The sequence below is a fragment of the Schistocerca americana genome, chromosome X (assembly GCF_021461395.2).
Source record: "Schistocerca americana isolate TAMUIC-IGC-003095 chromosome X, iqSchAmer2.1, whole genome shotgun sequence".
NCBI classification, from domain to species: Eukaryota; Metazoa; Arthropoda; class Insecta; order Orthoptera; family Acrididae; genus Schistocerca; species Schistocerca americana.
The window spans coordinates 911182104-911470461 of NC_060130.1; the positions used below are offsets into that span (position 1 = coordinate 911182104).

At 40.3% G+C, this 288358-nt stretch overlaps 1 protein-coding gene across 1 annotated transcript; it reads left to right on the forward strand.

Annotated features, from left to right (window-relative positions):
• The first annotated feature begins 26070 nt into the window (after positions 1–26070).
• Positions 26071–205221, forward strand: LOC124555052 (lysophospholipid acyltransferase 5). Its single transcript, XM_047128825.1, has 11 exons — positions 26071–26263; positions 26357–26464; positions 28117–28239; positions 47159–47274; positions 90812–90967; positions 121310–121441; positions 157996–158104; positions 171749–171893; positions 172142–172289; positions 186385–186635; positions 203997–205221. The coding sequence occupies exons 1-10, from the start codon at positions 26185–26187 to the stop codon at positions 186628–186630; spliced, it is 1362 nt and encodes a 453-aa protein (XP_046984781.1). The 5' UTR covers positions 26071–26184; the 3' UTR covers positions 186631–186635; positions 203997–205221.
• Positions 205222–288358: the final 83137 nt, after the last annotated feature.

Here is a 288358-nt window from a genome sequence, read left to right on the forward strand (position 1 = left end):
TCGATCATGATCTACTTGATACAAACATGATTTTATTGATTGAAGAAAACATTTTTGATGAGAATTTTTTACAATTATTACAGCTTTTTATCTTCAATTTCTTTTGGTCATTCGATATAAGAAGAACTAGAAATTAGTTTGTGTCAATTAAGACTAATTTGTAAACTATTTACATAAAATAAAGACCAACTAGATTTTTTCCTTTGCATTTACTCCATTTCAGGTAACAGTTTATTTGTTGGATTTTTATAATGGTCTTCAAGATTTGTAGCTCTTAATAAAACTTTATTTCTTGTTTTAAAATTAAATTCTTGTATATCGTCTTGTCTTTTAAAATTTCAACAAAATTTCATTTTAACTTTAATCGCTCTAGTTTGTATTAAAATGTTCTTAAATTTTGTGATTACTTCTTTAATTCATTCAACAAAATTAGCCAATATTAATCTCAAAAGTTATTATTCTTGATTTAAAAGCAGAAGAATTTCTATTAATTTGTTAAGAGATTTAAAGAAAAGTATCATGTAGACAATGGTAACCTGAAAAGTTTTGAAGATAATTTTTTGTTAAATTTCTTGATTTTTATCTACTCTACTCTACTCTACTATAAGATTTAAAAAAGGATTCTCATTATTGATATTAATAATATTAACACCATACCTATTGATAAGATCGATTAATGGTTGTTCATTAAATTTTCGATCATTTGTTTTTAAATTTCTTGTTTTATGCACTTTACAAAGATCATTTAAAGACTTTTTTATTCAAATTGTTAACGTTATTATAAAAAATATTTTTCAGTTCTTCCATAAGTGCGATTCCTAATTTATTGAGTTATAAATGATTTTTTAAATTTTTTGTTTTATAGATCTGATAAATTTTTTAAAGATTTTTTATTCAATTCATTATCGCCATTATTAATATTGTCAACAGGATTTAGAAAAAGATAGATTAATTTTTAAACTGAGTTTAGAATAATATTTTAAATTTTTTTAAATAAATTGTTCGAAGTCCTATATTTTTATATCTATGTTCTCCCTTCTTCGTTTCTGTCATATGAAAATAATCAATGAATTCACCTAGATATTGTATAGTTATTTTTAATGACCTTTTCCTTTAGAATAATTCACTAAATCAGCATAACTTAATCCACATTTCTCTTTACAATAATTTTCTGAGTTTTGAAATCGATCAGCTTTGAGTACATTGATGTTTCTTTTATTTATACAAAAAAGTTATATTTTAAGAACTAAAACTTTTACAGTTGAAACGTACATTTGATTTTGTAAATTAAAGTTTCAATCAATGGTATAGATAGACGAGGTTTAACAGATTTTATTTATAAAGAGAGAAATTTGTTAGATGTTTATTTGTAAGTAAAATGTGAATTTAGTTTGTGGGTATACATCAACACGATCTTGGAGAGCTTATTTGTAAAGAAAAAATTTATTATATTTTTTATTTTCTTAAATAAAACGGAAATTTCATTTGTTGGTTGTGAGAAACACAATCTTGGAGAACTTATTTATAGAGAAATAGATTTATTAGGTTTTTAATCTTTTAAATAAATGAAAATTTTGTTCATGTATATAGATGAACGAAATCTCAGAGAACTTAGTTATAAAGAAAACATTATTAAATTTTTATTTTTTAAATAAATGAAAATTTCATTCACAGATGTAGATGAATTTTTAAATGGGGGAAACAACAAAACTAACATCTTGGTCTTAAATGTAAAAATTTAGAGAAATATATACTCTTTGTGAAAGAACTCTCATACATATACTATTCAGTGGCAGCTAGTAATGTGGTAGATATAGGTACAGGTGTGCGAGACCTGGAAACAATGGTGCAAAGGCTCCTCCTATCATTTTTATTTTGTCTTAATATCTCAGTGGTGGTGGTAGCAGTGTTAGTGTGGAATATTATCTTAATTTGGCGATGTCTTATGCTACACGCGCATCTCTGTAGAAACGTTTCTACCAGGATTTTTAATTTTTCCATCATTATTTACGAGTCTACTATAATCTTAGAGTGCCTCTAAGGCAGCCTAATAAGGATGTCATAGTGTGTAGGTAATTGTTTTTAACACACTAATAATGCATGGCTATGTTCCCTACAGAGAAACATTTATCGATAAATAGGGTTGGTACATAGCGATTGTGTATTTCTTTAAATAATACACTGTGGTTATTTGATAATCTACATGTGTCTTTGAATGTTGATCTTCGAAAGTGGGTTGTTTGGAATACTGGAAGAAAATGAACAAGTTTTCATGAAACTTGTAACATATAGCCCCAAAACTATTACAGATTGCTGCAAAACTAAAAATAGAAGTAGAAGGTGGTCATATGTTGGAGTGCCGTTGGGTGACCATGATATTCTTAAAGTGTGGTGCTTCAGCCACTGTTTGCCCTGCACAAGGCCGCACGTATGGAGACAGAGCATCATAAAGGATAAGTAATTTAGGTTGTAATTAATTGTAGTTGAACACTTTTAACTAGTTATATACGTTCTTTAGTGTACTCTTCAACCTTACCATTAAAAGTTTTTATTTTATTTGCGTTGTGTTCTAGTAATCGCGAAAATTTCGTTTGTTTACTTACTGCTGCGTAGGCCTAATTTTTCGAGTGTGCATATTTAGGGTTATACCGCAATTGTAAGTGCATTTGCTGTAGTTTAACTGATTAAATACGTTCATTAGGGTGCTTTTAAAGCTCACCCTTAAAGGTTTTTCTTTTATTTGCGTATTGTTCCAGTAATCGCGAAAAGTTCGTTTTCTTTATATTTCGCGGCTTTGCCTTAATTTCCGAGTGTGCATGCTTAGCATTGAACCCCAATCTTAAGGGCATTTGGTATAGATTAACTAATTAAATACGTTCATTAGTGTGCTCTTCAAGCTTGCCATTAAAGGTTTTTCTTTTATTTACATATTCTTCCGCTAATCGCAAAACGTTCAGTTTGGTTACATCCGGCTGTTTAGGCCTAATTTTTTACTGTGTATATTTAGTGTTATACCACAACTTTAAGTGCTTTTGGTAATACTTTACTTAAATATTAGCTTCCACAACATCTGCATTTAATATATTATCGTTACCACTTAGTAAGTATCTAAACTAATTTCCAAACTACCATGGATACTAAGTGTGTGGGCTGCAGAATGAAAGTTACTTCCGGGGTTTTGTGCAACTGTTGTGACAGGTGGTTTCATTGGGCAAATTGTAGTGGCGACGGGGTTGGGGAAGCAAACGAGACTCTTCCATTCTTTTGCAGGGTTTGCTCAAGAGATAGGATTATGCCTGAACAGGAGGAGAAAATTAGAGTCCTTCAGGCTGATTTGGACAGAGTGAGGGAGGAACTGAAGAAGTTAAGAGGGGAGGAGGGTAAACAGCGGTGGGAAGTGGTAGCTGGGAACAGGGCCCACAGAAAGAGGACAGTGTCTGACAGTTTCCCAATTGGCACAACCAATAGATTTGCCTTGCTACCACAGTTAAGTAACAAAGAGGCTCCAGTAGAAGTAGATGTAGTTAAGATGCAACAGAATCTCACTAGGAAACCAACTGTTTCAAAAAAAGTAGAAAGTAAGAGAAAAGTTCTGTTGCTAGGTAGCAGCCATGGAAGATGTGTGGGCCAGATTTTGCAGGAAAAATTAGGTGACAGGTACCAAGTCACAAACTTTTTCAAGCCAAGTGCATGTCTTAGAACGGTGGTAGAGGATATAGGTTACTTGGGCAAGGGTTTCACAAAGCAGGATCATGTGATGATAGTGGGTGGAGTGGGAATCAGTATAGACAGGGATCAGGGCTACAGTATTGAGTGTGACCTGGTAAAAATAGCCTTGGCAACGTCCCATACCAATGTTGGGCTGGTGCCTGCTTTCGTGCGGCATAATCAGCCCTAGTTGAACCGCTCTGTCAGGAGGAGAAATATGGAGTTGGATCAGTTGCTTCGGGCGGCCACTCTGTCAGACATTGGATTGGTTCCTGTCGAAGCTATTGATAGGGGAGATTTCACAAGGCATGGTCTACACCTCAGTAGGAGAGGAAAGGGTAAACTGGCAGGGTTGGTAGCGAAATCCATAAGGGGCGACACTAGTACTCACGAATGTACCTCTTTTTTCGACTAATATCAGTGCCTAATGAGAAGTTCGGGCAGGTAGCTGCTAAAGAGGTCCAAAACTCACTAAATTCTCACAACAGGAAAGTAAATATTAATGTTCCCATACTTAACCAAAATATTGGTGGATTAAAGAAAAAAGTAGATTCTCACAAAAGTAAAGTAAAAAATAATGTCACCATTTTTCACCAAAATATTTCGGGATTGAAGAATAAAGCAGATGAACTCCTGGTTTGTTTAGATGACATTGAATCTGATAATGTAATAGATATACTATGCCTGCCTGAGCATCACATTGTGTCTGATATGGAAAAGGTAAATACCAGTGGTTATAAACTAGCTGCACATATGAGTAGAGACAATAAGGTGCCGGGAGGAGTTGCCATATACGTCAAAAGTTATCACTGTGTAAAAAGCTTAGATACAAAAAAGTTTTGTCTGTAGCAACATATAGAAGCATGTGCCTGTCAACTTAAACTGAAGGATGGCTATTTTATAATTGTAACAGTATATAGGTCCCCTTCAGGAAACTTTCATTTATTCCTGGAAAACTTGGATGTCTTGTTGTGCTATCTGTCAGATAGGGGAAAGCAAATTATTATCTGTGGGGACTTCAATGTTGATTCACTGAAAGAGTGTAATAGGAAGAATGACCTGGAAGTCTTGCTCTGTTCTATCAATTAGACATTTGTCATTAATTTTCCTACTCGGGTAGTAAAGGACAGCAGCATATTGATAGAAAACACTTTTATAGACCAAGATAGGTTTAAAAACATAAATTCTTGTCCTGTTGAGAATGGCCTTTTTGATCATGACGCTCAGCTAGTTACAGTATATGACATAGCTCCATTCAGTAATTCAAAACTACCCTCCAAAGTTGTTCGTTCAGTTAATGACTCAACAGTTAGAAATTTCAGAGAAAATCTTCAGCAGTTAGACTGGAATGAGGTGTACAAGGAACCCGATGCTAATTTAAAATATAACTTATTTCATGATACACTTGTAAGAAAATTTGAAAACTGTTTTCCCAAGAAAGTAGTTAAATCCAATTATAAGAAACCATGCAAAAAAACCTTGGCTTACTAAAGGAATAAAAATATCTTGTAACCACAAAAGGGAACTGTATCTAACAACAAGAAAGAGTAATGACCCAGGAACAGCCAAATATTATAAAAACTACTGTGCTACATTAAGAAAGCTTATTAAAAAGTCCAGAAGTATGTGCACCATGTCTGAGATTAATACCTGTGATAACAAAGTCAAAACAATTTGGATTATTATTACAAGGGAGACAGAGCAACCAAGAGTACAGGATGACGGCATTACCATCAAAGCGAATGGAAACTTGACAAACAACAAGCTAGAAATCGAAAACATTTTGAATAATCATGTTTTAAATGTTGTAGAGAAAATAGGATCTAAATGTTCATTACAAGAAGCTAGGCAGTTAATGGAAGAGACGTTACCCACACCATTTGACACAACTGAAATTCCACCCATGTCTCCTTTTGAAATTAGGCAGATAATAAACTCTCTCAAGAATAAAAGCTCACATGGAATTGATGGCATTTCCAGCAGGATAATAAAAAAAATGGTTCAAACGGCTCTGAGCACTATGGGACTTAACATCTGTGGTCATCAGTCCCCTAGAACTTAGAACTACTTAAACCTAACTAACCTAAGGACATCACACACATCCATGCCCGAGGGAGGATTCAAACCTGCGACCGTAGCAGTCACGTGGTTCCAGGCTGAAGCGCCTAGAACTGCAAGGCCACACTGGCCGGCGGATAATAAAAGCTTGTTCCCAAGAGATAAGTTGGATTCTTAGCCACATATGTAATAGCTCTCTGAAGCAAGGTATTTTCCCAGATAGACTGAAGTATGCCATTGTTAAACCACTGCGTAAAAAAGGGGATACGTCTCATGTCAACAACTACCACCCAATCTCTCTTCTGACTGCCTTATCCAAAATTCTTGAAAAAGTAATGTATTGTAGAGTGACTTCACATCTTTGTAAAAATTAAGTTTTAATAAAATGTCAGTTTGGTTTCCTGACGGGTTTTTCAACAGAAAATGCTATATATACTTTCACTAATGAAATATTAAATGCTCTGAGTAACCGGAAGTCACCCGTTGGGATTTTTTGTGATCTCTCAAAGACTTTTGATTGTGTAAATCATAGAATACTTCTAGATAAGCTCAAGTACTGTGGTATGAATGGGACAGTGAGCAAATAGTTTAAATCATTCCTAACTAGAAAAGTGCAGAAAGTTGAAATAAGCAGTTCACATAATAAATAAGCAGTTCACATAATATGTAAAAAAAACTGGTGATTTCTCAAATGAGGAACAATCAAGAATGGGTTGCCACAAGGTTCAGTCTTGGGTCCTCTGCTGTTATTAATATACACTCCTGGAAATTGAAATAAGAACACCGTGAATTCATTGTCCCAGGATGGGGAAACTTTATTGACACATTCCTGGGGTCAGATACATCACATGATCACACTGACAGAACCACAGGCACATAGACACAGGCAACAGAGCATGCACAATGTCGGCACTAGTACAGTGTATATCCACCTTTCGTAGCAATGCAGGCTGCTATTCTCCCATGGAGACGATCGTAGAGATGCTGGATGTAGTCCTGTGGAACGGCTTGCCATGCCATTTCCACCTGGCGCCTCAGTTGGACCAGCGTTCGTGCTGGACGTGCAGACCGCGTGAGACGACGCTTCATCCAGTCCCAAACATGCTCAATGGGGGACAGATCCGGAGATCTTGCTGGCCAGGGTAGTTGACTTACACCTTCTAGAGCATGTTGGGTGGCACGGGATACATGCGGACGTGCATTGTCCTGTTGGAACAGCAAGTTCCCTTGCCGGTCTAGGAATGGTAGAACGATGGGTTCGATGACGGTTTGGATGTACCGCGCACTATTCAGTGTCCCCTCGACGATCACCAGTGGTGTACGGCCAGTGTAGGAGATCGCTCCCCACACCATCATGCCGGGTGTTGGCCCTGTGTGCCTCGGTCGTATGCAGTCCTGATTGTGGCGCTCACCTGCACGGCGCCAAACACGCATACGACCATCATTGGCACCAAGGCAGAAGCGACTCTCATCGCTGAAGACGACACGTCTCCATTCGTCCCTCCATTCACGCCTGTCGCGACACCACTGGAGGCGGGCTGCACGATGTTGGGGCGTGAGCGGAAGACGGCCTAACGGTGTGCGGGACCGTAGCCCAGCTTCATGGAGACGGTTGCGAATGGTCCTCGCCGATACCCCAGGAGCAACAGTGTCCCTAATTTGCTGGGAAGTGGCGGTGCGGTCCCCTACGGCACTGCGTAGGATCCTACGGTCTTGGCGTGCATCCGTGCGTCGCTGCGGTCCGGTCCCAGGTCGACGGGCACGTGCACCTTCCGCCGACCACTGGCGACAACATCGATGTACTGTGGAGACCTCACGCCCCACGTGTTGAGCAATTCGACGGTACGTCCACCCGGCCTCCCGCATGCCCACTATACGCCCTCGCTCAAAGTCCGTCAACTGCACATACGGTTCACGTCCATGCTGTCGTGGCATGCTACCAGTGTTAAAGACTGCGATGGAGCTCCGTATGCCACGGCAAACTGGCCGACACTGACGGCGGCGGTGCACAAATGCTGCGCAGCTAGCGCCATTCGACGGCCAACACCGCGGTTCCTGGTGCGTCCGCTGTGCCGTGCGCGTGATCATTGCTTGTACAGCCCTCTCGCAGTGTCCGGAGCAAGTATGGTGGGTCCGACACACCGGTGTCAATGTGTTGTTTTTTCCATTTCCAGGAGTGTATATTAATGACTTGCCATTCTATATTCATGAAGATGAAAAGCTAGTACTTTTTGCCGATGATACAAGTATAGCTATCACACCCAACAGACAAGAATTAACTGGTGAAATTGTAAACGATGTTTTCCAGAAAATCATGAAGTGGTTCTCTGCAAATGCAGTCTCATTAAACTTTGACAAATCACAGTATATACAGTTCCACACAGTAAATGGAATGACACCATTAATAAATATAGACTTCGATCAGAAATTGGTAGCCAACGTAGTATATTCAAAATTTCTAGGTGTATGCATTGATGGGGTTGTACTGGAATAAACACACTGAGGATCTGCTGAAACGTTTGAGTTCAGCTACTTATGCTACTAGGGTCATTGCAAATTTTGGCGATATACATCTGAGTAAATTAGCTTACCATGCCTATTTTCATTCTTTTCTTTCGTATGGCATCATATTCTGGGGTAACTCATCATTGAGTAAAAGAGTGTTCATTGCACAAAAGCATGTAATCAGGATAATTGCTGGAGCTCATCCAAGATCATCCTGCAGACACCTATTTAAAGAGCTAGAGATCTTCATTGTGGCCTCACAATATATATATTCACTTATGAAATTTGTTATTAACAATCTGAACGAAGTCAAAAGTAATAGCAGTGTACATGGCTACAACACTAGGAGAAAGAATGATCTTCACTACTCTAGGTTAAATCTAACTTTGACTCAGAAGGGGGTAAATTATGCTGCCACAAAAGTCTTTGGTCACTTACCCAATAGCATCAAAAGTCTGACAGACAGCCATATAGCATTTAAAAGGAAATTAAAAGAATTTCTCAATGGCAACTCCTTCTACTCATTAGATGAATTTTTGGCTATAGTAAGTTGGTAATTTTCCCAACCCCAACAAAAAAAAAAAAAAATATTAAGTGTCATATAACATTATGTGTAATTTAATATCTTGTATAGACATCTTTAATTAACCTGACACGTTCCACATCATTACAAAGTGTCGTATTCATGATCTATGCAACAAGTACTAATCTAGTATAATCTAATCTAATCTAATAGGATAATGCACAACATTTTTCACACATTCACTGCAATGTAACAGCGTCTACCGTAATTTTTAGGTTATAAATCATAGTAATTCAGCTCACACAACTGGGCTAGAGGAGTGGTGGAGGGGAGAGGAGTGAGAGAGGGAGGTGGCAACTTGAAAACGATTAGACGGATAAACAGCCAGCCGCCATGTTTGACTTTAATAGGTGTGGGGTTATAGAGGAGGAATGTGTCGCCTTGAAAGGCGTCAGAAAGACGAACATCTGTCACTTAAATAACTAACAAGAGCATTGGTGCACAGTATGTTCACATTAGAACCATAAATAAGACTAACTAAACATAAGTTAAGAACCCAAGTCAGCGGTTTGTTTCCATTAGAAAGAGTGTAAGTGGGCACTCAGGGAAGGGGATCAGTTGTGGCGAACTTGAAAGTGACATGTGGTGTCTGTTTGCATAAGGGTCATAAATTAGTAGGATATAACTGGATCAGGTTCAGTACTCGTACTGGTTATAAGAATTGGAACATCTTGAGGACTGTATGGTTGCCCCTGCTGTAAAGTTTGTCTTACCTTGTAGTACAGGTTGCCTATCTACAATGCCCCTGGTCTCATACCCTCCTAGCTATACTACTTACACTGATCAGGCAAAACATTATGACCACTCCACACAATGACATTTTATGATGCCTGGTGGCGCTTCCAGCACGTGAAGCAGTAAAAAAAAGTATGTAAGTGGAGCAGACATGGACGAGGGATCACCATAGAGAAGGAATGGGCTGTAAATGGGGAAATCCATTGATATACGTTACTTTCAACAAGGGCAGTATAAGGGGGTTAGTCTGTGTTGTTGCCCCAGATGATGATTACACGAATATTTTGTCAGGATTTGTAAGCGGTGGGTCCTTGAGGGACAGCAATACACGAACACGAGAAGTAAGTTTAAACATTTTTATTAACAAAGGCGGATTATAAAACACGCACGCTACGCGCACCCATCATCACTGTGTCTGACGTCCTAACACCGGCTAATTACGGCCGTATCGAAAAGCTCCATGGTGAGCAAAGAGACATATTGGCGCCCGAGGCCGCGCTAGTTAATACTGCCAGTTGCGGACGGCGGCCGGTCGCGTACTCCCCGTCGCAGTGCGGCCGGACATGCGTCTACTGACCAAGCAAATTGTCATCATTCCAGACAGGTCGACTGGCGAGCGCGTGTTATCGCACTGTACAGCTACGCGCAATGCGTAGAGCCTCACAGCAAATTATTATTACGCAGAAACTGTGAACGAGTGTCTGAAAACGGCGAAGCTGGTCGGATGTTCATGTGCTGCAGTCGTGAAAAAAAAAATGGTTCAAATGGCTCCGAGCACTATGGGACTTAACTGCTGTGGTCATCAGTCCCCTAGAACTTAGAACTACTTAAACCTAATTAACCTAAGGACATCACACACATCCATGCCCGAGGCAGGATTCGAACCTGCGACCGTTGCGGTCGCGCGGTTCCAGACTGTAGCCCCTACAACCGCTCGGCCACTCCGACCGGCGCTGTCGTGAATATCCACAGAAAGAGGTAGAAGGACAGTGAAAATACCACAAGGAGCTAAATAGTTCGACTTCCACGAGTCTTCACAGAGCGTGGGATTCAGAGGCTTGTTCATTGTTGAAGATGGGGCTCTGCAGCAGATCACCCCTATGTGTTCACATGTTGACCCAACGATATCGTCAGATACGACTGCAATTGGCACGGGATTATTGGCATTCAACCGTCGATCAATGGAAACGTGTCGGCTGTTCGGCTGAATCACATTTTTACTGTACTAGGTCGTCTCCACAAACTCCGTCATCGAGGTGAACGGCGGCTCGAAACGTGTTGTGTGCCATGGGCGCAGGCTTATGCAGTATTATACTGAGGAAGACATTCTCCTGCGCTTGCGTATGGCTTGTGTTTGTAATCAAAGACGCGCTGACAGCTGCTAACCACATGCTTCCCTTCGTGCTTGATGTCTTCCCTGATGGTGATATCATCTTTCAGCAGTATACTTGTCCGTGTCTCGGAGCCAGAACCGTGCTAATGTGGTTTGAGGAGCATTATAGTGAACTCACGTTGATACCTCAGCGACCAAATTAGCCTGATGTAAATCCTGGGTTGCTATCTGGCGCCATCACCGCGTATCCAAATCAGTAGCCCGTTATTTATGCGAATCGCATGATCTACACGTAAAACATCTAATGCTACATACCTCCAAAAAGCCACCAACAAACTGTCGGATCCCTGATATGTATAATAAGTGATGTATTTCGTTCCAAAGACGGACAAACAAGCTATTCAGCGAGAGGTCATGATGTTTTGGCTCGTCTAACATCAACCCACCCATCTCAGTTTTTAAATACTCTGATCTACCTACCCAGTTAAGGGATCTAACATTCCATGATTACACCCACAGAATGCCAGTATACCAGCTTCTTTGTTCTTGATGTTGCCGTCCTGTTGTGTGGAGTCAGTATCGTCTATAATTATCAGAAATTTTACAATTTTAGAGCAGTTTCCACGAACATGTAAGTTAATAAATGAGTGATGATATTCTGTTTCTTCATAAATCTGAAAATACTGCTATGTAACAATTTGTTTGTGTGACATGTATTTAAATGTTACTAAATGTCACAGCAGCAAAGAACCTCCCTACTGTATTTTGCGGATTCAGGAACAATTACAGCAATGTCTTGTTTTCAAACACAGAACTAGTATTTAAGTCATTGATATGAATCATCAGTACCCAGGTTACGAAACATTATCGACAATCTTATCTCTGCAGAAATGTCACAGCGCATAAACACTTCTTCCTAGAGGTACCCTTGTCAAAAAAGGGAAGTAAGGAAGATTAGGGTTTAGCATCCCATTCACATCGAGGGCATTAGAGACGGAACACAAGTTGGGATTGTTGTTTAAAGGATGGAGAAGGAAATCAGCTGTGCCATTTCAAAGAAACCATCCCGCCTTTTGCCTGAAATGATTCAGGGAAATCATGGCAAACCTAAATCTGGATGGTCAGACATGGATTTTGAACTATCGTCTTCCTGCCTGCGAGTCCAGTGTGTTAAGCATTGTAACACCTCACTCTGTGTACATTTGTCAGTTTTTTGAAGCAGAATTCCATGATCAGCAGTGACATTTGAGGTGGTTTTCAAGAAAGCTGAGGAAATGTGTGGATTGTATGCGTTCACTGCACGTGTTCATCCAGTTTTGACGAATGAACTTTTATTTTCTTACATTTGCACTTTCATACAAGAGAAGAGATATCGTGTAAATGTACCATTATGACACATAAATTATGGAACACTCAATAAAATTGTTTCGTTATGCACTGTTTTACTCTCCTTAGAAGGAACACAACAGAATAAGAAACGCATGCTTTTGCACACAACCAATTAGCTACAAGACGCTCTCCCGTCTTCTCAGGCACCTAAGGCGCTCTGTCAGTCTGCATTTCTCTCCTCCCAGTCCAGTGACGCCCCTCCTGTGTCACTAATCGATGGCAAAAATTGTCATTAGCATTATGTGTGAGCATCTCGTAATTTATAACCGTTTGTGGGGTGTCCTACGCCGTAACTATATTGCCTGACAAAAATAGTGAAGCACCCAGAAGGGGAGGAGGAAATGAAATTGAACTTCATGGGCTGAGAGGGCATGTGATGTTAAGGTGATTACAAAATCCAGTCAAACGTACAAATAACTTGACAGTATGAGCCCACTTATTTGTATGACGTTCCCGTGCCACTGTCCTGGATGCAGGCACTAATTCGGTTTGAGAGGATGTCATAAAGTAGGTGTACCCTCTGCTGAGGCAAGTTGATCCAAACTGTTGTACCTGGACCTCGATATCCTGGATATTGTCATTGGGATGGAGTCAGCATCAGAGCTAATCCCACACACTTTTTATTGAAGACAGAACTGCGGATCTTACTGGCCAAGAGAGTACCTCAAACTCATTCCAACAGCTCACAGAGGCATGTGCCGTGTGTGGATGAACTTTTTTGTGTTGAAAAATGGCACCATGATACTGTACCATGAGAGGTAACACATGAGGACACAGAATGCCTGTGACGTACTGCTATGCCATCAGAGTTCTCTCAATCACTACCAAAACATTGTAATAATGAGATCTCTTTACAGATCGCCGCCACTCGCACTGGTGGTCATTCAGGGTAGTGCAGAACAGTGATTCATCACTGAACACAATCTCGACACCACTCATCAGCAGTCCATACTTGCCTGTCACTGCACCACTCCAATTGCAGTCGTTGGCGTTGTGGTCTTAATAGCAGCCTACGCATGGGATGATAATTTGCTAGTTTGGCTTCTACTAGTTTCTGACCTGTTGTGCGATATGACACAGAATGTTGCAGGGAGTCCATTACTTGTTCTCTGATGGGAGGTGCAAATATGAAGGGGTTACAATGTGCTCGTGTACAATATGGCGACCACCCTTTTTGGTGGTCAGGTGTTGTCCATCAGAACCTCGATGACGAGTATGCTGCCCATGCAGTCCAACATCGAGCCACTGTCACATCTGAATGCCTCAAAAATCTGGATATCACACGATTTGACCAGCTGACCAAGTGCAGACCCGGAATGAGGCACCTTTCAAAGTCTGTAATATTCTGACAACGCTGTCTCACAAGAATTCACGTCATCCCTACGTCCTTCACAGTAATTACTCAACATCTGACACTGTTCGTAACCCATATGTATTGCCTGCAGCTCGTGGTCGTGCGGTAGCGTTCTCGCTTCCCGCGCCCGGGTTCCCGGGTTAGATTCCCGGCGGGCTCAGGGATTTTCTCTGTCTCGTGATGACTGGGTGTTGTGTGATGTCCTTAGGTTAGTTAGGCTTAAGTAGTTCTAAGTTCTAGGGGACTGATGACCATAGATGTTAAGTCCCATAGTGCTCAGAGCCATTTGAACCCGCATGTATCCTACTAGGCCTGGTAACAACACTAAGCATCAACAACACTAATGCACTCTGGTACCTGTTCTGTTGCAGGGAACTGCAACCCCAATGATCGACATACCTGGTGACTGTGTGTGTATTTACAAAATTACGTTGACATCTGACCATATCTTCTGGGTGCTTCACTTTTTTTATCAGGCAGTGTAAGTGCCAGTTTGCCGATGGAAATGTGTCACTAGTCGTTCTGTAGACTGCTACCTGCTCTTGTTTTAACTGCCCCGCCTGCACAACATTTATGCACGCACAATGCAGTCGAATCAGCCTAGTGTCACATGTATTATCTCACTATTATGAAATATATTTTTTAAGTTTCATGTAACAAGATCATTGAGTTTCCACTTGAGCCTACCAGTGACCAGTCAAATTCTTCATGCAGTATCATATCTCCCATCTCTTCATCATCTATACCCTCTTCTCTCTATGTAATATTGTCTTCCAGGTTGTTTCACTAATATAGACCATCTATATACTCCTTCCACCTTTCAAGCTCGTCTTCTATATTTAGTACCAGCTTGCCATCTGAGCTACCCATACAGGTACTTCTCTTTTCTCCAAAGGTCTGTTCAGTTTCCGACAGGCGGCATGTATCTTTAGCATACTCATGCATGGGTCTGTAGCTTTATTACTCTTGTCTATCCATTACTGCTTTGCCATTTTGCACTTTCTCTCAACTTCATTTTTTGGCATCTGTATTCTCTTTTTTCTGCTTCATTTGCTGCATTTTCATATTTCCTCCTTCTGTCAATTAAATTCAGTTTCTCGTACGTTACCCAAGGACTCCTATTAGACCTTGTCTTTTTGCCTATTTGACCCTCTGCTGCCTTCACTGTTTCATCTCTCAGTTCTAACCATTCGTCTTCTACTGTATTCCTTTCCTGTGTTTCACTCAACCGTTGCCTGATGTTAACTTTGAAACTATCTATTCTTTCTGTTTGTCCAGGTCCCAACTCCTTAATTTCCTACCTTTCTGGAATTTCTTTAGTTTTATTATGTAGTTCATACCCAATAAATTGTTCTCAGAGCCCACATCTGCCCCTAAGATCATGGCTCTCTGTCCCAAAGGTACAAAGAAGTCTGAGGACTGTCGTCTGCTCCATGTGCCCAAGACATTGGAGGGAAATGCTTACATCTCACTGAGTGTGAACTGCTACATTGTCGTGTTGTAAGCATATCTCATTGCTAATATTTCCACTAAGAAAAGTAGTACAGAATATTATTTCCACATTTTAGGTCAAGTGAGCAAAACATATTGTTGTAGAATCCCCCTGTCGGTCTGATCTGAGACCAATACTCATGGTACCAATTGCACCTGTGTGGCTAGATGAAATAATTATCTACCATACGGTCGCCAGATCACTGTGACTCGCCAATTCTTCGGAATGAGTAACCAGTCACATTCATAGGAACAGAAACACTAGATCAAAGAGTATCGGTTTATGTTGTGTCTGTGGATCGATTCCAGAGCCTAAAAATTAGTGGGAGTAGCGTCACAGGATCTATTATTTTGGCTGGTCATGTGAAAGGATTTATAGTCACAAGAAACCTGATAAAAACTGCTTATATTCTTATTGCATTCAGCGCTCAATTTATAGTCGTACAGTGGGCAAAAATCTGATAATCATGAGGAAAAAAAGAGGAACAATAGTGCAAATGTTTTGCTATGTATGGTGGGTTTGTCTTCATAGTGTAGCGTGGATTGCTGAAATCAACTGACACGATAATCACTGAGACTTCAGTGATGTACAAACACAGACGGCAAACAAGGATATCGACTACTTTTCAATGAATCCTGTGATGGAGCGTAGCAGCATGGACGAAATCTCAGAGATCACTGTATTAAATGACACTGCTGCTGAACAGAGGCAACAGCCACACATGCCGAGAAACATAGAAGCCTTGAAGAATGAGGAACCAACCAAAGGAGAATTCCAGTTATAAGAGTATATAAGAGAAACTATGATCCGATGGACTGGAAATGGTTGTTCATCATCCTCGTTCACCTATCGCCAGTTATGCTGAAGTTATTCCACGATGCTCCTACATCTGATCACCTGTGATTCGTGAAGATTCTATGCAGAATCAGAAAAAGGTATCATTGACCAAGCCTCTACCAGTTCATTATGCACTATGTGAACCACTACAAGGAATTCAAGTGATGTAAGCACATGCCCTGATTACCTCCAGGGCATCTACCACCAGTAATTGTGTCTGTCTCAGCACCATTCAATCAAACTTGAAGTGACCTCTTAGGGAGGTTCCAAAAGTCAATGGAAAATGATAGCCGATAGTTTGCACTGACTACCTTACCTGCTGGGCTGTCACCAAAGCTGTGCCAACTGCCAAGGCTCCAGAATTTGTAAGCTTCTTTGTAGAAGACATTATTCTGAAGCATGGAGCACCCTGTGTAATGATATATGATCTTGGCCAAGCTTTCCAGTCAAGATTAGTATTGGAGGCAATTTCATGTTGCGACATCACTCACATGAAGGCAATTGCCAACGACCCACAGATGATGGTCTCACAGAACGCTTTATCGAGACATTGACAGATATGCTGTCGATGTGTGTCATTGGATACACTGTTCTTGTTCCATTTGGACAATACTGAGGATGACTATGAGCAACACCCTACCACCAGGGCTGAATAATCAGGAAACTGGACGCCCAAGATAAAACCGAGAGCGCTATAAAGCCAATCACTGGTCAGCAACATACAGGCCAGGAGACTGGGAATGGATTTTGACACCTATATGGAAAGTGGTACCATCAGAAAAGTTGCTAAAGCTCTAATTGAGCAATATTGTATCATTTGTCGCTTGTAGGACGTCGCATAGAAACTCGAGGATGATGGTCCTTCATCCAGAAGTGAAAAGTGCACAGACGTCGTCCATTTTCTCCGTATCAAACCTTAACTACGGTCCTGAGGTGCAGATTGAGGATGGGAGCTTCTCGTTCAAAATAACTGAAGACCTGCTCTACGATCGTAAATCTCCGATGGAAGGGGCTACCTCTGATGAACGTCGCAGTGAAGAGGAAGTGACAACATGGCCAGAAAACAGGTATCTTCTGGTACTCCCATTCAGAGGACCACTCACAAGATCTAGATCAAGGGTGCTGTAGTCGTTCCAATGAGAACTTCTGAAACGGCAACCAGAGAGGGAACAATGACCCACGCAGTACACCATGCAAAGTAGCATAATGATTAGTGTTTTTGGTTGGCATGCTGTGGGTCGCCACTTGAAACACAACACTAGCAATAATTTGTTATTTAGCACTTATCATTTCTGGAATGGTCTCGTAATTTCTTGCATTTGTAATGTTTCTAGATTCGATGCTTGTATAAATAACAGCACCATCCATCCAGGAGTTCAGTTCTTTCTGTTCTCCCCGTACGTTGATGTTCACAATAACCATGCTTCCAGTGTTGTACTTCACTGGCAAGTCAGTTTTCGTATTTGGACTTGATCCTGGTTACAATGTGACAATACTGCACTTTTCAATTATAACTATATACAATTTTACAAAACCCATGCTCGCTTGTTATTTTAGAATCTGTTTGTGTGATATGAAATTGACATAATCCAATCAAACTACCAGTTGACTTGCATACGATATATAATTTCTTTCGACGGCATTTTTTGCAACAGTATATTTGACAGATAAATCATATTGTCCTGACAACTTATTCTTTCTGAGCCACATCTACATCTACATCTACATCTACATCTACATGGTTACTCTGAAATTCACACTTAAGTGCCTGGCAGAGGGTTTATCGAACCATTTTCGTACTACTTCTCTACAATTTCACTCTTGAATGGTGCGTGGGAAAAAATAACACCTAAATCTTTCCGCTCGAGCTCTGATTTCTCTTATTTTATTATGATGATCATTTCTCCTTACGTAGGTGTATGTCAACAAAATATTTACCCATTCGGAACAGAAAGTTGGTGATTGAAATTTCGTAAATGGATCTCGCCGCAAAGAAAACCGCCTTTGTTTCAGTGACTACCACCCCAACTCGCGTATCATATAAGTGACACTCTCACCCCTATTGCGCAATAACATGGAACGAGCTGCCCTTCTTTGCACTTTTTTGATGTCCTCCATCAATCCCACCTGGTAAGGATCCCATACCGTGCAGCAATATTCCAGTAGAGGACGGACAAGTAGGCTGTCTCTTTAGTGGGTTTGTCACATCTTCTAAATGTTCTGGCAACAAAGCGCAGTCTTTGGTTCGCCTTCTCCACAATATTATCTATGTTGTCTTTCCAAGTTAAGTTGTTCATAATTGTAATTCCTAGGTATTTAATCGAATTGACAGCCCTTAGATTTGTGCGATTTATTGTATACCCAAAATTTATCGGATTGCTTTTAGTGCCCATGTGGATGACCTCGCACTTTTCTTTGTTTAGTGCTTATTGACACTTTTCGCTCCATACAGAAATTCTCTCTAGATCATTTTGTAATTGGAATTCATTGTCTGATTATTTTACTAGACGGTAAATTACAGCGTCATCTGCAAACAATCTAAGGGGGCTGCTCAGATTATCACCTAGTTCATTTATATAAATCAGGAACAGCACAGGGCCTATGACACTACCTTGTGGAACGCCAGATATCACTTCCGTTCTACTCGATGATTTACCGTCTATCACTACGAACTGTTACCTCCCTGAGAGGAAATCACGAATCCAGTTACACAACTGAGACGATACTCCATATGTACGCAATTTCATTAATAGTCGCTTGTGAGTAACGATATCCAAAGCCTTCTGGAAATCTAGGAATATGGAATCGATCTGACACTCATTACTTCATGGAAATAAAGAGCTAGCTGTGTTGCACAAGAACGTTTTTTTCTGAATCCGTGTTGGTTATTTATCAAAAAGCCATTTTCTTCAAGGTGATTCATAATGTTCGAGTACAGTAAATGCTCCAAAATCCTACTACAAATTGAGGTCAGCGATATGGGTCTGTAATTCAATGGGTTACTCCTATTTCCTTTCTTGAATGTTGGTGTGACCTGTGCTACTTTCCAGACCTTTTGTCAAGTGAGTGGTTGTATATTGTGTCCCTGCACTCTGAGAGGAACCTGATTGGTATACTATCTGGACTGGAAGACTTGCCTTTCATAAGTGATTTGAGTTGTTTCGCAACACCTAAGATATCTACTTTTGTGTCACTCATGCTAACAGCTGTTCTGGTTTCGAATTCTGTAATATTTTCTTCATCTTCTTTCGTGAAGGAATTACGGAATACTGTATTTAGTAACTCTGCTTTAGTGGCACCATCATCAGTAACATTTCCATCGTTATCGCACAGTGACGCTATTGACTGTTTTTTGCCACTGGTGTAATTTACATACGACCAGAATCTTTTTGGGTTTTCTAGCATATTTTGAGACAGTATTTCATTGTGGAAGCTATTAAAAGCATCTCGCATCGACGCCCACAATAAATTTCGAGCTTTTGTGAAACTTAGTCAGTCTTGGAGATTTTGTGTTCTTCTGAATTTGGCATGCTTTTTTTGTTGCTTCTGCAACAGTGTTCTGACGTGTTTTGTGTACCATGGTGGATCAGTCCCACCTCTTATTAACTTATGCGATATGAATCTATCTATTGCTGTCGATACTGTATCTTTGAATTTGAGCCATATCTGGTCTACACTTACATAATTAGCTTGGAAGGAATGGAGACTCTCTCTTAGGAAGGCATCAAGTGAATTTTTATCTGCTGTTTTAAATATATATATATTGCATTTATTTTTAGTGTCTTTGGTTGATATGGTTTGAGCCTCACTACAATGACCTTGTGTTCACTAACCCATGCGTCCGTCACGACGCTTTCTATTAGATCAGGATTATTTGTGGCTAAAAGGTCAAGTGTATTTTGCCAACCATTTAAAATTGTGTGGGCTCATGAACTAATTGTTCAAAGTGATTCTCAGAGAAAGCATTTAGTACAATTTCGGAAGATGTTTTCTGTGTACTACCGGCTTTGAATATGTATTTTCGCCAACAAATCGAGGGTAGATTGAAGTCTCCACCAATTATAACTATATGAGTGGGGTACTTATTTGTAATGAGATTCAAGTTTTCTTTGAAGCGTTCAGCTATTATATCATCTGAGTTGGGGGGTCAGTAGAAGGAGCCAATTATTATTTTGGTATGGCCGTTGAGTATATCTAGGGGCGCAGTGGCATCAGAGATCCCAGGAGATGCTACAGGATCCAGAGGCGCCAAAGCGCTCGCCTTAGGTGTCCCAATGTTACCGCGGTCCAGGGCAACAGCTTGGAGCCTGTCGACCTCGGCCAACGCAGCTTCCAACAGTTTATGGATGGTGACCAATTCCCCCTGAATCCGTCCACAACAGGCACAGTCTCTATCCATCCCTAACAATTTCTTTCTTCTCTTTTATCTCACAAGCCGTTCAAAACAAACAGATGACTGATGACTATGCGAATTTACACTATACGGATACTAAAACGTGATGCTACAACTCTCAAATACTATAATACGCTCGAAATTTATGAATTAAACTATGCAAGTATCCAAAAACACGCAACGAAATTAAGAATTAAACTATGCAACAAATAAGTGAGCTCAGAGTACGACTTGCTGCTGGCTGTTGCTTATCCAAAGGCGGCGTGGAGCTCACTGGCTGTGACCAAGCGACACTGGCCGTTCAAAACAAAAACAGATGACTGACGACTACGTGAATTTACACTATTCAGGTACTAAAACGCGATCCTACAACTCTCAAATACTGTAACACCCCCGAAATTCGTGAATTAAACTATGCAAGTACCCAAAAACACGCAAAGAAATTAAGTATTAAACTATGAAACAAATAAGTGAGCTAAGAGTACGACTTGCTGCTGTCTACTGCTTTTCCAATGGCGGCAGGGAGCTCACCTGCTCTTACAACATCTGGGTTGTTAGTTATATGACAGAGCGCAGGAATCTGGTATATTAATCTGCAGAGTTTGTGGATGTACTGGTAGGAAGAAGGATAAATGTAAAAAAAATGGCTCAAATGGCTCTGAGTACTATGGGACTTAACATCTGAGGTCATCATTCCCCTAGAACTTAGAACTAGGACACCACACACATCCATGACCGAGGCAGAATTCGAACCTGCGACCGTAGCAGTCGCGCGGTTCCGGACTGAAGCGCCTAGAACCGCTCGGCCACCGCGGCTGGCGGATAAATATAATTGTGTATGATCTCGCAATGCGACATCACTGATGAATCAATTTCAATTCAGTTAAGGATCATAGATATCACTTCATCGTCTCTGAGATCATTTTTTGCACTCTATGCATGTAAAAAAAAACTTAAGTAATCATTTAAATGGCCAGCATGTTATCATAGTTTCGTTGGAGAAGATGTTCTATTATTGTAAAACTGAATCATTACATATCATAACGAGTGGTCACCGTTATGATCCACAGAACTTGCAGACAAGTAACCATCTTCATGTGCACTTTTGACAATATCAGGGCGCAAAGCGGCTTCCTATTTAAAACTGTCGAGATCTGCAAATACTGGTATTTATAAGGTGAAAGTTCCTTAGTCTGGTAGTATGCGACTGTTTCTTATAGATCAGAAATGCACATATTTTCTTTTACTCTTTTTGGTATTTATCCTAATCACAACCTCTTATATTAGTCAGATCTGCAGTCATATACATTTACATCCACACCCTGCTAAATGTAATGTGACATGGAGTATCTTGTCTCAGTATTAGTTACCACCTTATGCACTGTACTAATTGTTCTTGTATAGATACAATCACTGCATGAGTACTTCCACATGTGCCTGAATTTACCTGATTATATCACTGTGATCTTTGTGTAGTCTTCTGAGAAAAGGTAGATTTTCAGAATAGGCTGTCTTGTAACGCATTATGGGTCACCTGCAAAGATTCTCATTGTAGCCTTTGAACATTTGTATAAAACTTTCTTCAGATCAGGTGCGTCAGTCACAGGTTGCTTAGACATATTCATCAATAAATTACAGTATCTACTGGGCATAATGTTTACTGTTTATCTGTGGGGACAACGTTAAGAATCACATAAGGATAACAAATAGATCAGAAAACCTTACAGACAACATATTTTCAAGTGTGGACACCGCAAAGATGAAAATGATTTGTACTGGTTTATGGATATTTTATCACAATGCCCTCATCCTTACAATTCCAGCTATAACTGTGAAAGAAAGGGATGTACATCTTACTTACAGGAGACGTTTCTCTGAATAAAACTGCATAGGTTTTATGAATGGTCTAAATAATAAATCCTGGTTAGAAGTGCTTCAACAATTAGGTATTAACAATGCTTTCTCTTTAGTATTCATGACCAGTTTTGAAATGAGATTTCCAAATAGGTCATTATATCTAGTCCCTGGATCACAACAGTATTAGAAATTCCTATTGGACGCTAAAATGTCACAGTTCTCAAATGAAAAGATCCATAGATCCACGATCTATAGAATATTTACAGTTCTAAAGCCTATGAAGAAAATATATCGAAAAGTAATAGTAAAGGCAAAATTTCTGAGAAATGAAAGCTTAATAGGACTTTCAGGCAATAAATCAAAATTTGTGTAGGAAATTGTAAAAAGGAACAGGGGAAGACATATGATGACCAGGAAATCGTACTTACAAACACTGATAACGCTATTATTGAGAAAAAGGAAATACTAAATTATATAAATAATTGTTTTATAAATGCTTACCTAATAGTAGACCTCAACTTCAGAAATTAGGATGAACTTAAATATTGTGTACCTGCATATAACATGAACATAGTTCCAGTTACTAAGCATGAATTAGTAAAGATGAGTAAGAGCCACAAATACAAAATATTAGAAGGCATAGATGAAATTTTAGGGTCACTTGTAAAGCAAAGCAAACTGCTTCATCAATTGCAAAGTCCCAGGCACATATTGTTAATTTATCATTTACTGAGGGAGAGCAAATTTTGAAAGTGATACCTTTATTCAAAAGTGGTAACTGGTATAAATTTGAAAACTATCAACCCACATCCTTCCTCAGATTTCTCTAAAGCATACCAGAAGTTAATGATACATCAAATCACATGATACTTAAATGACCAAAATCTACTAAACAGTAGTTAACATGGCTTTCAAAGAGTCGGAAATACAGAAACAGCAATTATGGATTGCATATTAGAAGTACAGAAAGAGCAGTTATGGATTACACAAATGAAATAGTTAGGAACCTAAAAAGTAATAATAGTGTTATATCACATAATTATGTTTTTCTAAAGTTTTTGATACTGGCAGTCATGAAATTCTTTTAGATGAGCTAGAAGCAATCAGGATTAAAGGGGTGGAAAACAAGTGCTTCAAATCAACTCTGGATAACAAAAAACAAGTTGTGGAAATCACACCAGCTCATTCTAATCATGAAGTCAGATAGGTACCCAGTGCAAAGAAAGTTGGGACAGGTCTACCATAATATAGTCTGTTAGGTCCTCTTTTGTTTTCTATTTATATAAATGACATACAGGTCTTACAGTTGCAGCTGAGATCACATTGTTTGCAGATACCACTTGTGTAATAGTGAGTGATGCTAAGGAATCTCTTTTTGCAACAACTGATCAAGTCATGAAGTCCATGCATTCATAGTTAGGCTGACCCTTAATATAAAGAAAACAAATTACATTCAATTTGGGAAAACATTAATTGCAACTGAATCTTTAACTTGTACCTGATGGTAATGAATGGGAAAGAATATGATGTACAAAACTAATAGGAAGATATGTTAACCAAGATTTAAATTGTAAAAACAATGTAATGAAACTCTTCCAGAGACTCAATTTGGGATACTTTGCTCTGACAATCATTTCAAAAGTTTGCTCCTCAGGAGGTATTAGAAGTACTTACTTTGGTTATTTCCAGTCCCTTGCAGCTCTTGGAATAGTATTTTGGGGTGAAAGTAATAGTTGATTAAATGAAGTTTTTACATTACAGAAAAGGGCTACTGGGATCCTGATGGACTGCACAACAAGGGCCACTTCAAGCCCCTATTTTAAAAGTTGCAAATGTGTGTTGATGGTCAGAGCTAAATGTGGAGACCTATAAATCAATAGTGATTACCAAAGTTACAATACATGCAACTCCAGGTTCCTCAATGCAGAGTGAGCAAGAACAAATTGTACTCAAAGCCATTCCTTTCCCATAGTCCATATTCCCTTATTATTTTTCTATCTCTTCTCTTTCCTACTATCGAATTCCAGTCTTCCACCACAGTCAAATTTTCCTCTCTCTTAACTGGAGGAGGACATTAGTGTTTAACGTCCCGTCGACAATGAGGTCATTAGAGACGGAGCGCAAGCTCGGGTGAGGGAAGGATGGGGAAGGAAATCGGCCGTGCCCTTTCAAAGGAACCATCCCGGCATTTGCCTGAAGCGATTTAGGGAAATCACGGAAAACCTAAATCAGGATGGCCGGAGACGGGATTGAACCGTCGTCCTCCCGAATGCGTCTCTCTTAACTATTTGAGTTATTTCTTTCAACTCTCCATATATTCTTTCAATCTCTTCATCATCTGTGGAGCTAGTTGGCGTATAAACTTGTACTATTGTGGTGGGTATTGGTTTCATGTCTATCGCTTCTATGATAATGCATTCGCTCTGCTGTTCATAGTAGCTTATCTGCAATCCTGTTTTCTTAATCATTATTAGATCTACTCCTCATTACCCCTATTTGATTTTGTATTTATAAACTTGTACTCACCTGATCACAAGTCCTGTTCTTTCCACTACTAAACTTCACTAATTCCCACTATATCTAACTTCAATTTATCCATTTTTAATTTCTACAAGCCTTCTACCTGATTTAAGGATACAGCGATTCACGCTATGTTCTGTAAGATGCCAGTTTTGTTCTCCCTGATAACAGTATCCTCCCAAGTAGTCTTCACCTGGAGATCTGAATGGGGAACAATTTTATGTACAGAATATTTTACCAAAGACAATGTCATCACCATTTAACTAAGCAGAATACTCAATGCAAAAAATATTCAAGCATTCATGGCATACTTGCATTGTGTTATTTACCGTTGTTATGATCATTATTATATTTATTCATCCAAGGACCATCTCACAGTGATACAGAAATTCAGGAATTGTTAAGGTAATGGAGTTTAAATCAATAATTACCCCTGTAGCTCAAATTATGCAACACACAGAATACATAACATTCTTTATGAGGATAGGACAGATGGTGTCGTAGGATAAGACATATGCTTGGCTGTGATCGTGATTAAGGAACTGTACTAGCATATGCCTTAGTGATTTAGAAAGATAGCAGAAATCCCAAATAAGGATAGCCCGATAGACCAACCCCATCTTCCAGATTATGAGGTCTGTGTCTCACGAAAACAACGCAGATTAATGAAATGAAGACTAAAGGAACTCAACAGCACAGAATCCACTATTGCAAAGTGAGCGAGCGCAGAGAAAAATTCCTTAACTTCCGATGGTAGTAGACGATGACACCATCACTCACATCAGTGTCCATACAGGCTTCCAGAAGAATGTTGACTCTGACATTCCGTTCCGTCCCGTTCAGGTGATGGTCTGCGTGAATGCCCAAAGTCGCCATTTGAAATGCGTTGTGGAACTTTTGACATTCCGTTCCGTCAACCTACTGCTAAGGCAAATGCCGGGGTGGTTCCTTAATCAAGGTGACAGGTGGCCACCTTTCCCATCCCCATAGGCTACCTGTTCTATCCTCTTAAAGCATGTTATGTATACCATATGTTTTATTTTTGCCAATTGGTTGGCAGTATATTACCTTGACAGATCCTACATAATTGTGAGATGATCCTTGGGTGAATAAATAAATAAATAAGTGTAAGAATCTTCGTTGTTCTGGTTTACGATTTACACTCACACAAATATTCTCGACGACAAGGATATCTTGGATTCTCGGCAACACATATACTTACAGTCTTTACCGACACCGTGATGTTGGTAAAATGCTGTATGAGTTATATCATTGGTTGTATATCAACTGTTGACCACTTTGTTGATCTTTGGCGTTGTGTTTTGAGTCATGTTATGGTGTCGTCAGGGTGAAGTTATTGTTGTGTTCTTGTCCAGTCGTACTCGAAAGATTTTTTAAGTGGTATTTACTAACAAATAAGATGAACATCCTGGAATCAATAGCCTATCATTTAGGTGCCCCGGAACCAGCGTTAAGGCTGGTTATATCGTTACTTGCAGGTTTGTTGATTTGGTGCTGAGCGCGCTGATAATTTTTACGTTTTGTTGATGAAGCAAAATGCTCCATGAAGTAAATAATTCTCCTTTTTTTAGGGTACCCAGTAGCTGCCTTTTATCACCATTATGTTCGCAGTATGTCTGAGACTCTGCGGCACGTATTCTTTGTTGTCGTCGGATTAATTATTGCATATTTCAATTATGGCAAGTATTTGCTTATAATCTGCTTGTTCATTAATAATATGAAGTATTTTAATGGACCTTGAATGCGTTACTGTTGTCGTTAGTGAAGCCTAATTGTGGCGTTTAGCATATTCTAATCCAGATACTTTCATAGGAAGTTGTGAATCTGCCTATGTTTCTTCTCACATACTTTTAAAAGCGCAGAAGTGTCGATCATGCGTTGTCAAGCAGGAAAAGAACTAGTGGTCTTGCGACAACGTTAATTTCGATGTTTCTGATCTCCAAATATCAAAGAAGAAAATGGTGCTGCAAACTTACAGAATACTGGTTTGTGACTCCATTCGGGATTACCAAACGCTGTCCTTGAAAAATGTAGACCCCGTCAAGTTATTTACGTATTTATTGTTGAAGTCCTAGTTCAGTCCGCACCTTTCTCTGTTTTCAGTCACAAAATAGTCGGTGCTATTGTTAGGTTACAGGTAAATAACTGTCAGACTCCAAATCTGAAGGTCTTTTTCATTCCTGGACTGTTTTAGGATATTTTTGCAGTCGGTACGGAGTAAATGAACTGACACTATTGTTTGGTTATCGCACTAAACGGAATAAAATGTGCATAATAATCCTTTACGGCTCCCAAGCCACGCTGACTATTGTATTGTTAGCCCGGGAACACTTGCTTTTGTGACAAACTGATATTTAATGCAGTCCACAGTCTAGATTAGTTGGAGGGGACAATTTTATTTTGAGCTGACAAAGCAAACGAATGAGAATACAAAAGAATGGTTATAGTACTAGCTGACTTGCAGCATAGCATGAGGTCTTCATTCACTCTGTATGTTTATAATAGATAGTGAAAGCAACAAAGTAAATTGAAAAACATCTATTATATTATCTAGGGCCTTGTAGACAAATATATGGCATGTACTTTGATTCGTGTAATTTTGCATTATACATAATGTCCATCAACCATGGAGAGGGGCACTTTATTATTATTACTACCCAAACTTTAGGATTTATGAGTGCCCTACTTTACTCAAAAATACTTCTGCAGGCCTTAATTGAAATGATTTCCAGAAATATTTTGTCGTGATTAGTTTTCACAGAACTGCTAACAAAAGTGCAATTATGTCATAAAGAGTACATGCATCAGGTGTATATATTGCTCTTGTGTAAAATGTGAGGGTTGAACGAATCATATGGAGAATGTAGAATTTTGATACCCTGATGACAGTTGTTTGAAATGATATTAGGGAAAGTGTTATTCTTCAATTTTAGTTGTTTTTTGTACTGTTTACATAGTCTATGTAAGTTGTGTAATTGGATGTTCGAAGTAACTAATTTTGTAAGTACAATAGAATGTTTTGTAAGTTCCTCGTTAGACTGGCTGTATCTTTATTTCCTCTCATCTTCATACAAATTCATCAGTGGCACAACTGTTCATTGTTGTACATTCTAAACAGAAAATTATGGAATATTTTATTCACTGTTCATTATAACTTATTTTAAATTTACTTGCCAAATCAGAATATTGATATTTTGGTGCTAATGATTTATCTGAACTGTTCTTTGAATTTTGTGTACTTACTAACATTGGATGTGCTGTCTCTAAATAAACGACATGCTATAACTTTCTTAAAATGTTTCTTTGCTGAGATTTTGGTATCAATTTTCAGGTGAGGATGTCATGCATTCTATGATGGCCGTCTTCGGAACTTATATTTTCCTGCAGATCTTTGGTGCATCCAAGGAATCTGTGTGCAGTATTTTTACGTTTACTATGCTGTATCTTCTTGCAGGTAAATTAGGATTTGTGAAGTACTATGTTTAAGAGTTTTAAGTATATCTATTTGCAATAATGAAAAAGAAGTTTCAGGGAAAGAATACATAATGTAGTTGGAGGAAATCTGTTTGTAATGTATTGTCATTGGTTGAGAAGGGGATACAGGGTAGGGTCACAGCAAGGTATCTTGTGCCTTTGGCAGAAATACCAAAGCTGCAACCCTACCTGTTTATATGCTAGATTTTTGTTACTTTTTTTATCATCCCTGTGAACCCTTGCCCTTGTAAAACTAACTAACAGTGCAGTGTTGCCAACTTGGAGCATCCTCATTTTGTCTAGTACACACCAGCAGGATGAAGTGAAGTTACCTATTTTTGTTTAGACACGACAAATAACTTCTGTTATATATTTTTTTCAGCCACCTGTCATAGGTCAGCAAATCTTACTCCTGAGTTGTAATTAAGGGAAACTAATTAGAGCTACTTCTAGAAGTGGTTGAAGAGCATTCTTTCGTGAGACTCCAGACATGGCAACTCTAGGTATGCCACATGAAAGACAGGAGCGAAACTCAGCATCCTTTGATTTCTTAGCGACAATATTCCATCACATTTCCAAAAACCCATGTCACACAGCCCTGTTTCAAAACCATCAGCTCTGACTCGACATGTACTGCCACATTATTGGCAGACCAATTGGAGATTTTGAGAAATGTTATTCATCTTCTTTTGCTCAACTGCTTGCATAGCTATCATCCTTGCACAGCTCCTCAGTGAATAGCCTGTCCTTTGATATGCCTTATCCTACATAATGACTCCAAAGAGAGGACAGGTCCCACAACTCCCAAGAATTGTTTATCTCCATTCTCCATGATTATCCCAGCTCAGAAATTTTCTAAACCTACATAAAATCAGTGATCAAGTGCATTGTGTGTTCTTGCATGATGGAGACCATAAACAACAATCCCAGCCACGTGTTTGCAGTATGTTTACTGCTGAGCAAATAGCAAATATCCTAAATTTGCTATATTGTAAACAGTGTAATGTTACGATCTGCCTACAACTTATTGTACAGTACAGCCCATGGAATATATTGTGATCAAAAATTAAAGACTGGTGCAGATGTCTCTGTATGTCCATCTGTATACAGATGGTTGCAGGACCTTGGCTGATTAGTACAGAATGTCTAATCAAAACATCTTTTAGCCATTTAACTTTCCAATTGTTATTTTGTTAAGCAACCAGTTTCAGTGATATGTTTTGCTATCTTGAGGCTCCCTGGCCAACATGTAGGAAGATTCCCACCTCTGGCCCAGTCAAAATAGCAGCTAGGATTCAATGAGTGCTATCCATAGATTTTTGACACAGTGATCCCTGTTTGCACGAATTCCAATGCAATATTGCCTTTGCGGAGTGAGAAAACCTGTACAGAACCTCCTGTGTATAGGATCATTGGCTAGTTTGAATCACAATATCCAGTTATTTCTGTGAAGTCTGCTTTAGTGAAACAGTTGCAAATCCTTGGTTCCCTGTAGATACCTGAGATCTTGTTTCATACTGAGCCATTGTTGCTTTTGCAGATCATTGCACTATTAACTTAATTTGTTTATAGCATGTGAAATATCTGAGCTTGTCACTTGTGCAAGACACAGTGAACATTCTATTGTATGTCTGTATATTGCATGTTGTCTCTTCTTTCAGTTGGATTTTTACCAAATTTTGCCATTCTCTTTAGTGCGAGTTCAAACAGGCCTACAATTTGACAATATAAAGAGATTAAATATTTCATTGACATACTTCTTTTGATCTAACTTCATCACTCCTGTTTCATAATTCTTACCTCATCTTTCATGCAAAATTTTTGTTTTAGTTGTTCTTTGTTTTACTGATGGCCACTAAAAGTTAGTATATCATGTACACACACTGTAAGGAATTACATTATTGATTTCCCACCAGAACAATACATGCAGGAATCCATTCTTAATGTTTCAAGTCCTATTTCAAGCAGTATATTATTCAACTTCAGATTCCACTGCCAGCTAGCTTGCTCCAAACAATACCGAGACTTTATACTTTGGTACCTTCTGAGTATATCGCTGGTTGTGATTCACAAATTTCAGTGTGAGTGTCTTCCTACAGAAATGCACTTACTGCACTCATCTGACCTGTGCCTGTATTGTATTTAGGAGTCAGCTAACATACTGAAGTGTACCTTACAACTGGCAAGTAGAGTTCATCATAATCAGTACTTTTTCCCTCAGTGCATCCATTAACCCTAATCTTACCTTGTACTGAGTTATTTCTCTTGTGTCATTTACCTTTGTTTTAAATATCCACATAAAAGGTAAAACCCTTTTTCTTTGAGGAAGGACTACTAATGACCACATTTTATTTTTATGAAGGAGTCATATTCTCCATCCAATGTTTTCTTTCAATGATCACCGTGAGTAGATGTTATATTTCTTCAACAATCTGTGAATCACTCAGCCATGAAACTTGACCAAATAAACTAAGACCACCCTCTTCTTTCTCTCTTCATCAAATAATCTTTTTATAGATGTAAGCTGTAATTGTGCATAAGAGAATCAACTGATATCCTCCTATAAGGTGTGTTGGCATCATTGTCGTCATCATCTGATTGACATTCAGCATCATCATTTATACACACAGTGTAAGTATCATCTGTAGAATTATGAACTGTCTATTCTTTTTCTATGATATATTCTCTTCTGGTTTCTTCAGATGGTACAGCACATCTCACATATGAAGAAACTATATTTTATCACAGTTTACTGCATTTTCTAATAATACCTCATTTCTGCTCTTAATGACATAATATATGTCATGATCAACCAGGCGATACCATTTGGTAGCGTTGTGCACCTAGCAAGAGTTACATAACAGATACTGTGAAAGGCCACCAACACACAGGCCCAACCACTTGCCTGGCATCTCTGTTGTGCAGAAGCATCCAGATGGCACTCACAAACCCAGGCCACCTCCTGCTTTTGTGCCACTTCCTTCAGCTCATTGTATGTGTCTGTCGATAGTGTGGTCAGCCAGTAGGGAACTCTGTCAACTTCGGAGCACATTGCATCTCTCTTGTACTGGCACACTTGGAAATCTTTTCACTGACAGGTACCAAAACATGCCATGCTGCAGGCACTCAGGCAGTTAAAAGCCAGCAATTAGACAGTTCAGTGCCTGCAGTCAGCCCAGTATAGTACTCTGAAGACTACCTTCGGACTTAGCAGCCACTGTTTATAGAGAACTAGAACCATTAACAGAGTGTCTGCAAATTACTAACAGTTATAGGATAATATCGTAGATTTCCAAAAGACAGCAAAGTTATTTAGGTATCATTCTATCAAGTAAGGACATTAAGTGCCAAACTGTGCCATGGTACCGTTTTGTAACATACTCATAATAAGCGTTATTTGTTATTTCTTATTGTGTTGCCACATTTCTGTTATTGTGTGTCCACAAAACCACCTGTTGACCACCTTTAAAGAACTACAGTGATCAGTTAAAACAGTATGACCACTGCCCACTGTGACGTTGGATGACGCCTGGTGGCATTGTGGGCATTTAACAGAGTAATAAAAGTATGTAAATGGAGCAGACACAGATGGTGCATCCTCTTAGTGAAGATATGAGCCGTAAATGGGAAAATCCATTGAGATAAACAATTCTATTGGAGGAACATCCGCAACTGAGCATTATACCAGAGTTTGAAAATACCGTTTCAGTTGTAAAGTTCTTTTATCACACAACCAGTTTCGGGCTCTTATAAGCCCATCTTCAGGTGTTGTAACTTAGTGCTGAGGACCCTGAGCACCCCAGTGGACGTGTACTAGGTGTGGTATGCTACTTTTGAGCACAGAACAGGGAGTCCCTGTTCTGCGCTCATAGGTAGCACACCACGCCTAGTATCTGTCCACTGGGGCGCTCAGGGTCCACAGCACCAAGTTACGACACCTGAAGATGGGCTTATAAGAGCCCAAAACTGGTCTTGTGATAATAAAAAACTTTGCAACTGAAGCGGTATTTTCAACCTCTGCCATTGAGATAAGTGACTTTGACAAAGGGCATATCATTATTATTATTATTATTATTATTATTCAGAGTCTGTGAACAAGTATCTCAAAAACGGTGACGCTGGTCAAATGTTCACGTGCTACTGTCATGAGCAGCTACAGAAAAAGGTAGGAGGACACTGAAACTACTAAAAGGCACTAAATCGTTGGGACGTCCATGAGTCTTCACAGAACGTGGGGTTCAGAGGCTTGTCTGCTCTTTAAAGTAGGATAGATGGTGATCTATGGCTTCTCTGCTGAAAGAGCACAACACTGGTGCACGCACAAGTGTTTCAGAGCACACCGTTCATTGTTGAATGTGGGGCTCTGCAGCAGATCACCCCTATGTGTTCACATGTTGACCCAGTGATACCATCAGTTACGACTGCAGTTGGCGTGGGACTATGGGCATTCAACCGTCAATCAATGGAAACATGGCAGCTCTTCAGTTGAATCACATTTTTGCTGCACTAGGTTGATGGTCATCTCCACTAACACTGTCATTGAGGTGAACGGTGGCTCGAAACGTGCAGCGTGCCATGGGCACAGGCTGGTGGAGCAGTATTATGCTAAGTGAGATAATATCCTGCAGTTGCATGAGTCCTGTTGTAGTAATCAAAGACATATTGACAGTTGCAAACCACCTCGTCCCTTCATACTGATGTCTTCCCTGACGGTGATATCGCCTTTCAGCAGTGTAATTGTCTGTCCCTCGGAGCCAGAACCATGCTACAGTGGTTTTAGAAGCATTATAGTGAACTCACGTTGATACCTCGGCGACCAAATTAACCCAGTGTATATCCTGCAGAACCCATCTGGATCACTATTGGGTGCCATCACCACATACGCAAATCAGCGGCCCCTTATTTACGTGAATTACATGACCTGTGTGTAGACATCCAGTGCCACATATCTTCACAAACATACCAACAAACTGTTAGATCCCTGATACACAGTATCAGTGATGTACTTTGTTCCAAAGACAGACAAACAAGCTATTAAGCAGGTGGTCACAATATTTTGGCTCAGCAGTGTATAGCAGGGAAAATTTTTTCTGCTACTGTGGATGTTTGAGCTTAATTAATAGTAGCATTCAGTTACTACATTCACAACAGGTATACTCACAATAGCCGACAAATATGAGCTTTCTGGTCTTAGATTCCCTTTTTTTCTGTTCTTCCTTAGGAATTAGTGATAACTTCTGAGCCAAAAATTTGCATATGTGATGAATCAGGTTTCCTGCCTGACCATGTCTCCAAAGGTGTTTTTACCCCCATCACTTTGGCAGGTAATCTATTAATAATACAAGCAGCTGTCACTGTTGTCTTGGTCCAGTATTCTTTAAGTGAATCAACATCAAATAACATTCATTTAGCACTTTCTGGCAGTGTTTTGTTTGTACACTCTTCAAGCCCATTCTGCTGAGGACAATAAGGAGTAGTCGTCTGTTGCCTAATACCATATTTGCTCAAGAAGTTTTCAAAATCTTTTTTGCGGTACTTTTCACCAGTGACTAAGCAAATGATTTTTATTTCCTTCTTCAGTTCTTTTTCCATTAGGTTACATTACATTGTAGTCCTTGAAAGCTCCGAATACACTGAGTTTGCCCGTTACAAAATACACATGCATAAATATTTCATACTTTGTAGTGATGCAGTTTCCATGGGACCCAGTACATCAATGTGAATCAACTGTAGTGGTTGTGAAGCTCATGAACTAGCATTATTGAATGGTGGTCTGGTTTACTTCACTTAAAGACATACCATGCATGTGGCAGGCTCTTTACTACCAGCAGAAGGCAAACTTATGTCCTTGGTACCATCTAATATTTATTTACATCTATAAAATTCAAATATGCCAGTGTCACAGGATAATAGAATTTAAATCATGAGAACACATTAGATTTGCAATCACTTCTCTGTTTGTGTTTAGCAAATACAAAATATTTATCAGTGTCGCTCAACCTGCTAATGCTCCCTCTCTTTTGTATACGTCGCAGCCAGTATGTCTAAAATTTAAGTGGCATTCGTTTTTTACTATTACATTAATTGAAAAAAGATTAGCAGCAAGTTTTGGTACATGTAATACATCTCTTCCCTGAATTCTTCTGTTTTTGTCACCATTCAGTCTCAGTTAGACATTTTCCAGACTTTCTACAGGAAGCGATATCTTATTGCCAACAGTTATGGTAGGTATTGATTGGCTTCATACATCGTACATCTGGTCACAATTGTGAGAATATGCATTGCAGTGCATGAGTACATATACCATACGTCCGAATTAATTGAATGTGAAGAAGCTGTAAAACCTGCGATGAAAGTTTTATGTTCAAATATGTGGCACTGTCTGGCAGTGTGCCCCTATTTGTTGCAATTGAAACACTGTGACTGTTTATTGCATTTTCTTGTGTTTTGCTGTTGACCTGTTTCCCTTTAACATGCCATTTTCCTCTGAAGAATGCCGAATTCTACACATCTGTTACTTCTCATAAAAGCTTTGTTTTTATAAGGTCCGCACTGATTTTGATTCCTGAGCTTTCAGTTCCCATTACGATAGGTTTGTGTGTTTCAGGCAACCCATCCAACATTAATGTTCCAAGTCACTCATCAGTGAATGAAATTTAATATTGTAACTCTTCAGGCTTTCCCGGCGATCTAATGACATCTTGGGTTGTCGGGTGTTCTGCCGGATATCAGCGTCGTACTTGCACGATATTTCGGTCACGTAGCTCGAGACCTTCATCAGGTCGCACCTGATGGAGGTCTCGAGCTACGTGACCGAAATATCGTGCAAGTACGACGCTGATATCCGGCAGAACACCCGACAACCCAAGATGTCAAATTTAATATTTCTTAATTTACAAGTGGTTGACATGATTTTGTTCACATATATTAAACATTTTTAGATGATACCAAAATAGTGGTAATAAGGTCTCTCAATAATACCACTTGCTTGTTTAAACCACTGTCATCCAAAGCTTGTTCCAGTTTTTTCCAGACCCGCTCAGTTGTAGATGCATCTTATATATTCATGTAACTGATTGGATGTAATAATAAAATGAGCTTTGATCTTGTCTTGAATTCTTCTTTTTTGAAATTTGTGTTGGTAAAACACACACACACACACACACACACACACACACACACACACACACACACAATATATTATCTCGCAGTCTCATGAAGTTACTAAAATCTAACACATCTACACCTATATTTGACAAGCCTCCCTATGGTGTGTGGTGGAGAGTAAAGTGTGTACGGTTGTCATTTACCCCATTGTGTGTTCCAATTGTGTATGGTGCACTAGAAGAACAATTGTAGGTAAGCCTTGATGCGAGCTCAGATCATTTTCCCGTAATGGTCTTTCTGTGAGATATACATACGAGCAAGCAATATTTTGGTTGACTCTTCTGGGAACGTGTTTTCTGAGAATTTTAATAGTAAGTGACACTATAATGCACACTGCAACTCTTGAGCTTCTGCCACTGGAGTTCTGCCATCTCAGGGAGGCATTCACACGTACAAAACAAATCTGTAACAGAACATGCCACTCTTCCATGGATCTTCTCTGTTTCCTTTACCAGTCACATATGGTGCAGTTTGTTAATGACTAATTAGAACTTTCAAAGAATCAATCAAAAAAGGTTTTTGTAAGCCACCTCCTCTGTGGGTTTACTGCACTTCCTGAGGTTTCTTTCAATGAATCTGGCTGGCATCTGCCTGACCTGCAATTAGTTTTAGGAGGTCATTCCACTTTCAATTGCTTTGTACACACACACACACACACACACACACACACACACACACACACACACACACACACACACACACACTGATATTTAATAGAAGTGACTGATTCCAGTGATTGGTTAGACTAGATGATTCAGATCTTCCATGACATCTTACAACAGATCCAACATCAAGGCACAGAAGTGGTCTTTTTGGGGGTACTTGAGCAGCTCACGATACGGGGAAATGATGCAACAAACACAGAAGCCAAAGAAGCATGTAGGGATGGTGTTCTACTTTGATGTTCTGTTCACTTGCATGCCATCATCTCATCTGACACAGTCCCCTGTCGGTCCGAGGGTTAGAATAGGCCCGAGGTATTCCTGCCTGTCATAAGAGGTGACTAAAAGGAGTCCTTATGTGATAGTCCCCTGTAAGGTATGACCTCCATTTTTCAAAATTTTCCCAAAGAGCGAGCCAATTGGGCAAGGGCGCCTTTCATGGTGCATAATGTCCATCATGCACTGAGACCTCTTGCATCCTTCGTTGATGTGGACCTGCACTTCCGCTCGTTCTCCAGCTGTTGGGCAAGGTCACCCTCCTGGGTGCATATTCCTCCATCCTCTGTGCAGTATCGCTTTCTGCACTGTCGATGATGATGAACTTCTTAGCTCATTTGCGCCTGATGTCCAGCATGGTAGCCAGTCCGTTGTGATGGGCCCACCATGTGCCCTGTGTGTTGTAGGGATCACTCTGCTGATGCCTGCACTGTTAACTCCACATGTATGCCAAGGAGTAGATACTCGTCACCCCGGGGCATCGGGACTCCCGGCAATGGCCATCCTGCCTTTGCTGCAGCTGGGTGGCACCCATGGGGAGGGCCCCTGCTCAGTGTGGGTGGCATCAAGGCAGATGACACGCCATGAAGCGTAGTACGTCATCTCTTGCTGGTGGTCAAACACCAGCAGTCTGTAAGTGGTCAAGGTCTAACTTCAATGCTAAGAAATACGACTCCAAGTTGTCCCCCCTCCCCCCTGGCCTCATCATGGGAGGAACACCAGGCTAAGGATGGTAATGAAGCTTATTCATCCCAGTACCTCGTATGTATGAGAGTTGATGGGGCATCTTTCTTGTCAATGAAATCTCAGTTTTTATGTGGAACATTTAGAGAACAATTTTGGGGAAGTGGATGGCTTGTCAAAAATGTGGTTAGGGTCAGTATTCATCAAAACAGCATCCTCTGCCCAGTCATGGGCACTACTCCCCTGTGACAAGTTGGGGGATGTTTCTGTTTCTATCACACCCCATAAGAGCTTAATATGGTCCAGGGTATCATATTACACAGGGACCTCCTTTTGCAGTCTGACAATGAGCTGCACGCCAATTTAGAACAGCGAGGTGTCCATTTCATCTGGCGTGTCCACCAGGGTCCGAGAGATAATCAGGTTGCCATCAGTGCCTTCATCTGGGCCTTCGAGGGTGACACATTACATTACCCGAGAAGGTCAAGGTGATGGTCTACTGCTGTGACGTAAAGCCACATATCCCTCCCCCGATGCAGTGCTTTAAGTGCTGGAAGTTCCGCCATATGTCTTCCCGCTGTACTTCCAGTGTCACCTGTCGGGATTGTGGACGCCCTTCACATCCCAATGCTCCCGGTGCTCCGCCTCCCATCTGTGTCAACTGTGGAGAGCACCATTTGCCTTGCTCGCCAGATTGCAGGATTCTCCAGAAAGAAAGGAAAATAATGGAATAAAAGACCCTGGACTGACTGACCTACAGTGAGGCTAAGGGAAAATATGAGCGACTACATCCTGTGAATATGACATCAACCTAGGTCACCACTACGACAACGGTACTACCATCTTCTGTTCTGCTGCATACAGTTGGCTCTCAGAGCCGTCAGACTCCACCTGCCCCATTGATGGTGGTGGTGGTGGTGGTAGGGGGGGGGGGGGCACTTTCCTCCCTGTTGCTCCTGCACAACCTACTTCAGGAGCAACACCCCCCAACCATCGGGGACATCAGTTCCCACTTCTCAGCCGGAGAAGCATAAGTCTTCTTCAGCTCCTCTTATGGAGATCGGCATTCCAATAACTGATCTGTGTTTGTTTTTATGTCGCCAGGTTTTTCAGCTTTGGTAGATGGCATAGTCTCAGTATGCACTACAAACTGCGTGTCATTAAGGAGACTACGAATGTGTGGAAGTCTTCCATGCAGTCCTCCCCCTGCGGGCCAGGGGGTTAGAATAGGCCCGAGGTATTCCTGCCTGTTGTAAGCGGTGACTAAAAGGAGTGTCTCACTTTTCGGCCATATGAGTTCACGTCCCATTCTATGGTTTGACCTGCCACTTTCAAAATTCTACAGTTCAGGCCATATGGGGAGGGACGCCATACGTGGTGCACTAGTGCCCTTAAATTTGATCTCCTGACTCTCTTGTCATGGCTCTGCATCTCCACCTGCGATTCAACTATTTGGGCGAGGACACTTTCCAGGGTATGTCATCTGCTTCCGTTGTCTCCTGTCCTCTTTCACCCCCATGACAATATTGGATTTCTCTGCACCCAGTATCCAGCACGGTAGCCAGTCCGTTATGGTGGGGCCGTCATGTACCCATTTGGTGGTAGCCCCCTGACACCACAGGGATCCCACTGCTGATGCCTGAGCTGTAAACTCCCCATTTATGCCAAGGAGTAGATGCCTGTCTTCCTGGGGCACCAGCACTCCTGGCAACAGCCATCTTAGCAGTTGGCCTTTGCTGTGGCTGGGTTGGCACCCGTGGGGAGAACCTCTGATCATTGTGCGTGGCATCAGGGCAGGTGACCCGCAATGAAGCAGGCTAAGCCATCTCTTGCTGGTGACCGTATGGCACCAGCAGTCTCTAAGAAGGGCAAGATAGAATACAATGCCGAGAGGTATGACCCTAAATTGTTTCCCTCCCTCGCTACACCATGGGAGGAACGTAGAGCTACAGAACCGAGAGAGCCATATTCGCTTCGGTTTTTAGTCTGTAGCAGAACCGATGGGGACTCTTTTCTACCTACAAAGCCTCAATTTTTTGTTGAACACCTTGAGGATAAGTTTAGAGAAGTGACAGCGTTATCCGAGATGCGAAACGGTGCAGTCTTGATTCAGACAGCATCCCCAGTCCCAGCCTAAGCGTTACTCACCTGTGACAAACTGGGTGATATTCCTGTTTCTGTCACTCCCCATAAAAGCCTCAACATGGTCCAGCGGATTATTTTCCATCGTGACCTCCTCTTGCAGTCTGACGACGAGCACCTCGCCAATTTAGAATGGCGGGGTGTTCATTTCATCTGGCGCGTTTACAGGGGACCCAAAGACAACAGGTTTGCTACCGGTGCCTTCATCTTTGCCTTTGAGGGTGATTCATTGCCTGAAAAGGTCAAGATGTTTTACCGCTGTGACTCTAAACGTTACGTCCCTCCCCCTATGCGGTGCTTTAAGTGCTGGAAGTTGGGGCACATGTCTTCCTGTGGCACTTCCAGTGCTACATGTCAAGACTGTGGATATCCACTGCACCCAGATACTCCATGTGCACCACCTCCCACTTGCATCAAGTATGGAGAGCACCACCTCCCCTGCTCACCAGACTGCCCAGTACTCCAAAAGGAGCAGAAAATCATGGAGTACAAGACCCTGGACCAGTTGACTTACACAGAGGCTAAACGTAAATTCGAAAGATTACACCCCATTCAGTTGATGTTGACATATGCTGCAGCTACATCACCATTGCCTTCCCAAGTGCCAGTGGTTCCTCACTCTGTGCCATGAGCAATGGGCCATCCGGGCCACCAGAATACATCTGCCCCCTTGGTGGTAGGGGGCAAATCTTCCTCCATTACTCCCCAAAGTACCTACTTCGGGAGCAAGGCCCCCCAAACGCGGGGGACATTGGTCCCCTCCCCCCTGCCGGAGAAGCAACAGCCTCCTCTGACTTCTCTCGTGCGGAAGGGGTCCCTTGGGGCCCTCTCTCCCAAGGTCTCCACTAATGCCACGGCGGACACTTGCCAATGGGTTAAGGAGCCAAAAGCTGCTGGACAAAGAGCCTCACGTTCTGACTGAAGCTGCTTCACAGAAATCTTCCCAGCAAACCCCTAAAGAGAAGCGAGAGATCAAGCAAACTAAGAAGAAGTCTGATAAGAAACAGAACCCTCTGGTGGCCCCAGCACCACCACTCCCTATCAGTTCTGCATCTGCGGATGCAGTGGAGATCTTAGAGTCTCTCGCAGACCTGGATCTCACTGACGCCTCATCCACCATAGAAATGCCTACAAATACTCAGTCGAAGGCAGCAGGTGACCCTGAGGCATAACTTGCCTCCTTGCACGCTTCATGCCTTCCCAGTCTCGTGTCATCCTCCCGTGGAATTGTGGTGGTTTTTTCCATCATCTGGCTGAGCTACGGCAACTGTTAAGTTTTACACCTGCTTTCTGCATTGCCCTCCAGGAAACCTGGTTCCCAGAAATGCGGGCCCCTACCCTCTATGGCTATAAGGAATATTACAGGAACCGTAGCAACTATAGTAGAGTGTCAGGTGGAGTTTGTGTCTATTTCGTGAACTCAGTATGCAGTGAACCTGTGACCCTTCAAATCCCTCTTAAAGCTGTGGCTGTCAGGGTAAGGACGACGCAGGAAATAACTGTCTGCAATGTACGAGGGCCGTTCAGAAAGTAACCTCCGGTTGATTTAAAAAAATACACCAAGTTAAATAAAAATATTTTAATATATACATCTTACAACTACATCTTTGCACTATTTTTCTACATAGTCTCCATAGCGATTGAGGCACTTATCGTATCTCTTCACAAGCTTTGAAATTCCTTCTGCATAAAAATCACCCGCTTGTGCCTGGAGCCAGCCTGTGACCGCATCTTTGAGCTCTTCGTCGTCATCAAACCGCTGTGACCCGAGCCATTTCTTCAAATGCATGAAGAGGTGATAATCACTTGGCGCCAGGTCTGGGCTGTAATGTGGATGGTTGATAACGTCCCACTTGAAGGACTCAAGAAGGGCCGTTGTTCTGCGAGCAGAGTGAGGACGGGCGTTATCGTGCAAAAAAACGATACCGGAAGTCAGCATACCACGGCGTTTGTTCTGTATAGCCCGTCGTAACTTTTTTATTGTTTCACAGTACACGTCTTGATTAATGGTCGTACCACGTTCCATGAATTCAACCAACAACACCCCTTTGGCATCCCAAAACACCGTTGCCATCAGTTTTCTGGCAGAAAAGTCTTGCGAGGCTTTTCTTGGTTTGGTAGGCGAATTTGAATGTGCCCACATCTTTGATTGTTCTTTTGTCTCAGGGTTCACGTACTTAATCCAGGTTTCGTCACCGGTCACGATTCTGTTTAACAATGGTTCTCCTTCGTCCTCATAACGTGACAGAAAGTCTAATACAGAGGCCATTCTTTGAGTTTTGTGGTGGTCGGTAACAATTTTGGGCACCCATCGTGCACAGAACTTACGGTAACCCAATCTTGCTGTCACTATCTCGTACAAGAGAGTCTTAGAAATCTGTGGAAAACCAGTAGACAACTCTGACATTGAGAAACGTCAATTTTCACGAACTTTTGTATCAACTCTCTGAACGAGTTCGTCAGTCACCAATGATGGTTTACCACTCCTCTCTTTCCTCTCTTCATCATGAACGTTTTCTCGTCCGCTTTTAAATAAACGTACCCATTCACGGACAACTCCTTCACTCATAACTCTTGGTCCGTACACGGCACAAAGCTCACGGTGAATAGCTGCTGCAGAATATCCTTTGGCTGTAAAAAACCTTATGACAGCACGCACTTCACATTTGGCGGGGTTTCCTATTGCAGCACACATTTCAAACTGCCACAAAAACTAAACTAGCGCAGGTACAACGTTCACTCGACCACGGCTTGATGCCGACTGACCTGTTGAGTGCGTGAACGCACAGATGGCGTCGCTACTCCCCCCACAACCCGCACTGTGACCAATCGGAGGTTACTTTCTGAACCGCCCTCGTATATCTTCCCCCAGATGGTGCAGCACCCCAGAATGCACTGGCTGTACTGATTGATCAACTCCCTAAACCTCTCCTACTTTTCGGAGATTTTAACACTCATAACCCCTTGTGGGGTGGTACAGTTCTTACTGGCCGAGGCAGAGATGTTGAAAATTTACTGTCACAGCTCGACCTCTGCTGCCTCTTAAATACTGGGACCACCACACATTTCAGTGTGGCACATGACACATATTCACCCATTGATCTCTTGGTTTGCAGTCCTGACCTTCTCCCATCTATCCACTGGAGAGCACATGACGACCGGTGTTGTAGTGACCACTTCCCCATCTTCCTGTCACTGCCCCGGTATCAGGCCTACGGACGCCTGCCCAGATGGGCTTTAAACAAAGCAGACTGGGAAACCTTCACCTCTGTTGTCACCATTGAGTCTCCCCCTCATGGTAACATTGACGTGGTGGTTGAGAAGGTAACTACAGTGATCGTTTCTGCGGCAGAAAACGCAATGCCTTGTTCTTTAGAGTGCCCCTGGCGAAAGACAGTCCCTTGGTGGTCTCCTGAAGTCGCTGAGGCAATTAAAGAGCATCGGCTAGCTCTACAGTGGCATAAGTGGCACCCTTCCCTGGGGCACCTCATAACCTTTAAACAGCTCTGTGCCACGTTTGCCAGATTAGCAAAAGGCGGAAGCAGGAGTGTTTGGAGAGGTACATCTCGACCATTGGGTGCCATGCGTCACCTTCCCAAATCTGGGCAAAGGTCAAATGAGTTTTTGGGCACCACACCGCAACAGGTGTCCCCAGTGTTAACATAAATGGTGTGTTATCTACCAACGCAAATGTGATTGCCTAGTACTTTGCCGAGCACTAAACTTGTGTCTCTGCATTGGAGAATTACCCTCCAGCCTTTTGCCCTCTCAGATGGCGGATGGAAGGGAAAGTTCTCTCGTTCACTACACACCACAGTGAACCCTGTAATGACCCATTAAAGAGTGGGAGCTCCTCAGTGGCCTTGCACATTGCTCCGACACAGCTCCTGGGCCCAATCGGATCCACAGTCAAATGATTACACATCTCTCGTCTGATTACAAGCGACATCTCCTTGTGATCTTCAACCAGATCTGGTGCAATGGCGTCTTTCCATCGCACTGTCAGGAGAGCACTATGATACCAGTGCTCAAACCTGGCAAAAACCCGCTTGATGTGGATAGCTATCAGCCCATCAGCCTCACCAACATTCTGTGTAAGCTGCTGGAACGTATGTGTTTCGGCGGTTGGGTTGAGTCCTGGAGTCACGTGGCATACTGGCTCCGTGCCAGGGCTTCTTCCGCCTGGGTAGCTCTACCACTGATAATCTTGTGTCCCTTGAGTCTGCCATCCGAACAGCCTTTTCCAGATGCCAACACCTTGTTGCCGTCTTTTTTTGATTTACGAAACGCGTATGACACCACCTTGCAACATCATATTCTTGGTACATTATACGAGTGGGGTATTCGAGGCTCGCTCCCAATTTTTATCCAGAATTTCCTTTCGCTCTGTACTTTCCATGTCCAAGGTGGTGCCTCCCATAGTCCCCCCTCCCCCCCCCCCCCCCCCCCCCCCCCCCCTCCGTATCCAGGAGAATGGGGTCCCGCAGGGCTCCATATTGAGTGAATCTCTATTTTTAGTAGCCATTAACGCTCTAGCAGCAGCTGTAGGGCCGTCCGTCTTACCCTCTGTTTGCAGACGACTTCCACATTTCGTACTGTTCCTGCTGCTGAGCGGTGCCTACAGGGAGCCATCCACAAGGCACAGTCATGGGCTCTGGCCCACGAATTTCGGTTTTCGGCTGCAAAGTCGTGTGTTATGCACTTCTGTCGGCATCGTGCCATTCGTCCGGAACCGGAACTTTACGTCAGTGACGATCCACAAACTGTAGTGGAGACATGTCGATTTTTAGGACTGGTTTTCGATGCCCGATTGACTTGGCTTCCTCACCTTCATCAGCTTAAGCAGAAGTGCTGGCAGCACCTCAATGCCCTCCGCTGCTTGAGCAACACCAACTGGGGTGCAGATCGCTCTATGCTGCTGCAGCTATACAGAGCCCTTGTTCAATCCTGCCTTGGCTATGGGAGTCTGGATTATGGTTCGGCAGCACCCTCAGCATTGCGTTTACTCGACCCAGTGCACCACTGTGGTGTTCGACTAGTGACGGGAGCTTTTAGGACAAGTCTGGTGACCAGCCTCTGTGTGGAGGCTGGAGTCCCTCCGTTGCAGGTCAGGCGTGCACAACTGCTCACCAGTTGCATTTCATACGTTCGTAGTTCTCCTGCACATCCGAATTACTGTCTCCATTTCCCACACACAGTTCATCTCTCGCATCGATGGCCCAGGTCAAGGCTTACAATTGCAGTTGACGTCCAATCCCTTTTATCTGAACTGGAGTCCTTGCCTTTACCACCTATACTCGGGGTCCAATTGCGTACACCTCCATGGTGTACACCTAGGCCACAGCTTTGCCTGGACCTTTCACATGGCCCAAAGGACTCAGTTCATCCTACGGTTCTCCGCTGTCACTTCATCTTGATTCTTGACATGTGTTGAGGCCACGAAGTGGTTTACACTGATGGGTCAAGGGCTGATGATCACATTGGCTTCGTGTATCTCCATGGAAATTGAACAGCATTCCTTGCCTGATGGCTGCAGTGTTTTCACTGCAGAGCTGGTGGCCATATCTCGTGCTCTTGAACACATCCGTTCATGCCCTGGGAGTCATTTCTTCTGTGTATTGGCTCCTTGAGTAGCCTACAAGCTATCGACCAGTGCTACCCCTGTCATCCTCTGGTAGTGACCATCCCTGAGTCCATCTGTGCCCTGGAACGGTCTGGTCATTCAGTGGTGTTTGTGTGGATCCCAGGACACGTCAGAATCCCAGGAAACGAACTTGCTGACAGGCTGGCCGAACAGGCTACATGGAAACTGCTTATGGAGATGGGCATTTCAATAACTGACATGAGTTCATTTTTATGTCGCCAGGTTTTGGAAGACGGAATGGCTTAATCTCAGTACGCACAACAAACTGCGTACCATTATGGAGATTATGAATGTGTGGCATTCCTCCATGCGGGCCTCTCGCGAATACTCTGTGATTCTCTGCTGGCTCCGCATTGGCCATGCTTAGGCGACTCACTGCAACCTTCTGCGCTGTGAAGACTTGCCTCGGTGTCGATGCAGCACTCAGTTGACAGTGGCCTATATTCTGGTGCACTATCCCACTTTGACAGCCCGGCGACGAAATCTTCGGTTACTGGACTCGTTGCCGCCAATTTTATCTGACTATGCCTCATCGGCTGAGTTAGTTTTACATTTTATTCGTGAGGGTGTGATTTATCGTTTGATCTAAATTTTAGCACATGTCCTTTGTCCCTCTGTGTCCTCCACCCTGGAGGTTTTAATGCATTGTAGAGTGGCTGGCTTCTCGTTTTTATTCTTATGGTCAGCCAGTCAAGGTAAACTGCTCTCTTGTTTTGACCTCTTCTCCAAGTTTCTTGTGTCTCTCTGGTTTTCTTGCCGGATTTTGTCCATTTTAGTGTTTGTTGCCATTCTGCCATTCTTGTGGTTTTCTCCTTTCTCCCAGCTGTGTTTCGTATGTCTCGATTATTTTACTCCCATCCTTGTGGAATTATTTTAATCGGAACGAGGGACCAATGACCTACCAGTTTGGTCCCTCCCCCCCTCCCCCCTCTCTTTTAAACAACCAATCAATCAATCGTCTGACACAGCAACATGCATCAATTGGAAACCGAATAGTTGGAAGTGGTAAAAACCAAACTGTGAGCAATTAAACCAACCACACAGGTATGGCGGACTTTGTGCCAACCTCTCAAATGGAAGGATATGCTGCTCACCAAACTGTGAATAGGACACAGCCCATTAACAAATAGTTTCATCCTCCAGCGGGAATATCCACCACACCGTGAAGTTTGTAGTTTAACACTTTCGATCCAGTATGTTTTAACTACTACGTTATTTATACTGACATAGGGGCAACCCTTAGTTTGATGGGAGATCTGCCCACCATCCTTGCCGAAGCCAACACCAGTGTGGCATGGGTTTTCAAATTCTGTTAAATTTTGGGTCTCATACGTAAATTCCAGGGGAGGGGAGTTTAGTATGCTTTGAGTGGGTAGCTCGTCCAGGCAGTTTAGCATTTTTGTTGATGTATTTTCTGTGTCATAGTTCAGTGCATCATGACAGCGGCTTTTACAATTAATAAGTCAATTTTAATGCATTATAAGCAACTTTGCCAGCCATCGACCACTCAGTCCTCACCCCAACCTCCCTGATGAGACTGGCATGCTGACGTCTTATAAGGGTGTTGATGACCATGCTGTTAAGTATCCCATATACAGTGCTGGGTTGTTCCACCTGTTTATGTGGAGTACCTTATATTTATTTATGTTTAGATCAACTGCCAATCCCTGTACCGAACTTCAATCCCGTGCCAATCTTGCATTTTTCTACAATTGTCTAATGTTGTGACTTCTCTAAGTACAATAGCATCATATGCATACAGCCTCATTAAGTCTCTGATGTTATCCACTTGGTCATTCATGTATATTGTGAAAATTAATAGTCCTATAACACTCCATTTGGATACACTAAATTACCGTCTGAAGATTTTTCTGCATTGAGGATAGCTTACTGTGTTCTGTTTGGTAGGACCTCTTCAGTCCCATCACAAAGCTGGAATGATGTTCTGTATGCTTGTAAACTGTACTGGGCAGCTTCTGGAAGTCAAGGAACACAATATCAACCCTTATGCACTCCCTTTTGGGTCTCATTGACAAACAGAGTGAGCTGGGTTTTACATGACATTTGTTTGCAGAATCTATGTTTGTTCCTAAGCTGCTTCATTTGGCTTACTGTGGCCCAGCCTGTTTACATGCACAGTATGAATGGAACCTTAGAGTTAATTTAATAAATAAGTCTCCTTTCTTCGTGTAACTTTTTATTATGATAATAAGAACTGCTGTGGTATGTCATCGACTGTGCCAGATTGGTTAAGCAAGTGGTTGCCTTCTTCCCTCTAATTTAATGTGTTAGTAAATGTCTGTATTGTTTGGAATTTGTTTCAGGGTACTATTTGACTGGAACAGAAACGTATGATATTAAATGGACAATGGCTCAGTGTGTCCTAACATTAAGATTGATTGGCTTGGTCTTCGATATTTATGATGGGGCCAAGCCTGATGTAAGTAATGCTTAAATTAGAATTATCTTTCTATTATCGAAAGTGTTATATTGTAGTAGGGCAATGGATGTCATAACAGAGAAAAATTTTCTTAAAAAATTAATAATCAGCCATATTGACTGCGTTTAGAAATTTTAACTTTCTCTACCTTATTCCAGTTCTTGAAGTGAAACTGTCCGATTGAGACCGGTGTTCTTTTGCTGTGAGACACTTATATGTGTCTTAAGAAGATATAACTTACAAACAGATCATAGAAAACATACTGTCATTTGCCAATAAATTTGTGTGTTAAAAACTAATATCAAGGAAGTCCATATTAGTGTTACAACCAGGAACAACAATAGTTGAAAATCTTTCCAGAAATAATTAAGAATTGATAATGCACCAGCATATATATTTTTGAATCGCAAGTCTCGTGAAGGTAAAAGTAAAATAATGATTGATGGATAAACTGATAAATCACTTGGAAGGTGTAATGAAGAGCTCAACATTTCTCCTCTGAAAGATATCATATTAAAATAAGATGTTGATGAGTCATCATACTTCAGGATGCACTATTTCCGTCCTTACTGTGTCCATGGTTATGATCACGTGATCATGTCCATAGTGGCCCATGAGCCACTTGCCACTTTGTCTCCATGGGTAATATGGTGAGCACCATAGGGATCTTCACCAGAAATCTCCAGGTTCAGGCTTGACAAATCCAGTCATTGCTGAGTTGCTGGCTGGTCACTGCTACCAATTTTCTGTTAACCATTTAAGCACAAGTTGTATAATGGACCTATGAGAGCATACAATAATGAAAAGGCCCATTATATGACAGACCAGTGAAAGTATGTTCTCACTACAGTACAAAACAAAATTTTTAAGCAGTTCGATATTATATTTGATACAGTTCCCCACAGTCGTTTAATGAACAAAGTAAGAGCATATGAACTATCAGACCAATTGTGTGATTGGATTGAAGAGTTCCTAGATAACAGAACGTAGCATGTCATTCTCAATGGAGAGAAGTCTCCTGAAGTAAGAGTGATTTCAGGTGTGCCACAGGGGAGTGTTGGAGGACCTCCGCTATTGGGTGGGGAAATGTAGGGTCCCCCTGAATAGGTCAGGCATGCACTATACACTGGAAGCGGCTACAAGGGTAGCAGAGTACGTGTGGAGTGCACATGGGGGTTTTTTAGGTTAGAGAATTCCCTCCCTAGGCCCGACAAGACGCCTCCTGAGACGCGGCAATGTAAGAGTAGGCAAAATGCAACAGGGAATAACAATATTAATGTGCTAATAGTAAACTGCAGGAGCGTCTATAGAAAGGTCCCAGAACTGCTCTCATTAATAAACGGTCACAACACCCATATAGTAATAGGGACTTGGCTGAAACCAGACGTAAACAGTAATGAAATCCTAAACTCAGATTGGAATGTATACCGCAGAGACAGGCTGGACAGTGAAGGGGGAGGCGTGCTTATAGCGATAAGAAGTGCAATAGTATCGAAGGAAATTGACGGAGATCCGAAATGTGAAATGATTTGGGTGAAGGTCACGGTTAAAGCAGGCTCAGACATGGCAATTGGATGTCTCTATAGGCCCCCTGGCTCAGCAACTGTTGTGGCTGAGCACCTGAAGGATAATTTGGAAAATATTTCGAGTAGATTTCCCCACCATGTTATAGTTCTGGGTGGAGATTTTAATTTGCTGGATATAGACTGGGAGACTCAAACGTTCACAACGGGTGGCAGGGACAAAGAATTCAGTGAAATTTTTTTAAGTGCTTTATCTGAAAACTACCTTGAGCAGTTAAACAGAGAACCTACTCGTGGCGATAACATATTAGACCTTCTGGTGACAAACAGACCCGAACTATTTGAAACAGTTAACGCAGAACAGGGAATCAGCGATCATAAAGCGGTTACTGCATCGATGATTTCAGCCGTGATTAGAAATATTAAAGAAGGTAGGAAGATTTTTCTGTTTAGCAAAAGTGACAAAAAGCAGATTACAGAGTACCTGACGGCTCAACACAAAAGTTTTGTCTCAAGTACAGATAGTGTTGAGGATCAGTGGACAAAGTTCAAAACCATCGTACAATGTGCGTTAAATGAGTATGTGCCAAGCAAGATCGTAAGAGATGGAAAAGAGCCATCGTGGTACAACAACCGAGTTACAACACTGCTGCGGAAGCAAAGGGAACTTCACAGCTAACATAAACATAGCCAAAGCCTTGCAAACAGACAAAAATTACACGAAGCAAAATGTAGTGTGAGGAGGGCTATGCGAGAGGCGTTCAATGAATTCGAAAGTAAAGTTCTATGTACTGACTTGGCAGAAAATCCTAAGAAATTTTGGTCCTATATCAAAGCGGTAGGTGGATCAAAACAAAATGTCCAGACACTCTGTGACCAAAATGGTACTGAAACAGAGGATGACAGACTAAAGGCCGAAATACTATATCTTTTTCCAAAGCTGTTTCACAGAGGAAGACTGCACTGTAGTTCCTTCTCTAGATTGTTGCACAGATGACAAAATGGTAGATATCGAAATAGATGACAGAGGGATAGAGAAACAATTAAAATCGCTCAAAAGAGGAAAGGCCGCTGGACCTGATGGGATACCAGTTCGATTTTACACCGAGTACACGAAGGAACTTGGCCCCCTTCTTGCAGCGGTGTACTGTAGGTCTCTAGAAGAGTGTAGCGTTCCAAAGGATTGGAAAAGGGCACAGGTCATCCCCGTTTTCAAGAAGGGACATCGAACAGATGTGCAGAACTATAGGCCTATATCTCTAATGTCGATCAGTTGTAGAATTTTGGAACATGTATTATGTTCGAGTATAGTGACTTTCCTGGAGACTAGAAATCTACTCTGTTGGAATCAGCATGGGTTTCGAAAAAGACGGTCGTGTGAAACCCAGCTTGCTCTATTCGTCCACGAGACTCAGAGGGCCATAGACATTTCTCAGGTAGATGCCGTGTTTCTTGACTTCCGCAAGGCGTTCAATACAGTTCCCCACAGTCGTTTAATGAACAAAGTAAGAACATATGGACTATCAGACCAATTGTGTGATTAGATTGAAGAGTTCCTAGATAACAGAACGCAGCATGTCATTCTCAATGGAGAGAAGTCTTCTGAAGTAAGAGTGATTTCAGGTGTGCCGCAGGGGAGTGTCGTAGGACTGTTGCTATTCACAATATACATAAATGACCTTGTGGATGACATCAGAAGTTCACTGAGGCTTTTTGCAGATGATGCTGTGGTGTATCGAGAGGTTGTAACAATGGAAAATTGTACTGAAATGCAGGAGGATCTGCAGCGAATTGACGCATGGTGCAGGGAGTGGCAATTGAATCTCAATGTAGACAAGTGTAATGTGCTGCGAATACATAGAAAGAAAGATCCTTTATCATTTAGGTACAATATAGCAGATCAGCAACTGGAAGCAGTTAATTCCATAAATTATCTGGGAGTAGGCATTAGGAGTGATTTAAAATGGAATGATCATATAAAGTTGATCGTCGGTAAAGCAGATGCCAGATTGAGATTCATTGGAAGAATCCTAAGGAAATGCAGTCCGAAAACAAAGGAAGATGATAGATAAACTTCAGTGGAAGACTCTACAAGAGAGACACTCAGTAGCTCGGTACGGGCTTTTGTTGAAGTTTTGAGAACATACCTTCACCGAGGAGTCAAGCAGTATATCGCTCCCTCCTACGTGTATCTCACGAAGAGACCATGGGCATAAAATTAGAGAGGTTAGAACCCACACAGAGGCATACCGACAATCTTTCTTTCAACGAACAATACGAGACTGGAATAAAAGGGAGAACTGATAGAGGCACTCAAGGTACCTCCGCCACACACCGTCAGGTGGCTTGCAGAGTATGGATGTAGATGTAGAATGTAAAATTATAAGGTGTAATCTAGCCAATCAAAGTTTCAATTTCTTCTTTTATTTCTTCATTTGCTGACAGTATGTTTGTAATACATTAAAACACCATTATTGAAATGATCAGTTCCAGTCATATTACTGTTTATTTTTCTTCTATGTCTAGACTGTAGATTGATAATGTGATGAAATAATAAAATTATAGTAACAGTAAGAATAATATGTATGAAATAAAACTGAACACCAATAATCATGCATAAAAAATAGTAACTCACCCATCACACAATATGGGGTGCATTTTTTTATTGTTGAGCATCGCTCGATTCTCTTGTTCAGAATGTAGATGTAGTTACGTGAACTCACCTTCATTACACAAAATTAATTATACATGTTGTATGAAAAATAATAATATGCAGTAATTTATAAGTTAAAACATAACAACCAACAAAATATGTGCTTCTAATGTAGCCCACACCAGTCAAAATTCCAGATCCAAAAGAAGTATGGGAAAAATGTACTTTATCTCATCACACATAGTCTTGTGTCATGCGTCCGTTCGCTGACACATCATTTCTCTGTACAGTGGTGCTCTCTCACACGGACGAGGCCACACCATACAGCAATGCCAGCATTAGAGGGTTGACATAAATGCTATGTGTTCTTCAGCTATGACTGTTTGATGGGACAGTGCAATATGCATTTAAAAGAGTGTGGTTCTTGGCTCAGATACCTGGATTATAAGGAGTGTAGAAACATGAATAAAATTCCAAATTTTAAGGTGAGCTATGCATCCCTGTTATTAGGTTTTACCTTCTTTGTAGAGAATTCTTGTGGTTCTTGGGACTCTCCAGTTGTGCTGCGCTTTCTCAAGAATGTAAGACTCCATATAATCTTGCGCTTTAGCCTGTTGTGGGGATTTATCTGGGTCTTACTAATATTCATAAAAACTCCCCGTGGTTACAGATGGGCTGTTAGGTAGTACTAACACCTTATCTGCTAAAAGTAGTCATGATTTTGATCCCCAAAACACTAGCCAACAAAAGACATTGGTGATTTTACTAACACAGCTCAGATGAAAAATCAAAATATGTTTCTAATTGGTCAGGAAGGAGGAGGGGGGCAGGGGGTGGTAATTTCAGAGAAATCTGTCATGTTCCTATGTTCCTAAGACTCTGCATGTTGTTGCAAATTCAGTCATAAGACTGAGAATTAGAGTCCTCCTTAGATACTTTTCACCAAGCCACATCAATAATAAATTAAAAAAAAAAAAAAACGCCTCAGATACTATCCAGTTAATGCACTACCCACTCAACTGTAGGAAACATGCTGCGACCTACAAAAGTGTCCCCCCAGGGGGCCTCGCCACTTTTTGGCGGGGTTGTGCTTGGCTACCACGGGGCTCCTGCCTTTGCAGCACTTTTTCTCTTCCATGCTGTATGTCTATCCTCTTGCTATTCTTTTTCCTCTCCCTTAGGGAACATGTCTGTGAAGTTATTGGGAATGTTCTGCATTCTGTCACTGATCTGCAAACAGTCTCAACATTCTTTTTGGCTCCCTTTTCCTTTCTTAGTTTCCCTTCTCCTCTCATTCCTCCACTGTGGCGTTTGAGGGTCCTCTTTTTTTCTTCTTCCTCCCTGTGTTCTCCTGAAGGCCGGCCCATGCATCTGACGCGTAATAGGTGACTGGGTAATGCGTAATTCCTAGCCCCGGGTCAACAGGTAGGGTTCGGATGTACCCCCTGGTACAAGCCAGGCCCAGGGAGGGGTGATTGCCTGAGTGGTAACCTTCCCAGATTGCCCATTGGTCCCTCCGTCGGGTGTTCGGGAGGTGTGACTTGAGGTGTGAACACTCACCTAAGGTAGGTGCACCCCCTTGTGAAGGAGGCCCCCAGTTGGAAGGCACGTGCCATCAGAGACACTGGCAATCACGGACGGGGGTTTCCTCATGGTGAGTCAATCATCATATCCATCGACATCGACGAAACGTAAACGTAATGATGCTACTGATTCGAAGATCCTTCCCACTGCCCCACAGTTCCTTGTGGTATCACGTACTGAAGACGGTCAGTCCTTTGCCATGCTCAATCCGTTTATTATTCAGAAATGTGTTGATGCCATTGCTAGCCCTGTGAAATCCTGCTCTCGTTTATAGAATGGCACTGTGCTTTTAGAGACAGCTTCCGATTCTCAAGCACAGCTACTACTTGCTGCCTCGCTTCTCCACGGCTACCTTCACACTAGAACGTCTTCTCGATACCCAGCCACATGCATAACCTGTGGCAGGGATGCATACGAGGGTGAATGTCCACCTCCTTCTTCCCGCTGTATCAACTGCAATGGCGGCCATGCCGCCTCCTCCTGGGCTGTTCGAGAGATTCAGGTAAAGGAAAAATCGCCTTACCCAGTAGTTTGCAGTTCTTGTTACCCCTCGCTCCATGAGGGACATGGCCACGCAGATATGCGGCCTCAAATTTGGCTCTGAGGTTGTGAAGTGTCGAGGTAGCATCGCCGTCCCCCTGTCCCGCTGTGAAACAAATGGTCATACTCTCACCTAAAGGGGTGAAGCTACCCATTACACATCCGGCAGGCAGGAAAGGACAGAAGGAGTACTCCCGAGAAGACTTCCTCCACCCCTCCAGCCAAGTAATGCCCAAGTCTTCCTCTAACCAGAAGGGCTTGAAGAAGTCCGCTAGAGACAAACGGTCTTCTCCTTCACCACCTCGAAGATCCTGCCCAGTTTTTCTGTGTTGGACTCCACAGACAGACCACACAAGTATGCCGATGCTTCTGTGGACCACATGGAGTAGGATCCTCCTGCTTCTGTGCCCTGTACTACGACTCTCCACCGGCTGTCCCTTGGCGGCCACCGAGTTGACACCCCTACATCTCTTACACCTTATGACTGTCCTCCAATGGAACATTCACAGCCTTCAGTCACACAAAGAGGATTTACAACTGCTTCTAGCATCGCAGCATCCCCTTGTACTCTGCCTTCAGGAAACGAAATTGCACCCTCAAGATACTTCCAGATATTTTACAAAAGTAACTGCTACCAGTGTTTGTTCCGCTATCATATAATCATACAATAAAGGATCCTTCTTTCTATGTATTCGTAATACATTACATTTGTCTATGTTAAGGGACAGTTGCCACTCCCTGCACCAAGTGCCTATCCGCTGCAGATCTTCCTGCATTTCGCTACAATTTTCTAATGCTGCAACTTCTCTGTATACTACAGCATCATCCGCGAAAAGCTGCATGGAACTTCCGACACTATCTACTAGGTCATTTATATATATTGTGAAAAGCAATGGTCCCATAACACTCCTCTGTGGCACGCCAGAGGTTACTTTAACGTCCCCTCTGGCGTGCCACAGGGGAGTGTTATGGGACTGGAACAGGAAAGGGAGGTAATGACAGTGGCACGTAAAGTGCCCTCCGCCACACACCGTTGGGTGGCTTGCGGAGTATAAATGTAGATGTAGACCGCTTTGAGCTTTCACATTATTATCAATTCGTTTTTACCTTCCCCCTGAGACCGCCATCCCATCTCGTGGGAGCATTATGCTGCTCATATGTGATGACCTTCATAGTCAGCCCATCTCCCTGACTACCTGTCTTCAAGCTGTTGCCATTCGGCCTTTTCCTTCCCCACCTGACTTTCTCCCTCTGTACCATTTATGTCCCTCTGTCCTTCGATGTCACTAGGGCAAACTTCCTTCAGCTTATTGGGCAGCTACCTCCACAGGTTTTGCTACTCGGTAACTTTAATGCGCATAATAAACCTCTTCTGCCTCAACTCTGGAGCACCCACTTTCCTTTCTGACTCCTCGCACACCTATTCCCATTTGGACCTATCCTTTTCCACTGCCCAGCTTGCCCATCGTCTTGAGTGGCCCGTTCTTACTGATGCCTACTCGAGCGACCATTTCCCGTGTGCTCTCCATCTGCTGACACCTACCCCACCCACATGCATGCCCAAGCGGCAGCTTACTAAGGCTGACTGGCAGCTTTACTCCTCCCTGGCGACCTTCACAGAACAAGATTTCTCTAGCTGTGATGACCAGGCAGACTATCTCACCAGTGTTATCCTTCCTGCTGCAGAATAGTTCCATTCCTCGCACTCCCTCTATGCCATGTCATGTCCCAGTACCTTGTGATGGACTGAGGCATGCCGCGATGCAATTCGCATACGAAAACATGCTCTCCACATTTTTAACTGCCACCTTACGCTGGAAAACTGTATTCATTATAAACAGATGTGTTGAAAGTGTTGTCGAGTTCTTCGGGATAGCAAAAGAGCTAGTTGGATTTCATTCACTAGTCCATTTAACAGTTCCACACCTTCCTCTGTCATGTGGGCCAACCTCAGATGGCTCTCTGGAACCAAGATCCATTCCCCCATTTCTAGCCTGACAGTCACTGACGATGTCGTCGTAGATCCTGTTACTATCTCCAACATCTTGGGCCGCCATTTTGCGAAAGTTTCGAGCTCTTCTCACTATCACCCTGCCTTCATCCATCGGAAACGAGTGGAGGTGGCTCGAGCGATACACTTCTCTTATCCGAATCGTTAGCGCTTCAGTGCCGCCTTCACTGTCGGGAGCTAGCTTGTGCTCTCAGTTCATCCCAGTCCTCCGCGCCAGGGCCTGACGCTATCCACATTCAGATGTTGCAGCACCTCTCTCTTGCGGGCTAGCTCTTTCTGCTTAACACATAAAACCGCATCTGGGCTGAGGTCACATTTCCTGGATGCTGGCGTGAAGCCACCGTCATACCCATACCTAAGCCCGGTAAGGACAGAAACTTTCCTTCTAGCTACCGTCCCATCTCTCTTACCAGCTACATTTGCAAGGTGATGGAACGTATGATTCATGCCCAGCTGGTGTGGTAGCTCGAGTCACGCCATTTACTCATGAATGCACAGTGTGGATTTTGAGTATGGCGTTCTGCAGTTGACCATCTTGTTACTTTGTCCACCCATGTCATAATGGCTTTCTGCGGAAATCCCAGACTGTGGCCATGTTTTTTGATTTGGAGAAGGCTTACAACAGCTGCTGTAGAACGCGTATCCTCCGTCTTCTGTGGGCGCCTGCCCTGTTTTCTTTGGGCATTTTTACAAGATTGAGTTTTCAGGGTGCGTGTGGGTTCTGCCTTATCAGGAAAATGGTGTGCCCCAGGGTTCCCTCCTGAGCGTCAGCCTCTTTGCTATCGCCATTAACCTTATAATGGCCTGTCTCTCGCTGAGCGTCTACAGCTCCCGTTTTGTCGATGACTTTGTCATCTATTGCAGTTCTCCACAGACCTGTTTCACTGAGCGGCATCTTCAGCGCTGTCTTGATCGTCTTCACTCCTGGAGCATTGCCAATGGCTTTCAATTTTCCACTGACAAAACTGTCTATATGAATTTCTGGCAGTGCAAATGGTTTCTCCCACCATCTCTACACCTTGGGCCTGTTGCCCTTCCATTTGTTGACACTACAAAATTCTTGGGGCTCATGCTCAATAGGAAGTTCTTCTGCTCCACCCATGTCTCTTACCGGGCAGCCTGTGGAATGCAGTCCCTTAGTGTCCTACGGCTCCTCAATGGTACTTTTTGGGGTGCTGATTGAACCACCCTCCTCCATTTGTACCAGTCCCTTGTCCATTCGAAACTTGACTATGGGTGCTTTGTTTATGCATCTGCACGCCCATCCCTTTTATGCAGCCTCAACACTGTCCATCATCATGGCATCCGTTTGGCCACGGGTGCCTTTTACACCAGCCCGGTTGAAAGTCTGTATGCTGAACTACCACTGTCCTACTGCTGTGACTTTCTCCTCAGTAGGTATGCATGCCGTTTGTCTGCCATGCGTGGCCACTCCTCCTATGCCTCCTTCTTTGATGATTCCTTAGACCATCAGTATGGGGCTCGTCCCTCTTCTCTGTTACCTCCTGGAGTCTGCTTTTGCCACTTGCTACGGCGGCTTAACTTCACGCTACCTGCAACTTTCCCAGTGGCTGCGAACCCTTCACCACCTTGGCTTCGTGAAGCGGCTCAAGTTAACCTTGGCCTCCATTTGCTTCCCAAGGACACTGCTCCAGCCTCAGTCTATCGCCTTCAGTTTCACAACCTTCGCATGGAACTTAGCGATAGTACCTTTCTATACACTGATGGCTCTCGGACTGACCATGGGGTCGGGTGTGCCTTCGTCATTGGCACTCGTGTCTTTCGATATCGACTTCCGGCGCGCTCCTCAGTATTTACAGCCAAGCTTTTTGCCTTGTATCAGGCCACAGAGTACATCCGGTGAGATAGCCTTCCCAATTGTGTCCTCTGCTCAGACTCACTCAGTGCCCTCCAAATTCTATTTGCGCTGTACGCTGCTCATCACTTAGTGCAGCGGGTCCAAGAAAACTGTCACTTGCTCACTCTTGGTGGAGCCAATGTCATGTTTCTGTGGGTCTCTGGTGATGTCAGTCTGCCAGGAAACGAGGCTGCTGATGCTGCTGGCAAGGCTGCAGTCCTCGTACCTCAGCCCACGAGTACCTCTATTCCCTCCAGTGATCTCTGCACTGCCGTCTGCCGGGAGATGGTGTCTCTTTGGCATTGCCAGTGGTCCTCCCTTCAAGGGAATAAGCTTGGGCTTATAAACCCTCTCCTGGCGCCTTGGACGACCTTCTCTCAGCCCTCCCGCTGGGAGGAGATTATTTTAACTCGGCTGCATATTGGGCACTGCCTTTTTAGCCATCGCCGCTGAAGGAATATGGTGAAGACCATTTAATTCTTAGCTTTGGACCTCCATTTTTGAATGGTGTCCCCCCCCCCCCCCCCCACCCGTGCCTTATGTAGCTGTTTCCTTTTCTGTCCATTGGGACTGACATATAGTCATTTCCCTCATCTCTGTTTTTGCATTCTGTAGTTTTGACTTGGGTGCGTATGACCCCAGTTGTTTTTTGTGCCCTAAAACCAAACAAAACAATACAAAGGTGCAATAAATTGTGAAAAGGAGAATGGATGTTGTCAGGGGTGAAAAAAATTATGAAGAAAGTTGATGGCAAGCTTTAGAAAACATCAGTGTTTGTATTGCCTTCTAACAAACTTGCACTTCTGGGGTACATTAGGTAGGCTTTCTGTCTTAATCTAAAGAAGGTCCTACATTCTAAATCATGTGAAAGATTGAAAGTTCTAACAGCATGATGAAATTTAAGCACCATACAGCATGTGGATAGTGTGAAAGTTGTACTAAAGATAAGTGCAATCGAATGTTAATTATTCTCTCATCCATATTGTATGGAGTATGAATAGTCCAGTGTATGTGGAAAAGTAAAAGAATCAGAAATTTGAAATTACAACATGTGTACGTGTTTTGTTTTGTTCACATTGGCAGAAGAACTTTCAGAAAGACTTGACAAATGATGCAAGCACAAACACCAGCAATTGCCAGTGCACTTCTCGAAATATTCCAATCTAAAAACTTATAAACCCAACCAAACACTAAACAGTGGGCATTGGAAGAGAGGTTACACAGGACAGAATGCCATCCATAAGGCCAAAAGGCAGATTCAGGAAATAATATAAAAGAACATGAATTTATGCTTTTCTGTACTAAACGTCAAGCATACAGTTGAAAATAACTATAGATTTAAGCAAATACAAAGCCACCAGATCACTCCATCACAGTCTTATAATATTTCTGATTCTGAATGTCCTACACAGTCTGTGGGCATTGCAGTCTTTGTCAAAGAACCATCAAGCCACTACACAGATATCTCAGCAGTTGCATATTTCCCCCTGGTTAGTAAGAAAAGGAAAAGGGTGAAGTGCAAGTTATCTCAGTGAATATTGACCACCTACCTGAATACTATATTTACACTGCCAGAGGTTTACTCAAGTGAATGTATATTACAGGTGTCTACACATGGAAAGCATACAGTCTGTACACATTCTCAAGTCAATGTTGTGCTGGGTTTCACCACTTCCATAAACAGAATTACTTTGTTTTGTGTCTACAAAAGATAGTTCAGCTTAGAATGAAATTTAACAAAAATGTGACTTGGGTAATTGTAGTTAGCTTTTCTTCATTCAGGATCAGAATATCGCTGAAATGTGGAGGACTTTCTTATATCTTGGAACTGACACTGACAGTAATTTTTAACAAAACTAAATACACCGTTTTATCATAATCTGTGGCTTTATAATTGACTACAACAAACTGCGTCATCTCCAATGTAAATAGATTACAAAGTGTGCTGCCAAGGAAGTGTGGCTTTGCCTATACTTGAGTGCTAACTTAAATGGTCCAGCACACGGAATCTTGCTGGGATTTAATTCGCCACCCTCACCTGTGTCCAACTATCTTGGAGTGTGTTTAATTTACTCCTTTGTTGTATCATTCTGATATAATAGCTAATAAGAAATTTATCAAATTATAACTCTTTTATCCAGAAGATTTCTCCCTTGCTTCCCATAAGTGGCTGTTATCATTTTTCATTAACATTTCTCTACAAACATAAAAAGTCCTTGACATCTAATCTTAGATTCATCTTCTTGCTGTATTTCATCTTGCTAGCTATTTCTCGTGTGGGACTTGATTTGTTCTAGGCAGGCTACTGCTCCAATATTGCAGGACCGGCTGTGGCCCTTTCCATTGCTTCACTCTATTAAACTATGGGGTAGTGGGTAAAACCTGTCTCACACATGCACCAACAACAACACACACAGAGCAACTTGAAAAACCACATACCATATTTACCTGAGTATAAGATCACCCTTAATTTAAACCCCCCCCCCCCCCCTTTTTTTAAAGAGGCTCATCGAGAAAAATTTATTTGTAACATATTCTGACTAATCAAATTTATAAACTGTTTTATTGACAAAGTATCTGCCAGAAAGTTAACGTCATACTTATTATTCTAAGCCAATGCTATTTATTGATTGTCTACATTTTGATAGTACTAGGAGAAATAAAATAAACAAAAAGAAATGGTTTACATTAATTTTTGGACCATGTTGTTTTGCTTACTAACCCTGTAGTCTGTGGTATCACTATTTTTAATCACAATCACCACCACCACCACCACCACCACCACCATCCTAATAGCACAGATGTGAAATTTATATCTTCTGTGCCACAAAGATTTAGCTGTTTTTTTCTGAATATGTTGCTATATCTGAGGTTGTCGTTATGGTGGGATCTGAGAGCACAGCTGACTTTTTTCCGAATATATACCAGATTTAACTTCTGTACGAATGTGAGAATGTTACAATGTCTCTTCCTTCCAAACATATCGTGTACCTGCCCCTCTCTCATCAACTGTGTGGAACCAACTTACATGCCCTCTTTCATTCCTGTCATACGTCACGGCAAGCATTGACAACTCTGGAGCAGGAAACACATAAGTGCGCCACTGGTACCTATCTAGACTTTTACTGACATCTGCAAAAATGAGTATTTGTCCATTTTAAAATCAGTTCAATTCCGACTACATATGGATTGAGGCAAACTGTTGTGTAAACATGGTCGATGTTGATAAAAAGCCAAAAGTATGTAGCATAGATTCTCATGGTTGCCAACAAAATGAAATTTGCTGCTCTCTCACTGCTTTCCTCCCCGCAATCATCATAGCTCTCAGCCAAACTGATGTCACTGTATCCCTTCCAACTCTTGCATAGTGCTGAGCTTGAGCAGTTGTGAAAACTGCAATATCTTCTAGTGAGCAGATCAATGTAACAGCACAAACTGCTACATAATTAAAAGCTTGCTATTACAATTCAGTCTCATTATCAAACTTTTGCTTGTCACACAATCTAGTGTCGTCTGTTAGTACTATCTCCATGCCGGGTAATGCCACTGTAATTTATTCTTGCGATAATAATTACAGTCAGTTTAATATGATTTATTTCCTTTGTTAATCATTTCATTCTGGATTAATTTTCCTTTTTGTTTCATCTTATGTCACCATCATGTTTTAAAGCTGATTAAAAGCTGGTAACATTTTTACCCAGTATTCTAATACGTGAACAGCGACTCAGTCTTTCATGTGGAATCCACTTAGTAAATCATTACAGTCCCTCATTACCAAATAAAATATTGATCTGGGTTCTGAATCAATTAATGTTTTAGGAGGACAAAATTTCCATGTTTGAATGTTACCTTTACTTGAAAATCAGCATTAATATTTGTATATGCTATCCATACATTTATGAAAATGTTTACTGCAAGCCTGTTCAGATACAATGAAAGTTATTAAGATGATATAATTTAATGATATTTCCTTCTGTTTTTCACAAAATTGTGAAAATTTTAATCTGAGTGGACTGTTGTAGTTGCTAGTTCATAGTTTCTCGTGTATCTCTTGCAAAAATGCCATGTTGGTCAATGTCACGTGATTGATTGAGCAATGTCAGTACTGTATCAAGTGCTTAGATGTATCGGGAAATCTAGAGCTGTTGGAATGTGAGTATCTTTTGCTGAGCCCTGCCCTCCTGAATTCTTCAAAATAAATCTGCACGTGACCTCAATAGCCAAAGCTTCATCTCCAAATGTAAGACAACCCCTATAAATGTAAGACTCTAATATACAATGTGAAAATGTTGACCTCAGCAGCAGTAGTTTAATCTGCGATTATAAGATGACCCTGTATTTTTCAAATGATGAATTTGGGAAAAAAACCTTGTCTTATAATCAGGTAAATATGGTATGTTATTTAGCAGCTAACTAGTGTCCAGAGCACAGCGTTTTATATGGGAATGACCACCACTAAATTTACTGAGTGCGTAATTAGACGTAGAACAACTATTTGTCTTGGGAATGGCCAGTACCCAGTTGCTGAACATCGTTTGCAGCGTGACACAAGAAACCTAATTGCCTGCTACGCTGCACAGATCGTTTGGATCCTCTGACCTGATGCTACTAGCCCTGAACTCTAGAGATGGGAACTTTGTTTCCAACACATGCTCCTGGACGTAACCTCCATTAATACACCCCCCCCCCCTTTTCATTTACATAAATGTTGCTTTTACTTTTTTTATCTTTGTTCTACCCTCATTGTTGTGTTTCTTCCCCTTGATGTTATTCTTTTTCTGCCTCATAATTCCATCCTCTTCCTCATAATCAGTCTTTACTTCTCACTCTGCCCTCATCATCCCTAGAACAAAGCTATACTATCTTTAACTTTCTACTCTGTCTGATGGCTCCCCCTTCATCTTTTTCTGCCCTCATCTCCACTCCAAGTGGATCTCTCCCATCCTAATGTCCTTTCTTTTGAACCTTTCCCAATCTATACCTCTTTCCTCCACAAATGGAGGTTAGTGTCATGTACTTTTATATGTGTATATGTACAGTACTGAATTATTCGCCTCGTTAAGACAGGTACAGGCCAGCAGTATTTTTACATTGAATCGTAAGCTGTTGCAATTTTGGCATTATGTTATTTATGAGCACAATCAATTTGTGCCAGTCCGCATTATAAATGAAGTGATACACGACGGTAACTATGGTGTATTACTTCCGACTTTACAGAATCAGAAGAAACAACAAGCAAAACCAACGAGGTAACAGACATAATTATTGTGGTGTCACCGCCAGACACCACACTTGCTAGGTGGTAGCATTTAAATCGGCCGCGGTCCATTAGTATACGCCGGACCCGCATGTCGCCACTGTCAGTAATTGCAGACCGAGCGCCACCACACGGCAGGTCTAGAGAGACGTCCTGGCACTCGCCCCACTTGTACAGCCGACGTTCATAGCAAAAGCTACACGACCGATACACTCTCATTTGCCGAGACGATAGTTAGCATAGCCTTCAGCTACATTTGCTACGACCTAGCAAGGTGCCGTATTCAATTGATATTGAGATTCTAAATGTATCATCAAGAGCGATGTTCTACAAATGTGGATTAAAGTTAAGTATTCCAGAAGCTATGTACTTTTCTTTATAGCATTCATTACGTATCCTGTTTCAGACCTCACGCCAGCCTGCGTGAGTTTAAGCGCGTGCCTTTCGGCTTCCTCTCATTGTGTCTAGGCTGTCTTGTCTAGACACAACAATTATACCATTTGTAGTCTCTCACATACATACCGAGAGCAGAGTAGTTTTTTCTGTTTTGTTACTGGTTTCGCTTGTTGCTTCTTTTTGTAAAGTTGGACATAATATACCATAATTTCTATCTTGTGTAACATAAATTTATACTGTACATTAGCACATAATAAAACATAGACATTCTTGAGTGCACTTGACTGTTCAGAAATATTGCAAGTCATACCAGAAATTATCTGGTCTTCTGCAAAATTACTTAGCAGTGTGAAAGCTTCCATCAGATCTCTTATTGATCAGCCCAGCAATGAACAGAAAACAGAGGTAGGAATATTGAAATCTGCATTTCCTAATTTCAAAGTAAATTACACAGAACCTCCGTACTGTGCTACCACCAGTTGAATTCTGCAAAAAGTGTCAAGTTGTTTTTCATAGAAATCAAATTCAATGTTACAGAGAAATATTTTGAAACGTGACAAAACTTATTTTTTAATTGAGTATCCTGCTTTCTTAATTTGTGTCAGTCTGCTGCACACAGTCGTAAGTGGCTGTTAAGTTGTGCGAGTGACTGCTGTTTATATGAAAAACAAAAAGAACAGATGCCCAATATATAGACCAGTATTTCTAATATTATTACTTCAGGATTCTATAACACATTCAAAGCCTGAATACGATGATGATCTGAGAAGGAAAAGCACACATTCAAAGCCTGAATACGATGATGACCTGAGAAAAGGGAAAGCACAAATTCAAAGCCTGACTATGATGATGACCTGAGAAAAGGAAAAGCATCTTTCCAAAACAGTTTGGGTCAGTCAGTATCACTCATCTGAAATGTACACACAATATATTACAAAATGCAAGATGAAATGAAAAGGTAAATTCCATCTTAACATATTTCCAAAAGGCATTTTTCATTATACTTCATTGTTGCCCAGTAATAAAGATTGTCTAGTAAATAAGAACTCAAAAATTATGTGATTGGCATGGAGAAGGAGAATCGCGCGCAAATTATGTGATTGGAATGGAGAAGGGGAATCGCGCGTGCGCGCGCACACACACACACACACACACACACACACACACACACACACACAGATAGATATATATTTACATGTGATGCTACGGTCGCAGGTTCGAATCCTGCCTCGGGCATGGATGTGTGTGATGTCCTTAGGTTAGTTAGGTTTAAGTAGTTCTAAGTTCTAGGGGACTAATGACCTCAGCAGTTGAGTCCCATAGTGCTCAGAGCCATTTAAACCATTTATTTACATGTGAGCACAGATCTCATTTCATTTAGTTTTTACCCCCATTTTTATTTGTATTGCAATGAAAACATATGCACAACAGTGCAAACTGCTGATGATGGTTTGTACTGTGTCTTATTAAAAAAAAAGAAAAAAAAGTGTTCCATTAACTCAAACAACTTTCTGTTAATGACAGTAATGCCAGCATTACTTGTTCCCCTCATCCTTGTATTCAGTACGCTTGGTTATGTCTCATGTTTGGTTTTCTATCAGTGTTAGTTCATTAACAGTGGTACACAGCAGTATGGGTAGCTTCACTGATGAAGAGATTACACACCTTGTTAATGGGTTCACTAAGTGCAGTAGAAGAAAAGCACAATAACACTGTGGTGAACTGTTCCTGTGATGACAGGAGCCACATCACAGCACTTCTGTATCTGTTTTGTCTGAGAGATGTTGCATTAATCTACATATTGCGTTGTATGTTTCTGTGATTGCATATTACAAGATTTTTTCTGCTTTGATGGTATTTATGTGGAAACAAAACTAACTGACATAATTTCATCTATAAATAAAACAAATCCTACTGGCTTACCCATCAGTTTGTTTTACTCTAGATGTAAGTTTTGCTATGACGCATTTTTAAATGATGCTTTCATATTTCATTAAGAATGGATAGATAAGTTGGTTTTTTATGTAGTGAAGAATGTGTTGTAACATTTAGTGCGTAGTCTCAGCTCCTCTCAATATTTATTACAAAGGAGTTTGAATATGTTTCTGATTGCTGTTTCATTTGTTTTATCTGTTTCAGTGAAATTATCTAATTTTCTGTGAGTACCATAATCATACAGCATTAACACCCTGAGAGTGTGTAACAACAGCGCACATGTTTTTATTCAACACTTAATGTAACAGTGTGTGAAACACCGAGTAATAAGTTTTCAAATGGCATATATATATGCTGCATGAAGTATCTTGATTTGCACTCTGTTCTTTCTTGTTTTCTTGTAGAAGTGATAAAGAAATATCTCTCTCTCTCTCTCTCTCTCTCTCTCTCTCTCTCTCTCTCTCTGAATAATGAGCAGTGTGAGTAACTTTCGTGATTGCTAAATACATCCTCAAAAAATTGAACTGTCTGGATCTAAAATGTACAAAAATCTTTAAGAGTTGAAAATATTAATTGCAGTTGTTGAGAACAATGTAATTACTGTACTGAATGTAGAACATTTACTGAACTGCCCACACAGCATAGTAGACAGATAACATTTGTATATCTCTAAGGATGTCCGCAGGGGATGATGTGTACAGGAAGGTAATGTCATTAGAATGTTGTTTTGAAATTCACGAAAACTTGCATATGAAAAGCACTTGCTGCAAAGACTGACAGTTGATCCCAAACATAAATAATTGATAAAGTAATTTGCATAAATAAATAAAAAGTCTCAATACTGTTTGACTAATTGCTCAGTGACCAGTCTCACCCTTCCTGTAATTAGGAATGTGTGTCATAAACATAGTGTAGAAATTCCTGGTAGAATGTGGTACCAGAGCCGGTGAGTTGCATCGCACGATGATGATGACATGGAGGTGTGGATTAGGAGGGGGTGATTGGACAGAGGGAGGGGAAACCGTTAGGTAGAGGGTGTGGAGAAGTGGGTTTGCGGAGACTGAAGCCAGGAGGATTACCAGAGTGAAGAATGTGTTGCAAAGATAACTCCCATGTATGTAGTTCTGAAAAGCTGGTATTGGAGCGAAGGATCTTTGTGGCAGATGTTGTGAACCCATCTAGCTGGCACAATGTAGTGTGTGTGTGTTTGTTTTGTACTGTAGCTCATCAAATGATTTATTCCAAAAGCTAGCAAGTATCATTCTCTTTTGTGTGTGCCTTTTGATGTCTCAAGACTTCTCCTTTTCTCGTACATTATTTAAAGTTTGCCGTAAGTGATTTAATTTGTAAACACCACGGAAATCTACAAATGACAAAGGGGGAGATGCCAGACTGAGATTTATGAAAAGAATCCCCATGAAGCATGCTTTACACACAACAAGATCACTTAAAAACCTTCGTGTGTCCAGTTGTTTAACAGTCTAGGATATTTATAAAATTGTGTTAATAGAGGAGATAGAAAAGATGTAAGGAAGAGCTGCACGCTTTGTCATGGATTCATGTAGTCGGCATAAAAGTCACAGGAATCATCCAAAAATTGCAGTGGGGGGGGGGGGGGGGCTTTACAAGAAAGGTGGCATATTTTTCTAAGAGTTTTATTCAGAAGCTTATAAGAGCCTACACTCCAAAACAAGTAAAGGAACATGTGACACTCTGCAATATATATCTTGTGTAATGGCCATGAGATTGAAATTAGGGAACTTTGAGTGTGTGCAGAAGGGCACTGTTGATCTTCCCACCTGCTTACTAAGTGTGGTGGAACAGGTGGAGAGAAAATGAGTCCTATACACTACGTACCTTATACCAAATTCATAATGTTGGCTACTAGAGTATAAATGTTCACAAAGGAGAGCTGCATAATCTCATTGGTGAATGTGTTTGCAATAATGTAATAATCAAAGTGTATTACCAAAGAACTCAAATACGGTAACTGTAAGTGTTTAGACTTGAGGAAAGTCTGTTAGTTAAACCTGATACCTCTTCTCACATTACATCATTCACCTTAGTTGTTGTCAGTCCCTCTTTCCTCTTTCTTATTTCCAGTATTTGTATTAACAAGTGTTATTGGATGATGTCAGCTACGTTAGTGAACTGAGCATTGCTGAATGTCATCTAAATGATACTTTCATTTCTAGACATCCACGTTGTTAGGTTTTCTCTTGAACATGTTGGAGTTCATTGTTTCTATGAAGAATGAAGAATAATTGTATTGTGACTATTAATACTGAAGTTATATCAACTACTGAAATACTGATGCAAAATAAATGGAAAAAACTAATACTTCCTTAGAAAAGTATTTCTTAATTACTCGGTAAATTGAAATGAAATTAATATTTTGGAAAAGAACACTACCAAAAACTGGATTGATTTCATCTTCAGTTATGTTGATTCAGAAACCTTCCAGAACACATATGTATTCAACACATTACTTTTTAAGGCGAGTGCAAGGCAGATGGTACATTGTGGGGGTAATGTTCGTTTTGTCCATTGTGTTTTTGATAAAGCCACATGTGCCCCGGTCATTCTAGATGGCGGCACACTAGAGAGCTCAGCCTTTCTTCGCTGGTTATGGTCATGGCAGAACAGAGTTTCCTAAACAGAGGCTTGGTAAGTGCTGCCAGTCCTCTGTAACCATAAGCACTGGGCACGCTTCAGCAACCACTGTGCAGCATGGCTGTGGAACGTTGCATGTCACTGTGAATGGGGATCTTGGTTTAACTGCCTGGATTGTGAACATGGTATAACCATTCATTAAAAAAATAATAAATAAATAAAAAAAAAATCTCAATGTCAAGATGTGCTGCATGCCAGTGAGATGCATGGATGTTGATGTGGAACAGTGATTAGCAGGCAACCACTTAAGCACCTGCTGCACCTCAGTTGTATAAGACTTATCTAGGCAAGCAGGGCTGTTTGGGTGGACCCTTTCTCACCTCTCAGTAGAATGAGTGTACTGCTGGTTGGTATCAAAAACCAAGCAAACGAGATGGTCCATGTAGTCAGTCCTCCTGATAAGGGAATTGCTCCAAATACTTAACGGAACACAGGTAGCTGGAGAGAATATGTTTCTAATAGTGAAAATAAGAATATGGCAGCTTTGATAAAGTTTCACCTTGCTACATTCAAAAGGGTTTAGAGGACATTGGCAGTACCTTAAAAATCTATAAAGCTGTTGAGTAATGGTACACTGTTGGTTGAAACATGTAGTTCCCAACAAGCAACAAACCTCTAGGCAGCTAAATGCCTTGGGGAACACACCATCACAACAGAGCTATAGACTTTGAATATGGGGATATTATAGTCATTCTCAAAGAAGAGGTGAAAGATGACTGTGCTCAAGAAGACGTGAGTAATGTACAAAATAAAATGAAAAGGGCAGATAAGGAACTGGTGAATTTCGATTGCAAAGTCCCAGTAAGCACTGGATATCTTAAAGTGCATTAGCCACAGGTCTTGGAAAGCAGACATGCTAAGCTCCAGTCTTATAGGGCTTTCAAGATCACAGCAAGACTATGGGTGCACAGTGTATGGATCAGTGAGGCCCTACCTGAAGATTATTGATGTTATACACTATGATGGGAACAAGCTGACCCAAGTTCTTGCAGGACCAACCCTATATCTAGTTTCTGTACTGAGGCTGGGGAACCATCACTCACCATAAGGTGGCAATCCTTTCTTAAATCATCCACTAGCAACAAGACTGTTTTGGAGCTGCATGAAGCATGTACTGGGGTCACTTGGTGTGGGACAAGTACAAACACAAATCTAGATTCAGAACTGACTGCCACCTTGGTTACTGCAGAAGCCTAGAGTAATTTTAGATTTAGTGCAGTACTGAAGAGGTTGCATCCCTACATCCATTTCCTATTGCAATATTTTATGGCATTTTAAATGAGCACCAAAGCTATATAGTTGTATTCACAGATGGACCAAAACAGGACACCTCTGTTGGCTGCTCTGTCATTTTCACTGATTGTGCCCTCAAGATCCAGCTACCTCAAGAATTCAGTGTGTTCGATGCTGAATTGTAACACAATCTTGAGGGTACTTGAGCAGCTGAGATGTGTTGTGATTGCTAAATTCCTCATCTATTCTGACTCCCTTAGTGCCCTTACCTTAAAAACTTGTACCCAGCAGATAAAATAGTGCAGCATATCCATGACACTTACTCCACCTCTAAAGGCAGGGGAAGGAGGTGTCATTCTGCAGGGCACATGGATATGAAGGGAAACAAAATGGCAGATATAGCAGTGAAGGAGGCATGTTGTGATAATCAGATAGGTCATTGTGCAATCCCACTACATAGTATTACCTCACTACTGAGATACAGAGTCATCCACGGATGGGAAGAAGAATGGCTGGAAGTGATAGATAGTAAACAGCTTGTCCGTGGCGCGTACCTCCTCACTCGTCTCCATGTAATACACAACCCTATGATGCATGGCTTCTTGCCTAATAGATTGTGTTTTATGTTCACAAGAGAGCAACAAGTGATTTACGAACATATTTGTACCAACAGGTTTGCCTTCTATTTTAATTGATAATGTAACAAATGTGGTAGAATTTGTAAGGTTCTGGACTCGTTCCTTAAAATTTTAGGGAGTAGCTTTGAACATGTTATCAAGTTGGCTGGCTCATCAGAGTTTTATTATTTATTATGTATTTTAAGTGATCAGCTATCCATATATTCCTGAATCATTATTTTAGTTTTCCTCTTCTGTTGCTTGTGTTTTAATTGACAGTTTTAAAACTTCCATCCATATTTGCCCTATCTTGAAGGATGTGAGGTATTGCGATTGTCCAGGTGATTGTGAGGGAGATAGGGAGAGAGTTAATGTAATTATGTAATAACTGACTTGTTTTATAACATTTTTAACTGCATTTGCTTCCGTTACTATTCTTAAGGGCACTGATAAGCTTGCTGTTGACTGCCCATAAACTGTAAAACGCACACACACACACACACACACACACACACACACACACACACACACACACACACACACACACACACGTAATTTATACCAATATTAGTGTGTTTTGTCCTATTCCATTCCTACATGGAGCTAAGAAAGAATGACCAGATAACCATCAGTGCCTCAGTGTGTTCTGTAATCTAGATTAATATGTCTCATGACAAGTATAAGATACCATTATACCAGGTATATGGCCAGAAAAGCACACCACCTCTTGGAGCCAGAGCAGCCAGTGGCAAGGGGATGAAGGGAGTTGAGTATGTACTGAAAAACCACTACAATTTAAAGTAGGATATTCTGATTTTGTGGCACTGCGCACAATGTTGTATCCACTTATAGATTATTGTGTGAACTACCTTCTTCCTCCCACCTCCCTCAATTTTTGTTTTAAAATAATCAGACATTAATGTGTTCTTTTAAAAGTACTGTGTTACACTGTTGACTGAAAACTTTGCACCTTGTGCACCATATCAAACTTGATTCGTGAAGTAAAAAGGGGCTCATTTAGGTGTAAGTAAAATACTAATGACAAGTGCCTTAATCACATGCTGAGGACAGTGCTTGCTGCATCTTTGTGATTCCATAAATACATATTCCACTTGGATAGCACTGAATAGTGAGTTAAGTCAGGGAACTCATTCAGAAATTACATGTTGGAAGTTTGAGATTGTTGCCGTTCTCAACCTGTGGGCTAGTAACCAATTCCAACCCTGTTACTGAAAAGTGTTGTCACACTTCAGCAAACATTCTGTGTTTGAGCATGAAGATCTCAGCTGCCTGGAATATGAGAGTGACACAAACCTGATAGTACCAAAGTGTTGAAAGCATGTCGATGTGAAACATTGCTTAATGTTCAAGCTTTCCAATGCCTGCCAGGCTTCATTAGTTCAAGGACTAGTCGGACTCTATGTATTATGACTTTTAGTTCGCTTTTTAGTTTTGTGAGGTCCAGAAAGGTACTTTGAACTATTTTAATACTATTAGTCAACTGAGTGTACTACAAGCATTCACTAACCCCCTCCCCCCAAACTAACAAGATAATTTTTAGCATGTGAAATTGTTTTTGGTCATTAGAAAGGGGGGAGGGGGGCCAGGGGCAAACTGAGTATTGAAAAGTTATGTTCTTTGTACATTCAAAAAGTTCTAGAAATAATAAAAGTATTTTCTTATGTTCTACAGTGAAAAAACTGCTATAAGTTACATGGTATGCAATTTGCCAAGAAAAATAGAACAGTTATATACAAATTTTTCAATTGTTGCAATGCCTTAAACGCAACCTCTGACCATTCTTTTCTTGATGGAACCAAATTTATTGACCAAGTCAGATTGATCCTACATCTTATCATATGATTCAGTCAGAACACTCTCATAATAAAGCTGTGTTTTATATCAGCTGTAACATTGCAGCTGGCGTATCAAGATGAAAATTAAATTGCAGTAGAGACAGTCCTTTGGATTCTTCTGTCTCGTGTTGTGATGCACACTGAAACTTTTCCAACAGCCTTACCTTCAGTGACCCATCAGACTGTTGACTTTATTATTATTATTATTATTATTATTATTATTATTTATCTGTCAAGTTCTGTGGGACCATGCAAGCCACTAGTAATTGGTCACGGAACAAGTCAATACCTAGTTTACAGAATGCTGATTAGAAATTTTATAAATGAAAGAATTAATGAAACATAAAAAAAATTGTAAGAGAGAGCATGCAAATGAATAATACATTACACGGGAAAGTTCTAATTTCAATCCTGATATCCTAATAGTGGTTTGTTCCAAGTTTTAAAGAATCAGAACAAAAAAATGTGTAGTTGCCATATCCACATATATTAATGCAAAGCGCAAATTAAAAAAATGAACCAGAGAATACTGCTACTCAGAAAAAATAGATGGTTATGAAAATGTAGATAATTAGAAAATGTGAAACGGTTATTCAGAATCTCAGATGAAGACAGTTCTGAAAGTTAACAGAAAAAGAGACTATGAAGAAAAGAAGAAAATACATGAAATGGGGACAGGTTATAGATACCCCATGAGTGGAGGCATTGATCTTCCTCTCTTATGAACAGCTGTATAGTAGCAAAGATACAGTGTCAATATTCGCCCTCGTACTTCCTGTGCAGATAGATCCAAGAGATAGAAGTATTTCTTCAGCAACTATTGTTGTATTTATTGAAAAAAATCAGCAACCAGTTGCACAAAGGAATTTTATTTCCTTGACCAGTTTCAGGAGCCGGCCGGGGTGGCCGAGCAGTTCTAGGCGCTACAGTCTGGAATCGAACGATCGCTACGGTCGCAGGTTCGAATCGTGCCTCGGGCATGGATGTGTGTGATGTCCTTAGGCTAGTTAGGTTTAAGTAGTTCTAAGTTCTAGGGGACTGATGACCTCAGAAGTTAAGTCTCATAGTGCTCAGAGCCATTTGAACCAGTTTCAGGCTCTTAGAGCCCTTCTTATAGTTACTGCCCTTCTTATAGTTGTAAACTTCTGAAGAAGGCCACGAAGTGCCTGAATTGATTAAGGAAATAATTTTTTTTTTTTTTGTACAACTGGTTGCTGGTTATTTCAATAAATATGAATATTTGTTACATTTGTGAGTCTTTCCAAATTCAAAGTGACAAAACTTTTCAAGTTGCACCTGAAAAATGTTATCCAAACAATAATGTTGTTTACCAGCCACAGACAGGAGAATCTGGGAGACCAGAATGGTCATTACTTGTATTAAACAAGCTCCCTTCATAGTCAAGTACTTGTGTTCTACTGGTGTAACAAGTTAGTGCAAAAAGTTTGATATCTATTAATGTTCACTGCTTACAAAAGTCAATGTACAACTTGGATTGCAACAGGAAAATAAAGTATTGTGACTAATGAAGGCGTATTACTAACAACATTACTTATAACCTATTCACGGATTGCCCTTGATGACACATCTGTTAATAATGCTGATATCCAGAGATTATTGAGCACTGAAAAAAATGGTTGTGACAAATTGCCTCCTGGACCAAAGAACTTCAGACGTAATATCTGTTGATAGCACCATGAGGTGCAAGGACGTGATTATGATGTCTGTCTTAAGCAGATAACCATTAAGTCACACACCAGATTGACCAAATGCCTCACTTCACACACTATGCGTTGGACTGCAGGCTAGTCAGAAGACTTTTTGCACAGTGCTCAGTTTCCAATGTATAACTAATTCTTCTGATAGAAGTGTACCTATTTGGAAGTTATAGTGTGCTCTTGTTACTTGTGGATGGGTTCAGAGTGCTTGTTACTTGATGTGGTATGCTGTGATAGTGAATTAAGAATGTATTTTTACTGCTTTTTTTTTACCGTTGACTGTCAGCAGAGAGTGCAAACGAACATTGTGTTAATAAACATCCACACTGTACTGTTTACAAAATGGCAAGTTCATAACTAAAAACTTATAGTTCTGCATCTACATCAGCACTCTACAAGCCACCTAATGGTGATTGGCAGAGGGTATTTCTGGTACCACTAACTGATCGTCCCCTGTCCTCCCCCCTCCTGTCCAATCTGTTCCATTCACAAATGGCTTGTGGGAAGAATGATTATCGGTTAATCTCCACCTGTATTAGTTCCAATTTCTCAATTTTTTCCATTGTGGTCATTTTGTGAGATGTGTGTGGGAGGAAATAATATTTTGCGCGACTCTTCCTGGAGCATACTCACTCCGAGTATCAGTAGTAAACCACTGTGTAACGCACAATGCCTCTCTTGTAGCATCTGTCACAGAAGTTTCTTCAGCATCTCTGTAACGCTGTTGCGCTGACTTAAATGATCCTGTGACAAAACACGCTGCTCTTCGTTGGATCTTCTCTAGTAGTCCTACCTAATAATTCTTTATTAGTCCTACTACTACAAGTTCAATAATGATGAGTAATACTCAAAATCAAACTAAAATTTTTTTTGTAAACCTCTGTCTGGCAACTGGTTTTCCTACTATTTGTTTTATACGGTCATTCCATTTAAGGTCACTCCAACTACTACTAGATATTTTACATTAGATATGTACTGGTGGTGTTATGTATTGGCCTGCTGAGACTCTTGATCACTGGATGTGTATGGACTGTTTCGGCAGACATGAAAGTCTGACATTGATGTCCATTGTGGCTTTTTATGAAGAGTGCTGTTTCATTTCATAGGAAACCATTTTCACTTGGTAATATGTTTACATCAAAAAGATCGTGTACAAACTTTGATTAGAAGTTCAGGTGAGTGTATGGATACTTCATAACATGCAGTGTGCATCGACACCTCAAAGCATTTCTGTCAGTCATTACCTACCAGTGATAAGCAGATTTTGCAAGAATAGCTTTGATCGAAAATGAATAAATTAGTGACGAGCTAATGTATCTTAATATGTGTACACAATAAATGGCAGAGCCATTTTGGGGATTAGAGCAATGTTGCAAACCATCATTCATGCAAAATTTCTATGTTCAGTGTTTGTATAAGTATTTCTATACCCAATATCTTCTTCAGTTGCAAACGGTGTGGAATCATCATGTGATTAGCTCGTACTATGTATTTTGCAATTTTTTTCAGTGTATAGGAAGTGGTATAAAAGAACTAACAAAGACAGGGAAAATTATGAAAGATGACCTGATCATCAGTGATTTCACTTAACAATTCATCATTTGTGATGCTTTCAGAAAGAAAGTGCTGACATTATACCGAGACTAAAAATGACTACCCTGCAGGGACACTTTACCTCATGAAATGAAAAGCACAAGATTTAATACTTTTTGAAACTTGAATGACAACAAAAGTTTTCATACCTGTGCCTGTAGTGCAGTCATTTTGAGCCCCCACTGCTTGTATTCACTCAGCAACAGAGTTTTTCATAATTGGCAACATGTAAAATAATTGCACTGATAAACAAGTGTTATTGGATGACAGTAGGCATAAAAATCTCTTTTTACTGCCAGCTGTATGAGTTCATTTTAAACAGTACACTGTAGTCAGACAGTTCAAAGCTATAGCAAAGGATCTCATATACAAACATAATTTCAAACTCCTAATTCCATAAATTATCTGTTACATGAGAGATGCAGTGGTTAGCACACATGTAAGTGATTGTCAAATCCCTTTCTGGCCACGTGTATTAAGGTTTTGTGTGGTTTCTCAAAAAGGCCAAGGTTAATTTTCTGCAGCATCCTCATCCAACCTCCATCTTTGTAGACCTCACCATTGACAGGACATTATACCTTATTCTTCTTTCCTTTTCCTCCATGGGAACACCTCACCTGCGAAGCAAGACTTGTGTGGCAAATTTTTTGTGCAAGCAGGATATAAAGTTTATCTTAATTTTGTACCACCCACTGTAGGGCGTGGACAGTAGAGATTAGTACACTTGTAAACTGTTATCCCTGTGATGTGGGCAGTGTTTTTCACCCATGGAATCATCTTTTCTTTATTCTTAACAAATAATACAGTTTTCCACAAATGCCGGCCGGTGTGGCCGAGCAGTTCTAGGCGCTACAGTCTGGAACCGCGCGACCGCTACGGTCGCAGGTTCGAATCCTGCCTCAGGCATGGATTTGTGTGATGTCTTTAGGTTAGTTAGGTTTAAGTAGTTCTAAGTTCTAGGGGACTGATGACCTCAGAAGTTAAGTCCCATAGTGCTCAGAGCCATTTGAACCATTTTTTCCCACAAATACCATTGTTCAGTGATTGTGTGTGGAATGTAAGAGAAATCATGTCTATCAAAAAACTGGACACCTTTCTGAGCTGATTAACAGAATTTCACCTTCTGAGGTTGTGATACTGACTTATGACTGTCACAGAAACAAAAAAAAGTGTTTATAAGACACTGACCCACTGACCTTATTTGAAAATAGAAAAAGGGTACATTTTTGATGGAGTTGGGTAGTGAGTAATGTGTTGATAGTGAATTTTTGTGGCATAAGCAGGTGATGGCATAGCTAGTATGATTAATTACTTCACCAATTTTGTATGGAAAACATGAATTTGTCCAGTTTGATCAATAGTGTAAGGAACTAAAGATGATGATCAGGTACAATTTTGGAAACCACGAGCTTGGAACAGAGAAGTTTCTGTTTATTTTTACACCGTAATGCATTTTGGACTATCTTTGGCAAACCAGATAGTTATTATTGCTTTTCCCTGAACTTTATTTCTTTTCCAAATTTCTCCTTTGTTTCCTTTACTGTTTCCTCAGTGTACAGATTGAATGACATTGAGTACAGGCTACAACCCAATCTGACTTCCCTTTCATGTCCTTTGACTCTTACAAGTGAAGATTAGTTTCTGTACTAACTCCCTGTATTTTATTCCTGTTACCTTCAGAATTTCAAAGAGTATATTCCACTCAACATTGTCAAAAGCTTTCTCTAAATCTACACTTGCTGTAAATGTATATTTTCCTTTTTTCAACCTATCTTCTGAGATAAGTCAAAGGGTCAGTATTGCCTCGCAGATTCCTATATTTCTCCTTAACTCAAACTGATTACTGCTGAGGTTGGCTTCTTTCAGGTTTTCCAGTCTTCTGTAAATAATTTGTGTAAGTATTTTGCAACCATGACTTACTAAACTTGTAATTTGGTGATATGCACACCTGTCAGCTCCTGCCTTCTTTGGAATGGAACTACTCATTATATTCGCAGTGTCTAATGGTATTTTACTTGCCACATGTACCTTGCACACATGGTATAGTGGTTTTACTGTGGCTGGCTCTTCCAACGCTCTCAATAATTCAGAGGGCAAGTCATGTGTTCTGGGGTCCTTGTTTCAACTCAGATTTTTCAGTGCTCTTTCAGATTCTTCTCAAAGTATTGTATATCTCATCCCATCTTCATCTACTTCCTCCTCCTTTTCTATAGAATTGCCTTCAAGATCATTTTCCTTGTATAGCCCTCTATATATATTTCTTCCACCTTTCAGCTTTCCCCTTTCTGCTTAGTACATACTGGCTTGATGCACAAGCTCTTGATATTTTTACAACTGGTTCTCTTTTCTCCAAAGGTTGCATTAGTTCTCCTGTATGTGACATTTAACTTTCCCCTAGTCATCCATACTGCTTAGCCATTTTGCACTTTGTCAGTCTCATATTTTAGATTGTCTGTATTCCATTTCTTGCTTCACTAGCTGCATTTTTAAATTTCCTCCTTGTGTCAGTTAGAGTCTGTATCTCATGAGTTATCCAAATATAGTCTGTATCTTGTGTGTGTTCCAAATATATGTACCAGGACTTTCTTTTTGCCTATTTGATTCTGTGCTCTTTTCACTATATCATCTCACAAAGTTACACATTTATCTTCGATTGTATTCTTTTTTCCTTTTTCAGTCAGTTGCTGTCTAATCCTTCATGTCCTCAGAAACCTGTGGTTCTTTCAATTTACCCAGGTCCCACTACCTTAACTTCCCACCTTTTTGCAATTTCTTCAGTTTTAATCTGCAGTCTGTAACCAGTAAGTTTCTCCCAGAGGCTACACCTGCCCCTGGAAATGTTTAGAATTTAAAATATGCTTTCAAAATATTTGTCTTTCCATTACATAATCTAACTGAATTAATCATCTTGAGGTTGAAACTCTTCTGTCTGTGTTTGCTTTACCAGTAGATTTGTGTTTGGAGAGGGCCCGCCTTAAGCCTGAAACTTTCCCGTGTCCCCACTTTACCCAAGTAAGTGGTAAGTGCTAGCAATATTAGACAATGTTCTGTACAAAATTCTACCAGGTGGCTTCCTCTTCCTCCAGTCCATATTCTCCTGCGATTTTTCCTTCTTTTCGTTTTTCTGTTATTTAATACCAGTCCCCATCCCATGACAATTAAATTTTCATCTCCATTGACTATAGGAATAATTTCTTTTATATCATCATACATTTATTTCAATTGTGTCATATGCAGAGCAAGTAGGCATATAAACTGTTGGGTGTTGACTTTCTTTTTATCTTGGCTGCTGTGTGTTCACCATGCTGTTCATAGTAGCTTACCCACATTCGTACTTTCTTGTTCATTACTAGACCTACTTCTGCAGTGCCTCTCTTTTATTTCGTATTTATAACCCACTACTCATCTGACCAGAGGTCTTGTTTTTCATTCCAGCACACTTCACTAATTTACATTGTATCTAACTCGAGAGGATGCCATTCCCAACCTCCCTACCTCAGAATAAATCTGAGGAGGTGCCAGGAATTGAATTGTTCCTTAAATAAGATCATAGTTGGTACCTTCCTTCACTTTTGGCAAAAATATCAGTGATGAGAGTGTCTCCCATAAAAAATGGGACATCTAAATGTGGGTGAGTATGATGTTAGGCACTTGTAAATATAAACACTTAAATCATGAATTTACTATCCTATTTGACATGGGTAGCAAAAAATTCTGTGTCGCTTGGCACACTGTGACACTGTGGTACAAATGACAGTTTAGAATGATCGATAACAACTAAGTTCATGTAGTGAATGACTGGCTAAAAGCAGAGTCCAAAACACAGCAAAGTCATTGTAAGAGTACAAAATCAGTCCAGAGTGAATACGGAAACAGCAAAAACTGTAAAACATCATATGAAAGACATCCTGAAGGCTTCAGGTGATAAGAGACAAGTGGCAGTATGTGACTTTGCTTGTGTAATTAAGTGCAGAACTCCACCAGATGGCACAAGCCGAGAGTATAATAGGCACACCATCTGTGGAGCCATGAGGGACTGTCTCTACTTGCCAGCCACATTATGTAGGCTCCATATTGATACTGTAGTTTGGCGGGGAATCTGAATCACTGTCAGATACAAGAGTGAACTCATTGGTGCACATTAGAACAGATATATTAAGTACTTAAATATTTTTTCGCAACAATTCTGCATTATCCACAAATCACCTGACTGCTCTGTAGAATGCACTTCCATTTACACCCCCAGTGTACGCACTGAGTGAGGTGGTGAACTTGTATTCAGCGGCATGACGGTTCAAATCCACATCAGGACATCCTGATTTAGGTTTCCTGTGATTTCCCTAAATTGCTACAGGCAAATGATGGGATGGTTCCTTTGATAAGGGGATAGCCAATTTCCTTCCCCATGTTTTCATACTCCAAGTTTCTGCTCCTTCTCAAATGATGTCATTGTCAACAGGATGTTAAACTCTAAACTTCCTTCCATCATTCCTTCGTACATATCTTGTCTCTTATCAGTGCAGGAGCATTTAGAGTTCATCCGCATTTGCTGGTGTAGGAAGTCATATTTTAACTGTTTGTGGTACTGTTTGCAGTCCTGTTGGAGAGCTAATTGTGTGTGCTGAGTGCATATGGTACAGAGATTAGCAGCACTTCACTTTATCCTGATAGTTTTATGTGTTAGACATTTAGTTTTTTAGTCATCTCACTGCAATTTGCAGCTAGCTTTCCACTTCTGTCACAAAGAATTTATTTACTTTTTCCACTTAATTTTGTGGTGTTTTTAATTTTAACTTTTTTTACAAGCATCCTTCTTTTCATTAAAATTACTTCAGTTGGTGAATGTCAACTGAGTAAAGGTGGAAGTTTTAGGTGGGGTCGGTTAAAAGTGAATCAGAAAGTAGGTTCTTCACTGTAGTGAGAGATAAAGAGGCCCTTTTTCATCCCGATATTGCTGATGACTCAGTAGCTAAGTGAAGAGTACTGCCAGAATAGTTAAAGTATTGTGTGCAAAATAGAATTGTCAACTTAGCTAGAAAACGTATCTTCAATTAATATCACTGAAGAAATTGTGGATATTGCACTATAGATACCGATGCTGGCGTGTTTCAGTAAACTAGCTGTTTAAATGTAACAGATCATGAGATAGAATGGTTACCTTTCTAATTGATCTTGACCGTGAAAAGACAAATATATATTGATTTAATAATGCTACATTTCAAAATGTGTTGGTCAACATTGATCTTGTAATGAACAAAAGTGTCTTGAAAGAACTTTGTATAAAAATTTGATCCTCCCAGAAGTAGCAATCTCACTTTGATAGTTTTTCTTGTTGCATGTTTGTTCAAGATAACTACTAAATGCTCGGGATATAAATGTGTGAATGTACAGATAGGAACGTGGGTGATCATAACTAATACTTAAATGTATTTAAAAAATTTATAAGAATAAAATTGAAGAGAGTGCAGAATTCACAGCTCAGTGTTATTACAACACTGCAAAGGACACAACATATATGCATTTTGTCTGATGTTAGGAGCATGGCAGCTCATACCATTCACTACTTCCCTACCTTAGCAAAAGAAAAAAAAAATCTGTATTAGTATATGCCTTCATAATGAGTCAGATATTCAGCACACCTACATTAAAAAGTTTATTGTCATCTAAAATAGGTATTGGGTAAAATATTTTGAAACACAGTATCACTCAGCAGTAGTAAGTTGGGCCACTACACAATGCGCACCGACATTCAAACAGCACACCTGCAACTACCCAAGGCAGCTGGCCAGGAGCATCCCAGTCTCTGACCGCCATCACGAGGTCCGTCGTGCACATGCAGCAATACACCCGTGACATTTGATGTGGATAGCATCTTTATAAGAGCATGCACTGGCCTCCTGGCCCTCAGATGTTAAAAGTGTTAGAGACATGTAAACGACTTTCATTGTATTCATGTTGAGACCACTCTGTGAACCAATAAATTGTATCTCTTTTATGGATGTGCAGTTCCTTGTGTTCCTAGTTATAACGCAAGTGACAATATCAAGAGTCAAAAGGCTTTACTTCAGTCACTTCTGCAACAACAGCAAGGCCATGTTGGAACGGTTGTTGGTTGTGTTGACCCAGGCTCAGCCACCAGTTGTTCACCTGCTGCTGTTCCCCTCCTTTGATGAATCCTTGGAAGACTGGGACATTTACGAGAAGCAGCTTTGCCATAATTTCCTGGTGTTCCGGGTGCCAGACATGGAGGTCTGTCATGCTTCTGATCGTGCATACCCCTTACTTACTGTGCCAGTTAGCTCCTCTGCAAGAACCAGCGTCACTTTCTTTTGACAATATGTGTAGTTTGCTGTCCCCCTATCGTCGCAAGCATACACATGTGGTTGCTGCATGTGTTGTATTCTACAAATGTCGCAAACAGCTGCAGCAATCATATATCGATTTTGGGCAGCCAATTTTCATGACCTCAGTTGTAAGTGTCGATTCATCATAGCTAAGTCTCAGGAGGCTTATGCAGATACAGTGGTCAGAGATTCAATAACTTGTTTGGCCCAGATAAGACAGTGCAGTAATATGTCCTTCAGTTTGAAGACCCCACGTTAGTAGAGGTTTCGAATATTGCAGTCATTCAAGGTCTCCTGTGCCATGTAGTGCCAGTTAGAGGCTTGGAGTGATGTTGTCATTTTTGACAGCATGCATCTCTGGCGCATGGAGCCTAGCATGCTGGAGGGAAGAGGAGGTAGCCACAGTACAAACAAGCCATCCGGACTGCCACAGACAAACACATCATATGCAGGAACATCAAATGCCACTTCTTATGTTGTGCCCCTCTTGTTTCATACAGCATGAGTGGGTGGCCTCATGTCATTTAAAAAAAAAATTAAAAAAAAAAAACAGAAACAGGAGGTCACCACATAGCAGTGGTATGTCAATCTCTACCCAGACAGGAGTCATTGCAGGAGTCACTGGACGTCGATTTCGTACTGTTTCGTCATTGTGTTCGCCATTGTATGCAGGCCAGTACAAACTTTTCATTGAAGTCCATGTGACGGATAAGCCAATTATCGTATAAATCAATGTGAGAGTCACCCTGTCCCCACTCAACAGGCAGATCTCTGCCAGGATCAAATCCCCATTGGTATGCATCAAGCATCAATTGGTAAGCTATAACTAACAGTAGATTCCTGTTCTCAGGCAATTCACGATCGACAATGTTAAAAAGCCAGTTGTCTGTTCTGTTACATACTTGATGGTTAATGCTGTGAGTACTGAAAATTGGTTTGGGTAAATGCCTGTGATACTTTTAGTTTTTCTATTGCAGATGTGGTGTTCTACCAAGTGGCTTATCACAAAGTAGATTCCTCGTTGTCTGAGTTTTTGGCTCTGTTTGACCCAGAATTAGGTTGTGCAAACAATTTAACACCACATATCACTCTCAAACTCAAACCCTCTTTCCACCCTCGCTTTTTTCAGGAGAGGCCATTGCCGGTAGCTTTATGTGATCAGATTAAGACAGAGCTGGATCACTTAACATCATTGGGATAATTAGGCCTATTTCCTCATGTGAATGGGCTATGTCCTTAGTGTTTGTAAAGAAACCGTCTGGTCAGCTTCAGGTCTGTGAACTTCGAAGTTACTATTAGTGTACAGTCAGTCATAGACACTTATCCCTGTGTAGCCTAGAGGAGTTGCCCACGAAGTTGGCTGGTGATCAGTTCTTTTCAAAAATCCACTTTGCCGAAGCCTACCTTCAGATTCTGTTGGACAAGGCATCGGAACAGTTGCCTGTGTTTAATACGTCTTTCGGCCTCTATCAGTGTCAACGACTAATGTTTGGGGTCACTTGTGTGCTTGCCACCTTTCAGTGTTTTTAGAACAGGTTATGATGGTTGTCCCTCATTGCATTAACTGTCTTGATGATGTAATTGTGACAGATTCTACCACAGAGGATCACCAATGTAACCTCTGTCCTTTGTTTGCTGTTCTACAGGCTGTGGGGTTGTCAAATGTAATCTCCCTGAGTCTCACTTTTTCCCGCCTACCATCGTTTATTTGGGCCATGAAATTTCCCAGCAGGGCATACGCCACATGGAACAACATTTTGCTGGGATTACAGCTGTGTCCTGTCGGTCTAATCTATGAGAGCTTCAGGCATTCCTCAACAAAGTGGCATGCTATTTCCAGAGTAGCTACTATCACCCACCCCTTGCATCTGTTGCTTTGGAAAAGTGCTCCATTTGTTTGGTCTGCAGCCTATGAGCATGCCTTTGTGCAGCTTAAAGATAGTCTTTGCTCCACACCTTGTCTTGCATCATTTCGACCCAGCAAGCATCTGGTCCTGACCAGGGTTCTGTCACAGTACAGAGTGAGAGCAGTCCTAGCCCATCACCATGCAAATGATTGCAAACAGCCTATTGCCTTTGCACCGAAAATGCTCAACTCAGTTCAGCAACATTGTTATCAGGGGAAAAAGAAGCTCTTGTTATTGTCTATGCCTCAAAAAATTTCTGCATGGTGCAGAATTTTATTTAATTACCGACCATAAGCCTTTGTTTTCCCTGTCTAACCGGCATCCTTACTGGACAAAGCCACACTTTGTCTTCAGTGTTGGGCTCTGTTCTTGTCTCAGTACATTTATGAGATCCATTTTCGTCCTGTGTCACAACATACAAACGCGGATGCTCTTTCCCAGGTCCCCATGGGCCCTGACCCCCCATTTGACCAGGAGAAACTGCTTTATTTTCAACTGGATATGGAGGTAAGGCATGTGGTACAAGGTGTGCAACTTTGCTTCTGCCATTTTTTCCCCAACATTTGAGGCTATAATGAAACAAAATGGTTACATGTGTATCATTCAAAGTATTTCCATCACTGGCTACTACTTTCTCCCATCTTTCAGGCAGTGTATGAATCTTGCATTAAAAAAAAAAAATGTTCATCTTTTGAAGCAATCCACGAATCGATCCAATTTGTGACGTCTTCATGAGACCGGAAGTGTTGGTCAGCCAGGCCATGTGCCATTGATCTAAACAGGTGATAGAGGGAGCAATGGCGGGTGAGATAGGACTTCCCATTTTAACGTTTCCAAGTACGTTTTGACCTCTTTTGCAACGTGAGGTCGAGCATTGTCATGCTGCAAAATCACATTATCGTGCCTCTCACTGTATTGTGGCCGTTTGTCTTTTAATGCCATGCCCAAATGCATTAATTGCGTTCGATAATGAGCACCTGTGATTGTTTCACTTGGTTTTCACACCTCATAGTACACGACGCTGAGCTGGTCCCACCAAATGCAGAGCGTGATCTTGGAGCCATGAATATTCGGTTTGGCCATCGACATGGAATCATGGCCGGTATATCCCAATGATTTTTTGCATTTAGGGTTATCATAATGAACCCATTTTTTGTCCCCGGTCACAATGTGATGCAGAAATCCCTTCCGTTTTTGCCTCAGAAGCAACTGTTCACAAACACACAAACACTGTTCAGTGTCTCTTGCTCTCAGCTCACACGGGACCCAAGTTCCTTCTTTCTGAATCATGCCCATAGCCTTGAGACGTTTTAAAATGGCTTGCTGTGTCACTCCCACTAGTCGTGCCAATTCTTCTTGTGTTTGATGCGAGTCTTCACCCAGCAATGTCTCCAATTCTCCATCTTTGAAAACATTCTCTCTTCCACCACTGTGCCCATCTACGATGTTAAAATTACCATCCTTGAAGCGTTGAAACCACTCACAATACATTCTTTCACCAATAGCATCCTTACCATACGTACTTGGGAGCGTTCGATGAGACTCAGCTGCTGTTTTGTTCATGTTGAAACAAAACAGTAACACCTCCCGCAAATGATGATAATTAGGCTCGTAAACTGACATTTTCAATCAATAACAACTTTATGATGCAGACACAAACCGAATAATGTTTGAATGAGGGTATGTTGGCCGAGGTCCAAGCTAACTGCCTGACGTCTGCGATCTGTTTCTTTCGACCGCTACTTACTGTTGTCGCCACCTATCGCCAAACGGCGGAAGCAGAGTTGTACATCTTGTAGATGGCTTTCCCACCACCAGTTCCTCTGCTGTGGAGACAGATTTAGTACTCGAGCAGGTCGTACGCATGATACGAGGCATGTTGAGGAAATATCTTTTTTATGGAAAATGTGTATTTGAAAAAAAAATACAGGATACTATTGATACACTTGACTATTTTTCCACATAATTGCCATCCCGTTCAGTTCATCTAGTGAGCTGTGGCATAAACTTCTTATGCCCTCCTAGAAGAACTCTCCCTCCATCTCCTTCCCCCACTTCAGAGCAGCTGTGTGTCAGTTGAAAATTTAATTCCATTCATGTGCCTTAGGGAGGAGAGATGATATGGGGGTGATTCTGAACATCCCAGCCAAATGAGTCCAAGAGTGCCTTGGTGGTCAAGGCTGTGCAAGTATGTGCGTTATCGTACAACAAGCTCACTGCTCTCATGAACATTCCTCTCCTTTTGTTTTGAATGCTCCTTTTGAGTTTTTTAGGGTCTCACAATATTGTTGTGCATTGATCTCCCCCCCCCCCCCCCTTTCCCCCCTCCCCAAAACCAGAAATTCAACTGAAATGATGCCTTTTCTGTTTGAACATTCTGGCAGATGGGGAATTGGTGTGACACCACTGTGATGATTGTTTTCTTGTCTCTGGTGAGTAATGAGCCACCTACATTTCATCTCCAGTCACAATAGAGCTCAGAAAATCCTCACTTTCTAATTCAATTCACTCAAGAAACCAGCGGGCATTATTGGCCCAATTTTTATTTTGCTGCTCTTTCAGCTGTTTTGGGACCATCTTGTGCACAGTTTCCAGTACCCCAGCGCTTCTGTGAGAGTCTTGTATAAAGGACTTCTGATGAGTTGTGGAAACATTGCAGAAATTTTATCCACTGTGAGTCAGCAGTCCTCACAGACAGTTTCCATGATTTTTTTGTGTTTCAACTCATCAGTTGAAATTGAAGGTATTCAACTCCTCTGTTTGTCATGAATGTTTATTGTGCCTCCCCTAAACTCCCTGCACCACTTAAACACACTCATTCTGTTCATAACACCTTCGCCGTATACTTTTGTTTCGCAGAAAAATTTGGTAGGATTTCTTACCGACATCTTTCGTGCAACTTTACACTACAGTGTGAATTTACATACTACTATGTTCCTGCAATGCTCACTCTTGTCAGGGGATCCCCTTCTACCACTCAGGGTCACCAACCCTTAAAAGAGCCCGTCTCAGTATACTTATTTTTATTCTCTTTTCTATAGAAGGGTTTACTTCCTGCGTTGGTACTCCTGTGGCTCTATGGCTGGAGGTCCTCTGCTTATGACATCAGGATCACTGGAAGATTTCTTGCATAAAACCACTGGCATTTCCCCATGTGTTTTGGCTGAGCATTGTAGAAGAGTGGAACACCTTGTCATGGCCTGCTACAAGTGTTTGGATCAGCAGGTGATGCCACACACTGTGTTTTTGCTATGGCCAGCCCCTACACAGCCTTGGAAAAGAGTCCACATTGATTTCACTGGTCCATTTTTAAACATTTTCTGGTTATTAGCAAATGATGCTTTTTCTCATTTCTCCTATGTCGTTCGTTGTCCTTCTGTGACTGTCAGTGCCCTGTTGAAAGTATTCTCTATAGAAGGTTTACTTTACCCTGTGGTTTTGGACAATGGTCCTTAGTTTGTGGCAGAATTTTTCAAAGACTTTTGTACGCACAAGTGGCATTCACCACATCATGGTACCTCCTTTCCATACTATTCCACACACAGTTGAATGGCAATGCTGAATGTTTTGTCCATATGATTAAAATATAGATGTGCAAGTATGTAAAAGGTTTCCCAGCCGAGGAGGCTGTCACTGTTTTTATTTTGGGGAAAAAAAAGCTCTTACAAGACTGTGGCAATTGAGGCCAAAAGCCCTGCTGAGCTGCTGTGCAGCCGTCAGCCACGGACACTGCTCATCCTCTTGCTGCTCAGCAGGCATCTCCCATCACCACTGGTTTTGTTGACATTGCACCTAGCACAACAGTTTGGGCCAGGATGTTTAGACAGTGCCCTAACTGGATTCCGGCTGTTTTCCACAGCAGGTACGCCCATCACATCTTCATGGTTTGCAGCAAAGATCGACTTGTGGCATGCCACCGGAACCAGTACCCTCCCAGGATGGGCACAGGGTCCCCTCCTTTGCCCATGGGCCCAACACCTTGTCCTTTGTGGGCCCTGCGCACACCAGGGTCAAGCAGGCCTGGTCGTACCCACGTACCTTGTCAGTGTGTGCTTCGTCAGAACTGACAGCAGGTTTGCTTTCTGTGGCCGGTGGCATTGCCTCCCACTGTGCTGAGAGGTCACTGCCATCAGTGGGGTGGAAGCCACGTGTCCAATGCCAGAACCTCCCCTCTCCAGTACACCACCATTGATGCCCATGCCAGCACCCCTTGTTATAGACTCTGACGTCCAGATAGTCCCCACTCCCTTATCACTAATCCTGTCCACTGGGCTCGACAGGCATTGGGGGTGCACTTGTTTCACTCACTTTTGTCCATACGCACCAGTCCAGATGGATTCGGAATTTCTCACACTTTTGGCTGCTGCACCTGGCACCGCACTGGACATCTTTTCAGTCACAGAATCGTGGATGGTGACACTTGCTCCCCACCCCCCCAATCCCCCTCCACAAGAAAGGAGGTTACCATACCTACCACCCACATCAGTCATAAGTTGGGCCACTATGGCAAACGTAGTGCATGCTGACATTCAAACAGTGTGCCCACAACTACCTGAGGTGGCCGCCAGGGACAGCCTGGTCTGCCGTGTGTGCACAACACTATGACAGTGACACTTGATGCCGATAGCATCTTTATGTTTTCAAATGTGTTTGAGACATGTAAACTGCTTTCAGTCTATCCTATTTGGTGTTACTCCATCACCAAATAAGTTGTATCTCTTCTATGACCATGTGTTTCGTTATGTTCCTAATTAGAATAACACGTTCGTGTACTCTGTGTTGTTTAATTATCCGTTTGCTGTGTAGTGTGTTTCAGATTTATTTTAAATATTTGGTAAGTTGTTTCAGATCTCTATTCTTCTTCTTCTTCTTCTTCTTCTTTTCTTTTAATTGAAATTTATGTCTAGGTCTGTAAGTTCCTGTTCAAAGTTAGAACTTTTTATGTAATAATTGCTATTGTTTTTGTTAATGTTGTTATACCAGTTAATGGATACTCTTAAAAGGTGCAGCTAGAATCACTACATTTACTGAAGTTATTTAAAATAAATCTGATGACTGTTTTTATTTGTTATTCTTGTAGTGGTTTCTGTAGTTTGGAATTTATATCTATAAATCAAGCACATGCTTCTCAGAAAAGAATTCCATTGCTAAGAATTTAGCTCATATATAAATAGCACGTAACTACAAGGAGCAGACAGTTACACACTAAGTATACTGATGACATTCTGTGTACTAGTGCTTTCATTCTGCTCTAAGAACTTTTTATTTGTTATGAAAAATGAAGTGTCTTGGCTGGAATAACAATAGTGTTATGAAGTGGATCAGATTGCTACTTACGACAATGAGGAGGCATTGACAAGCAGACAGGCATATCTAAAAGTGGACTGTTCTGTATTATTTAGCTACCAAACAATGCTCTTCATTGGATGAAGAAACACATCTGGTAAAGGACTTTGTCTGATATCTAAATAATGTCCAACATTGTACTTTTAAATGTACCTGTCTGCTGGTCAATGCCTCCTCATTGTCATAATTAGCAGTCTATTCTAATACATATTGTTACTTTTATATTTTACAGCTCTTTGTAGAGTTCCATGTTTTGTATGCCTGTCATTCTCCATCTATCAGCTGTAGTTCAGACCATTAGTTTACTTTTTTCAGTGTTACTGTATTGGGTATTGTTCATTTGCAAACATATCACCACCACCACCACCACCACCACCACCTAGTTTACACCCACTGCTAGACACATTTCTCCTTTAGACTTCAGTCTTTACATTACACTGAAATAAACACTGGTATTAAGTCAACTGTAAAGTTAAATAATATTGAAGTTTTGTATGTGGTAATATTGTATTAGTCCATAATTTGAGAAAATTTTAGATACATTTACATTGTGTCTTCTTACAAGGGAAACTCCCCATCACAACCCCCTCAGATTAATGGTAATAAGGCCCAGTGGATAGCCCGTCAAAAACTGAACACAGATCAAACATGAAAACAGGAAGAAGGTGTATTGAACTGTGGGGAAAAAAGAGCAAAATAGAAACAGTGAGTGGTCCAAAAAAAAAAAAAAGAAGTGTAATAAAAAGCAGCCTGAAATGGCAATGATGTCTTGGATAAGTGGTCATTATATAAATGTAATGAATAGTGATAGCAGGCAGGGTACCACATAGACATCTCACAGAAGTGAAAACAACAAATAAACAGGTGTGAAGTATGTTACAACAAAAGAATTCAGCTCTCAAAACCTCCAAAAGGAACACAACTTCAAAAACAGTAAAAACTTATATTTTGACAGAGCACAGAGAAACTGTGTGGTAGGTGAAACTGTTGCGTTCATTTGTTGCAGCTTATGTGACAAACTATTATGTTTTCATCATTTCCTTGGGAGTGATCACATTCACATTCATACAAACACCTATATTGAGCAAGAAGGTATATCTCACAGCTTCCTGTTTTCATGCTTGATCTGTATTCAGTTTTTGACAGGCTCTCCTCTGGGCCCTCTTACCACAAAATCTGAGTGGTGTGTGGTGGGGAGATCCCTTGTTAGAACAGTTGGAGGTACTTTTCAGACTGACTGGAAAAAAATTAACAAGAGAATCCATTTTTCTCAATGCTGCACAATTTTACTTTGATTACTGTAGCTGTTTTATTTTCATTTCAGTTAAATTGTGGTTATAAGTTAGCTTCTTGAAAATTACTTATTTACATATGCAGGAGTGGACAAAAATATGGGAACACAAGAAATGCAACACATTACCATGCCTAATACAATGTAGGAAAACCATTGGCATTCAAAACAGCTTCCCATTTCCTTGGAGTGGATAAATACAGCTCATGTATTATTTTCAAAGGAATCTTCTACCAGTCTTCCTGTAAATTAGTGGAAAGTTTGTATAAAACTATAGGCTCAGTAATACAATAATACTGAGATCTGGTGACTGTGGTGACGATGGGAGTTGCAACACTTCATCCTTGTGCTCACAAAACCAGACCTGGACGATGTGAGCCATGTGAACAACTTGTCTTGGTACATAGTATCCCTATTGGGGAACAAGTGTTGTACCACGGAAAGGACCTGATCAGCCAAAATTTACACATAATCTTTGACAGTAATGCCACTTTGCAAAGTAACCATGGGACCCTTAGAATGTCATATGGCTGCCCAAATCATTACCAAACCTCCACCACATTTAACTCGTGGGACATTAACTCAGCCAGAAGTTGGGGACAGTGTGAAATGAGACTCGTCTGACAAAATGACTTTTTTCCATTGCTCTGTTGTCCAGGTAATACCTGGCTTTGGCACCACATTTTCCTGTATTCACATTTGCCTGAGTGATGTGTGGTTTGGGAATTTCAGCTCACTCTGCAATTCCAAGCTTATGGAGCTCCCGTGATGTTTTGGTGCTGACAGAGTTCACAAGTGCGAATTCAGTTCTGCAGTGACTTTTGCAGCTGTCGTCTTCTTATTTTTCATCAAAGTCCTCTTTGGCAACCATCTTATCATGATCATTTAACACACACTTCCATACACATTGTGATTTAGTGGGCAATATTTTTCTGTTGCCCCTGTAGACTGTATAAATCTTCGATATGGTGCCTCTTGAAACACCAAACACTTTGGTGCCCTTGGTTATGGAAGCACTGAAAATCATGTATTAAGCATTGAGCCTATGCTTTTCAGATGTAGGAATGTTCTTTGTCACTGAACCATCTGCCTGAAGATAGAGCTTGATGCCAAAACTATATCCAAACCAAAATTGAGCAGAGTGAAACAAGAGCATCACATTACTAGCAATTTCAAAGCAACAATTATATTATGTTTTCTAGGAGCTCGTGCCAAAGAATCAGAGGGAGACTGCACTACAACATGTGCCATCACTCCTGGAAATTGCAGCACATGCCTACTTCCCAGGGAGTTTCCTTGTTGGACCACAGTTTCCAATGAGGAGATATTTGAATTTTGTGAAAGGGAAGTATGATCAGGTAAAAATAAATATGCTGTTTTGAAAACTTACTTCTCAACTTTGGTGGAAGATTAAGTAGCAAAGTGATATGTCTGTATGTTGCTAAAAATATATAATTATGCATTTATCATGGTTATAGTTTATTTCTACTTACCACCTCTCCTCCCTCCTTCATGTGAATCGTTGTTAGTCCTTTTATTTATTTAGTATAATGAAAGTCCATAAATGTAGGATTATTTAGCATTTTTTAATCTTCATACTGACCAAGTAGGATTATGTAACAACTTCAGTTCTTCTTCTTTCGTTGTTTCCTATTTTTCCAGTAGTCCTTCGTCTTCTCCCCATGTTGTAATTTTCTTTCTTCTGTCCATCTTGTTCCAAATTTTGTATTTCTTCTGCCTTGGAAATTTAGTATTTTATTGTTAGAAAGGTTTCTTTCTGTTATCTTCAATTCTCTGTTATTGTTTCTTTTCAGTTCTTTTTTTACTTCTGTGATTCATGGTATTGTCTCTTTCTTTTCCATAAATACATTTTTTTTAGCACATTCACATTCATTTGATAGAAGTGTTCATAGAGGATTTATCTTCGCTTTGCCATTACTTCCAATATTTTTTTATTTTTATAGATTTCTTCATTACTTCTCATTTTCCAACAATCTGTAGTTTGTATTGCACCCATTATTTTTCTAATGATCCGTCTTTCAAATACCCCTATTCTGTGCAGCTTGTAGTTCATCGTTAAGCATTCACACAAACATTCGGGTTACCACTGTGGTATAGTCTTTTAGTTTTGTTTTTCTAGATTTTCAATTCCTGTTATATATATATATTTTTTTATCAAACCATACATACTCTTTTCCTTATTATTAGCTCTTACAGCCATCGCAAATTTTTCTAGTCCATTCCGCTGTACAGTTTCTCTAAGATATTCAAATTTACTAATGTGCTCTGTTTTACATATTTGTGTGTCTGGGTGTTTTGTTGCATTTTTTTAAATATTTGTCATCAATTTTGTTTTTCATCTGAAATTTTGAGTCCAGTTCTATTCACTATTTTTTTCAGAAGATGTATTTCAGTAACTACTTCCATCAGATTTTGTGAAAGTATTGCAAAATCATCTGCAAAAGCCAGACAGTTTAACTTTAATTCCATTTGATTGCCTTCCCAGAATTATTGGTTCAGTTTTGAGATTTTGTAGCTCCAAATTCCAGATTCTTACAATTTTTCTCCCAAAACACAGTTAACAGTGGAGGTGACAGGCTGTCCTTTCGTCTAAAACCCAATTTTATTTCAGACGGTGTGGGGCCTAGCTCTCAGGGAATGAGAAAAATATAGTGTAGTCAGGTGCTTTTCTTACAATAAAATTGTTTTAAAGTCAGTATTACACAGGTTTTTAACAGGGTCAGAATTGGAACATTGGTATAGCTACCAACAAGTCGTCATTATCTTCCAAAATATTAAAAATACTCCATACCCCGTATCTAGCCAGCACCCCCCTCCCCAACTATCATAAAGGTGCCCTTGACCCAAATTTAACTTTAGATAGAATTTACTAATGATGATATCCAGTGTTTCTCTGTCTCCAGAATCAAATGCTTTCTTGAACCCGATACACGATATTGTTAAAGTTTTCCGGTTAACATTTTTTGATGAATTATTGATTTTAAGTTAAAAATCTGGTCTGTGCAGGATCTTACCTTTCAAAAACCACACTGATATTCTCCCAGTAGTTTGTCTAAAGTTTCTTCAACTCTGTTGAGGAGAATTTTTGATAATATCTTGTGTGCCACTGGCAGAAGTGATAGTCCTCTGTAATTGTCAACATTTTGTTTGCCTTCTTTTTTATATAATGGGAGGATTAATGCCATTTTCCACTCTTCCGGAATCTTTTCAGTTTCCCAAATGTTTTCAAAAAGAGAGTGTAGATCACTTATAATCTTTGGTTTTGACCATCTCAATAATCCTCCTGTAATGAAGTCTTCACCACTTGGTGGGAAATATTCCTCAGTATTTTATGGTATTGCTGAAAATTCTAAGTTAACTTTACTCACCCACGTGAAATGCTACAAAGTACAATAAGACTCTTATTGTTGGGGGGGGGGGGGGGGGGGGATAGAGAGAGAGAGAGAGAGAGAGAGAGAGAGAGAGAGAGAGCCCATACTTCTTCATGCTATTCACATTTGGTGTACCAGTTAGCATGGGAAATGTGTTAATGTCAATATTTCCACTACACAGCACATAATTGCATGCTAAATGATTCTAAGTTCTAATTAATTGCTCATTTTTCTGCTGATGAGAGACGTTTGATTTTATGTTTTAGGATGTTGTATTTTGAGTGTGATGTTTAAAAGTACATGACCAATAATGTGATGATAATAATGATTTTTATGCTACATTGCTTTTGTTATTTACAGCAAAAAAACTACTTGTATAAAGGGTATTATCATTGTATGCATTCAGTTGTTAGTATTAAAAGCTGCTGCTCAAGTCTGTGATATTCTTATAAAGGACATTATCATTATCTGCATTCAGTTTTTAGTATTAAAAGCTGCTGCTCAAGTCTATGGTATTCTGACTACTGCAAATAGTAAATAACTAAGTTTTTGAAAACAGCTACAAGTTGAAAAAATACAAATTGCGACTTGTGGCTGTTTTCAAAAACTTGGTTTTATTGGTCGCTTAATAAATAAATTTTTGTACATTTATACACATTAATAGTATAAGGGGCGATCAAAATGTTTTCATTTGAGGGCCTTTCTGCAGCATATATGCTGTTATGACTTGAGAAAACTACAGTCATCTGCTCATAACTGTGGGAGGTGGTTGATCAGAACTCTGGGAGGTGGTTGATCAGAACTATGATATGTGAAATATTAGTTCACTTTATTAAAAGAAAGATAAAAATATTTATTCAACTTTATGCAGTCTATAGCCACAAGAATATGCTGAATATTTAAAGCTGCCTTTGAATATTAAAGCATCACTTGATGCACAGAGTTACTAAACTCGTCTCTCGAAGTATAGAGGTACAAAGTTTGAAAATACAGTTCCATCTGTAACATGAATAACACATGTGTTCTAACTAGAGTATGTTATCTCCTTGATCAGAGATCATTATCTCCTTGCTCAGAGGACATGGACTGGGAAAGCCTTCCTCTGCTCGGATGTATGTTGATCTCGGTGCAGTGGCACTGCAGCACTGGGAGACAGGGCATAGCTTCACCAGCGCCTCCCAATGGTCTTTGTGGAATGCAGCAAGACATCGTTAACTTCTGTGGTATTGATGTGAGGTGCTGACCTTGTTACATCACTGCAATCTCTGTATGATATCACATGTGCAACGTAGATCGACTCAGATGTGGATATATAAGCAAATACATGTAGACAAGGGTTTAATGTGGTGTTGGTGTCTTTTCGACGTGCATGTGGTAAATGCGGAAATGTAAGCTATGGCAAAGTTATTACCAAATGCGTCCAAACAGGACCAGTGTGGTGGTGTTATTTTCTTGACTGCCAAAGGTCAAACACCAATAGACATCCATATGGGAATGAAGTATGTGTATGAGGCAGCATGTCTGTCAATAACCGCCATTGTAGAATGGTGCTGCTGCTTCAGGATAATGCATGTCTCCAGATCACAAATGTTGTAATGCAGAAGTTATGACAATTCAAGTTGGAGATGCTTGAGCTGATATCTCTCCATGTGATGGTCATGCCTTTGGTTCCTTAGAAAAAGCTTTGAAGTGTCAACAATTCCTGTCTGACAAGGATGTGGAAAGCAGGCAGTTAGAGACTTCTTCACGCATCAGGACACAGTGTTTTACCAAATGGGTATCTCCAATCTTGTGCATCTGGGGAATGATTGCTTCACTGCTCAGATTTTGCCTGATGGACATACGGATTCTGGACTATATAGCCTTCAAACGGAAATCTTTTTATCACCCACTGGCTTATGACGAAAGCCTCAGTTGCTTCAGAAGATGGACCATGTTTGAATTATACAGGGTGTTCCACTCAAAAGAGGCTCCACAAACGTGTAGCAATTCTGCTGAAATTGCACCGTGATGTATGACATGGCAACACTGCACTCTGCAACATTGTTTGACGCATTGCTGTGGATGGAGCTCAATGTTTAGAGACAATGTATTGCTACTGTGTCGAAGAGTGTGTGTTTCTTGTGAAACAATATTGGATTACTAGTTCCATTAAGACATATCAGTGAATGTTCGTTGAGTGGTGTGGTGACAAGCATTTACAGTCTAAGTGCTGCATACAAAAGTTACTGAATAAGATGGAGAGCAGTGGAACGGCATTGGATCTTCACAGCGGGGAACGGTTGCCACCATTGGAAGAAAAGTAACTGATGTAAAGTTTGTTCGACATTTATCTCAGGAATATCGAATGTCACAGAGTTACGAAGAAAGCCGTCATGTATCCATACAGGTTTACAGTTGTTCGGGAACTGAATGTCAATGACAAAGACAAACACATTACATTTTGCTGTTGGTCTCAGCAGTTTATTGGTCAGGGGCCAGGAATATTGCAGTACCCATGGTTCAGTGATGAGGCATGGTTCCACCTCTCTGGCTATGTGAACTCTCAGAATACACATTTGTAGTGTAATGAAAATCCACTTGGACTGGTCGAGCAACCCCTGCATTCACAAAAGATTGGCGTGTTTTGTGCAATATCATAGTTTCGCATTATCAGACCAAATTTTTTCAAGTCTACTGTGACAAGTGCAGTTTACGTTGAAATGTTTTGGGAATTTGTGAACTAGTTGGACAATGTACCTCAGCAGGTACCTGCCACAAGCCACACATCTCTAGTAACCATGGCTGAGGTCCAATAATTTTTCTGCGGCAGAGTGATTTCGAAAAGACTATGGCCCCCAAGGTCACCTGATTTAACACCACCTGACTTTTTCCTATAGAGTGGCCTAAAAGTCACGGTCTACAGCAACAAACCACACAACTTGGAAGATATACAAGAGAACATCATCCGTGAAATCCAGGCAGCAGAGGTTCTGGCAGCAACCTTTGAGAATCTGCAGCATCATGATCAACCGTGTTTACAAGTTGAGGACAGTAACTTTTAGCACCTTTTGTGATTCACCTTTATTTCCCCCTGAACATGGTATAACATGTTCATTTAATTTCCCAATTTTTATACAAAGCATTTAAGTGTAATTCAAGCAAATGTTTGTTTGTGGGGCCTCTTTTGAGCGGGACATCATGTATTAGATCTATTGGAAACAAGCATGACTATTTTCAGCAAGTTGAAAGACTGGAATTGTTGATTGCGATATAGTTGTTGGAAAAGAATGCTGAAAAATCATAAAAGTGTGTATGTTCAGCGAATTAGACAAGCATAGTGTTGCATCATATTTCAAACATTTAATTGTGACAACACACACACGGCAAAATTGTAACTTAAATGAATATTTGATAAAGTTGTTAAAACAAGGTGTTTAGTACGATAACTAATGATGGCAAAGTGTATGTTTGGCATGATATTAAAAAATTAGTAGATAAAAAGCGATAGGCTACTTTCCTATGTTAAAAATATGGTTCAGACTTATTATTCAGAGTGATTATAACATTAAATTAGCATATATTGTCAATAGTCTCACAAAAGACTTGTTATTTTTTTTTGTAATTAAAGCTTACAAATCATTAACTATCAATATTTGGTCACATCATCAAAAATGCTCAGCTATTGGCTGAAGCATTGGTAACATCACAGGCTAGGAGTAGGACAAAGCTAACTTAGTAGTTTTTTTACATAGATTTCTGCAAACAGCTTGACTATTTAGTGATGGAAAACACAATTACAAGTTTTAAGTAACAATAGAAAGGAATTTTGTGAGCGCTGATATTGGAAACTGTTGTGTTGGCAGAAGAGCCAACACCGTGTTACTAATGGAGGCCGAAATGCACGCGTTTTAGCTCACGCAGGCTGGCGTGAGAAGGGAAGGACTATACTGACGTGAGGTCTGGAATATGCCAAGGAATTAGAATTCAGAAAGTGGGCATAATTAGTTTGATACTTAACTTTAATCCATTAATAATGAACGTCACTCTTGATGGTACATGATTCACAATATTATCTGTTCAGAATACATTCGTAGTAACTGAATATGGCGCCTTGCTAGGTCGTAGCAAATGACGTAGCTGAAGACTATGCTAAACTGTCATCTCTGCAAATGAGAGCGTATGTAATCAGTGAACCATCGCTAGCAAAGTCGGCTGTATAACTGGGCGAGTGCTAGGGAGTCTCTCTAGACTAGACCTGCCGTGTGGCGGCACTCGGTCTGCAATCACTGATAGTGGCGACACATGGGTCCGACGTATACTAATGGACCGTGACCGATTTAAAGGCTACCACCTAGGAAGTGTGGTGTCTGGCGGTGACACCACAGAAACATTCCTAAAGATAATGTGTTATGGTCCACCCAATTTGAGCGGCAATATGTGCAACAATGGACATTCTTTTCCCTGCGCCCTGCAACATCAATAAACCTGCTCAAAACTAAGATATTGTAGAAATTTTGCGAATAGATGTCTATCTTATAATTACTCTGAAGAGCCAAAGAAACTGGTACACCTGCCTAGCATTGCGTAGGGCCCACATGGTCATGTAGAAGCGCTGCAACACAACGTGGCATGAACTCAACTAATTTCTGAAGTAGTGCTGGAGGGAAATGACACCATGAATCGTGCAGGACTGTCCATAAATCCGTAAGAGTACGAGAGGGTGGAGAACTCTTCTGAACACCACGTTGCAAGACACCCTAGATATGTTCAATAATGTTCATGTCTGGGGAGTTTGGTGGCCATTGGAAGTGTTTAAACTCAGAAGTGTGTTCATGGAGCCACTCTGTAGCAATTCTGGATGTGTGGGATGTCACATTGTCCTGTTGGAATTGCCCAAGCTCATCAGAATGCACAATGGATATGAATGGATGCAGGTGATCAGACAGGATGCTTACGTATGTGTCACCTGTCAGAATCATATCTAGATATATCAGGGGTCCCATATCATTCCAACTGCACACACCCCACACCATTACAGAGCCTCCACCAGCTTGAACAGTCCCCTGCTGACATGCAGGGTCCATGAATTCATGAGGTTGTCTCCATACCCTTACATGCCCACCCGCTCGATACAATTTTATACGAGATTCTTCCAACCAGGCAACATGTTTCCAGTCATCAACAGTCCAATGCTGGTGTTGATGGGTCCAGGCAAGGCGTAAAGCTTTGTGTCGTGCAGTCATGAAGGGTACATGAGTGGGCCTTTGGCTCCGGAAGCTCATATTAATGATGCTTTGTTGAATCATTTGCATGTTGACACTTGTTGATGGCCCATCATTGAAATCTGCAGTAATTTGTGGAAGGGTTGCAGTTCTGTCACATTGAACTATTCTCTTCGGTTGTCATTAGTCCTGTTCTTGCAGGATATTTTTCCAGCCACAGCAGTGTCGGAGATTTTGTGTTTTACCGGATTCCTGATATTGATGGTACACTCGTGAGATGGTTGTATGGGAAAATCCCCACTTCATCGCTACCTTGGAGATGCTGTGTCCCATCACTCATGTGCTGACTACAACACCACATTCAAACTCACTTAAATCTTGATAAACTGCCATTGTAGCATCAGTAACCAATGTAACAACTGCGTCAGACACTTGTCTTATGTAGGTGTTGCCGACCACAGTGCCGGATTCTGCCTGTTTACATATCTCTGTGTTTGAATATGCATGCCTATAACATTTTCTTTGGTGCTTCATTGTAGATTGACGACTGTTATAGTTCAATTCTTTTATCTTGGCGGCTCGCGCATGCCGCCCAGACGCGGGAGATTGCTGCGTTGCCAGTTGCACACGACGCACGCGCCAATAGAAGCAGCGCCATAGTATAGCATAGTTCGCAAGCTTACGTGTAGGGGGGAGCGCGCAGTTCCTGAAGTAAAGCCACCACGGCCGCATTAACCCTTTCGCTGCTACAAAGACGTGCTCCCTGCATTCTGCGCTGTGCGCGATTTTGTCACTGCACTGCTCGCCTGTGCAGACACATAGTGTTCCGACTGCTTTGACACTCTTATCAATCGATTCCACAAAAACTATTTGGCCCAAAAATTAGATGTTTACACATCTTCTTGACTGATACCTTCCCCCCATAAATGACTTAATTTTGTTTCGATGTTCAACGCAGTTATTATGCAGCATTAAATATAGTAAACCATTGCACGAAATTTTGAAGAGTTTGCAGAGGTAAAAGTCCGTGGAGTATACTTTCAGTATGGTCGATTTTAGTTGCCACAATGTTGAGAATGAAATGTGGACAAGATACCTAAATTTCATATAAAATTTACTGTATAACAATAGCTCAGTTAAGTACCACATAGGTGTCGTATGTAATATTTCGCGACTGTAACAAAAGTTTTAATTACACTGAGCACGTTTGTCTTTATTTTAAAGCACTTCAATCAATCAAAAGGAAGTAGACAAAATACATTAAACAAAACTGTGGACTTACAAAAACATTAGGACTTGAATATACCGTCTATCAGTGAAGTGCTCTGAGCTATGTCAAATATAATTTTTGTGTGTGGCACACACAAACATCATTTATTTGCTAAAACACTGATCTGCCAACACAAACGTTGAATATTGTGTTACGGCAGCACAAAACTACGAAAGGTGACTTGGCAATGGAGGAGACAAAATACTGTCCACTGAAGATGCTTCAAAAGAGAGAAACGCGTCTGGTCTAAATAAGTCCCTTATTACAGTTGCAGAAGAGGAATATATTTCAGTATCATTGGTAAAACTGCGACTGTGGAACAAAAACAAGAAAAAGAACATAAGTACCATTGTGTATGTGCCATACCTTTCCTTGATTGAAGTCCTTTAAAATAAATCCAAACGCGTCCGGTGTAAATAATACTTTTATTACAGTCACGAAAGACGGAATATTTCTCAATATTACATACGACACCTATGTCGTACTTAAATTAAATGAGATATTATTATACAGTAAATTTTATGAGATTTAGGTATCTTGTCCACATTTCATTCTCAACATTGTGGCAACTAAAATCGACCATACGGAAAGTATACGCTATGGACTTCTACCTCTGCAAACTCTTCAAAATTTCGTGCAATGGTTTACTACATTTAATGCTGCATAATAACTGCGTTGAACATCGAAACAAAATTAAGTCATTTATTGGGGGAAGGTATCAGTCAAGAAGACATGTAAAAATCAGATTTTTGGGCCAAATAGTTTTTGTGAAATCGAATGATAAGTGTGTCAAAGCAGTGGGAACACCATGTGTCTGCACAGGCGAGCAGTGCAGTGATGACAAAATCGCGCACAGCGCGGAATGCGGGGAGCACGTGTCTGCAGCAGCGAAAGGGTTAATGAAGAGACAAAGCACTAGAAATTTCAAAAAATTGCATTCAAACGAATATAATTCGTGAAGTAAGGCATTTCGATATTGCTTTTAATTAATGAAAATATTAAGCATCGCATAAGGTTTGAACTCTTAACCCTTCGCGCAGCAGCCCAACACCTTAACCGCTACGCTAACGCACCTCGTCTGAATACTTGATGCCATGAGGAGTATAAGACGTGACGCAAAATACTGACAAACACTGTTGGTATGACTATGAATTACTCACGCTTCGTCGAAGTACAACAGGAAATAAACAATTACCGCTGTTCTTTATTGCGAAAAAGCGGTTTGTGAGAGTGATACAAACACCTTTCCTTGCTATCGCCTGAATTAGGAGTCTTATTGCTTGTTTGGTTTAATTAGTTAATAGAATATGAAGCAATTAGTATAAAGAATGCTTTTCCCAAACTTTCTGTAAAAGAATGTCTGCTATCAAGACATTGCTTTTGTTCTATTACTTTATGACTGAACGTTTCTAAAACTGAAGACACTCGTCCATGCTCTGCACTGCAGTCGAGATGTGGCAACGTCATTCTCTGTTCATTGGCTGACTGTGTTTTGTGACGTCAGATGCGCAGAACGAACCTAAACTCGGCCGCCAACATAAATGACGCGCACTTTAGTCATGAACTATGTCCCAAAATACATTGAAATTATTTTTGGCAAATCTTAGTGCTGATTTCCTTTATATAAGACACTCAGCAGGGGGAACAACTTTTATCAAAGTATTCTTGGCGCAACGGATAGGGCATGTAATTGCAAGTGAAGAGGATACAGGGCCGAATCTTGGAACAGTTGCTTATTTTAAAAATTTTACATGAAATACATAAGTAGCGTTAGCATGAACTCATTGTAGGAGTTGTTTAAATGGTGGGATGTATTAAGTATAGATTCAAATTCATCTTAATCTGAGCAGTGGACAACTGAGGATAAATGTATTTACTTTTTGTATAAACTATTCACTTTTTTGAAAGCATTGCTAGTAGTATGCCCACAGTACAAAGAGGTGTAGGATGACGAGGATTTGTATACAGAGAGATATAAAGTATGTACAACATGCAGGTAACACAAACGTAAGAGCTGTGATGTTTGTTAGTGTAAACTAACATCAGTGTCTGAAGCAGACTTACTTCATCTTTATGTAAGATGATGAAACTTCAAAAGTTCAAACAATAGTAATCCTTGCTTGACATTGTGATGATAAAAAAAGAAACATTGTTTCTAATAAAGTAAAAAGTGTGTGGTTACATTAACTAGGAAATATCTTTTTGAACATGATGTTTGTGAACAGCAATTGCAAGTGTAAGCACTTGTAAACGGCAAGAAAACAAAATAATACTCTTTCTCTGATCAGTGTAGTGAAGCTTTGTAATTGTGATTTGGTTTTCATATGACAGGACTGTCGATTCATTTAACAAATAACTTAAAATATTATTTTGAGCTGGATTTGAACCAGCAATCTTTGAATATTGTCTTATGTTATTCGAAGTAGGGTGAAAGTATAATTTTTGCCAAGAGTTTAATTTCGTTGAATCGTGCTATCCTTCTTTGTAACAGGGGTAAAATGTATGTCAGAGGTAAATTAATGTTAACTTCAGAGTGCTAGACATTTTTAATTAAGTTGGAGAACTTGTGCATTAACATGGTGTCATTTTGCATCCACATTTTACGCATCTTCTCGTTCTTTGGAACACGCAAAAACAAGTTCTCAGGATGAGATTTTCACTCTGCAGCAGAGTGTGCGCTGATATGAAACTTCCTGGCAGATTAAAACTGTGTGCTGGACCGAGACTCGAACTCGGGACCTTTGCCTTTCGCAGGCAAGTGCTCAACCAGCTGAGCTACCCAAGCATGACTCACGCCCCGTTGTCACAGCTTTACTTCTGCCAGTACCTCGTCTCCTACCTTCCAAACTTTGCAGAAGCTCTCCTGCGAACCTTGCAGAACTACCACTCCTGAAAGAAAGGATATTGCGGAGACATGGCTTAGCCACAGCCTGGGGGATGTTTCCAGAATGAGATTTTCACTCTGCAACGGAGTGTGCACTGATATGAAACTTCTTGGCAGATTAATACCGTGTGCCGGACCGAGACTCAAACTCGGGACCTTTGCCTCTCGCGGGCAAGTGCTCTACCAACTGAGCTACCCAAGCACGACTCACGCCCCGTCCTCACAGCTTTACTTCTGCCAGTACCTCGTCTCCTACCTTCCAAACTTTGCAGAAGCTCTCCTGCGAACCTTGCGGAACTAGTTCTCATTCTGGAAACATCCCCCAGGCTGTGGCTAAGCCATGTCTCCGCAATATCCTTTCTTTCAGGAGTGCTAGTTCTGCAAGGTTTCCAGGAGAGATTCTGCAAAGTTTGGAAGGTAGGAGATGAGGTGCTGGCAGAAGTAAAGCTGTAGGTCGTGCTTGGGTAGCTCAGTTGGTAGTGCACTTGTCCGCAAAAGGCAAAGGTCCCGAGTTCGAGTCTCAGTCCGGCACACAGTTTTAATCTGCCAGGAAGTTTTAAGTTCTCAGGAGTTTTTACAGCTGTATGTGTACAGTGAAGTACTACACACCATTTCTAACCCATTTTCTGAAATATAAATTCCAAAACAAGGCATCAATGTGATTGAGCATTATGACAGTAGGAGCAACTAGCTAGCCAGTGACATCGCAGGCATTACACGACTCAAATGAAGCATTTGAGGGGGCTTTCAAATTATTTGAATGTCATTTCCGTTTTTATAAAAGAGTACTGACATTAGAGAGGAAAAAAGCGTGTTGTGAGCATAAAATTACATAATTAACCATTTAAGATGATTTGTATAAAACAGTCACGCTATTGCTATATAATAAATCTGTAGAAAGCAGTGGAGCTGCAAGCAAACATTTTAATTAAAACATACATATTTTGATCATTTGTTAAGACTGATCATGGCACAAAATGAATGCAGAAAATGAACCACTTCAAATGTACTCTTTTCAAAGGGGGAAACAGGAGATGGTATTGTAATTACGAGGGTGAGTCAAATGAAAACCTTAAATTTGTAATAACAAATCGAAATTTCACGCTGTTATCCTGTAAGTTGGTAAGCGTGCTACAAACAGTGTGCAGAATGGCCTGTTGGTGCCAGCATAGTGCAGATGCACACACACTGTCGCAGTATCAGTATAAAGATGGCCGCCCCACTTGCGACTTGCACCAGCGAAGAACAGCGTTCTGTTATTTGGTTTTTGTGTAGTGAAGGTGTGAAACCAATTGAAATTCATCGATGAATGAAGGTTCAGTACAGTGATGCATGTTTGTCACAGCAGCAAGTCTATGAATGGAGTAGGAAATTCGCAAATGGTGTGACTTCAGTGGAAAATGCTCCTCGTCCAGGTCAGGCACGAGTTGTGTCTCCACAGAACATTGCAGCAGTTGAAGCCATAGTGAAGGAAAACTGCCGAGTGACACTGAATGACATTGCAGCATGTTTACAGATTAGTCATGGGTCAGCACACCACATTGTGCATGATGTGCTCCAGTTTCACAAAGTGTCTGCAAGTTGGGTGCCACGGCAGCTGACTCCTGACATGAGAGAATGATGTGTTGATGCTTGTGAAGAACTTCTTTGGCACTTTGAACGAGAAGATGATGGCTTCCTTGCAAGAATCATTACTGGGGATGAAACCTGGGTTCACTTCCATCAACCGGAAACGAAGAGAGCGAGCAAGGAATGGCACCATTCCTCATCACCAAAACCAAAGACGTTTCGAACAGAACCATCAGCTGGAAAGGTTATGCTGACTCTCTTTTGGAACGAAAAAGGCATCATTTTGGAGCATTACATGCCTAGAGGGACCACTGTCACCAGTGCATCATACACAGATCTCCTAAAAAATCATCGGCGGCCTGCAATCAAATCAAAGTGACGTGGGTTGCTGTCAGCAGGTGTCCTTTTGCAACATGACAATGCAAGGCCCCACACTGCCTGTACAACATTTGCAACAATCACAGACCTGCATTTTGAGTGTCTTCCTCATCCACCATACTCACCAGACCTTGCCCCAAGTGATTTCCACATATTTGGACCACTCAAAGGAAAGAAGTTCCATTCTGATGGAGAGGTACACCACGCGGTACATGAGTGGTTGCGCGAACTACCAAAAGAATTTTTTTCTAAAAGAATTTATACACTTTGTAAGTGCTGGAGGACTTGCATTGAGCGTGGGGGAGGTTATGTTGAAAAAGTGATACAGCTTTGTGCCACTTCTGCACAATAAATATTATATTTAAAAAAATATTTAAGATTTTCATTTGACTCACCCTCGAAGTTGTACAACTACAGAGATGAGTAACATAGATCTCCTTATCTCTTGGAAGAATTGAAATCTCTAAACTTCTTTTTCAGGTTCTGTACAGGATTAGCAACTAAAGTTGATTTGCTCTTACTCACAGTTTACTCCAGTGTCTAAAACATGGCATGTGTTATATGCATTTGCGATAAGAACAGCAGATTGAGCCCCTCAAAACTATTGCCCTAAATCACTGACGTACTCCATCTATCCAGAAAGTTACAAGATGGATTAATTTAAAAAAATAGACCACACTGTTAAGATGGTGGTTTTAATGCTTTGGATGTTCTACATAGCCTTCCCTATTTGAGTAAAATGCACAGAATGTTCATACAACAACGTGAAACTGTCAGAAAAGTACTTCTTTGGGATGTTGTTCAACTTGCATGTGACATTGGCTTAAATGTTGGTTACATTGTCAAAGCATTGATCCTCCGGGTGAATTTCTACACTTTGTAATTTTATGGTAGGTTTTGAAGTATCTGTGCTAGCAGAATAGAAATGGACTCACCAAAACGAATCAATAATATGATCTTGAAAGGAGCAACAGACTCAATCCCAACTGCAGATTGACACATATATAAAATAACAAATAATAATTTGAAAAGACCTGATTCTTAACAGGGAATGATCACAATAAACAATTCTATGATGTCAAGATGTTTGTTGACTATACCAAGTCCATCTGCAACAGATCGGCCAGCTGGAAGAGATGTCTGGCCTTGGCTTCCGGGGTGGCAGCTCTGTATACTTCCAAGCAGTGCGTTGAACTGCCTTTTGCCGGCAGTGCGCCGCCCTATAAATCCTGTTTGGTGGATGTATCTGCGATCACATGCCTGGCATATCAGAGTAGTTCCTGGGCTAGCTACGACCTCTGGTGTAGCTGTCCTGCAGGCCCCGCGAACAGGTAGCGGTCCCTGGCGGCCATTAGTGGAGACCTGGTGTTGTGTTGTGTTGTGTTGTGTCGTGTCCACCGGTAAATATTTGTGTTGACAACACAGATGACGTACGCTTTCCTGGTGAATATATGCCCTATGATGCAGACATCCCGTGTTGGTTGGACGTGAAGTGGGATGCCGGTGCAATAGGTGCAATGATGTATGAAGTGGGCAGCCACAAAAGGTTTTATTTGGTAATACCAGGTCTTGATACCAAGTTTTGTCATCTGTGATGGCTTTTTACAGGAAAGAATTGTCCACATTTTGCATTTCAGTCAAATCACAGCAGGCACCCACGGGCCAGTTTTTTTATCCTAGAGAATGTCTTGAACTCGTGAAATAGAGATGTTGCTCCATTGAAATTTACAATATAGCAACATTGATACACTGTAGTCACTGCCCAGTACTTAACACTGCCTGCTCACACAACTGACTGGTTGAATGCAAATCTGTTGTTTAAAGTTGATAGTTCAAGCTGTGGCCTTAGTTACTGCTTTGTCATCGTTTATATGCCAGGAATAAAATCTTGGAACTTTTTTGAATGGCAGTGTATATCTGCTGTAGAACTTGAAAAACATATTCTGAGTTCAAATAGTAATCCAGAAACAACAATCAGTCAAGACCCAACCTACATCTTTCATACAGTTTAGATTTCTCTTCTCTTTAAGTCAAAGTTGTCACTCTTTGGTTGGTATTTTGTGCAGATCTGACTGGATATTACCACAATTGTGACTGGTTAACCATTCTTCATATGTAAGCATGCCACCTGTGAAAAGTCAGAGATTGCATATAGTTCTGCCTTCTAAGTCATCAATGCATAACTTCAGTATTAATGAAAAAGCAAAATTTTATTTGCATATTTCTCAGAAGTCATACAGAGACAAAAACGTTAATCAGAATACATGTTGAGGACTAGCAATTCCAAGTACAGCTGATAAATTAATGTAAAAATAAATAATGTACTGCTAGCTTTCAAAGCATATTGTACCCTCCCCCAAATTTCAACCTCTTCCCTGAAGAAGGAAGCTGTGGCCCCAAAAGATAGGAATACTATTATTTATTTTCATGTATGCCTATTATCTGCACTTAAAGCGATGTCTCCAGAAGGTAAGTAATGGTTCGCAAAGATCTTGTTGCACTACTGTGGGATCACACTAGATATTTATTTTTATGGCTCTGTGAATGATGCTTCATCCATAATAGTGTGCTACATTCTTTCTACCAAAAAGTCTTCAGTCAATTCTCAAACCAGGCTAGGTATCCCACAGAGATGTATTTTCATTGGTAGGCCATTCACTGGTACACCGTCAGTGTATTCCTGAGAATATTTAGGTTGCAGCTCATTTGCTGACAGTAAATTACAAAGATAGCGTAGTAATGCTAGAGAATATGAAAAGGAGGAGGTTGGCAGGAACTCCGATAATGGCCCAGGGTGTCTACGATATCTGAACAATTCTCAACCTGACGAAGAAAGAACTGGCTGCCACTACAGCGTTGGACATTTCCAAAGGGCTGAACTTCGCTGCTGTTCCAAACACAGTAGTGGAACAGAACATTATTAGCAGTGTTGATTAGGTAATTTGTGGTCTGCCAGTGGAAGGGCGGAGGGAATTATGCAGGAAACATGCAGGATCTTCAACAAATCCTGATCTCCAAAACCAGATACGGCAACAGAAGAACAGAGAGTACTAAGATTGCCAAGAGAAGATGAAAACATGGTAGTTCTATGTGACAACAAAGGAAATGTGACAGTTCTATTGCGAGCTACCACCAGAAAATAATCACTGTGGTGCAGGATCTGGCCTACATGAAGCTGAAGGAGGAAGCAACACCGAGGATGCCAAGAAAAGTAATAGCTTTGCTTCACCAGTCAGTTCTAATGAAAGAAGACATGAAGTGGCTGTATCCAAAGAGTCAAGCACCATCACGCTTGTATGGACTATCTAAAACTCATAAAGAAAGTGTCTCACTGTGACGTGTATTCAATACCATTAATGTACTCATGTATGGAGTGGCCAGGGATCTAACGTCACTTCTGAAATGAGCTTCAATGTAACATCACTTTTCACATGAGTACTACTTCAAGATGCATTGATACTCTTAGCAGATCATTTTGGGTTCCAAACAGTAAACCTATTTGAACATGTACTCTCCTGAACCTACTTCAGTTGTGGACTATGAACAAGTTGGTGGAGTAGCCATGGGCTCGCCACTGGCCCATGGGATTGCCAGTCCCTGTATGGGGCACTTTGAGGAGAAGGCAAAAAAAGTGCATGGCTCAAACCTAAACATTTCTTCCATCATGGGGATGGCCCCTTCATTGTGTGGGAACATGGCACAGAGTCCCTGAACGAGTTCCCGTACCACCTGAATGGCATCCATCTAAACACAATTCACAGCATCCATCTAAACACAGTTCATGATGGAGCTTGAGAAGAATAGTGTCTTCCATTTTTGGATATTCTAAGAAGAAGAAAATCAGACAGTACTGTAGAACATGCAGTCTACGGAATGAAGACAACACAGATCTCTACCTTCATGCAACAAGCTGTCATTATCAGGTGAAGCAGTATGCTGTTCTAATGACTATAGTTCACGAGGCATGTGGCACTTGGGATGAAGACAACCTCCCAGCTGAGCTGCAATGCTTTACAGATGTGTTTCGCCAAAGCAGATACAGAAAAGAACAGATTAAACGTATATTGAAGAAAATAAGTGATACAGCCACTCACAAAGAAGAGAGAGATGGAGAAAGAGGAAAAGGAGCTCATCTTTATCCCAAATATTGGAACTCCTTCAGTAAAAATTATTGGAATCGTGGGGGGGGGGGGGGGGGGGTTGTGTGTCAAGAGCATCTTTCAGCCACCAAAAGAAAAATGAAAGATATACTTGAATCTGTAAAGGACAAACTACAACTACCATATGTATATATAGCATCCCTTTTGAGTATGGTCTCCAGGCAAATACAGCACTGCATCTCACAATGCTGCATGTAACACATTATATGCATGTTTCTGGTGCATAAAGATATAGCAGCAGTGGCAGAACACACCCTCAGTGAGTGACATGCTTTGAATTTGATAAAACAAAGATGTTGTGTCAATCTGGTGGGTTTTGAGAGAGCATTATTAAAGAATCAATTGAGATAAGGCTCCATAACAATATTGTCAATGGGGGTGAGAGCCACCAGCTTACCAGCTAAGTTCAGCATGTATTCCTGCACTAGCAGCAATATGCCAAGACTGTGCCCAGCAGTTGACACTTCATGAGTCAGATCGAGATTGAATGCACCAAAAGTTGAACAGATCACCAGCGCTGCACTAGGGGGAAGGGGTATGGAGATATTGCCATCACTCGGCAAGGGGGGGGGGGGGGGGGGTGCAGGTGCAGGTGCCTGCAACATCTTTACACTTCTCCAGAAGAAGATGAGAGTAATACTCATCAAAACTTCACAGAGTTTCAGTACAGTCACCCTTATGGAAGCCCGAAAAGATTTCGCCATTATCGTATTGTCTCTGAAATGGAGTTTAACATAAATAAAATCAAAAGATCGAAATTTTTCTTTTAAAATTATTTCGTTTTAGATCATCATAATACAGGTCCTCCTTTGAATTGTTACAAAACCCAAAGTAATTGATACTAAAATAAGTGATGATGGGCTACAAAATCTCCCAAACAATTGGAAGAAGGTGCAGGTCTATCTCATTTTCAAGAAAGGTTGTAGGACAGATGCAAGCAACTGTAGACCTGTTTCGTCAATATCATTCTGTTTCAGAATGATGAAACAAACTTTATGCTTACTTATTATTATGTTTTAGTGAAGCCTAAAAACCTCTTGTAGGTTTCAAACTGAATGTCAACACGAATTCTGCAGTCAAAGATTTTGTGAAACTTGGTTTACTCATTTTGGTTATGTGATGTAGAAGGCAGTAGGTAGTGAAGCCCAGGTTAATGCTGTGTTTCTTGCATTCTGGTTGACATTCTGTGCAGTTCTGCATTGTCACTTATTTGAATAACATATGATCATAAAGAATATCAAATCCGTTTTGTGATGGGATTGAAATCGTACCTAATAGAACCATAAAAGCGGCTACATAAGTAACTCATTGATGTGTTATAGAACTGCTACAGTTCACAATACATGTAAAGAACCAGGTGAATAATGTCGTATGCTCCATGAGCCTGTTCACAGGTAAGGCTGTTATATGTTGCAAAGTTGCTGTGCCAGGAAATTTTAAGGAAATGGAGAAAGACCTACAGATAATGACTGTTTGCTCTCAGTATCAACAAATGTAACATAAACAGGGGAACACCTGTTGATGTGTCATTACATAATTAATAATTTGTCACTGGAAACAACTTCAACTGTTAAATATGTAGGACTAAAATTTCTCGTATTTGGCGATAAGAAGAAGCAGTTTGTAACTGCTTTGCTTGGCTATTAAATTTTCTTCAAATGTGTAAGTGTGTGGATCTAGAGCAATTTAAAGTAGAATGACTACATTAGGCTAGTTGCCAGACTGGAAGTCATTGGAAGAAATTTAAGGAACTGTAACTCACCTGTGAAGGAGTATTCTTGAGTATTTTTTGACAGTTTGTTATCTTTATCAGATTGAATTAACAGAAGAGATAGAGAAGACCCAAAGAAGAACACACTGAGTGAAGTGACGTTGTGGTTTGCACACTGGACTCGCATTCAGGATGACGACAGTTCAAACTCGTGTCTGTCCATCCTGATTTAGGTTTTCCATGATTTCCCTAAATCACTTCAGGCAAATGCTGGCATGGTTCCTTGGAAAGTGCATGGCTGGCTTTCTTCCCCATCCTACCCTAATCCAATGGGATCAATAACCTCTCTGTTTGTTCCCCTCCCCCAAATCGACCAACCATCCAAACAAGAACAGTGTGATTCATCGCAGGCTCTTTTAAGCATGAAAGCCTCACAGTGGTATATGCTCCAAGAGGCTTTATGCACCACAGAACAAGATTACAGGTAAAATCCCGAAAGTGTGCATCTTGAGTCAAACAACGTATTACTGCCTCCTATAGATATCTTAGGAAAAGTCCATGACTGTAAAATTGGAGAAATTCAAGCTCGTAAAAGGATTTCCATTAACAAAATTGTTTCATTTGGTATAATTTGTTGTCCTGGAAGTGATTGTATGTTTGAGGGAAATTCTTGAATAAGATAAATTTGAATATACATTGACTTTACTGTTTTTAGGCAGAGGCTAAGACTACTGTTTTTAGGCAGAGGCTCTCTAACAAAGTACAGCATGCTTCTCACCCCACCCCTAAGTTGAGGGGTAGGGGTCTTTCAGGAGCACTGGAAAAGACTGAGGCATTTGTGAAATTCATATTTAGAATTCTTCTTCAAGGGTTCATAAAAGCAGTTGCAGCAATATGATTACCTTAAACCTACTAATACCAGATGTCAGTTTTGTTCTGTGACATAATGATGTGGCATGTGATGTAATATGTGCACATATAGAAGGAGAATAGAACACTTAGAATAATTGTTTTGTGTGGTTTTTTGTGTAGGTTTTGATGACAGACTGGTCTGTGATGTAACCCAATGTCTACATTTGGTGGAAGGGTGACAGATTTGTTGAGAGTTGACAAAATGATATCAAAGGTTTCAGTTAGTCCTTTATCTTTCTTTTCCCTGTCTTTGCTGGCAAATCTGGTGAAGAGTACGGAAGACCTTCCCAAACTACTTCTAGTAAAAGAACCATTTGGAAATTTCCTTGTGGTTCTAACTTTATAAATTCAGACTTCACTCACTTCAAAGAAAAAAAAATATTTCATACCGCCTCCTTTGAATCATATAATCATGAAGAAAAAAGCCCTTGACACACAGATCTTAATATTTGAATTAGTTGATCAGAAAATATCATGTATCGACGTATCGCAAAACAATTTCAACATTTAAGAGCTTAACAACAGCACAATAAAGTAATGAACGGTCAATCATAAAGTTCAGATTTTCTCAGCCTAAATCAGAACTACGATAAACAGTTGTTCTATAGTGCTATTGAAGGTTTATAGTTGCCAGGTACGTGATAACAATAACAATTTTCAAGCCTTGAGATGTAATATTAAATTAAAATCAGTCCATGTCCTGATCTGTATTTGTGATATACAAAAGCTTCATAGCTGATACATCGATGAAAATTTAGAGTCCCAAATGTGCTTATAGCAAATTTTTATTCGAAATTCATGCTCTGCACAACACTTTATCCGAGGCAGACCTAAGCACTACATGGGTCTCAGCTCAAGTTAAACTGAACTGTAATATTCATAATGTAATGTTTCAATGGGATAGTTCATTGCACAGAAATGAAGCAAATTTTCTTTAAAATAACACTATAGAGACACTTATAAGAAAATTAGATTTATGGAAAAATTATACAATGTGACATTTTGGACATGTTCCATCTCTTGTGTCAATATTACTGACACTGACATGAAATGATATCAGTTCAAATCATTCAGATATGCTGAACCTGCAGTATGATGAATATGCAGTGACAGTTGAAAATTTGTGCCAGTCTAAGACTTTAAAATGGATTTCCTGATAATCGGAAGCAGAGGCCTTTGCTTATTCTCAAAATCGTAAAACTGTTTATACAGAATTCCAGATGGATATAATAAGGTAGACTGCAAGGCAACTTAAAAAAAAAAAAAAAAAAAAAAAACCAGAAATTTGTAATTATGCTAACTATTTTTTTAAAAATTGATAAACCAAATGGAGACCAAAAAATATGAAAATTTGGAGTAAACATTAAAATGTGGCCTATGATGATAAAATCATTTATGATTTCAGTTTGTCTCAACACTCTTGTTTCACACAAGACCTAATGCCAAACTGTTTAAAAAAAGAATTTATTTTGAAATGCTAAGGAATTACTGCTCTTTCAGATGTTGCTTTTGAGTAAAATTGTGAAATAGTGTAGCTTGTACAGTTATCTACCATTTTGGAGCTGCTTTCTTAAATTTATGTAAAAATGTAATGTAATATTGTACAGTTATCAATTTGATCTGTACATACATACATACAGAATTGAACCAGATAACAGGTAGTGAAGGGATTGATTAAAAACTTTGAAATGCAAAGACATATTTGTGGAAATGTAACAGCTAATAAAAAATGGAAAGGGTCTCAATGACTTTCCATGAAGTCAAGGGGAAGCAGGATGAAAGGTTATGATAAAATTTTTGATTCCCCCCCCCCCTTTTTATCATGACGTGTGTTATTGTCGAAACCTAATTTTTATGTCCATTCACCTAGTTCAGTATTTGTTGCAGTTGACCCAGTTTAGTACTTTCCCTTTTCTATTGTTGTTTACTAATGTTTAACATTTGTTTCTTATTTTCTCATGTTAGATATGTACGATTGTTGGTAACAGTTCATAACAATGACCAAATATCTTTTTAGGCTGTCTTTTACTGGTTTTTTGTGTTTTTTTATTTTTATTTGTATTTTCCTTTTTTTAAAGTAATGATAATAACATGGCAATCGTAATAAATAGCACCACCAAAGGCTTGAACAGTGAGCTGCTGAATGTTTTGAGTATTGTGGTCACTAGTAACAATAACAAAAACAATTTAGTATCAATTTATGAATTATCTACATAATCACTATTATATTCACTATATTTTTGTAATTTGAATGCTTGTATGTCAGTTTCTATCAGAACACTTTCTCACTTGCTATTCAGAAATTATAGTTACTTTCAGGTCTGTAGAAACTATTTACCCTAATGTTTCATTGATTGCAACATACAGTAAAAAGCAGTGACAATTTTTCTAAGTGATAGTACTTGCTGTATGATGGCTTTGCACAATTTTCTGTGCATTTCATTTCTGTTATTTATGCTGTACATTGTTCAAGTATCTGTTGTCACTCATTTGTGCTTTTGTTGGTTTTATTTATGTTGTGAAATGAATTAGTGTCATCTTCATATTGTCTGTATTGTTCATTGATGCTTACCGTGACTGATTCCTTCACTTATCTTTCATACATTTTCGTGTGCATGCAGCCTCTACAGTGACCCCAATATTTTTGAAAAAATTTACATAAAAATTATTTTAGTTACATTCCCACACAAATTCTGCTGTGAGCTGATCAGTACATTTTGTGAATTGTTCTCAGTAGAAAATAATATGTCTTTCCTTGCATGAAATGCAGTTTTTTGTTAGCCAACACCTTTGTGATAGTAGTTTAAGAACCACCAATTATGAATTCGTCAACTGACATAAATGTGTCTTACATGACCTTTTGAAATTTAACAACACAAACTTCAGTCAAGTGTGTACTGCTTAGATTAGTTTATATACAGTGAAGGCAACAGATGTAAATTTACATGTTACCAAATAACCGTCATTGAGAGTACTTTGTACATGTTCAAATTACAGCAGTTCAATCACACAACACAAGTAACTTCTCATTTATAAGCTATGCAGTTCTGTGGACAATGGGGAGTAACAATTCACATTACAGTAGAAGAACTGAAATAATAGATATTTTTATGTACTAAATGCCCAATAAAGCATAAACACTTGTGATGTAAACAAGAATAATCATTACAGTTATGCCACTTCATATATAAAGCAATACATGTTTTAATAACTAACTCTGACTGTAAGTGTGTTACCAATTAACTGTGAAGAAAGCCACTGTTTTTTTTAGTTTCAAGTATTATGGGATTGGTGTGCATGTGAATCATTTGCAGATACCTTAGTTAGATCATGTAGTAGTAACACTCCAACTTCCACATATTTCTCTGCAGATACATGTGTAAAATTACTGAGATTGTACAATCATCCAACAGCATCCAGTATCTATGAGAGAGAAACTCCATCATGATTGATACCTAGTACACAGCGATTTGGCCACTGTGATGATGTCCATATCATGAGTCATGAGAAAATTCATTTTTTCCTCTGGCTGCTGGTGCTTGATGTACTCTGGTTTTAAATAGTGTGTCTCATGCAGAAGATTCTCCTGAATCCAAAATTCTGATGAGGAGTGAATGGTAAATCATAATGTGTCATGTTAGTGGTGATTCTTCTGCATGTTCTTGCACATACTACATTCACTGAGATTGTTAAGCAAAACTGGGGTGAGGTGCTGCCGCTGTTATCTGTAAAATGTGTTAGTTTTGTATGTAGTTGAATAATCTAAAATTAAAAAGGGAACTGATGTACATCTGTATGAAAATAATCGCATCACATTATTCATACAAAGTTGATAGTACATATTATCGTTTAATACTAGGATTTTTTAAATTGAAGTATTATTATACAGTTTTCCTAATAACAAAAAGAAATCTGAATCCTTCGTGAGTGCCACTGAAATGCTTATGAGTTTCTTTAAAATGTTTGACTAATTCGGAATGTGAACTCTATGAACGTTTTGTTCTATTTAGTATCTACATTTATCTTCTGGTTTTGAGGGGATTCTCACAGCATTGTAATCATATATTAATCATTGTAATTTACCAATTTTGGTACAGTTTTCATATCTTTGTTTTGTGATAATGGTGTTTTATGATGACACAGAACTTTGTGTTATCAAACTGTTCATTAAGCTATGGAAATGGCACAGACTAATTTGCATATCAGTCGAAATCTCACTCATGGCAAATAGTATTAAGGGATATGAGGCACTCAAGTTATTCAGTGGTCGCATAGTATATTCCCTTCTTGTGTCATACGATATATTTAGATATAGAGAAGTTACAGTTGTCTTATGACTTCGTGATACACTCCTACTTACTATCCACAGTAGTGGTTTGCAAATGCACTTTTTTTAATGCATTAAAAGTGAAGAACTTGTCAACTTGAAGAGTGTTTTGATTGCTGTGCTGCTTTCCTGGGCATGATTCTATAGTAGCTAGTATACATTGCCTTTCCCTGGCCTGTGAATTTCATTATTAGTCAGTTATGGAGGACTTACAAATTCAGCAGGAAAGTTTATTGTACATTTACAGAGTGCCAAATAAATAATGTTCCAAATATCAACAGCTCTTTCTCAGAACAAGAAGAATATAACATTGTATATAATTGATCTTTCATATTCTGAACATAGCTCTTAATATACAAAATTGTTAAGGCTTTTGTGGCCATTTGTTGACTGTTTCAGGTTCTTCATTCGATGTTTGTTTGGTGATTTTTCTGATGTTTCACCAGCATGAATGGTTGGCATTGTTAATGCTTCACCACCAGCAGTGGAGGGTGCAGCTATGACAATGCCAGCCACTCATGCTGGCGAAACATCAGAAAAATCATTAAACATACATTGGCTGAAGAACCCGAGACAGAAGCCAACAGGCAGTTTGTCAGCTCTTAATATGTTAGAAATGTCCTATTTCTATACTTCATTCACTTGTATGTTATCAAAGCATCTGTTTGAAATGAATTCCATCTCTTTCAATGGAAGATACAAAATAGCACTGCATTAAGAACCTTCTGTTACTAGCTTTTCACATGCATCAGAAAACATCATAAATCCAGTTTGACATGTGATTCACTTATTTAGTTTCTCTTTCTGTTGGTGTAATATAGTCAGCCACTTTGAATACTCTCACAAGAATAAAATAACTGTTTGACATCTGATGTATAATATGACTGTGACACAGATTACACATACAGTGTCTGTTGATCACACTGGCTGTCTTTTCACTGATTGTGTACAATCTGGCTTATTTTCTCTCAGGCTGACATAACAGTATTGACTAAGATGTACACATTGACATCATTTCTCTGAATAAACCTCACTACCTTGACCTAAAACTCTCTCTCTCTCTCTCTCTCTCTCTCTCTCTCTCTCTCTCTCTCTCTCTCTTCCATGACACTGGACTCTCATTCAGGAGGACGACGGTTCAATCCTGCGTCCGGCCATCCTGATTTAGGTTTTCCGTGATTTCCCTAAATCGCTCCAGGCAAATGCCGGGATGGTTCCTTTGAAAGGGCACAGCCGACTTCCTTCCCTAATCCGATGAGACCGATGACCTCGCTGTCTGGTCTCCTTCCCGAAAACAACCCAACCCTCTCTCTTCCATGCATCTTAGTGCTGTGTCTCACAGTACCAGAGGCCTATTACCTTTAAATATGAGGGTTTTGAGCTGAGCTTATTCTCTTATCCTTGCCAAAAAGTGCTTATTCAAAATTTTTACCATTCTTTATCTCGTACCCTATATATGTTCATAAATTGTTTTCGTGGCATAGTAATTCAAATTGTAGCGTGCAGTAGTGCCTTACACCAAAGGAGAATATAAAGTTCTTGTACCAGAACTCAAAACAACAAATATATTGCTTGATGTGCTTTTAAAAACACTAATAATTGCTGTAATTTTAGAGCAGTCTCAACGTGTCATTTATTGACAGTAGAGCATATATTACATTTCTTCAGAATTTGCTTACTTGAAACTTCCCTAGTGTCACTGTATTTATCATACACGTTTGCACACCACTACTCATTTCCTCCTGCATTGCTGTGGCCACTGCTTCCACCAATGTTGAATCAATTCGTTTCCTCCGTCTATCAGATTGCACACCAAAAGAACCCATCTTTTCGAATTTCTGAGTGACGTGTGCACTGTCATCATTCTTGTAATACATCTTTACAACCAGAGTGTGATCCTGCATTGACAGAGTCATGGCGAACGTCGCAGACGCGAAAAGAGGAAAAGACATGTACCTGGCGTGTTTATACCAACTTCTATGGATCATGCACATGACAGGTGTTTTCATTTATGTATTATGACACATACAGCACATCTGTTGATCAATTTTCACACAATTTTTTTTTCTTCTGCCATACTTTTACCCCTTCTCCAATAATATTCCGTTGCAATTCATTCTGACCAGTGGTGTTATTTCTACAGCGTTTTGAAAGTTTAACTTTAATTATGACCACCCTGTATATCAGGCATTGTTCTGTGATGTGTTGTTTTCTTAAATGATTTCTGTATTTAAAGACTTTATCTAGTTCTGGTTTGTGGTATGCTTTCTGTAGTTATGTTGATACCTAATTTTTCCTTGTCTATCATGTCATATTACATGCATTGTAACATTGGTACAGAATCTTAAAATATTCCAAATTTTCCTTATTATGTCCTTGTTATATCCTGTCAGTCCCCATATAACTTCCATAATTTGAAGATTCTGCAAGTTCAGTCAAAAAGTGTAGTATTACGCATTATTGTCAACATTTCTATTTGGCACCTTTTTATGGAGAATTTTGACAATGAATTCATAAATGGTGATTCTTTCATTCTCATTTTTCCTAACGGAAAAAGCAGCACACTTAAATTTAAATAATGAAATTGTAAAGATACAGGAACTTGTTGTTTAATTCCTCTATTATTTTAATATTTACAAATATACACATATAAAAATATCTGTCCATACAAGTCAAGATGACGATTGCTTAATTAGTTACCTTGGAAGATCAAGATACAAGACAGAGGTTTATTGCTTACTGTCGGTTCCTGTTAGGTTGAATGTTGGAACTTATTTAAATCCCTTGTAAAGGACTGTATTGCAGCTAGCCAGATAACATATTAAGCTCCTCTCATAGCCAGCTTCTGGCCATCTCTTGAGTGCTGTCATTTTATATGAAGTGTCACAATATACATTACTGTATATTTTCAACCAAAGTATTTTGTGTCACTTATGCTTAATATTATAAAAGTAAGCCACTGTAATGCTGTGAGGTATCTTATGTCTTCTGGATATCACTATTCATTCCTTGACTGTAAATAACATATATCCATTCAGATTATGGAGCAGTGCATAGGTTTCATTGTGGTAGGACTCATTGTGACTGTATGTTTCCTGTTAAAACTACTTTCTTAAAGTAACTACTATCTTTTGTAGAAGCTTCCTTAATTAGTTAGGTGTCATAGTTCTTTCATTTTTGTGAATTGTGCAAATACAGAACTAACTATAATACATGAACTCTCCCATTTTAAATACTGATAGTTACTGCAGAATATCAGCTTGCACTTTACAGTTTCCTTCCATTAAAATGGAAGTTGAACAGTGAATATGCCAAGTGAATCTATGTTCAGTAAGTTTGAATTGTAATACTGTAGTGCAAGCAACCGTATTAAGATGGCCCAGGAATATATTCAAATGCTGGGGACAAATCAGATATCAGTTGTCTGACTGTGGCAGCAAGTGACTGCCTTTTCGTATGATTAGGACCACAGTGTTTTATCTAATAAGAGCTTCATTGTAAGTAGATAGCAACACTAATTTAACAGCAGTTGAGGTTTGGTATTTTATAATCATTCTGTAACAAAGGAAAAACTGTAGTTACTATCAAAGAAGACGTAAATTACCTAAACTTGTGATCCTGTGCATGCCCAAATACCAGTAAACATGTTAAGACCATCAATAATGTCAGGCACTCAATTTTAAATCTACTGTGTTTATTTGTGATAATTCAGTTGCTTATTGTTACGCTAGTGGAAAATGAAAAATGAGCACCTAGAGCCAGCATGATGTAGAAATACAATGTTTGGTTGGAGCAGTAAAGATAATGTTTCAGATAGGCATGCTATTGACATAGTAGGAACTGCATACTGAGCATGAAAGCACAGAACCAATAAAAACTGTATTTCATTTGTTGAAGTGTTTTTGTTGTTTTGAGTCTTATACTTTGTTAGGGAACACTATAGACATTTCCGGATGGCACCCAAAATCAAAATTTGTGCATTTAACTGAGTATCTGCAAAGTTTTATTGTGATTGTGATTCTGGCTGATAGTGCCATGCAGATTCACACGTGGGTAACTGCATTGGATAAACAGCTGTTGCTGTTTATACAGTAACTGCAGCATAAAGTGGTGAAATGTCTCTTACAGAGTGCCACCTATAGTCATTGGGAATTTCCAGGAAGTCGGGCTACAAATGAATGTGGTCCCTCATAAGCCCTCTCTAACATTTAATCATTTTACAGTGTATCTTTGATGTTGTAAGAGAGACAGTTGGTGGAATGTTTAGTGATGAGAGCATTCTCTATCTTGACATGACAGACAGTAATTTGTGATGGTAGCATGGTACTGACCAGAAGAGAGGCAGCTACTGAAATACATGAGGCAGTGGCCCGTCATTTCTGTACATTTTAGGGTGTATCAGAACACCATCTACCTCATTGTGTTGCTGATATCACAGTGTCAGAGAGATGTTTTCTTCCAATAGGACAACCACGATTCACACATTTCTTGCATGTGACTCATATTTCCAGCATTTCCGCCATTTTGTTTGTATTAGCAACAAAGGGAACTAAGGTGGAAACGTGTCTGTCAGAGTGGTATATGCACCACTATGATGACATGTGATTGAGAGGAGGACTGCATTGTAGCTAGAAGGGGCATTACAAGTTAACATTGTTGTCCAAGACACTCTCTCCATGTGTGTATGTGGTCAAATGATGTATAATATGCAGGGTCATTGCTTGAAGGTGATCATTGTTTTCTGAAAATGGGCTATGTTTATTTTATTTTTAATTGTTTTGCATATTATATGATTTACTTTGTGCAAACTATTTACATTTGTAGTGCCCACTTTGGCTACAAACTGTATTCATGTGTTATCTTTGAATTTTGTATTTTCTGTCGCTGTGCATGTATGCAAACATATCGATAACTGTAGAAAATCGGTTGCTTGGCTTCAAATTGTAGCTAAATTCAGTATGCTTTTACATCCATCCTGCATCAGATTTATAATGTGCGACTGTAACTTTTGTTCATTAAAGCAATTTTGGTAGTGTTTTTTGAGGTTACATAACAGTATTATTTGTTGCATAACTGTTGTGCATGTTGCTGTCATGACTAATTATTTGTAGACTCAGTGTATTTCCAGGGTGGCAACTATATTAGTTTCCAGCACCTTTGTTTGTCAAATGCCAAGTGGATAGTCTGTGTAGTTCCTTCAGTAATATTTAATATAAATGAAATGTACAGTCTGGATAGCTACCATCTCTCTTTGGCTCCAGAGTAAAGTGGCATACCCAGCAGGAATTATAATTGGGAATAATGTGGTTTCAATTCTTGTAAACATGTGCAAATTTAGTTTTTTCTGTGGTGTCCTTTAAACCACTCAAATGTTTAAGGATCATTTCTTGCCTAGCACCATCTGTCATTTTAACTATGATCCATCTCTCCACCTTGAATTAGTTAACTAGTGATGAATTTAAATAGATAAGAAATCAAAACCTAATGTATATTATTTTTTTCAGTTTTGTGGTATCTGATCTCTAAATAATGCTTGCATTCTAGTGCAGTAAAGAATGTAATTATGGAGCATGACACCCCTAAACTATTCTTTAGTGAAATGTGATACAAGTGTGTAGAAATTAATAGTTTTTATTTTGAAAATTGGGAATGTTGTTGCATGGTTAAAATAGAAAGTCAATTCATGTACTTCAGCATGTGATGCATTACTCATGCCACATAATTGTAGCAAATTATGAAGAGTTCAAACTTTTCATTCTCTCTCATGCACTATTTTGTATTGCATTCTTTGACACTTTCTGTACAATCTTCTTAGAAATCATTGTTCATTCTGACTTAGATTGGAGTAACATGATTGTTCATTAGTGACATATTGTTTTCCTTTCTTTAATAGGAGACCGGAGATTTATCAAGCTGCTGGGCTGCGGGGCGTAAGAGATGTGCTCTCGGATTTTTGTATCTTGCAATCTATCAGCTTGGCTCTACATACCTGCCAGATAGCTATCTGATGAGTCAGACATTTCTTGTAAGTATCAGTTTACTTTTTTAAGCATTCATTCTACACATGCATGTTGGCATAATTTAAATGATTCTTTATTTTATATACCAGATGTTGCAATAGGTTGATGTTGTTTGTAACAGACCAGTTGTGACGTAATGGAAAATTGAACCTGCCTAAATATCATTAATGCAAATTTCAAATCTGCATGTATGTTAGAAAAACAACAAGCAGAACTTGGCCATATGCTTCTCGATTGTAAAAATGTTACTGTAAGTAGTGTAAACTTTTTACTTGATGAAACATTTTGGCAAAAAGTCCCATATTGAAATTTTGTTGGCCATATGCAAGAGATACTGTTTACTGTCAATGCAAAACCAATCCACTTAACCTGGAGAGTGGCAATTTAGGAACTCTCAGACCTTCTGAAACAATTGGCTGGACCTGCATACTGATATCTTGCTATCCAAATACCTGTCAGTCTTAAAACTGTATTACACCTTTTGACATATTCAAGGACACACCAGCTGCAATCAGTTGATAATGTACCATACTTTCCAAGGACAACAATAACGTACATGTTTCATGTTGATCACACATGCAATCATATATCAAAATTAAAATTTTGAACTTCCCTAGAAAGTGGAAAATTATAGCTCTATGAAATTGTCCTATAATTTTCTCTGTGTATTTTTTTGTCATTCTGCAACTCTTCTTAATAGAAGACACTGTTTTGTGTAACATCTACAAAAAGACCATGTTATTAGAGAAAAAAATCAGTTTCATTTAATTGATATTTGCTCATCTGTAGATTACATAATTGAAGATTTAATTTTTATTATGTTACTCAAACTACTTTTAGTGGGGGGGGGGGGGGGGGGGAGGGGCTGCACTCGAAGTGACTCCTGTCAAAAGCGTTGTCACGTACACCAAAGAGGCTCAGAGATTGGAGAATATGGCAGCAAATATGACATTTTATTTCAATTAAAAGTCACTAAATGTGAACAAATATGTCAAAAAGCAGAGGGGGAGGGTGTAATAGAGGCATATCTTTTCACTCAGCCACAGTGTGCACACAAGACAGGCAGGCAGGCACACACACAGAGAGAGAGAGAGAGCGGGGGGGGGGGGGGGGGGGGGGGGGGGGGGGGGTGAGTGAGTGATCAACATCATATGGGTCAGTATGTATACGCTGAAGACGACCAATATAATGACACTGCCATGTTGTTACGTCCTAACCACAATCAGCTCCAAAATTGAAAGTGAGGTTTTAAGTGAAGTAGATCACTTAGCAATGAAAGTGCATTTATTACAAACACAAGGAAATATTGAGTCGTAGGCAGCCACAACAAAAAGACCGCTAAACAAATAAACATTCAGCCAAAAGGCCTTCTTCTGAATGAGACCCCTCCCCCCCCCCCCCCCCCACACACACACACAAATGCAACTCTTACTCATGTTACCATTGTCTTGGCAGCCAGAGGCAGTGTTCATACCTGTTAAAGTTGAGAGTTGCATTTGTGTGTGTGTGTGTGTGTGTGTGTGTGTGTGTGTGCGTGTGTGTGTGTGTGTGTGTTTGTTTAGAAGTCTTATTGTTGTGCCTATCTGTGACTCAACATTTCCACTATATGGTGAGCAGCAATCTATCCTTTTCATATTATTTTCGTTATTCCAACCTGGATTTTCCATTGTTACTAACAGAAGTAGTTTTGAGAACCTTACAGAAATGATTAATACTAAACAGCAAATATTTTATGGTGATGCAGTTTGAACTGTCGACCCACAGCACATCAACCAGTGATGTTAACTACTCCCCTTAAGGTTTGTTGCACACTTTGTGGCATTGCTACTGTATTTCAGGAGTTCTTTCTCATTGGAGCCGACAACAGCGCCTTAGATCTAGATGTTGTCAAGGGTCCTCTGTACTGCAGGAGGATACTCGTCACATCCTCTGCTCTAAGATGAGCATTGAAGGTAGCCCCTCCCATTGAACCTCTGGGATCATCGAACGGGTCATTAGTTTCCTTGAACAAGAAGCTCCCATCATAGATCTGCACCTCAGTACTGTAATAGGGTTACATACAGAGTACATTGCCCACGTCTCTGTGCTTTTATCGTCTTGATGAAGAATCATAATCCTCAAAGTGGTGTGTGAGATCTGACAAGAGACAAGGTACATGAAATGGCCCAAAGTAGCACTTCAGTAACATTTCTGATAGTTCCATTTTCTGCACAGGCGTAAAAATGCTTATCAAGTCTCCTGATCTGTATCTCACTGACCAGTGCTTGGCATTATAGTGTTCTTGTTCCATCTCTTGGGCACCCAGGGTCCATATGCTAGCCAACTGTCTTGCTTCTTCAGTCCTGGTGATGGGGTGTTTCGTGTAGTCATCCAGAGTATCTTCTGGTTGTAACGGGAACAATGTATCCATTGTCATTTTGGCCTCACAAGGAGCAGAAAGAACAGTGTGAATCCTGTAGTGTCTAGCTTTGCTGCGTTGTATACAATTGTCTCAACAGGCAGTGTAGTATCCTAGTCTCTTTGTTCGACATCTAGGTATATCGAGATCATATTTGCTCATGTCTTATTAAAGTGTTAGGTCATTTGTCTGTGGGTAGTAGGCAGCTATTCTGTGGGTGATGGCACAACGTACAATTACCAGAAAACTTGTCCACAATCAGAGATCATCCCACAGGGTGTTTCGTCCTTCAGAATGATGTCTCTCGCAAGGAACTGTGATAAGTATCAACTTTGGATAATGATTAAAATGGTATATGTTATTCTTTTACCGACCTAACTTTGCTGATGTTATATTTTCTTTTTGCTTTTTAGTTTCTGGCAGTTTCTTGTTTCATAATCATAAGAATAAAATCAGCTTATTAGGTTACATGCGCATTATGTCCAAAGTCAAACAGTGACTTCACATCTCAACTTTAAATGGATTAAAATGGAAAAACAGCTTTTATAACCACAGGAAGACCTGAAAAAGCAGATTAGTGATCACCAAACTTAGATTGCAATATAAGTTGACATAAGTTGTTCCAGCAAGCAGTGAGACAGACTGCAAATATGACAAAAAATTTGCATGCTAAAAACCAAATGTGATATTTGCAATGGTAGACTTTGCGTTCACACAAAACAATGTTACTAGTGCTCACACAAAAATCACTATGGTAGTTAACAACTTAGATGCCCAAGCAGTGACAGTGGTTTCGGACATTATATTAAACCCACTCTCGCAACATCAATTTCCTCTACTTGAAGGACACCTTAGTCAACCAGATGTGCAAAACAATGGACTAACACACACAGCAAGTATTCCAGTTTGAACTTATCAGCGATAGAACACTGTCAGAATTCTGGTGCCACCTAAGAAACATCATCGAGAAAGAAGCAATGTTGGATGCAACACTATGTCGTGTTTGGGTAAGGCAGCTGTCATAACCAGTTAGGACAGCCATGGCAACATTTCAGAAAAGTTATATTAATTCTTTATTGTCAGTAGCAGACGAACTTCATACTTTGATGGAACAGGTAAACAACTCAGTGGTGATGCAAGCAATTAATGAAATCAGCTCAGGTGAGACTGCTGCTGTATGACATGAGCAGAAAACGAACATTATCAAACAGCTCCAATGCATGCAGTGTCAGGTGAACACACTTCAGAAGTAGTTATTGGCACTGGCAGTCAAGAAGCAGACTCACACCAGGCAAAGTGTTGAAGTAGTTGTGGTGTCACCGCCAGACACCACACTTGCTAGGTGGTAGCTTAAATCGGCCGCGGTCCATTTAGTACATGTCGGACCCGCGTGTCGCCACTGTGTGATCGCAGACCGAGCGCCACCACAAGGCAGGTCTCGAGATACGGACTAGCACTCGTCCCAGTTGTACGACGACTTTGCTAGCGACTACACTGACGAAGCCTTTCTCTCATTTGCCGAGAGACAGTTAGAATAGCCTTCAGCTAAGTCAATGGCTACGACCTAGCAAGGCGCCATTAACCATTTTAAGATAGAGTCTCACTTGTATCATCAAGGAATGCTGTATTCACATGAAGGATTAAAAGTTAAGTATTAAAGCAGCTACGTACTTTTCTTGCTACCATTCATTACGTATCCTGTTTCAGACCTCTATCTAGCCTACGTGAGATTACGCGTGCCTTTCGGCTACTTCAGTGTGGCGTAGCTGTCTTGTTACGCCACAACAGTAGTCACTCATTCCGCCAGCAGAACCAAACGGGTGGCCAAGCAACACGGGGTAAACAACAATACCCAGCGTGCTGGTACCACAGGCATTTTGGTGGTCAGGCCACAAGGTGCACAACTCCGTGTACATCCCAAATGTTATCAGTGGTCTGCTGTAGGCCACTCTATTCCACAGCAGTGCCGAATCACAAATGGAGCCATCAAGTTGTGGATGCACAGTTGATGACATAACCAAAATTAACTAAGAGGCAGCGCTCAATATTGGCCCAGTGATCAGTGACAAATCGACAATGGCCACGCACACAGTGAATCAAGCATGTTTGTTCATACTGTATATGTTGCATAGGCAAGTCAACCATAGTTGCCTTATTGATTCAAATACAACTACACTACCATACAGACAGAATGAACTGTGTCAGTGGGTGTGCCTCTCCACCTTACTGTAGCCAACAACTTGCCCATTACAACATATGATGAATGTGAAGTAATAATTGACTTGGGTCTCAATCGAAGGTTGAAATGGAGATTCATGTTAGCAAATGTCATTGAGTCAATATTGGGAGTGGGTTTCAGTCACCACCAATGACTGAAAATAAACCTGTGTGTGGCACAGATCAAGATGGGTAGTGACGTGGTCACAGGTGATAAAGGCAAAAGTACTACTAACACCATCACCTCACCCTGTAATTCTGTTATGTGAGAGGCCAGAAAGAAAGTTATCACCCACATAGGTAAAGTAGTGCATACCACATTGCATCATATTAAGACAACACCCGGCCAACCAGTCTCTCAACAGCGACAGAGATTGTAACTTTTTGTGGAATTTGAGGAAATGTTACAAAGAGGTTTCATATGCACATCATACAGCCTGAGGGGATCATCATTACTTCTGGTAAAAAGAAAGGCAGCACCTGTAGGTCCTAAAGAGATTACCATCCTTTAAATGCACTACCCTGTCCCTAACATTAGGGATTTCATGATTGTATTAGTTGGAACCACAATTTTTAGTGTGATTGACTCTAAAGAGGCTTATAACCAGATTCCTGTGGTAGAAGAGGACATCCTCAAGACCACAGTGATAACCCCTTTTGGATTTCTTGATTATCTACACATGCCTCTTTGTCTAAAATTGGCTGCCTAGTCCATGCAGTGTTTTGTAGACGAAGTGCTACAGTGACATAATTTCTGTTTCATCTATTTAGATGATATTTTGATGTTTTCCAAGACAGCAGCATTGCACAAGAGACACCTCCATGCAGTGTTTGACACCCAACGAATTTTCAGCAGATTCCTGGGGATCATTAACTTCTACTGCTGACACCTGCTGGGAGCAGCAGAGATACAGGCACCACTGACAACAGCAGTGACAGGTAACAACACCACAAGACAAGACCTCCTGTTGTGGACACCACAGATGCAGTACACCCACTTACAAAAAGCAGTTCTCGTGTCTCACCCAGTCTGTAATGCACCGTTAGCAGTAGTGGTAGATGCTAGCCAGCAGGCTATTGGGACAGCCCTCCATCAGTAAGTTGAGAAGTGTTGGAAACCTTTAGATTTCTCCTCCCAGAAACTTGATGTAGGCACAAACCAATTGGAGAGCATACAACCGAGAGCTGCTGGCCATCCATGAAGCTGTGCAGCAATTCCATTCATATGTAGAAGCCAGACCATTTGTAGTCTATCTGGACCATAAACCAAGTACGGTCACTTTTTAAGAAACTCAAGGAATGTTGCTCTCCCCGACAATTTCACCAACTAGAGCTCATTAGTCAGTTTACACACATAAGACAGATAAGAGAAGCAAAAAATGTAGTCACTGATAATCCCCCTCCCCATTCCTGGATTGATGCCATATCTTGTACAGTAAATTACGATCAGCTCAGTACAGCACAAGCCACAGGCAAACAGCTAGAGAGCCGGCCGGAGTGGCCGAGCGGTTCTAGGCGCTACAGTCTGGAGTCGCACGACCGCTACGGTCGCTGGTTCAAATCCTACCTCGGGCATGGATGTATGTGTTGTCCTTAGGTTAGTTAGGTTTAAGTAGTTCTAAGTTCTAGGGGACTGATGACCTCAGCAGTTAAGTCCCATAGTGCTCAGCGCCATTTGAACCATTTGAAACAGCTAAAGGAGGCTTTGCAAAACAATTAAACTGCCCTGGAACACCAAGAAATGCGATCAATAGGTACCAAAAACCTTATTTGTTGTGAAGTGTATTGACCCCCACACAGTGTATTTGTTCTTGAAATGCAATATCTATCAGTATTTGGTGATATCCCAGTGCTGAACTTCCATGAAGATAATAACAGAGAAATTTGTTGTATTTATTTTATGTTACACATCTAGTTCCATTGGACCAAATTGAGGCCAAAGTCTCGAAAGCTGTGGAATGAGTCAGTACATGAAATTACAACATAAATGTAATAAAAGATAAAATAAAATGTTTATGGACCCAAAAGAAGACAAGCCATAAGTTTATATAAACATAATCAACAACAGAACAAGAAATCAGCTTCATTTTTCAAGGAACCCCTTGACAGAATACAAGCAGTGACTCATGAGGAAACTCCCCAGTTTTGACTTGAAAGTGCTTGGATTACTGCTAAGATATTTTAATTCTTGTGGTAGCTAATAGATAATGGATGCAGCCGTATACTCAGCACCAGATCTATGATATTTCATGCCTCCTTCTCAAGCATTTGAGATAGAACATCAAATTTTTTTTTTAAAATCGATTTTTCAAAAATACGTTCATTTCGTATTGCACATATTTCTGGAGAGTTTGATGTATAAAACATATGTGTTTGGGAAAATGTAAGACATTCACACAACATTCTTCTATCGCACATCACTCTATTTTGCTCTGTGGAATTCAGACCTGTAGATTTTGTAATGGTAGCCATCAAACCTATATTCAGGACAGTGGAATATAAAGTCCCGTATGGTGCCTCTCCTGCTCCCAGTTGACCTGTTTCACATCCTACTCTTCAGTAAATTTGCACTCTTTATTGCCTATTAGCTAATAACTTTGTCTTTTGTGTGACATAAAATTAAATATTGGGAACATAATACCAGTAAAGATGAGAGACAAGCAACACAGTACACATTTCTTCAATCCTTAGGTCTCAACTTTTTTTTCTCTCTAATTTTGCTGCAGCCTTACACGGAGTGCTTTCCTTTCTGCAAAAGAATCTATTACCTCATCAGAGTTCGTCAAACATTTTGCTGCATGAAAAATCAAAATGTCATTGTCCAATACTGAAAAAGCCGTTAATACAAATAGTATCCAAGACTGGTGTGGTTTCTTGATTTGATTATGTCTAGTTTGTCACTTGTCTGCTAGATAAAACTAAATAGGCCTTTCTGATACTGCAGCAGTTGTAACACATGCCAAATAAGCAAAATTGTGTTGGCACAAATGGTCATTTTTATGTACCTCATTTACAGAAACAATACAACTGATTATAATTCACGAAGTACCAGTATCAAATGGCTATTAGGCCTACTATAAAAAAAAAGTTTTATGTTAGGAAATTGTTTAATATCTCATTCTTATGCTCCAGTTTCTCAAGCATGAGACTGAAAAGTAGTAGAACGAAATTCTTATATAAACTTGGAATTGTTATATTCTTCCATACATAGCTTGTGTGATGTCCGTTTCTTCCCCTTCCTCATTCTAAGAAAAAATCTTGTCATCATGAGTTCTGTAACTATTCCTGCCATTAGCAAAACTTATTCTCTGGTTACTTTCACTAACCCTGCCAGAATCACCAGTTCAGGTATGCACCATTTATTCTCCGGTTAGGCATTATTGTGTGTTCGTACAACGTGTTTTCTGCACTATTCTGTGACTAGAACTTAAGCGGCTGCTGACCGGGAGCTGTACAACGGGCTAGTGATCTGGCAAAAATTTTCTGTCAAAATTTCATTTTCTTGGATACACTGCGAAGATAATATGTGATCTTTCTTACCTGTTATTCCTGTTAGCCATTTCTCTCCACTCCGGTAGCCTGAATCTATGAATTTTGCTAATAATTATAACAACACTGATCATTTGCACACCCAATAAAGCATATTAACAAACAGCAATTGGCAGTCACCAGTTCAGGTTTATTCGACTCAGTTTGTATAACCGCATCCCCTTTTGTCTGCAGGAAAGTCTTTTATTTCTAGATGTGATGGGGATTCCCCTGGCAGAGACGTCATGACACTGTGCCCTTACTCAAAAATCAACTTATGATTCATTCAGAACTCAACTTAGAATGTGTTCAAAAACCAGTTGGGGTGCATTGCAAAATCATGTGAATAATCAATAGATGCTGCATGCTAGGCGATTTGTGATATTCTCTCCTCCCCCCCCCCCCCCCCCCCTTTTCAAGAATATGAATTTGGCACCCCTGAAATTGCTGCCTGAGGCAGATACCTCAGTCCCCCCCCCTCCTTTCTCTACATAGAGTGTAATTATGTATAACATTTGTTTAAGTATGAAAACCTTTTTGTGTTAAAATTTGTGCATCATGGTCCAAAAGGCCATTGACCTTTTTACTAACAGAATGCCCATCTAGTAATGAAGAACGAATAAAAATATTGTCTGTGGGTGTGCCACTCTTCCCCTACACCATCGTTGGAAAAAACACAATCTGCATCTGATCATATGAATTTAGGAGATCTGTCAACATCCTTTTTCTTGCACAATCACATACTAAATTAACATTGAAGTCACCATATATAACTAATTTTTGATACTTCCTATACAGTGAGCCAAGAACCATCTCTAGCTTGAGCAGAAATACTCTGAAGTCAGAGTTAAGGGACCTATAAATAACAACAACAAGGAGTTTAGTTTCAATAAATTCAACTGTCCCTGCACATCATTCAAATACCTGTTCATTGCAGTGCCATAATACGTCTATGGACTCAAATGGAATGCAATTTTTTACGTACATGGCTACTCCCCCCACTCCACAAAGAACTCCTTTAAAAAAACGGCCAGCTGATCTGTATCCTGTTAAAGGAAGCCTCTGAATTGTCAAATTATTTAACTGTTGCTCTGATATGCCAATAATCTCAGAGTCAACATCTATAAAGAGTTCACTAACTTTATCTCTACTACCTCTTATATTTTGATGAAATATGCTAATTCCTTCACTACTTGGACACTTGACCTCCTTTGAAGGTGATTCTTTTGTTAAAGGTACTTCCTTTAAGCAGGGATACCTGTCAGCTAACTTCAATCTAAAAAAAAAAGGGTGGCCTGGCATTAGACATATACAAAAGCCAGTGGGAAAATTTTCAGAAGCAACAGGTCATTTCTTCCATACACACACAGATTTTGTAGGCCCACTTCCACCTTCAGAGGTATATCAATATATGTTTACCATTATTGATAGATACACTCCTTGGGCCAAGGCAACACCAATCAGTGACATCTCAGTTCAAACAACAGCAAGAACCTTTTCATTGACGTAGATTCCCATATTGGCTGTCCAGCTCATGTCACTACAGATCAATGGGACAATTTGAGTTGACATTACTCCTTGAACTGCCCAAGTTTGATAGTTCAAACACTATCATACTACCAGCTACCATCCCACAAGCAACATGATGGTAGAGTACTGGCATAGGATGTTAAAAGCCATGAGAACAGCTGGATCATTGTGCTGCCACTGGTCTTATCGGGTGCCCGCACAGCTTTCAAACCAGACATTGGAACGTTTATAGTGGAATGGTTTATGGCGAGACATTTTGCTTGCCATCAAGTTTTTTTCAGCACAACCGCTGTCAGTTGAATTAGTGTCTATTTTTTACTGCAACAAGTCAAGATCAAAATCTCTAAGCTGGACCTTTCACCAGCATCCCGACACTGAGACCAGAAAGTTTTTGTCCATAAAAATCTTAAAACCTGATGCTAAGGACAGAAGCAGTAGTACACCATTACAACAACCATACTCCAGACTTTTCTAAGTACTCAATCACATAACATGCGGCGCAAATAATATGAAGTGGTAAGGCACAGATGGTATCACTGGAACAGGTCAAACTAGCATATTTGGTGACACCTGATGCCTCCGCGCAATGATAGGAAACATCGGGCTTCAGATCAACGAATTCGAAGCAACCCTGTAGTTGAACTGGTCACACAACCGCAGTGTCACCCTTACCTCAGCTAATGCCCACAGAAAGCACCAGAGACACCAGCAGTTTTCGCTAGAGCAGGCTGACAATTGCATTATCAATACCCACACATTCTAGCTCTGCTCTACCATTCGAGGCGGAGTGTGGTGGTAGGCATAGACTTTGGACAATGATGAAAAGTGTGTATATTGTTCTTTGGTTTACGAACCTAATTTTTCTGATGTTATGTTTTACCTTTTTTTTGTGTCTGACAATTCCTCGTTTATTTTCTATTGTCAAGGTGTGTTTTCTTAGACATAAGAATAAAATAAGTTTATTTTGTTATGTGTGTTTTTGAAGCCCACTGCTAACAGTTTAATAAAAGAGAAACTAACATTCAGAATGCCTGAAGCCAGAGTCATTATTTACAAAAAATAAAAATAAAATAAAAACTTAAAAACAAAGTAGTGCCAACTACAAAGTCAAAAAACATACTTTTCCTCTCCGATCATTGTTGAAGTGAAAACAACTAACATAGACAGTTTCAAGTACATTGATCAGTCGGCTACAATGAAACCTAGAAACCATTTGAGTGTCAAAAGAGCTCAATAGGTTAAAATAAACTAGGACATTATGCCTACAAAATAATTAATCAGTAGATGTTGTTTTGGAAAAGATTAATGATTTTTACTTTTTTTTTATTTCTAACTGAAAAACCCATAGAAATGTTTTTCCACCATTATATTATGTATCTAAAGTTTATTTGTGAAATTCAATTTTGTAAGATATCTACAGTATATACGGTGCAAGTAATTCAATAAAACGTGTTCCCTGGAAATTTTGTTTTTTGTCGATGTTGACTTTTGTGAGAACAGTCCTCAGTTGCTATCTGATGTTCAGAGTCAACTGTGGCACATGCTTCCATCAAGGCATTCCTTACAGTGGCTTATATGATGTCTTTGCAGATCAATAAAGACCTGGCCAGTGATACCTGCATTGGATTCTGTCTAGAGCCTCCATGGATACCATGTGACCATGTTTTGGAGCATCATGTAGAAACTTAGAATTACCTAGCCGTAGATGAGCTGGGATGAAGAGCAACCATTTCCACTTCACCTAATCATACTCTCTTTTATACAAATACAAGACACTCTTTTTCAGTTGTAGAATACTTCATCATGAATTTGGATAGTGTACTATGGAAGCATAAGCTCTTATCTTATCAGCAACTTCCTGAATTTGTACTAGAACTGCACCTTTCCTGTACCGGGTAGTGTTGGTGTGAACTAGCCCTGGACAGGTTGGCCAGCAATAATGATGTCAATGAGACTTTCTGACATTGGAGTAACTGTTGTAGTCCATGGAGGATTTTCATCTGTGGCAGCCTCACCTTCATAGATTGTCGCCACACATAGTTTTCCTTAATTCAGCAGCTAGGAGTGTGGCTGGTACATCTATACAACAAGGGAACAGCTGTGGTGCGTTGTGGAGCGACCTCATCCAAGGCGTGATGATGGGCTTCATCCCGCTGATTGATTTTAATCATCTGCAGTTGACTGCCACAACTCACTGTTGTGGTGTTTGACATTTCGGGGTGTAATAGCTGCTGAAAACTCTTTCTTTCACTGGTGGCTGAGATTGGTGCTAAAGATCAAGACACCTCTTCTTCGACATTCTCTGTTACCTCCTGATGTATAGGATTGACACTGGTCTGACACTTCTGACTGCCATAAATGGCAGTATTTCTTCTTGTACTACTTGGCATATGAGAGAGATGAGGTCATTGTGGTCTGTCACAACTGCCATAGGGACCACAGTCAGGAGTCGGTGACACCGCTTTCATCCGACTCCCTTCTGTTGCATTTCCTCAATGTGCTGGCACCATTTGATGAATGCTGCTGTTGTTTTCACATCCTTTAAAAAAGACAGAACAACTTAATACATGTCTTCTGTGTCTCCTTTCATCAAATGTGAGATTTTGTCGGCTCCTATCATATTCATATTCACAATGTTGCATAGAGCCAAAACATCCTGCACATAGGACTGTGTTGTAACACCAAGACACTGGGTCCTGTTCTTCAATTTTTCTTCCACTAAACAGACTTGCAATCAATTGTCACCAAATGTTTTCTTCAGTTTGGTTTGGAATTTGCTCCATCTGTTGAGGTTATCTTCCTTGTTCCCACACCATTGCTGGACTGTGATGTTAAAGTGGAAGTACACATTTTCTAAACACGTTATAGTGTCCTGCCTGTTGTATTTGGCAACTCGGTCAAATCCTTTCAGGCGTTTCATTGGGTCCAGACCAGCCATTCCGGAAAACACTGATGGATGTCTGGTGTACAGCTGACACACTGTTTGCTTGTGATCCATTGGTTTTCTGAATATACAGACGTTTGTAACAATGATTCCAATTCTTATGTGTGTAGGTGAGAGCTCTTATGTCACCTTGTTAGATCCATGGTGATGTAGATGTTTAGGAGTACCCAGGGTTTCTACCAAGTAGTGTCATCTCATAACCACAGTCAAGTCCAAATTGGAAATTAGGGTCATAAAGGAAGTACAACACTTAGCACTGAATGCAAACGTATTACAGAAACTAAAGCAAAGTCAGAACAGAATTGAACTCTTGGATGGAGTGGGATGCTATTTGTACAATCATAGAATATTCCAGAATAGGCAGACGTTACAAACAGAAGTTTTGAGAATCTTCCAGGAATAATAAATACTATACAACAAATGCTTGGTGGTGTTGGGTTCGAACCGTCGACCCACAGCACAGCAGCAAGTGATACTAATGACTACTCCATAAAGGCAAGCAGCACAGCTTCAGAAATATGCTTGGTGCATATGACCACTCGGGACTCACTTGGCTGTACCTGCTTACATGTAAGTTGCAGTCACGGATAGGATGTGCTTCCTTTACTCACCACTACACCTCGCTCTGCATTGTGACATAGATAACCACCATGTTTCCTTAGCCACATACAGTAGTCCACATGTCTGTTGGGTTAACAGTCTGCAAGTGCTCACTCACGTCAAGGCAAGTGAGAAAACTGCTGGCCAAGTGCACCTGAGCCACATCAGAAGTGAGTGATGAGGAATGAGTGTCTTTTACACAACTTCACTACATGAATGTAGTGCTCAAAGATGTAATATACAAGTACCAAAATAAAAAGTAATGTGCTTTGCAGTACATACAGATAAACACGTGTGTTTCATAACAAGTGTTTCCCATTGCTGATTCTGCAGGTATTGAACCTGTAATCAAGTTCTCTCACACTTTGTAACATGTTCACAATAGTCTGTTGACCAGACATTGTACGAGGGTGACTCCAAAAGAAATGCACACAACTTTTTTTAAAATCCATCTTTTATTCTCCATGTTTGAAAGTTTTACAGTGTGTAGAACAATATTTTCATTTCTCTGCATAATTTCCATCCCTCTCAACTGCCTTACGCCATCTTGGAACCAGTTCCTGTCTACCCGCACGGTAAAATTCCAGCGTGCACAAGGGAGTCATCATCTTCAAACCTTGTTCCACGAAGAGAGTCTTTCAGTTTCCAAAAGAGATGATAGTCACATGGAGCCAGGTCAGGACTGTAAGGCGGGTGTTTCAGTGTTGACCATCCAAGTTTTATGATCGCTTCCATGGTTTTTTGAGTGACATGTGGCCGTGCATTGTCGTGCAATAGCAAAACATCCTACTTTTGCCGATGTGGTCGAACAAGACTCAGTTGAGCTTGAAGTTTCTTCAGTGTCATCACATATGCATCAGAATTTATGGTGGTTCCATTTGGCATGATGTCCACAAGCAAGAGTCCTCTGGAATCAAAAAACACCGTAGCCATAACTTTTCCAGCAGAAGGTGTGGTTTTGAATATATTTTTGTTTCCTTGGGTGAATTTTCATGATGCCACTCCATTGATTGCCACTTTATCTGTGGTGAAAAATGATGGAACCATGTTTCATCACCTGGTACAATTCTTCCAAGAAATTCACCTCCACCATTCTCGTACTGTTCCAAAAGTTCGCTGCATACTGTTTTTCTTGTTTCTTTGTGAGCCACTGTCAACATCCTGGCAACCCACCTGGCACAAACCTTTTTTAACGCCAACACTTTCAGTATTCTGTAAACACTTCCTTTCCCTATCCCAACATAGCATGACAATTCATTCATTGTGATGCAGTCACCATTTCGTTAACTCTCTGCACATAGTCTGGAGTGTGTGCAGTATGAGGCCTGCCGCTGTGAGGACAATCCTCAATATTGCCGTGCCCACTTTCATCACGTAACCTGCTTGCACACTGACTAACTGCACTGAAATCAACAGCAGCATCTCCATACACCTTTTTCAACCTCTTGTGGATGTTTCCCACTGTCTCGTTTTCACAGCACAGGAATTCTATGACAGCATGTTGCTTCTGACGAATGTCAAATAGCAGCCATCTTGAAGACATGCTGTGACGGCGCCACTCATGGGAACAGGTTGAACCAAGTTTGAAAACAAGCAGGAAGGATGTATCTACACACTGTAAAACTTTCACACATGCAGAATGAAAACTGTATTTTTACAAAAATAGTGTACATTTCTTTTGGAGTGACCCTCGTAGTTCTAATAGGTATGCTGGTACCTCAGTACCTGCCACATGCGAGGAGGGCAGGAAATGAAGATACAAGAAATACTGGGACCATACTGTTAATTACTAATAACAGTTGGTAGATCAATGTTGAAACAGACTAGGCATACTGCCTAAAGTGATCACAAATCGCTTATGTAGGCAGTGCAATTCGCCTCTCCTCTAATGTCATCTAATGACTACTTTCTAAGATGTTGAAACCAGTTATGATACTATCTGTATGACCTGAGAATTCAGTTCCGTGTTTATTGGCTAGCCGATGTTATAATGTGGTATCTACATCTTCATCTACATTTATACCTTGCAAATCATGCTTAAGTGCCTGGCAGATGGTTTATCGACCCACCTTCACAATAATTCTCTATTATTCCAATCTCAAACAGCGCACAGAAAAAATGAAAACCTATATCTTTCTGTGAAAGCCCTGATTTCCCATATTTTATTATGATGATCATTTTTCCCCATGTAATTTGGTGTCAACAAAATATTTTTGCATTCGGAGGAGAAAATTGGTGATTGAAATTTCGCAAGAAAATTCCACTGCAGCAAAAAACACCTTTGTTTCAATTATGTCCGCCCCAAATCCTGTATCATGTTGGTGACAGTCTCCCCTATTTCTCAATAATACAAAACGTGCTGCACTTTGAACTTCCTCAATGTACTCCATTAATCCTATCTGATAAGGGTCCCACACCTTGCAGCAGTACTTCTAAAGAGGTCCGACAAGCATTGTGTAGGCAGTCTCTTTATTAGATCTGTTGCGTCTTCTAAGTGTTCTGCCAGTAAAACGCAGTCTTTGCTTCTCTTGCCCACAACATTTTCTTTGTGTTCTTTCTAATTTTTGTTGTTCATAATTGTGACCCATAGGTCTGTAATTGACTTTACAGCCTTTAGATGTGACTGATTTATTGTGTAACTGAAGTTTAACAGATTCTTTTTAGCACTCATGTGGATGACCTCACACTTTTCACTGTTTAGGGGCAATTGCCAATTTTTGCATCATACAGATTTTACACTCCTGGAAGTGGAAAAAAGAACACATTGACACCGGTGTGTCAGACCCACCATACTTGCTCCGGACACTGCGAGAGGGCTGTACAAGCAATGATCACACGCACGGCACAGCGGACACACCAGGAACCGCGGTGTTGGCCGTCGAATGGCGCTAGCTGCGCAGCATTTGTGCACCGCCGCCGTCAGTGTCAGCCAGTTTGCCGTGGCATACGGAGCTCCATCGCAGTCTTTAACACTGGTAGCATGCCGCGACAGCGTGGACGTGAACCGTATGTGCAGTTGACGGACTTTGAGCGAGGGCGTATAGTGGGCATGCGGGAGGCCGGGTGGACGTACCGCCGAATTGCTCAACACGTGGGGCGTGAGGTCTCCACAGTACATCGATGTTGTCGCCAGTGGTCGGCGGAAGGTGCACGTGCCCGTCGACCTGGGACCGGACCGCAGCGACGCACGGATGCACGCCAAGACCGTAGGATCCTACGCAGTGCCGTAGGGGACCGCACCGCCACTTCCCAGCAAATTAGGGACACTGTTGCTCCTGGAGTATCGGCGAGGACCATTCGCAACCGTCTCCATGAAGCTGGGCTACGGTCCCGCACACCGTTAGGCCGTCTTCCGCTCACGCCCCAACATCGTGCAGCCCGCCTCCAGTGGTTTCGCGACAGGCGTGAATGGAGGGACGAATGGAGACGTGTCGTCTTCAGCGATGAGAGTCGCTTCTGCCTTGGTGCCAATGATGGTCGTATGCGTGTTTGGCGCCGTGCAGGTGAGCGCCACAATCAGGACTGCATACGACCGAGGCACACAGGGCCAACACCCGGCATCATGGTGTGGGGAGCGATCTCCTACACTGGCCGTACACCACTGGTGATCGTCGTGGGGACACTGAATAGTGCACGGTACATCCAAACCGTCATCGAACCCATCGTTCTACCATTCCTAGACCGGCAAGGGAACTTGCTGTTCCAACAGGACAATGCACGTCCGCATGTATCCCGTGCCACCCAACGTGCTCTAGAAGGTGTAAGTCAACTACCCTGGCCAGCAAGATCTCCGCATCTGTCCCCCATTGAGCATGTTTGGGACTGGATGAAGCGTCGTCTCACGCGGTCTGCACGTCCAGCACGAACGCTGGTCCAACTGAGGCGCCAGCTGGAAATGGCATGGCAAGCCGTTCCACAGGACTACATCCAGCATCTCTACGATCGTCTCCATGGGAGAATAGCAGCCTGCATTGCTGCGAAAGGTGGATATACACTGTACTAGTGCCGACATTGTGCATGCTCTGTTGCCTGTGTCTATGTGCCTGTGGTTCTGTCAGTGTGATCATGTGATGTATCTGACCCCAGGAATGTGTCAATAAAGTTTCCCCTTCCTGGGACAATGAATTCACGGTGTTCTTATTTCAATTTCCAGGAGTGTATTTCAAAATAATTTTGCAATTTGTTTTGGTCTTTTTATGACTTTACTAGACGATAAACAACAGCATCGTCTGCAAACAACATAACATGGCTACTCACATTGTCTCCTAAATTGTTTATATAAAGAACAGCAAAAGGCCTATAACTCTACCTTGAGGAATGTCAGTAATTACTTCCATTTGCCTCAATGACTTTCCACCACTTACTTCAAACTGTGAGATCTTTGATAGGAAACCACGAATCCAGACGCATAACTGAGACGATATTCCATAAGCACGCAATTTGACTACAAGCCGCTTGTGGGGTACAGTGTCAAAAGCCTTCTGGAAATGTAGAAATATGAGATCAGTCTGAAATCCTTTGTCAATAACACTCAGCACTTTGTGTGAGTAGAGAGCTAGTTGTGTTTCACAAGAACGGTATGTTCTAAATCCGTGTTGACTGTTGTCAATAGACCATTCTCTTTGAGGTAATTCATAATGTTCAAATACAGTATATGTTCCAAAATCCAGCTGCATATCAGTGTTAATGATATGGACATGTAATTTATTTGGTTACTCCTACTGCATTTCTTGAATGTTGATGTGATCTATAAAACTTTCCAGTCTTTGGTTACAGATCATTTGTCGAGCGAGCAGTTGTCTATGATTCAAAGAAAGCATATTACTGTGTGCGGTGAGAGTGTAATGCCTTTGCTGATGGTCAGATGGGAATAAAATATGTTTGCAGGAAGGCAGAGTAGGTATGTGTGACCAAATTTGATCAGTCCATCTTCAACTATAACTAATGCTGACTCTGCTGTCTGTATGGATGAAGATATCCACAAGACCAGAAGACTTGAGACTGATTAAATGTTCATAATAATAGAAATCCTCACTGATGCAATTCTCAAAATTAAATGATAACTTCAAACCACTAAGTTTGGGCATCTTGGTTACCTAGTCAGCTCACCCTTGGGACAAAACTGAGCATGATGCTTTAATTTTAAATCAGAAAGATGAACATTACATGTATTTTGGCAGTATAGGTATTTTATTCATCACTTAATAACTCTAAGAGAACATTAATTAACATGTTGTCTTGAAAGATGGCACTTGGTTCCACTTCCACATTTACTGTGCAAATCACTGTGAAGTGCTCTCCATTGTACCACATTTTAAGATCCTTCTCGTTCCATTTCTGGATGGAACGTGCGAAGAATGACTGCTTAAATGCTTCTGTGTGCACTGTAATTACGTTAATCACATCTGCGTGGCCTCAAAGGGAGCAGTACACTGAGGGTTGTGGTACATTTGTAGATTCCTTACATTATACTGGTTCTCGAAAACTTGCAATTAGGCATTTGTGGATTAGTTGGCATTTATATTCAAATGTTGGCAAGTTCAGATTTTTCTGCATCTCCATGACAAACCTGACACCATCCATGCTGTCCTTCTTTATATATGATTGCTATCACCTGTATATGCTGTTTAGGAAGGGTACCAACACTAGAGAAATATTCTAAGATGGCTCACAATAGTTTTTTATCCCAAAATACAGTCGCCACGTGGTTGAAGGCGCAGGCGGCCGAATTTTACGATGAAGGAATTTCCAAGCTCGTCCATCGCTACGATAAGTGCCTTAATTTAAATGGCAACTATGTAGAAAAGTAATATTTAAGTGTGCCTTTCATCTGTATATAATAAAAAAAATTTCCAATACTTTATTTATTTTTAATTTCAAAATGTAATGTACTTTGTGGATAGCCCTCGTATAATCATACAATAAAGGATCCTTCTTTCTATGTATTTGCAATACATTACATTTGTCTAAGTTAGGATCGGTTGCCATGCCCTGCACCAAGTGCCTATCCACTGCAGATCTTCCTGCATTTCACTGCAATTTTCTAATGCTGCAACTTCTCTGTGTACTACAGCATCATCTGCGAAAAGCTACATGGAACTTCCGACACTATCTACTAGGTCGTTTATATATATATTGTGAAAAGCAATGGTCCCATAACTCTCCCCTGTGACACACCAGAGTTTACTTTAATGTCTGTAGACGTCTCTCCATTGAGAACAACATGCTGTGTTCTGTTTGCTAAAAACTCTTCAATCCAGCCGCACTGCTGGTCTGATATTCCGTAGTCTCTTACTTTGTTTATCAGGCGACAGTGCGGAACTGTATCAAACACCTTTCGGAACTCAAGGAAAATGGCATCTACCTGGAAGCCTGTATCTAACATTTACTGGGTCCCATGAACAAATAAAGCGAGTTGGGTCTCACACGATTGCTGTTTCCGGAATCCATGTTGATTCCTACAGAGTAGATTCTGGGTTTCCAGAAATGACATGATATGCGAGCAAAAAACATGTTCTAAAATTCTACAACAGATCGATGTCAGAGATATAGGCCTATAGCTTTGTGCATCTGCCCGACGACCCTTCTTGAAAACTGGAACTACCTGTGCTCTTTTCCAGTCATTTGGAACCTTCCGTTTCTCTAGAGACTTGCAGTACACGGCTGTTAGAAGGGGGTCAAGTTCTTTCACGTACTCTGTGTAGAATCGAATTGGTATCCCATGGTGAATTGGTATCCTGGTGGTGTCAGTTTTTGCCAGCAAAACATGCTCAAGATCAAAGTTGAGGCTTACAAAAGCTCTATCTAAGTTTTGTGCTCGCTTCGTGTCTTGTTTATTCTCGTCTCAAGCCCTGTCTTTTGCTAAAATGTGAGCCTTATAATTAGGCTTAAGTTCATCTTCATAGACCCCAGAGGTAGTGTAGGCTGTGCGTAGATGGCACTTGTCTTTTTTGGGGTGATTCAAACTAAGGTTGTACTTGTATGAAAATATTTTCCCATAAAAATGGGGTTTGGCTCCGTTAAGCCCATTTTCTGTATGTGCCGAATTGTACCATACGTGAGTGTGATATTAAGTGGTGGACTTAAGAATTTTCTTTTTGTCCCAGAATGACAATAGTGGGATTCAGCTACTGTAAAGCTTTCACTGTGATTCCTCACACTATCCAAGAGTTCTAGAGAAGTGACTTTTTACATAATGGCCTCTTTTGTCTTCTTCATATGTGTTTTTGGATGTTCTTTCCTTCATCATTATATATGTAGCACATTTACAGATTCCAAGTGTATTCAAAAACATGGTCTTACTGAATTGAATTCATTGTATTCTTCATTGTAAGTAGAAGGTAACAGTGAAGTAACTGTTTGAATTCGCTTGTGTTCATGTCTTTTTAAAGATTATTTCTGTATTGCTGTGGGAAAGGCTCTCTTTCTCCCATATGTCTCCGTATTTCAAAAATGCTCAGCCTTTCTGCATGTGTGAACTTTTTCTAACACTTCATTCTTCAGTCATTTTGACATGGCTCTTTCATGCATATTACAGGAACATGCGCTTTCCTGGATGAAGTATATGATTCTCTGTGCTGCCGTCCGATTTTGGAAACATTTCTAGACCACTGTTCCTGATTTTTTAATTTTTTTCTATTCCAGCTTGTTCTTTAAGGTTTACCTTTTATGCTTTCTAAATTCTGTTCTTTAAAAGGCTGCAGACCAATAATGTTGTCTTCAATTGCTCTTTTCAATGGCTCGTGTTCTACTTTGTTAGCATCAGTTGGCTTTAAATGCTTCAAACTAACACTCACTCATCTTTGTGGCTCATCATCTGATTCATCATCAGATGACAGTTGTTATTCTGAAATAGGAGGGGAAATGTGGTGAATCTGAATTAAGACTGTTGTCACTGGCAAGCAAAGTGGAAGGAAAAGTGGCTGATTAGGGTGGTTTTCCCCTCAGGACATGCAAAGAACCATTGCTACCTACAGAAGAACAGAAATCTGTTTTAATATATTGTCTATTTTATATTTAAAACATTCCTTACTATTCAGTTTAACAAACATCACAATAAATTAAAAGCATAATTTTTATTGTTTCCACTTAGTATCTACAGAATATCAAACACACACAGAGAGAGAGTAGAAATATGATTTCAAAATCAAGGTACTTCAGAAGAAATTACATGCAGTATGAGACTCTAAATTCCTTTTAGAAGAGCTTCCAACATTGTCTGCCCTCTGGAACTCATAACTAAAAATTAATACTATAAGAGAGCTCCGAAATCAAACAAAGGTGACTGATTTCTTCACTCTTTACAACACAAACTTAAAAAACATTTAAAGAATGGGGGAAAACAGTGCTCAGCAAACATTGTTGACAACCTTTCATAGACACATAGGCTACATAAATATCTCAGCATTGTACACTGGTTAAGTGTTACAACTAGATAGCTCATGATACCTACTTCTAGCATTATAGTTCTTTCATCATTGGCATTTTGTTTTAAGGCAAAATTGGCCAACCCAAGATATCTATTTGTAGCACAGAAATACTCACTGGTTTAACACTTACCTATTTGTTGAAATGCATTGTGTCCCAACAGTAAATCCTATGGTATATCCATTTGTAGCATTGAATAGAGCACATCATGTAGGCAAGTGTCCTGTAACTCAGAAGTGCAAAAAACCGAGTGACCTAGTTGTACTAAGGTGGTAATAACTGGCCACAGAGCCCTTGCTGTAGTATATAAATTAATGTAGGAAAAGCACAGACAAGAAAAAGTGATTTGTTTATATGTAAAAGTAAAATATAATCTTGATAAACTTAAGAGTGCATTAGCGGATGAAAAATGAGAAACAGTCTACAATGCAACTGAATGTTAAGTGGAAGTAGTTCTGTAAGCTGTTAAATAAAACTAAATGAAGGATTTGTTGTAGTAAAAGAACTAAAGAAAGCTATAAATTATAAATGTGAGAAGTTCCCTCCTGAAATCACTGAGCAGAGAAATAACATGAAAGATACTTCATGTGTAATGAATTACAGTTTTTTGGCCAAATAAAAACTACTGGAAATGAAGGGACCCTTTGACTAATCTTAAAACTCAGAAATGTGCATCTCAATCAATCATCTCCAGTTATGTTCATCCATAGCATTACTGAGAGCAGTCATCTCAAAACTTTGACCTAAAATTTTTTTTAAATGACGTGCTAAAGAAATGAAGAAGAGAATAAGTTAAGCCTCTAATACACGAGAATTATCTGACCTGTTGAAATATTTATATGAGATTATATTGCTGTATAAAAAAGGAATAAAAACTGACAAAAAAACTACAGACCAATATCATTAATTACATAAACTGGAAAATTTGTACAGGTGCTTACCCTGATATTGGCAAAGCTTTCGATTCTGTGAACATACCACTTTACTGCATAAACTACAAGAATAGGGGACGAGAGAGTAGCCTTAAAACTACTTAGTCCCATTTCACAGACAAAAAGTAATGTGTTAACTCATAAAAGGAATGAATAGGTGTTAACAACTAAATCAGTCTACAGTTTACATCAGTGTGGGATACATCAAGGAAGTGTATTAAGTCCCTTTTTTATTTCTTGGATATTAGTGATTTAATGGATCCCCAAAATTCCAACATCATAAGCTATGCGGCTGAAACATACTTTATCAGCTGGGGCAATGATACACAAAATGCTGCCGACAGTAGTGAAATCAGTTACAGTATTCTGTCTACTTACCTCAATCCAAATAAACTACATGGAAATAAGGAGAAGACAGTGACAATGCAAGCCATGCTTAACTATAATCTAAATATAAATATTACTCAATTTACACTTCCTTGACACTCAACTATACAAATAAACATTTTTTAACATTTGTGGACAAACACCTGTCATGAAAGGAGCATATAGATCATGTTTGTAAGAAAGTTAGTGCAAATATGTGCGTACTAAAATGGGTGTGAGCTATCCTAAACCTTGAAACCTTAAGGCAAATACACTCTCTGACAAAAAGAAGTTAAGGGTACAGAAGGGGAGTAAAAAATGAAATCAATGAAATGAAACTTCAAGGGTTGAGAGTGTATGTGATAGTATTACAGTGATTACATAATCGAGTCAATTTTTACAGAGAACTTGGCAGTATGAGTGCACTTATCAGTATGCTGATGCACCTCCTCTGATCTGGATGCATGCACTTGCAGTTGGGAAGAGTATTATAAAATTGTTGTATCCTCTCCTGAGGCAAGCTGGCCCACAGTTGTTGTAACTGGTCTTTGATATCCTGGATACTGACACTGGGACAGAGTTGACATCCGAGCTGTCCCAAAACATGTTCTGTCGGGGACAGATCTAGTGATGTTGCTGGCCAAGAGAGTACCTCTAAATCCCATAGACCATTCACAGAGACATGTGCCTATGTGGGCAAGCATTTTCCTATTTAAAAAATGGCGTTACGATACCGTCTTATGAGAGGTAACACATGCTGACACGGGATATTTGTGACATCCTGTTGCATCGTTTGAGCTTCCTCAATCACTATCAGCCAGTACCTGAAGTCATATGTGATGGCTGTAAACACCATGATTATAGGAGTAACACCACTGTGCATCTTCCAAAATTTTGGAAGAAGGGGATCTCTCCCCAGGTCTTTGCTGCACTTACAGATGACCATCATCTTGAGTAGTGCAGAACTATGCTCTATCACTGAACACAAGACGATTCCCTTCATCAGCTGTTCATGCTTCCTCATCATGGCACCTCTTCAAATGCAGCCATTTGTTGTTTGGTGTTAATGGCAGCCTATGCGTGGGACGGTAATTACCTAGCCTGGCTGCTGCTGGTCTGTGACTTCTTCAGTATTGTCAAATCAATGTCCTTTCATGCCCCTTTTCAAGTGTGTTGTTGTGGTGGAAGAACCAGTCTCCTGTCTGCCACAAATCAGATCTTCTTTGACGAACAGTGTTGCGCAATCTTCTTAAAACTTCAAAATAAAAGGTTTGATTGGCGGTCTGACATGGAGGAAAAAACTCTGAATGTTTCAGGCAGTTGATGGACGTCCTGAACGAGGTTTGCCATCAATCGATGATCGCCATTTTTAAATGGAGCAAACCACTTGTACACTTGATTTTTTTCCCCATAGCTTCATCTTGGTAAGCTGTTTCCAACATTAAAACAGTTTCAGCAGCATTTTTATCAAGTAGAAAACAAAATTTCACAGCTGCACATTGTTCCCTTAAACTTGCCATCATAAAAAATGAAACAAGAACAAAACAGCGTCAGCAAAATCAATCGCTACAGATGAACAGAACAAGTCCTGTCAACAACGCAGCTGGCACTGACCTGGCAATGAATTGTGCTATACACGCCTAGTGGCAGAAATGTGTACTACACAAGCTCCGCCCACAGCTATGTTATTCCTGTTTTTTTGGGTATCACCTCGTACATACCAACTGATGGTGTATACATGTGTACATGTACAAGTTACATTGACATCTGACTATGTCTTATGGATACTCCACTGTCCTGTCAGGCAGTGTATATTACAGTGATAAACCCACATTTACAGTATGATATTGAGATGTGGTGTGGGGCACCACCACTCTATATGGACAGGTTGTCTAGACTGCAAAAAAGGCAATAAGGATGGTAGTTATGGTAAACAAGAGAAAGCCTTGCAGAGATATTTTCAGAAAGTATAATATACTTACCATCTATTCTATGTACATCCTACAAGCAATAATGTTTCTGAAACTAAGTCTGGAACATAACTGTAATAAAAAGGCTGCAGACTGCAGTCCACATACAATAGGGGCATTCACTTTTTTTAAACAATAGACTACCATCTGATTTTAAGAGAGCTAATTTAAATGCCTTAAAGAATAAAATAAAGCATTCAATAGTAAATAAATACTTGTTTTCAGTAGAAGATTTCGGATTGTAATGTTCTCTTGTAAAACTATTAGTGTATGTAGCCATAAGCTTGCTTTTATAACAGACACCTGATTATGTTCAATCTTCTCATTTTGTATCAGTGTATACTTTTATGTTGTACTGGTAAGAGAAGTACAGATAGTACAGCATTGCATCTCATCATAGATTTAAACTAAAGCTATGATAATGTCCAAGAACTGATTAAAAAACTAAAGATTCTGTTACAGTAATAGTTGAAGAGTTTACACATTGCCCTTTTGACAGCCAAACATGTTTTATTTAGCATCTCTCTGTCTATGGTCCTTTGCTTCATTTACAAGTATTGTGCAGTAGTTGCTGTTTCTATAGATTTTTCTTTAGAGAGACTGCTGCCACTACTCATGATGATGATAGGTAACTTTCCCAAGGCATTCACCAAACCCAGACCCTTCTACTGGATTACCGCAGGATGTAGCATGATTCATCACTCGTTTCCAGTTATCCACTGTTCAGTGGAATTATACCCCATCGTTTTTAAGTTCTTATGCACAGCCATTGTGCTGGTTGGAGTGCTGCTAGCACTAGGGAACTCATATGTGATTCCTTCCACTGATTGCAATTGATTCTTTTAAAACCAGCCTCTGTGATGCTAGATAGTCCCTGCCCATCAGTCCATGAGGTCTGCCTGGTCTTGGTTTACCTGTGGCTGTTCCTTCCCATTTCCACTTCACTATCACATTGCCAACAGTTGACTTGGGCTGCTTTAGAAGGGTTGGAATGTCCCTGATGGACTTGTTACTGAGCAGATATCTGTTATAGCTACAAATAACACAATAAATATATCACCATTCTATGGTTTATTGACACAATGTTGGTACAGATAATTCTGTTACCAAGCACCAAGTTGTAGATGAACACTTCATGGAAAATTATATAAATTGATAGTGATTATACCAATATGTCCTGGAAGCACAAGTGAAGTGCAGAATTCCGGTGGAATTCACAAGTTCATTGACATAATAAGCATTCGGATTCTAAGTCCAGACAGCAGCCAGATCAACATCGAATAGCAGGTCCACCACAGCATAGCACTTTCGAGTTGCGGAGTAGGACATAGCACGGTGGGAACTGGCTTGTAGACGTCAGTAGCAGTGTTAAATAAGGCTCCATAGTTAATGGAGTCAGTGGCTGGGTTCGCTGCGATGTTATCAGTAGGCTGCTCATGGAGAAGTGCAGCCAACAATGCGTTTCTCAGCTGCACATGATGGAGAGCGCCGCTTCTCAGTGCGGGGTTTTAATAGTGGTTGATACCCCACCCCTTCCCCCTTGGGGAAACGGGGAAGCATCTGCTGTGAATAAGCGCCATATGCATTGGGTTCTCCTCCAAGTCCTCAGCGGTGTTGGTGGCTCAGGGCACAGGAGCATATGGACAAAAACGCCCTGGTGTGGGGAGGGGGGGGGGGGGGGGGTCAAAGATTGTGTGGAGTGGACCTGGCAGCAGAGCAGGTGGAGCCAGTGGCATGTCTTCATCTCCATCTAGGATTACTCGTGGTTGCTGACCAGGGGACATCTTGTAGTCTGGGAAGGGTAGCCTCTGGGGCTGGGCGATGTCGGGGGTAAATCGCTCTTATTGGGGGTGTGGTTTTGGTCAGCTGGCTGTGGGCAGAAACCATGTATATGTCTAGTGTTGCACTAGCTGGGTGGCCTGGGGTAGGATGGGAACTAGTTGACTGGTAATGATGGTGCAGAGAGGGGAACGGAAGAAACTGTTGGGAAACTAGTCTGGGATGAAGTTGATTGGCATGTAGCAGGCCCTCCCAGTCCGGAACTGGCACCCCGAAGCCCTTCCGGCCCTGGTGGTGCTGGTTTGTTTTTCCCAGAATCCGGGCTGGTTGCTGGCCAAATCCTTTCGTCCACACCAAGGTGTCTGACGGCAGAACTTTTGCAGGACTTTTGTCTCCGATGGGTGTGGACCTGTAACTGCTAAAAAAAAAAAAAAAAAAAAAAAAAAAAGTAGTCACCAATGCATCAGTGAAGTGATCCTGGAGATATTTCTTCATCTGGGTTTTGAAAGTGCAGACCATCCTCTTGGATTCTGCATTGGACTGTGGATGGAAGAGGGACAGTGGAATGTGGCAAGTGCTATGTTGGGCACAGAAACCATGAGACTCCTCACTACAGAATTGGGGACCATTGTCAATTACAAGCACTTCTGGCAGACCTTCAATCTCAAAAACTTTTTCTTAGGCTGTGATGGTGTTGGTGGTTGATGTAGCATTGCATGTACTATGTGTGGAAATTGGGAGTAAGCATCAACCAATATCAAGAACATTGCGTTAAACACTGGCCCAGCAAAATTAATTTGTGCCCACTCCCAAGGACGAGCACATGGTGACCAAGAAGTAAATGAATGTCATGGGGCTGCTTGATTGCTGGCTCTAGCAGGATGGATGTGTTTAGGTGAGTCATTCGATCTCCTGGTTCATGCCTGGCCAATAAGTGAATCTGCGACCCAGAAATTTAGTTTGGGATACCCCTCAGTGACCTTAGTGCAATAGTTGCAGGACATGCTGATGTAAAGAATAAGGAATGACTACTCGTGGGTGTCCCTCATCAGAAATGAGTAGAATTACTACATTGATCAACATGAGCTGAAGGCAGGTATTAAAGAACTGACAGAATGCCGCAAAAGCCGCGGGAGTTTGCATTCGGGCCATCCATGAAGTATGTGACTTCAGACTTGGAGTATTTTGTCATTACCATTGCAACTGCAACCCTGGAGCTGGTAATGGGAAAAGAATCTATGACAGCTTCTGCTTCTTCATCAATGTAAAAGTGCAGAATTTCTTCTTTGTCGAACTCTGAGTCAGGTCCCCATGGAAGGTGGAAGAGGACACCAGCATTGACATGCTCAGTCATGTTGCAGAAGTGAATCTCATACTGGTAGTGCATCAAAAATAAAGCCCAGCACTGGAGGTGGTGTCTGGAATCTTTGTTGTTGGACTGAATAAGGAGATCAGTGGTTTGTGGTCCATGGCAAGGTGAAACTTTATGCCATAAACAAAAATGTGAAATTTTTTAATGCGAATATGATGGCCAGCATGTTGGGTGTCAGTCACTGTTTTCTATGCATAGGCCACAGGGTGCTCAAAGCCATCTGCCTTACAATGGTACTGGGCACTATGCACTGTAAAAATTTGCTGAAAATAACGAAAATATTTGTATGGTTGATGTTGGTGCTGTTCTCTGATTTTTGCTAAAAAATTTAGTTTAGATTGAATAGTTGGATCGAGCCCCCACAGGCTATGGACAAAAATGTATATATTTGTTAAACTCAACACTCAGCTTAATTGAGCGGCCCCTGAGATGTGGCTATTCTCAATGTTTGGCTACATTTTTCCTCATACGGTGCCAGCTCACATCTGTGGTAAACTCAGTTTTCAAGCTGAAATAAAATAAAATTTAAAAAATGCAGACAGTTATTGCAGTGAAATTTTAAATATTGAGGTACTCACATTGATTTATAATTTGAACAAGTAGTTTATTTCTATTTTTCCATGAATAGCCTTCAGTATATTGATCAAACAGTTAAAAAGTCCAATTTTTTGTATCTGCCACCGTTTTTTCACAAATAACGTTCTTGTGGCGTGATTTTGCTTTCCCCGGGGCTTTTGATACTGAACATAAATAAACAAGTAAAAATACATTCTTAATTGCTCACCTATCTCTTTAAACTTTAGAATGCTGCTGCCAGCTTCGTCTCTTTAAATCGGCTATGATTGCTCAATGCAGCTCTACAAGCTGCACCCATAAACAGTTTGTTCATATTAATCGGCTAAAGCATTGCTGAGATATTAGCTTTTGACCTTTCATAAATTTACAATTTTTAAGACAACAGTAACTTTTAAACTATTATATATTTTTGTGGTGTGTGTAGATAATTTAGCTTTACATGTTTTTCTGTTCATGAGTGCCAACTCACACCTCTGTGTCACTCTTAGTTCTGTTTTTTATCAATTTTTTTCTGGCATGTAAATTCCTCCAAGTGCACAAACATGGCCATACACTCCCCCACCAAGCTTCCGCTCGGGATTTTCCGAAGCCGCATGATCGCTAGCTGCTCACCACGACCCCATAGCAACTGCCAGCCATGTACTCTGTGGCAGAGAACTGCCGCTCTTATCTCCCCACACAGCTTGTACGCTCACAACCTCCCTGTGTGCCAGGACTGCTCCAACGCCTGTATCAGATGCAGCCACTGCATTAACTGTCTGCTTTGTTGGATCAATATGTGCAGGGCACAGGGCCATTAACAACTGGGATTTCAACCTGTAGAAGGTGCGCTCGCAAGCTGGTGTCCACTTTTTTGCATAACTGAGACAAGGGGGCAGTTTCTGTTGCTACTGCAGGTAAGGACTTTCAGTAATACAATATCTTTTCCAGAAAGGAACGAAGTTGCAGAAGCATTGTTGGTCTGGGAAGTGTGATTATGGCTTCGACATGTTTATCCAGAGAACAAATGCCCAAGCTGGAAATGATGTGGCCGACTTACTGAATGTCAGGCTGAAAAAAACATTTTTCTTTTCTGCATTTTAGGCCAGCCTCCTTTAACATGCTGAATAAAGATTTCAGACTGCGAAGGTATTGCCCATTGTCCTCCCTGTTACAATGATGTTATGTAAATAGTTAATGCATCCATCCACTTTTCGTACTAATAGTTGCAAAAACTATTGGAAAATAGCAGGTGCACTTGCTGTACCAAACATTAGGCATTTCAAATAATAAAGCCTGTGCGGCATTTTAAGTGTAAGCAGCTGTTGAGATTCTGCATCAAGGGGATGTTGGAGATATGCATCTGCTAGGTCTATTTTAGAGAAGAAGTTTCCACTTTTTAATTTCGACAGTAATTCTTCCGGCTTCAGAATAGGATATGTCTCAGTCTCTGATTTGGCGTTGAAAGTTACTTTGAAATTGTCACACCGGCAGATCGTCTCTGATGGTTTTCACACTGTGACTAATGAGGTAGCCCATTGACTAGAAAGAATAGGTTCCAGAACTCCAATTGCAGTTAGGCGATCCAATTCTTCCTTTACTTGGTCTCTGAGAGCTAAAGGAATGGTGTGTGCTCAGAAGTATCGAGGCTGTCTATTGTGTTTCAGTGTTATATGCATGTCAAAATCCTTTGCGGTATCGAATTCTGGGGTGAACAGGTCCTGAGAATCCCAGCAAACTGTCTCTAGCTCTGCGCACAGTTCGAAAAGCTTATTGGAGGTCTCTTGATGGTCGACAGTGACAGTGACCAACATCCATCTGTTGTGCAGGAGGCTGTCTTGCCTAACAGGACTTAGGACATACAGAAGCTAAATGGCAGTTGATAGAACAGTTTTGGCAGTAGGCCCATCTGTCAGGACAGCCTTCATGTTGATGTTTCTTAAAACAATCCAGACATGATGGCAGTTGTTTCGGTACCAAAGACCAGTTTGATCAGCTTGAGTGGGGTGGAGGACGTTTTTGGTTAATAGTACAGCATCCCACCTGTACTGTTGCTACATCTAAATCCCCACTAGTGTGGCCTTTGGCTGCTGTCGTGGATATTATAGCTGCTATGTTGATCCTCGACTCCAGTTTCTCTTGCCTGTTGCTTTGGTCACTTCAAAGCTTTGTGCTAAGTCCTAATGATTGTTCTTCGAGTTGAAGTGCCTCCTGCTGGAAATCCCTGATGGAGTACCCCAGATGATCATGTCCCTGATCATTTCTTCTGCAACTTTCTCTTCCGAACCTACATATGTAGGAATGATCATCAAAATAAAATAAGAGAAATCAGTGCTCGAACAGAAAGGTTTAGGTGTTCGTTTTTACCGCGCGCTGTTCGGGAGTGGAACGGTAGAGAGATAGTATGATTGTGGTTCGATGAACCCTCTGCCAAGCACTTAAATGTGAATTGCAGAGTAATCATGTAGTTGTAGATATGTTTCCTTACTTTAGGGGTAACAAAATAACGTTTTCGCCCTAAGCCTTCCAACTCTGAGGCCCATTCTTGATGAGTCTGGTTTGGCTGTTTCTTGCATGGGTAAAATGCTACCCAGGAGGAAATTGCATGGATATGCCACTGGTAATATTTAGTCAGCAACAAATGAATATTTGAAAAGATGAGCTCTGAAGGCTTAGGTAAGGGGTCCAATTTGCTCAGTAGTCTGTAAATGTCATGTTTTGATGAAGACAAAAACAAAGGTTTTATGAGGCTGGCATCAGTTACCTTGAATGTGTGTAAATGCTTCAGTAGTCTTGATTCATTGGCTTCTCAATCCTCTACAGCGTCATCCAAGGAAGGAAAAACTGGCAATTACTGTGTTGCTTGTGTCTGTAGTAAGCTTTGGAGAAGTGGTTAGAGGGTGTTGAGTAGCAGCTTCTGGTTCTCATCCTGCTGATGAATAAGTTGTGACCTGCCCCGACTTCACAATGGGAGCACTGATTAACTATGGCCAGATGACTCCTCTCGTTTAGCGGTAATAAATTACCTATGCAAACCTTCCTCCTGAATAAGTCTGTCTGTTGGTGAAAACTGTATCAAAATCTATGCCATAGTTCTTGAGATTAGCCTTTGCATAGAGACAGAAAATGTGGCAGGGGACTTTCATTAATAACATGTTTGTATGCTCACCATTGATAGTGTTACCGAGTCAATTTCTCTATCCGTGTATTCAGGTTGAAGCAGGGATTAGACACAACATGCCTACTGTCATAGAGCATGGTGACAGTTCCTGTATCTCACAGCGATAAGCATCAAAATTCCTCAGTAGGTCCAGGAATGACTGTTCCGCCCATTTTACAGCCCTGATTTTGTGTCAAGCATTTTTGTTCCCAAACATAAAGCATGGTATACAGTTACTGAAAGAATCAGCCTGGCTGTGCATTATTGCATCCCAGGCAGTGAATCAAAAGTAAGTACCCTTACTATACCTCTTACAGGGCAGGCTTGTACAGCACATGACTTTTGTATCATGGGATGACAGACCAATAAACAGTGCTTACACTGTACTGGCCTTAGCATACCTTTTTATAGTTAAGAATGTTTTATTTGTTTGCCAAGAACTAAAAACTCAGTTTTGTTGTGCTTTTGCTATTGTTTTAGCTAATGGCAAGTTTGGTGTTTTATGCTTCCTGTAAAGCAGGGTTTGATCTGCAAACATCTCCATGAATTATTAAGGAAGGTGTTTTAAGTAGATCAGCACTCGCATGTCTTTTGAAGAATTGGCTAAACATATATATCAAATAAATTAACATTTTGGCTTCACAACTGGGGCAGAAAGAAAGTGATGGGGATAGTAACTGATTTTATCATATTCTTCTAAATACATACTCTGGAAGACACTGTACAGTGTGTGGTAGATCATTCCTTGTACCACCACTAGTCGTTTCCTATACTGTTCCACTCACAAATATAGTAAGGGAAAATTTTATATCTATATGCCTCCACAAAAGGGGCCTAATTTCTCTTATGTTATTTTCATGGTCCTTACACAAAATGTATGTTGGCAACAGTAGAATCATTGTGCAGTCAGCTTCCTGTGTTAGTTCTCCAAACTTTGTGAATAATGTTCCTCAAAGCAAACATCGTCTTCCCTCTAGGGATTCCCATTTGAGTTCCTGAAGCACCTACATAATAGTTGTGTGTTGAACAAACCTACTGGTAACAGATCTAGCAGTCCACTCTGAATTGCTTCGATGTCTTCCTCTAACTGGACTTTGTGCAAAACCCCCAACATTCGAGCAGTACTCGAGAATGTCTTGCACTAGTGTTCTGTATGCGGTCTCCTTTATGGATGAACCACACCTGCCTAAAATTCTCCCAGTAAATTGAAGTTGACCATTCACCTTCAACAGACATCAACCATTTCCCTTCTCTATTACAACTCATACGTGCTCGTTCAATTTCATATCACTTTGCAGTGTTACGCCTAAATATGTAATCAACACGACTGCATCTAGCACCACACTACTAATGCTGTATTAAAACATTATGGCATTGTTTTTCTGTCTCATTTGTATTAACTTAATTTTGCTACATCTAGAGCAAGCTGCTAGTCATCACACCAACTAGGAATTTTGTGTAGATCATCTTGTATCCTCTTACAGTCACTCATCTTCAACACCTTTCCATACACCACAATATCATCAGCAAACAACCGTAGGTTGCTGCTCACCCTGTTCATTAGATCATTTATGTATCTAGAGAATAATGGCAGTCCTGTGATACTTCCCTGGGGCACTCCTGATGATACCCATGTCTCTGATGAACTCTCACCGTTGAGGACACGTACTGGCTTCTATTACGTAAGAAGTTTTTGAACCACTTACGTATCTGGGAGCCTATCCCTAATGCTCATACCTCTGTTAACAGTCTGTTTTGGGTACCATGTCAAATATTTTTTGGAAATCTAGGAATATGGAATCTGCCTCTAAAACTGCTGATTTGTGAACAGAAGCTTTACCGTCACAAGGAAATTACTTATCTTCAAACTGAGGGTATGTTCAAGTATTCTGCTGCAAACCAATGTAAATGATATTGGTCTGTAACTTTGTGGATCTGCCCTGTTGTGCTTCTTGTATACATGAGTCACCTGTGCTTTTTCCATTCGCTTGTGCTGGGCGAGAGATAAGTGATAAATCCAAGCTAATTAAGGGGCCAGTGCCATATAGTTCTCTTTGTGAAACTGAATTGGGATTCCATCAGGACGTGGTGACTTATTTGTTTCCAACACTTTCAGTTGCATCTGTATGCCAAGGTTGCCTATTACCATGTCCTCCATATACAGGAGTATGTGCGATGGTCAAATGAAGGTATGTTTGTACGATCCTCCTGTGTGAGCGATTTCTTCAATCCAAAATGTAAAACTTCAGCTTTTCTTTTGCTATCCTCTGTTGCTGCACCAGACTGGTCAGTGAGTGACTGTATAGAAGCCTTTGACCTGCTGAGCGATTTTAGATAGGGCTCTCAGGAAGATCTTTTGCTAAGGTATGATGGTGGTAGATCTTTCATGCTTCCTGCATTGATCTTTTTACAGACACATGAGTCTCCACTAATTTTTGCCTGTCATCACTTGCACATTCTCTTTTGAACTGAGATAGCAACAGTCTTCACTTCTTCATGATTTTCCAAATTTGATTATTAACCACAGTGGGTGTTTTTGGTCCTTAATCAACTTACTCGGTACATACTTCTCCACAGCACTATATGCAATCCGTCAACATTGCCTAAGTGAATTTCTAGTAACTGTTTACCTGCTGTGTCTAGTGAAAATGCTCTCGATACAGAGAATTTTACGCCACCATTTGTCAAATGTGTGATATTTTTACCCAACATGTTTCAGATCTACATTATTCCATTGTCAGGTGCTTAAAGCTTCTGTGCTATTAGGCACCATCAAAAGTAAAGTACTAGCAGCAAACACACCCATTTGATGATTGTACCTTGAGAGTATAACATGCTAACAAGAGATGTTCTAGGAAGAGTTTTGTGTTTGACAGTGGTTTTTTGCTGCTGGGGTTTTACTTTTGGTGGGGCCAGATGGCATAGAAGCTTTAAGCACTTGATAATGGGATAATGTAATCCTGAGACATGTTGTGGTAAAAATACCATACATTTGACAACTGAGAGTGTAACATTCTGTGTGCCAATCCACAAAACAGTTGTATTTTGGCTTCACAACAGACAACAGAAATACTTTCCTAGTCTTCTTGATTGATTTATTAACTTTAGTAACCATCATCACTTAAATATCATGATCACTAATACCTGCCTTTATACTGACACCGTCAATATGGTCAGGCCTGTCTTTAGCTGCAAGGTCTAAAGTATTTCCATTGTGTGTGCATTCTCAAACTAGCTGCGCAAGACATTTTTCGGGAAACATACTCAAAAGTACTTCACGAGATGGCCTGTCCTTACCCCTGTAATGAATTCGTAGATGACCCAGTCTATACTCAGCAGGCTATTGTTACTTCCAACCAATATTGCATGATCTCAATATTTCAGTGCTACTGAGCCTAGACTTCCTTGGAACGGCTCTAAGACTATCATACTGGAATCAGGAGGCCAGTAGAAACATTCAACAGTTAACTTGATTTCACCTAAACCTGTTACATGCATCCAGGTAACTTCACAGTCAAACTCAAATTTGACTTCAATAGAAACAATATTTTCATTGACTGCAGTGAATACTTGCCCTCCTATTGCATCCAATCTGTCTTTCCAATATACGTCTCAGGATTTGTTAAATATTTCTAGGCTTTCTACTTTGGGCTTCATCCAGCTCTCAGTTCCAACAATAATTTGAGTGTGACAAAATCCTAGGAGAGCAGGAAATTTGTGAACTTTGTTACGAGTACTTCAACAATTTGCTGACAAAATTTTGGCAATCGAAGTGTCTTTACTCTGAACACTGTCTTGTGTGTTGACTGGTGAGTGTTCATCAGAGTACCTCAAACTAATGTCTAGCCTTAAAAAAGCCATGTTTACTCAACAAGTACTCTGCTACCCAGGTGGCACTTGATAATGCAGGTCCAAAATCTGCAACTATGATATAATGAGTGCAAGCTGGTTTTCTTTACAGCCCTGAACGCTATTTCCTTAAGAGGCTCCATAACATGCCTAATGTTGACACTCCTGATAGCTAACAAACTGCTGCTTCCCTGTCCCTGCTCAAACCCTGCTGCTAAATATGCAACTTCCTACCCTCCTGAGGTGTCACCAATGTAGCCTGATGCCTTACTGAGCTATGGAGCTGACTGTCCAAAAGAAATGACAGCTGTATTACAGACTGCCCGAATCTACACTTCATGGCTAAAAAACATGAGATTACACCTCTTAAATAGAAAATCAGTCACAGAATTCAAGAATTAACTGTGAATCAAACACAGAAATTTCTAAATACATAACTTGCTGTTGTGCTGGAGTAGAACAGGAGATAGCTGGGACTTGCCCCCCCCCCCCCAACCTTTTTTTCCACAGTTTTGCCCCCCCCCCCCACCTCCACCACCACCACCACCACCACCACCACCACCACCACCAAATCCAGTCCAGTGCTAGCTTCGTCTCTTGTGGTATCTGTTTTCCATGTGAATCTTTCATTAGGAGGAGGCTACTATATTAAGAGATTCATTAGATGTTGTAACCCCCCCCCCTCCCCTCCTGTAACCCCCCCCCCCCCCCACTCCTCCTCATGCCACCCCTCCTAAACACACACACACACACACACACACACACACACACCTTCAGAAAAGTTATAAAATCCAGTGTTCCCTGTGTTGATTGCATTTATTGTAAATCTGTTGTAATTTACACCATTAAGAGAAGAAAGGTAATGATCAATAAATAAAATAATAGATATTGTGTTTTTTTGTATCTGATAAAACATGTCCATGTGCCTGCAGGGTCACACATTTTGGAAGAAATGTGTAATCATTGGAATATGGGGAAAAATACTGCTTTGTAAATATATCTGCTGTTGGTTGATATCAGAAGGTGTCTGCATTTCATTCGGTGAGTAAAGCTCAGGATTTATTAGTTGCTTTATAGAAGTAGGTAATATTTAATTTAAACATTGAGGAGCACCGTAATTTGTTGTTGAGCAATGTTCCAAGAAGGTTTTACTAGACAGCAATGATAAGAAACCAAATGCCCTTACATTTTATAGTAGTACCTAACATTATCTATTTTTGTATTTACATCAGAATCCAACTGCCTTTTATGAGTAAGATTATAAGGGTGCATTATATGTCTAATATTTATTACAGTTTGCTGTATCTAAAACAAGGTTTGTAATAGACCTATATTCATCGATGAGATTTGACGTTATTGCATGCGGGGTAGAGAGAATTTATAAGATGGGACATAAAGTTATCAGAGCTATCAAATCAGTATTGGACAATCTGATTTGTGGTGCATTATAGGGGAGGAATGTTACAGAGCCAAAGTATAGGTTTTTATTTAATTTTCTACATTGTCTGTGACAGTGATGAGCGAGTTAAATATTGTGTGTAGGTGTGTCTCACAAATGAGAACAACTTGCGTAATAGTGTATAATGTATTGCAAATGATCTCAACTTGTCCAGTTAAAGTTATATGCCAATCTCATAAGCTATGAAAATGAATATACACTCTTACATGCATGATAAACAGGATGCCTAATGGAATGTAACCAATTGAAAATTGAAACACTGGATTTAGTTCCAGCAGGAGTATAATTCAAACTCTTTCTTTTCCCATTCTTTTATCATGGCTGAATCCTTGCGTCCTATTTCTGTGCATATTTTCTTTTAAAGGACTGATCTGAGGCTTATTTCATATTGTTTTATTTCTTATCTTGTCCCTTATTGTCATACCCAGGATCCCTTATAGAAAGCACATCTCTGTTGCTTGTACTCTACTCACATATTTCTGTCTCCAGGTCCAACATTCTGATTCATATGTCAAAATTGGTCAATAACATGATTTCTGTGTTATGGTCTTTTCTGTCATGCAGTTTCCGAAACGTTCGTGCCAAGCCTCCAGGCTGTCACAATATGCCATCGGTTAAACTCAAACAGATTGCATGCCTTCCCCATTCTACACATGGACAGCACACTCACTGATAGTACATGCACCATGCATGTGTGTGACTTGTGAGTCATTCCTCACCAGGTGATGCTGCTATTGCCTGGATGGGCTTATGTGGATAATAAGCCTGTTGTCGTAATGTTCTGACTGATCATTATAGATGTTCATCGCAAAGCATAGATATCAGTACCATGACTGTGTAAGAAAGGCAGAAATTACTCCCACTGCACTTCAACACTCTGCACACCTCAGTAATATCAGCCAAGGAAAAGTGTGCACACAGTTTTTTCCAGTTTAATGCCACAATTTTTCAGTCTCTTTCATTCATCTCTGTTCCACAATACTGAGTGTATGTAATCCATGCTATCCTGCATCTGTGCTGCAATGCAGAAATCTAACTGCCACACACACACACACACACACACACACACACACACACAGTAAATACTATTGTCACCTTTGAAAACTACAGCTCTAGACAGAGCAAACATCTTAAGACTGACTATTCTCCTCCAGAAGACAGATTGAGTAGTGTGTACGCAATACATAACAAAATTCTCATACTGCATTAACTTTTATCTTAAGGAATTAGTTTTATTTGAAGAAACCAGAAAATATCTTAACTCTTCCAAGTATTCTTCACACTTCTCCATCATTATGGAAAATGGGAGGAAAATAGAAGCATTTCTGGTAATGGAAAATAGAAGCAATCCTGTAATGTGGCTTCGTGCACAGCAGGTACACTTGCCAATGTACCTTGTCGACAAATGATACAATTATCTGCTTGTGGATTGTGTACAAGTATTTCATTTGTTCAGTCTGGAGACCTGTATGTTCAGCAGAACAAAATACCACTATGTCATCTCCAGATTTGTGTCAAGAATGGTTTTCGTGAACACTACAAGAAAGGAAACCTAGTCCTGAGATTATTCATCCTTATTGTTGTTGAACTCATCTTTAATTCCACCTAGAAGGATATGCACTTACCATCTTCTATTAATTGTAGCTGGCACTTAGCTATGAAGCACTTTGCCCTGATTACAGTGTATGCCACGATTAGTCACCTTCGCTGAGGCTCAAGTGAGCACTATACTCAATTAGGAAGGTGTCTCTAATTCAGTAACTCATTACTGTAAGAATGTTGAGTCTCACAAATGTAATACTTTTAGCAATGGTTAAGCATGTGTACACAAGTCTCCATGAAACACAATTTACATAATGTGATGACTTCGTTTGTGAAGATGTTAAAGAGCCGGTTAAGGCCATATGTCATTTGCAAGTGTAATTCTCACCACTGGTTCCTGTCAAAATATTGGAAGTTCTGTAGACATGCAGTTCGTGTTGAGAATAAACTCGTCTTGCTTAGTAGGAAGTGTATTTGTTGATGTCTGTACGATAGGATTCAAGAATTATCACATTTCATTGTCTTTCTTAGCAAATTTTGTGTGAATAATGTGATGTGACTTCTGCCACAAGATGAATGAAAGTGTGTTAGTGGGGAAACATCTGAATAACAGTACACCTCTTAACACATTTCAAGTAACCCTTCACTAACTCTATCCATTCACTCTCCAATGAAAAATAAACAGATCTCACAAAAGTAACTAGTTTTCATACTAGATACATCTATCATGTTAAGCAGAATCGGAATGGGGTTAACTGTTGCAGTTAGGTTTACACATGTAAACATTGGAGCAGGGTGAAATGAACAACACCATAGGAGAAATCTGTCAGCACTACGATTGTTCAAGTGCAGACTGATCACAAACGATTGTACGGCTTTTCAACTTTGGAGGAAAAACTATCATTTTATTGTAATCGAGATCAAGAACAATCACAGTAAAATTGCCTAAATGTTCGTAAATGATATTATTAATCTTGCAAACTTGTGGAGAACCTTTAGAATATCAGAGAGGTGGCTTTTGTAAATCCTGTGGTAGAGTAAGGGCATCTGCAAATGATATTTAGAAACATAACCCAGAGTGTTTTGCAACAATTGGCTCCATATTGCAATATTCATGTCACCAACAGTGAAATGCAGTTGCCCTTTTCACAAGTGATTGTTAGATTCATTGCTGGTGATGTTTGTTAGTTTTCAAGATTGAAATAAGTAATGCAGTGTATGCATTCCATGAGTCAAAGAAAAGAAATATTCGGATCCTGTTTAATAAAATTTAGATGAAAGGATGCTTTTCCATTTCACATGGTGTGATTATCTTGACCTAGAGTCTGGAACCGGATTAGGATATTTTTTGGTTATTTAGTCATAAACTGCATTGGAGAGGTCTAGGAACAAAAAGTGACACCCTACCTACCTTATAGTAGTGTGCATATAGGAAAGTTGATGGTGGGGTGATGTGCAGTGGCAAGGTGAGTGTACCAAGTGATGCCTCAGCCAATAATGACAGTCTACCATGTCTGTCTGCAAGCATAGGACATTTAGCATTGATTTTAATAGTAGTTTAGGTATGGTGATGTTACTTAGCCACTATAGTGTTCATTATGGATGGCATAAAGCAGACAAGACCAATATTATATTAATAAGTAACAGCAATAGTTCACCAAGCATATAAATTCTGCTAAATAGAGTCAGAAGTGGAAACAATGGCCCAGCGTAGCACTCATAATAGCATTATGAGATACCAGGTTAGACAATGGAACGTGGGACAGGGACAGAGGGCACACTGACAATGCCACAAAGTATTCTCTCTGTCTCTCTATGCAGAGTGTTTCACACTGCAGCTTCTTTATGTGCATGCCACTCTACTTTTGAACTATCCTTCCTAACGTTGCAATTTTAGGGGCAAGCAATGTGTGTGTTTCCGTGTATGTATGTGTGTGTGTGTGTGTGTGTGTGTGTGTGTGTGTGAGAGAGAGAGAGAGAGAGCAGAGGGGGGGGGGGGGGTGCATGCATGTATGGACAGACGGACATACGCGCGCGCGCGCACACACACACACACACACACACACACACACACACACACACAATGTAACCTAGGAAGAAATGTAAATTCCAGCTTGATCTGCAAAAGAAGAAACCCAAATCACAGTGAAAGTGACTATGGAACAACCTAAACCAAAACGAAGATTGGCAGTGTGTCACTACTTACTCTGAGACCTCTCAAATGCATTTCACCATTAACTTAGCAAAATGATTCTAATCTGGTTCCAGATTTAGGTCAGGGTAATTGTATTACGTGAAATGGAAAAGCATCCCGTCATCTAAATTTTATTAAACATGACTGGAAATATTTTTTTTTCCTTTCCAATGAAAAGGAATTAAGACAATGTTTCTTACAACAACGAAACCCTCTCTCTGACCTGGAATTGGATTTGAGATTCTCTGTATGAAGGCTTACACTTTACTTACTTAGCTACAAGGACTACCCGCATGCTTCCTCTGTTCATAAACTGTTGTATAGTATCTACTTTTAGTAGTGGCATCTTCCAGTTTCAGTAAAGGTGTAGTCTGTAGTCTCTTTTGACTATAGATCTACAATACTGACAGAGTTGTCTTTATGTAGTATATGAATATCCTAGTTGTCCATAAAGTAAAGGAAAGACTGGCATGCAGTAGTTAATTTATGTATGCCATGTACAGAAAGATGGTTGTGGTTTATACTGACAAATCTTTTGCTGCTATTTGAGTATTCTAAATCTTTTATTATTATTCTCCTCTCTCCTTCCCACACTCCCCTTCTCTCCCCCCCCCCCCCCCCCCCCCCCCCCACCTCTCAAATGATAAGCGCATCACAAACACAGAAAGTAGTAGCTAGGTTTAATGTACTCTACATTCTGTAAATAAGCTAAGATCGCCCCCCCCCCCCCCAGCGCGCGCACGCACACACACACACACACACACACACACACACACGGCCAGTAAGTTGCGGGGTGCAAAATTTAGTATGCCCAGCTGCCACCTCTGTCAGTAACAGTGGCTGGGCATCAAGTCAAACTGAGCTTGGATGATAGCTTTGGGTATGTCATTCCATACAACTTCAACTTTATGCCAGAATTCATCCATTGTAGTTGCTGGTGAGTGTTAGTGTGCCAGTCTGTTGATAACCCAATTTTTCAGTCAGTGATAGATATGGAAATTGTGCTATATGGGGCAACAGTCTTAAAGCTGTCTGTACTGAGGTAGGTCATAACAGCACAAGCAACATGCAGTATTGCATTATCCTGTCGAGAGGTAGCATGATTCAGACCTCGAGCCTAGGGTTAGGTATCAGCCTTACCACATCAGAAACGTGATGCCTGCTGTCCAGTTCAGAGGACTATGCAAACCAGAGGAAACATGCTGTGTATCCAATGACCCTCCATACCAACACACCAGATGCTGGCCCCATGTGGTGATGCTGAATGCTATGTGGCAGTGTTCACCTCCACACATTGATACATCCACCGTGATGATGTACGCAGTACCAGCACTCATCTGAAAAGACATTGTGGTGCCACTTCTATGACCAGTGTTGTCATTGGGTGCACCACTGTTGGCACACATCTCTCTCTGCTGTTACAATGGCTACTGTGCTGACAGTCTGTGGTATTAGATGTCTTCGTACTGTCCATATGGATACTTGTCTCACTATAAAGAAGTCCATTTCTAGGCCGTAGGTATGTGATGTGGCTGAACAATCCTGCACAGCTGAACAAAAAATATTTCTGTCCTCTCGGGCACTAATCAGTTGGAGTTATTGAGACCCTGTTTGGCTTTGAGTGTAGCCCTCATGAATCTGTGGTTAACGGTTGTGGTATGCTAATCAATGAAGGCAACAATATCGATAAACTGCAGTGTCAATGACACAAGATTTTGCTGCTGTCAAATTATGACCTGGCAGATATGTCTCCTTTTAGATGAGGAATAACTTGATCTTCCCCCAATGAACCATAGACATTCCAGATTGAGGTGGCTTGCATCCCTCACCAATACAGGTAGCCATACTGTAGGTGCAAGCGCAGTGGTGCAGATGGGTGAGTATCTGTGGGGAGACCAGACTAACCTGTGGTTCCTTTAGAGGGTAGCAAAGTGAGGATAGGATAAACCAATGCCTGTATTTTAGGTCTGAGTGGCAGGTATTTTTTGGCATTTGTTTGGTCTAAGTTATAACATTGTTTTATTTTTTACTGATAATGGGTATAAAACCAGTATATCAAATTGCCATATTAGTAGTGGTAATTTTTTTAAAACATTTTTTTAACAAATGAGTTTGGTTGGACATTCCGTGGCTTCTGAAAGATCGGTGTCGTCTTTGGATGATATTGTTTCTGATGAAGGGACTCAATTTCCAGATCAGTACATTATAAAACAAATATTTATGGACATATTGGACAATTATTATTGAGAAATGGGTGAATTCATGATTGAAATTTTAACTTTTGTCATGTAATGTTTCTTGGTGAATGTTATTTTTGCCTACTATCGAAATTGTTCACTTGAATTTTTTGAAAGAACATTTTTGGTTTTGTCAGCAAAAAAATCTATTGTATTCAAAGTCCCATTAAAAAGTAAAAACATATGTTTGACTAAAAAACTAGTTTTTAATTCAAAATAATAAAAGAAATAGAACACAATAAATTTAACACTTAATCTAGTTATTTGACTTCCATTTCTATGAAATAGTAAAAGAGAAGGTAGCTAGGGCAACAATAATAGATTAAAAACTTAACAATTCAACCATAGTTTTCAATAAAAATAGAAAGTAGCTGATCTGTTGCCTGTGTATAGATAATCTGCTTTTATCTGCTTATCTTAATACAAAAAATAGAGTTCTCAAACCTCAGTTTTCACCCTTTAGCACTGTCTATTTGCAATGCCCAGTTAGTTGTACGATCTTTGCTTACAAACAGAGAATTAAAAATTTAAAATCAGTAGGAGAATACTGGTGAATTTTTTGTAGTATTCAAGCCCTCACTATTTTTTGAAAACAGCTGAGAACAATGGATGGACTAAGTGTTTTATTTACCTATTTTATATGATATTTTAGGTCTTTGTACCTTGAAAAGTATGGTGCAAAAGTCTGAAGGAGTCTTAGAATTTTTCAGTCGTTGTTCAATGCCTACATTTTGTTGCTGGAAATAACAACAATAAAAAATCTGGAAATTGGTTATTTCAGAAACCAGTTATTTTGAGTGGTTTTTATGGTCAAGTGAAACTTGAGATGGAAAAACTGGTATAACTGAAAACCAGTTGCAGGGGCAACAGTCTGGATGATTGACTGATCTGGTCTTGTAACATTAGCAAACATGGCCTTGCTGTGCTGCTACTGCAAACAGCTGCTAGCAAAGAAAAACTAAAGCCATTATTTTTACCCTCAGGCTATACAGCTCTACTATGTGGCTTATTGATGATGGTGTCATCTTGGGTAAAATATTTCACAGGTAAAATATCCCCCCCCCCCCCTATTTGATAGTAGGAAAAGGGAGAGAAGGAAAAATAGTAGGAGAACATGGACTTAGGAAAAAGGAAGGAAAGAGGAAGCCAAATGATTGAATTTTGCACAGAACCTAATTTAATCATTTCTGATACTTGGTTTAAGAATCATAAAAGGAGACTGTATACCTGAAAGGGACTTGGGAGCACTGAGTGGTTTCAGATTGATTGTATAATGGTGAGATAGAGATTAAAAACATTTTAGACTGTAAGACACTTCCTGTAGCAGATTTTGATTCTGACCATGATGTACTGATTATGAACTTCAGATTAAAACTGAAAGAATTGCAGAAAGGTAGGAAATTAAAAAGATAGGACCTGGATAAATTGAAAGAATCAGAGGTTGTTTCTGAGGGAGTGTAGGGCAATATTGGACTGAAACAGGGGAAAGAAATGCAATAGAAGACATATGAGTAGCTTTGAGAGATGAAGTAGTGGAGGCAGTATAGGTCAAGAGACAAGGCCAAGTAGAAATTCTTGCTTAACATAGGAGGTATTGAATTTAATTGATGAAAGAAGAAAATATAAAAATGAAGTGGATGAAAGTGAATACGAACATTTAAGATATGAGATTGACAGAAGCTTCAAAATGGGTGAGCAGAAATGACTAGATGACAAACGCAAAGCTGTAGAAACGTGCATGACTAGGGGAAAAAATAAGGCCACCTACAAGCAAATGAAAGAAACCTTTGGAGAAAAGAGAAGCAGCTGTATGAATATCAAGGACTCAGATGGCAAGCCAGTTCTAAGCAGAGAAGGGAAACACATTTACAGGATGTCCCAGAAGTGTTGTGACAAACTTTGAGGGGTTGTAGTGGGGTCTTGAGGGTCAAATTGAGGATAGGAACCCGTGTCTGGAAATGTCATCCAATGATGCTACAGAGATTCAAAGTCATAGGTGCTGACGTCTGCCACTAAGCCACACCTTCAGCAGCAACCATGACTTTGTTCACTGACGAACCGTACGTGGAACATCTTGCAATGTTGTTTATTTTTCAGTGTTCACGAGTGATTGCCACAATTGCCAGTGGAGAAAATGGAGCTAGATACTTTTAGACAGGCCTTGTCTCCTATGAATGTGATGCTCTGTTGCCTCGATGGGTGATGGTTTTGGATGTGGGTTTACATCTACAGTTTATTTTTCTCCTGTATACCATAATAAAAATGGAGGTTGTAGAGGGTTCCAGGAGAAAAAGAAACTGTATACCATAATAAAACTGGAGGTTGTATAGGGTTCCAGGAGAAAAATAAACTATTGATGGAAACCTGTGTCTCAAACCAACATTCACCAAGGCAACAGATCATCAGATTCGTAGGAGACAAGGCCTCAATGCAGCAGCTAGTTCCGTCTTCTCCACTGGTGATCGTGGCAATCGGTCACCATCACTTAATAACAAACAGAATTATGAGATGTTCCAACTATAGTCTGTCATTGTTCAAAGTCACATTTGCTGACAAAGGGATAGCTTTGTTTGAGGCACTAGTGCCTATAACTTCGACATTCTATAGCGTCATTGGATGACAATTCCAGACACAGATTCAGATCCCCAGTTTGTTCCTCAAGACACTCTCTACAGCCCCTCAAAATTTGTCACAACAGTTCTGTGACACCTTGTGTAGAGTGCTTGTATGAAGGAAACAAACTTGAGGGCAACATTGTAGAAAGAGAAAGGAAGTAGGTGAAGATGAGAGGTAAGATATAATACTGTGAGAAGAATTTGACAGAGCACTGAAAGATGAAGTGGAAACAAGACCCTTGTAGTAGACAGCATTGCCTCAGATTTATTGCGATCCGTGGGAGGGCCAGCCATAACCAAGCTTTTCCACCTGGTGTGCAGGATATATAAGACAGGGGAAGTATCCTCAGACTTCAGGAAGAATTTAATATTCCAATTACAAAGAAAGTATGTGCTGACAGGTGTGAATACTAACAAACTATCTTTTAATAAGTCATGATTACAAAATATTGATACAAATTATTACATAGAAGAATGGAAAACCTGATAGAAGCTGAGCTCAGCAATCATGAGTTTGGGTTCCGTAGAAATATAGAAACACGCGAGGCAATGTTTGACCCTGTGTCTCATCTTTGAATATAGGTTGGAGAAAGGCAAACCAACATTTGTAGCGTTAGTGGATTTAGAGAAAGCCTTTGAAAAGATTGATGGGACTACACTCTTCAAAATTTTGAAGGTAGCAGCAATAAAATACAGGGAGTGAAAAATTATTTGCAACATGTACATAAACCAGATCGCAATCATAAGAGTTGAAGAAGGTTAGGAAATGAGAAAGTAGTAGATGATTTTTGGTATTCAGACAGAAAAATAACTGATGAAGGCCAAAGTACAAAGTAGAGAGGGTATAAAATAAAGGGTGGCAATAGTAAGAAAAGCAGTTTTGAAGAATAGAAAATTTTTAAATCTCTTGTAAATGTAAGTCTTAGCATGTCTTTCCTGAGGTTATTTGTGCAGAGGGTAGCCTTATATTGATATGAAATGTGGATAAGTAGCAGTTCAAATGGGAAGAGAATACAAACTTTTGAAATGTGTTGCTGTAGAACAGTGGTGGTCAGCCTGGCTCCAAACACCCACTAGTGGGCATTGCAGCTTTCATGGTGAGCAGTACGTGGCTGGGGTTTTAAAAGTATTTTCATTAGGTTTTCATAAGAATTTGACCTAAAGTATTTGATAACTAACTATTATTATATACTTTAACTAGCTGTAATTCTTTTTATAACCTGTATGAAATAAAGTCACTTCCCTACTTTATAAATCGCAATTACCATGGAGCTAGTGGGCAGTTAGAAAATTTTGTTATTAACAGAGACATTAAAGGGAGCGGTAAGTAAGAAAGGTTGACTACCCCTGCTGTAGAAGAGTGCTGAAGATTAGATGGGTAGATTGAATAATTATTGAGGAGATACTGACCTGAATTGGGGAGAAAAGAAATTTATGGTGCAACTTGACTAAAAGAAAGGGGTGTCTGATATGACATGTCCTGAGGCATCTCGGAATGGTCAGCTTGGTAATGGAAGGAACTGTGAGATTTAAAAATTGTAAAGCACATGAATACAGTTAGCAGTTTCAAAGAGATGTGGGTTGCAGTAGTTATTCGAGATGAAGAGGCTTACAAAACATAGACTAGCTGGCAGAGCTGCATCATATCAGTCTTTAGACTGCAGACCACAACAACTACAACAACATGATCTTCTTACAAACGACAGTCAAATGCAATTTCTGATTGAGAATCAGGTAATCTTCACTCATATAGACAATGTAGATGCCATTACTCGTAAATACTTTGTGTGGTTGCCCTAAAAATTTGAGAGAGAGAATATTTACAGTGAACTGGTAGAAGCAAAAGATTGCTCAGCATAAATCACAACCAGAGAGTATGGAAAGGAGAAGCCTGCATATAGTCCTTGTTGCCAAATGGGTAAGGTCCTAGCATCCATGCAGAGAATCTCAAATCCTGCTTCAGGTCATATTGGGGTTTTGTTCTCGTAAGAAACATTTTCTTTTGGTTGGAGAAGTGAATGTGTGATATGCCCCTTCACATAACTGCACGATATTACGTGAAATATCTTCATCCATTATGGCAATGTATATGGTATGATGATGTGGCTGGAAGGGTCTAGTGTAGTAGCAGCCGCTTTTTTTTTGCATGTACATGTCAACAACAGCAGTAATGAATGTGGAATAAAGCAGAGTGTTGCAATCGAAATAACAGTTCATTAACAGTGTCTGTATCATTCTGTGCTACTAAACACATTAGTTGCATAATGTAAAATATCCTTTCATTTAAATGAAACACTGTGAAATTATGCTGCCATAATAGCATGTAGTAAATCTGCATGAACAAAGGCTGAAACATGGAGGTGTGTGACTTGTTTGTGGAGTCACCTCAGCTGAACTGTACCACCTTGTGTCGTTCATTTATAAAATAATTGTGGTGATACAGTGTAAACGTACAGGCATGTGTGCCTGTATATGTGTGTGTATGTGTGTGTGTGTGTGTGTGTGTTTTTCTGGTGACTGGTAGCACACACGTGTGCATGTTTGTGTTTGCAGGTGTATTTGATAGCGTCTGGAATCTAGCAGAGTTTTTAATCTCATCTATCTGCTTTTCAACAACTCAACACTTTTACTGTTTGGTGAATTATTGCCTACACTCCTTAAAATACTTCAGTTCTCCATCTTTTCCCTAAATTGCTTATAGGCAAATACCAAGGTAACACCATTAAAAAAAAAAAACACAGCTGATCTCCTTTTCCAATCTTCCTCCTTTTTCTATTGCAGACTGGATGAGCTGGGTTGGATGACAGCAATGGTATTTCACTTGCAGTAGTACCACATCTAGTACAACATTCTGGTGCTCAAACTACAACAGAACAGACATGTGTCAGTATGAGCTGCTTAAGTAAAGGGTCAGTTATTTGAGCTGGAGCTATGTGGGATTCTTCTCACTCCATGTGGCATGATGAAGCTATATTTGTCTCACCTCCATAGAGTTCAGTATCATTATGTGTAGCTTTCTCCATATTTGGAGGTATACCACCACATGGAGTTTGTGCACTACTGATTCCATGGTGCCATGTGCAGCACTGATTCCATGGTGCCACATATTTATGGATACATGTGGGGTACATTTCAGTCCTGCTTTATTTGTGAGTGTGTCCCTATATTTGTGAGAGAAAACACAAGTATTAAAATGTAGATTTCCATGTCATCTTTTTTTAAATGGAGATCAACAAGTGACATTGAAGAAGTTTTATTTGTAGACCTTTTATTATCTTTGCAGTTTTCTCTCTTTTGCGATATATACGTAAATACATTGTGATTTTTTTTTTTTTTTTTTTGGGGGGGGGGGGGGGGGGGGAGCAGCATGTGTGCTTGTGTGTAAAGCATGGTTTAATCACAGCCTGCAGTTTGTTTCTAGAAGTAATACTTCACTCTGCAATAGAGTGTGTGCTGTTTTAAAACCTTTGTGGCAGATTAAAATTGTGTGCTGGACAATTGTAATCTTGCCTATCACAGGCAACTGTGCTACTGAGCTCGCGGTGGCCGAACGCTTCTAGGCGCTACAGTCTGGAACCACGCGACCGCTACGGTCGTAGGTTCGAATCCTGCCTCGGGCATGGATGTGTGTGGTGTCCTTAGGTTAGTTAGGTTTAAGTAGTTCTAAGTTCTAGGGGACTGATGACCTCAGACGTTAAGTCCCATAGTGCTCAGAGCCATTTGAACCACATACTGAGGTACCTTGTACAACCCATGTGGTTTGGAAAGTAGGAGAGCGCTATTGGCAAAATTGAAGCTGTGGGGGCCGATCACGAACTATTCTCGGTCGGTACGAGCATTGCCCATAAAAGGCAAGGTTTGGTTTTGATTCCCAGTTTAGCACACAGTTTTAATTTGTCAGGCAGTTTTGTGTGTTGGGGTTTTGTACTGCACAGAGTGTTTTGCATTATTGCCTAAAATGTAAACCTTCAAGTGAGAACACATCTACATTGGAGGTGGCAAAAAATTATAGTCCCAGTATGACCTCAAACTGAGACTTTGCCGGTGATAGAGCTGCACACTCGACAGTGCCAGCTGCACTGTTGAATGGGAAAGAATCTGAATGAATGATTGTGTCTGGCTTCACATTTTATCTGTCATTTTTAATGTATCTTAAAAGAATTTGTCATAAAGGTTTCTCTTTAATTCAGGTTGAGTCGAGGGAATGCTCTCATATCAGAAATAATACTGCACTACGTTATATCCTCTTAGTATTTTGAAATGACATACTGGTGATTACAACTTGACCCCACAAATATATCTGAATAAAACGGTTTAATCCATACCTTCAAATATTGTGTTACTACAGTACTTCTGAGCCCTTTGTACAACAACAAAATCCCATTGTATTTACATGCAAGTTATTTCATATGTGACCTGCGTACCCTAATATTATCTGGCTGAATAATGCAGTTTATACTTGTTTTATATTATTGTAGATATGCAAGAATTGTACTAGTTTTTGTTATATTTCAGTTTTAGAAACAAGTCATCCAGCTACTTTATCTGTATTTTTAGAAAAGGGCAAGAAAAGATGTTTTCATTGTATTAAAATTTTTTCACTGTATTTTATTTCTACCCATTTTTGCTTTGTTTTAGGACTGACTTTCAATGGTAAAACTCCAGAAGGTATAATAAAATGGGATGGATGTCAAAATGTTAGCTTGAATGTGTATGAAAATGCAACTAAATTCGGTGATTTCATAGCCTCTTTCAACATTAACACAAATTTATGGGTTGGAACGTGAGTAAATTTTAAGTAGGTATTTTAGTTTTAGTTGTTGTTCAGTATAACAGTAGTGTAATTAGTGTCAGTAGATTACATTTTTGACACCTTTTATTTAATGAGGTCATGTAGTGTGTTTCACTGAGCTGAAATATAAATTACTTGTTATTTGTACTTCTTACACATACTAGAAAATAGTCAGCATTTTTTATTTCATATTCTTTTGCTTTTCTAAAACATTTTTCCTTTTTGCTTTTTGTGCTCAGGTACATATTTAGGCGCCTGAAGTTCCTTGGCAGCCGTGCAATTTCTTACGCCGTAACGCTTACATTCCTAGCTGTTTGGCATGGTTTGCACTCAGGATATTATGCCTGCTTCTTTATGGAATTTGTCATCATGCAGTTTGAAAGAGAAGTAAGACCCTTTGCAAGCACTTGTGCACTCACTCACTTACTTACTTAAAACACACACACACACACACACACACACACACACACACTTATGTATGTGTACATGTACTGAATGTTTATATGGTGTTGTTTTAAAACTGTGTTCTCATTTTATCTATAGGATTAGGTCATGACTCAGAGAATTACTTTGATTTATTTGTAATATGGTTTCAGAAGTCAATAAGTTTAGACTTTGATGGACCTCTTGTTCTTCATAAAATTAATAGGAATTCTGTAACTTATGTTCCATAATCTCCCCTTTAAATTTATAAATCTGATACTGCAGCATGTTTATCTGATTTCATATATTCTGCTGTGTGCACAAATAACACACCTATAATTTAACAATAAAATAATCAGTGTTTGAAAATAAAATATAATTTGATAGATGAAAAATCTACTTGCAAAGCAGCAGCAGGAGAAAACATATATAAAAGATTTGGAAATAAACAGGCTTTCAGAGCCAGTGGCTCCTCCTCCTTATGGAAGGGTTGAGGGAGAGGAAGAGGTATGAAGGAAAAGGACTGGTGAGGCTAAGGAAATGGACTCCTCTAACTCAGCGTTTTTTCTTTTTCTCCAACTTTCTGTAACTCCTCCCATTTCATAAACCTCACCAATCCTTTTCCTTCATCCCTCTTCCTTTCCTTTCAGCCCCTCCACCAGGAGAAGGACCCACTAGCTTCGTAAGCTTGCAAATTTCCATAAACTTTGTAGGTGTGTGTCCTCCTGTGGCCAGTTGGTGAGTAGATTTTTTACCTTTCCAGTTACATTATGTTTTCATTGATATACATCTATAATTTAATGATTTTATATTCTTGCTGTCTTGAAAGATGTCAGTGGTTAAGATGTAATATGTAAATGGTAATTCTTGTATGAGCTTCCAATTAAGCATTTCAAGCTATGTGGTAATCATTATTCAAAAGAATCTAAGAAAATAAATAAAAATTGACTTACTGCTTGATACTGACTGATAAGTCATAACCAAAATGTTTAATGTATTACTATTATTGTGTTTGACTAAAACATTTGCATGTGACTTTCCTCTTGATTGTGCACAAATATAGTAATAGTTTTCAGTGCACTTTTAAATAGCTTCCGTAAATGAGCGACTCAGCATTAGCGTGCCTTTTTAAAAGTTATTGTGTCTCATATTATACATCACAAATCTTGCTTTTTCACATTTCTACTTAAAAGAACATGCATTTTATTAGCAGATGAAATGTTAATTACTAAATAATGTACAGCGTTTTGAATCATACGGAATTCTTCAGTTGTTAGTCATGTGGGTGACTGAAGAGGGCAGCTGTGCTGCAATCAATCACAAACCAGTCTAGGAAAGCGTGTCAAGAGAGAGAAAAAGTGTTCCAAACATTTTGCGACTCAACACAATCAGAAATTAAGGCCAAAGTTCTTCATGAGCTTGAAAATAAGTCTTATTACAAACAAAGAGAAATGCAAAATTATAGCAGGTTGGACTGCACACAGGTTGTAACTAAAGCCATCATAAAGGGTGAATAGACTGTCACTTGCTGCACTGTCTGCTTAATTGTGAATATTGGGCAGGAATGCATTCCAAGGAAAATACACCCACTTGAAGGTGGATATAAAAGATCCTTGACATTGTAGGTTCAGTGATTTAGAGCACACATGAGACCATACCAGACAAGTGGGAATCTTCTATCTGTAGTAATGTTTTAGCTCCACACTCAATAGGTGGTCATGAATAATCATACTGTGGCTAAACTGGTGCCACTATTTTGTGTGGATTCTCTGTTGCCCACTGATGGGTGTCGTGAAAGATGACAATACCATCCCTTGTAAAAATAGCTACATCTGTGAATAGTGTGGATAACAGAAATCCCTACACCGTGGCGGCCTGTGCGGTGAACTGGCAACAAAACTGTCTTCACGGAGGCAAGTCCATTGATGAAAAGGCTTGCACAAGTTGTAAGTGATAGTGGCAGTTGTCCTGAAGAATGTCCCACACGATCATCTGCCTTACCTCTTGCTGGCAGGCCACCTGCTTGGTGCTAATACCGAAGGCATATTCTGCGGTGTTCAACACCTTCAAGTGAGTGTACCTTCCGTGGAACACATTTCAGGTCTCATGTCTATATGAGCTTTTTTTACTCCTTATCATCTCAGGGATCATTTCCAGCAGTTTTTCCCCAATAAACAAAATCGTCCTGTATAGCTGCAACTGATTATGGTGATGGGTTAGGTGATTCTAGTTAACTGTGATTTCATACATGTGAGATCCTTGAGACACCATGATCCTATGCCTGCTCTGGTTTCTCTTCAAATATGTGAGTCTAAATAATAATATATGCATTGTATTGTTCTCTGGGCTAACTGGATCAGGTGCAGCAACTTGAAACAAGAACAATGCCTTTACCTATGCAGCAGCTCTGCAGGTCTGTGGCATTTACTGGAGATTGACTGATACAATACAAAGAAGCTTGTCAGAGTTCCACAGCTGTTTTCAGTAACAGCATATTGCTTATTTGGACTCTGAATGTTTTGGTCAGGTACTGAAGGCTATATCATATGTACAGAATTTTTCAGTCTGAACAGGTGAAGTGAAATGCAGCTCATAATCAGAAACTATTGTGTGGGGGATTCCCCAGTGGTAAAAATGTTGATTAGGAACCATCTTGTAGGATGTGTGGTGGTACAGCCACATTGTCACACATACAGAAAATTGAGAAGAGTGTCAACCATCAACAGCCACTCTGTTCCTGCAAATGGATGTGTGAAGTCTGTAGGCACCTGCTTCTGAGGCTGTTCAAGTTTGGGCCGAGGGAAAAAATTCTTCCCCAAGGCAGCGTGATTCAGAGCGCACGAATTGAAGGCCTACACTGTTATTTCATTTTTACTGTCAACTTCTGGGCAATAAACTTGATGATGAGCAAGTGCACTTTTCCGCTGCAGCAATGAAGGGGACCAAGCGATTGGAAAAAACCACAAGTCATTCTGTGGTGTGCGTACTGTAAGACCTTCAGTACACACACCATCAGATTATTTGACTTGTCGCTCTAACGAAGTAGGCGAGTGTCAGCAATACGTCTCATGGTCTTATGGTGGCGTGTTCATCTTCTGCCGTTAGGTCAGACGATAGAAATGCCACTTGCACGCTTAGAGTAGCAGATTGACGGTGACCAACTTTAAACAGAACTTGATTAATTTTCACACATATTTATTAAAATATTAACAAGCATAAAATGACTTAACTTGATTCTGGATGCTATTTACAATTGACAATCTGCAGTTCCTTTGGTCTTGGTACGTTAATCTTATTCTCACATAACTCTGATACTTGACAAAGTGTCTATACATTTATCTTCATGGCTATGTACTGGAATATGTTAATCTTATTAGGCGCAGACTGAAACTTGACTATAGACTGGTACAGACTAATGCAGACTGACTAATCGGAGGTCTATACACTCGTTATTATACCTCGCGCATTCAGATATCACTGCACGAGTGTGATCCGTTAGGAGAAAAGGTTCTGCGTTAGCAGCAATCTCATTGGCTGCGTTACATATTAATACGTGGATCGGCAGAAGCAGAATTTGGTCCGTCTCTATGACAGCGCCATCTCGTAGTGCGGAGACGGACGAGCACTGCGCCTGCGCTGTTGTGCTTAGCGGGGTGCGCTCTAGTGAAAAAGTTGTGTACGCGCTGACTACGCAGAACTATGTACACAGCACATTCCTGTTTTCAAGAGCAGTCATTGAAATGATGCATATTATTATAGGCATGTATCAGTGACGTCAGTCTGTTGTAGAATTGTTTAATGTGTTCTGTGGTCACAAATCATAACATTTCTGCAGAACGAAAATCTCCTTTATGAAACCCAACACTGATTTCATACACAGAGATCTCGCAAATCACAGCTCGCTCTGTTTGTCTATGAAATTCAGAATGCCATAGATAAAGATGCCTAGGTCGATGTGGTGTTCCTTGGCTCCGTTCAGTACAGTTTTGCACTGTCATTTAGTGAATGAAGTATGAGCTTAACAGCTTATAGTACCAGATTTGTGACTGGATTCAGGACTTTCTAGGAGATAAAATGCATTATGTTATTCTGAATGGGACAAAATCAACAGATTTAAAGGTAATATAGAGAAGATCCAATGAAGTGTGGCACACTTCATCATAGGATCATTTAGATAGCACGAAAGCATTACAGATTTCAACAAATTCTAGTGGCAGCCACTATGAGAGATTTGTTAAAGTTCTGAGAGTGTACATTTGAGGAAAAGTCAGGCAGCACATTAATTCATCCCACATGTGTTTTGCAAAATAACCATGACAAGAAAATCAGAGAAAGTAGAACTCATATGGAAGTTTACTATAATCGTTCTTCTTGTGCATTATTTACAAATGGAACATGGAAGGGTGAAAATGATAGAAGATGTACACTGATCAGCCAGAACGTGATGACCACCAACCTACCATCGATATAAATCCATCCAGGTGATAGCAGGATCACCTGGCAAGAAATGACTGCTGGTCAGACACACACACACACACACACACACACACACACACACACACACACACACACACACAGATCAGTGACCAAGCAGTCGGCCACCCCCACCCCCACCTAAAAAACAAACAAACCAACCAACCAACCCACACGCACACCCTAAGCACAGGTGCGCGCGCACACACACACACACACACACACACACACACACACACACACACACACACACACACGTAGAGGGCAAGTAGTATCAGTAAGCGTACCTTCCATGTGTAGAATGAGGAAGGCGTGCAATGTATCTGAGTTTGACTGAGGGGAGATTGTGATGGGCCGGAAGCTCGGCACAAGCACATCAGAAACTGCAGGCGTTGCCATGTGTTCAAATAGTGCTGTGATGAGTGTCTTCAACATGTGGTGAAACCATGTCCAGACATTGTGGGGTTGGGCGGGCACCCCTCATTACAGATGTCGGACATTGGCTGGGCAGACCGGTAAAACAGGATAGGTGGCGAACTGTGGTCTAACATCATACTTTAATGCTGGGCAGAGTGCAAGTGTGTCTCAACACACAGTGCACTGAAGACTTCTAACAATGGGCCTTCGCAGCTGACAATCAGTGCATGTGCCAATGTTAACACCACGACATTGGCAACTATGGCTGAAATAGGCACATGTCCATCGGGACTGGACATTGGCAGAGTGGCAGAGCATTGCATGATCTGATGAATCTCAATATCTTCATCATCGTGCTGATGGGATGGCATGAATCTGTCATCCTGCAGGAGAACAGCTCTTTGACGCATGTACTGCAGAACGTAGACAAGCTGCCAGCAGCTACATTATGCTCTGGGGAATATTCACGTGGGCATCCATGGATCCAGTGGAGTTCGTGCAAGGGACCATGATGGCCAAGAAGTGTTGTACACTGGTTGCAGACCATGTACAACCCTTCGCAATGACCGTGTTTCCCAATGGCAATGCCATTTTCTGGCAAGATAATGCACCATGTGATGGAGTGGTTTGTGGAACACATTGGTGAATTCCATTTGATCTGCTGGCCCCCCAATTCACCAGATCTGAACCCAGTTGAATGTGACATTAGAGCTCATCGCCCCCGTCCCAGGAATTTATGAGAATTAGGTGACTTGTGTGTGCAGTGCCAACTCCCTCCAGCGAACTACCAAGGCCTCATTGCCTCCATGCTACAATGCATCGTCATTGTTATCTGTGCCAAAGGTGTACATACGAGCTATTATGTAGGTGGTCATAATGTTCTGACTGACCAGTGTAGATGTAATTGTAGATCCCTCAATGTGACCTCTGCAATCACTGAAGGATCTGTGCCCGAAGCGGTTGTAGGATGACAATCTTGTGTTCCTCATACTCCATAGGCAATAACAGGATGCCTGCATTGAACCTTCAGTACAGTGAAAAGTATGTTTCAAAACTTGGCTTTGATCTCTTTGGTAGCTGCTCCAGGCACCCATACTTAACAGGCAGTAGTACATTGCAGTGTAGTGGGTCTCACTCTGTAGACTAGGCTACTTTTTGAGCAGTAATAGAGAATTCTTCTATAGTACACCATATTCTGATGTCTGTTAAAGATAGACTACCAGCTGCTTGCCAGACTCACTATTGGGGCCATAGGATATACAGTCCAGTCAATATTTCCATGTTGAGAGGTGGTCTTGGAATAGATGTTCTACTGGAGGTTGCTCAAGAATAAAGTCTATCTATTGAACCATTGTGCTATCTTTACCAAAAGCATAGGCTGTAGTCTGAAGAGAGAAATGAGCAGCTTGTGATCCATAATTATTTGAAATTTAATTCTATAGAGTTTCAGTATATGTGAAATTTCTTAACTCTCTTATCATCCTGATGCCGTCTTCTCTAAAATTAATTTGAGTCAGTAGTAACATATTTTAATCGAAAGTAGTTGGGTAGCATGTGCCATCAGAATTTTTATATGATAGTCAGCACTGAAGTCATGCTGTGAGTTACCAGTAGGAATTGTGACCCATTGATCAGGTGCAAGTGTGGCCTGTCAGGAAGAAGATTTGAGACTTTTATTTGTAATAAATTTATTGTAATAATTTACCTTGACTGAGGAGAATTTGAATTTCTTTTAAGTTCTTGGTTGCTGATAAGTTGTCTATTGCTGTAACATGCTAGGGTATGGGCTTAAGCCTCTCCGTGCTTTATATGTGGCCTATGTGTATAACACTCAGCTTAAAGAAACTGCATTTATCCAGCTTGCAGCATAAGCCACTGGTTTACAGCCACTGAAATACTATTCTTGACTTGCAGTGCCTGTTACAGTAATGTTGTCAAGGTAGTCAGCACAGTAAATGGTATCCTTTATTAATTGCTCCAGATAATTTTAAAATGTGTAAAATATGTTGAGAGGAGCTCTTGCAACCCAAAATGCAAATGATTACACCGATACATTTGAGATGGTTTCTTTTGTATTTTCTTTATCTTCGCATCAGGGGGCAGTTGTAAATATGGATCAGTCCAATTGATTTGTTTGGAAATTCTTTCATGCAAGGTGTCAGTTGCAGATCAGTGTTGGGCTGGTTGTCTATAGCAGCTTTGAAATCACCACAAATTCTTATTGCACTGTTTAGTCTTTTATTACCACCAGCACAACCCACTGGCTGGAATAAATATGTGATATAACCCCCCCCCCCCCCCCCCCATGCCTTGTAGCCTACCCAACTCCACCTTAACTGCTTCATGCACTGTACAAGACATGCCCTACTAAAACATGGCTATATGGATGACTGTAGAGAAACGAGGGCAAAAATGTAAAATGGGATTCTCTGGACACCACTTTAATGCAGGCCTCAATCTGGAAACCAAACACTGTAAAGATATCTAGGGAAAACAGTTTATTTCTACTGGCAAAGCTACAATAATAAATATTAGTTTTCTACAAATATGCGTTTAGCTACCCAAGTGGGTGATTTGATCCCACAGTGGAATAGCATGATAGCCGTATGACACCACTCATTGCAGCATTTTATGGTGATTTGGAGAATCAATGTGTCGTCATTAATTAATTACACAGTTTTTCACATGTCAGCTTGAAATTCCTTATTCTCTCCATTAATGCAAAGGTTGCTTAGGTTTTTCTCTGCTGTCTTGAATGCTGGCATCATCTGCCAATACTGCTGGGAGGCTGAAATCTACTGTTGCCATCTGCTTATACTTCTTGCAAGATGAACACGTAATGTCACGGTGTGGGCATTGCCTGTGCTTGTGAAGATGAGAACTTTCCGAGAAAGGTGATCACTGACATCTGGTTTATCTCTTGACTGCAACTGATGGCAAACCGTGTACTCTTTGTTGTGAGTAACTATTGATGCTGGTGAGATCAAATCACCAAATACTTTTTTAAATGCTGTCAGCATATTTTCCCATGACTGAGTGTCTACTACAGAAGACAATAATGAGCTGTTGTCAGTGTGTAAGGGATAAGATGTTGGTGATTCTTGTATATTTGTAAATTTCAGAATTATTGCTCTTTTTGCTGCCGATTCTGCTTCCAAAGATTGAACTCATTTAAAAATGTCACTTAGTTGTGGACCCGAAGTGCTTCAGACTTTAGCACGGACCTCATGATCTTGTGCCAAACACACCAACACATCTTATATCTGTGATTCCTCATAAGATATTTCAAAAGACTGACATTTAAAATTGCATGGCCATTTGAATTCTTGTAGATGGCATACCTAGGCTGAATAGGATTGACCCACTATCTTTACGGCAGTGATTGAATTGATATCTAATGATGACAATGTAAGGTTGGCAAACTGCAATTATCAGTGAATGTTAGGCTACTGGAGTCTATAAGAAGCTTTAACGTGACCATTATGTCAAACAAATCACAACTAGAGGACACTGAAAATCTTTGAGTTGTCAGAGCTTGCAAACAAAGGTGATGGTGGAACAGGTGCCACGTTCTGCTGCTTTAGGTGCTTCAACAGGAGCTCATACTCCTGTTTTTGCTGTTCCTGCTGTTGTTGCAGTGTTAATTCCTACTACCACAGCTCCAAAATCCCAGGAACCTTAACAAAGTAAGTGATCATCCATACGGGGGTTGAAGCCCCATCACAATTTTAATATTACATGGTGTCTTCACTAGTGACACATGAGTGTTACTAGCCTTACATGAGTGACAGAAGAACAGGCATGCTGTGAACTTTCACAAGCCTGAGTTTTGTACAATTGTCAGGAACAAACAAATAATCTTATACACTTTGCTAGCCAATATATGAACTGAAACTGGAGCCAAGTTTATTGTGGGCTTAAGAATAACAGTCCAGTAGTAAACCACCAGAAATCCAGAAACACAACATGGTGATTGTAGTAAGACTGTGCACACCCCATGACTGAACACTTCTCTCACAGGAACAGAAACTGCTTTATTCACTGCCCACTGACATGGCCTGTGGCGGAGGCATCTACCAGGGTGAGGTGTGTCAAACAAGTGCCTTGCCCAGCTAACATAGTCTGTGATAGTCGGATCTATGTTAGCTTCCCCATCGCAGTCCAGCAAGGTTACCAAACAGTGTATCAAAATAAGTATTGGGAGAAAGTGTCCCACAGGAAACAAGATACTGTATGAAATATTAGTTACACTCTCCACCTCTGATACTAATACTATCAAGTTTCTGCAGCAATAGGATATGGTCTATGATGCCAAAGGCCTTGACAGAACAAGGCATATGCCAGTTACTTTTTCTCCACTATCAAGCTGTTTGGAGCAATTCACTTAGAAATTCAAAAATTGCTGTTTCTGTTGATCGCCTTTTTCAAAAACCTTGTTGGACTGTTGATAAATATGTTGCACTTTTCTATAAAATCTAGCAACCTCTTATGAAAAATTTCTCTTATCTTATGTTTGTGGCCCGTAGATGAAATGTACATTGGCGGCAGTAGAATCGTGCACTCAGTTGCGTATCCGTCAGTGAGGTTGATGAGTCATGATATGGAATGTGTGTGTCTCTCTCTCATAAAGTAATACCTAAATATGTACATGTCACTGTAAACAGTATGTCACCTGCAACACAACATGCTAAGCTTAGAGCAGAAGTGGGCTGGCTAAAACATGAAATTAAATATCTAATTTTCAAGATGGACATGCTCATCCTTGAACTTTCGTCTTGAACTAGCGAATGATATAAATATCTCAGAAATATTTATAGACATCATTAACAGAATCCAATGCCACACAGAAACTCTAATGGAAATAAAGTAGGGAAAATAACAACAAAAACTACTCCCACTTATAAAAAATAACACACCAGCTAATGTTAGAAATGGTAGGCAAACAAACCACACATTGCAGATATGACTGGTCAACCACACTGACATGCAAGTCAGAAAACAAGAACTAAAGATGCTAGAAAGACGACCTAAATACAATGTCAACACACAAGTTGCATGCAAGCAGTGGAGAATCTGATAACAGGAAATGAGTACATAATGAAACTACAAGAGAGGAACAACAGCTCTAATTTCAATGCAGGACTAACAGCAGAGGAAATCAGATGTCTAATAGAGGAAAACAAAAATAACATGTTGACAGGAATAAAAAGTGAGAAAGAAAAAATATCCAGTTAAATAATAGATAGTCTTAGATGTAACAGAGCTTTCATCACAAAATTGGGCAATAGCAACATCATTCTTCCTGCACACCGTTCGTGGAAGGAACAGGAAAGGGGGTAAATAAATGTGGTGCAGGAAGTACCCTCTATTACACACTGTAAGGTGACTTGCGAGGTACAGATGTCAACACATTTATTAACTCTTTCTCTGCAAAATCTTTAAAACGTAACGCAATGTTTTACTTAATTTTATGCATCACAGAAACTATGGTGTATAATAAAAAGAAATTCAGTCCTTTATCAAGCAAAGAAATCAGACTGTAAGATGTGCAAAATCAAATTTTTCATCTGATAGGTTTTTAAAATCAGATTATAAGTATTTCATAGTAGCCAGTAAGTTCGTATGGACAGAACTGAGCATGTCATGGGTGACAAACCATCGAATATAAAAACCAATAATTCAAGAACAAAATGAGATATCATTCTGCTCTCTGTTTTAAATGAAATTTCGATATCTTATCTACATTTCATTCCCTGCAATGTATGAGCTAAGATTAACCCTATGCAAATTCTAAGCAATACATTTTTACATTTGCAAAACCTTTAAAACTTCACACAATGTTTACTTAATTTAATTCAGCACAGTAGCTATGATGGATAACAAAAAGAAATTGGTTCTTTGTCAAGGCAAGATATAAGGCTGTAAGATGTGCAAAAATCAAATTTCTTCACTTAACAATTTTAGAAAAATCAAGTGTTAAGTATTTCATATCAGCCGGAACATCATCTCTCAGCTCAGGCACCAGCATTCTGTGAGCTGTACAGACATAACAAAAGATGCCTCAGTGCAGAATGCAGAGAGCAAATCTGTAGCATCAAAAGGGTTGATCAGTAAATACACTTATTAAAATTACATGTCCCACAACTTTTTCTACACAGCCTGTAAAAATACCATTTTTGAGAGAAGTTCCCCCTGCAGTCTATGTAGCCTTGTTGCAAGAAAGCGTATTTAGATTTTGTAAACATTATTTCAGAAGCTGTCATTATAGCTATACATCTCAAGCACTACACTGAATTTTTTTGTAGCTTCGAATAGGTAGCACCGATGAGGGGATTTCCTACATCTAATATATTTAAGATGTATAAAGTGCTCTATCAGATAATAACTGAACTGTGATGGTACGTTCATTTTTGCTGTAGTTTGCAAATTATTGTTTTCCTCTGCTATTTTATAATGTTCACTCCATAAATCAACTTTGGTATCTTTGTTTTCCTATAATGTAACAGTGTGTTGCCCATCCTCACGAACATACACTGAAGTGCCAAAGAAATTGGCACAGGCACACATATTCAAATACAGAGATATGTAAACAGGCAGAATATGGCACTGCAGTCGGCAATGCCTACACAAGACAACAAGTGTCTGGTGCAGTTGTTAGATCGGTTACTGCTGCTACAGTGGCAAGTTATCAAGATTTAAGTGAGTTTGAACATGGTAGCGATGAAGTGAGGATTTTTCCTTACGACCATTTCACAAGAGTACCATGAATATCAGAAATCCGGTAAAATCAAATCTCTGACATCGCTACGGCTAGATAAAAATTCTGCAAGAATGGGACCAACGCCAACTGAAGTGAATTGTGCAGGGTGACAGAAGAGCAATCCTTCCACAAATAGCTGCAGATTTCAATGCTCGGCTATCAACAAGTGTCAGTGTGTGAACCATTCAACAAAACATTATCGATATGAGCTTTCGGAGCCGAAGGCACACTCGTGTACCCTTGTTGACTGCATGACACAAAGCTTCACGCCTCGCCTGGGCCTGTCAGCACCGACATTGGACTGTTGCTGACTGGAAACATGTTGCCTGGTCGGACAAGTCTCGTTTCAAATTGTATCAAGCTGACAGATGTGCACGGGTATGGAAACAACCTCTTGAATCGATGGACTGAGCAAGTCAGCAGGGGACTATTCAAGCTGGTGGAGGCTCTGTAATGATGGGGGGCATGTGCAGTTGGAATGATATGGAACCCCTGATACATTTAGATACAACTCTGACAGGTGACACATACGTAAACATCCTGTCTGATCACCTGCATCCATTCATGTCCATTGTGCATTCTGATGAACTTGGGCAATTCCGACAGGACAATGTGACATCCCACACATTCAGAATTGCTACAGAGTGGCTCCATGAACACACCTCTGAGTTTAAACACTTCCACTGGCCACCAAACTCCCCAGACATGAACATTATTGAGCATATCTGGGATGCCTTGCCACATGCTGTTCAGAAGATATCTCAACCCTCTCGTACTATTAAGGATTTAGGCACAGCCCTGCAGGATCCATGGTGTCGGTTCCCTCCAGCACTACTTCAGACATTAGTTGAGTCCATGCCAAGTTGTGTTGTGGCACTTCTGGGTGCTTGCAGGGACCCTACATGATATTAGGCAGGTGTACCAGTTCCTTTGGCTCTTCAGTGGATGTTTCAGCAGCTGTCAGCAATTCCTTGATTGTTTTGATTTCCTTCAAACATGGCTAAAGCATATTGAACGTGTATGTTCTTTAATTTAGGATTGAACAACAGGTCCCTTCCCTACACCTCACTCTTGCAAACGGATGTTACACACAGGACGCAGACACAAATTTGAATAATGCGAGGGGGGGGGGGGCATTGGCATGAGGAAAGTTTGAACACAGTTTGCCAACTTGTCGCTTGGCAGTCCAGCCCCGTAACCCCCTTTTTCCCCTCCATGCTTGATTTGTGTTCAGTTTTTGATGGGCTGTCCACTGGGCCATCTTACCATTAAATGTGAGAGGGGTGTGATGGGGAGTTTCCTTTGTTAGTAGAAATTTGTACAAGTGTTCGATGGGGTGCTGTCCTTGGCCCTTTCTTTTTCATTGTGACTGTCAATGACCTGTCCCATTTTGTATCACAGTCTGTCATCTCTATGCTGATGATACAACTGCACTTACTTTGCATCACGACATCCCAGCTCTTGATAAGACTATGCAAGAAACTCTTGGCCCTACATTAAATTGGTTTGCAGTCAGTTAACTTGTTTATAATCCAGACAAAACCCAAATGCTTATGTTAGGACTGTCTAAGAATGTAGATATTGATGCCAAATTCATTTGGGACGAGCATATCAACCAAATCTGTAAAAAGATCTCACAAGTGTCCTACATCATGTGGAAACAGAGAGATAAGGTCAGAAGGATTTATATCCATATGTCATATTTCATACTCTTTCAATCACATATATCATATGGTCTACTCATATAGGTAGATTCTCCTCATATCAGTAAGATTTTAAAAGAAAAAAAAAACTGTCCCTGTAATATGCAAGATTGATCCTCAAGAGCACTGTTGCTAGCTTTGTATCAGGCTTAGCATACTAACAGTGGTGAATCTGTGCATCTGTGAGTCTTCACTCTTTGTCAAGAACAACATTAAAGAATTTGTTATCAGGGAAACAATTCACAAACATAACACTAGAAATAAGTCATCCATTGACATCCCAAGGCACAGCCTAGCAATAACAGGAAACTCCTGTAAAGTGAACAGTCTCAAAATTTTTAACAAATTTCCTATCACTGCTCGATCCTTACCATATAAAAAATTCAAATTCAAATTATGTGACTGGCTAACAAAAAATCTGTGTTACAGTATAAAAGAGTTCTATGATATGGGCAAAAGATACTTCATTTGTACATGTAATATGAACATTAATTTTAATACTTTGATTGCAACTGTAACTAGGCATTGCTGAGGAATCCCATTCTGCTGTATGTGGTCAGTGGCAAATAAAGAATCTGAATCTGTGCTTTTCTTCTTAGTTTGCTGTGAATGTGTCACTTATTGATTGACTGTTTATGTAACATTGTAAGGCATATTTTTTCTGTGGTTGTGTGCTCAAAATTAAAACAATCCTATTTATTTTCAGGTGACAAGTTTGCTTCGGCGACATGAAAAAGTAAAAACGGCACTTCTGTCACCGACAGTGTATCCCTTTGTGTGGGTTATACTTAAATTATATACATCCGTTTTTATGGGTTACTCCTTAGTGCCATTCGCCCTACTTTCATTTGGTCGGTGGTTTGATGTGTACACATCTCTATATTTTTGTGGTCATATTGGCTTCCTTTCATTGATACTTCTGTGCAGGCTTCTACAGTTGATACACATTTAGCACAGGTAACACACTTTGTATTTCTTTATATTTAAGAGTGCCAGGCTAAATGTTCTCAGTTCTCTTAGAAGTACTGAAATGTTATTGTGAATTTCATGCGTGTGTACTGGATATATTTATATGTCATATGAGATCTTGTGTTGTGGTATGAAAACAAATTTAAGAAGGAGGGATAATTGCCTGTATTAAATGCATTATGCTCTGCGATAGACTTGAATTTTTGACAGGGAAAGAGCTTTTTGTTAAAATTTCTGTGTGCATCAGTTTTCTGACATTGAAAATATACTGTTCCATTTAAGTAAGCTGTTTAAACTACCCAAGTTTGAAATATGAAACTGTTGATAACAGGGTGCATAGAATGTAAACACATTCTTTGTTGCACACTTCCTCAGTTCCACTATTCTTTACCCATTATGGCATATTGTTTCTCATAATCTTCAGTGGGAGATAAAGTGTGTCTGTTATGTATCCATGGACTGTAGGAAACTCTGTATTAATCTCACTTGTTACTGAATTGGTAATGGCTTTTAACGTACTAGCTTTCAATTTGTCATTTTTGTTCAGCCATTTTGAAGAACAATTGTTAATGAGACTAGATCTGTCTACTCTCAGCTAAAGAATTGCCAAAGCACAATTAAACAAGTGTTTAGTATACGCCGAGTAACAAATAAGAAATTGCCTTTAAAGTGTTTAAATTTGATGATGAATTTAAGTTTGAAACGTGAGTTTCTTCGGAATGGGAAAGTAAATTTTTTGTTTTCTTTCATAACCTAATCCCAAAAAGTTATAGAAACCTCTCAAACTGTTTATTAATTATTTTTCAGAATGTCTTAATTTACCTTCAAGAAAGATTAAATTTTTTTTTCTTTGTTTATGTCTGTCTGAAATAACACTCCACATTCTCTGTACGGCTACTGATATGCTCCACTTTTCTGTCACGCTTTTTGCAAGAAAACGTATTTGCTGCATATATTCAGTTCTTTAATTCTAATTACACTTTAGCATTAGATCATTTCAACTTTATTAGTCGTTATCACCAAAAATAATTATATACACTGCTTAACAAGTTCAGAAGTGTTTTATAAATCTGGACAAGAAAAAGTAAACAGGTAAATGGTGGCATTCCATTGTCTCGGCAAACTGTGACAAGATATTTTCAGTGGGTGACATTTGTAGAACATGCTAGCCACAATAACAGTTGCACACCCTTTGTATGAAAGCAGATCAGATAGCAAGGACAATATGCTGTCTTGCGTTATCTTTTTGAAAGATAATGTAACTGAGACATTGAAGATAGAGCAAGACCTCTGGCATTAACTCATCAGAAATGTTATGGATGCTGTCCAAATTAAAGGGCTATTCAAAAGGAGGTGATAGCATTGTGTACCCAGTGGTACCCCATACCATCATGCCAAGTGTTGGCTTCAAATGATGATGACAGATGCAGTCTGGCAACATTAGTTCTCCTCGGAGCCACTGAACATGGATACGTCCATCCTGTTGCTGTAGATAGCATTGGGACTCATCTGAAAACTTTGCTGCCAATCCTGTATCCATTGTTGTTGTTGGCAAACACCCCCCCCCCCTCCTCCTCCTCTCCCCTGCCACCATGTTTGCAGTCCACTGTGTTCCAGATGTAGTCACACTGTTCAACCAGATATTTGTCTCACTGCAAACAATCACATTTCCTTCAACAGCTGTACAGTCCGGAATAGCTGAGTGAACATTGTCATTTGTGCAGTCCCTCCTGAATCCATAGACTCCATTGTTACATGACAGTCATAGATGTCAAGCAATGCAAGCAGCAATATCATGGGACTAAAAGCTGCACTCTTAATATGCTGTAATACTGCTGCTGTTGAATTCTGACGTATGTTGGTCAAAGTTTGTTTGTCTTATACGAATGATAACATGGTGTTCCTAACAAACAGCCAACATTCAAATGTGATTTCTGACTGGAAAACTCATTGTTTGATCATTCCTTATACACAGAATATAGACGCCACAACTCTTACTTAACCTCATGTGATTGCACTGAAATCCTAATAATTTGCATGTCTGAGTACGAAGTACTTCATGCCAATTTGACATTTGTTGCATGCCACCTTCACAGTGTTTCAATTTTAATAGCCAGTGGTACATGATTATCTTAGACACTGTGTACTCATTCTGACCAGTGAAGTAGAAATCAGTTAATTTAAAAACTTTTTTTTTTATATGTACCATGGATCTAAATCTGCAAAGCACAATTTCTGTCAGATGCTGAAAAATTGCTGTTTTATGATTTCTTTTTTTTTTTTACCATATTCTTTCGCTTTTAAATTTGCATTGCAAATCTCATTTGTAGATCTGAGAATGAGTATGGAAATAAATTATGTCCTCCCAGTTTTGATGCATATGCTTTGATAAAATGACCTGTTTTTGAAGCATTTCTGCTGTAGCAAAGAAACTGCAACCTACCTTCCAGATGCAACTTGTTATTGCAACCTGAACAGCATGTACTTTCTCTTTTCCATGTGTTGGTCTGTAATCTCTCAGTCTCCAAAGTCAGCAACTTTTGAAAGTTTTTCTTGTTTTATTTTAATGTTGGTGGCACCTGCCTATTCCAAAACATAGTGGCAGCTCCAGAAATATCTATCTGAAGTACGTATTTTATGCATTTAGAATGTGTCCATCTCCTGATTTGCTGGAGTAGTTTAACAGGATGCTGCAAGTCAAGTGACGTTTGAGAGTTTTGCAGATGATAGATCATATCCAGGCTAACAAAAGTAAAGAAGTGATTGAAGGTAACTATGGTTGGGATATTTCCAGCCTATCAAATTTAGGCTATCTCTGAATGACTCTGTGACTGATGTGTTTTGGTTAAGTGGCCATTAGAAACATTGGATTATTAATCTAAGTCCACCACTGCCATTTTCTGTTGTCCATATGAGTTTTCAGCCAAATTCATGTTGGACATAAGTAAACCTAATTTTTCTGCTTCTTACCATAAATACTCCATCTTCAGGGCAATCTAATCTAATTTGAAAGTTCCACATGTCATTAAAATTTTCCCTGTATGCTAATGTGAGTTTTAACCCTCTCTCAGCTTCTAATGTTACATGAGGACAGCTGTTTTCTCAGAGACAGGTGATATAGTGTTGTGCTGTCAGAGTTCCCTCACTCACTGCCAGCCACAACCTGAAGTCTTACTCAATTTGTTCCCCACACAACAACACCAGAAGTAACATCACAGTGCCTCTCCAAAACATTGGAAGAATCGGACCTCGGGTCGACACTATACTCACCGAAAAGGGTCATCTGGAATATTGCAGAACCACAATTCATCACGGAATACAATGCGACACCATTTGCAGCAGTTCATGCTTCCCGGTCATGGCATCAGTCCAGACACAGCCATTTGTGTTGTGTTGTTAATGGAAACCTACATATGGATCGGTAATTTCTTAGTCTAGCTGGTGCTAATCTCTGACCAATGGTGCAGGAAGTTCATTACTTGTTTTCAGGTGACAGTTGCAAATGTGAAGGGGCTACAATGTGTTTGGTGCATAATACGGTGATTCTGCCTTGTGGTGGTAAGATGTGGTTGACCGGGTAGGTGTATGAACTTGCATTGACATCTGGCCACATCTCCTGTGTGTTTCAGCTTTTTTTGTCAGGCAGTGCTATTACTATCAGAGATGTTGGTTTTTCATCAGGAAATCGTGAGTTTCACCTAACCTTAAAAAGTCTCCTCCATTTGCGTTCAACAGGTTATATGCTTTTTGAGCAGTTGCATCTGATGTTAAATGATACAGGGCTGATTTCTACAGCTGATCTACATCTACATATACATTTAGATGTAGCATGGCTGTTTTATTCTTAACAACTCTACAAGATTCCACCATGTACTGCAGGTCTGTGAGGCGGCAGGCAAACTTGTCACATAACTGATGAAGCCTCAAGTTTTGACCTCTATTCAGCTCAAGGCAAGAGACCTCATTTCCGGAAACAGTTTTACAATTTCAACATAAAAATTATACATCTATGTGTCTGTTAAATTATGTTTCAGTTATACATGTAAAATAATGCAAAATACTTCATCATGTAATAGGTTATTCTGCTGCAACTACAGGCTTCTGTTGTAGCTCTGTTGCCACCTTTATGCATACAGTGATCTGCTACTAAATATGACAGATGTTTCAAAAACTTTCTTATTTGCAAATGACGTAAACACCATTGCGAAATGTGGTGAGTGTGGTGTAAACAACTTAGGAAATGGGTAGTACAGAACATGAGGTTATGGTGTACAGGAAATAGAGTATTGTTTAATAGCAACAAAATGCAGTGTGTGCAGTTTCTGATACAGATGTCCAGTGAAAGTAAACATTTGTCACAGGCTGATCAGGTATTGATTTATTCTGTATGAGAACCACAGCCGCAGTTAGTCCAAAGAAAGACATCACCTACACCAGGCTGCGTGGTAAAATAAGTACTTTGTGACATAATAAGGGTGATGATTGTTATTATGAATGAATTTGCACTTGCTCTCAATGTCTATTCCTGGAGATGGTACTTTTGGGTTGCCCTCTATGTGCACTTTAAATTAAAAATGATAAATAAATTTGCACCCAATACTATTAACCAGCAAGACAATTGTAACTAGGTTGTATTGTAGGTGGAAAATATGTAAAATAACTATCCACAGTGTAATATTTAAATTTTCAGTAAATAATGTTTACTGTCGTAGCCTGTGAATTCACAGACTAGTGAAACCAAGTACTCCGTTAAGTGGTTTAGAAAGTGGCTTGTGCCCCCAATGTAGCATTTAGTTAACTTGCTATATAAATATTAAATTAAAACTGCTGGAAGAAACACACTGTGTTATGAGCCAAACGTTAAACGAAAATAAATCATGTACCAACTCATACCTAAATTCAGTCTAACCAAAATATTCTAAATCCGACTCAGGCAAACTGTGTCAAAGTCCAAGCTCAGTGCACCCAGCATTTCTGCGATACCCATGGACCTTCTCAGCTAGACCATTCTTTACCAAAGAACCCAACACATCCCACGAGCTATCTGATCCTGAAATCTAAACACATCCCCATAGGTGAGGTTATGAAAACCCATCCTTGGCAGACCAATCTCACACAACAGAAAACTAATCAGGACAGAGACAAACACATGTGCAGCTGTCTGCCCCCCCTCTCTACCCCCTCCCCCTCTCTCTCCCTCCCCCCCTCCCCCTCCCCCCCCCCCCCTCTCGCTCTCTCTCTCTCTCTCTCTCTCTCTCTCTCTCTCTCTCTCTCTCTCTCTCTCTCAATTACAATAAAATCACATTTACAATAAACATACATACAAAATAAAAGACCGAAAAACTTAACTTCTATCTATGTAGAAACTGGCTACCAACTTTTCACCAGCATGTGAACCTTGGAAACAAATGTGCTTTCAATTGGTGCCAGCATTAAATCACTACATCTGTAATTGATGTTACCAGCATATTTGGCAAGCAAGTCTTGACCCCAACAAAATATTTGTACACAGATTTAGCACCAAAAAAATCTGTGCACCTATTTGACTCCGCCAACTTTTACCTCAAAGATAGCTTCACTTTTGATCAACCTATTGTGCCCTCCAGTAACCGTCTTAATTTTTACACCCCTAACCAAATATGCAACAACATTGTCATTATTTAAATGATAAAAATGACTCTGAAACACAACTTGCATCTCCCTTTGTAGACCAGACAGTTAATTACTGCATCATTAACCACAACATTTATAATAAGCTGCACCTTTTCTACATATTCTTTCCGTAGTTTTATCTGTACCAACGGATCACTCACAGTCTGTACCAACAGATCACTCACAGTCTCTGTATTGATTTATATGATGTCGACTGTTATAGTGTTTGGAGGTGCATCATCATCATCTTCTTCATTAAATATCACATCGAAAGCAGCAAAAAAACTCTGGCTGACTTTTGCTCAATCCACAGTTTTCTTGCTACTTTAAATTTTTAGTTTCCCACCTATTTGGTAACAACCTACTTTCAAATCTGGCCTGTGGAATATAATCACTCATCTGGATCTTGCACTCTTCTTTACTGAGCCAATCAGAACACAAATCATCAATAATAACTTATTTTAACCTCATCCTAGCTGTCTGCAGTGCTTAAATTACTATTAAATATGCACTCATCAGACCCTATTGTGCCACTCACTCTGTCTGTAATAATAGTTACTGCAGCTCCTTGCTGTTCAGCAAATAAAACTTCAGCGCTCACACAAGGCTCTTTGCAATCTTGACCACTGCTGCCTTTGCCAAGACAGGTTCCTTTAACTGTATGCTGGCAGCACAAACATCTAACAGCAGAACTGTTTCAGCCCAGTACACAAACAAATTAACATTGTCTTCACTGTTTGTTGCTGTTAATGTTTCCTTGCTCTTACTGTCCAGCTCTAGTGCTGCTGAACTCCATCATCATCATCATCATCCTCTCAAGATTCCCAGTTCAATAAAACATTTGAATCGACATGTACAGATTCAGTTCTCCGCCTCCATCTCTTTCTAAATTTACAATTGTGCTGCCTCCAGTGTCTCCACAATACTTCACATCCCTATACTGTATCCGTGTTGAACATTGATTTCCCTATGATCATTAATATCATTGAGCCTTCTCATAAACTCATCTTTGATCCTGTTTCTGTCATATCAAGTCCTCCCTTCATGGACCACAATCTAGTTTCCTGGCTGCTGCCACTGATTATTCCCATTTTGCTGCCCATTATTGCATTTTCTATTATTTTCTGGCCCTCTATGCTTGGCTGATTTCCACGGTTGTGGGAATTCAGCTGGAAATTATTAATATCATGTTGGAAGTGCTCCTGGTCAGCATACCGCCAGTTCCTATCTCTCCAGCTGTTCCCATTAATCCTTGCATTACAGGTCCCAGTGTTCTGGTAATACATTGCATTGTCCATCCACTCCGCAGATTCAAGAATGCTGTCTATCACTTTCGTAGGGCTGTGGACCAAATCCCACTGCAAATAATCTGGCAGGTTCCTTTTCAGAGTTGAAATCTCTGTGAACGTGCCCAACAATATGTGTAAGTGCACTAATTTCAACAGCTCACACTCGTAAAAGTCTCGCATGCTCCATTGGTTTCTGCTGTAACACATCCTATTCAGGAACCTGTTCTGCTGTTGCATTTGTTTTCCTACAGCCCAATACTTCTTAAGCAGTAGCATCTCAAAGGCGATGTAACTAATAAATGCTGTTCACTTCATCAAACATTCCTTTGACAAAACAGTTGTTACAGGAGACTCAAAAATCCACCACATGGTATTTACCTTCCCCATTAAAATACTTCAGTTCGGAGCTAACAATGAAGTGTGTAACCTCTCCCTGACACATAGCAATATTACTCAACATGACCTTAATGGACACGAGCTCCCTCTCTCTTTTCTCTGCCTCTTTAAGCACAGCACTGTGCAGACCACTTGTCTCACATTTCGCTGAGTCTAGCTCTGCTTTTGCCTCTGTCTAGCACCGAACCACACAGCCTATGCTGTCGGACATTAATTTCACCACAGACTCCATTTCTTTTGCCTTATTCATACACTCTGTCTGCACAGAATGTGTTCTCTGTCCCAAATCATTCTCCACAGTAGTAAGTAAATCTGCCAGCTTTTTTTCGACATTGCTAACTTGCATACTAATTCCCTCCAATTTGCGATTAATTTCCCCATTTTGATTTTTTTAATACCTCATTTTTAGTTTTAATTTCCTCAAATACTCCTAGTTTCTGCATAATAAGTAGCGTGTTCTCCTGCCAATTTCCTGCTCCCAAGTTAACATTTTCCACCAAGAATTTACATTCTTTTCCCACAGACCTAATAGGGTTTCCCATACTACTTACTCAATTGCAGTCACACTCTCTGGGTGATTACTAGATACTGTCTGCCATGGCTAACAAGTTGCAAACCATAAAGTAAGTACAGTAGCGAATGCTGCCCACACTTAACTTTTGTCTGCCACCGTCGTGCTGCTGCTGGTGTGACGTTGATGGCTGTGCGCATTGTGCAGGGTGCTACACTGGATCTGCGTGAAGCTGATGAATGAATGTTGCACAGGAGATGGGCCCTCAGTGCATGAGCTGCACTGCACTGAGCCGATGTGGAGCTGGTGACCTCGTGGCGTCACGTTGTGTTGTAGCGCACTGGACCCACGACCCTCAGAGCATGGACTGCATTGTGTTGCCACGAACATCCCGCTGCTACTTACCAGTGTTGGATGTGTGTTCCTGATGAAAACAATGTGAACTCACAATCCTAACTCTTTACTTGCAGTTTGCACCTAGTCAACCTAGCCTTCAGCTCTAGTTGCCTAGCAAACTGAATTTCAGATGGGCCCCTAATTGTCCCAGATGAGCCCCTAATTGTGATGCAAGAAGAGTGATGGCTGTTATTACAAATGAATTTACACTGGCTCTCATTGTCTATTCCTGGAGGTGATACTTGTGTTGCCCTCTATGTGCACTTTAATTTAAAAATAAACAAATAAATTTGCACCTGATGTTATTAATCAGCAAGACAAATGTAACTAGATTTTATCAAGGTACAAAACCTCCAAAATAACTATCTACAACATAATACTTAAATTTTCAGTAAATAATGTTTATTGTCTTAGAAATATTCTTTAATTTGCATACTGGTGAAACCAACTACTATGTTAAGTGTTTTAGACAGTGGCTTGAGCCCCCAATATTGCATTTAGTTAAATTGCTATGTAAAATTAAATGAATTAAAACAGCTGGAAAAAGCACTCTGTGCTCTCAGCTAAACGTTAAATGAAAATAAATCGTGTACCAACTCATACCGAAACTATGTCTAATTGAAATATTCTAAGTCCAATTTAGGCAAACTGAGTCAAAGTCCAAGCTCAGTGTACAGAATCAGAGTCTTTACACAAAAATCACAAGTTCTGCCAATCTGCTAGCAGAAATATATCCAAAATTCAGTCTGGTGCTGAACTGTTCTAAGTTCCACTACTGACAACCCAAAAAACTTCTATCTTTCGAAACCAACGTGGCTAGCTCAGTCTCACATGAACTTATTTTGAACACTCTCCTGACCATCACAGGTCCTGTCTCAACCAGTTTACACCACTCTCCTAACGCAAGATGGCTGTCACCATAAATAGCGTTGCTCCACACCTCCACCGAAAATCTCAAATGGACTTTACTTAATGAGTTTTGCAGTTTTACCAGCCTACATACATAGGTAACATTTTGATTTGGTATGTGCCATTAGATGCATGCTAAAATTCTATTCCAAATCAATATATTGTATTTAATTCTAAGTGCAATAGTTCACCCAACATTTAAGATTTAAGAATTACAAAACTTCATTGCAGTGCTTGAAAACAGTTAATACTCTTTCTGTCATTAAATATTACAACAGTGTTCTATGTGGCAATACTTCCTGATTCAATTTTTACTCCACTTTCCAATGCACTATTCAGAAGTAAGATATCTGTGATAGTTCACGAGTTATGGGCAAAAGTGTACAAATTTATAAACAAATAATTAAAACACACAATAAAAAATGTAAATCTTAAAAGCTAAAAGTTGACTATTGTGTGTAATGCTCTCTGACAATGCATACCACCTTGCTGGATGTATATTCGTCTTCTGTGATAATTTATATTAATTTTCAATGAAAATCCAATTAAACTGTGTCTCACAGTTGAATTAGTCATGCTACAAATCATGTGAATCTATCAATCAAAGCACCTCGCCAAGAGCTACAGTGTGAGTGCTTAGTCTCCATTGTATATTAAATAACAAAAAATTATTAAACATTTGCTGATGACATTTACAAAAACTTCTAGGTGCTGTATCTTTTTACATATTCGGATTACAATAAATCTCTGCACACCAACAGAATTTTAGTGCTCCCCTCTTGTAATGTGATATACTGTCCTTCATTGTACCAATTATGGTTTACACTGTATGAGCGCAAACATGAACAAAATGTGAGAAGCTATCGTGTACTACGCAAGTGGCAGATCTGACATTATGTCTACCTGTCTCAAATTTTGGTAATTCCTCATGTCTCGTCCAGCCAGTGGTCAGCTGTACCATACTGCCAAGTGGCACTGGGCCCGCCACCTCTCAGTACATGGAGCTGTCGCTACTCAACAGCTGATGTGCCCCCATGCCTCAGCTTGGACCATCTCAAACACTGATCGTGAACAATTCCAAACCTCCAGCTCAAGTAATAGTCCATCACATCACAACTTCAAGTAGCACTACTAGCCAGTTTCGAGTCTTAGGTAATTTTGAAGTGCACAAATGGATGTGGACACATTCTGTCAGTAGTAAGTGTATATCAAAAATCAGATACCATGTCATGTGTTAATGTACATGACGTGTGATTTGAGTGGCTTTTATACGGGGTGGTCCAAAAAGTGTTAACAAACTGACAAGGCACATAGGGAATATAAAAAGGATCAGTACGCACACAGGAACAGAGGTTCGCAAAGGCCATCTGAGGCTACTAAATGGCATTGCACTTATTTAGTCACAGGTTGCAAATGGATGCCCATTACAGGAGTTGCCCAAAGTTTTATCCAGATACATTGAAACACACCTGACATTGATGCTGCATTGCACGGTGCACCCCCCCAAAGGTATCTGGTGTATCTCGAAGACATCCTGCTGCCACAACAGTCGTGTCAACTAGGTCCTCTGGCATTCTAACAGGTGTTTCATACACAAAGCCCTTCAGATATCCCACAGAAAAAAAAGTCAGTTGGGGACAGATCAGGCGATCGTGGTGGCCCTGCGTCTGGCCCACTGTAGATAATCTAACAGGCAGGAAAGGTTGCCTGTAGATGTGGCCCTACCCATCAGCTGAAATGCACAGAGGCTCCATCATGCTGAAATCAAATGTGGCAATGAACAGGCTTGGGAATATCATTCAGTATGTCCAGCAAAACCTCTGACAGGAATACGAGATACATGCAACCGTCAAGTTAGTCGGGGAACATGTGAGGCCCATACAAACAGTCTCTGGCGATGCGAGCCCATACGTGACCGTAGCGCCCTCTTGTGGCATTTGTGACCCCTGGTTCCTATATGATTACTAATCATTGCTTTATACCCGACATGCCATGTCAGTTTGTAAATATTGTTTTGAATCGCCCTTTATAAAAGGTGCCAAACTCCAGTCCTTCAGAACTGAGAAAAAGCTCTTCAAAGTTATCTCCAATTTTAAAAATTTAAAAGCCTCCTTTTTCATGTGAGAACATTAGGATAACTTGGGTACAATTTGGTTGTTTTACTGTTACACATTCCATTAAAATATGACCCTCTTTCGTACACCCATCATTGAAAATTGCTGTTGGTTATCTTTAAATGAATCGAAACTGTTTTTATTTAAAAGGAACCACATAAAGTTCAACAACACATCATTGGCTATTAACATACGAATTATCAAATATATTAAATAAATAGATTCAAAATATATGGAATACTTACATGTGAGTAACTGATGAATACAAATTTTCAGGCAGTACATATTAGCTTTCCATCCATTCTGTCATCTTCTATTATGAAATCTGCAACTGTTTCGAACCCATCCATGTCATCTTCAACCTCAGTACTGAATACAGAAATGCCAGACATCTTTTGGTATGAGGTGACAAACTGATTCAAGATAGTTAAGCTTTTCCTTGCTTTTCAGCTTTCATTCAGACATTGGGGAAATCAACTTAGCCAAATGAAAGCTGTCTGATCTTCTTCCTCACAGTTGTGTCTTAAAATGAGGTACTTTAACCTCACACAATTCAGCATATGTACATCATCAAACAGTGTATTCAAAATAGTAAAATTTTGATGTTTCAGCTCTATCCTCGACACAAGTCAGACTATAAAATTAAATGTCACCTTCCTTCCAACATGAGTAAGGATATGTGTTTGCAAGCAGGAATCCACTTCCGGAGCACCTCATGTGAAGTGCCTTCTAACCCAGCATGAAATAAACTTTTGTTTTCTTTTCCAGAATGGATACCCTTATTTGCCCTTATTTGCCTCTTGTAAAAAATAATGTTTGTTGGGATTCTTGGTAGGAGCAATGTTTTGTGCATGTCATAACATATAGTTTCCACATGTTTACTTTCTTTTGCAGTTTAAGTGTCATCATTCATTGCTTCTCTTTCTTCTTTTGCCTGTAACTGGTGCAAATTTAAAACACTCTCAGTTTCTTTCCTATCAACAATGTTGCTACTGCTCTGTCTCTTTGCATGAAAACTGTCACATTTATTGCAAATATCCTTTTTTATTCTGTTAGTTCTGTGGACAGGTGTTCTGTATCGCTATTCTCTCTTCAACAGCAGTGGAAACTTATTAATCTGATCTTTTACTTTCTGAATTTCATCTGTAGAAAAACAAGATACACCTTTCCTGTGAGTCCCTCTCTTGTCAGTTACATACTCAGATTGCATTTTGTTGTGAGGTGTATGCACTTGTTTTATTATTTTCACACACATTTATCAACAAACAAAGTTTTGTGTAACCAGATCCAACCACCAAACATTATTTGGTTCTGTCTAAAGAAAATAGGATGATTAACATTTTACTTGGTAGTTGGTTCAAGCATCCATAGGTGCCAGCACAGCCCAGGTATCACTTGGTTCTATTTAATAAAATATTGTGTGTGTTTTAAGAGATCACGTATTAGTATAGCTCAGAAATGTTAAACTGAAACATGGTTCATTTTATATCAAAGTCGTCCAGTTTTTGTATATACTTAGTAGGGGGATTTGTCCACATTCATTTGTGAGCTTAAAAATGAGTTAAAACTTGAAACTGGCTGTAGTGCTTGGTAATGTTATTATTTAACCAAACTGTTTGATAGAGATGTCTTTCATTGATGATCAAATAATTGCTGAAATATAAAATTTAAAATTCTTAGACTGCAAGATATAAAACACTTTCTTGAAACTATAACACTTAGGATCATTTGCAGAAATTGTGTTCACTATAGAAATAAGTTCCAATTTTAACTCAAACTCAAAAGTTTTGCTTTTCTATTATCACAATGGATTTCATATTAACAGACAACTCTAAAAAGCAGTCAGCACAGATGCCAACAAAATGCAGTCACATGTTAGAAAAAGCAACTACAGATTGGTGGGAAAAAGTGGTAAAGTACATCCTGTAGAGCCTTGGTCAGGACAGCAGTATGCTATAAATCTGCCATTTCCAACACTTATTATAGAGCACAGAATCCACACAAGTAGTAGTGTGCTGCTCGACACAGTCACATCAATTAAATATCTAGACGTAACATATGAAATGGAATAAGCACATCTGGTTGGTAGTAGGGAAGGCAAATTCAAAACTTCATTTTACTGGGAGAATTTTGGAAAAGTGTAGCTCATCCATAAAGGATATGACGAGTAGAACACTAGTGGAACCCATTCTTGAGTACTGCTATTGTGGATTTGGACTTCCACTCAGTTTAAAATGACTATTTTACCATCTTTCATTTTAAATTGTTTGATTGTCCTTCACATTGTGTACTGCTAAAGTGTTTGAGATCTCCACCAGGTTGAATTAAAGCAAGGCATCGAAGCCATTCAGAAGTGTGCTGCTACATTTGTTACCGGTACATTCAGTCAGCACCCAAGTATTACAGAGATGCTTTGTGAACTAAATGGGAATCCCTGTCTCCTTTATACAGCATCACAATGTGTGACGACTCCATTACACAACTAATTCCCAAGTGCCAACAACTAGTAATAAAATAATTTAGTAAACCTTAGTAAAAAAAAAGTTTATGGAATTTCATGTTAAAGCTTCAAAATTATCATAATTATATAAAATTTAAATAGTTATGCAAGATATAATGAATTTTAGAGAATCTTATTTTAGACAAACTTTTCTATGATAATATTTACACGGAGTTACTACAAGACGTAACTGTATAGCTCGTTACTGGAAAGTACTTAATCTCTCATGACTCACATCACTGATGTATCCATTGTCCAAATGTGTTGGTTTTAGTGACAGCTTTCTTCTCTTCAGTGAATCTGGGTCTGTAGTATTTTAATCAAAGAATAAGAACTGGGCTTTGCCTCCCACATTTCATGAAACTTTCTTTGCACGAGATGTCATGACCAAATGTGTCACTGATAAATAAAGATTATTATTATTCAGAAGTCACCTTCCACATACATACAATCCTTAAGTTGATAGCCAGGTCAACAACAGTCTTCTTTCTGGAGACAAAAGCTTCTTTCAAGTGTCTTATTTGAAAGAAATTCCTCCTACTTTCTCCAAAAATATAAGAGGACAGTGGCAGTCAGGTCTTACATCCTTTTTATCTACAGTTTTTCCACAATAAGATACATATTCTTCACCTGTATTGTGACTCTTCCGCTTAAACTCCCATTGTAAGGTGCATCTCAGTCTTTGGAGAAGATATTCACCTGTTCTGCCCTCTCATGAGAGGCGTCTGAGACAGTGACAGACTGCTCAATGTTAAGGTCAGTTCGATCTCCATCATTGTTGTTACTGTTATCACTGGTACAAATATTAATGATAAAATATGCATATACACAATCCATCAAGCCTTCCACAGCACCCATTTAACAATAACTGTATATTTCATGCATTTCAGGAACACAATGGTATGTACATGCACTTGCTATTTTGTTCAACGGTTTTGCAAATTACATACACTATGTGGTCAAAAGTATGTGGACACCTGGCTGAAAATGACTAACAAGTTCGTGGTGTCCTCCATCGGTAATGTTCGAATTCAATGTGGTGTTGGCCCAACCTTAGTCTTGATGACAGCTTCCACTCTCGCAGGCACACGTTCAATCAGGTGCTGGAAGGTTTCTTGGGGAATGGCTGTCCATTCTTCATGGAGTGCTGCACAGAGGAGAGGTATCGATGTCAGTCAGTGAGACCTGGCATGAAGTCGGCATTCCAAACATCCCAAAGGTGTTCTGTAGGATTCAGCTCAGGACTCTGTGCAGGCCAGTCCATTACAGGGATGTTGTTGTCGTGTAACCACTCCGCCACAGGCTGTGCATTATGAACATGTGCTCGATCATGTTGAAAGATGCAGTCACCATCCCTGAATTTCTCATCAATAGTGGGAAGCAAGAAGGTGCTTAAAACATCAATGTAGGCTTGTGCTGTGATAGTGCCACGCAAAACAACAAGGGGTGCAAGCCCCCTCCATGAAAAACACAACCACACTATAACACCATCGCCTGGAAATTTTACTGGTAGCACTACACACGCTGGCAGATGACATTCACCAGTCATTTGCCATACCCACACCCTGCCATCGGATTGCCACATTGTGTACCGTGATTCGTCACTCCCCCCAACATTTTTCCACTGCTCAGTCGTCCAATGTTTATGCTTCTTACACCAAGCAAGGCTTCGTTTGGCATTTACCGACCTGATATGTGGCTTATGAGCAGCCACTCAACCACGAATTCCAAGTTTTCTCACCTCCAACCTAACTGTCATAGTACTTGCAGTGGATCCCGATGTGGTTTGGAATTCCTGTGTGATGGTCTGGATAGATGTCTGCCTATTACACATTACGACCCTCTTCAACTCTCAGCAGTCTCTGTCAATCAACAGACGAGGTCGGCCTGTACGCTTTTGTACTGTACGTGTCCCTTCACGTTTCCACTTCACTATCACATTGGAAACAGTGGTCCTAGGGATGTTTAGGAGTGTCGAAATCTTCGCGTACAGACATATGACACAAGTGACACCCAATCACCTGACCACATTCAAAGTCCTTGAGTTCCGCGTAGTGCCTCATTCTGCTCTCTCAAGATGTCTAATGACTACTGAGATCGCTGAAATGGAGTAGCTGGCAGTAAGTGGCAGCACAATGCACCTAATATGAAAAATGTATGTTTTGGGGGATGTCTGGATACTTTCGATCACATAGTGTACCTATGAGTCATCTGAGTCATGGGGAATGTACTCAGGATCCTCGTTGGAGATATCAGGATCGCTAAGAACATCTTCGTTTCGTTGTATCTCATCAAATGTGGCTATAATCGAGAAGACGTACACATGTCCCTCTTAGCACCAGCAGTTTTACCTGTTGCTTAGCGTCATGTTCCCACGGCAGGCAGCCACTGGCATTAGAACTTTTTCCTGGTATATTAAATTCTGCTGCTCATAGGTAGTGCTGATTGCCTTACAACACAAAACACGTAGCAGTGGACTTTACCACTGTGTTCCCGTGAGCCACTCAATTATCGAGACCTATTGGTATTGTAGGCTGCAAAATGTGTATCAGGCTTGAATACGTCACAGTTATCACCACTGTAATATCAGCTTCTCATAACGCTAAACAAATGTTTGTATTACCTCATTGTATTTACTCTTTCTTTGTGATTCTCACTCAAAATTTTTAGCATCCATTCAAACTGTCCTGAATGAAATGTCTGTCCTTGGAATTTTATTACCAAGACAATGTGACTAGAATGTACTCAATTATGCATGTACGATGCAGCATCGAACATTATGCCCAGTTCCTAAAAGTATGTAACCTTTTTGATGATCATTACATCTTTTCTGTATGAATTTTGAAATTGTGGAACTTTAGAGTCAGAAACCTAACTTAAGAGGTGTGTAAGAAAAAGCTAAACAGTTGTGCTCCTTTTTCCTCCCACTCCACTTGACTTGCATTGAGATAGTTAAGTGGGGCAGGATAAGACAACATAATAGTAATATTGGTGAGAGATCTGAGGAGAGCCTGCATTTTTAATTAGGCAAAATGTTCTAGTGCCGTCTGGACAGCAGTCATAACCTTTACTGTAAAATTTGTGTTCCATTTTACACTTACAACAACCTTTAAAGTGTACATTTCAGCACTTTATAAATTAAAGTATCCATGTGCATTAAACTGGGCAGTCTTCTCCAACCATCCAGCATTTTCAGTTCCCCCGTCTGTGCTCTCATCATTATTTAATTCAGCTATCATATCTGTATTTCACTGATAATCAGTCCAGTAACATTGTAGTCGAGTTCATACATTTGGTGAGCATCAGTCCTTGGCAGTTGCCTCCTCTTCTCCTGTCCAGTAATGTAAAACAATGTTTAAGCTGCTGAACTTGTGCCCAGGTGAAGCATGGTTGAAATATCCATACATCACTGATTTAGATTTTCCCTGATGCCCCTAAACCAGTACCACTGGATTTTCGCAGTTTGTTCTAGTTTTACCATAGATACCTTCTTTGTATGACTGTTCTATTAATAGATGACTAAGGAGCAGTTTCATTTTTTATTTAAGGTTGCCATACTGTTTACATTCATATGTGTTTCAGGTAATGGGTTCAGTAACCACTAAAATGTGGTGTAATATTGTGTTTATGCGGATAAACATGATGGCCTTAAAGTGTGCTCATTAATGTATAAGGTGAAGGAATGAAGAAAGATGCCTAGTCGTTGTTATTGATGGTTCGGAGAAGAGAAATGGAACGAAGAAAGATAATTCAAAGACTTTGTGCAGACAGCTAAAACAAACTTTTTAAATTTATCTTTATTGTGGCTGCTAGTGTTACTATTAATATCATTATTTTTATTGTTGTGTCTGGGGTCTACGGAAATCCAACTTTTTTTTTCTGACAAGGTGCTAATTAAGGGGGAATATAAGCTTTAACATTTCTTTTCTCCTAAAATTGTACCCATCTCTCTCTCTGTCTCTCTCTCGCTCTCTCTCTCTCTCTGTCTCTCTCTCTCATCTCATGTGATTTAAGCAGCTACATAACAGTATTACATTGTGGCTATTCATCAAAGTATAAAAGGTTTATGATTTGTTGTAATTTTTATTGTTGCTGTTGTACTGCTACTACTAATGTATCACATCTTGTGTTTTATCTTGTTATTTTTCGTGACAAATTACCTCAAATATAAAGGAGAAGTCGTACTTACAAATCAAGACATAAAACATTAATATAGTTTTCATTCTCATTTAACTTGGTTGGTGACGCATATTTTTAATGCTCAGTGTCAGATGTGTGGAATCAGTGTCAGTGTAGTTGTGTACTCAATTTTTGTGCCCTTTTCTTGGATACGATAAACAGTTGCTTCATAACAAATTAACCTTGCGAAGAACAATACACAAATGTGTGAGAATATGGCTCTGTTGTCATAAATTTTCATGTAGTAATTATCAGTTGTGCTCCCAAGATTTACTGGAAGTGTGAAAAATATTGAGCTTACTGCTTGTGATATATTAGAGTCAACAGTCCACTTTACATGGTGCTGCCTGCACGATAATGACCTGACTACTTTTGCTGCATCTTTACATTTCTTTTACTCAGATTCTGAAATTTCTGTACACTGAGTGAAAATATGCTTGTGAATCAATAGAAACGCACATCACTGTGTTAAGCACTGAAAGGATTGTGTAACTTCAAATCATGAAGAGATGATATATTGTTTGTAAATTACAAATATGTGTGGAAGTAGTTATTTTCTGAATGAATATGTTTTCTGTATTTGTACTGCTTTGTTTCCTTAGTAAACTACAAAAGCATGTACTCACAATTTAATGAGTAATTGTCCTTTTTTTCCCCCCTTCTAAATTCTCCTGAATACTTAAATTGTGGGCTTAAAACCCATTATTATATTATTGTGATGATGATAATTATTAATAATAATATTGTTGTTGTTATTGTTATTATTATTATTATTATTATTGTTATTATTATTATTGATACTTCTACTTAGGTTCTGATATTAAAGACAGTCCCTTAATATATTTCTTGGGACAAAATTATATTTCTGATACTGATTAAACTGAATATGTAGTTTATGCATACCTGTTATTTGAGATATTTAAAGATTCCACATGAAGTGAATCTTCTTGCATTTCGCAAATATTTTGGCTGTATCAGACTTAATACTGCATTAAATATGTTGACTATGTAGGCATATGTACATGTTTTACATGAATGCTGCATTAATATTATATTGCTGGAAAAAAAGAGTACATATACATGTCAGAGTCATAAATTACATATTTTCATTAGTTTGATAAGAATTATACAACATGTACAACAGCCTCCCCCTCCCCCCCCCCCCCCCCCCCCCACACACACCCTTTTTACTCAGTAGACAGTAATTTCAACCCCTTTTTGTTTCTTAAACCATTTATTAATTGCACATATGTGTAATAATGTCTTCGTAGTTCAAAGTTTTTACTCAATATTTCCACCATTTCCTGTTATTTGATGAAACTGAAATTTTGTTTGCATGCATGAAATTCACGTGTGTGTTGTACTACACTTCTATACAACAACCATTTAAGATGGCAATTCCCAAATGTAGGACAAACTATATGTTTTCTGCCTTGATTTGTTACAAAATTAACATCTGAATATTTTGAGAACAACAGATCACAAAAAAATTGAAAATTAAAAGATGTAAGCATATTTTACTATAAAAGATGTATTACGAGGTTTCTTTTTAAGATTTGCTTTAATCACTTCAATTGCAGTTGTATAGAAACAGTTTTATAATGTAGAGGACAACTAAAAACATTACAAACATTTGACAATATTATTAAATGTATAGATTACTACTCACCATATAGTGGAGATGTTGAGTTGCAGACAGGCATAACAAAAAGACTGTTAAATAAATAAGCTTTCAGCCAAAAGGCCTTCTTGTGGAGTAGGGGTCAGGAGGAGGGAGGACGCCCATGAGCGCCCCCCCCCCCCCCCACACACACACACGACTACGACCACTGTCTCTGACTGCCAAGGCCAGACTGCCTCGTCTTGCCAGCCAGAGACAGTGGTCATGTGCGTTTGTGAGCTGTGTATGTGTAAATGTGTGTTTTCTACTGCAGAAGACTGAAGGCTTGTTTGTTTAGCAGTCTTTATGTTGTGCCGGTCTGCGACTAAACATCTCCACCATATGGTGAATAGCAATCGGTCCTTTTCGTAATATTGTCATTATCGCATACTGGATCTTCCATTGTTTGTTATTACAAACATTTTATTGGCAGTTCAGTTCTCATCTGTAAAACAAATATATATGAGAATGGAATGATGATAAGTCATTTAAATCTTTAGAATGAGATTTTCACTCTGCAGCGGAGTGTGCGCTGATATGAAACTTCCTTGCAGATTAAAACTGTGTGCCAGGCCGAGACTCGAACTCGGGACCTTTGGCTTTCGCGGGCAAGTGCTCTACCAACTGAGCTACCCAAGCACGACTCACACCCCGTCCTCACAGCTTTACTTCTGCCAGTACCTCGTCCCCTACCTTCCAAACTTTACAGAAGCTCTCCTTCTGTAAAGTTTGGAAGGTAGCAGTCGAGGTACTGGCAGAAGTAAAGCTGTGAGGATGGGGCGTGAGTCGTGCTTGGGTAGCTCAGTTGTTAGAGCACTTGCCGGCGAAAGGCAAAGGTCCCGAGTTCGAGTCTCGACCCGGCACACAGTTTTAGTCTTCCAGGAAGTTTCATTTAAATCTTTTTTATTGTATTGCAAAATCATATCCAAAAAGAGTTTAGCAAAATATGGTCTGATACACTAAATAATTACACTTAGTAATCTCCCTGTATTTAACTGTGACCATTAATTTCATTTAATAGTAGCCAAAACAGAGTACCATTTGTCTTATGAGTATGATGTTACAAAACTAATTAGAATATTTGTAGCCTTTTGTCTCAAAGATGAGAATTTTATACATATCAAAGGCAATCCATTAAATTTATTTGTCATGAAAGTGTCAGTGGTTAAATAGGTCAGCAGTTCGTCCGATTATATTAAGAGATGAGGCTATGAAGGAGGTACCTTATAAAGCCCTTGTTCACCTGATATGTAAGTATGGCTCGTCAGTCGGGACCCTTACAAGAGAGGTGAGTAGTGGCAAAGTTCTTCAGATGATTCTGAGGCTAAGCCTAAACAAAAATTTGAAGGAAACTTACTATTAGAGTTAGATCATAACAATCCATTGAAAACAGTGTAAGTTTGTTTTGTATGTTATCCATCAGATCAGAATTTCCTGTGTTATGCATGCTATCCAGTTTAACAGTTCACTGGAGGCTTCTAGAAATAGCCTTTCATTCCTATGCGGCAGCTGACAGGGCGGCAGGCAGTCACGTATTTCATAAGGGCATGGTATTTAAGCTTGCCTCAGCTCTAGGTTAATTTAACACACTGTTCAGTTCTGGTTTAACAAAATTTGTTTTGGTAGTTCATAAGTAAATGTAAGTGTTTATATTATGGCTTGTTCAGGGGAAACACTTGTGTCTTTATTTCGTGAATTAGATGACAAACCATTTTCAAGCTGGAATTACAAAACAAAATGCGCTTATAAAGACAAGCAATTCGCACCACATTTAGACACTTGACGGGAAGCAAAACAGAAAATTTCAATTTTCTGGGTATAAAAAGTATCTTTGGCTTACAGGTTGCTCTAACAAATAAATTGTATTGCCGCACATGTATTTTGTTAGGTGGGTCCGGGGTTAAAAAAGAATTGACGTCAGCTTCTTTCTGAGTATGCATAAAAAAAAATTGACAGAAAAGACAAGGAACACCAAAACTGAAGAAGGCACCTCCAGAATCAAGAGAGTTTTTAGTTGTCGGGTCATGGGCAAATTGAAAATTCAATTTCTGAAGGAGCCAAACTTCTAGCCATGAAACATAATGTGACTCAGACAAAATAGGTTCATAATCAAGATAGTTATTGATGTTTGCTTCTTGGGAAAGCAAGAGCTTGCATTTGGAGGACACTTTGAAGATAATTCCGACAACAAAGGGAATTACCTTTAATTATTAGAACTTATGCCAACACAGGAACAGTTCATTCATGGTCACTTGCAGAGCACTTCTCTGTCAAAAAAGCATCAAGCATTATTCAAAATGAATACCGATGTCATTAATGGTCACATTAAAGAAGAGTTACAGTCGTGAGTTTGTTGGAGTGCAAGTAATATTTGTTGTAAGTCACAAATGAGTATTACTCTCAGGTTTTGTACATAAGGTGACCACAATTATGGTTTATTGGTTTCGACAATGTTTCAGGTGACAAAATTCCTCAGGGTTTTATCAGAAATTGCACTCAATGCACCTGATGTGTGGGGAGTTATTGAAAAAATAGTGAGCCAAACATATGATGGAGCCTGAGTAATTTTGTCAAACAGAAACATCCATGAGATGGATTTTTGTGTGGTTACACTTATAAACTTAATCTGGCACTGTTACATTGTTCTAAAAGTATCAAAGCAGTTAGCAAGTCCTCAAAGAGAACACAACTCAGAAACTAAAGGATTCAGGTTGCCTCAAACATGTACTACACCCTGGAATTTCAATTCATGAACTGTTCAGACAATATATCTTAAATGTGACGAGTTGAAAGACATTTTCCAGAGTATCACCACAGATGATGAAGATCGATACGCACAGTTGTTCAGCAGTGCTTCTGGGTTGCTTAGCATTCTTAATAAAACTCAGTTCCTTTTCCTGCTTTGTTTACAATAAAAAAGTCGAGATTTTGCAAATCTAAGAGAAAGAACACATGCTCTGCAATAGCCTAAATTTGAAAGACATCTGACATCAGTGTAAAGTGCAGTATTCACATCCATTTCCACTTAAGAGTTGTTATTTTGATTACATGCATAATTTGTCTTAAATCTTAGTTTCAATTACACCTACTGATTTTATAAAATAATATAAAGGAGAATTGATGTCTTCATTAGCATATTTCATGATAACTATTCACAGGCTATTGAGCATCATAGCATAAACAAGTCAATAACACTATACACAAAACAAAATTAATAACACAACAAAAAACGTAAATGTATGCAAACACACATATGACGTAGAAAACTGCAACAAACGATTGCCTTTTCTCAAGCTATTGCTGTTGTAGTTGATGATGATGATAATGATGTCAAATAACCAATGTGTGTGCTTGAACATAACCAAAGAATTGAGAATAGATGTATTTAATAGCAAAGCATATTTTATAACATCATTCTCAAAAAATATGCATATCCATTGTTGTAATATTTGTATGACAATATATAGCTTTCATTCGTAAATCTAACAATCAACATCACATTCACTTAGTTGTTACAGCTACTGCCAAATTACACTCATTCTCTCATCTCACAATTAGGGAGGCTTCTCTTTATTCTCTGAATCTGTTACATTTACAAACTCATTGAAGTTTAAATGTACTCATTTCTTATATTGTTGCAAATTTTAAAAATCAAACCTGACCATCACACCATGGCCAGAGCTATGTTCGGCATAAAAGTACAATTTTTAGTATTCCAATATTATTAAACACATGATTAATATTTTGAGTTATATTAATGCTACCCATGCCTCACAGTTTGAAAACAATAAAATAAAGATAATAACGAAATGGCTTTGTTTCCAATACATTTTTGATACTATCCCATTTATCTGTCTTACAAATTGGGTGAAACACCCCACCATAATGAGTGAGAGAAAGAGCCCAGAGGTTTAAGATGAGTTGGTATCACCCATCACATAATTTTGTTGTGAAAATTTCCATCAAGATGCTTTATACTCTGGAACTGCATTATAAAATGTTACACATGTTTTATTATGAATTTGTTGCATTATGACCAACTCCTGCTGTGTGTGTTGTCTAAATAATTGTTGACTGTGTATTATTTGAAAGGTACACTTCAATTGTGATTTTAAATGTGCTCGTTTCATGTAATGTAAGTTGAGTCTTCTGCTTTTTATGTGAGTGCTGATATAGCAGTTAGTTTAATAATTACTAGTGTTTTTCTTAACATTCCTGATCAGTATCTAGGTATTCTCATAGTGTGTGTATTTAAACTGACCTTTGAAGTGAGACAATTATTTGTAGTTTTTCTACTCATGTCCCTTCTCTGCAGTTTGAAAATTATGTCCATATTTTGATGATATTCTCTTTGTCAGTATATTTGTACATTCATTCCTCTTCATACTGTCAATATTCATCTCAAAGAAGTTTGTGGTTGTTATACTGTCTATTTCATTATCATTTAAATTTAATGTGACAATATTATTGTCCCTTTTTAAGCTGAAATTCATTCTTTTTGTTACTTTTTCTTCAGTGTTAGTTTATTGATTATTAACCAATTTAATTCATCCTTGATAGTTTCATTTGATTTCTCCATCTATGATTATAGTGTTTTTTATCATCAGCAAAGATAATTTTGTTCCCCATAGCCTCTAATGTCTGGAAAGTTATTTTTGTGTTTCAGAAACAATGTTAGCCCTCAGAATCTACCCAGAAGAACTTGCAGATTGATATATTTTCAGTCTGATATATATTACAACAAAGTTTCACTAGTAATCTTCATCCACTGTTTTCCAGATAAGATCAGAACCTATCATTAACCTCCCCGCTCAATCCTTATGATTATAGCTCATTTAGTACAATTTTATAATAATCACTAAAAATCATTAGGTAGATTCAAAAACTGCCTGTTACACAGTCGTCTTAGATTAGTGGATTAAGTACAACTTTTGTGAACTCTACTATAGCTGATACTTTTAGTAGTTTTGGAACACAGTTGTGCTTTACTCTGGACTTTTATTATTTGGCCGAAATTATCTGAGACTCTGAAGTCCATCTGGAAGACATGTCACAGTGTTCCAAATGCCCAAATAGTAAATGATAGCAGTCAGTTGGCCAATGTATTTAATATCATTTCCTCGAAGTAGCACATAAGATTGGCAGGGTCAGTTCAGGGATAAAGCAACAGACTATACGCATTCGGGAGGACGACGGTTCAATCCCGTCTCCGGCCATCCTGATTTAGGTTTTCCGTGATTCCCCTAAATCGTTTCAGGCAAATGCCGGGATGGTTCCTTTGAAAGGGCACGGCCGATTTCCTTCCCAATCCTTCCCTAACCCGAGCTTGCGCTCCGTCTCTAATGACCCCGTTGTCGACGGGACGTTAAACACTAACAACCACCACCACCAACAGACTATATGCAAGAAATGCTACCTCATACATACAGGCAAATTACAATTACTCTGTGCTCAACCAAAAAAATTGAAAACTTAACTGTCTCCATCAACACTGAAAACTCTTATGGCACTGACAATATCTCAAGTAAAAGTAAAATCCTGTTCTTTTAATATATGCAGTATATTCAGTCCCGTATACAACACATCATTATCAAAGGAGATATTTCCGTACAGACTGAAATATACTACTGTCAGACCCCTCTACAAGAAATGTAATAAAGATACTTTGTATCAATATGGATTTCAGAATGATCTTTCCACAGTATATGCCACGCCATTTCCCAATTCACAAATCAGTTTATACAAAATTTAAATGATTAAATACTACCAATTGGTATTTTCTGCCACATGTCGGAAGCATTGGTCATGCAGTAAACGGCATTCTCCCAGCAAAGCTAAAATATTATGGGAGTAGAGATCTTGCTGGTAACTAATTTTCATCCTATATGACTAAAAGCATGCATATTTGCATTAAGAAAAACAGGGAGCCTACACAATGAAACAGCATTTTCAGAATGGGGAACAATCACCACAGGTGTACCACAAGTATCAATGTTGGTTCTGCTACTACTCTTGTTATACATAGGATGACCCTCCTAAGAGTCATGAGGCACATTTTCTGTTTTAGTTTGGCAGGTATTTGTAATTTTGTTTTCGAAATGTGTAGCTGTTGTGACTCCAAACAAGTACTGCTCATCACGTCTTTCATGCAGTGCGCAGTGTGGACGGAAAGCATTGGTTTGTTCCTGTTGTGAATAAAATTATTTTTAAAGTGGAATTTTACATGTCCATTCAATAGAATGGTCTCAGATTAGTCTAATGCAATATTCATGTCATTGGTATGTATTAACAGGGCCATTTACACATGAAGAATAACCAGCACTTCAGCAGCAACTGAGCAGTGCTGCTGCCTGGTGGTAACAGTCACTGCGGGCCAGCGTGGTGCTGTCGCTTCTGGAGTACTCGTTTTCCTACGTGTTTTAATGTCTCTGTTAAAACATATACTGCACTAGACAAATTTGGGACCACTTCATCGAATGGGCATGTAAAATTCTGCTTTAAAAATAATTTTTTATATGTGGAAATGAAATGACTCTTTCTGTCAACACTGGGGATTGCATGAAAGATGTGATGAGTTTTTTTTTTCTTTTTTTTTTTGTGGTTGTGTGTGAATTCAACTACCTATTGCGGAAAGAAAATTGCAAATATCTGCCAAAACACCAGCGAAAAGGTGCCTGTCGCTCTTAGGAGGGACCTGCAGTTTAATAATCTTCCAAAAAATGACTCATCACAAAGGAATTGTCTGGATGGGACAGAAATCATAAGATGTGATGTACATGTGTAGACAAACAATTGATTACAATTTCAGAAAAATTGGATGATTTATTCAAGAGAAAGAGCTTCACAAATTGAGCAAGTTCCTTATGCATCGTCCAGCTCTGGACTTTATGCAAGCATTTATTCAGCTCAGCATTGACAGAGTTGTTGGATGTCCGCCTGTCCATAATGCTCCAAATGTTCTCAACTGGGGAGAGATCCAGGAACCTTGATGGCCAAGTTAGGGTTTGGCAAGCATAAAGACAAGTAGTAGAAACTTTCCCCATGTGCGGGCGAGCATTATCTTGCTGGAATATAAGCCCCGTTTGCCTTGCCATGAACAGCAACAAAATGGAGCACGGCATATTGTTGACATACTAGGGTGATGTAAGGTTGTCACAAGATGACAACCAAAGGTGTCCCGCTATAGAAAGAAGTGGCATCCCAGTCCATCACTTGTGGTTGTCGGGCTGTACTACTGGTGACAGTCAGGCTGGTATCCCACCGCTGATCGGGGCATCCCCACGCACATCTTCACTGTTCATTGGGACTCAATTCGAAGCTGAACTCATCACTAAAGACAATTCTGCTCCAGTCCATGATATTCCAGGCCAAAGACTGTCTGGAGATGGCCTGGACAGCAGTAGGATACGAGCTTGACTGTTGCCCACCATATAGCCCAACAACTTGGAATGATGGTCTGGGGTGCCTTTCATTTCATAACAGAACCTCTTTGGGTGTCATCCACGTCACCTTTACAGCACAGCGGCATGTCGACGATATTCTATGACTCTTGTTGCCTTTCATGGCAAGCCAAGCAAGGTAATGCCTGCTCGCACACAGCAAGAGTTTCTACTGCCTGTCCTCATATTTGCCAAACCATACATTGGCCAGCAAGAAGGTTGCTGGATCTCTCTCCAACTGAGAACATTTAGAGTATTATGGGCAGAGCCATCCAAACATCTCAGGATTTTGACAATTTAATGTGCCAGTTGGAGATAATTTGGCACAATATCCCTCAGGAGGACATTTAATAATTCTGACAATCAGTGCCAAGCCTAATAACAACTTGCATAAGGGCCAGAGGTGGACCAATGTGTTACTGGCATGCTCAATGTGTGAAGCTGTTTCTCTTGAGTAAATCATCTAATTTTTCTGAATTAGAAATAATGAATGAGGGCAAATCAATAAATGAAACAGAATATTCTGAATTCTTAGGTACCTACAGGGTGACCCAGCTATCTTGTCCACCCAAAATATCTCTGGAACAATAACAGCTATTGGAAAACGACTTTCACTGGTATCAATGTAGGGCTGGGGCCCATGAATGTACATATTTGGAAACATTCTAAAACGAAAGCATATATGTTTTTTATCACAAACTTATGTTTTTTTTAATGGACCTCCTATATTTTTTCTTCAGCAATCCATAGCATGACAAAGCACATACACAATGGCGTTGATTCCATCGCAATATTCCCATTACATCCCGAGATATTAAGACGCGAAGTTGACGTTTGAAACACCCGACATGCGCTGCTAGCGCACGTCCTGAGGCTCAGGCGTGAACCCCATGCTGCCCGTAATCGCGATGTGATTGACGTGCGTAATCACACTTCTATACTTATCAAGAGGCCCGAAACGAATAATACAGTCTGCTGCCATCCTGCATTAACGTCGTACATTCCAGCAGGTCTTTATCCCATAGGCTAGGGGTGATGCGGTTCTGTAACATATCTGTGTACTGCAACGTTAGTCACAAAGTTAACTTCGCTTATCGTTAATCCGTTACCAAAAAGGTAATGCCGTTCAACGTTAAAACTTTACTTTACTGTAGATCTAGCGCAAGTGACAGTTAATCATTCACTCGTAATAGTAAAATTCATGTTGATGGTTTTAGCGAAACGAGCAAGTGGACTAAAAGTTTTACCGTTGTTTAGGTAAAAACGTTTTGATTTGGGAAGTTCAGGTAGGACATAGAAGATGAATGTAAACATGTTTAACCAATTAGTTTTATTATCACATAATTATCAATGTTATCTTTATCTAATGCGTTAAATGACAAATTGTTGCAAACAAATGTTTCTTAACATCACTGGGTAAAATGGCCCTTTGTAGAAACTTCCACTGTGATACCAGCACTACATACTAAACATAGCGTTCACATATTATGCTCAAAGTGATGCCCATTGGCTTGCATACATAGGGTCACTCTGCGGATGAAGGATGCCCTACTTTGTGCTACTGTTTCCTCTTTGATGGCTGTACAAGTATCAATAATGTGTTGCTTCATGTCCTCTGGTGTTGTTGGTTCATGTTGGTAAACAGCATCCTTCACTGCTCCCCAAAGAAAATAATCCAGCGGTGTAAGGTCCGGAGATCGGGCAGGCCACCTAACTGGGCCACCTTGTCCAATCCACCTACCAGGGAACTTACGGTTCAGAAGTCGTCGTGCTCGTAAGGCGCTATGTGCAGGGCATCCGTCATGCTGATACCACATGACCATTCTCCGGTTCAGAGGTACAGTGTCCAAGAGAACAGGAAGATTATGTCGTATAAATCTGGAGTATTGTCTGCCATTTTGGATGCCATTTATAAATAAAGGTCCGATAATGGTATCTCCAATAATCCCACACCAAACATTAACTTTCCATGGACGTTGATGCTCTACCTGACGGAGCCATTTTGGATTGTCTGCGGACCAATAATGAAATTTATGACGTTTAAGAATACGCTGTGCACTTGATTTCGACACACCAACTTCACGTTCAATTTGACGTGTGCTGATTTGAGGATTCACAGCTATGGTAGCGAGCACAGCAACTTCAGCACGTTCATCTGTGCGTGTTCTAGGACGATGTCGAGGTCTTGGAGTTAAGCTTCCTGTTTCACGTAGACGAGATGTGAGACGACCAAACATCCGGCGCGAAGGCGATGGCTTGTCAGGGAATCGTCTTCTGTACAGTCGTTCTGCCTGAACAGCATTTCGTCCACCTACAACAGGGTACAGTACAGGTATGTAGAGTAGGGTAGAAAACAGACATATTAACTTAATAATCATAATGTTCGCTAACAGTACTATCAGCAAACAAGCAATCTCATAACATATTTCTCGTCAACGTACATTCTCCATAGATCAGCAGCATTTCTACCATATCTTTATGTGTGTACTTTATACTGTACAGTATAATTTCCACAACACAACGTTTATTCACAATGTGTACTACCTCCGTCCCGTCACTAGATTACTCTGCTGCACGACTACACTGGCAAGCGGTGTACTGCACGCCAAAGCAACAACAAATGGGATGCTCGGAGGGTGGTGGAGTACAGGAGTTTGCATGGGTCGCAAATCATAAACAAGGCGAAGTGGTAACTGTGGCAGTAGTGGGAACTACATTGGACACTTGACTAGGTAGATCCAGGCCCTGCGCAACAGGCACAATGGGTCATATAACGCATTAGATAAACCTTATTTTGGGTGTGCAGGATAAATAAGACTACCTGACGGTTGTACACCAATCGGTACTGGTTCATATTGTGTAAGTAGATACGTAAAACGTGCAAGAGGGAAACCATTATGTGCTTATGAGAGTTGATGGCAGCAGACCATACTATTCGTTTCGGACCTCTTGATAAGTATGGAGGTGTGATTACACATGTCAATCACATTGTGATTACGGACAGCATGGGGTTCACGCCTGAGCCTCAGGACGCGCTCTAGCAGCGCATGTCGGGTGTTTCAGGCGTCAACTTCGCGACTTAATATCTCGAGATGTAATGGGAATATTGCGATGCAATCAATGCCATTGTGTATGCGCTTTGTCATGCTATGGATTGCTGCAGAAAAAATATAGGAGGTCCATTTAAAAAAACATAAGTTTGTGTTAAAAAAACACATATGCTTTCGTTTTAGAATGTTTCCAAATATGTACATTCATTGGCCCCATCCCTACATTGATACCGGTGAAAGTCGTTTTCCAATAGCTGTTATTGTTCCAGAGATATTTTGGGTGGACAAGATAGCTGGGACACCCTGTATATTAATAAGAACCTGAACTGGAAGTCACATCTTACTGATCATCTTAAACATCTGAGCTCTGTAAATTTTACTTTATGGATATTAGATTTTGGAGATGAAAATGTCAAAGTTAACTTATTTTTCTTGTTTCCATTCGTTAATTTCTTATGACGTCATACTCTGAGGTAACTGATTGAGGAATAAAGTGCATTGCACAGAGCATGTAGCCAAGATAATATGTGATGTGAAATTTAGGAAATCTGGCAGGTAGCCCTATAAACAGTTTGCAAATTGGCAATAGCCCCACAGTATATTTAATCCCTTATAAAGTTTGTTGTCAACAATCAATCATAGCTTGAAAACATCAATATTCATAAATATAATACTAGAAGGAGATATAACTTACTCTAGCATGTTAACAGCATCCAAGATACAAATGGAAAATACAAAACATTCATTAATAAAGTTAGCACCTTATTTGAAAATTGTTTTCCCCTGAAGGTAACTCAAATTAAGCAGACGTCTAATAAGAAACCATGGACCACACAAGGGATAAAAATATCATGTCAGACAAAAAGGAAACACTATCTGATATGTAGGAACACCTTTGATACTGGCATTGTAGCTCATTACAAAAATTGCTGCAAAATATTGAAGAAGGTTATCCAGAAATCTAAACACCTGCATTATGAGAAAAGGATAAATACACCCAGCAATAAAATAAAAACAGTATGGGTTATAGTTAAGTCAGAGACAGGTAGGACCAGAAATGAGGAGGAAAAAATAGCTCTAAAAATAAATGAAACCCTGGTAACAAACACATGTGTTGCAAACCATTTAAACAAGTATTTTGTCTCTGTTACTGATAGCGTGGGGTTGTCAGGTTCAGTAAATAATGCAATGGAATATCTGAGACCAGTGCACACAAGCAGCCTCAGTAAAATGGAATTGATTCTTACTTCACCCAAAGAAACAGGATCCATCATAAAGTCCTTGAAATCAAAGCATTCTAATGGTTAAGATAACATATCAACAAAGTTAATAAAAGAGCGTTCATGTGAACTTAATCATATCTTAAGTTATTTGTGTAATCAATCACAGGAACATTCCCGGACTGGCTCAAATATGCTGAAGTTATACCTCTCCACAAGAAAGGAGACAAAGAAATGCTGTCAAGTTACTGACTGATCTCACTTTTGCCAACTTTTTCAAAAATCTTTGAAAACATTATGTTCGAGCGTCTACTTAAACACCTTAGTGAAAATATCATACTGTCAAAGTCTCAGTTTGGGTTTCTTAAAGGTTCTAATATTGAGAAGTGAAAATGTCCTTAATTCATTAGACAACAAATTAGAGGCAACTGGTGTATTCTGTGACCTGTAAAAGGCTTTTGACTGTGTAAATCACAGCATTCTTTTAAGTAAATTAAAATATTATGGTATCACTGATAGTGCTGCAAAGTGGTTTCAGTCATATCTTACTAATAGAAAACAAAGGGTGTCATTACGTAACACTTCAGCAGTAGGCAACAAGACTGGGAAGAAATTACATGTGGTGTTCCCCAAGATTCCATACTAGCTACACTACTTTTTCTTGTGTATATTAATGACCTGTCATCTGTTACATTACCAGATGCCAATTTTGTCTTATATGCATATGATACAAACATTGAAATAAATAGTAAATCAAGTATAAATTTAGAAAGGTGTAACTACTCGGTTCAGTTTACAGTGTTAAAGCTATAGAAAGAATAATTTAAAATTAAGAATAGAATTTTTAGAGAGGAAGATAGTGTAGAATCAGAGTTCGGTAATTGCAGATCAAAATTATAGTATATCAGCAAGTAGTTTAATGTCTAAGTACAGCAAAGCCACGGAAGCTCCGTCATGGAGACGGCAGTAACGTTAAGCTCTTGTGATGAAAAACCTATAAAAAGGCCTTATCGTCATTATTGCCGTCTTTTTCCTTGATTGTTTCGTTAAAGGGCAGGGAACCCGTGTCAGTCAGCGAGACAATAATTAGATTGGACTTTATCGTGTTAAGATTCACGATAATCTGTTAGAATATTACGGAGATTAAAAGTGATGTGTACGATCTCTGACTGTTGGTAGCAATGGAGTATTAAGCGGATTTTAGGACTTTAGTGCTAGATTGGAACTCAAATTATCTGCTGATACGAGTGAATTCAGAGGTACCGGTATTCAGATATTAACGTGTGGACTTTTGAAAGTGTCGTGTGCCATTAGTTGCGAATCTGGACGTAGAGCGCGTGCATATCGGCATTTGCACACTATTTAGTTTCATCCAGGCTAGGAAACTTTCAAATAGACCATGATCCAACGCCATCTTAGTCCTTGAATATAGAGGGAAAGTGAAACACAAGAGTGTTGTACTTATTTCATTTACCTAGTTCTAATGAGTGAAAGTTTTACGGAACCAAAGCTATTCAACAGTAAGTCAGCACCATCTAGCGGAAAGCGTAGGCATTAACTAACACGCTAACTGAAGTGAACGTTTAAGACTGCTTAATATGATCTTTTGTGACTCTTTGACGTCCCCACTCCCTCCGAAAGGTGGTCAGGCTGTCTTAATCATAAAAGGGGAGAGTTTTAGCCGGGCAAATTACTAAATAAAAGCGATATTTACAAGACTTGCAGTTATAGCAAAACACAAGGATCGCACCTCATCGGAGAGTCGTCGCTGTCACATTGGGAAGTAAAGCCGGAAAACCTAGCGACGATACGTACCTACGAGCAGACGTCGACGTGGAGTACCTAAAAAGGGAACCACAAGAGAGTTGGGGGTGCTTTAAAGGGCAGCAAATCAAATTTTTACTGACATTAATAAGTGGTTCATAGCCAATTCACTGTCATTAAACTTGGAAAAGACCCACTATGACTATATGCAGTTCAGAACTTCCTAGAGATTTCCTTCCGGTGTGTGCGTGAAATATGATGACATGGAAACAGGAGAAGTTGTTAGCGTCATACTAACGAACTGTTAAAGCGCCGAAGCAAGTCTGTGTTTGCAATGCGAATGTTGTCAGACATAGGAGATATAAAAAGAACTGGCATATTTTGCTTATTTTCACTCCATTATGTCATATGGTATCATATTTTGGGGTAACTCCACAAACGGAGAAAAAATTTTTAGAGTACAGAAGCGTATAATAAGAGTGATGTGTAGTGTAAATCCAAGAACATCATGCTGAAACCTATTCAAAGAATTGGGCATACTAACCACAGCTTCTCAGTATATTTATTTCTTAATGAAGTTTGTTGTAAATGATACATCTCTTTTTCCAACTAACTGCTTAGTACACAGTATCAAAACTAAGAATAAGTGTTGTGACTCGCCGATCAAAATGCCGCCGCGCAATTACGCGCGTCCTCTACATGCGGCGCTGTCTGCCAGTCATGCAGCAGCCGCGCCACCTAAGCGGCCAGCCAGTCAGCGGCCGCTAGACTTGGACTCAGTGCTCATGCGAATGTTACCGTGTTCACAATTATTGCTTTGTCAACTTGCTCAGTGACTTATATGTGTTGTGTCGTTCTGAAATATATGTGTTCAACTTGACCTTATAACAATAAGAACAATATACATAAAGATTTAAAATCACTTACTCTTACCTAGAAAGGAGTCCAATATTCAGCAAAGCATATTTTCAGTAAGTTACCAGCAACCATTAAGAGTTTAGTTTCAGACAAGGCACAATTTAAACACAATTTAAAAGAATTTTTGGTGGCCAACTCCTATTCCATCCATGAATTTCTCGACAAGTGCAGTAGACTATTTTAATGAAAATTTATTATACTTCAATTTTTGACAATACTTGGTTCTAACAGCCAAGTAACTACCTACTGTGTGAATGAGGGATGTATGGAAAGCAGATGTAAGTCTTAAGTCTGTAAATAGTGGAAGTTTAATTTTAAATCTTGTACATAATTTGACTGTTCTTAACTGAGGATCATTTAAATGAATAATTTATTTTAATTTCTACAATACTTGGTTGTAATAGCCAAGTAACTAGCTACTGTGTGAATGATGGATTTAATGAAAGCAGATGTAAGTATTAAACCTGTAAATATTAGAAGTTTAATTTTAATTCATGTACATAATTTTACTGTTTATTGACTGAGGATCATTAAAATTAATGAAACTCAAGTTTTTCTAATTTCATTTTTGCAATGTGTTTATTTGACATGTTCCACATGCAGGAGGATCCCCTCTTTTGTGGGTCTATGGAATGAACAATTAATGTAATCTAGCCTTCACTATGTCTGAGCCACGGAAACCAACTTCTAAGTAATACAAAGAATTTAGCAGGTAGTAAAATTAATTTCAAATTTCAAACACAAACAGAATTTGGAAATACGGAAGCGTCCGATCCCACCCATCTGCTTTGACCCATGACGTCACAAATATGGCGGAAACAAAAACAAACACACACACACTTTCCACAAGAAGCCTAATGACACTAACGGGACAAGCGCGGGAAATGGGGTGTTTTGGGTGGGGAGCAAACTAAATATAAACAAATTTAGACGCCTTGCGTAGCTACAACGTGTAAGTGAAGACAGCCATGCATGAACACCCACCCACCTCCCCAGGGGTCGTAACCCCTGCAACCCATAGAAGATAAAGATGCTTCAGTAGCTGATTAGTGTTTTTTGTTTTTTTTTTTAAAAAAATCTCACGGGATAGAACGAACAGATCAGAAAGATAAGTATAATAAACTAAAACAGAAATTCGAGGAAACATAATTAAAATAAGTAATAAGTGTTTTTAAATTTAAAAAAAAATCTCACGAGATAGAACGAACAGATCAGAAAAGTAAATGATAAAACAGAACTGGAGACAGCCACACTCAAACCAAACTCCGCGCCGTCATGACGTCACACACGACAACACCCTTACGTCACGGATCAAAGCCGACGCGTGGGATCGGACGCTTCTGTCGACCCCAGAATTTTTATCGACAACTGCTATTCCACAGAATTTGTGTGTGTGTGTGTGTGTGTGTGTGTGTGTGTGTGTGTGTGTGTGTGTGTGTGTGTGAGAGAGAGAGAGAGAGTGAGAGAGAGAGAGAGAGAGAGAGAGAGAGAGAGAGAGAGTGAGAGTGAGAGTGAGAGTGTTTGTTTCATACCAGTATGTTCTTTCATCTACATAGATTCTAGGAAACTATGTGTTTTGTGCTTCTCTGATGCAGTTTTCTCTATGTTGTTCATGTACAGGGTGATACAATTTTTTTCAGATTGCTGTAGAAATAACACCAATGGTCAGAATGACGTCAAAATGCAACAGAATATTATCAGAGAAGGGGCAAAACATATAGCATAAGAAAAATAAATAGTTACAAAATGTAGAAATAGAGGACGCTGTAAGCATCATAATTTAATAGCAGTTGACTATAAATGCCAAATGAATCATACAACAATGCCTAAGGTGTACATTTGATGTTAAACCAACTGTGCTACTCAGTGTGCATGGGTGTACAGGTGTGATACTGACTGTTAGTTACGTAAGCCCATGCACCACGGCAAGGTCATATCGCATCAAATCTGTTTTTAACTGTTCTGATGCCAGAAACTGCATAAAAAGCATCACTCGCATCAGTTTTTAATTGTCCTGAGGCCAAAAACCGCTTAAAAAGAATCAATCGCATTGGTTTTCAATTGTTCTGAGGCTAAAAACTGCATAAAAACCATCAATCAAATCAAATTATTAATTTTCATGTGCCTGGTGCAAAACCTGTTCAGTATGCTGTCCACCGCTTTCTGCAATAAGTTCAAATCGAGAAACAGCATGTTCCACAACTGATGAAAGTGTTTCCGGGGTCATGTTCAGAATGTGTTGTACAATGCGTGTCTTCAATGTAGCTAAGTTTGCAATCGGAACACTGAACATAACATCTTTCCGATAGCCCCACAGCCAGAAGTCACACGGATTAAGATCAGGTGATCCAGATGCTGTAGGGAAATGGCGGCTGATAATTCTAGCATTTCCAAAATGTCGCTTCAGCAGCTGCTTAACAGGATTTGCATAAAAATGATTCCATCCGTGCTGTTGGAGAGCTGTAATGACGCGGTTGTGCAAAATACACTCATAGTGCCTACCAGTGACAATACAGGTGACAGGACTGGAAGTGCCTGTCTCTTCAACAAAATATGGCCGTATGATAAATGATGCCATAAACCCACACCACACACTGACCTTTTCAGGATGAAGTGGTACTGGTTGATTTGCATGTTGATTTTCCATTGTCCATATTCAACAGTTCTGTGTATTGACTTACCCTGTCAGGTGGAAGTGGGCTTTGTCTGTCCACAAAATCTTGCATGGCCAATCATTGTCCACTTCCATGTGAGCAAGAAATTCTAAAGCAAAAGTCTCTTTTGCTGGCCAACAGTATGTAACTCGTGCACATGAGTAATTTTGAATGGATAGCAAAGAAGGATGTTTCATAGGATTTTTATGCACCATGGTCACGGGTATGTCCAATGTTCAGGCAATTCTCTGTGCACTATACATTTGCACACCACCACTCGTCTCCTCCTGCATTGCTGTGGTCACTGCTTCCACTGAAATCAAATCAATTTGTTTCCTCCGCCTACCAGGTTGCACACCAAAAGAATCCATCGTTTCGAATTTCCGTATAATTTTCTTCAGACCCATGGCAGTCATCAGACTAAAATCTTTTTTCAAACCCTTCAGTGTCTGGAACTTACGCAGAGTAATTTGCGTGCAGTCATCATTCTTGTAATACAGCTTTACAAGCAGAGCATGATCCTGCATTGTGACAGCTGTGGTGAACATCGATGTGCGAGGAGGAAAAGCCATGTACCCACCATGTTTATACCAACTTCAATGGGTCGTGCACATGATAGGTATTATCATTTACGTATTCTGACGCATACAGCGCCATCTATTGACCAATTTTCACACTTTTTCTTTTCTTCCGCCATATGTTTTCCCCCTTCTATGATAATATTCCATTGCAATTTAATATTCTGACCAGTGGTAATATTTCTACAGTGTTTTGAAAGTTAAACTTTAATTATAATCACCCTGTATATTATTTTATATCCTGTTCCCCACACCCCTTGCCGTGCTGGGATAGCTTGTATGCCTCAGCCATACAGATGGATAGGTGAGACTAACAGATGTTTTCTAAAGAAGAGTAGTACTTGCATGGACAGCAGTCTGGGTGATTGACTGATCTCGGCTTGTAACATTAACCAACATTATATTACTGCATTGGTACTCTAAATGACTGAATGCAAGGGGGAAACTAGGGCCATTTTACTAGGGCCATAGTTTACAGATGATGCTATTGCTCCTGACTAGAATTTTCCCAGTCAGATCTCTAGCAAGGAACTTCTCGAGGATGTTGTCAGCAGGGAAAAAGAAAAATCTGGTATTGTGTGTAGGTCAGAGCAAGTAATGTTACATCCTGTAGTAGAGTAAGTAGATTAGAAATTTTGGAAAGGTAAATGGATACATTGACGTAATATATAGTGGAAAAATTGTGGAGTGTGGAGGCAGGAAGAACGTGATTTTTGGTCAGCCGAGGACGGGGACTACCAATACGAAATAAAACGGGGGAAATGTAGGAGTAGATCTGATAATGAATAAGAAAAGAGGAATGTGGGTGAACCACTGTGAACAGCATAGTGTATACATTACCAAGAGCGATATTTTACGGGAAGGGGTGGAAGAGGGGAGGTGGGGGGGAGAGGAGATCATAGACTGGGAGATATGGAGTAATTGTAATGTTTTGGAAGATGAATGGCAACTTGTAAGTAGCCATAAAGAAGTTCCTGTTACAACCAGTTAAAAAAGTTACATAATACTGATTTTAATAGTTCTTTGAAGAAAAACCACCTGACTGCGCTACATCTTTCTTCCTTTGCCTGAGAGCCATGGGAGGGTGGTCAGGGGCACCCCCACCCCCTCCTCTGCCCTTGCCCCATGGGGTATGGGTGCTCTTGTCCATTATCACGGACGAAGTCAAGAACCACAACAGTAGTTAAAGTTTATGTACATCTACTGACTTCACACATGGTGAAGGCAAATTGTATATTGATTTGACTTCGAGCATGCAAAATTTGACAAATATAGTTGTGGTTCATAATGCTTGTTAAACTTTAGGCCTTCTATTGCTGACCGGAATAGTCAGTTTGGAGGAAAGCAAGGACATACCATCTCCAATAGACCAGACCTACTAGGCACTATGGTATTCGCTCTAACCTTCAGGTTATGAAAATGTTTACTTCTGCTAGCACATGAGATACTGAACTTAATTGATGAAAGGAGAAAATATAAGAGTAGCAATTGAAGCAGGCAAATTGGAATACTAATGTCTTTAAAAAGAGGTAGATAAAAAGTGCAAAATGACAAAGCAGGAATGGTTAGAGATGAAATGCAAAGCTGTATGAGCATACATGACAATGGGAAAAATAGATACCAAGTCTAGGATAATTGAAGAAACCTCTGGAGAAAAGAGAAGCAGTTGTAGGAGTAGGCTTTGATGGCAAGCCAGCAAAGAAGGGACTGCTGAAACTTGGAAATATATAGGACTATATAAAGGAAAGATACTTAAAGAGAATATTATGAAGGACAGAGGAAGTACATAGAGATGGAATTGGCTATGTGATTATGTGAGAAGTTTTCTTACACAGAACTTAAATGTAGCCTAAGTCAAAACAAGACACTTGGGGTAGATGACATTGCCATAGAATTATTAACATTTTTGAAGAATAAATCTTGAAATTCCAATCCCTTGCGGCACAGTGGTACAGCAACATTGTATTGTGATTAATATTAAAAAACATTCCTAGGTTGCACAGTGTTCTTTATTGGCTCAAAAACAACACGCTTCACCCAGGTAAGGCAGCATCAGGTTATCTGGAAGTACAATGGAAAATTGACATAACAAGTAAGTTGGCCTATCCTACCAGAACTACTGTACTCAAAAGTGAAAGTTGAAAATGTAAATATATAAGCCATAAAGGATAAGAAAGCACATATAAAATATTATAATTACTACCATAAAGCATTCATCAAATCTGCCTAAAATACTGAGTAAATGAACACAAAAAACACTGTAGAAGATGATATGAAACCACCAAGAATAAAACTACAGAAGAATACTTAAAAAGTGTAACCATCGATTCACCTTGTGCGATGTGCATCATCAGTCATAGCAGCTTAGAATAAGACTGTGCTCATAAACTATAGACATGACCCTCGAACAAAGTGCCAGGGACCGAACCACACTTACGTAGTAATGATAGATTCAGAAGTGACTCATGGCACTAGTAAAGATAACGGGTACTAGGTACTGCCAAATTCCAGTACAAAGCCATCAATAAACTTCATTATAGTAGAGAGAAAGAAATTGTCATTAGCAAGCTACATATACGTAAAAAAGGAACTAAATTGAATAAACATTATTCCAGAATGCTGTTTAGTAACACAGGCATGAGCTTGAAGTATATGAATGTGGTACAATTAAATAGAAAAAATTTAAAAACAAGAAAAAGACGTGTGGCAGAGGTACATCATAGTAATTTCCATTGTACTACCACATAATCTGATTATGCCCTACTCAGGTGAAACACGTTGTTTTTGAACCAATAAAGAACACTATGCAACCTGAGACTGTTTTTTACTGTTACTGAAAATATAGGCCCACCTGGTACGTAAGATACATGAACCAGATGAAATCTGAGCCCGTGTACTGTAATAATCCCAATTCCAGAGATGACAAGTGCTGGCAGGTGTGACTATTACCAAACAATCAGTTTAATAAGTCATGGTTGCAAAATACTAACACTAATTATCTACATAGGGATGGAATGACTGGTAGCCAACTTTGGGAAAGATCAGTATGGGTTCAGGGCTGTTCCATGAGAACATAGACAGAAATCACAAAAAGAGAAAAAAATCTTATTAAAATCTGACTATCAATTCCATTATGTGAAACATTATTTTTTTTTTTTTAATTTGAAGCTTCGTTTTTGTGTTGAGAAGTGCTGGCAATAAACAAATGGCTTTGTAACTTGTCAATACTTTTGAGTTGCCAGTTACCACTGAAAACTAATTTCATACAGCAATGCAACAAAGCATTTTAATGGGATATAATAAGAAAATATGTATGAAAAACTATACAAATACTGTAAGTCAGTACATTTCAATAGCTTTTATTGGGTTTCTTTAATTGGTAAGCTCCCTGGGATGGTCTGTTTTTTATTGCTGTCTCCTGTCATGTCCTTACTGAAAAAAAAGCCTAAAAGTTTTTTTCAGTATCAATGCAATTTCAGAGAAAGCTGAAAATAGACATACAAATACAGATTTATGAGATAAATAGAAATCTCATGGCAAGGAAAAAAGTATTCACCTTACCAACATTTTATGACGGCAACAGAATGACACACATGCAGTAATGGAATGACATAAATGGTTTAATGGGATGACATAAATGGAGCAATGGAATGACATTAATTTTATAATGGAATGACTCACAACCTTAACTATTAAGATGTTGCACACCAAATACAGTTATGTTGGTTGTTCTGCAATTTTAGGCATTTATATGTTGGCTTGCCGTTAGTAACAATTGGAGGGAATATCCAAGAAAAGGAGTGAAATGCCGTAAACTAAGAACATATAAGAGGTGTTCGAAAAGAAATGAGCTGGAGGCATAATTACAGAAACCTGTATGTTACAAGTATTGACCCTGGCTGTTGAGACACTTGTCCCACTGTGACACAAGGCAGTGAATGGTTGTCTTATAAAATTCCCAGGGCTGCGATGTTAACCACGGCAAACACGTACTATCTGTTGGTGAGGACTTAGCAAAAATTACAAGTGAAAGATGTTGCAGCATAAACATTTTCACATCTCTCCCCTGAAAATTGCAGAGAATGTGGAGGAATAGATGATATGTGGATGAGAATAGTTCCTGTAGAGCAGAACAAAATTATCCATGTTGTTACAACTATTTCTCTTTTTATTATTGAGTACCTGTATTATTCACTAACCCCCAGAGGTCTGCTCACAGTTTCAAAGGCCAAGCTTCAGCCAAATCAAATACACAGGACCTGATTACACATACTGCCTTGTTCCAAGGGTATTTTGCTCTGGTTGCCTGCTGGCGCGCATTGAATGCCTTACAGAAGACTACGTTGCCGTTCTAAACAGACAATTTACAAAACAATCGAGAACATCAGCCGCAGACAAGAAGAAGAATACAGTGAAGAATACTGCTGCTACTGCACTTGTCGATGGACCATGTGTTTTCTGTGGATGTAGACTTAATTTTAGCATTGACTTTAACGATTCTTTCACTCATGGTAATGGTTGGCTTACTGTAGCCATTGTACGTGGAGGTAGTGGCAATGCTGACCTTGGCTTACGCAACGTGGTGGCGCGCCAGCAGCGGACGGGAGCACCTAGTACGGCTAGTGCTCCCGTCCGGGATAACGCGCTGCTGGCAGTGTGAAATATTCTCTAAGTCCAAGCCACCGCATGATACATAAGCGAGCGATCGCCGCGCAGCGGCTCATTCGCGCTGCTGCTGCCGCACACACAATTGCATTGAACGCCGCCATGATGCCTTACAGAAGGATACGACGCCGTTCCAGACACACAATTTACAAAACAATCGAGAACATCGAATTCTCTACATCTGCTGCAGACAAGAAGAAGAATACCGTGAAGAATACTGCTGCTAAACATATTAAAGACAGTGTTAGGTGCTGGAATATGGATTTTCACTACTCTGACCACAAATGCCAGCTTGTAGAGTGTGTAAACACAAGCATCCCAAAAATGACAAAAGTTATCGAAAATAAAAGAATCCTAAAAGAGGGTAACATCCTTGCCTTAAGAAATAAATTAGCTATAGAGGACTGGGATCTGGTTTACCAGACTGAAGGATCTGAAAACAAATGGGCCAAATTCTATGATACTATGCTAAGACACTCTGACAGATGCTGCCCTGTTAAGAAAATACAAAGTGTGTTCACCCATAACCAAAGTGCAAAAACCAACAGACTGATACTTCCAGCAAATATGATAAAACTCAGGCAAAACATCCAGGACCTGGATGTGTTACACAAGTCAACAAACCTACAGGTTTTTAAGGCCAAGTACAACAAAGCCAAGAAAATCTTTAAGAAAGAGCTTTCAAATCTAAGAAAACAGATATACAGCAGTGAAATAGCTCAATCAGACAATATAGCCAAGACCTCGTGGAGAATTGTAAATCAATTTCGTAAAGCCACACCGAAGCCAGAAACTGAAATTTTAATTATAAGACATGAAGGAAACACAATTAAAGATCCTAATAAAGTCTGCAATGTTTTCAATAAATACTTTATATCTGCAGCTGTTAGTCCAATTAATAACACAGTTGTAAGTAGTGAGGTAAAGCTCTGCCCCTTTGAAGAGCCACCTTTTGAATTCAAACAAGTAAGTGAAAAAGAAATAGGCAGGATAATAAATAACCTAAAGAATAAGTTCTCATCTGGATGGGATGGTTTGAGTAGTATCGTGATTAAAAAATGTAATAAGGAATTAGTTAAAATAATCACCCACCTGGTAAACTGCAGTATCAGAGAACATACATTTCCAAATGTATTGAAATGGAGCACAGTTAAACCAGTGCATAAAAAAGGATCCAAGGAAGAGGTTTAAAATTTCAGGCCCATATCATTAATACCTGTCTTCAGCAAAGTATTTGAAGTTGTGCTGCTGACACAACTTAGTGACTATTTCTTGAAAAATAAGTTCCTAACAGAGACACAACATGGATTCCGAAAAGATCATAGTACTATCACAGCAATTTCGGAATTTCTTCACAAAACGTATTGTGCCCTTGATCAAGGAATGCAAACAGCTGGCATATTTCTAGACCTTACTAAAGCCTTTGACTCAGTAAACCATGAGTTACTTTTAAGTAAACTTGAGTCATACAATGTAAATGCTGCATCCATGCAATTGCTGGCTACATATTTATTTAACCGCAAGCAGTGTACAAAACTGACTTACAAAATCAATAATCAGATCATTAATTTCCAGTCCAAATATGAGACAGTCACACAAGGTGTACCCCAGGGCTCAATTTTGGGCCCTTTCCTTTTCCTAGTGTACATAAATGATGTAGCAACCTTTCAACTCCCAATTGGTAACCTATGCAGACGATACCTCACTGTTATTTCTTGGTAAACAAAATGATGAGTTAATGTTGGTAACCACTGAGGGACTACAGCAAATAACTACTTATTTCCAAGATCAAGGTTTGAAAGTTAATATCAGTAAATCTCAGTTATTGCCATTTAAACTTACAAACTCACACCAAACCTCTATCAGTAACATAGGTGGAATTGAAGTAGTGGACACAGAAGGCTGCAGATTTCTAGGTATTCACCTAGATGAAAATCTAAGATGGGTAAACCATATCAAATTTTTATGCAATAAAATCAGCAGTTCATTACATCTAATCAGCCAGTTATCAAAAGTAGTTCCACATCAGACATTAAAAACAATTTATTATGGAACCATTTTTCCACAGATTAATTACAGGATAGAGATATGGGGTTGTGCTGCCGACATACATATGAACAGAATATTAACCCTACAGAAAAGAGCAATCAGAATTATCCATGGATTAGGGTATAGAGATTCATGCAGGGAAATCTTTGTTCATCATAAATACCTCACAGTCTACTCACTGTATCTTTACAAATTAATTATATTTTTTGTGACACATCAAAACAAAGAAACAAAGTGCTCTGATATGCATGCCTATAATACAAGAAATAAAGACTGCTACTACAGACAAAGAACAAAATTAAAAACAACAGACCATAGTCCATGCATTAGTGGTCAAATATGGTACAACAGATTACCAAGCTCTATAAGGTGCCCCAAAGGGAACTTATTCAAAGTGAAACTGAAACATTTCTTGATTGACAAGTGTTTATACTCTTTAAGTCAATATTAATATTAAACTAAAATAAATTATTGTGTGTGTATATATATATATATTTTGTGTGTGTGTGTGTGTGTGTGTGTGTGTGTGTGTGTGTGTGTGTGTGTGTGTGTTGTACTAAACTTGTAAAAAAAAATGATATGACGTTTGCAAAAGACACCAGTTGGTGTCTCCATGCAAAAAAAAATACAATATACAATAAATAAAAATAAAAAAAAAAATGGTAGGAAAAAGTTCAAGATTTTTTGCGGGGCAAGTGATGTATGTTGAGGATGGATATGGAATTTCACTTCTTACAAAGAATGATGCAGGTGGAAAGATGTTTAAGAAATGCAGATGTTAAATGGGTATTTATTGGACAAATGTATTATACTAGAACTGACATGTGATTACATTTTCACGCAATTTGGATGCTTAGATCCTGAGAAATCAGTACCCAGAACAACCACCTCTGGCCGTAATAACGGTCTTGATACACCTGGGCATTGAGTCAAACAGAGCTTGGATGGCGTGTACAGGTACAGCTGCCCATGCAGCTTCAACACGATACCACAGTTCATCAAGAGTAGTGACTGGTGTATTGTGACGAGCCAGTTGCTCGGCCACCATTGACCAGACATTTTCAATTTGTGAGAGATCTGGAGAATGTGCTGGCCAGGGCAGCAGTCGAACATTTTCTGTATCCAGAAAGGCCCATACAGGACCTGCGACATGTGGTCGTGCACTATCCTGTTGAAATGTAGGGTTTCACAGGGATCGAATGAAAGGTAGAGCCACTAGGTGTAACACATCTGAAATGTAACGTCCACTGTTCAAAGTGCCGTCAATGGGAACAAGAGGTGACAGAGACGTGTAACCAATGGCACCCCATACCATCACGCCAGGTGATACGCCAGTATGACGATGACGAATACACACTTCCAATGTGCGTTCACCGCAATGTCGCCAAACACGGATGCGACCATCATGATGCAGTAAACAGAACCTGGATTCATCTGAAAAAATGACGTTTTGCCATTCGTGCTCCCAGGTTCATCGTTGAGTACACCATCGCAGGTGCTACTGTCTGTGATGCAGTGTCAAGGGTAACCGCAGCCATGGTCTCCGAGCTGATAGTCCATGCTGCTGCAAATGTCATCGAACTGTTCATGAAGATGGTTGTTGTCTTGCAAATGTCCCCATCTGTTGACTCAGGGATCGAGACGTGGCTGGACGATCTGTTACAGCCATGCGGATAAGATGCCTGTCATCTCGACTGCTAGTGATACGAGGCCATTGGGATCCAGCACAGCGTTCCATATTACCCTCCTGAACCCACCGATTCCATATTCTGCTAACAGTCATTGGATCTCGACCAACGCGAGCAGCAATGTCACGATATGATAAATTGCAATCGCAATAGGCTACAATCCGACCTTTATCAAAGTCGGAAACATGATGGTATGCATTTCCCCTCCTTACACAAGGCATCACAACAACGTTTCACCAGGCAACACTGGTCAACTGCTGTTTGTGTATGAGAAATCGGTTGGAAACTTTCCTCATGTCAGCACGTTGTAGGTGTCGCCACCGGCCCCAACCTTGTGTGAATGCTCTGAAAAGCTAATCATTTGCATATCACAGCATCTTCTTCCTGTCGGTTAAATTTCGTGTCTGTAGCACATCATCTTGGTGGTGTAGCAATTTTAATGGCCAGTAATGTAGCTGCACCTACTGTAGATCAGAGAAATAAGTACCATTTTTCCCACAAAACAGCAATGCAGAATGAAACTGGTAAATTTCAAGTGAAAGTGTCATTACATTAGCAGAGACTGTTTTAGTTCCATTAGTTAAATTTTTGCTTAATACATTTATCTTCTATACCGTCTTGTTTTCCATTTATTCCTTTCCATAACAGAATTTTTGTGGATTTTTATAGGAAATGGAAGAGGTGAATTATTGTTGTATTATAAACGAGAACAATATCTCTAAATTATGTCAATCTGTTACCAGAAATGTTGTTTTGCTCAAGTCTCATTACATGAATGAAACATAAACTGTTACAATAAGAAAATTACATAATTTTTTCTCATGTAGGAAATATTGTAAAAACATTTGTCCTTTATGATTCTTGGTTCTTTTATTGCTAAGGTGCAAAAAAATAAAATAAAATAAAATAAAATAAATCTCTGACTGTGATTCTGTTACTCATGGAACTGCCCTTCAGGAGAAAACTAGGAAAACATCAGGCAGTTCTGACCCTACAACCTATTTTCGTAAATAAACTGAAAAAAGGCAAATGTACATTTATAGCTTTTATTGGTTTGGAGAAAGCTTTTAGCCCTGTTGACTAGAACACATTTTTCTTTAGTCATCAAGGCTGGAATACAAGGAGTGAAAGTTTATGTACAACTAGTACAGACACCAGACAACAATTATAAGGGCCTGAAAAGGAAGCAGTAGTTGAGAAGGGAGTGAAACAGGGTTGTCCCATATGTAATTCAATTCATACACTGAGCAAGTAATAAAGAAAACAAAGGAGAAATTTGGAAGTGGAATTAAACTTCAGGTAGAAGAAATTAAAACTCTGAGGTTTGCCGATAACATATAATTCTATTAGAGAGAGTGAAGTAAATGGGAAATCAGTTGAACAAAATGGATAGTTACTTGAAAAGAGATTGCAAGATGAATGTCAACAGAAGAAAATAAGGGTAATGAAATGTAGTCGTATTAAATCAGATAATACTGAGGGAATTAAGTTAAGTAGTGAGATGCATTTTTGCTCTTTGAGCAGCAAAATAAGTGCCAGGAAGTATTTGTCAAGACTGTAGCCTTACACACAAGTGAAATGTGAGTGATAAACATTAGAAACAAGAAGTGAATAAAAGAATTCACTTGTTATGCTACAGAAGAATGTAGAATAATATATGGGTAACTAATGAAGAAATACAGAATAAAATTGTGCTGAAACAGATTTATTGCCCAACCTGACTAACAGAAGGGATTAGTTGACACCGTGAGATGCTGTAGGGAGAGACCAAGATTTGAATAGCAGTGACGGCTGGTTTGAGTTTGCAAATGTACTGCAGGACACTGCAAATACTGCGCCATAATTATGCAATTTCTCTTCAAATGCAAGCCAGAAATCACACTAAAATTACGCCATTTCTCTTTGAATGTGAGGCAGAAATTGCACTAAAATATGCCATTTCTCTTCAAATGCATGCTGATACGCAAATAAAATGGATGAAAATGTCTTGTAGTGCTCTCTCTAGGATAACATGGAAGAGTCACTTTTAAGAAATCCTAGTCAGATGAATTGTCATCTAACAACCTCTTGTGAAATAAGGAAAATCATTAAATCTTTGAAAAATAAATGTTCTTTTGGCGTAGATGACATCCCTAACAAGATATTTAATCAGTCTGGAGCAGTTACAGCTGACGTTCTGAGTCACATCTCTAATGCATCACTAACTCAAGGTATTTTCCCAGACAGGTCGAAATATGCCATTGTTGAGCCTCTCTACAAAAAAGAGGACACTACAGTTATCAATAATTACCAGTCAGCTGTGTTTTTAACTGCACACGCTCTGATATGATGTCATCTCTTCTGGTATTAGGAGTGCTATGTTCCTCACAGCATTTTCAAAAATTGTTGAGAAAGTAATGTACTCAAGAGTGCCATCTCAGCAGTAATGGGATACTTAGTAAATCACAGTTTGGATTTCAAAAATCCTGTTCAACCGAGACAGCAATATACAATTTTACTGCCCACATAATAGAGTCTTTAAATAGTAAAATGTCACCAATAGGAATTTTCTGTGACTTACTCAAAGTGTAAACCATGTGTAAACCATGACATTATGTTACAGAAATTACAATTCTATGTTATAAACGGATCAACATTGAGTGGTTTAAGTCATATCTACAGCACAGGAAGCATAAAGTTCCTTTATATGGTTTAAAGTTAAACTGGCACTGTTTGCTGATGATACAAGCATCATTATTAATCCAGTAAAAGAAACTCCAATATAAAATGATACAACTAATGTCTTTGGAAAAGTTATTGATTGGTTTTCTGTGATTGGGCTTACTCTGGACTTCGAAAAAACACAGTAAATCCATTTTTCTATTTCAAGGAGTACAGTTCCTTCAATAAATACAACACATCAACAGAAGTCAATAGCCAAGGTAGAGCATACTATGTTTCTGGGTGTACATATAGATGAGAAGCTTAATTGGAAAATTGATATTTTGGATCTCCTAAAGCGACTAGGTTCAGCAACTTTTGCAATCTGAATAATTGCTAATTTTGAGGATATAGAAATTAGCAAGCTAACATACTTTGCATACTTTGATTCTCTGATGTCATACAGAATAATATTTTGGGATAACTCAACACTTAGGCAAAAAGTATTCACCACTCAAAAGAAAGTGGTTAGAATAATGTGTGAGGCTCATAGTTGCACAGCTTGTAGGCATCTTTTTAAAAGGTTAGGAATTCTTACAACAGCCTCACAGTACATTTACTTAGTAATGAAATTTGTACTCAACAACATGGACCAGTTCAAAAACAACAGTGACATTCATGATTATAATACCAGAGAAAGAAAGACTTACACTATCATCTACTTAACCTATCTTTGGCACAGAAAGGGGTAAAATATGCTGCTGTAAAATTTTTCAATAAATTACCATATGAAATAAAATGTCTGACAGACAGCAGTAACAGTTTCACAAATAAATTGAAATCATATCTCCTTGACAACTCCTTCTGTACCATAGATGAATGCTTGAATGAGAATAAGTATATCTGTATGTATAACATATGTATTTTGTGCGATTTACGGGCATGGGGTAGGTAACAAAAAATGTAAGGAAAAAAAAACACGATTCATATACGTATTTCTTATGCACCCGACTCATTCCACATCATAACAGTTACCGTGAGATTGATCAATGGAGCTTGTAACTAACTAACTATAAACCAGTGTCAAGTACTGAAATTATGGTGAGCCACACTGATCAACTCAGGGAAGGGACACAGCTGTGTTTTTAACTGCACATGCTCTGATATGATGTCATCTCTTCAGGTATTAGGAGTGCTATGTTCCTCACAGCGCCAGGTCACGACTTTTTTCTGAAACTGCATAGAGCCCGAAGGGCTTGTGAGCAGCTGTGTGTCATAACCATGCTGTGGCTGAGTGGAAATTATAATAAACAAATAATGAATCATTAAATAATAATAATAATAATATGAATATGTGTTAACACACAGACTGGCAATTCATGGACCCAGGTCTGATTCCTGCAGTTACCAACATTTTTTTCTATTTATTTATTGCTCACAATATTAAACTATGAATCATAAAATTTAAATGTATTTAAGCAGTTCAATTTTTATATATTCAATGCAGTTGTCGTTACTACCCTTGTGAGACAAAAGGCTATAGGCTAGATGGGAATGAAAAACGTGGTGTACAAGGAAATGTAATATAAAAGTATTTTCTGTAGACGATTTGCTAAACAGGTCTTTTCCAGTTGATCTTTGGGGGAGAAAGTGAAATTTAAAGTGTCAGATAAATCTACTTCAAATGTAAATCACTACAGAGGGATGTGGGGTGAGGCTCACTGATCTGAATTACATAATCCTGAAAATCTGAAATACTTGCAAAGTATTTTAATCATCTTCTGAATTGTACAGAACCAATCCATAAGCTCGAATACTCAAACACTCGTGCAAATCTAAAAGATGTACCCCAACTGTCAAAGAAACTGAAGAATTTATTAAAATCTTATAAAGCTAGTGCAGAAAACTCTATTACAGCGGAAGCTATGAACTGAAATTAATCTCTGAGAGAAAAAAAAAAAAAAAAAACACCCAGGGGAGTGGAAGGTGTTCTTGATACATCCACTACATAAGAAAGGCAGCAAATAAGATATTAACAACTACAGAGGAATTTCTTTGCAACCAGTTGAACATTACATAGCTCCAAAGATTATACTAAACAGAGTAGAAACAACGCTTGATAATAATTTAGGTGAATGTCAAGGTGGTTTTAGGAATGGTAGGCCATGTCTGGATAAATATTTAATCTGAAGTCAATCATTTGCCACAGATTATTGAATTCAAAAGATGTTGGTTTAGTTCAAAAAGGCCATTTGTTCCTCTGACAGAAACTATAGATAAAATAAAACTATGTGAGTACAAGCAGGTTGATGCCCCTTTCACATACTTAGAATACTTCACATGAGTGAGACATAAGAAAAGGTAAAACACTATCTAAAGATCTATTTATCAAATATGAGGGATTTTAACGCAGTATTACAGGTAATGGTGCGATAACGCAGTGGTTCCCTCCATGTTTGGCTGCCATGGTGTGCAGAAGTCTGCTGCAGCTGTGTGCAGCAGAGTTCTTGTTTACTGTGGATTGCCTTTGTGCTGCAGGCAGTGTCAAGTAAACTGTGAGTCCCACCTCTTCCTCAAGGAGAGAAACCTTGAAATTTAGTTTTGAATGGAACACCGAAAGACATACCCTTCTTATTATTCAGAAATGGGTGATTAATGATGTAAAGTTGATTGATGTGGAAGTGTTAGGTATTCAGTGACATTTGTAAATGAATAGTCAGGACCACCAATGGTAGCATAAAAATTAAGCATAAATATGGGTCTGTTAGCACAGTATCAATGATATTTGCAGGTCTTGGCTTGCAATCAGTAGGAGTCTGTAATTTACTATTCGAATTGCCCCTCGACAGGATCAGAGAAATGCTTAATTTATATGGGATAGCTTACAGCATCAGAGAAGAAGTGTGGTCAGAAAACTTTTGATATGACACACTCAATGGCAACAGAACAGCTAAAGTAGAATTACAAACAAACATACCCTTGTATGTGACTATATGCAGTCATAGGGTGTATGTTGTGTATGAAAACCAGCCACACACATGCTCCTCATGCAGCTCCACTGAACACCTAAGGGAAGTTGTGACCATAGACACCCCATACAACTGCATATTGAGAAAATTCCTAATGAAGCAGTGGCATATGCAATTGTCCTGTCAGGGCAGAATGACCAACTTTGGGTAAATCAGGGCCTGGCACTGGGAGAACTGCAAATAAGAAAATTACAGAATCATCTATGAACAGCAGGAGAACTGAATGGAGAGCACTAAATGTGATAACATAAGAAACTAAACCAACAAGGATGGTAGCAGTGTCATTGATGACACACATGAGGAACACCAGAATATACTTATGGAAGGGGAAGAAAATGCAGAGATGGCAGCAAGCATTAGTGAAACTACTGCCACAAAATAAGAGACTGGAATGGTGAGCAGCATAGCAAACAATAAAAGTAAATTAACAGATAAAACTTCTATCATTGTCACTGCCCTTGTACGGCAAGAGGAACATCAGAGTGTGCCTCTGGAAGTGCAAGTGGTGGTGACTGTAAAAACACTGAATACAGGTACTCCGACTACACATGTGACGCCGATGAGGTCAACACCAGCATCAATATACGTTTGTCTATAGACTCTGAGCATCGTCTTTGGATGCTAAGCTAAGATTATCTTTGCTTTGTTCCACCATGTTAGTTCTTTGTAAGCCTTTGATGTATTTAGGTGAATAAATAAACTACTGAAAAATGGGAGTGTTGTTAGATGTAACCGACCTGAACTTCCTGCTCACTGGTGACCCCGAGTTCTATCGTTTTCCGTTTTCGCTGTTTTACTGTGTCCGCGACCTCCGCGTCGGTTATTTTTGCGTGTATTACAGCGACACAGCATTTGAACAATGACTTCGGCCCAACACCTAACGCTGGATTTTGTGATCGACATGCATCGCGTTGCGGGCGATGTACACCTGCCAGGACTGCAACACGATGCCTCTCACTTGACGATTACGCCAATTTCACCGGACGTTTTCAAGAATGCAACAATAAGTGAGGTTAGGAGTGTGCATGACTCCGGCTATCAAATGCCTTTGTTCCCACCACATGTGCCCTCCCTCATCGACTGTGCAGTTAAGTCTTATGGATCTCCGTGCAGTACGGGACCAATGCCGATTTCTGCGAATGCTTCGTTGGACAACCTACCACCGCCAGGACGACGATTGGCCATGCCGCAATCCGTGCAGTACCACGCGGATACCTGTCATGTGGCCAGAACTGCTTTGTTCACAGGTCAACCTACTCGGCATCGGACCACGCCCGCGCCTGCCTTGGTTCAGCATCAGCACTTGCCTTCCTACTTCGATACCTCAGCCTACAACAGGAACAATGGCTTGTTATCTGTGCCTGACCTCCACCTCTGTCCCACTGCTACGCCTCAGCGTTTTGTGTCATGACATTCACCTTATCCGCACAACGTTTTGAGTGGAGTGACCATGAAGAGTGAACTTTCACACATTCTGTCCCACGTATGACATAATTTCCCACACTGTGCTTCTCGACAGCCCGCACCTCCACAGCCTTCCTGCAACAGAGGTGGCCCCAGCTCTGATCATAAATCGAGCTTTCCGCAGACTAACACGCGTTCTCAAACTTTGAACTTTTTCTCATCTGTCACCCACGCACCGGCTCCAGTCGAGCTTCCGCTACCGTGCTTGGCATATCTCGGTGCCTCATCCACGTTGGTCTGCCGCGACACATCAATCTGAACACACCCGCAACGTGTTGAGCTTCTGCAACCGCAATTGACACATTATGGTGTCTCACCCGCATCGGCCTTCCATGTCACAACGGATCGCGCTCAACCACAACGAGTCACCTTCACGCTGCCTCCCAAAGAGCCGTCGTTGCCACATCCCCTGGAGGCACACTCTCCTGGAATACTACAGCAACAACAGCCCCGTTTCAGAAAGTGCCCCGACGAACTCAACTCAACCTGTTCTACCGAACATTCTACAACGCTTACCGATGCTGCTGCCATTTAATCCCGACAGAGCTACAACCTGGTTCAAAATTGCAGATGAAGTGTTTGACCATTACAATCTCAACAAGTCAACCAGGTTTCTGTGCCTCATCACCCACCTGCATGACCAGGACGACTTGATTACTGACCTGTTCAATGCCCCGGACTCATCTACCCAGTACACTCTAGCCACAGAGACACTTCTACGTTGGCTTGCATGCTCAACTGAGGCAGCAATACGGCAAGTGCTCCATGTCGAGCAACTAGGCAACGACAAACCTTCCCAGCTCTGGAGATGGCTACGTGCCCTGGTCGGTGCCAGTCTATTCTCTGACAAAGCTCTCCTCGCCATCTGGTCAGATAAACTATCTCCTCACATCCGCTTTGCTCTGGCTCAAAGGCCTACAAACCTGTCGAGCAAAGAATGACGATTGCTGACAAGCTACACGATGCATCACTGCTCCACTTCGCCAGCCACTGCCTACCTGATAAGTCTCAGGTTCAGGCTCATCGCCCTGCGGCCGGGGCCCTACTGTGCCGACCATTCCGCTCGCCCCGGGAAGCAGTAAACAAGCAACTGGGATGTCACCGGCTCTTCCCGCAGTCACGCCCCCTCCTGCAACCGAAACTGCTGCGGCCACTGAACCTTGGCCACCACCACTGGCAACGAACTTTCTGCAGGAAATGCAATCACACTACCCATAGTGTTACTTCCACACACGGTTTGGTGAGGTGGCACGGAACTGCAGACCACCCTGCTACTTCCCAAACACCAATCGCAGGTAGGTTCGGGTGCTGTCTCCTGCGCACAACTTGACAAGCACCCCCCAGTGCTCCATTCTGTCCGGGTATGACCGGATAATTGTGGACGACTTTCCATTAAAGACATTTCGTCGGGATACCTTTTCCTAGTGGACACAGGCACTGATGTTTCACTTGTGCCCATGTCCTTAACGTTGTCGAACATCCGCCCTCATCATACTTCACCACAAGCCGTAAATTCAATTAAACTACAATGCTTGGGTTCAACTTCACATGTCGTCTCACTCTCCACAAACTGCTCGGGTGGACTTTTTTAGTGTTCAAAATTGACGAACCTATACTTCTTGCGGCACCACAAACTTTCACTGGACTTAGTGCAAAACATCGTGTTTTACCATCCATCCAAGACTCACTTCCCCTGTGCTCCGTCGAGCAAACCCCCTCCCCCGTGACACATTTCATTACATGCTTGTCTCTGTCGCCAACGTTACAAGAAACCACGCATAAGTGCCTTGTCGAGCTCGAACACGTCGTTCGCCTACATAAGGAAAACTTCGAGCCCTCCCTCCTGCTCCACAAAACACAGCTCCAGCTCTCTGATGCAGCAAAGGAATTACAGACACTACATCAAGGACAAAGCAAAGTCAGTAAGTGCGCCGAATCTGCTTGCAATCCCAGCAATCGAGCCTCCGTGTGTTTACCTCCCGCTACCCCTCACAACTGTGCTATCAAGACTGCCATAACATGTACTGACAGCTCCGCAGGGCCACACCCTCCTAACACGGCAGCGTTTGACACTTGGCCGGACACAAGTGCGCATGCGCGACGACCGTCACGTGTTCCCGAACTGACGGCTCCTCCCCGCCCCCTCGTGGACAGCACGTCAAGCTATGCAACTTCAGCTCCTGCGCACCCACTAATGGCTCCCGAGCACTACTGAGCTCCCCCGACCACAGTGCCACTGCTTCGGGCCGGCGGCCATCTTGTCATGTTGACTCCTGGGACACTTCGCCGCCTCAGCTCCCGTCAGAGCCGCCGAGTGGCTCCGAACACCACGACTTCGCCTCGCCTGCCCCGCCCGCACACACATTGTAAACAAACCGCCTCCTGTGCCGCCGGCAACATTTGTGTAGCCACCAATGGCACGGTTCACAAGCTTTGCCTCAAGCCAGGCCCCCTGATCTCCAGTAAACCACGTCGACTTTGTCCCGAGCGCCTCTCCGACTTTAAAAAACAGATTTCTGAACAGCTCCGGCATCATTAAACCCTCTGCCAGTAGCTGGTCTACGCCCATACATATGACACCCAAGAAAGACAGGTCCTGGCACATGTGCGGAGACTACCGTCGACTAAACGTACGAACAATTATGGACACCTACCTCATACCCAACATTGCCGACTTTACCAGTTCCCTTGCAGGTGCGACCACGTTCTCTGTCATTGATTGCAAAAGGGCCTACCACCAGATCCCTATGGCTCCTGAAGACATCGAGAAGACAGCAATCACCAACCCAATCAGGTTATTTCAGTTTCTATTCATGCCCTTCAGTCTGAAAAACGCAACCCAGGCCTGGTAACGCTTCATCAACGAAGTGCTATTCAAACTAAAATTGTGCTTTGCATATCTTGATGACATTCTTGTGTTCAGCTCCTCCGTCGAGGACAACATTCGACATGTGCAAACTGTTATGAACACTCTCGCGGCAGCAGGCATTGAGACCAACCAAGCGAATTGCAGCTACATCAACCCACTGTCACTTTTCTTGGTTTCCGGGTCTCTGCCGACGGCATTTCACCGCCCCCTGAGAAAGTACAAACAATACTAAACCTACCCAGACCTTCGTCATTCAAAGAGCTCCAGCGCTTTCTGGGGACGGTTAATTATTATCGCCGACATCTACCTTGGGCTGTGGAGATTCAGGCTCCACTGACAGACGCCTTGGCGGGCACCAAAACTTCTGGATCTCGGCTTGTTCCATGGACCCCTGCTATGACTGACTCTTTCACTGCCCGCAAAAATCTTCTTGCCGAGGCTTGCACCATCGTGCATCCTCATCCCAATGCGCAGCTTTTCATCACCACAGACGCGAGCGATACTGCCATTGGCACTGTCCTTAGCCAGACAATTGACAGCCAAACTTTGCCTCTTGCAGTTCTTCTCGTGCAAGCTCACCAGTGCACAATGGAAATATTCTGCGTTTGACAGGGAGTTGCTCGCAGTCTACGAAGCAATCAAGCATTTTAAGACTGATGTTGAAGGACACCCTTTCTATGCTTTAACGGACCACAAACCCCTGGCTGCGGCCATTACAAACCTGCCTGCTGACCCGTCTCCTCGCTGCTTCAGATACATGGACTTCATATCTCAGTTCACCACCAATGTCAGACACATAAAGGGTGCTGACAATATAGTTTCTGATTTCCTTTCATGGGTCGACGCCGTTCATTTGCTGTTAGACCTCTCTGAACTGCCTAACCTCCAACCCGCTGACGAAGAGAGACAACACCTGATTTCAGACTCTACCTCTTCAATACACTTCGTCCACACCACCTTCTCTGGCATTTCTGGTGAGATTTGGTGTGACGACAGTACTGGCACGTTATTCCCCCTCATCCCAACCATGCTCCGTCGAGCTGTTTTCAACGCATTGCATAATTTAGCCCACCCCGGTGTTTGTGCATCTGCCCGCCTCATGGCGGAGCGCTTTGTGTGGAGAAATGTCAACAAGCATGGCAGTAATGGGCACGCTCCTGCGTCGCGTGCCAACACTGCAAAGTACACAAGCACACTTCACCCCCCCTTGGCGCCTTTTCGATCCCTCCTGGGCGTTTCCAGCATATTCATATTGACATTGTCGGCCCTCTCCCCCCTCTAACGGCTTTCGTTATGTTCTCTCATCTATCAACCGAACAACTCGCTGGGTCGAGGCTGTTCCCCTCCCCAATATTACGGCAGAAACTGTTGCTCGAGCTTTCGTCGAGTCATGGGTATCGAGTTTCGGATGTCAATCTATCATCACGACTGACCAGGGGTCACAATTTGAGTCAGCCCTGTTCAACGAGATTTGTAACATTTGCAGCATCCGGCGCATCCATACCACAGCATATCACCTGCAAATTAACGGGCTAGTTGAGTGCTGGCACTGCACTTTCAAGGCGGCTCTTTGATGCCACGACTCTCCTTGGATGGAGGCCCTTCCCCTTGTGCTACTTGGCATTCGTGCAGTCTATAAGGAAGACCTCAAAGCCACAATAGCCGAGTTCGTATATGGCCAGAACATTGTTCTCCCTGGCGGACTCGTGAGCCCTTCTGCTTCTCTCCCTCAGTCTGACTTACCTTCCTTCATGGACCATGTCAGACGCCATTTTATCAACCTCCACATCCCTCTGCCCACCAGCCATTCCCACCCTAAGGGTCACGTCCCGAAATCTCTGGATAATTGAGAGTATGTCATCCTCTGAGATGACACTGTCCATGCTCCTCTCCAACCTCCATATACCAGCCTGTGCTGAGTTCTCCGGCGCTCAGCCAACACCTATGACATCCAGGTGAAAGATTCAGCTGTCACAGTCTCTCTCAACAGACTTAAGCCTGCTCATGTCGAGCCCGCTTCTACCCCCCCTTCAGGCCATGACCACGCTACTCACTGTTGTGGCTCACAACACTCTGACCACTCCCTCCACATCGGACTTACTCACTCAGTTGAGTGACTTCCAGCTCCAATCGTCGAGCTCTTCTCCGACCTCGCTCTCTACTCTGGTCTCATGCACTCCGTCGAGTGATTACATGCTCTCCGTGTCGAGCTTACCTACGATCACACCCTCGCCGCCGGGCCCTTCTGCGGTCCCTTCGACCTCTCCCCCGTCACCTGCCTCGCCCTGTCGAGGTTTTTTTCACGCCCCCCCTCGCCCCCCTCCCCCTCCATCTTGAACGTGCCCTCGCTCAAGGTGTTTGTGCCTGTCCCCCCGGACATAATCCGCAACATCTCTATAAAACTAAACGATGACACACTGTTTGTCATGTGTTTCCCTTCATCCAGTGCTCATGACACAACCTCTACCATTCCCTGCCACCTGGGGAAGTGTGTGCCCCTCTCACCCGTCGTCGACCTGGACAGGCTTCGTGGTGTCCCCATGCCCACTGGAGACATCGTTGTCTTTGCTCCGTTCCACCCGCAAATCACCGGCCTACCTGTCGCCTCACGACCAGCACGCCCAGTGCGACACCCAGCGTGCTTCAACGACTTCCAGGTTCAGTGACCGAACCTTCCTTCACAACATCTACCCACACAGCTCCCCGACGATGCTGTCGAGCTGACCGTGGCCCAGCTCCCGTGGACCACCCCTGCCGACACCTTAGTCATATTTCTATTGATTCAATTGAAATACGGGTCCATGAGGATCTTGTGAACAGGGACGAAGGCTATCAACTGAGTGCGGCCTGGAATCCAGCATTAGCTGCAATACGCCAGGAACGCAACAAGAACCGTCCAGCTCACGAGACGCGATCAGAATGCTCTGACGGAGACACGAACGGCGCACTCGCTTCCCCTTCCACCCCGCCCGCCGGCTCCGCTGGACCCAGCCTCCCGCGGCCAGGTGGTGGGGGGCACACCACAGGTATAAAGGGACCGGCATCCGCAAAGTCTCAGCACTTCGCCAGAAGATGATGAGTATGTCACTCGTCGAAACGTCGCAGTTTGAAGACACCGCCACCCGGCTGGAAGCCCGAGAACTCTTCGCCAGCTGTATACACCGGGAAAGCATACATTCACATTTACGACACCTCTACGGGGAGGAGATGCTCTGTAGCTTCAAGCTGCTGCAGAAAGAACGCAACAGGAAAGCCAAATTGCTCAGCTCATTGGCTTTCCTCCAACATTGCCGAGACAAGAACATCTTGCCACGATTTACGGAATTAAGACATCCTGTGAAAACGAAGAAAACCGAACGTATTTTACGGCGAGCAGGGATGGCCATTGTCATGGAACGCATTCACTACACACGGCAAGAACTGGACAAGAATGCACGCATCCTGATCGCATGTCACCTGAAAATGGCAGAAGCATTACCGGCTCACACTTGGGAGTGGGTTGACTGCAGCTCTCACGCCGACAGTGAGGTGCAGAAACGACATGTTGCCGCAAAACAGATCAACAAATTCGGCAGACTCTCTGGAGCTCAGTCGACCCAGAAGGTGACAAATAGCACCAGAGCTATTGTAAATTTGACAGATAAGGTGCTAGATGCAGCCACAACTTCTGTTCTCACGAAAGGGTTGAACTTTGCACCTGTACCAAGGACCATACCGAAACGGGACATCATCAGCAGCGTAGAGGAAGCAATCCAGGGCCTACCCAAGGAGGAAGCTGAGCAGATCCGAAGGGAGACCTGCAGGATCATCGACAAGTCACGACTCCCTAAAGCTAACATTACTGCGCCGGAGCGAGAGGCTATCCGCGCACTGAGGGATGATGCTGACATCATGGTTCTCCCAGCAGACAAGGGAAATGCGACAGTGCTGATTCGCACAGTCGACTACCAACAGAAAATCTGCTCTCTGCTGTAAGACCCAGCCTACAGGAAACTCAACAAGGACCCTACATCAATGATGACCAGGAAAACCGTGGCGCTACTGAAGGACTCAGATCTACCACAGGCAGTGCAGAAACGGCTGTATCCCAGAACGCCAACGACACCGCGCCTGTATGGATTGCCCAAGATTCACAAAGATGGGGTGCCTCTACAGCTGATTCTGGACACTATCAACTCACACAGTTATGGACTGGCCAAATACCTGGCGACACTATTGAAACCACTGGTGGAACACTGCAGTCATCACGTGAAAAACTCCACGGATTTCGTTAGAATACTGAAGGACATCCGAATACAGAGTGATGACCTACTCGTGAGCTTCAACGTCACCTCCCTGTTCACGAAAGTACCGCTACAAGACGCCTTGGTGCTCCTTAATCAGCACTTCGAGCCTGAAACAGTGAAGCTCTTTGAATATGCACTTACGACCACCTACTTCAAGTGCAATGGAGAGCATTATGAACAAGTGGATGGAGTGGCCATGGGATCTCCCCTTGCTCCAGGGATCGCGAATCTTTATATGGAACACTTTGAGGAGGTGGCACTACAAACTGCTCACTGTAAACCCAGGCACTTCTTCCGCTATGTGGACGACACTTTCGTGATTTGGCAGCATGGCAGGCAGGCACTGGAGGAGTTTATGGACCACCTAAACGGCATACATGAGAATATCACCTTCACGATGGAAGTAGAGAAGAATGGCTGTATTCCATTCCCGGACATACTGATCAGGAAGAAAGCGGATGGCACGCTGGGCCATTCAGTATGTAGAAAAAAGACGCACACAGACCTGTACCTCCATGCAACCAGCTGCCACCATCCGGCGCAACGCCAGTCAGTACTGACCACCTTGGTACATAGGGCGCACGTCATTTGTGACAAAGAAAGCCTCTCAGATGAATTACACCACCTAAGAGAGGTATTTCGGAAAAACGGGTACAGTGAAACACAGATTGACAGGGCCTTCAAGAGGAGACAGGCTGACAAATTTCAGGAAGAGGAAGAGGAAGAGGAAGAGGAAGTTAACAAGAGACTCGCCTTTCTTCCATATTTGGGGCCCACATCAGCCAAAATCGGGAGGCTATTAAGAAAATCAAACATAAATACCGTCTTCCGACCACCGCCGAAGACGAAAGAGCTGCTGGGCTCAGCTAAAGACCCACTCAAACTAAACACACCTGGTATATACAACATTGCCTGCGAATGTGGTGTGCAGTACATTGGTCAAACGCAGCGCTGCATCTCTAAAAGGTGCGAGGAACACATCAGGCATGTTCAACTTGGACAGATAGAGAAATCTGCTATAGCTGAACATAGCATCAAAGAAAACCACACCTTTGATTTCGAAAACACCAGGGTGCTGTGCCGAGCTGGGAGCTATTGGGATAGTGTCATTAAAGAATCAATAGAAATACGGGTCCATGAGAATCTTGTGAACAGGGACGAAGGCTATCAACTGAGCGCGGCCTGGAATCCAGCATTAGCTGCAATACGCCAGGAATGCAACAAGAACCATCCAGCTCACGAGACGCGATCAGAATGCTCTGATGGAGACACGAACAGCGCACCCGCTTCCCCCTCCACCCCACCCGCTGGCTCCGCTGGACCCAGCCTCCCGCGGCCAGGTGGTGGGAGGCACACCGCAGGTATAAAGAGACTGGCATCTGCAAAGTCTCGGCACTTCGCCAGAAGATGATGAGTATGTCACTCATCGAAACGTCGCAGTTTGAAGACACCGCCACCCAGCTGGAAGCCCGAGAACTCTTCGCCACCTATATGAAAGATTTTGCAATGGTTTTGTATTACACACTGAAAGTAGTGGAAAGTGAGTAAATACGTGCATTACAGGTGGACTTTTCTATTAAGCACTACAGCTTCAGTAGTGACTAAGTGACAGGTAATGAAATGTTTTGAGAATATCACATTGCATCTGAGGAGCCCTTTTATGACTGACTGGATGCACAATTTGTTTTGATGTTTCTGATTGCTAAATCTTTTTTTATTTGTGTAATTATGTACAAGCTCTTGATGCAACATTTTTTTAATGCATCTACAAATAATGGCATGAACATTTGAAGTATTAAGACATGCTATCAACCTCTATTCTTAAAATATATTTGTTAGTTTAGTGGCCAAACAGATATGTAGTGTGGGTGTTCAAATGTTTGATCATAGACCTTGTGGTAGACCCTTAGTGGTCCTGTTTTCACGATACACATATGACTCTATGGTTATCTTACACCTGTAACTTTTTATGAACTAATAGCTGTGTTTATATCCTAGAATGTAAATAAATCTTTTAATACTGAAAAAGAAGGGAAGTGGTTAAAAGCAATGACAGGTGATATGTTGGCATAGATATGATTCCCTCTGCCTTCACTATTTTCCCCATTTAATTTTATTCCTCACGATGTTAAATGATTAACTGTAAAATTTTAATATATTTAAACAGTTCAATTTATATATGTTAAATTAATATATTCAATTTAGTTACAATTTCTACCCACATAAAGGCTATAGGCCACCACATTGTAGCACATTTTTAAAAGTTTGCACAAGATGCCACTGCTGAATACAGTAAAGACAATTTCAAATGGATGTAAGATGCAGTAGCTGTGCTGGTATTGAAAAGTTTTAACAAGATAGACTAGTATGGAGAGTTCCATCAAACCAGTCTTTAAAGTGAAGACCACAATAACAGCATCACTCTATAATCATGTATAGTTTTGTAATTTAGGTGCTGAATTTTTGTAATTTCCCCTTGCTTCCAATAAATAATTATTTCAATATTCAAACTTAAATGAATGTTCTGCAAGTTGGCAAATACATTTCTCAATCGTTCTGTGTGTACTTCAGTGGTAGGTAATATTTCCTGAATAGACCAAACGGGTAGCGAGTTTCAGACCTCTTAACAGAAAATCACGGAATGTGGCAGGTGCATACCTTAAGCCAGGATTGTCCGAGCCAGAAAGTAAATAAAAGCTGTTTTTGGCTGGTTCCGAGGAACTATCAGAATCTGATGATGGCTAGAGTGCATATCAAGGCTAGTGAAATCTTACAGTTCTGTAATCTGTGCAATGTTTTGTCAATACATAGCAGTAGTTATAGGTCTTTTTGCAATTGATTGATTTATTAGGTATAACTACAATTGTACTTGACCAGGGGTTGACTGATGGCTGAATAGTTCTTGCAACAAGTTGTTGCTGGGTTGTTTCTCCCTCAACACACTTTAACTGATAAGGAATTCAGTACAGTTTCTGGGAAACTGGCCCTATATTTCTGGTAGGGATTTCCTGGTACACAACATAAATAGCTGGCAAGCATTACATCTCTTCAAATAACAATGAATACTCTTCTAAAACTGGTTATAACAAACTTTTCTCAGACTCAGTCAAATGGAACAAACAATTCTGCAATTTCTGCATAAGGACTGGTGTGATGGTGTACACTTCTCAAGCTGGTAATAATTTTCTTCTTTTCTTAACTCACTTTTTGGGAAAGGATTCTTCAATCTGTTACTTCTTGCATACTGGGCAGAATGGTTCCTCTCTGTAATGCTATGTCTCATATGTCACACAGGAATTATTATTTTCTCTCCCAAGGTTTCTGCTCTACACAGGCCTTTTTTCACACGCACCTGTACTCTGTCGAGAATTTCATTATAGGTGGGCAGATCAACCTAAAAGATAGCCCCTTTATGCTCTTTCATTATGACTCTCAGCCAGAGAACTTGCTAGAGTGGTGGTTGACTTTGAAACCAGTATAAACATTGTATTGGAATTTTGGGGAATGGGCACCTTCCCCAGATTTTCTCATGTCCATGAAGTGGTATCACCACAACTACTATGAATTACTTCACCAAATTTTGCAGTGAGTGACCAGACATCAGTCATGTCTTCAAGCTGGTGCAGGAAATCATTTCCCAGTATGATGCCAAACTCAGGCCTTCTCTACCTTATACATAGCTTCTGTCTCTAACTTGTAAGTGATGCCATTAATTGTCAACTTAACTGTTGGTGCACCTGCAGGATTTATTATTTCAGTACCCAAACTGCTAATACAACAATGGGATGGTTTTAATGGCCACTTGTCACCAGGAGAAAGAAACACTAAACATATCTGGATACCTGTATACACTAAAATTCAGGCCAGTTTTCCTTGTATTTCTCCCTTCACAATCACATTTGCCACCTCATTCAAACCTCAGTAATTTGTAGGGTTGACTGCCCTTACTGGGGGTGGGGTTGGGTGGCTGCGCCTGCTCCCCTGCCATTTCCCTCACTAAATTGTACATTTCCTCAGCCATGGGGATTACCACCATGACCACAACTTGACCTATTATGATTACGTGGATTTCATGTCCCTAGATGCCCAAAAACCTGACATTTAGGACAACAAAGCACCCAAGCATTTATTGTTCATGTTACTGGCTTGCTTGCATCATCCACAAACTGATTATTTGGTAAACACATGGAGCGTTTCACTATTATGCTCCATGATGGCAACAAAGCATCCAGCTCCTTCATGTAATAATGCTTCTCAAAGTGAGGTGGGAGAGGCTACTTTAACCTCTCTTCCAATCTGCAGGTTGGTACTGTGAATAAAAACAACAGTTGCCAATGCTTCTGCTTCTTTTAGAAGCACATCATTGTGGGTTGTGTCCCAACCAAGGATATATTTTTTGCATGTGAGAGTTCTTTTGTGGTCTGAAAATTGTTCAGAATCATTCCCCAACCTTTGTCTAAGGGTGGACAGTTTGTCACAGCAGTAACTAACATCCCACTTATTGGAATACTGCTCTGCTAACTCTTGTGCCATGCATTAAACTCTTCCAGCATTTCTCAAAGTGTCAAACAAATACACAGGCACTTATGTCCCAGGTCAACTTCAATCATGCCACATTTAATAGAAAATCATCAGGCCATGCACAAATGTGACCCATTTCATGGACATTTTACAAAAATGTATCCACACTTTATGTGGGTTTTCTAGAGAAGGAAGAGAGAAAATTAACTGGAGAAAAACTACTTGCAACAATAGATGGGCCCATTACCAAGCTGGTTTTGACTCCACTAACTTCACCAAAGGTAGCTTGAACACTGAAATCTACCTTCAGTGTTGCTGCTTGTCTTCGCACATTAGCATTCCAATCTTCTGATTCCATATTTTTGACCATTAGGTTGTTGAGTTTTCATTGCTAGGACCCAACAAGGTCTTCATCGTCTGCTCTGACACACTGTCTGCCTGAGGCAGTGTCTTTGGAGGCACAGCTACAACAAAAGGGGACCCAACAGTTAACAATAATGGATGAAAGCAAAACAGGAAATAAAACAAACCTTACAGGGTGAGGATTCCCTGCCCCATCTGGCTGCCAGGTGGCACAAACATTTGCCAGCTGATCAACGACACAATGAAAAAGCATTGGTTAGTGACACTCACATAGCAGCATTGTGTGAAGCCAGTGGTAGAGGCACACTGTGATGGCAGGGACAGCATGACCCTTATGCAGGTAGAGGAATATACAGTAGTGATGCTGAGCACAGAATGGCATGAGACAGCAGAATGGCAGCAGTGGGTGATGAGCCGGAGTGGGATGGCCATGTGACAGCACAGTGGCTTGCAGCCAGCAGGAACTCAGTGCAGCTGGAGGCAGCAGCAAATGGCATAAGTGTGCTCATGCACAACATGTGTGTGGCACTGGGCATCTAACATCAGCAGGTAGCATATAGAATAGGTTCCCAGTTACGTGAGTGGCTTGAGATTCTTAAGTAGTAAATGCCAGTATGCTGTCCTCGACAGCAAGAGTTCATCAGAGGCAAGGGTATCATTAGGAGTTCACCAGGGAATAATGATAGGACCACTATTATTTTTCATACACATAAATGATCTGGCAGATGAGATGGGCAGCAATCTGTGGCTGTTTGCTGATGATGCTGTGGTGTGTAGGAAGGTGTCAAAGTTGAGTGGCTGTAGGAGGATACAAGATGACTTAGAAAAAATTTCTAGTTGGCATGATGAATGGCACCTGGCTCTAAATGTAGAATAATATCAGCTAATGCAAATGAGTAGGAAAAACAAACCCATAATGTTTTGATACAGCATTAGTAGTGTCCTGCTTGGCACAGTCAAGTCATTTAACTATCTAGTTATAATATTGCAAAGTGGTATGAAAAGGAATGAGTAGGTGTGTATTACGATAGAGAAGGCAAATGGTTGACTTTGAGTTATTGGGAGTATTTTAGGAAAGCGCAATTCGCCTGTTAAGGAGACCACATATAGGATGCTAGCGCGACCTATTCTTGAATACCGCTGGAGTGTTGGAATCCACACTAGGTCAGATTAAAGGAAGATATTGAAGCAATTCAGAGCTGAGCTGCTAGATTTATTACCAGTAGGTTTGAACAAGCTACAAGTATTATGAAGAGCCTTTTGGAACTCAAATGGGAATGTCTGGAGGAAAGATGATGTTCTTTTTGAGGGACACTACTGAGAAAATTTAGAGAATTGGCATTTGAAGCTGAGTGCAAAGCAATTCTACGCTGCCAACATTCATTTTGCCTAAGGTCTCCAAATGTAAGATATGAGGAAATCGCTAGTAGTGGTGAAAGGTACCCTCTGCCACATACCGTACATTGGCTTGTGGAGTATGTATGTAGAGGCAGATGTAAGATGTATCAGTTGTTGTGAGCAAAGTCAGCACACCGCACCATGCCACATGAACACAAGCCTTAGGCAGCTAGAGGCCGCTCAGAAAATTATCTTGTCCATGTGACCATGCTTACACAGGATAACAGTGGCAACCAGTCGCTAAAAGACCACTGTACCAGATCGGGTGGTGAGAACATATCCCATGCATATGACACCAGATTTGTTGTATGAGATGGTGGGAGTGGGTACTGAGAGGACATCTGGATTAGGTGGTCAAGTAAATGAGAAGTCAGCCAATTTCCAAAAAAGAACCCCCTCTACCCTCAGAACAGTTATTCAAGAAAACAGGTAGCAATTTGAGGCTCCTAAGGAAACAACCACTACTTGGAGAGGTGGCCACTTAGACCAAACTCCTGAGGATGGCTTGGGAGAATTGGAGAGGAACATGTTAACTGTTCAGGTGCTGCCATGCAAGAGAACATATTGTAACAAAAATGCACAATAAATACTTATAAGGAAAAAATAATATGCTAATGTACCTTTCACAGATACTGAGTTAAATGGTCCTTATGGATGTGGAGTAAGTAAAAAAAATCTTAAACATATTTTCATTTAAAAGGTAATAAATAACTTGTCACAAAACATGTAAATGTTCAATGCACTGAGGTGCATATGATAATTCTCAGGCTATTGCAGCCATGCATCATAAAATAGAAAACGCATTTTACAGTACTTATTTATGATGATCACATTACTGTAGTGAATTTGTACAGAAGTCAGATTGTACTAATACTCCCATTATCTGACATTGTTGGTGGCGCACACACACATCAGTTTGTTCTACCAAGAAATTTATCAATGGAGCAGAAGGAGTTTGCCACCAACAAATCCCTTAGGCTCCTCTTAAGCTGATCTTTATTAGTAGATATACTCTTTATGGCTCCTGGAAAGTTATTGAAAATGTGTGCTCCTGAATAATGGATGCCTTTGTGGCCAAAAGTAAGTGACTTTAAATCTTTTTATAGATTACTTTTATTTCTAGTTTGATTCCATGACTGGAGGAAGTGCAGTATACCAACTTTTTTATTTTTATATCACATATGTCTGGCAACATTCGTATTGCAAATACAGATTTGTTAGATGCTTCAACAGTCCTGTAGTATGCTCCTCTCAGTAGAATTTATTATCAAGCTGTAAACCAAGATCTTAATGCTGTCAACTTCATATAGCTCTTTGTTGTCATATTTTAGGCATATACTGGTGTGAAACGTCTTATAGTTGCATGCAGTGTATTTTTTCACAGTTTAATGAAAAAGAGTTGGCTATGAACCATTAATTAATGTTGATGAAAATTTCATTAACCAATCTTTCTAAGGCTATACTTGATTTGTTAGGTCTTACAATGTTTTCATCATCTGCAAACAAAACAAACTTGGCATCTGTGATGTTACAAATGAAAATTCATTGATATACAAAAGAAAATGTAGGGGCCCTAAGATGAAACCTTGTTCCAAGTTGGATAATGCGTGATAGTGTAATACATGTCTCTTTAGTATTGACATCCTTTTTGTGCCAGGGACATAGGATTTGAACCATTTTGCAGCATTTCTGGTTACACCACACAATATTCTAATTTACTTAAGAGAATATTGTGATTTACACAGTCAAATGCCTTTTAAAGATCACAAAATATATCAGTAACCTGTAATTTATTGTCTAATGAATTAAGTATATTCTCAATGTATGTGTCGATAGATTTGTAAATATCAGAACCGTTTAGAAATTTGAACTGTGATTTTGGCAATTATTATTTGTTGTCAGAAGGTTAAGAAATGATTGTATATTATCTTCTCTAAAATTTTTGATAATGCTGGCATACCAGTAAGTGAAACCGGATGAAAATTTGATGGTATTTCCTTATCTCCTTTCTTAAACAAAGCCATAACTTCAGCATCTTTCAACCATACAGGAAAAGTTCCACTGATAAATGGTTGGTTGCACCGATAACTTAATATATTACTAACCTCAGAAGCACAATCTTTAATTAACTTTATTAAAATTCATCATGACCAATAGAGTTTTTTGAAATAACACCATGTGTATTGCAACCTTCGATTAATTTTATTAGTATGCATATTGTGTTAGAATTGACAAATCACCTATGTTACTACTTTTGATTGTATGAGTCATGTTATGTGATCATAAAGATTTGTTTTGATTTGATTGACTGCCTCGTTATCCAATAACTGATTCAAAATGAATCACCGAGCGAGGTGGCGCAGTGGTTACACACTGGACTCGCATTCGGAAGGACGACGGTTCAATCCCGCGTCCGGCCATCCTGATTTCGGTTTTCCGTGATTTCCCTAAAATCGCTCCAGGCAAATGCCGGGATGGTTCCTCTGAAAGGGCACGGCCGACTTCCTTCCCCATCCTTCCCTAATCCGATGAGACCGATGACCACGCTGTCTGGTCTCCTTCCCCAAACCAACCAACCAACCAAAATGAATCTATTCACAAATGACACACTACTGAAATTATTAATTGAAACTCTTTGTCGACAGAAATTGATGACGGGACTCCTTTACTCTTAAATTATTTACGCTCAGCCAGAACATTCCTACTATATTTGTGACATTCCATTCATTCCAAACCATATGATGACATTTTCTTAGTTGCTCTATTCATTCATTACAGTTGTGAAACAAGCATAAACTCTCATAACCTGAGCCTTAAACAGTTTGTTTACTGCTGAATTATTGTACGTAATACATTCTCCAGTATAGAAGCACAAAGGGTTCCATTTCGTTCATTACAATACATCTTTGTTTGTAATGCTATCTGTTGAGATTGTAGGCAACTGTACAATGTGATGAAAAATTTCTGATACTTCTGACATCTACTAGACAACAAAGTTGTGTCATGTACCTCAAAACATCATTTGTTGACTTAAAAGAAAATTACAGAGAGTTTCAGACTCAATCAGTATTACTGCTAAATGATTAAGAGAAAATCTCATATAAAGATGTGAAACAAATGCTAACAAAGAGATAGAGGGGCTGGCCAGTACTTACCTCAGCTCAGTACAGCCGGTAGATAACACAAAACAGAACAGAAAATTTACATTCCTACTCACTCCACCTGAGCCACGTATATCCCTACCTTCTACCTATTACCCAAAATCCACAAAGAGAACCATCCTGGCCGTCCAATTGTGGCAGGCTTCAAGGCCCCAACAGAATGTATCTCAGCTCTGGTAGACCAACACCTCCAACCTATCACCTGCAGACTCCCATCCTACATCAAAGACACAAACCACTTCCTAGAATGCCTCAAATCCATTTCCACTCCCCTCCCACCTGAAACCTTTTTTGTCACCATAGATGCTAAATCCCTTTACACAAACATCCCACATACCCATGGTCTCTCTGCCCTTGAACACTACCTCTCCCATCGCCCACCCAAAGATCTTCCAAAAACCTCATTCCTTATCACACTTACCAACTTCATCCTCACCCATAATTACTTCACTTTTGAAGGTCAGACCTACAAACAAATCAGGGGAACAGCCATGGGAACCAGGATGGCTCCGTCATATGCCAACCTCTTCATGGGCCGCATGGAGGAGGCTTTCCTGAAGACCCAACAGCTGCTTCCCCTGGCCTGGTATAGGTTTATAGATGACATCTTTGTGGTCTGGACTCATGGCGAAGAAACACTCCTTAATTTCCTCCATATCCTCAACTCCTTTTCGAGTCTGAATTTCACCTGGTCCTTCTCCAAAACCCAAGCCACCTTCCTGGATGTTGACCTTCATCTTGTTGAAGCTCACATCCACACCTCTGTCCACATCAAACCCACAAACAAACAACAGTACCTTCACTTTGATAGCTGCCATCCATTCCACATCAAACGCTCCCTTCCCTACAGCCTAGGTATTCATGGCAAACGTATCTGCTCCAGTGACGAATCCCTCAACAATTACACCAATAACCTGACCAGTGCTTTCCTCTCCCACAACTATCCTGCAGACCTTGTCCACAAACAGATCTCTCGAGCAATACATTCCTCCCTGTCTAACAACAGTGTTCCTACCCCCAGACGACACAGAAGCATCCCCCTTGTCACCCAATATTATCCTGTCCTCAAATACATCAACAAATTACTCCGCCAGGGATATGACTTTCTCAAGTCAAGCCCTGAAATGAGATCATCCCTTGACAATATTCTCCCCACACCACCCAGAGTTGCCTTTCAGCACCCCCCTAACCTCCGTAACATCCTTGTCAAACCCTACAATATTCCCAGACCACCTTCTCTACCCAGCGGTTCCTACCCCTGTAACCGAACCCGCTGCAAAACCTGCCCCATGCATCCCCCCACAACCACCTACTCCAGCCCCACTACTGGTAAAACATACATAATTCAATGCAGGGCTACATGTGGAACAACACATGTCATTTATCAGCTGACATGCCTGCACTGCACAGCCTTTTACATCGGTATGACGACAACTAAACTGGCTGAGCGCATGAACGGGCACAGACGAACTGTCCGTCTAGGAGATGCCCAATACCCAGTAGCAGAGCATGCTGTCCAGCATAATTCTAGGGAACTGGGAACCTGCTACAACGTACGTGCCATTTGGCTTCTCCCACCCAACACCAGTTCCCCGGAACTGCGGAGATGGGAACTTGCACTCCAACACATCCTTTCATCCCGCCATCCCCCTTGACTGAACCTACGTTAACCAACCTCACTCCCATTTACTCTTCAGTCTTCTTCTTTTGCCCTCTCCTCTTTAGCCATTCACGCATCTTTTCATCCTACATAATTGTGCTTATCTTTATACTATATACCTCTTTACTTCTGTATGCATCCTCTTTGGTTTGAAGCTGGCACAGTACTTAACAGTAGAATATCTTTGGCTTCCCTCTGACAACCATGCCTCCATCCTTGCTACCCTCCCTGTTTCCCTTTCCCTGTTGCTTCATAACCTGGGTTGTGAGTAACTAAATCCACTTTCCCTTCTTCCCTTTTTTCCCCCTCACCCCTCCCTGATGAAGGAACAAAGTTCCGAAAGCTAGGAACGTAAATTTTCTGTTCTGTTTTGTGTTATCTATTGGCTGTACTGAGCTGAGGTAAGTACTGGCCAGCCCCTCTATCTCTTTGTTAGTATTTGTTTCAGTATTACTGCTGTCATACTGATTACAGAATCACCTCTGGCTAAGCAATAAACAAACTTGTACCTGAAAACTTCTACAATAATTGAACACACCACAACCATTGTATAACAGGTGTATGTGAAACTAAGTTAATTGTTGGATGTTTTTACCAGGCACCCAATTATGCTGTGACAGTTCTATAGTCATTCAAACAAAGTCTATAGTGTGTAGCATGTAAATACACAGATCATGTAACATTTGTTGGATGTGACTTTAACCTCCTGAGTATATACTGGATTGTCTATGGATTCATTGTGGAGGGTACAGACAGACAGTCATGTGAAACACTTGTGAACATATTTTCTGAAAACTGTCTTGAACAGCTAGCTCAGCAGCCCACATGTAATAGAAATGTCAGTATAGAAATGGGGATTACCGATCACGGTGTCATTATTGGTGGTTAATAAATCAGTCAGTAAGGCTAGAAGAGCATTTCTACTAGATCAATCAGATAAGCAGTTATTAGCATCTCACTCAGACAGTGAATTGTCATCACTTAGTTCCAGTAAGTTTGGATGTATAATAATTATGGGCAAAGTTTAAGCAGATTGTAAATCATGGTCTGGAGAGTTATTTGCCTAGTAAGTGGATAAAGGATGGGAAAGACTCACCGTGGTTTAATAACAAAATTCAGAGGATGCTGAGGAGGCAGAGGCTGTTGCACTCTTGGTTCAAAAGGGAACACACAAATGGTGACAAGCAAAGAGTAGTAGCAATTCAGGCACCTGTGAAAAGATCTAAGCATGAAGCATACAACTACTATCACTGTCACACCTTAGCTAAAAATCTGGCAGAGAACCTGAGGAAATTCTGGTCTTATGTAAAATCACTAAGTGGGTCTAAGGCTTCCATTCAGTCCCTTGTTGACCAGTCTGATGTGGCAGTTGGAGGTAGCAAAACGAAAGCCAAAGTTTTACATTTCACATCCAAGAAATTGTTCACACAGGAGAATTGTACAAACATACCATCATTTGACCATCAGACAGACTCCCATATAGGCGACATAGTAACAGGTGTCCCTGGCATACTGAAACAACCGAAAGATTTGAAAGCAAATAAATCAAGATGTCCAGATGGAATCCCAGTTTGATTTTACAAAGAGCATTGGCCCCTTACCTGACTGATAAAGGCACAGGCGACTCCAGTATATGAGAAAGATAAAACAACAGACCTGCAGAATTACAGACCAATATCCATAACTTCTATGTCTTCTGTTTGCTGCAGAATCTTTGAACTTATTCTCAGTTAGAATACAATAAACTTTCTTGAGGATGAGAAGCTTATGTCCACAAATCAGCATGGTTTTAGAAGGCATCACTTGTGCAAAACACAGCTTGCCTTTTTCCACATGGTATACTGCGAACTATGGATGAAGGGCAACAGGCAGATTTCATATTTCTAGATTTCCAGCAAGCATTTGCGTGAGTGTGTGTGTGTGTGTGTGTGTGTGTGTGTGTGTGTGTGTGTGGATATGCGTGTCTATTGTTGACAAAGGGCATTGGCTGAAAGCTTTAAGTGTGAGAATCTTTTTGTTGTGCCTATCTGTGACTCAGCATCTCCGCTGTATGGTGAGTAGCAAATTTCCTTCTCATAATATTGTTACATTCCATCCTGGATTTTCCATTGTTTCATTTTTGCCTGATGGCTTTTATTCGATCCTATCCCAGTTCTGTTCTCCTTTGTTACTATTTTCTTTTACATACTATACTCAATGTTCGTCCTCTTTCTCATCTTTCCTGTGTTTATTAAGTAATAGAACCTAGTATGTTGTCCTCAATGGCGAGTGTTCATCAGAGACAAGGTTGTTGTCAGGAGTGCCCCAGGGAAGTGTGATAGGACCACTCTAGATACACAAATAATTTGGTGGACAGGGTGGGCACCAATCTGCTGTTGTCTGCTGATGGTGCTGTGGTGTACAGTAAGGCATCAAAGTTGAGTGACTGTAGGAAGATACAATACAACTTAGACAAAATTTCCAGTTGGTGTGATGAATGGCAGCTAGTCCTAAATGTGAAAAAATGAAAGTTAATTCGGATGAATAGGAAGAACAAACCAGTAATGTTCAGATATAGTATTACTAGTGTCATGTTTGACACCGTCAAGTCATTTGAATATCTGGGTGTAACACTGCAAAGTGGTATGAGATGGAACAACCATTTGAGAATTGTGGTAGGGCAGGTGGATGGTCAACTTCAGTTTATTGGGAGAATTTTAGGAAAGAGTGGTTCATCTGTAGAGGAGACCGCATATAGGACGGGCTGTGCAACCTATTGTTAAGTACTGCTTGAGTGTTTGGGATCTGTACCAGGTCAGATTGAAGAAGACATCAAAGCAATTCAGAAGAGGGCTGCTAGATTTGTTAACAGTAGGTTTGAATGACATGTAAGTGTTTCAGAAATGCTTCAGGAACTCAAATGGGAATCCCTGGAGAGAAGACAACATTCTTTTTGAGGAACACTGTTGAAAAAATTTAGAGAATTGGTATTTGAAGCTCACTGCCAAATGATTCTACTGCCACCAACATACGTGTGTGTAAGATCCACAAAGATAAGATTCAATGAATTAGGGCTCATATGGAGACACATAACAGTCATTTTTCCCTCGCTCTATTTGTGAGCGGAAACAGGAACAAGAAAGGAAATGACTAGTGGTGGTAGAGGGTACCCTCTGCCATGCACCGTATGGTGGCTTGCAGAGTATCTATGGAAATGTAGAAGTAGACTGTTTTTGTCCAACTGCTGTGCCAGTCGACTACACCATGCTTCAGTTGCTTTGTCAGTCCTCTGCAGCCAAAGGGTTAATTATGTAAACAACTGCACAGGAATCAGTATCCTTTTGTACAACACATCTGATTGCTTCAAATTTCCGATACCTATTGAACCATGGACCATGAACCATGGACCTTGCCATTGGTGGGTAGGCTTGCATGCCTCAACGATATAGATAGCCATACCGTAGGTGCAACCACAACGGAGGGGTATCTGTTGAGAGGCCAGACAAACGTGTGGTTTCTGAAGAGGGGTGACATCCTTTACAGTAGTTGCAGGGACAACAGTCTGGATGATTGACTGATCTGGCCCTGTAACACTAACCAAAACGGCCTTGCTGTTGTGGTACTGCAAACGGCTGAAAGCAAGGGGAAACTACAGCTGTAATTTTTCCCGAGGGCATGCAGCTTTACTGTATGATTAAATGATGATGGCGTCCTCTTGGGTAAAATATTCCAGAGGTAAAATAGTCCCCCATTCAGATCTCCGGACGGGGACTACTCAAGAGGATGTCATTATCAGGAGAAAGAAAACTGGCGTTCTACGGGTCAGAGCAAGGAATGTCAGATCCCTTAATCCGGCAGGTAGGTTAGAAAATTTAAAAAGGGAAATGGATAGGTTAAACTTAGATATAGTGGGTAAGAGTGAAGTTCGGTGGCAGGAGGAACAAGACTTTTGGTCAGGTGAATACAGGGTTATAAATACAAAATCAAATAGGGGTAATGCAGGAGTAGGTTTAATAATGAATAAAAAAAATAGGAGTGCGGGTAACCTACTACAAACAGCATAGTGAACACATTATTGTGGCCAAGATAGACACGAAGCCCAAACCTACTACAGTAGTACAAGTTTATATGCCAACTAGCTCTGCAGATGATGAAGAAATTGATGAAATGTATGACGAGATAAAAGAAATTATTCAGGTAGTGAAGGGAGACGAAAATTTAATAGTCATGGGTGACTGGAATTCGACAGTAGGAAAAGGAAGAGAAGGAAACATAGCAGGTGAATATGGATTGGGGCTAAGAAATGAAAGAGGAAGCCGCCTGGTAGAATTTTGCACAGAGCATAACTTAACCATAGCTAACACTTGGTTCAAGAATCATGAAAGAAGGTTGTATACATGGAAGAACGTTGGAGATACTAAAAGGTTTCATATAGATTATACAGGGTGATTCAAAAAGAATACCACAACTTTAGGAATTTAAAACTCTGCAACGACAAAAGGCAGAGCTAAGCACTATCTGTTGGCGAATTAAGGGAGCTATAAAGTTTCATTTAGTTGTACATTTGTTCGCTTGAGGTGCTGTTGACTAGGCGTCAGCGTCAGTTGATGCTAAGATGGCGACCGCTCAACAGAAAGCTTTTTGTGTTATTGAGTACGGCAGAAGTGAATCGACGACAGTTGTTCAGCGTGCATTTTGAACGAAGTATGGTGTTAAACCTCCTGATAGGTGGTGTATTAAACGTTGGTATAAACAGTTTATAGAGAATGAGTGTTTGTGCAAAGGGAAAAGTTCTGGACGGCCGAGAACGAGTGATGAAAATGTAGCACGCTTCCAGCAAGCATTTGTTCGCAGCCCAGGAAAATCGACTTGCAGAGCTAGCAGAGAGCTGCAAATTCCACAATCAACTGTATGGAGAGTCCTACGAAAAAGGTCAGTTATGAAACCTGAACGTCAACTATCCGAGGTGATGGATCGGCCGCCAGGCAGCCCGCGACAGAGCACTTCATCACTGGCCTCCAAGCAGCCCTGATCTTACCCCCTGCGATTTTTTCTTATGGGGGTATGTTAAGGATATGGTGTTTCGGCCACCTCTCCCAGCCGCCATTGATGATTTGAAACGAGAAATAACAGCAACTATCCAAACTGTTACGCCTGATATACTACAGAGAGTGTGGAACGAGTTGGAGTATCGGGTTGATATTGCTCGTGTGTCTGGAGGGGGCCATATTGAACATCTCTGAACTTGTTTTTGAATGAAAAAAAAAACCTTTTTAAATACTCTTTGTAATGATGTATAACAGAAGGTTATATTATGTTTCTTTCATTAAATACACATTTTTAAAGTTGTGGTATTCTTTTCGAATCACCCTGTATAATGGTGAGACAGAGATTTAGGAACCAGATTTTAAATTGTAAGACATTTCCAGGGGCAGATGTGGACTCTGACCACAATCTATTGGTTATGAACTGTAGATTAAAACTGAAGAAACTGCTAAAAGGTGGGAATTTAAGGAGATGGGACCCGGATAAACTGACTAAACCAGAGGTTGTACAGAGTTTCAGGGAGAGCATAAGGGAACAATTGACAGGAATGGGGGAAAGAAATACAGTAGAAGAAGAATGGGTAGCTTTGAGGAATGAAATAGTGAAGGCAGCAGAGGATCAAGTAGGTAAAAAGATGAGGGCTAGTAGAAATCCTTGGGTAACAGAAGAGATACTGAATTTAATTGATGAAAGGAGAAAATACAAAAATGCAGTAAGTGAAGCAGGCAAATAGGAATACACACGTCTCAAAAATGAGATTGACAGGAAGTGCAAAATGGCTAAGCAGGGATGGAGGAAAAATGTAAGCACGTAGAGACTTATCTCACGAGGGGAAAGATAGATACTGCCTACTGGAAAATTAAAGAGACGTTTGGAGAAAAGAGAACCACTTGCATAATATCAAGAACTCAGATGGAAACCCAGTTCTAAGCAAAGAAGGGAAAGCAGAAAGGTGGAAGGAGTATGTAGAAGGTCTATACAGGGGCGATGTTCTTGAGGACAATATTATGGAAATGGAAGAGGAGGTAGATTCAGATGAAGTGGGAGATATGATACTGCGTGAAGAGTTTGACAGAGCACTGAAAGACCTAAGTCAAAATAAGGCCCTGGGAGTAGACAATATTCCATTATAACTAGTGACAGCCTTGGGAGAGCCAGTCCTGACAAAACTCTACCATCTGGTGAGCAAGATGTATGAGGCAGGCGAAATTCCCTCAGACTTCAAGAAGAATATAATAATTCCAATCCCAAAGAAAACAGGTGTGAAAATTACCAAACTATCAGTTTAATAAGTCACAGCTGCAAATTACTAACGTGAATTCTTTACAGATGAATGGAAAAACTGGTAGAAGCCAACCTTGGGAAAGATCAGTTTGGATTCTGTAGAAATGTTGGAACACATGAGGCAATACTGACCCTATGACTTATCTTAGAAGAAAGATTAAGGAAAGGCAAACCTACGTTTCTAGCAATTGTAGACTTAGAGAAAGCTGAAACTTCCTAGCATATTAAAACTGTGCACCCGACCGAGACTCGAACTCGGAACCTTTGCCTTTCGTGGGCAAGTGCTCTACCATCTGAGCTACCGAAGCACGACTCACGCCCGGTCCTCACAGCTTTACTTCTGCCAGTATCTCGTCTCCTAAGTTCCAAACTTTACAGAAGCTCTCCTGCGAACCTTGCAGAACTAGCACTCCTGAAAGAAAGGATGCTGCGGAGACATGGCTTAGCCACAGCCTGGGGGATGTTTTCAGAATGAGATTTTCACTCTGCAGCGGAGTGTGCAGCGCACACTCCGCTGCAGAGTGAAAATCTCATTTTAGAGAAAGCTTTTGACAATGTTGACTGGAATACTCTCTTTCAAATTCTGAAGGCGGCAGGGGTAAAATACAGGGAGCGAAAGGCTATTTACAATTTGTACAGAAATCAGATGGCAGTTATAAGAGTCGAGGGGCATGAAAGGGAAGCAGTCGGTTGGGAAGGGAGTGAGACAGGGTTGTAGCCTCTCCCTGATGCTATTCAATCTGTATATTGAGCAAGCAGTAAAGGAAACAAAAGAAAAATTTGGAGTAGGTATTAAAATCCATGAAGAAGAAATAAAAACTTTGAGGTTCGCCGATGACACTGTAATTCTGTCAGAGACAGCAAAGGACTTGAAAGAGCAGTTGAACGGAATGGACAGTGTCTTGAAAGGAGGGTGTAAGATGAACATCAACAAAAGCAAAATGAAGATAATGGAATGTAGTCGAATTAAGTCGGGTGTTGCTGAGGGAATTAGATTAGGAAATGAGACACTTAAAGTAGTAAAGGAGTTTTGCTATTTGGGGAGCAAAATAACTGATGATGGTCGAAGTAGAGAGGATATAAAATGTAGACTGGCAATGGCAAGGAAAGTGTTTCTGAAGAAGAGATATTTGTTAACACTGAGTATTGATTTAGAAAGTATTTGTATGGAGTGTAGCCATGTATGGAAGTGAAACATGGACGATAAACAGTTTAGACAAGAAGAGAATAGAAGCTTTTGAAATGTGGTGCTACAGAAGAATGCTGAAAATTAGATGGGTAGATCACATAACTAATGAGGAGGTATTGAATAGGATTGGGGAGGAGTTTGTGGCACAACTTGACTAGAAAAAGGGATCGGTTGGTAGGACATATTCTGAGGCATCAAGGTATCACCAATTTAGTATTGGAGGGCAGCGTGGAGAGTAAAAATCATAGAGGGAGACCAAGAGATGAATACACTAAACAGATTCAGAAGGATGTAGGCTGCAGTACGTACTGGGAGATGAAGCAGCTTGCACGGGATAGAGTAGCATGGAGAGCTGCATCAAACCAGTCTCAGGACTGAAGACCACCACAACAACAACAACATACAACAACATACCAATTTATTTTATGACATTTTTGTGACTTATTTACAAAAGTGGACTTCTCCATTTCAACCTCTGAAATCATTTCATTGAATAGCACTGAAAAATTCTGTTATTTTGGCTGAACTTTTAAATTGTCACAAAATTCAGATGCAACGTTTCAGATTGATAATATATTGTTTAATGAGATAGGATGTGTGAATAACATTGTATCCAAGAAACTTGAGGAATGGAAAAAGCTAATTTGGATCTGATAAGAGATGGTGAGACATGTTCCATACACTTAATAGTACATTTACTTCATGTTGATGTTCATCTTATACCCTCCTTTGAAGACACTGTCCATTCCTTTAAACTGCACTTCCAAGTTCTTCGCTGTCTCTGACAGAATTACAATGTCAGCGGCGAACTTCAAAGTTTTTATTTCTTCTCCATGGATTTTAATACCTACTTTGAATTTTTCTTTTGTTACCTTTACTGCTTGCTCAATATACAGATTGAATAACATTGGGGAGCAAAATGTATGGTTACTGGTTTTTTCTTTAAGCAGCTCTTACTCCTCAGCTGATTCTGTAGCTGAAATCATGGTGCTTTCTAACTTCTGGATTATATTTGAAAACATGTTCAATTGACTTTGTGTGAAATGAAGCCAAAGAAGTAACTGTGGGCTCTCAAAAAACTGTTTCAGCAATGTAGGACACCTATCCTGAGACAGAAAATAAGATTTCAGTGGTTCATCCATATCAATAACTCTTTAAACTCCTAGCAATAATGACAACTATCTAGTTTTAATACTACCTAGAACTTGCCTGTATTCAGTATCAAAGAAATCACAGAATAATTTCATTTCCTCCACATGCAAAATGTAAATGTGAAAATAATTTGAAATGTTATTCTCTGTTGTTTCCATGTCAATGGGAAGAATGTCTGCACTTGTTTAAACTCCATTGTGTACTACATGAGCTACACAACCAATCCCTTAAATGTTAATCTTGAGAACACTGTTCGGTTTGGAATAAACATTATTTGTTCCTGCCATCTTGTACCCCTCAAACTTGGCATTACAGTTATCTGCACAAAATATGACAGTGCTGTCAATTATATTTTCTAAAATATCCAGAATATAGTTAGCTTATAATTCTGTTGTTTCTCCATCAGTGTTTTGAAGACAGATTACTTTGCACTCAACACCTTTGGTAGGAATCAAGTACCTATCAGAAATTGGGAGTAGCTTTAAGCTTTTGTGATTTGATGCATTAATCATCACAGACACATATTCAGCATCTTTATGTTCTGACTGAACTTCACGCATTGTGTACAGTATTAAAACGTTCACTAAAATCGACTCACATTTTGTGCTAGAACCATGTGAATTTCTTCTCAAATAGGTCTCGATGAGAAGAGTTGAGCAGTCCATTGAACAGAAAGAATGATTGTGTTTTGCGGTATGGAACGCAAACAGCCCAGCTTCTGCAGCAAAATGTTTATCCTCCTATGTTTTTAGTTTATTCATACTTACAAAGGAAGTTATGCTGATAGAAGTTCTTGCAGAAACTGCCAACAGGTACTTCCTTTTCCTTATGTGCTGCATTATATCGTCAGGTCCTCTGTGTTCGGATTCCAAGAAAGAACACTTTCTCTTCCCCATGTTCATGGTCACAAAGTTAGTTTCACACACAGCAAACAACAGACAATGGCACACACTGAAGCAAGCTTGCTGAATCCAGTGTTGAAACTGCCTCCTACTTCTCAGCGTTGTCTGTAAAAGTCTAACAGTCCAAAGACATCATGTTGGCTGCATCTACTGCAAATTTATGTCATCTAACAGTGAATAGCTAATTCATAACTTCAAACACAATTGAACATTGATAGCTCCTAACATTCTTTAATTAAAACTTATTACATCCATCCTTCATTTCTGCAGTAGCAAATAATTGATGCAAATCGTGAAGCTGTTGCTTCAGTCACTGGCACTGAGCATGCTGACGGAAAATCTTTTGTTCACAACTCCCCTCATATCTTTGCATTCAGAACGAAGCAAGATTCAAGAAAATGTTAAAAACTATGTCTATGGCACTAAATTGGCTTAAAAATAAATAAAAACCCAAAATGAAGCAAACAATAGATAAGGTTATTCCTGATTATGAAAAAAATGTCACATTTGGTGTCCTGTTGAATATTTTGTGGGACAACGGGGCACAGAAAAAAAAGAACAGCTGTGTTAAAATGGGTATGTCTAGTCACCCTATCCTACAGGGCATTCATAGCTGCTGTACCAGTCCCAGGGCACAGGATAGATGGCTGAAAGATGTAGAGGAATCTGTTGAAAAAAGAGGTGAGGACTAGACCAGAGTGCACACAGAAAGATGGTGGGAAAGCTGGACTAGATGGGGAGGCTTATGTTCCAAACAGACCCAGCCTGGGGCTGGAATATGTTCAAGATGATGATGATGATGATGAATTCTAATGAATGGCCATGAGAACTTCAGGTATCCCTTACACACAATGAGTACAGAAAAAGAAGCTCCTAAGTGCAAACTATGTGGTGTGTTGGACGAAACTGCGCAACATTTAATCTTCAAATGTGAAGCGATGGAGGCCAAAGAGACAAAGTATTTGTATCATTAATTCCTGAAGAGATTGTGTTTAACAAAGAACTAATAAATGCTCTCCTACTCTGCTTCAAGGGTACTGGCTGGCTTTACTAGGATGACAAGGATAGAAATTGCACAATAAACTTAGTTTTGGTGTGGGCAAAAGGGGGCTAAACCACTGTTCTTTTGGCTCTCTGATTAAATAAAATCAAAACAACATACAAATAAAAAACTTAGATAAGCTACAAAATATTTACAGTGGTAGTAATTTCTGATTTATTAATTCCAACACACTATCTGTCTGAAAATAATTTAGGAGTAAAGGCAACAACTCACCAGACAGCAGAGGTACTGAGTCAGTGACAGGCACATGAACAAGACCAAAAACTTTGCTAGCTTTTGTACAAATATTTTTTTGAACTGGAGTTCATTGCTTCTTGTAAACTGTGGGATCTCCATTAAGGAACAATCAAACCTAAATTATGTGTTGCTAATGAAAAAAAGATTATTAAAAGCATCTGTTATTTGTGAAATATCTGTGAGAAGTTTATTATTTACATCTAAAGTAACTTCTGCACAGTACTAATTTGGTTTGTGGATCTTTCTTTTTGCTTTTCTTTCATAGTGTCTGTCAAATTATTTTTATTTTGTTGTTAGAGGAGTTTTTTGAATACACATTTTGATGTTCTGATGACTTCAATGAGACTTCTACAATTCAATTTGAAATGTGATTTAATGCTGTAAGCATTAGTGTTCTCTTAGTTCTGCATCATATTCTGATCTTGTTCATAACCTAGAATCTAGATATATGATATATTTACTATAGATGTGTTCTGTAGACATTTACAATTTGTATTTCAGAAATAATCCTAGCATTTCTGAATTTATTTTTCATTTATTAAACTTTTGATTCCCTAACTTCTTATTATTACTGATGTCATGCAACATAATACTAAACAACAGTAAGATAAATGAGCTTGTGGCGCCGATGAGATCGACACCAGTATTGATCTGAGCACCATCTTTGAATTGAGCAAAACATTATCTTTGTGTAGGTCCGCCATTCAGTTCTGTGTAAGCCTCACTAGTGTGAAGATGTGAATTAATGAACTCCTGATTATAAGGAGTTGTTTGGTGTATCTCACCTGAGCATCCACCTCACTGGTGACCCCGAGTTGTAATGTCTTCCGTTTTCGCCATTTTACTGTGTCCGCGGCCTCCACGTCCATTATTTTCACATGTATTACATCAACACAACATCCGAACAATGGCTTCGGCCCAATGCCTAACACCGGATTTTGTGATCAACATGTATCATGTTGCGGGCGATGTTCATCCGCCAGGACTGCAACACAATGCCTCTCACTCGACGATTACGCCAATTTCGCCAGACGTTTACGTGAGGTTAAAAGTGTGCACGACTCTGGCTATCAGATGCCTTTGTTCCCACCACATGTGCCCTCCCTCGTCAATGGTGCAGTTGCCTCTTATGGATCTCCGTGCAGTGCGGGATCAATGCCAATTTCTGAAAATGCTTCGTTAGATAACCTACCACCGCCAGGACAACAGTTTGCCACACCACAATCTGTGCAGTACCATGCGGATTCCTGCCACGTGGCCGGAACTGCTTAGTCCACAGGTCAACCACCTCAGCATCCGACCATGCCCGTGCCTGCCTCGGTTCAGCATCAGCACATGCCTTCCTGCTTCAATACCTCGGCCTGCAACAGGAACAATGGCTTGTTATCTGTTCCTGACCTCCATCTCCATCCTACAGTTATGCCTCAGTGTTTTGTGCCACGACATTCACCTTATCCACACACTGTTTTGAGTGAAGTGTCTATGAACAGTGAACATTCACACATTCCGCCCAACATTCGACATCATTTTCCTCACTGTTCTTCTGGTCAGCCTGCACCTCTGCAGCCTCCCTGCAACACAGGGGGCTCCAACTCTGATCGCACATTGAGTTTTCTGCGGACTGGCACGCGTTCTCAAACTTTGAATTTTTTCTCACCTGTCGCCCACACACCGGCTCCAGTCGAGCTTCTGCTCCCATTCTTGGCACATCTAGGTGCCTCATCCATGTCGGTCTTCCACGAAATGTCAATCTGAACACACCCGCAACGTGTCAAACTTCCGCAACCGCAATTGACACATTACGGTTTCTCACCCGCGTCGGCCTTCCGCGTCGCGACAGATGGCGCTCAACCACAACACGTCACCTTCACGTTGCCACCTGACCAGTCGTCGTCACCACATACCCTGGAGACACACTCTCCTGGAATACTGCAGCAACAACAGCTCGTTTCAGGCAGTGCCCTGATGAATTCAACTCAGCCTGTTCTACCGAACGTTCTACAACACTTACCGACGCTGCCACCACTTAATCCCAACAGGGCAACAACCTGGTTCAAAATTGTGGATGAAGTGTTTGACCATTTCAAACTCGACGAATCATCCAGATTTCTGTGCCTTATCACCCACCTGCACGACCAGGAGGACTTGATTGTTGACCTGGTCGCCGCCCCAGACTCAGCTACCCGGTACACTCTAGCCAAAAAGACAGTTCTACGTCGGCTTGCGCACTCAACTGAGACAGCAATACGGCACGTGCTCCACGTCGAGCAACTAGGCAATGACAAACCTTCACAACTTTGGAGACAGCTACAGGCCCTGGTCAGCGACGATCTACTCTCTGACACAGCTCTCCTCGCCATCTGGACAGATAAACTACTTTGCTATGGCTCAGGGGTCTCCCGTACCTGTTGAGCAATGAATGACAATTGCCGACAAACTACATGATGCATCACTGCTCTATTTCACCAGCCACTGCCTACCTGGCAAGTCTCAGGTTCAGGCTCCTCGTCCCATGGGCGGGGCCACACTGTACTGACTGTTCCGCTTGCTCCGGGACGCAGTATACAAACAGGTGGGACGTCACCGCCTCCGCCCTCGGTCTTGCCCCCACCTGCAACCAAACCGGCTGCAGCCACTGAACCTCAGCCACCCCCTCCGGCAATGAACTTTCTGTAGGAAATGCAGCCGCACTACCAATACTGTTACTTCCACACACAGTTTGGTGAGGTGGCAAGGAACTGCAGACCACCCTGCTGCTTCCCAAATGCCAATCGCAAGTAGGTCCGGGTGCCAACTCCTGCGCACAACATGACAAGCACCTCCCAGTGCACCAATCTGTCCAGGAACAATCGGATAATTATCGACGACTTTATATTAAAGACATTTCGTCGGGATACTTTTTCCTAGTGGACACAGGTGCTGATGTTTCGCTGCTGCCTACATCCTTAGTGTCGTCGAGCATCCGCCCTCATCATACTTCACTGCAAGCTGTGAATTCTACTAAACTACAATGCTCGGGTTCAACCTCCCATGTTGCCTCACTCTCCGCAAACTGTAAACTCTAGTGGACTTTTTAGTGTGCAATATTGAGGAACCTGTTCTAGGCATTGACTTCTTGCAACACAAAAAAATTTCATCGGACCTATTGCGAAACACCGTGTTTCATCACCCGTCCAAAACTCACTTCCCCTGTGCTCTGTCGAGCAAATCCCCTCCCATGACCCGTCGGTCCGGGATCATCTCATCCGTACGTGCTCGGCTCTGTCGATGACGTTACAAGAAACAACACACAACTGCCTTGTCGAGCTTGAAAACGTCTCTCGCATCCCCAAGGGAAACTTCGTGCTCTCCCTCCGAAACTCAGCTCCAGCTATCCGACGCAGCAAAGGAATTACAGGCACTGCAGTAAGGACAGAGAAAGGTCAGTAAGTATGCCGAATCTGCTTGCAGTCCCAACAATCGAGCCTCTATTTGCTTACCTCCCGCTACCCCTCGCAACTGTGCTATCAAGTCTACCATAACATGTACTGACAGTTCCACAGGACCACACCCCCCTAACACGGCAGCATTTGACACTCAGCCGGACACAAGTGCGCATGCACGACGACCATCATGTGTTCCCGTACTCACAGCTCGTACTGCTCCCCTCACGGACAGCTCCTCAAACTATGCAACTTCGGCTCCTGCATGCCACCGTGCGACCGCCACTGACAACACAAACAGTGCACTCGTGCCTAGCGCTTTGCCTGCGACAGCGCTGCCACAGGCTGCGCCACTGGGCAATGGACTCACTAACGCTTCACAAGCTCTACCGAGCTCACCCGACCACGGTGCCACTGCTTTGGGCCAGCGGCCATCTTGTCACGTTGACTCCTGGGATACTTTGCCACCTCGGCTCCTGTCGGATACGCCGAGTGGCTCCGAACACCAAGACTTCGCCTCGCCCGCCCCGCCTGTCTCACATTGCAAACAAACCGCCTCCCGTGCTGCGGGCAACATTTCTGTCATCACCAACGGCACGGTTCACAAGCTTCGCCTCACGCCAGGCCCCCTGATCTCCAGTAAACCACGTTGACTTTGTCCCGAGCACCTCTCCGACCTTAAAAAGCAGATTTCTGAACTTCTAAGCTCCGGCATCATCGAACCCTCTGCGAGCAGCTGGTCTATGCCCATACATATGACACCCAAGAAAGACAGGTCCTGGCACATGTGCAGAGACTACCATCAACTAAACGTACAAACAATTATGGACACCTACCCCATACCCAACATTGCCGACTTTACCAGTTCCCTCGCAGGTGCGACCACGTTCTCTGTCATTGATTGCAAAAGGGCCTACCACCAGATCCCTATGGCTCCTGAAGACATCGAGAAGACAACAATCACCACCCCAATCGGGTTTTTCAGTTTAGATTCATGCCCTTCGGTCTGAAAAACGCAACCCAGACCTGGCAACGCTTCATCAATGAAGTGCTATTCAAACTAAAATTCTGCTTTCAATATCTTGATGACATTCTTGTGTTCAGCTCCTCCATCGAGGACAACATTCGACATGTGCAAATTGTTATGGACACACTTGCGGCAGCAGTTATCGAGACCAACCAGTACAAATTGCAGCTACATCAACCCGCTGTCACTTTTCTTGGTTTTCGGGTCTCTGCCGACGGCATTTCACCGCCCCCTGAGAAAGTACAAACAATACTAAACCTACCCAGACCTTTGTCATTCAAAGAGCTCCGGCACTTTCTGGGGACAGTTAATTATTATTGCCGTCATCTACCTTGGGCTGCAGAGATTCAGGCTCCACTGATGGACGCCTTAGCAGGCACCAACACTTCTGGATCTCTGCCTGTTCCATGGACCCCTGCTATGACTGACTCTTTCACTGCCCTCAAAAATGTTTTTGCCCAGGCCTGCACCATCGTGCATCCTCATCCCAATGCGCAGCTTTCCATCACCACAGACGTGGGCGATACTGCCATCAGCGCAGTCCTTAGCCAGACAGTCGACGGCCAAACTTCGCCTCTGCAGTTCTTCTCGTGCAAGCTCACCAATGCATAACGGAAATATTTCATGTTTGACAGGGAATTGCTCGTGGTCTATGAGCGATCATTCATTTTAAGACCAATGTTGAGGGATGCCCTTTCTATGTTTTAAAAGACCACAAACCCCTGGCTGCGGCCATTTCAAACCCGCCAGCTGTCCTGCCTCCTCGCCGTTTCAGATACATGGACTTCATATCTCAGTTCACCACCGATGTCAGACACATAAAGGGTGCTGACAATATAGTTCCTGATTTCCTTTCATGGTCGACGCCGTTCATTCGCTGTTAGACCTCTCTGAACTGCCTAACCTCCAACCCACTGACAAGGACACACAAAACCTGATTTCAGACTCTACCTCTTCAATACACTTCATCCACACCACCTTCCCTGGCATTTCTGGTGAGATCTGGTGTGACGACAGTACGGGCACGTTATGCCCCCTCATCCCAACCACACTCCGTCGAGCTGTCTTCAACACGCTGCTTAATTTAGCCCACCCCGGTGTTCGTGTGTCCACCCGTCTCATAGCAGAGTGCTTTGTGTGGAGAAATGTCAACAAGGACTGCCAGCAATGGGCACACTCCTGCGTCGCGTGCCAATGCTGCAAAGTACACAAGCACACTTCACCCCCCCTCGGCACCTTTCCCATTCCTCCTGGGCGTTTCCAGCATATTCATATTGACATTGTCGGCCCTCTCCTCCCCTCTTACAGTTTTCGTTATGTTCTCTCGTCTATCGACTCAACAATTCGCTGGATCGAGGCTGTCCCCCTCCCCAATATTATGGCAGAAACTGATGCTCGAGCTTTCATCGAGTCATGGGTATCGCGTTTCGGATGTCCAGCTATCATCAAGACTGACCAGGGCAGATAGTTTGAGTCAGACCTGTTCAACGAGATTTGGAACATTTGCAGCATCCGGCGCATCCATACCACACCATATCACCCGCAAAGTAACAGGCTAGTTGAGTGCTGTCACCGCACTTTCAAGGCGGCTCTTCGATGCCACGACTCTCTATGGACTGAGGCCCTTCCCCTTGTGCTACTCAGCATTCGTGCGATCTATAAAGAAGACCTCAAAGACACACTAGCCAAGTTCGTATATGGCCAGAACAATGTTCTCCCTGGCGAACTTGTGAGCCCTTCCGCTTCTTTCCCTCAGTCTGACTTATCTTCCTTCGTGGACCACGTCAGACGCCGCTTCATCAACCTCCACATCCCTCTGCCCGCCAGCGATTCCCGCCCTAAGGTTCATGTCCCGAAATCTCTGAACAATTGCGAGTACGTCATGCTTCGAGATGATACTGTCCATGCTCTCCTCCAACCCCCATATACCAGGCCGTACCGCGTCCTCCAGCGCTCAGCCAACACCTATGACATCCAGATAAAAGATTCAGTTGTTACAGTCTGTCTCTACCGACTTAGGCCTGCTCATGTCGAGCCCGCTTCTACCCCCCTTCAGGCCACGACCATGCCACTCACTGTCATGGCTCACGACGCTCCGACCACTCCCTCCACGTTGGACTTATTCACTCAGTTGAGTGACTTCCAGCTCCAGTAGTCAAGCTCTTCTCCAACCTCGCCCTCTACTCCGGTCACATGCACTCCATTGAGTGATCACATGCTCCCCGTGTCTAGCTTACCTACGATCACGCCCTCGCCGCCGGGCCCTTCTGCGGTCCCTTCGACCTCTCCCCCGTTGCCTGCCTCGCCCTGTCGAGGTTTCTCACATCCCCCCCATCTTGAACGTGTCCCCCCTGGACATAATCCATGACACCTCTATAATACTATGTGATGACACACTGTTTGTCATGTGTTTCCCTTCATCCAGTGCTCATGACACAACCTCCGCCATTCCCTGCCACCTGGTGAAATGTGTTCCCCTCTCGCCTGACGTCCACCTGGACATGCTTCGTGTGTTCGCCACGCTTACCGGAGACATCGTTGTCGTTGCTCCGTTCCTCCCGCAATCTTCAGGCCTACCAGTCGCCGCATGACCAGCATGCCCAGTACGACGCCCGGTGCAGGTGAATGACTTCCAGCTTTGGTGACCAGAGCTTCCTTCACGACATCTACCCACACAACTCCCCAATAATGCTGTCGTGCTGACCGTGGTCCGGCTCCCAGCGGACCAGCCCTGCCGTGCTATGTTGCGCCAATGAGATCGACACCAGTATTGATCTGAGCATCATCTTTGAACTGAGCAAAACATCAAAACATTATCTTTGTGTAGTTGCGCCATTCAGTTCTGTGTAAGCCCCACTAGTGTGAAGATGTGAATAAATGAACTCCTGATTATAATGTGTTGTTTGGTGTATCTCACCCGAGCATCCACCTAAAGCTTGATAAAAAATGGAAATAAAATTTGTTTCTACTTGCACAGCATAAACTTCAAAATTTATTTATTTATTTACCCATGAAATCATGTTCACAATATGGTATACCAGTTATGGTAATTGTTCAAAGAGCATATTACATTGAGTTTTAAATAAACATGCACTACAAAGGACAGAATATGCATTGCATATTTTTGTTAAACAGTTTCTAAGATGAATGTCACAGGGGTCATGATCATATAACAATTACATCTTTTTAAAAGAGATGCATATTCTTATTTGCAAAATGAGGCAGTCTCCTGGCTGTATATGCTTGGGAAAAGTAATATTCGTAGTTGTAAGAATTGGAAACGTGATTTGTCAGATCTTATACACTTTGGAGGCAAAGATTTTGTTGGTGGAGAGTGACTAACTGAAAGACTGCTAGCTATTCCAGAAAATGTTTTGTAATGTATCAAAAATGTGTTTGGTGTGTGTTATTTGTTGGCTATTATGTTGAAGAGATTCTGATGTTTTCTATTCGTCATCAATTCATAAAGTTTTTCTGACAATACCCCACATGGCTTTACATTTGTTACTTGAATCATTTATGTAAGCTTTATTTCCTAATAATTTTGTTTAGCTTTTACTTTACAAAGAACCTTTCTTTAAAAAAACTTCATAAATCTGGATCATATGTATTTACACTTTACTCATAAAGTGATCTCTTGGCTTTACATGACATTCTTATAGTATTTGTGATCCACCGGTTATGGGCTTTCCCAGCTGAGTGTTGTACTTTGATTCATTTTTATGGGAAGGCAATATTGAAATGATGACCATGTATGTCAAGAAATAGTGATGTTTCTTTGTCTGTGTGATCTTACTTGTAAACAGTATCCCAGGACTAAGACTGAAGTAGATTTTTAAACATGTCAGTACTGCTAGGGTCTTTGATGAGCCTTCTGTAGATCAAAGTAGATGACAACTTGTCATGTTTGACCTAAAGTAAGGTGTAACAAGGTAACCTGATGGTCAGAGAGTAGATTAGGTTAGATGTACCTTTAATTCCAACAGATCCATAGTGAGGAGACCCTCGATGGTGTCCAAAAAACAAGAATACTGCTTGTGTCTGTATGTGTGGATGGATATGTGCGTGTGTGCGAGTGTATACCTGTCCTTTTTTCCCCCTAAGGTAAGTCTTTCCGCTCCCGGGATTGGAATGACTCCTTACCCTCTCCCTTAAAACCCACTTCCTTTCGTCTTCCCCTCTCCTTCCCTCTTTCCTGATGAGGCAACAGTTTGTTGCGAAAGCTTGAATTTGTGTGTGTGTTTGTGTTTGTTTGTGTGTCTATCGACCTGCCAGCGCTTTTGTTCGGTAAGTCACCTCATCTTTGTTTTTATATATAATGAATACACAATAAATATTTATAAAGAAAAACAAACACGGTAACGTACCATCCACGGATCTCAAGTGAAATGGTGGTCTTAAACACAGTATTCTGTCTGCTCTGACATGCACATAATCCTCTGTTGTTCACTGGTGCTACATGGTAGGAGTAGGAGTACATTTGTCTACTAGTTTGTGGTAAGTGCTCTTCATATGTGGATACTACCTGATACAGTACTACTGTACGTCGTTTACAATGATCCCATACATTTGGGTGATACATATACTTTCATCAGTCTATACACGTACAAAAAGGTTGAGCTACGAGTGCTGTTATGCACAAGCATGGGTTTTATTGATGACAACATGTCTTCTACTGGCCTGGTTATTAGACACAATGATGTTTGTCTTGTTTGTTGCTCTGAAGAGGGCTAGCTGTTTTAGCCAAAACTAGTTATCAATTATTATAAACAATTTTTGTGTTCTTGGCTAATAAAGGATTATTTATAAGACTCCAATAACTTTTAAAGATGTGTTGTATGTAAGTCATATTGGTGACTGTTAATTTTAAATGTTAATAAAGCAAATGAAGAAACATAACCAGTTTCTTTTTTTCACTTTTTTGATCTATCACAGTGTATTTGCTAGGTTGTTTCATGCACAGAAATGCAGATCTATTTGTAGAAAAACATTTCCACCTCACATATTAAACCAAGAATAACACACATTAGAGGTGTATTCTAAGGCTATACAGTACATCAGCATGAACATTTGTAATGAATTAACTCCATCCGAACAGGCCTCAAAAAACCCAACAGTACTGAGACCACCGTATCATCCTCAGCCAATAGGCATCACCAGATGTGGATATGGGGGGACATGGGGTCAGCACACTGACCTCCAGGCTGTAGTCAGTTTTTGTGACTGGAGCTGCTACTTATCTGTCAAGTAGCTCCTCAGTTGGACTCAAACAAGGGCTGAGGGCATTCGCTTGCCAACAGCACTCAGCAGACCCAAACAGACACCAATCCCAGTGCTAGCCAAGCACAACAGCTCTTAACTTTGATGATCTGATGGGAACTGGTGTTACCACTGTGGGAATGCTGATGGCATAATGAATTAAAGGGAAGCATTATTTGCTGTACAGAGTTAGGGACACTGATTAAAATATCACACAGTGTATTAGTACAAGAGTCCTACTAGCCCCCTTGTCATAATTTCTAGATGATAATGTAATTTTAAAAATAGTACTTAATTAAGAATGGAACATGCACAACACTGGCGTAATATTCTACAATATTTATTATTTGTTACACAAACTGGTTTTCGGCTGTTATGCCATCATCAGGGCACAAAGATAAGTATGTGATGCTTTGAAATTTCGTTGTAGCAAAGATTTTAAGCTAATGTATCTACAGAGTATCTCCATTTACAGAGATGAAAATTATTGTTTGAATTAGGAATAAAACAAGAGGGATTATTTCAGTGTAAATGCATGTAAGATTATTTACCTAAGATAAAATATGTGGCATACAACTAATGAACTACAGACAAATTATAACAGTTGAACATAAAAGAAAATAAATGACCAATAAACTTTGGTGACATATTCCAAAGATGTGGCTGAACAGAGTAAACCTGTCCTTAATAGGTCCTAAATTACAAACAGATAAGATATAACAATTGCATTAAGCAGGTGAGTGAAACAGCGGTGATTATACAAAGTAAAACTTTTTAACACAATGAGAGACACTATAGAAACTCGAATAAAGGAAAATGTGGCGTGTGAGTAAGAGTAGTAATTTACAACATAGCCTTCATGGGATTATAAGTAATACCTACAGTTAGAAGTGGTGAGTAAGGGAACTAAGCAGGAGATGATGGGCATGTGTTCATTAATTTCCATCATTTCAAAATAGTTTATCTTTCTTCCTTTATAGAATATTGAATATTATGGAATGTTAAACCAGTGTTGTGTGCGTTTCATGCATAATGTATAATATATGCTACCAAGAACTGACAGAACATGCAATCAATGCAAAAGTACTTAATACATTTAAATTATTTTTTTAAATTCAGCACTTCTTTTCAATTCATAATAAATGTTCAAATAGTGTAATAAAATAATTATAAATTTTGATGGGACTCCCATACTGTAAATTATGATTCCATCTGTACATGATGAGACTATAAAACTCTAATTCTCATTCTGAGTCTATTCTTTTCAGTCACTGTGGCCTACCTTCATGTAGAAAAGAGATAGTGTGATGATATAAACTGAAGAAAGCAAGTTATTTCATGACTTGTGTCTTAGCATCTTCAGAATGGGGGAATAATCACAGCAGGTATACCACTGGGATCAATATTGTCTCTGCCCTTGTACGTGTTATATATATAAATGATCTTTCATCATATATATAAGCAGCAGAAATACTTCTCTTTGATGATGAGGCAAGAATGATAACAAAACTTTATAAACCAACTTCTACACTTGCAAATTATAAATATTTTTTAAATAAATAACTGGCTCTCTGCAAATGGACTGTCACTGAACTTAGATAAAAAACCTTTCAGTTCTGCACAAAATGGACTACAAATTTGGAAATAATGTATGAGTGTAAATCAATAAATGGAACAGAATGTTCTAAAATATTATGTGTTTACATTGATAAGAACCTGAACTAGAAGTCACATGTTACAGATGTTGTTAAACATCTAAGCTCTTTGACTTTTACATTGTAGATAACATCAGATTTTAGAAACAAAAATGCCAAAAAGTGAACTTAATTTTCCTATTTTCATTCAGTAATGTCTGATGGTGTCAGGTTCTAGGGTAACTCATCATTGAGGAAAAAAGTGTCTGTTGTGCAAAGTCATGAACAAGGATAATATGTGATGCCCACTCTTGAACCTCATCTAAACAATGTTTTAAACTGTTGGGCATACCGACAACAGCCACGTAGTATATTTACTCCTCTACGAAGTTTAGCAAACAATCACTCAGAGTCTGAAAACAACAGTAACATTCATAAATATAATTCTACAAGGAGAAAATATTTACACTATCCATCACTCATACTTAGTGAGGCACAGAGAGGACTGAGGTATTAAGCCATAAAAATATTTAACAATCTACCAAGTGATGCAATGAACTTAATAGATAGTAAAATTACCTTCAAACATAAACTGAAATACATTGTTAGTGTAAATTATTGAGTTTTTCATGAGTTACAGCTACTGAATACATCCACACTTTGTCATGAATAAGGAGGACATCACAAATTGTTTGGTGGCATTGTCTGTTGTGATAAACAGCCTTGGCATCACCCAGCAGCTTGCAGCAGTACGCCACATTCACTGTCCTTCACTCATGCAGGTAGTCAATCAGCAATCCACCTTCTGAGTCCCAAAACACAATTGCCAAAATTTTCCCAACTGACAGTTGGGGTTTGGCCTTGATCAATGCCACCTCTGCTACTTTCCATCACTCCCTGCTCATCTTCTTGTTCTCTGTGGAGTATATTGATGGACCTACATTTCTTCATAGGTCATGATACAATACAGAAAAGCCTCCACTTTTTCTTCATAGTTGTTAAGAAGTCAGTGACAGATATCTTTTGCATGTTCTTTTGTGCCTCAGTGAGAAGACATAGAACCCACCATGCTGTTAGTTTTCTTTACCTGAGTGGGTAATACATGTGGTAAAATGGTACGGATACTTCCATCACATTTTCCCGCCTGTGATGCAGTCTTGACAACAATAGTTCTGTGATCACTTTCCAGAAACTCACACACAGATTGAATGTTGTCTTCACTGACACTGGATTCCATTTATGGCTTTGACTTTGCATTCTGGTGCAAAAGTCTATAACAAGTTCCCAGTAAATGTCAGTCAGGAAAGTGAAAATCTCCAGTTGTTCAAAAACACTTCTTCTATAATTTACCAGAATAGTTGGAGTTAGACAGTAAATTCCATTTAACTGTAGAGTTTGTACTAGACAAGTTTCAATTTGGTAATACATAGACATCTGATCATGATCTGTGTAAAGTTAAATAAATGCTTTGTTTGAAATATTAGATAAAAACACAATCTGTACTAAGTAAAAGAGGTGCAGTGCCTTTTTTTCAAATTACATGCCACTTGCCTAATATACTTATGGTAATCTACAAGTTATTCCCATAACTATTGATGTGAGTAGATTAGCACTTGTCAAAATTAATTGTTAATATAGTTTACAGACATAACTTGCAGTGGCTGTTTCTACGGAACATGATATCTGATTAATGAATGATGGAGCACTTGCTCTGATATCTGTAGTTTAATAAATGAACTGGCTAAAATATCAGTTATTTATTTGTAGTCATTTCTAGAAATTTTCCTAATAAGCAAGATAGGAATGCAAAACAGGTTTACAACTACTCTCTTCCATCATTAATAAGATGGCATGTCAGAAGCATCAGTACAAATAATTTGCTGTAAAAGAGATTTACAATTTAATATTTTTAAATTTCCATTAGAAGCAGCACTTGCTAAAATAGACAAGAATATGAAGGAAATTAACATGGCTTACTCAAGGAAACAATCTCAGCATATTTAGCAAATAGGGTACTAAAAAGTTGCAGAGCATACAGCTTCTGATACAGAACCCTTGTAAATGTAAAATTTTATTATCCGTATAGATCTGATGTTCCTGAGACATATTGAGTCTCATCTTTATCTATGATAATGATGCAGGTTTGAATCCTAGGACTGGTACAAATTGTAATTCATTGCTTTGGCCTACATCAAAATTTTATTGTCACTAGGTGATGAAAAAAGCAGTGGTGTCAAACATTCTAAAGACTTAGGAACTGAAGTTAGATGAAAAGTTCTCTTGACAATATTACATTGAGGAATTTGTGAATAAGTTAAATGATGGCATCTTTATAATTAAAATAAACTTCATTGTCTCTGTTACAGAAACATACAAGTAATGTTTAATTCCATTTTATTATATTCTATGGCATCATATAAGGATTGATCAAAAAGTTCCTGCTTGACATTGTTGCTGCAGCATATATGCAACATAATGCAACTCCGATGCACATATATAAGCATCAACATGTAGGCAAGGGGTTAGTGTATCATTCACACCTCTGTGATGTGCATGCAGTAAATGTGGAAACATGAACTATGATGACATTATTACCAAATGTGTCCAAACAGGACCAACATGCTGATATTTTTTTCTTGGCTGCTGAAGGACAAACACCAGATGGTGTGCCAAGGGATGCTGCTGCTTCATGATAACACGTCTCCAAATCACAAATGTTGTAACAGAAATTACACCAACTCAAATGGGAGACACTCAAACACCTGCCATATACTCCTGATCTCTCCCCAAGGGATCACCAGATCTCCAGTCCCTTAAAAAGGGCCTTGAAGGATTGATGATTCCTGTTGGTCAAGGATGTGCAGCAGGCAGTTACGGACATCTTCACACAGCAGGGCACGGATTTTACCAAATGGGTATCTTCAACCTGGTGCGTTGATGGGGTGATTGTTCCAATGCTTACAGCAATGATACCTGATTGGCATACAGATTCTGGACTATATGGCCTTTGAACAGAAACTTTTTGATTGCCCCTTATATTTTGGGGCAACTCTGTGCATTCACAAAAAAAAGTTTGTGCACAAAAAAGGGCAATCGGAATTATATGCAGTGTAAGTTCATGAGCTTTGTGCAGGCACCCATTCAACCATTTTGGAATTATAATTACCATCCCAGCATGTACATTAATTCACGGTATTTGTGGTTAATAACACGGAGTCATTTGAATGGAACTGCGACATTCAGTCAGTGAACACCAGGGGAAAAAAAAAAAACAACTGGGATAACTCTTCTTGATGATTTTACAGAAAGATCTGTGCTGTTCTATAGCTTTCATTTTCAATAGGCTGCCAACAGAACTGTAATAAATTTTGAATTATAAATAGCAGATTTTCAAAAGTAATTTGAAAAACTTCCTTGTGGGCACTCAGATAATTCTGTAGAGGAGTTCCTCATAGTAGTTTACAGCTTTGCTCTGTAACATATTATTTATTGTAAATGTTTACCATGGCATATTTATTGTATATGCTATGGTAAAATACTTTTGTTCTACTTATTTTTTATAGATTTGCTTTTAAAATTTTTATCAGCTTTCTGTGAATCATGCCATGACTCATTTCCATCACCAAGTAGCTTTGACTCATGTCGTCTCACAGAATATCATGAATTACACACAATAAATACTCTAGAATCTCTCAATCTGGATGGAAAAATAACGATTTAAATCCTACTACTCTTATATCTTAAGCATTGCACCACTTTGCTCTGTGAAAGATATAGGGTGTTTGAAAGAAACTATTCATTTCTTATGCAGTACCAGTAATGAAACTCACTGCACAGAATATATAAAATTGTAGAAAAGCAAAACCACCTGCCTTAGCGCTTCACTGCTTGGTCACACAAACCCCTCTCATAATTCCTTTTTGTTAACTCTCTGGCTTCATCTGTCATCTCAGTTTCATTTATTTAATATAGTGTGTTGTGGAATGGTTTTGCATTACAATGCAATAAGTATCACTTCTTCCCAATAACTTCCAGTGTACTCACTTCATCTCTTCAGTCTTCAGAACTATTCATCTAACTGTTCATTCCAAGGGTCACTGACAGTTGCTCCCATTCATTGTCCCATGCCTGCAGCCCTAAAAAAGTACTGTCTCTTCACTAGTATAAAAAAAAAGGGGGGGCAAATGAATACAGGGAAAGATCAAGGTTAGAGGGGGCATGTCCAAGAACTTTGAAGGTTACTGCAAGTATACAGGGTGTTACAAAAAGGTACGGCCAAACTTTCAGGAAACATTCCTCACACACAAAGAAAGAAAATATGTTATGTGGACATGTGTCCGGAAACGCTTACTTTCCATGTTAGAGCTCATTTTATTACTTCTCTTCAAATCACATTAATCATGGAATGGAAACACACAGCAACAGAACGTACCAGTGTGACTTCAAACACTTTGTTACAGGAAATGTTCAAAATGTCCTCCATTAGCAGGGATACATGCATCCACCCTCTGTTGCATGGAATCTCTGGTGCGCTGATGCAGCTCTGGAGAATGGCGTATTGTATCACAACCGTCCACAATACGAGCACGAAGAGTCTCTACATTTGGTACCGGGGTTGCGTAGACAAGAGCTTTCAAATGCCCCCATAAATGAAAGTCAAGAGGGTTGAGGTCAGGAGAGTGTGGAGGCCATGGAATTGGTCCGCCTCTACCAATCCATCGGTCACCGAATCTGTTGTTGAGAAGCGTACGAACACTTCGACTGAAATGTGCAGGAGCTCCATCGTGCATGAACCACATGTTGCGTTGTGCTTGTAAAGGCACATGTTCTAGCAGCACAGGTAGAGTGTCCAGTATGAAATCATGATAACGTGCTCCATTGAGCATAGGTGGAAGAACATGGGGCCCAATCAAGACATCATCAACAATGCCTGCCCAAACATTCACAGAAAATCTGTGTTGATGACGTGATTGCACAATCGCATGCGGATTCTCGTCAGCCCACACACGTTGATTGTGAAAATTTACAATTTGATCACGTTGGAATGAAGCCTCATCCATAAAGAGAACATTTGCACTGAAATGAGAATTGACACATTGTTGGATGAACCTTTTGCAGAAGTGTACCCATGGAGGCCAATCAGCTGCTAATAGTGCCTGCACACGCTGTACATGGTACGGAAACAACTGGTTCTCCCGTAGCACACTCTATACAGTGACGTGGTCAACGTTACCTTGTACAGCAGCAACTTCTCTGACGCTGACATTAGGGTTATCGTCAACTGCACGAAGAATTGCCTCGTCCATTGCAGGTGTCCTCGTCGTTCTAGGTCTTCCCCACTCGCGAGTCATAGGCTGGAATGTTCCGTGCTCCCTAAGACGCTGATCAATTGCTTCGAACGTCTTCCTGTCGGGACACCTTCGTTCTGGAAATCAGTCTCTATACAAACGTACCGCAACACGGCGATTGCCCCGTGCTAATCCATACATCAAATGGGCATCTGCCAACTCCGCATTTGTAAACATTGCACTGACTGCAAAACCATGTTCTTGATGAACACTAACCTGTTGATGCTACGTACTGATGTGCTTGATGCTAGTACTGTAGAGCAATGAGTCGCATGTCAACACAAGCACCGAAGTCGACATTACCTTCCTTCAATTGGGCCAACTGGCGGTGAATCAAGGAAGTACAGTACATACTGACAGAACTAAAATGAGCTCTAACATGGAAATTAAGCGTTTCCGGACACATGTCCACATAACATCTTTTCTTTATTTGTGTGTGAGGAATGTTTCCTGAAAGTTTGGCCGTACCTTTTTGTAACACCCTGTATAGTCATTACAAATTTTAAACCAATAGACTGGAGCATTGCCATGAAATATTCTCTTCCTCTGAATTTAATCAGTGAAGGTTGCATTCTTTTTCCTCTTACTGAGGATAAGATTTTCGGCACCTGGCCTATAAATGGCATATCTATTGGATGGTTATATTTAAAGTTCAGCTACTCACAGAGGACTAGTGTTTGCTATATTTATCGTATGGCAGCAAAACTTGGTAGATGTGCTAATGCGTTTATGTGGAATCAATTTATGCTGGAAAACAAATTAGTTCCATTTGTGGCTACCAGGTGCAAATCTGACACTGTACACTGTTTGTATGACTGTATGACATTCACACTGTCATTTGATGAGCCATAATGTGAGTGAACAGTATGACTATTGAGAAGAGAGACCGTGTGCTGTTAGTGTAACCGTTTTATGTGAATGGCAGTAATTACAGTGCTGCAAGGTCTGAGAAGAGGCTCAGTGTCATTAAATGGTTTAAAAGAGATGATAATGAAATTCGAAAACATGGATGAGCTTGGCGTGGTACCTGGAATTGGAAAGCGTCCTATGCTGGTGGAAGTTATTGACAAGGTTGCTATTGCTGTAGCCAACCTTGCAGCATGTGCCTCAGGTAGTGCTAGTTCTCATGCAGTGTCATGAGAATTTTCCATCCCCTGGTCAAAAGTACAGAAAGTTTTGCAGTCTATTTTACACTGGCACCTGTACAACATACATATGGTGCAGCAACTGAAACCTCATGATCTACAATAATGTTCTGAATTTGCTCTTTGGTTCCTGGCATGGACTAAAGCTGATGATATGAAGCACAGCAATATTCTGTGGAATGATGAGGAATGTTTCTCACTACAGGGTGCAGTGAATACACAGAACAGTCGAATTTGGGGTACTGTTAAATCATGTGTTGTGCACAAAGAGCCACTGCACCTGCTGTTCGTGACTGTGTTGTGAATTCTCAGTTCATTGTTCTTTGAGGAGAACAAACCCAGAGGGCTTATTAGGTGTACTGTGACATCAGCATGTTATCGAGACCTTATTGTACAGGATGTGATTCCTGCTTTGGAAGTGCAGAACTGAGTGGAAACCACTGCTTTCATGTAAGATGGGGCAACACCTCATATCACTCCCCCAGTGAAAGATCTGCGTCATGCAATCTTCCTCAAACATGTTATCTCAGAGGTTTTTTAGATGATTGGCCTGTAAGATCGCCTCATCTGAATCCATCTGGGGATGTCTAAAAGAACATGTTTAACAGGAACACATTCAGTCTCTACCTAATCTGAAGATCAGGAACACGTTGCTCAGATCCCATCGGAACTCCTGTGAATAACTGTTGATCATGTAATTTTATGGCTGCAGCATCTCGTCAGTCTCTCCGGTGCTCATGTTGAACAACATTATGCCTTTCTCACTTGTTTGACCTTTTCTGACCATGTCCCATTCCTAATCCATTACATATGAAAACATTTCTATATGTCTTCCTTGCATTCACAGTGTCAGATTTGCACCTAAGGCCAAAATTGGAACCAATTTTTGTCCAGTGTAAATCAGTTCTGCATTAACACATTAGAATAGCTACCAAGTTTTGCTGCCATATGGTAATTACAGCCCACACTGGACCTCTGTGAGTAGCTGCACTTTAATTATAAACACGCGGTACTTTTCCCTCTACCCTTTCTCCTAAAATTTGAAATTATCCAATATTGCTTTAATTGTTTTTATTTGTCACCTTTTTCATTGTTGTTGTCCTCTAAAATCATCCCTTATCTGGGATGGCTCTTTCATTCTGTAATAGATTGCACATTGTCGAAACTACCTGGCAGATTAAAACTGTGTGTCAGATGGGGATTCGAATCTGGGAATTCGGGTTGCACAAGTTTTAATCTGCTAGAAAGTTTCAAAACAGCACACACTTCACTGAAGACCGAAATATTCGTTCTGGAAACAGTCTCCAGGACTGTGGCTAAGCCATTTACTGACAATACATTTTTATTCAGGAGTGCTAGTCCTGCACGGGATGCAGGAGAGCTTCTGTTAGTTTGGACAGTAAGAGAGAGATACAGGCAGAACTGCAGCAATAAGAGCCTGTAATGAGTCATGCCTGGATAGTTCAGTAACAGTACACTTGGCCAGAACAATATAGCCATGTTTTCTTTAATAAAACAGATCTGAAGAGGGACATTACCCACAATCTAAGAAACAGTTCTGGTCATATTTATGTGCCTGTCAACTACTCAATGCTTCAACTATATGCCAAGTGGTTAGCTTTACTTTTCATTGTTTTTATTTCACTTGAAACTTTCCAATCTCCTTTTAATGCCAAAAAATTATTTGAACAATAAATAGTAATCCAACCACCTCACTTCTCTACAGTCACAAATACCTGGTTATCTACATCTACACTCCATAACCTACTGTGTGGTGTGTGGCAAAGGGTATTTCCCATCAAATCACTTATTAGGCCTTCTTTTCATTCCATTCATGTATGGAGCATGAGAACAACAACTGCTCAAATGCCTTTGTATGTGCTGTAATTAATTTATCTCATCTTCACAATTCCTCCAGAAGTGATACGTAAAGGGATGTAGTGTATCTGTTGCTTAAAGCTCGTCCTCAGAACTTTGTAAGTAGGCTTTCATAGTATGGTTT

What these genes read in the sequence shown, in the direction of transcription:
- LOC124555052 (XM_047128825.1), top strand. Translation starts at nt 26,185, where the DNA reads ATGAACATCCTGGAATCAATAGCCTATCATTTAGGTGCCCCGGAACCA. An exon ending in GGTTATATCGTTACTTGCAG is followed by an intron (nt 26,264 to 26,356) that starts GTTTGTTGATTT and finishes TCCTTTTTTTAG; the next exon opens with GGTACCCAGTAGCTGCCTTT. An exon ending in TATTGCATATTTCAATTATG is followed by an intron (nt 26,465 to 28,116) that starts GCAAGTATTTGC and finishes ATCAATTTTCAG; the next exon opens with GTGAGGATGTCATGCATTCT.